The sequence below is a fragment of the Rhinolophus sinicus genome, chromosome 14 (assembly GCF_057876585.1).
Source record: "Rhinolophus sinicus isolate RSI-liver-muscle chromosome 14, RSI-T2T, whole genome shotgun sequence".
NCBI classification, from domain to species: domain Eukaryota; kingdom Metazoa; phylum Chordata; class Mammalia; order Chiroptera; family Rhinolophidae; genus Rhinolophus; species Rhinolophus sinicus.
In genome coordinates this window covers 16,508,846-16,797,203 of record NC_142514.1, presented here as the reverse complement: position 1 = coordinate 16,797,203, position 288,358 = coordinate 16,508,846, and the positions used below count along the sequence as shown (strand labels likewise).

Sequence of the window (288,358 nt, the reverse complement as noted above, 5' to 3'; positions counted from 1 at the left end):
TCAAAACAAGTTATTTAACCTCTCTGAGGATGTTTCCTTACAGGGCTGTGTATGTCAGAAATGATATATGTAAAGTAATTGGCAAGTGGCAGAAGTTCAACAAATAAAAGCTATCATTTTTATCTTAACTGAAAATTCAGTTTACTGATTGGCAGTGTACTAAAAAGAGATAACTGCACTACAATCTTTTAATGCAGAACTTAAATCCAGTCAACTCCTCTGAGGAATTGTAGGCAGTATATAAAAAAACTGCCCTTATTTCTTCCAGATTGATACCAACACCAAAAGCAAACTTGGTTTTTAAATTTATCAACTACCTTGCTCTTTTTCTACTGGAACTCGTTTGCATGGGAAACAAAAAAATATCAAAAGAATAGAATTTTGTTTCAAAATATTACATTTGGACCACAGGAAACATTTGAGTATTTACTACATAACTTTGATAGAAACTACAAAATGGAGAGTTCATCAGCAGTGTAAAAATTTGATAAGCTCTCTCAACTGAAACGATCATTACATAAACATAATGGTATATTGTTTGGATAACCTAAGAACAGACAAATACTGGCTGTTTTAAGTCAAATGCATGGAATAATATTGCAACTTTAAAAAAAGTTGGCACATTTAAAGCCAATTAAAGAATTTCAACGCGGGTTTTGGAGTATCAAGAGTATCTTAATCAAGAACGGGTCTCCCCCCTCTTCCAACTTTTCCTTTAAAAACACACACACAACCTACGTATTACAGGCTCCAGGGAGTGGAAAGAGCTAACCTACATTACCCAAGATTTTGACTTAAGACCAACCGATCTCTATATGGTCCTTTCTGCGTTATAAGAATTTGCAAACTCTAATGCTATTAGTCACTTCCCACCCGTTTAGATCTCAACTAGGTGCTCATTTCCTACAAGAGTGGAATATGGGGATAAACAGGGTCCAGTAGGAGCCTAATCAAGTCTGGGCCTTGAGGACGCACTACGGCGAAGTAACTTGCCCGCCTGCAGGTGACAGGCGCGCAGCCCCGGGAGAACCTAGCTAAGAGGCACCTTTTCACCAGCGACTTCAAAAGAGTAAAACGGGGGGAGAGAACGAGCGGGAAAAGAGGAATTGATTCACCCCATGCCCCTGCCTCCCTCCACACACGCGCATACTTTCTGTTGCATCCTCTGCCTTCAAGAGGCTCAGATTCAAACGTTCTAACTACATATTACCTGAGTTCCCCTCCCTGAAGGGATATCAAATTGGGCGGGAGCTACTGCGAACTCTGACCCCGCGCTTTCGCGAAGGCTTAGGAACTGGGGGGAGGGGGGTCGGCTCCCGCTTTCTGCAGAGAAGCGGCTTCAGGCAGTTCCTGTTCTCTAACACGCTCTCCTGGAGTACACCCCAAACCCTACTCTCCAGGAGATTCCAGCCGCCAGTCACTTCAGGGCTTCCCTCCGACCTTTCCCCAGGGACTTCCTCCTCGCGGCTCCGCTAGGCCCCAGGACCCGGCGGCGCGCGTGGCTCAGCCTGCAGGCCCCGCCAAATAGGCGGGCGGCGAGGTACCGCTCCGGCCCATTCCCGCCGCCATTTTCCGGCGACCGTCGCCGCCGCGCACGGAGAACGATCCCGGAGGAGGAGACTGCGCAGGGGCGCACCGGTCTCCGCCGCAGGGCAGGGGGAGAGTCCGCTAGCACCGCGGATCCCCAGAATCTTTGAGGCCTCCCCTCGTTGGCCACCCCGCCCCGAGTTTAATCTTCCTGCCGGGCCTTGCCGAAAAGTCCCCCACCTCACCCCAGATCCCCGCGCTTCTACTTACGCGGAAGAATCCCGCGTCCATTTTGCTGCCTCGCTCGGAGATCGCTCCCTATCCCAAGGTGCACCGCGCCGCCGCGACGGAGGGCGGGACCGGCAGGGAAAGCCGAGCGCCGGGACGCAGCGCGCGCCGCTCCACTCGCCCCTCCAAGCCGACACGAGGCCGCGCCTGCTCAGTGAGGGGAGCGCCCGCCACGCGTGCGCACGCGCACCCAGGAGGCGGGCTACTGCCCCGCTCGAGGCTCCCAAGTAGCCAGTGGGGAAGGAGAGCCTCGGTATCGCAACCAATGGGGGCAAGAGAGAAAGTGGAGGGTCACCCCGCCCTGCGAATCTTTTGTGGCGCGTGATCAGTCGTGTACGCGCAGTGTGACTTGACCCATCCTTCGACCCGTAGTGGGGGAGGCCTCCCGCCCTGGGGGCTCCTGGGAGTGATCGAAGAGAAAGGCTGTTACTTCGGAGTGACGCTAGTTAAGCGGTCCGTGCGCAGAAGAGAAGCCTGTGGCCTCCCGTCATTATACAAGTGGTTATTGTATTGGTTTTACGAATTTACCAGTTACTAACATCGGCTCTAAAAAATAGTTGAGCTCTTTAATATGAATGAAATGTGCGTCTGGCCCGGTTTCATGGGTTTCCCCCTATTTCCGCACCACTCAATTGGTTATTGGAAGAAGCTGGAAAAGTCTAGAGTTTCGTTTTCGGCTGCCAGGGAACCACGCTTACGGGCAGGAAGCTGATAACGCAGTGGCCCTCGGGCCAGTCCGGCAGGGGCTCAGTCCAAGCAAGCCACGGGCCTCCAGGCCATCCACCACCTCGGAGCCTGTGTCTTCCTCGTCTATCGCGGCCTCCTCAGTGCCCTGCTCTGGCTGCGAAGGCATCCAACATTGGACGCATTTTGCCAGAATTCCACTAAGCGCTTTGTCTTTCTCTGTGGGAAAGCACGTGTCCCTTCTCGGGCCAGTTTTGTAAAGGACCCCCACCCCCAACACACATTTGCCTCCCCTTCCTGCTTTTTCCTCACACTTGCCACACCTGAAACTATATGATTTGTTTGTTCACGCTTGTGGCTTAACGATATGCTGACGACGTCCATTTATCTCGAGCTCTGACGTCTCTCCTGAACTTCAAATTTGTATAGGCAACTGCCTGCTTGCCGTTTCCACTTGGATAGATATTGCAAACTCAGCATGACCAGGAACTGAACTCCTGAATCCTCTCCCTCTGCCCCTACTCGCCCCCTCAACCCACCTGCTCCTCCCAAAGTCTTCCCTGCCTCAGTTGATGGCAATCTCCTTTTCTTAAGGATACAAGCCTTGTTATTCTTGACTCTCTTACATCCCGTTTGCAAACCATCAAGAAACCCACCACACCGTTGTAATCCTGGTTCAAGGCACCATCTTTTGCCTGAGCTGTGGCACTGGCCTCTGATCTGGTCCCTTTGCCACTCCGCATCTCTGAATGCAGCAGTCAGAGGGATGCTATTAGAAAACCCTAGAAATGTCACTCTTAAGCTCAAAACCTTCTGGTAGTTCCTTGTTTTCTCAGCACAAACCCAGAATCCTACCTGATACCCCTTTATTTCTTCCTTGATTTCATCTCCTGGTACCTTAACACTGTCCACTGCTTGCTTCTTCCTCAAAACCTTTGTGTTAGTCATTCTGCCTAGAATGCTCTACCCCCAGGCATCTATTTGGCAAATTTCAAGTTTTTATTCAAATGTCACCTACTCAATGAGGCCCACCCTGGCTGCCCCATTGGAAATTGCTCACATACCCTCTCTATATGTCAGATGCCTCTTGATCTATTTTTCTCCTTGGCATTTATCACCTAGTATTTGTTTACCTATTTTTAAGGTTTGTTTATTGTCTGTTTCCCACACTAGAATGTAAGTGAAACAGGGCCCAGTTGGCACACCCATAGCAGAGGACTCTCCACGTCCCTGGCCTCACCTTTTCTTGACCTACCTATAGCTTGACAATAGATCATACACCTGTGGCTTGAGCTCTAAATGTCCCCTGTCCCATCCAGTTCCCTGTTTTAGAAAACTACCCTGCTCTCTCTAGCACTAGTGCTCTCTCCCCCTCTCCCCAGGTCCCCCTCTCCCTCTCTCGCCCTTCTTGGCTAGCCCAGTTTTCTTCCCTGAGACTGCATCACTAATAAACCCTGCTTGCATATTAAAAAAGAAAAAAGAAAATTACCTTGAAACTTATTATTAAAAACGTTAGGCTTATTGATCACAATCTCTATGGTCTAGTGTTCTTTCCAGGCTACTCCCATCATTGTTCCAGGGTTGCTGTCTCCACCAGAGAACCACGTGGCCACAGGGAAGGCTCCATGCAGACCCCTGGAACCACATAGCCTCTGGAGGAAAGCCCAGATTTTCCCTTAAAAACCCTAAGCCGGTCTGAGAATGTTAAGGCAGTTTTTGGAGGTGTTAACCCGCTGCCTTCTCAGACCACCGGTGCTCTGATAATAAACGCTTATTTGATGACCCAACTCCTGTGTTGGTCTATTGGCTGAGCGGCTCAGGCAGCATGAGGCCCTGGACTCGTTTGGCCTCCAGTTTCATAAGCTCCTTAAAGTCAAGGCTTTTCTTTCCTTTTTGTTCACTGATATGTCCCCAGCACCTAGAACAGTGTCCACCACATAGTGTAGGTTCAGTAAAATTTGCTGAATGAACGGAAGCTTTGTTAGAGGGTCAGAGATGGAGAAGTGACTGGTTTCTACAGAATAAGCCACTTGACCAGATAGAACTATACCCCACATCTCACTGACTGTTCTTTATGGTTCTGGTCAATCATTCTATTTTATCCTTCCTTCACCATCTCTGCTTTTTTGCTGCCAATCCTGTGAATGCTGGTTTTTCCTTATGGTTCTGTCATTGACTCTTTTCTGTTTTCCCTCGACAAAGATGACCTGTCTGTTCTCTCTTGGCTTCAATTACTATTTCATCCCCCAAACCTATGTATCTAAGGCATAAATCTACTCCAGACCTATAGTTTCAAATTCCTATTGACATTCACTTGGATATTCTCCTGTAGGCACCTCAAATTCAACATATCCCAGGGCAGCCGATTGGCTCAGTGCTTAGAGCGTGGTGCTCAGAACACCAAGGTCGCAGGTTCGATTCCCACATGGGCCAGTGAGCTGCGCCCTCCACAACTAGATTGAAAAACAATGACTTGACATCCTGGAAAAACACACTTCCCCAATATTCCCCAATTAAAAAAAATAATTCAGCATGTCCCAAACTCAATTCAACTTCCTTCACTTGCTTCAACCCTGTTTTCCCATTCTCAATGAATGAGCCCACCCTGTCATCATCTTCCTCACACTCTACAACCACCAAATCTTGCTTTTCTGTCTCTCTTAACACTTAATAGCTTGTCAACTTCCTTCTAGGCCCTTTGCCCCTATTTTAGGTAAAATGGATTGTTGTCTGCATTACTGTAACAACCTATTAACCATTTTCCCTGCCTTCAGGGTGATGTCTCCACCTTGTATCCAGAGTGATTGATTTCCTAAGATGATTATCTTGATCCTTTCACTCACTCCCCGAAAGGACCTAAAACCCATCAGTGGTTCCCCATTGTCTTCCTGATGAAGCCCAAACTAGTCGCTTTGATAGTTGCATGAACTAGCCCTTTATGATTTGTTTACTGCTCCCTTTTTCAGACACATCACAGGGGCCAATCCTCTCCTTCTCCCCATCTCTCCTCACTTCTAAGCTGCAGCTACACTGAACTATCGTCTAATTGTGACCACGTTAGGTTTTGAAAGTCAGTTACTTGCCTATATGTTGGTAAGCCTAGAGTGACTGAGAGGTGACCCAAATGTCACCTCAGACAAACCTTTTCTGATCAGCCTTTTAATACCAGAAACCCATGCCCCCTCACTCTATCCTACCTTGCTTTATTTGTCAGCACTTAACAGTACCTGACATTTGTTAAGCCATATTTAGGCCGGGAGCAGAAACCTTATCCTAGAAGCCATCTTGTCTTGATCTTGTCTTGCTTTATCTCCTAGGGCCTGTGATCAGCAGGCCTGCATGGGCCTGGGCTGTTGGGACAGAGACCTGGGGCCAGGGTGTGGAGCTGGAGGGCTTGCTCATGCCCTGAAACCTTTTGTCAATGAAAACCCCCTGAAGCCTTGAAAGGGGAACAGCCCTGTCTAGCAGGGTGTTATGCAGAGTCTCATCTCCTGCTCCCGCATGAGGACGCAGGACATGGCGAGGCCAAAAAGGAACACCCATGGAGCCATAGATAGGGGAGTCATACCACTATATTCTTGCTGGTGGCTGGGTTAGAGACACAGGAAGCAGGAGCCACATGATCTGCACCCTGCCGCCCGCTTCTCTGCCAACCCACCTCACTTGCTAACTGCAATCCGCACTCCACCGCTTGCCAGCCACCATTCTGCGTGAGGCTGAGAGCCTGGAAACTGCACTCCTGGCTCTGTCCCCCCAGCCTCATTTACCCCCTCTTATAAAACTCCATACCCTTCTTTGCTCGGAGAGGTTATGGTCTTTTCTAGCCTGACCTCCCACAGCTCAAACACACCAAATAAATTCTAATAGACCAATTTTGTTCTCCCACAACTCATTCCTCCTGGCCGTGCCTAACAATCTTGTTATCTATTTTGTTTACATGCTTACTATCTTTGCATCCATTTAAAAAACAAAGCTCCGTGAGAGTAAGAATCTTGTCCATCTTGTTTCCCATTAAAGCTTCACTGTCTAGAACAGTGTCTAGCCCATTCTTGGAGTTCAATAAATATTTGTTGAATGAATATACGAATGAAGCTCAGTCACCAAAGGTACGTCTGAGTGTTCTTTGACTGTTATAACCACTGATTCTATCAAAAAGAGTCCATATTGAAAAATTTGCTGAGGCAGATCAGCCTCTTCCCTACTTGGCAGTGAAGGTATCTGCAGACACCATCTCTTGCTCATTGTGACAATATGCAGATCAAAATAGGTCTTAAAGCCAATAAGCAATCCCCAGTGAGACACTGGTGGCTCTTTGCTAGGTCTGGTCTTCAAGTCCTCAAATAAACTCTGAGCCTCAAAAAGCTAATACGCATCCGACCTTAGTGCTGATCCTCTAGGCCAGGGGTGTCTAAACTTTTTTCAACGGTTTTCACCAAGGGCCATATGCGGTAAAATACACAAACAGCCGGGTCACTCACTCGAGGTGAAGTAGGTATTGCCTCACCTGGTTTATTTAAGTAAACTAAATATGTTTTTGGAATTTGCTGCAGGCCAATTAAAAATGGATTGTGGGCCGCAGTTGGCCCGCAGGCTGCGGTTTGGACACCCCTGCTCCAGGCAGACTCAAAGATGTCTCCATCTCAGCAATCACTTTTCCTCATTGCTTGTTGATTGCTGTTGATGGCATAGGTGTTTCACCTGTTGCCCTATTCTCCCTGTCCTTCAGAAACACTTCAGAAAATACACATCTCATAGGCACGTGCAGTGTTTGTAATTTTCTCATCACTTTCAGCTTTTGTTATCATCTCCACTTTTGATGCTGTCATTTGCCTCATCCTTTTAGTTCTTCTGTTGTGTTTCCTAGATAAAAATGGGGTTAACAATCTTTGTAAAATATCTTGAAAGCTAAGCACAAATTTATCAAACAATCTATGAGCTAAAAGAATCCAATAGTTGAAATAAAGCTGATGCATGTTGCTCTGGAAGATATCTTTGAGCACATCAGTGACTATATTAGTAATCTATTACTTTTCCCCCCTTCTTCCACCTCCTCTCCCCCCCACTCCAGTTCAAGCTGTTGTTTCTCAGTAGTAATTTATTACTTAACAAATTACTCCCCAAAATTTAGCAACTTAAAACAATAAACATTTGTTATACCATTTCTGTGTACTAGGAGCCTGGAATGGCTTATTTGGGTGTTTCTGACTCAAGGTCTCTCAAGAGAATGACTCCAGTCAACTGCAACTGGGAGGTCTGTTTCCAAGAAGGCTCAGTCAAATGGCTACTGGCAAGAGGCCTCAGCTCCTTGCCACACTGATCCCTGCATAGGGCTGCTTGGGTGTCATCATGACATGGCAGCTGGCTTCCCCCAGATCAAATGACCCCAAGGAGAGCAAGGCAGAAGTGACAGTGTCTTTTATGACCTGACCTCAGAACTCATACACCATAGTTTCCACATTATCCTATTGGTTACACAGGTTACTCCTACTCAGTATTGGAGGGGATTACACAAGGGTGTGAATACTAACAGCTGAGGATCACTGGGGGCCATCCTGGGGGCTGGCGACCACAGTATTTGTTACTGAAAATATGTACGTATAGGAGCTTCTATGCTTCCAGATTTAAAAACGACAGTATCCTTTCTCTCCCCTCAGGATCTTTGCACATATTTTGACCCTTGGTCTGGAACCACTTTTCCTCCCTCCAGCCCTTCCTTTGCCCATTCCATCTTGCCTCTTTACTCTTAACCCTTTAACTGACTAGCTCTGATTCTTTCTTTAGGATGTAGTTTACATGTGACTTCTTCCAGGAAGCAGTTCTGGTTAGTGGGACTCAGTATTTACCATCTGATTACCCTGGGCCCCCACCTCCCAAAACAGGAGCCCCGTATTCCACTTATGCTTTCATAGCGAATTTTCCACTATATTCTAATCACATATATATACATATATACACACATATATAAGTGAGTGTGTGTATAAATATATAAATAAATATATATATATATACACATACATATATACATATACATACATATATATATATATATATGTCAAGAAAAATTCTTTGAACATAGAAACTATTTCTTTCTCCTCTCTTTAAACTCAGTATCCAAACCAGAGTTTGGCAAATAACACACTCCAAGTAGATGTGCAACAAATACACATTTTGACCAAATGCACAATAGTTGAGTGTTATAAACAACATTCTGCCAAAGCTGAAGATTTTCATTATAGAATAAACTTTTGGGATACAAGAACAACTTTTTAGAAGTAAAAGACCTGTACTCAGAAAAGTATAAGACACTGAGGAGAGAAATGAAAGAAGATACAAACAGATGGAAATACGTACCATGCTCATGGGTAGGAAGAATTAATATTGTTAAAATGTCCACACTGCCTAAGGCAATATACAGGTTCAATGCAATTCTTATCAAACTACCAAGGACATTTTTCACAGAAATAGAACATATAATCCTAAAATTTATGCGGAACCATAAAAGACCCCAGATAGCCTCAGCAATCTTGAGAAATAAGAACAAAGTGGGAGGTATTATGATACCTGACATCAAATTATACTACAAGGCTACAGTAATCAAAACAGCCTGGTACTGACATAAAGACAGACATATAGATCAATGGAACAGAATAGAGCCCAGAAATAAATCCATGCCTATATGGTCATTTAATCTACAACAATGGAAGCAAGAATTTATGGTGGGGTAAAGACAGTCTATTCAATAAACGGTGCTGGAAAACCTGAACAGACACATGTTAAAAATGAAGCTGGATCACCTCCTTACACCATACACAAGAATAAATTCAAAATGGGTTAAAGACTTAAATGTAACATCTGAAACCATAATAAAACTCCTAGAAGAAAATATAGGAAGAAAGTTTACAGACATTACCTGGAGTAATATTTTTACTGGTATATCACCTCGGGTAAGGGAAGTAAGAGAAAAAATAAACATATGGGATTACATCAAACTGAAAAGTTTTTTCACAGCAAAGAAAACCATCAATAAAGGGATCCTACTAAATGGGAGAAGATATTTGTCAATAATATATCCAATAAGGGGTTAATATCCAAAATTTATAAAAAACTCACTCAACTTAACTCCAAAAAAACCAAACAACCCAATTAAAAAATGGGCAGAGGACATGAAGAGGCATTTTTCTAAAAAGGACATAGAGATGGCAAACAGACATATGAAGAAATGCCCAACCTCACTAATCATTAGAAAAATGCAAATAAAAGCCTCAATGAGATACCATCTCACACCTATCAGAATGGATATCATCAGTAAATCAACAAACAACAAGTGCTGGGGAGGATGTGGAGAAAAGGGAACCCTTGTGCACTGCTGGTGGGATTGCAGATTGGTGCAGCCACTATGGAAATCAGTATGGAGGTAGCTCAGAAAACTGAAAATAGAACTACCTTATGACCCAGAAATTCCACTCCTAGGTATCTATCCAGAGAAATCCAAAACTCTAATTCAAAAAAATTTATTCACCCCTATTTTTTTTGGGGGGGGGAAGGGGAACAGGACTTTATTGGGGAACAGTGTGTACTTCCAGGATTTTTTCCAAGTCAAGTTGTTGTCCTTTCAATCATAGTTGTGGAGGGCGCAATTGAGCTTCAGGTCCATTTGCTGTTGTTAGTTGCAGGGGGCACAGCCCACCATCCCTTGCGGGAGTGGAGGAGTCGAACCAGCAACCTTATGGTTGAGAGCCCACTGGCCCAAATGGGAATCGAACCATTAGCCTTCGGCGTTAGGGGCACGGAGCTCCAAATGCCTGAGCCACTGGGCTGGCCCCTGCACCCTTATGTTTATTGCAGCACTATACACAATAGCCAAGACATGGAAACAACTGAAATGCCCATCAGTAGACGACTGGATTAAAAAACTGGTACATTTATACAATGGAGTATTATGCAGCCATAAAGAAGAATGAAATCTTACCATTTACAACGATATAGATGGCCCTAGAGAACATTATGCTAAGTGAAATAAGTCAGACAGAGAAAGACAAATACCATATGATCTCACTTATATGTGGAATCTAAAGAAAAGAATAAACAAACGAGCTAATCAGAAACAGTGAGAGATACAGAGGAAAAACTGAGGGTTGCTAGATGGGAAGATGGTGGGGATGAGGGCAAAGGTGAGGGGATTAGAAAGCACAATCCGTAACCACAAGATTGCCACTGGGATACAAAAGTCAGTTTGGGGAATATAATCAATACTGTTGTAAAGATTTTGTAGGGTATCCAATGGACACTTGTCTTATTAGGGAGACCACTTCAGGGATGGTGTAGATGCCTGATCACTGCGCTGTACACCTGAAGCTGAAGTTGAATAACAATGAATGTTAACTATAATTTCTAGGATTTTCTGAATCTCACACTTTCCTAGTCTAATAACAGAAGTCACTAGATGGCGCTCTACCTTCTCAGGATAGCATATCTCTTTCATTGGCCAGGACTTGTAACTCAAAATAAGTAAATCATCACAAGAACCTGTGGTTTGATTGGTTGTTTTTTTACTGAGCCCTCGCGATGTGCTCAGCATGGTGTGTTTTGGTATAGTTAGATAGACAAAGGGAATTTAAGACAGTTCTTAGGGAGCGTATAATATAGCCAGAAAGAGAATAGCGAGGGACATGAAAGAAAAACGTAACTGCTTCACTTTCCATTCCGTAGAAAGTCTCCCACAGATGTTCAGGCATTGTGTTGGCGTATTTGTAAAATAAGGGCTGGAAGAACAAGAGTAATGCCCACCAGATGGGGAAGGAAGAATCATAATTGGGAGAACTCCCTTTTCCTGTCTATGTTCTCTTGTGTTTAGATGACAGTATCTTTTACGTAGGACCTCATAATAATAGCATTTACTATTTGGGGGGCATATTGTGTCAGGCTTTATGTTAGTGCTTTAAACACATTAGATAATTCAATCCTCTCAATAATACCTAGTACGTTGATGTGTTGAAATCTTAACCTCCAGTACCTCATAATGTAACTGTATTTCAAGATATGGTCTTCCAAGAGATAATTAAATTAAAATGAGGTCAGTAGGTAGGCCCTAATCCAGTATGACTGGTGTCCTTATAAAAGGAAATGAGGACACAGACACACATACAGAGGGAACCATGTGAAGGTGCAGGGAAAAGACAGCCATCTATAAACCAAGGAGAGAAGCTTCAGAAAAAACCAACCTTGCCAATGCCTTCATTTCAGACTTCCGGTCTCCAGAACTGTGAGAAAATAAATTTCTATTGTTTAAATCACCCAGTCTGTGGTACTTTGTCACAGCAGCCCTTGCAAACTAATACATACCAGTAGGTGTTATTCCCCAGTTTGGAGTAAAGTGAGGTCCAGGAAGGAGAAGTCAGTTGCCTAAAAGCACACAGCGAGCCTACAACAGAACTCACTTCTAGGGTTTGGGCCATTTGCTGAGGGTTGAGACCACAACATTACAAATGGCTTGACATTCAGTAGGTGTTAAGCAAATGGCTGGCGGAGGAAATGTAGACAGATCTTATCCTACTGGTGAATGAGTAAACAAGGCTTTCATCATCTGTGCCCAAACCCAGGTGAGATGAAGGGAAACAAAAAAGCCTGAGTCAATTTTCTTCACTTTCCCGCGCAGGACCTTCTGGCAGCGGTGGTCATAAGTGGGCCCTGATTCAAATCATTCTTGGCTTCATTTAAAATGAACAACAATTCTTGTTACTTTAATTGGTCTTTCTTTTTTCTATTTATCTCCCCCACCCGAATTCCCTACCTGGGCAAGGTCCTTATCACATTGTCTGGTAAATGCAGGGCTGGCTAGAGACCAGACACAGGGAACCAGTCCGCGAATATAAATTTGGATCACACACCTTCCCATTTGGCCCAGTGGAATTACGGAGGGATTGTGGTCCAGTGACTTATGGGCAATAGATAAAGACCCTTCTGCCAGGTGTAGAACATATGAATATACGAAGTATGACTTAAAGTCCCAGTTCTAGCTCAGGAGGGTTGCTTACATTCCAGAGAGCGTGACCACATCTTATCAATAAGTTGGGATCGTCTAACTTACAGGTCAAACCTACCACCTGATGTGTGGGGGTGGTAGAGCCAGCATGTGCACTAATCATATCTAGAATCAACATACTAGGTCGTGTTCACTAATTGCATATAGACAATCATCTGCAGCAAGGGTGTGAATAGCACCACCCTTAGGGAAACCATTCACAGAAAGGGGGGGCCTTTACTTGATACTACAGAGAATAAGAAAGCTGAGCTTTCATAGCTCCATGACACCTGTTCCCATGGCAGGAGTGTCTGTCATTCCTCCACTCTCCTAAAACCCAAGCAGCAGCTGGAAAAAGAGTGAGGAGCTTCCACACCTACAAGGTAACTAGTGGCCCCTCATAGACATCCACCTAGAGATTAGGATATTGTGGCCTTTAACCCCACCCCCAAGAAGTATGTAAATGTAGTATGCATTAATAGGAATGTCAGTCTAGAATAGGTAGATTAGAAATTGATGTTGGATAATCTTTTGTTGTGTTAAATACTCCTATTATTAAAAATATAAATTTTTTTTAAAGGCTCCCTCTGGTCTGTTTCCATTTCTCATGTTAAAGCCATCAAGCGGATGTGAGACAATTCACTGTACATCTTACGCTCTGCAGCTCTGACACCCAGGACTTGTCATTCTTTTCTAGAAGCTGACTTTTCGCTTCCCCTGAACATTTAAGAGACTCTCAGATGTAGAACACGTCAAGCGTTTACACACTATCTCCCCCCACACACCTGGGCAGTTCTTCCTGTTTCACCCCAAATTCCTCAAGATAGTGAGGCTGGGGAGCCAGATTTCGAAAATGCAGATTCTTGGGCCCTACCCCCAGAATTGTGATGTCTGTAGAATGTGGGAATCTGCATTTTAAGTAAACAGCCCCAGGAAATTCTGATAGGGAACCTTATGTTTGGAAACAATTTTGATTTTCCACTGAGACCCCCAGAGCTGATTCCTAAAGCCAGAATCTTCTGCTTTAGGCTCTGAGGATAATTTATGTCCCTTTACTAGTTTTTCCGCTGCTGAATCTTTACAGATCTCCACAATGAAAGGCCAATGTTTATCATGTCCTCCAATGGCTCCTTCAATATATACCATCCCTCACCCTCTACTCCCCACCCCCACCCAAGCTTTCTCTTCTTGTGGAGTAAACACAATTCTCCCAGGGTGGCTCTGGAGGGACTGCCAAGCTGAGCCATCGAAGCTCCCTCTCTCAAACCTCAGAGTTAAGAATGGGGGCCTCTGACCCCAGGTAATGGAACCCTCACAGTTGCAGACTACCCCTAAATGCCTCTCTTTGGCCACAACCCCTCAAAACTTTAGGCAATCTGTTGTTGGTCCCTGACAAGGACCATTGTTACCTATGGGAAACACAAGAGGTGAGGAACAGAATGAATAAAGTGACCCACCATACGCTCCAGCTACCTCTGGGGTTCTCCTGATAAAGGGGGGTTACCGGCTAATTCTTCAGGACCTAGTTTTTAGGGTCTGGCCTTTTAAACGTTTGGGCATCAGTTCCAGCTCCCTGAGATCTGGCATTTCAGGTCTGAGCTCCATTTGACAGTCTTGTTTCCAGGAAAAGCCATGGCAGCCTCTCTTTTTCTCTTCAGCCCTCAGTGGTTTCATCAATAGCAATATTGTTTTGGTGTGTGTGTGTGGGGGGAGGTTAAGAGTTCAAGGTTGCCTTGAAGCCCAAGGTTATTTCTCCTTGATTATAAATCCTTCTTACATCAACGTGATTCCAGTATGTCGGAATCTCTAAGAATATTCTGCCACCTTGGTAGATGGTTCTCTGTGATCACTCTGGTCTGAACTGAAGGCAAAGCACATTTTTCCCCCTACAGGACACTTGTGAATCCAGGCATGTGCATTGTATCTGCCATAAATATCTGACCTGAGAGGCCGTCCTCCTGGGCAAGGAAAGTATTTTGGGCTTTGATCTACAAAAACTGAATGGCAAAGGAGAGTAGTCAGATTTAGGTCTCTTGGGTCATTATAAGGATTGCTAAAGAAAATTAGATTTTATAGATAATTTAGTTAATAGCATATGTCTAAGTTTTACTACAATCTCGTGGCAAGAGAAAGGCTTTTAATAGGTTAAATTTAAAAAAATGCTCTATTATGGAAAAAAGAAAATGGATAATCATTGTTATAAAAGATAAAGAAAGAAAAAGGGACTAGGTCAGGGTTACTAAACTCTTGATAGAAGACTCTCAGACTCTCAGATAAAAGTCAGTTGGGTTGGTGAATAGCTAGTCTCCCAGAAGAAGTCTTAATTCTATTAAAATTCATCAGAAAATTACTTAAGCATTTTTTCAGGAATCTCTCTCTCTCTCTCTCTCTCTCTCTCTCTCTCTTTTTCTTCTTTCTTTTTTTGTTTTTTGCCCTAGAAGGAAGCTGAGAATTATATTCCACAAAAACATTTTTCCCCAGGTCAGGTTTGGGACAATTTATCTTTTACAATGAAATGAGTTTATATTTGTAAAATGTTCAGCATAGTGCTTGCTTGGTACATACAAGGTGCTGCAGAAGTGTTTGACAGAGGAGAGAGGGAGAGAGAGAGGGGAAGGAAGGAAGAGAAATCTCTTAGAAGCCACATTTCTCTCCTTTTAAGTCTTAACTCTTAAATCTCGTTAAGAAAAACTACCCAAAATTTGGAAACGGGCAAAAGAAATTATTGCACTTCCTTTCAATGTCTCGGGACATTCATTGCCTAGCAGGCCCTGTCAATGATTATCCAGTTCTTTAGAGAAATGTGCTTTTATTTCATTTACTGTTGATTATAACATTTAAAAACTCTGTAAGGCTAGATATTCACTTGTAGAAAACTTAGAGCAATGCAAATGATTTTTGTCCAATAGCAATGCAAAAGAATTTTATCTAGTAGAAAAGACAACCCCAAAGATAACAGTTTCATTGCCCTTTGAACATTAATTCCTTTTCCTTTTTTCTGATTTTCAGTTTTTTATTCTCTCTGTTGGGATTTTATCTATTGATCTGTTTTTACATTCACTGATCATTTCCTTGGTTGTATCCAACCTAATGTTAATCACATCCAAAGCATGTTTGATTGCAGGTACTGTATTTTCAGTTTTGAGATGCTATTTGGTTCTTCTATTATAGTTTCCAAAAAACCTCCTAAAATTTTCCATCTCTTCAGCCACTATGTACATCTTTTCCTGTAGATCATTAACACATTTATCAATGTTATCTCAAATCCTTTGCTAATTCCAATGTTTGGGTCATTTGAAGGTCTCTTTCTATTGACTGCTCTTTCTATTCATTACAGGTCACAGATTGAGTTTGAGCCAGGAAGGGAACCTCTCTGCTAATACCTGGCTGTCATCAGACAGAGGGTTTCATATCACTACAGACCTGAAGGTCAGTCTTAGTTCTACCTACTTCTCCCAAATGTGGGCAGGCAGTCAGAGTCCAGGACAGTAGTAGCTGCTGAACCACAGCAGTCTGCTTCTTTGTCAGGAAAGTTTCTGTGCAGGGAATGGGTGTCCTGGGACAAAGGGCTACAGAGCTGAGACAATGCCCCTGCTGTGTGCCCCCACTCAGTCGGCCTGAGACGATTCCTGGAGACATTTTTGTTGGGTTACTGCACACCCACAAATAGCTGCTTTAAAAAGGGAAAAGAACAAAACTTGACAATTAGAGAATTATTTACAAAAGGCATTTTAAAACTAACAGATACATAGATGCTCCTGTTCCTTCTCGCAATAGACTCTAAATTGTTCTCCCAGCCTCCAGTCTCTCCCACGCCAATCCATTCTCCACATTGTAGCAGGATAAATCTCCTTAAAGCAGATTTGATCTTGTCACTTCAATGCTTGAGCACCTTCCTTTAAAATAGCCACGCCTTGAAGATCCTGCAGAATGGAGCCTCCCTTCTCTTCCCAGCCCATCTCCCACTGCTCCCTGAGACAACTGCTAAACTAAAGCTCCTCTCTCCAGCAGGGCTCCCTTTACCTCTCTCTCTCTCCTCCCACTTTTCCCCTGACTCACTTTTACTCAATTGTTATCACTCTTAGTTTATATACTATTTCTTCTGGGGGCCTTTTTCCCTACCCACCAGCCTCTGGGCTGAGCTAGGTGCCCCAGCAAGAGGCTCACATAATACCTTGAACTTCTGATCACAAAAATAACAGTTATGTGTTTAATTGTTTGTCTTCCCTGCTACACAAGTTCTGTGAGATGAGGAAGAAGACAAAGATGTCTGTTCCTTACCACTTCTATTCAAAGTAGCACTGGAAGTTCTAGCTAGAGTAACTAGGCAAATTGTAAAGGAAGAAGTAAAATGATCTCTATTCACAGATGACACGATCTTATATGTAGAAACTCTAAAGATTTTACAGAAAAAAAACAAAACAAACAAACGTAGAGCTAATAAACAAATTCAGCAAAGTTGCAGGATACAAAGCAACACACAAAAATCAGTTGCATTTCTATGTGCTAGCAATGAACAACCTGAAAGGGAAACTAAGATAGCAATTCCATTTACAATAGCTTCAAAAAAGAATAAAATATTAAGGATAATTTTAACAAAAAATTGCAAGACTTTTTTTTTTTTTTTAATTGCAAGACTTGTACAATGGAAACTACAAAATTTCACTGAAAAACAACAACAAAGGAACAAAATAAATGGGAAGACATTCCATGCTCATGGATCAGAAGACTGAATATTATTAAAATGGTAACACTCCCAAAATGATCTACAGGTTCAACACAATTCCTACCAAAATCTTAGCTTTTTTTTTGCAAAATTGACAAGTTGATCCTAAAATTCATGGAGATGTAAGGGACCTAGAATAGCTAAAATATCTTGAAAAAGATAATAAAATATGGAGGACTAGACAAAATTGGAGGATTCACACTGCCAGGTTTCAAAACTTACATATCAAAACTGTGTGGTGTTGGCGTTAGAATAGAAATATAGATTAATGGAATCGAATTCAGAATCCAGAAATAAGTGTTTATGTTTATGGTCAGTTAATTTTTGATAAGGATACCAGGAACATTCAATTCAATTTGGTACTATCCACTAAGGCTGAATGTACCCATACCCTGTGATCCAGCAATTTCTCTACTAGAAATATTCCCAAGAGAAATATATGTGACCATCAAAATGTTCACAGCAGTACCACTTGTTACAGACCCAAACTAGAAATAACTTTTATGTACACAGAATAGAACGGATAAATAAAATGTAGTTATAGTCACATAATTAAATACTACCACAATGAGAATGATCAACTACATGTCACAATATGAACAAATATACACAAACACCTTGTTGTGCAAAAGAAGCCAGAAACCAGAGTTGACACTGTATTATTCTACTTGTAGACAAAATTGTTCTATAGTAATCAAATCAGGACAGTGCTTACCCCTTGTGGGAGGTGAGAAGGGTAGGAGAAAAGGGAGGCTCCTAGGGTGCTGATAATGTTTCATTTCTTCATTTTCATGCAGGTTACACAGGTGTGCTTGGCTTGTGGCCATTTTTCAAGCTCACACACGTGTGTGCGCTGTATTTCAATTTAAAAAAATCAACTTTACTTAAAAATATCCTACCGATTCTTCCAGGTTCTTTTAAAATACTCCTTCATTAACATTCCCAGTCACAAAGTCTCTGGGACGCCTATAACAGGAGGCAACTCTACCATCTCTGTGATTCCACGTCATTTTGTGGATCCTTGGATCACTTAGCCTCACTTGGAAACATCTGTATGAAAAGCGCAAGAGCTTTGGAGACCTGGGTTTCAATGCCAGCTACTTCCCAGGTGGGTGGCCATGAGCAAGTGTCCTATAGCCATACAGTTCTTAGCTATAATCAGCAGGCACTAATACTGATTTAAGCAAAAAAAGTCAGGTAGTTGCTGAAATTTCCAGAAGGCCAGGACCAAGAAAGAGGTGTGCTGCCAGGTATGACACCTAAAATCATACTAAAGAACAAGTTTGGTACCGACACCATGGCTGTTGTCAGGCATAGCTCGTATAGCCAACTCCATGGACATTGGGTATAGACTCAAGAATGACTCTGCCACTGCTGTGAGAACCCTTGATGTTGCTGCCTCTTGAAATGGAAGATGCCAACTCACCTGCCACCAGAGTAGATTCTGCACAGTTCCTGTCCCTCGATGTTACCAACTTCTGGATTCAAAGTCTGTGGCAGGAGTGTCTGATTGGCAGAGCCTAGGTCATGTGCCCTCCCTAGCTGCAAGGGACTCTGGGAAAATAAATGTGTGGCCTTCACAGCTTTTATAGCAGGAGATGGACCTGCCTCCTAAAGTAGAAGACCCCCCCAACACAGGAATGGTCACCAAAAGAACAGCAAACGTCCACTGCGTCATCCAAGGAAAAGTTACCTCCCTCACACAAAAAATAGAAACGATGGCTCCTATGCATGGGAGTTGTAATGATTAAAGAGCTGGTGAGTATAAAGGGCCCATCACATGCCTGGCACAGAGTAGGAGCTTAGTTCATGGTCAAAATCATTATCGGTGATTTGGGTCCCATTCTAACGTCTCCTATACTCCCAGGGGTCCCCAAACCTTGGCATCTCAGCACCTCTAGTGGTTAACAGCAGACCTTAAAATGGGATTGTTTTTGTAACATATAATCCAGTTAACCAGTTTCCAAATTCAGAGAAAGGTCTGTTGATGGCAACTCACCTTCTCCATCATTCTTTCTACGTGAGAACACAGTGTTTGAAAAGGCTCCGGCTTCCCTGCAGGACCCTATTTACATGGTCAGGGACAGCAAGCTTTTAATAGAAAAGGTCTCTGTTAGTTCTAAACTTCATTGAAATCAACTCAACAAACATTTGATTTAAAACTTTTTATTTTTAGACATTTTTCTTCAAGCATTTAATATCTTTTATCGATTTAGTGGCCAAATAAGGCAGCATCTGCTCAGTTAGGAAAGGTACCTGTCAAAAACGAAATACACAAGTGCGTTGCAAGGTCCCTGTCACAGGCCAGCTGCAGACTTCTTGAGAGCAAGGACTGTGACTTAATGTCTTTAGTAGCACCTCAACTTGCACAGGGGAGCCTTAAAAGGACTTCTATTAGTTAAAACAAAACATTAAAACCATTTTATTTCCTCCCTCTCACCGCTCTACTTTCCCCTCTTTCCTCCATTTCCAAGCTTTCATTTAGCAAAAGAACATATACTAGAGGATAATTCCCCTAGTAATTCCAGGACGATTCTCCCATGGGCAGAAGAGCCTGGTGGAAGGGCTGGAACATTTAAAAAAAAAATTTTTTTTTAAAGCAGAATATGTTTGGGAAACATATCTATTTGGGGCTTGAGTCCTTAAAGAAATGGCTCTGCCCTGGATCCACACCTTGCTCCTTGGGCCTAAGTGGTGGGGGACTGAAGCAGGAATCCTTAGAGCTTGGGTGGGTTGAGTAAGGGCTCCTTTTGCTGCAATCATGGAAGCCCAAAGGTGGCTACCAAAGTGGATTTGCCCCAACTTTTGATTTGGAAGCTAGACCCCTGACCTCTATTCAGACACATGGACAGGGCTGCCCTCCTCTTGTTCAACCCACAAACACACCTATGTTCTTTCAGCCAAGATGGCGGAGAAGAGTGTGATACAACAAAAAGATGGACTTTGGAGTCAAAGAGACCTGGGCTTGAGTCTTCTCTTTGCAACTTATTAGCTGTGTGACTACGGACAAGTGCTTTTTCTCTTTGAGTTTGAAATTGTTATCTGCACGTGGAAAAAGAATACCTCGTAGAGTTATGGGGAAAAATAAATCCTATGAGATAACTTATGTGAAATAACCTTGCAACGTGCCTGGTACTTGGTGGATACAAGTATTTAAACACAGTAGGGAGAAAAGATGTCTGGGGAGGAAGAATTTGCCAACACTTCTCCAGACATATTTACGTGATCATTTTTACAGTGGGATGACATGAGGTGTGTGACCCAGGGGACGGTCCTCTTATCTCCCTGGCCCTCAATTTCCCCTCAAAAGGGATTATAACCCCAAAAGGGAGAGACTCCTAGAATTTGAGGTTAAATGTCAGAGTGTGTCGCTTTCTGTAACAGAATAAGGATTTATTACTCTGTTTCCAAGATGCTTTCAATTGTAAGATGCATGATTGATTAAAGGAAACAGGTTTTTGAGAGAGAAATGCAACTGCATTAATGGACCCATCAATTTTAAGACATATTCTGATTTCAGAATCATTACAATGTAAAAAAATATGTTTTTGCAGTTGAAGAAATATCATAATTATAATAATGCTGGCCCCCTTTCATTAAGCATTTGCTGGAGCCAGGCACTATCACAGCTGCTTTACTAAGACCTTGACTTGTTATCATAACCCAGTTAGAGAGATGTTATCATTCCCACTTCATGATTAGGAAACCAAATACGGAGAGGTCAAGTCGCTTTTCCAAGGCCACATGACCAGGAAGTGGGGCTTGGAAGACAGGTCTTAATTCCAAAATGCTTTCCCTTCTCAGTAGATTGTACTCCAGGCTAAGGAATCAAAGAAATCAGCTCTTTATGGAGAAATGGTATGTGAATGTGGTACTTTAAATATGTCGTGAATCTCTGTAAGGCAACCAGGAAGGGTATGGGTAACACAAAGTTACAATTTAATCAGTCTCCAACTACTGGTCCTCGGAGGTAATAATGTGTTAACTGGAGGATGAGGATTGATCAGAATCCAAAATCAAGGGGAGCGAGGAAATGAGACCAAGTCAGGGTAAATCCAGCTGGGAGAGCAAGAAGGGAAGGGGCCCTGACCAGCCACCAGGTCCATGGACACTGCAACAAGCTTGTCCTCGAGGCCATTATTCCTCAAGGTCACCCTATTCCTCCTAATCTGACTCTTTCTTTACTAATGAAGTAGAAACCTTTGGAGAAGAATTCAGTTTTCCTTGTAACCGTTCTTAAAGAGGGAAAAACGTGCTGACCGACCATCAGAAGTTAGCTAGTGGTCATCTAGTACTGCAACAAATTACAAATTAACGAGCTAGTTTTCTGGGTAGTTAGTCTAAGTTAGTTCTCCTCTGCCTGATTATGGGGCTGAATTATTTTGCTCTGCAAAGCGGTGGATATGGCCCTTAATCTGATATGACCCCAGTGGCAGACCCTGTAATGACACTCTCAGGAGCCTTGACGCCTGACCAGAAGACTCCTGGGCTATCTGGCTGGCTGGCTGGCTATTGTGTTTGGGGGAAGAGAGCCAAACACACATCAGTGGATTTCCAACATAGTTCTACTTACTCAGATGAGAAAAGAGTAGGATGGCGGCAAGAATAGGGACATAGTAGTTGGGATGGGGAGGGGCAGGGCAGGGCAGGGCAGGATGGGAGTTGCCTGAAGCATCAGGGTTTGCATGCAATGGCCCTGTAGACCTGACCGGAAGGAACTCATAGTGAAGCTGCCAGAGGAGAAATGTGCTTCTTGGTCTTGACTGGAGAAGGCTCTTCAGACAGTGGCCAAGATAACATCACGGTGGGAGTCACCGAGACTCCACGTGGACATCAACAGGGCTGAAGGTCACAGTTGCAGGGTGTGGGCTGCTGCCGCTGTTTGCGCCCTGGGGAGAAGGGGTGGCTGGCTTGGGGCCCTTGGGCTCCAGCTCCCGTCTTGTCCTCATTTTCCTGCAATGAGATACGCACGTATGGCTGAGTTTCTTCCCTTGTATACCCTGGGGAATGGGCTACAACTCTGGAGAAGAGATTAATGTAATCATCATTAAATCACGTTGCTTAATTACCAACTACAGGATTGTGCAACTGGAAGGGATCTTACACATCAAATAATCTGACCTTTCAATTTTTTGTTTAACCTAGATTAGATATTTCATTTTTTTCCTACTACTAGTGAAAGAGTGTCAGATAGATGGCTATATTAAAGACAAAATGAAGATACTACTTTTTTTTTCTGTTCGAAGTTGTAGTATGAGTTAAATTTTACAGCCTCATTATGCTTGCTAAGTTTATTGCTAGAAATAGTAACTTTACATAGTTAAGAAGAGAATGTACTTAAAACATGTATCCTGCCTTTCATTTTACGTGGCATAAAGTTCAATAACTAACAACAATCATTTCTAATGTCTACATGATATTTCATCTTGTTGACCTACTGTAATTCTTTTTTAAAATTTTCAAATCCTCAGGAAAGTTGCACGAATAGTATCATTAATAACCAAATACACTTCACCAAACAATTCACCAGGTGTTAACAATTTGCCACATTTGCTTTCTTTCTCTGTGTCTCTGTCCCCATTTACACATACACATACCGAGTGTTTTTTTAAATCATGAACCATTTGAGTTATGATTTAGGTGCATGAATCATGAGTTAGGTGCAAACATCATGCCACTTTCCCCCTAAGCACTCGTAAGAACAAGGGCATTCTCCAATGTAACCACAATGCAATTATCACACTTTGAGACCCTTCCATTTTAAAAATGATAAATCAGCACGAAGAGGTTAAATGGCTTGCCTGGTTTTGACAGACCAAAGAACCCAGGCCAGACATCATTGTAAACAGGATGGGATAAGTGGAGCTCCATCCACATTACAACCAAAACAAAACAAAAAAATGGCTCGAAACTGCAGCAGTGATGGAGATGAATGACAGGTAGACACTGGGGTTTGATGACACTTCCTGTTTTGCGACACTTCCTGTTTTGGGATACGTTCAAATTGTAACACTCCAAAGATTTTTAAAAATCACTTATTAAATGCTATTATTATTCTTACATGTATTGGTGGGAGTGTTTACTTTGAAACCACATGGACTGGGCTTGAATCCCAACTCTGACAATTAGGGCTGAGTAAGCGTGGGCATGTTATTTAATCTTCCTGTGCCTGTGTCATGCCTGGAAAATTGGGGATACCAGTAGTATCCACCTTGTGGGGTTGTTGTGAGGAGTATGTGAGTGAATACAGGTAAGGAGCTTAGAACCATGCCTGGCACATAGTAAGAGATTAATGTATGTTATTTACCATTATAAATAATATTCATATTATTATAAAAACAAAGTATGTTTACTGCTCCTCAAAAATAAGGAAGCACAGTCCCTTCCACTGCAAAAACCGACTAACTAGCAATCTCATCATGTAGAAACACTGGTTGTTAACACCTTGTTGTATCTCATTTGATCCTTCCTTGGGTGTGAGTATGTGTAACCTAGGTGTATGATTAGAATGTACATACTGTTTTGTAAGCTTTGACAATAGAATGTAAACAACTTTCCTCACCAATAAATACGCTTCTACAATATCTTTTTGAAAAATGGCCTCCAGGTATTCCATGACTTGGTCGTATTTACATTCTTTTTATTTTGATTTCTTCCCTGAAAAGAATAGCCTTCTAGCAAATCTGTGATTAGAGGTGATAACACCAAATTTGTTTTTCATGCAATCAAGTTATATTATTTTATTTCCTCTTATTTGGTTCCAGAAAGTGGCGTCACAGGTACATGCATTCCAGTTTTTGTCACCTCAAATATTCATGGGGTCCACTGAATACAGCCTGGCAGAAAACACCCCAAGAGAAGAGGATTGAAACATTCCTCTATTATCTGTAAATTACATACAGGTGTTTACCACAATGCTCAAGGTTGTTTTCATTGTCATTATCATTATTATATTTAAAAAATAATTCTCCAAGTACAAAAATATGTGGTCACTGTGAAGTTTCTATGGCAGAACAGATATCAGAAAAGGACCCACAAAGGGTAGAACGTTGGACGCGGGAGTCATGGATACTGTCGGGCACATGACAAGCATCCATCAGTGTTAGTTCCCATTCATTCGGGCATCGAGGGACAGTTCCAAATCCATGGGCATCCTGTACCTGTTGTACAGCTTCAGCAAGACCAGAACCACGGTGAAGATGACGATGACAATCACCACAACGGCAGCCACGATGGCTCCAGAACCTACGAGAAGAGGATGGAGACGGCAAATATACAAACTGAAATGCAGAGAAGCATTCAGAGAGTGGGAGGGGGACCCCTACGGTGGCACCTGAAATCCCCACTGGGTCAAGGGGAGGACGACAGAATGCTGACACTCATGGCTGGCCCCAGGACAGAGGCATATGTAGAACGGCAGTGCTCCCTGACCCCCAGTGGGGCTTGGAGAGCCACGTCCTCCGCACACCATCTGCCAAAATTCTGTCTTAGGCCTTGTCCTATTCTTATCAGCCCTAACACAGCTGATAAGAACTTTAAACTTCTTTTATGAAATAGGCAAGTTCTTTTTGATGATATAAAATATGTGATTTTTGTAGTTAATTTTGAAAATATAACTATAAGCAAAAAAAGCGAGAGGGAGGATAAGAGCCTCATTGTCCCAAGACCCACGGATCATCTACAGTTGACCCCTGAACAACACAGGGGTTGGGGGGCCAATGTCCTGTGCAGTTGAAAATCCATGTATCACTTTTGACTCTCCAAGAGTTTAACTACTAATAGTCTACTGTTGACTGGATGCCTTACTGATAAAATAGTCAATTCACATACGAGTATGTTTTGTATGTTCTATGTATTATATACTGTATACTTACAACAAAGTAAGCTAAAGAAAACATTAAGAAAATCTTAAGGAAAATACATTTGCAGTATTTATTGAAAAAAATCCACAAAAAATGGACCTGTGCAGTTCAAACTCAGGTTGTTCAAGGGCCAACTGTATACACACAAAGATTCACCAAAGTGATCACGTATAGGTATATATGCATATTAAATATCTACTAATATTTTTGAAAAATTTATTAATCCTATGACTGAGTATCCATCGTAAGGAAATATTTACAAATATGGAAAATATGCACTCGATAAAAATGGAACCATGTTCCATATACTGTTTTATAACAATAACCTGATCCTCTTTCTATGTAAATGCATATTGTTCTGCATGACTTTTGATGACTACATAGTACTCCATTGTTTGTAGGTACCATAATTTGTTTACCAATTCTCTGTTGAGGACATTTAGGTTGTTTTCAATTTTACACTAGTAAAAACAAGGTTATGATGTCTTTATAGCTTAATATCTCAGGTTCTAATTTCAGTGTTAGCTCCCAGTCCCAATGTCAAACTCTAATTTTAGGTTTAAGATCAACATCATTGTCAGAATTGATGTTGAAAACGTAAAAAAACCACTAAAAGGTTTATACTTTAAACCTATCTATTTGATTCTGGGGAGTTTATTTTAGAGAATAATCCTAAATATAGAAAAAGCTGTATGAATGAAGATGTTTATTACAACATTATTCATATTCTAAGTATGGAAATGGTTCAATAAGGTATGACACATCGATCCGTGAGATATTATAGCATAATTTAAATGATATGTACAAAATAGAATATGTTATTACATACATGCCCACAAATACGTATATACACATTATGTTGCAACCATTAAAATATGTGCATACAAATGTAATGTTGAGCAAAAGAAGCCAGATACAAAAAAGTAATGTATGATATGATTCTGTTTATGTAAAGTTCAAAACCAAGTAGAATGAATCTCTGGTGGTAGAGTCAAAATAGTGGATTCCCTTGGGTGGGTCAAAGATATATTGCAAGGGACACCAGGACTTGTTCTCGCGGCTGGTTACACAGGTGTGTTCATTTTGTGAGAATTCATCCATCTGGGCATGTAGGATTTCTGCATTTTTTTGAATATATGTAATGCTTTTATAAAAGGTTTACTTAAAAAAAGAAACACTATGTGTAATATTTTTAGGAAGAAAGACTTGAAAGAAAAGAAGGAAGGGTTGGGAATTCATCATGGAGTAACTTGTTTTTCTTTCCTTCCTGGGGAGTCCAGTGATGATAGTTTAGTTCAGGGTTTTTCAACCTTGGCTGGATAAGTCTTTGTTGTGGGGACTGTCCTGTGCATTATAGGATGTTCAGCAGCATCGCTGGCCTCTACTCACTAGATGCCAGTAGCACTTCTCTTCCCACCCCTGACATGACAACCAAAAAACGTCTCCAGACATTGCCAACTGTACCCTGGTGGTAGGATTGCCAGGTAAAATACAGGATACCCATTGAAATTAGAATTTCTGACAATGAATAATTTTTTAGTATGTCTCAAATATTGCATGGCTCATCCTTACACTAAAAAATGTAGTGTTCATCTTCAAGTCCAAATTAACTGGGTATTCTGTATTTTTATTTGCTAAATCTGATAACCCTATCTAGGTAGGCAAAATTGCCTAGTTGAGAACCATTACTTTCAGTTAAATAAAAACAGAATTATTCCCATGCTGCTGACAGGGATTCTATCTATTCTTGGTAGACATACCTCAGCAGGCCTTTCTAGGTCTCTCCCCCCCCACCCCAGCAAGGAGTGGGCTAACACATGGGACCCTGTCCCAAGAGCGACATGGAAGAGAAACGCCCTGCCCTTATTCCAGCATCCTGCCAGCGCTACAGCCTGTTTATCACTGGGGGAACGCTCCACGTGCATTGGGAGGCCTGCTCCATTCATAAAGGTAGATACCAAGTCAGCTGAGATGACTGAAATGGACTGAAACTTTCCCTAATACAATCAATTGGTTTTCTGAAGAGTGCTCCTCACATTTTTCCTGCTGGGGAAACGTCCTGGCAAACGTCTCCCCAGCGCTAACTCTTCCCACCTACATTCAGTTACTCCTTCGTGAATTGATGGATGTTTTTGCCTGGCAAAAATACTATGAAAGTAGTTACACTTTAAGGTGACTCATTTAAGGATATCTTACAAAAGATTCAAATTTCCATTGTCCTCTAGACCCCAAAAGTCCCTAATGAAAATAATAGTAATAATGAAAATATACAATAAGTACTTAGCATGCATCTAGGCTATTCTGAACTCTGACCTTATGTGGGAGCTTCATTAATATCCCCATTTATAGATGAGGAAACAGGTGCAGAGCAGTGGAGTCACGTGCTCAAGGTCACCCAGTTGGCAACGGTAGAAGTGAGACTGAGACCCAGGCAGTCTTTCTCCAGAGGCCAAGCTCTTGACCTCTACACCTGGAGCTGACCGCGACACTTGTCCCACCATCCCTCCCCCAGCCGCCAAGCCAAGTTGACCTTACTCTTGTACAGAAAGTCTTCTTCTCTGGTCACGTTCAATGAGAAGAAGGTGGTACCCCCCAAAGGAGTGGCTGTGGTCATCTCGATCCTGGTAAGAATAAAGATGAAATTTTGTTTCAAATCAGAGTAAGCTTTATAATCCCTGCATGATGCTTCTTTTGGCCTTTATCTGGATGATTGGAGAATATTCAAGCCTTCAGTTTCTTTTAGCAGCAACTAAATACAGGGCCCTTTACTATATACTATGGGGAATTAAAAATAATGTCTGACATTTGTAAAGACCTTCATTTTTCAAAGCAGTTGAAATAAATTCCATTCAACAACATTTATTAACCTCCTCCTGAATAGGTTTCATGCAGATCTAAATCGATCTTCTAGAAACTGTGTGAAGGAGGTTATTATTACCATTTCAGGGGTGAAACTGAAGCCCCCAAAGCTACATGGAGCCCCAAGTTTACCTAGTAGGATTTAACCCAGGACGTTTGCCTCCCATGCTAGTGGGCCTTTCGTTACCCCGCCACGATGCCTGAAATGGTGTTCCTGATTTCAAAAGTTTTATGTTCTAAGGGGGTAAAAAAAAAAGCCAATGAAAAAATTAACTATGATTTTTAAGTCATCAGTGACACGAACCATTGAGTTGTGAAGAATGATTTCAAGGAGATCAATTTGAATGGGCCTTGAAGGACAGGTGTGGTTTGGGGGTGAGAGGGAGAACGAAGGCCAGGTTGCTCAAAGCCCTCGATGGTGAGAGTTAATGTGTGCTGAGCATCTACTACGTCCCGGGTGCCTTCGCACAAAACATCAACTCATCTAATTCTCTCAATCATCCACACTTTGCCACTGAGCAAACTGAGGCTCAGAGTGGTTGAGTGAAACAACAAAAGTCACACAGCTAGGACGATGTAGAGCTTGGACTCAAACATATTCTTTTTTCCCTGCACACCAGTAGGAATCAAAGTTCACAATCGTGTAATCTTCCATGTGAGGAGTGAGCCAGGGGTTTGCCCTTAATATAATGTCACGCCACCAGAACAGATGTTGAGCTCCCCCACTAAGAATTATATTCTAAGCTCAACGATATTATAAATAAATGTTCTGAACTACAGGCATCAAGAAAAAAAGGGAAACAAAACAAGCTTCACTTCTCTGCTTCAGAGTGGCCAAGCTTTTAGTCCAGCTGCTGACAATTTGGAGGTTGGTGAAGGATCTCCACCAAGAGAATGATCCAGGCCTATTTGTAACCCTAAGAAGCCATAAGGCCTCACCACAATCGCTCCATCTTCTGGATGGAGCGAAAGCCCTTCATGGGCTATTTCAACCGTCTGTCTCCAGGCTTTAAGCTTCTCATACCAACCGATGCCAAACTGCTGTGACAACGGACCACTCCATCATCCCCCATCATTCCTGGTCTTTGCTGTCTCTGGGCTGGCCGGCCCATGCTGTGGCCTCCCCAGGTCCCCACAGTGGGCCTCTCCCGAGAGCCCCCACCTCTGGGCTGCAGTGTCTCCACCCTCCCAGCTCCTGATGGAAACACCCCTCCACTGGGGTAAGGTCAACGGCAGCCAAGCTGGGGGCTCTGGTGGCTGTGGCCAGCCTTGCCCACAGGAGCCGCAGCCTGAGAACGACCCTCTGTGGCCAGGCCGTTGGTCCATAGGACGGGCTCCGCCTTCACTTCCTCTGGTCTCCTTCAAGCCTAGGGCCCTGCCTGAAACCTCCAGCTCTTGCCGGTCCCTTCCTCCCGAAGAGCAGATCCTCAGAACTCCCAGCAAGGAGTCACCCGAACCTCTGCCTTCTGAACTCCCCACACTGGCCAACTTTTCTTCCTGGCTGGACTTCCTGTGTCCCAACCTCCTCAAACAGGCCTGGGTCGGCCATGCTCCACTGCCCACTCCCCCTCCAAAATGAACAACAAACACATCCTTCAAGACACAGCTCAGTCACCCCAGGAAGACTCCCGCCCAGACAGAATTAGCCAGTCTGCCCTCTACACTCCTACAGCAGCGCTCTGCAAAGAACACACCACAGCGTGTATCTCACTTGCTTTGTCTGGCAGTTCACTTCCCATGTTCATTGTCAGGTCCTTGAGGGTAGAGGCTATTTCTCGTTCTTTTTCATATCCTCCAACCTTCCCCAGATAAAGCATCTGGATGCTCTTACCTTTGGCAGGGGAAGTACTTGAGGGAGTAATTGAACTTCTCCCAGTTTGCTTTGCTCATTTGTAAAATGAGGCAGCTTTTCCCAAGGGAGATTAGGGTTAGCGGTTAAGTATGGAAAGTGCTTTCAAGTGCTCAATAAACGGTAGCTCTTAGTGTTATAGCGGGTAGTGGTAAATATTTGCTGAGTTAAATTAGAGAGTGGTGGTTCTGGAGCTCTAAATAAGAAAAAAATCTTTCTATAAAAACAAGTACGTATGAACCAATATGAGAATACGGAATGAAAGTTTTCCCCCTCACCCCCACGGAGAGGTGCTGCCCCTTACCCCCCGCCACTGTTCCCCATCCCTGCATATAAAGAGTTTTAACATGTATTTGCCTAAACCATCTGTTCTATCCCCCCAATATCAAGCTGAGAAGACTCACCAGGAATGCTTTCTCCGGTTCCCTTTAAAAAAATAGAAAAGAGAGGCAAATAGGTGGCCGCCAATCAAGGGTCACTTAGTGAGAGAGACAGGGCATAATCACTGGACAAGCTAAACCCTGCCTGTAGACACATCCGTCATTAAACCAACATGCACAAAAATGACAGAAGCCACCATCCAAACGCCAGCCATGTGGCAAGACCTTGTGCCAGGTATTTTTAATCCACACTTTGATTTAATTAGCAAATGCTGTAAAATAGGTTTTCCTCTCCCTATGTTTCAAATGAGGACCCTAGGGCTTGGGGATATAAAACTGACTTTCCCTGCTCATACAGCCTGGAAGCTGCAGGGCTGGCATATAAGCAGGCCGTGCAAACTTCAAAGCCTGCATGCTTCCCACTGCACCACCCTGCCCCTTGTACACATCTACGGGGGTCTGTGACAAGTCACTACAGAAACACGCACAGGCACACAGACACACACTGACCAGTAATGCAGCCACCTAAGGCCACCAGGATACAGGCCCCTCAGCAAATCCTTCAGGATGGCCTCCTGGGAAGCTCCTGAGTTCCAGGTGCGATTCCCTTGCAGATGAGCCCAGCCACTCTCTTAGAGAACAGTGAGCAATCTCAGAGCATATCTTGCCTCATCTCAGGACTGAGGGCTCTCAATTACATCTCTGTTCCTGCCACATCAGAGAAGGTGGGAGGGAGGGTGGTGGAACAGCGATGGCCAAAGATGTGGGTGTTTTCATGTGTGGGGGCCCAGCGAGTCTTGTTAACCAAGTGAGGTCCAGTAGGGGGATTTCAGTATCTAGCATGCCTGTGACCAGAGCCCATCATTATAGAATAGGGGGTAGTGTACAAGGAGGGTGAGGCTGGTTTTCTCTGATCGAGGTTAATTTAGTAATGATGATAACAATAATGATAATAATAAACAGCTATGCGCAAGGCACTGCACTCAGCGCTTTATGTGGGAGTTCTCATTTAATCCTCATATCTATCTGGTAAGGAAGATATAATCACTGTGCCCATTCTACAGATGAGGAAACTGAGGCGCAGAGTAGAGTGAATCAACCTAAGCTATTAAGAATATGTAGCTGTGCTAGTATTCAAGCTAGGCCTATTTGATTCCACAGCCCCTTTTCCATACATCCTCCCAGTGAATGCACGAAGTAGAAATGGCCCAGCACCCAGGGCTCAAATCAGTGTTGGATTTTGATAGAAAATGCACACAGGCTGGGACGCAGCAGAGAGACCCAGCGCCCTTCATCCAGGCCCCTGAGCCTGACTGGTCCTACCTCACTGGCCCCTGCCCTGGGCCACACTCTGAACCTCTGTCTTCAGCAGAGCTTTAATCACATTTACAGAATCTACAAGGAACTATTGTACTGTGGGTTGTTTACAAATGACCTTGAGTGGGAGGTCAGTTTGGGAAGTGATGTGGGTCATGACCATTTACTCACTGAGCCACCCTTCTGTGTCCCTTGGTCAAGTGTAAGTGCCATATCTAGAAGATAAATGTTGCCAGACCCACCTGTCCAAAATATCCCCCCTATTGCTCTGCCTCAGTGGTACCCTCCTTCCCTCTGACCTAACCTAAAAATTCTTCCTGGATAAGACAACAAAGACACTGCCAAACCCAACCGACCCCTACTCAAATGGCCAAGTGTAACTCAGAGTAGGGAACCCATGAATGCCCTGGACCCACCAAAACAATGCCATCGATTTCTCCCAATCATCTGAGAGATGGGAGGTTCAGCATGGCTTGGTCTCTTCCACAGACAAGAACCTCACTACTCCCTAGCAGCCCATGAGTTATTGGGATGTTTTAATTAACAGAACATTAACCTCCATGTTGGAACCAAAATGTCTCTCCTTGAGATTTTCACCCCTTGGTTTGAATTCACTTCCCACAAGAGTCATCTGCTGTCTCACACATGACAACTGTCAGGTTTGAAAGTATGAAAGGTGAAACTCAAACTTCCAAGGATGGAGCAGTTATGGTAGCTGGTTATCAGCACTTCCATTTTACCTCTCACCAATAGGTGGCGATAGCAGCTGGTTGTAGTATATTTCTTTTTGTAGATTGCTGGATATATTCCAACCAACCTACAAATGGTTGGTAAATGTCCTGGGATCCCCACAGGAGATCTAAGTAGAGAAGCTTTGTGCCCTTGAAAATGGCAATTGTATGTTCTCTGATGATTTTCGTCTCTGGGATAAATATTCTCAGCTCCTTCAGACAATCTTCAGGGTAATAGTCCTGTGTGTCAGTGCCTCCCTTAAATACAGCACCCCAAACCCGACACATGACTCCAGACGGGGCCTGAAATGAGACTTTTCTTGATACTTAACAGCCCCGAGCCTGATTTCTACTATTTATTAGCTATGTGACTATGGTCAACTTTCGTCACCTCCTGGGTTTTCTGATCTGTAAAACAGAAATTAAAAACTCCATAGGTTTGTTGTGAGAATTAAATGAGAGAAAACATGTAATATAGTCAGCACAGTGGCTGTGCATAAACCCCATTGATATTACACTGGATTAATGCAAACAAATAGCTCATTAGTTTTACAGGCAGCCACAGCACCCTACTTATACACACCCTGTTGATATGCCCCCAAACCTTTTTCAGACTTTTTCTTATGCTTATTTATGGTAATCAAAGCCCTAAAATTAGTAAGTGAAAGGGCTTTCTAAACTGCAAAATGCTATGGAAATGTAAGGTAATAGGGGCTGCTTTATAAATGGTGACAATATTATGATGAGGGGCTGCCAGGTAACTAGGTCTCCATTATGCTTTTGGGCAAATGACTTTTTTAACTTAAGTGTGGGCTCTGCATTGATTCCTGTTAGCTTTGACCTTGGTGATGTGGGCCCTCAGGAGACGGTATTGTGACAGAGCACATTGTCTAGGAGCTCTTGATCCAGCAACAGCTTTGGGGTCAGGTAGACCCCAAAGGTCAGGGAGCCAGACCACGAAGCATGGTGTCCAAAGGAGGGGACTGAGGAGGGATTCACAATACCTTCTGCAGGGTTCAACCTTCTCCTTCATCTCTATTGAGGGCAGAGACAGAGGAAATAGTGAACCCTCCCTCAGGAAGGTGAAAATCCTAATGGGACTGGTAGGGTGCAGGGGCGGCTGGGTGGGCAAGGGATGAGCAAGCCACAGACTCAGAACTTGGGGTGAGAACCAGGAGACCAGGGTTGCCTTAACTCAAGAACCAGCATCTTCCAAAAGCTCGGCTTTCTTTGTAGATACTGCCTTAGGGGGTGTTAGGAGAGAGAAGAGCATTTCTAGCCGGAAGGCAGGAATCCTTCCTGGAAGGCAGCTGAGACTGGAACAAACAGAAGAGAACTCCACAGACGGTTTTGCCGTGGCAGCAGTAGTGCATATGGGATGCTTTGAAACAAACCTCCAAACACTCTGTTGGGTAGTAACCCAAGTCTGCCCGAATCTTAAATGGCCACCTCCTACACTCTCCATTCCTGTTGGGTTCCACATCATCTACCCCATTCCATCTGCCCTGCCTTTGTGTGTCACAGCTTTCAAAGGTGGGGTCTGAATTCGTTTAATGCTCCCTTCAACTTGGGGCCATACACAATTACACGCCGAATATAGGTTTCTTGTGGTTGGTTCCCAGAAATTAGTGAACACATTCCTTGTTTCATTTATCCATCCATCCTTGCATCCTCCCATTCGTTCACACCCCCACCCACCCATCCATGCATGCACATTTACTTCCCACCTGTTCTTCTGTCCGTTTGCCCTGTCATTCATTCAACCAGTACTCACCATGTACCTGGCACTGAGAGGATTTAAATAAGGGCTGTGGGGGTCACTTCCTTAGAGCTCAAACCAGATGAGAAATGGAATTGTTTCCTTTAAGGATCTTTCCTTCAAAAAATAATTATTGGGGACCATCCCCCCTCATGTCTAGCCCAGCTCTGATCACAGAGAGGTGCCTAATCAATACCACATGGAAGTCCTATGAAAAAGCCGTGGCCTGCAGATCTGGAAGTCTGGGTTCTAGGCTCACCACATATGAAGTCTTATTTACCCTCTCTGCCAAATTCTGGCTTGAACAGCCTTTGTTTCTGGTTTTTATGGCCCACATTGTAAAGAAAGGTACCTAAGGAGCTCCCAAGACATGCAAATCTAAGCTCCACTTATTAAGATTATAAATAAAAATCCCAGATGAAAGTGGTCACAAGGCTGATTTTTGCCTAGTGCCAAAAGGGTGGCACAGGCTGTGCCAAGAGTCAGTGGGAAGACGAGACCTGTGGGCGTCGTGGTTGAATCTGACCAAAAGCTGGAATGTGACTTGTGGCTTCCATTTGCCCCTCGGTCTTTGGGCCCACGCCAAGCTCACAAGGGTCCTCAAACTACACCTGAGCTCCTGTGTAAATCTCCAGGGGTCCCACTGTTCCCAAAGGGAAAAAAGGCACAGTTAGAGTTTATGCCCCTAAATGAATATGTCAGAAGCAAATAATTCCACATTGCCATTCTACAGGGATCTAACATTTAAGGGGACACTGACAAAGTGCTAGGCTCTGTGCTCCCACATGTTTTCTCATTTAGTCAGTACAACAAGGTGGGTCTTTTTATCCACTTTGCTGATAGGAATGGAGGCTCAGAGGGGTTAAGTGACTTGCTCAGTCTTTTAGCAATTGAGGGGAGGAGGGGAGTCTCAAACTCAGATCTTCTGCGTCCACGCTGACCAGGAGGTAAGCAATATTCCTGGGACACTCCAAGAGTCAGTGGCCCTGCTAGGCTAGGACTCTGCTCACTATTCTGTCTACCTGTTGATATTCAGAGTCCCAAGAGGTTCAACAAACTTTCAGAGCATGGCAGGGTTCCTCACCCATGACACTGCTGACATTTGGGCCAGATAATTGTTTGGGGGCCTGTCCTGTGCATTGCAGGATGTTTAGCAGCATCCTGGCCTCTACCCACTAGATACCAGTAGCGCCCCCTAGTTGTGACAAACAAAAATGTCTCCAGACGTTTCCAGACGTCTTCTAGGAGGTAAATCAGCGCTGGTTGAGAACCACTGGAGTAGAATTATAGGCCTGGTCTCTTGACAGTTTCCTATCCTTTCCACCCAAGGAAGTCTAGACAAGAAGGAAATATCCAGTCTGTACTTACATCTGAGGCTAGACAACCAGTAATGACAATGATAATGACAAACACAATGGCCACCGTTCATCAAGTGCTTACTATGCACTGGTCATCATGCTAAGTGTCACGTATATATTTCCTCACACATATTATCTCTATTTTCCAGATGAAGGAACTGAGGCTCAGAGAGGTTAGGTAACTCGCCCAAGGTCTCAGTGCTAATATATGACAAAGCTAGGATGCACTAGTTTCCTATCACTGCTGTAAAAGATTACCACAAACTTAGTGGCTTAAAACAACACAAACTAATTTTCTTATAGTTCTAGAAGTCAGAAGTCTAAAATCAGTCTCAATGGCCTAAAACCAGGATGTTGGCAGGGCCATATTAGCTTTTGGAGGGTCTGGAGGAGAATCTGTTTCCTTGTCTTTTCTAGATTCTGCAGGCCACCTGCATTCCTTGGCCTGTGGCCCCTCCTCCACCTCCATCTTCAAGCTAACAGTGTAGCATCTTTCTCTCTCTCTCTCTGACCTCTGTTTCCATCATCTCTCATCTCCTCTCTCTCTAACTCTCCTGCCTTCCTCTTATAAGAACCTTGTGATTACATTGGCCTCACCCAGGTAATCCAGGGTAATCTCCTCATCTCAAGATCCTTAATCACACCTGCCATGTCCCTTTTGCCATGTAAGGTAACACAGTCACAGATTCAGGGGATTCCGATACGGATAACTTCGTGTGTGTGTGTGTGTGTGTGTGTGTGTGTGTGTGTGTGTGTGTAGGGGAAGCATTATTCAGCCTAATGTATAGGATTTAGACCCTTATCTGTCTGACTCCAGGGTTTGTACTCTTAACACACTCCTGCCTCCTCTGCCCTGCCTGAATAGACATAACCCATAGGCAGGTACTGTGGGGGGCACTGTGGTGGATCAGACACATCCCGGGAGTGGTAGGCACTAGTACTGATCTAGAAGGTGCACGTGAGAAGTCCTGTGAGAGGGGAGCAGAGAAAGAGTCCTGGAGACACTGGGCCAGTTGCAGCAGGGGTGTGGAGAGTGGGCTCAGGGTGCTACTGGGCAGGCCTGGCTCCTTCTCTGCCCAGCAAGCCTCAGCACCTACCTCCAATCTAACTTTACATACATCTGTATCCGTCCTGTCCTTAAGGACCACTGCACCCCAGCCCCCACCAGCCAGGATCCTGTCCAATCTGTGGGTTTATTTGCCCAGTGAACTGGTAACCATCCTCAAATTTTCCTTCCCAAATCTCCTCCCTGCTAAGGGATGAGAAGGTCTTTAATCTTGTAAGTCCACTCCCTGCCCCGTTCTGGTGTGTAAGGATGCCCTTCAGCTACCTGGCACCTCCAGGAGCCCATCCACCCTGTTACAGAACAGGTAAACCACATTGTGTGGGTTAGCCAGGCTCTCCCCTCCCCGGACAACCAGAGCCTTTGAGCTCCTCCAGGAGCCCTCCGGCTCTGCATTGACTTGGGGATGAATCTCCTGGCCCAGGGGAAAATGACAGGATAAATTCAGGTTTGCCTCATCCTGGGAGAAACAAAGTTTGAGATCTATCCTTTTCTTTGAAAAAAATACGGGAGGGACTTTTGGTTAAACATAGCAGATGGAACATAAGCATTCATCTCTGCTTCCTCCTGAAACCCCTCACGAATGACAGTAGAGGAATCAAGATACGGAAATCCACGAGGCCAAAGGGAAAGAAGACAACCACAGGACTCGAGAGGCCAATCCGGGTTTGAAAGCCAGAAGAGCTGATGGCTGAGTGTGACGTAGCAGCCTGGAAAAGGCCGAGGCCCAAACCTGCAGACTAAGGAAACCAACAAAAGCTGATCCCATTGACAAAACCCCAGGAAGACTCAGAAATAAGTGGCAGCCGATGCCACCAAAGGTCAGGATGCTGAGGAATCTGCAGCTCAGCTCCATCCCCTCCTTGGGTCCTCCCTGCCACAAGCTTTCTCCACCCCGTAGAATATGCCAAGTCCACACGCTGCAGAGTAAATCAGAAGGTAGACCTGCACTGCTCAAGAGGACCACCACATGTGGCCATTTACACTTAGACAAAAATTAATTAGAATTAAATAAAATTAAAAGCTCAGTGCCCCAGTCACACTAGCCACATCTAAAGTGCTAACATCCACTGTGACCTGCGGCTTCCCTCTGGGTCAGAGCAGGTCTAGAACGTGTCCACCAGTGCATAAAGTTCTGTTGGACCCTGGCTGTCCTAGAGCCTGGCCATCGGAAGTGTGGTCCTGGGATCAGCAGCAGTGGCAACTCCAAGGCCCTTGGTCGGAACTCAGAATCTGGGGTCCATTCAGACCTGCGGGATAAGAACTTCGCTTTTGCAAGATCCCCAGGCCATTCGTATGCACATTTGACTTTGAGACTAAGGGGGAGAAGGGCCTTGCAGAAGGCATGGTTAATCTCCGGCTGAGGGAAAATCTAAATCCTTCTTTGCAGGGTTCACCCCTTCCTCTTAACCCCCTGGGCAGCCAGAACTCCAAGAGCCAGTCTTAACCTCCTGGCAGGAGGTTAGAGATGAGGTTCTGGGGAGGCTGAGAAGCCAAAGAAAACAGAGGGACAGATACTGATCGATGTTAGAGGATTCTCCAATGAAAAGGCCAGGTTCCTGCCAATTAGCCAATGGGGAAGTCGCTAGTTGACAAGCCAGCCCCCACACCCAGAGCTTCTCATTAACTTTTTTTCAGTACTTCATTTTTTAATTTATTTATTTAATTTATTTATTTTTAAGGAGGGCGCACCTCACAGTGTCCCATATGGGGATTGAACCAGCAACCTTGGTATGAGCACCACACTCTAACCAACTGAACTAACCTAACTTTTTTTTTCAATGAGCTTTTTAGTGCCTTAGGAACAGATAGCTAAGGGTCAACAGACCTTTGTGGGTAAAAGCCTCAAACATGATGAAGGGTTAGCAAACAAAACAAATGAACAGGTGGAGGCATTTAAATCAAACAGAGACAATATAAAGAGCAGAAGAAAACATCCTCAGAGAGATAAGATACTACACCTATAAAACAAGAGCAGGATGCTATGAGAAAAGAATATTCTGAGAACGAGAAAGGGCACTAGGAAATTTAAAAAATGACAAAAGAAATAAGAAATTCAATAGAAGGGTGGGAAAAATAATCGAGTAAATGTCTCATAAAGTGGAACAAAAAAGATAAAGTAGGTGAAAACAGATTATTCCAGGAGGTCCAACATCCTAATAAGAATTCCAAAAGTGATTAAATGGAGAAAATCGAGGGGAGGAAATTAACAAAGAATAATACCTAAAAATTTCCCAGACATGAAGGATATAAATTTTCACAATGAGAGGACCCTCTGAGTCCCCAGGACAATGAATAAAAAAGACAAGCTCATCATAACCTTTCAGAACACAGGGCATGAAGAGAATATCCCACACATGTCCATAGATTTTTTTTTTATTTTTTTTAAGGTCACGTACAAAGAATCAACAATCAGATGAAATCAGAACGGCACTAGATTTGACAGCAGCAGCACTAGAAGCTGAGACAACTCTCCAAAATTCTGAAGTGTGGCTTGCTGTACATGTCCAGCCTATACATATCCAGCCAGCCAAATTAAATATTGAGTGAAAGGTACAAGAATGGCATTTTGGGGCTGTCATGCACGGTGGCATGTGGGGTCTCTGGTCCTGCTTCCCACATAAGAACGCAGGATATGGCGAGGCCAAAAAGGAACACCCACGGAGCCATAGATAAGGGAGTCATACCACTATAGTCTCGCTGGTGGCTGGGTTGGCGACACAGGAAGCAGGATCCACATGACCTGCAACCTGCCGTCCGCTTCTCTGCCAACCAACCAACCCCACTTGCTAGCTGCAATCTGCCCTGCTAACTGCAATCCATGCTTGCTAGCTCAGCCACCATCTTCTTGCTAACCCCCATTTTCTGCTAGTGTAGCCATGGCAATTATATTAGTGGCCAATGGCTCACTGGTTACAGCTGATGGCCATCCAATCACAGTTGATGGCCATTTACTACCTGAGTGAACACATTTCCACGTGAGGGTGAGAGCCTGGAAACTGTACTCCTGGCCCTATCCCCACAGGGGCATGCGAAGATTTTTTAAAAATCCACTCCACACCATGCACCTTTTCCCAGGAAGCTCCTAGATGATAGGCCTTGCTCAAGTGGATGAGAAAACCAAGCACGAGAAGGGCACAGGATCCAGGGACCAGCAGTGCCCTGGAACAACCTGGGGGTGACCAATCCCACTGGGGGAAGGAGGGAGGTGCAAGGGGATTCCACCATCCAAGAGAAAAATGAAACAGTAGATTTTCTGATGTTTTGTCCAGACTGTAAAGGGATCTACTTTTCTATTGGCGTTTGGGGAATGAATGTGATAGAAAAACTAAACTCCTCTCTTTTCCTCCACAATATCTCTTTCACTACTCCCCACACCCTCTGTGGTGGCCCTCGGGGGCAACCCCTTGTGATCACAGAATTCTGTGGAACCCTGTCTGAAAACTACTAAGCGTACAGCGCTCTCCTTACAAATGGGGAAACTGAGGACCAGCAAGACCACCCAGGGGGATGAAGAGAGAAATGTCATTAGTAATTTATTTGGTGAGTTTTGGAGAACTCCTTTTGATTCATTCAAAACAAGATCAGTAACAACAATAGCAAGAACCAAACCACCCCTATATACGTGAAAGGGGTGGTAGATTTTGGGGGGGCGGGGGGGTGGTTATCACTTTGTGAGGGGTGTAAATGTCTAACTAGTACATTGCTTTGTACACCTGAAGCTGAAAAAAACAAAACCAAACAAAACCTGAAGGAAGGAGCACCAGCTGGTGAGTGAGATGTGAGATCCCACCTGGCCCGTGTGTTTTCCCCCTTAGCTTTCCTTTCCATCACTTTGCTGATGTAACTGCACTGAGTTTCTAAAAAGCACAGACTGAGGTTCCTGAGTTACTTCTAATTACCACCTATTAAGGCGAGACTACGTAGGTATAATTGAGTTTTGTACACCATGGAGAAGGCAACTGTAAAATTCTGGGGAAAAAATTTGGGTGTGGGAGTGCAGGGAAAAAACAAACATAAATGAGCACCAGCAATTTCCTTGGTACCAGGTACCCTGTGCTCTTGGGTATTTCCTTATTAAGAACCAAGGCCTGGGTGGCCGGTTAGCTCAGTTGGTTAGAGCTTGGTGCTGGTAGCACCAAAGTTGCTGGTTCAGTCCCCGCATGGGCCACTGTGAGTTGCGCCCTCCTTAAAAAAAAAAGGCCAAGGCCAGGTTATCTGATAATCTGAGTTTATCTCTAGCACTGACCTTTCAGTGGTCTCGCTCTGGACGCTCTGCAACTCCCTCCGCCTTTTCCAAGGGCTTGGTTAACCTCAACGTGTTTGTAATTAATGAGTGAAGGATGTAAACTCTGTCTGAAGTATCTGTACTTGAATACGAAATTCTAGGAAACTTAGTACTCCATAATCTTAACATGTGACATTCTTACTTTGAGTCTCAAGGTCCTGGTCTATGGAGCTCATCATCTCACCTGTTCAACAGAGTCACCACTGAAACCCCCCCAGAGAGCCCTGATGTGGGGGGCAAGAACCCTGGGCTGGAAGTTAGGAGTCCTGGGTTCAAGTCTTACCTCTGCTACTTACTTGCTGTATGACCTTTGGGAAAGTCACTTGTTCTGTCTGGACTTCAGTTTGTTCTCCGGCAAAATGCACAGCTGTGGCCCAGTGACCTCTCCCTCACGCTCTTTCCATCTTGTGACTCTCCCAGCTTTTAGGTTTGGTTCAGAACCTGGCCCCTCACCCTCCCCAAGGCTTGCCTGCCTCCCACACCCTCCATTTCAGAGAAACACCCTTCCCCTTTCCTGCCCAACCTCAGGCCTGGCAGGCGCTGGGCTGCCGAGGACAGGAGGTGGAGAAACCATCCCAGCCGTTCAAGCCTCCGCGGTGAGAGCTGGCCCTTGGCCAGTCACAATAGGCCCCGAGATACAGAGGGATGTTTGTCTGGGGGACCCAAGGTTTCATTTAAACCTTCTCTCACTTTGGCCCATAGCCTCTCTTTTCTCCCCTCCCTCTCTGGTGGCAGTGCCAGCCCCAGCTTTGTTAAGAAGTGGGATGTACATGTTTCACAGACCTAAGCAGCCCCTCTATGGGCTGGGAAACCTGACAAAAGGGTGTAGGGTGGCAGCGGTGAGGGTGGCCACGGTGAGGGTGGAAGGTGGAGATAGTAGGGGGGCAGGAAAGACTCTGGACAGAGCAGCGGGGCAGTAGAGAGGGTTCAGGAGAAGGGGCTGGTTCCCGGCTCCCTTACTAACTAGCCAAGTGACTGTGAGCAAGGTACCGCCTTCTCCTCTCCAGGCCTCAGTTTCCTCAGCTTTAAAATGGGGGTGATTGTCTCACCCTTATACTGTGGGGACTCAAATAAATAAAATGATAAACTTACAAATAGTGTGGTGTAGTGAAGAAAAGGGTTTGGAGTCAGTTGAACCTGAGTTCAAATCCCATATCTGTTACCTCTAAACTCACTGTCGTGGGAAATTTACTTACCCTCCACAAGCCTCATTTTCCTCATCTGAGGAAAAAAGAAAATCTGTGTATAATTAGGTAAGATTGTAAAGATCAAATAAGAACTGATAGAAAGCACCTTGCCCAATAAATATCCTCGAATGAAGAACTGGTCAGGACCACATCATGACTTTAGGGGACCCCACCCACCATAATAAATTTTCATGGGCGCTAAACATTCTTTTTTCTGGTGTGAGAAAAAAATTGAAACATCCCCTCCTCCAAAAAAAAAAGTTGGGGATTTTCCTCCCTCAATTTTAAAAGAAATTAAAACATTTTGGAGGGGCCTCAAGTCTATCTCAAACTGGGACATAGGATGGTGAAAAAGTCCCACACATTCTGGATGCTGTAGACCCCTCCAGTCTCATCCTTGCCTGAGCTCAGCCCTGTCAGTCCTTCCTACCCTGCCACAGGGCCTTTGCACATGCCAGAATACTATTGCCTCACCTACTGACACTTATACTTTCACCCAAGCGTTACTTCAAATGCCTGTGCTGTGCGCTGACAGCACCGTGTCCTTCCCTCACCACCGGTTGTAGTTAGCATCTTCCATTTGATAAACGGTTTGGGTCCCACTCCAGATTCTGAGCTCCATGAGTGCAGGGGCTGTGTCAGTTTTAATTCACCTTTTGAATCCCTAGCACCCCAAGAACTGCTTGGGACATGGTAAGTGTGACTGCATAGTCGCTGAATGAAATAAATGACTGGCTAAAATGAATGAGCAGTGTGTGTTCAATAATCGCTGGCTGAACTCAGCATGAGCAAGGATCACGCCCAGATCATCTGGCTCCTGCCTTCCCACCACCTCTGGCTGCCACAATGATGCAGGGGTGACACTAAGACACTAAGGCCCTGAGTGCTGTGGAGCTCAGACAGGGAGAGGGTGCAGAGCAGAGGGCTGGGGGGAGGGCAGGCTGCCTTGAGTGGCATCATGTGACCACTCTGTGGTGTCAGAGTGACCTCGGTCTGAATCCCAGTAATCTATGAATAGTTCATAGTTACTTGGTTCTAAGCACCCAGCCCTCTACTAAATTCTTTATGTTTGATTGTCTTCTCCACCTTAACTAGAACACATGTTATGGTTTAAAATTTTTATATGTGGAAATTGAGGCCTAGAGAGGTTAAGTAACTTGTCCAAGGTCACCCACTGAGGTGGGTTGTGAACCCAGGGAATCTGATTTAGAGTCTGTTCCATTGTGAGGGCACAATGATAGGAATAAACATTTAATAATCACTATGTGGCAACCACATTTATAAAAACTGTACAGGTAAGTTTATATTTTTATTTTATAACTCATTTCATCCCATTACAAACCTGTGAGGTGGGTATCACTATCTCCACCTTACAGGTGAAGAAACTGAGGTCCAGAGAGGTTAAGGAACTTGCCCTTGGTCACACAGCCAGCAAAAGGGGTGGAACTGGGTGGAACGCAGGCAGAACACTCCAGAGTTCACTCTTTTAACCACTCAACTTCACAGCTTCTGCTCAATGAATGAGCGTTATTATTATTATTATTATTATTATTATTATTATTTTACTGGGATTTTGTAACATTCTAGCTGGGAGGAACAGTGGGTGTGAAGACTAAGGGCAGCAATTGGGGATGAGCACATTCAGGAAGGGAAGTGTAAGATTTGGTGAGGAAATGAGACAGTGAGGGTCCCCAAGCAGTGGAGCTGAGTGTCCAGGGAAGGCCAGAGTGGAGGTTAGATGTGACAGACGTATTGGGGTAATTGGGAATTTACTCCATAGGGAGAAGCTAGCATGCCACAGCGATACAGATGTGACACTAAGACGTCTGCTCTCTCCAGAATCCCTGTGTTATGGATTTTGTGTGAGATGTTTGAAAATCCAAGAGTGTCAGAGCCAAATTGACCTGGCTCTGCTGGGTGGCCTTTGGAAAGTTACTTAACCTCTCTGTGCCTCCATTCCTTTTCTGTAAAATGGAGGTGAAAAAAACAGGATCTCCATCATAGGGTTGCTATTTGGGTAAAATGAGATAATGAATATAAAGCCCCTGGAGGAGTGCTTGGCACAAAGCATTCCTTTAATATATTTCATTTCTCTCCCCCCATGTCTAGGAAGATCTTCCCAAACACCCAGTCTCACCAGCATTAAGGCTAAAATCAGCGACTAATTTAGAACCACCAAGATCCCTGTAGACTCCAGGTCAATAGGTGAGAGAGGAAGAAGAAGAGAGGAAAATGTCAAGCTATCCAGTTTCAAAATGTGTCCACGACTGAGCAAAAAGAATAATTATAATCTATTTCCTTCTCCTTTCTGCTGTGTCAACTCGGGGTTATATAACTGAACTTCTCTGTGAGGTACCCCTTGGGGGCCTCCAGAAGGCAGGGTTGGCCGTGACATAAATAAATACTTCTGTGCTCTTTGCCCAGGTTCTGAGCAAACAGCACAGCCTGAAGGAGGTCGTGAGAAGGAGGAAGCTGGGTGAGAAGTGAGCTCTGGCTGGGACTCAGGAGACCTGTGTTCCAGGCCCAGCCCTGCCTCAAAGGACATGGACATTAGGTGACGAGCTTTCATTACAGAGTGACCTAGGAGGGGAGATTCCAGTGTGGGCTAGGGAGTCATGGAACCCTAGGTCAGCTCTCTTTGCGGACAGCATAAAGTCCACTCCCCACGCTGACCTGGCATCCAAGGCCTTCATGCCTCTCTTCTGCCTCCTCTCCCATCCGTCCCATCTTGGCACCCACACACAGCACCTTGGTTGGCTCTTCGCGAGTTTCCCCTCTGACAGTGTTTGTCCCCTCTCCTGGAATGTCCTCCCCTCCCTGTGAACTGGTGGAGTGGTGGAGTGGGCAGAGGTATGGGTTTTAGAGTTAGACCTGGGCTTGAATTCAGGCTTAGTTAAGTCATCTTGGACTCGTGACAACCCCCCTGAGCCCATTTCCTCATCTGTAAACTGGGCTTTGGGATTCTGGTCTCATTCCTTGTTGCAACAATCAAATGAGATAATAACTGCCAATAACAAGTGCCAATGACTTAGCCTTACTATATTAACCAGGCATGTGGAAGAGTTCGCACGCATAAGTCATTTAGCAATGCACACCAAACCTCTAGCCGTGTGCCTCATGCAGCCTGGGCCCTAAAAATGCTGGTTTCCCTTTCCTCTGAGACCTGCCCAAGCCTCCCCACCAATCTCAAGTAGGTCAGTCTCTTCTGAGAATCTTCCCAGCATCTCGCTGGTACCTCAGTTACAGCACTTATCACATGAAAGCGTTGTAATTAGTCAGTAGACAGGTCTGTCTTCCCTTCTAGTCTAGGAGCTCCCTGGGAGACAAAACATGCCTTAATCAGGGCCACTTTGCCACACTCAGCATGGGGTCTGCCACTTAGAAGGCACTTGAATGAATAAATGCATGAATGCGCACACACACATAGGCTGCATGGAAGAGATGTGCTTAAGCAGATGCCCGAGGATGGACTGGCTTTGAACATACACTTAACTGGCTGGGCTCTGAGTCCCAGAGCTCTGGTGATGGCCATAGGAGTCCCTTACTCAGCTCTCCATTCAGACCCCAGGGGCAAGTCATACCTTTCCCCGGGCTCTTACATTGCTTGGACTTGGACCATAACTTTTTATTCAATAACCAGGATACTGGTTGAGGAGTCCAAGAGGAGACCTGGAAGCTATGGAATGGATGTAGAAATACTGGAATTTCCAGGATAGCCCAGTGGCTTGTCAATTGTAGACCTACTTTCACAGAGCCTGGGCTGGCCATGCACCTTATCTAAGAAACGCTCAGTGTGTTGGGGGCAGTGTGCTTTGCACACTGTTGTGGAGCTGGGACATGCTACTGTGAAGAAAGGGAAATCACCAGCCTTCTTCCCTGCGGTCTCACTTGTTGGAAAAGGAATTAGAACAGGCTGCTGAGGTCTTAGCCTTGTGAACAGTGTCTCTCCATCATTTGGCTACAGAATAAATCCCTAATTCTTTGTCTCAGCAACCAAGGTCTTCTATGAACTTTTCTCAGTCTTACCCACCAGCACCTATCGCCTCCTTTTCTCCCAGACTGTAGGCAGAGTGAGTGACTTCCTGTCAACGAAACTCTCAGTATTGGGAAGCTGGCAGCACAATAACCCCCACCCCACATGCTCCTCTGCAAGTGACCGGGCCACTGCTCCCCTCAAGAGGCGGAGTCTATTTCTCCGCTCCCTTGAATCTAGGTGGGCTGCTAGGACCACTAGAATATGGCGGAAGTGACACTGGAAGTGACATGGGTATAGCCTTTCAGTGTCAGCTTCTGCTTCCTCAGAATCCTTGCTCCTGGGAACCTCCCTCTCAGATCTGACTGCCATGCTGTGAGAAGCTCAAGGCACACGGAGAGGCCACAGGGAGATGCACTCGTTGACATCCCCAGCTGTGCTCCCGACCCACAGCCAGCATCACTAGGTTGCCATATGAGGGAGACACCTTGGATACTTAGGCCAGTTGAGCCTTCAGGTGACTGAACATCTGGTGGAAACCATGTGAGAGACTCCCCGTGAGAACCTCCCAGCTGAGCCCAGTCAACCTATAAAGCCATGAGAGGAAACAATAATAAATGACTGTTGTAAGCCACTAAATTTTGGAGCAGTTGGTCACATCGCAATAGATAGCACATTGGTCTTCACTCCAGTACTCTCTTCCCAACTCTATACCAGTCTAAACCTTCCTCTGTCATGAGACCCAACAATTTCACACTGCCCAGGTCACCTCTTCCACTTATGACCATTTAAATAATTGTTTGCACCAATCATGATGGCTTGGTATCGAGATCCCTGGACCTACTTTTCCTTTAAAACATTTGTAAAGTTTATTCTAAACAGAAATTTTCTATCACTTCTGAAAATGGAAAACCAATGTCACTTGCCATCAATAGAAGGTAACAAAATAAATTGGACGACACCGATCGATGTCATTGATTCCAGCTGGACAGTGTTATCTCCCAAAATGTCTGAGCCCGAGGCTGGCCTTCTCTTTGTTGAAAAGATGAGCACGTGTTGCGGTGACACTGGTAGCCAGACCGAGTTCTAGTATCTGGGCAGTTGTAGCATATCAGCTTCGGGTCCTTGGATCACACGTCCAGTCATGTGTCCTTAAATTCAACAGATCCAGGCAACCTTGTGAGTCTCCCACTTTCCTGATCAGGACAGGCACTGTAGGTCCCCAATCTGGCCAGTTCTGCTGAGTTTTGGGATTCTTCAGGCTTTCCAATATTTTTAAAGAATTAGTTGTAGAAAATCCCTTTCTACCTAAAATGTGGAGTTCTGCTGTTTCTTGCACTGGCCTCTGACTTCAACACCCTCAACTTCCCATAGCTTCTGCAGCATCTCTGGATTTATTTCCTTCATTATTTAAGTCTTTCCTCCCCGAGCATTTTCAATGTGGGTCTTTGTGTAATCCACCTTCTGTGGTTTTATTTGCCTAAGAATATTTTTATGATGACCTCATGTTTGAATGACAATTTGGCTAGCTTTAAAATTCTGGATTGAAAGAAAGGGTTCTTTGCTTTCAATTCTTAATGACATTACTTTTTTACTTCCTTTATCAACTGTTGTTACTGATAAGCCAATTTGATTCTTGTTCCTTTGTAAGGGATGTTATTTCTCTCTGTTCTCTCCCTTTTTCATAGTCTCCATTTCACCCAATGCCTGTGTGTGGATTTTTCCTTATTTCTAGTTGAGTCCTTTCAATCTGAGTTCATTCATTTTTCTTTAATTCTGGAACATTTAATCTCCATTATTTCTTCAATTATTTCTTCTCCATTTCCATTTTTATTTTGGGACACCTATTTTTACTCTCCATACCGCTTAGCTTTGCTTTTTTTATTTATCTTTTTATATTTTCCTGCTTCTCTCTGGGACAGTTCTCAATCTGATCTTCCTCTTTACGAGTTAATTCAATTGTATCCATTCTGATATATTTTTTCATAGCTAATGTTTTCTCTTGGTTCTCTCCTATTACTTCTTATTCTTGAATTACTGTATGAATTCCTTCCCTTGTCTCCTTATATATAATAATGCTTTACAATCTTGGTCCATAGGGTCCAATAATTCTGCTTCAGCTGGCATATATAGCTTGATTTATTGCCTTTCTTTTATAGTAGTTGTACTTCTCAAGTGTCTAATTATTTTGGTGGGTAAGTTCAAGTTCCCCTGGGGGTGCTAGCTATCTGTCTGGTAACATGCCCTGGAAAGAGGCCAAAAGCTTACAGAGAGGAAAAAAGATGAGCCCCAAGGCAGAGAGCTGCAGACCTCCTCGGCTACCCCTTCCTGGCTGGCACTCTGCCTATATGACTGTCACCTTTGAGCTCCCAGCGAGAAGCAGCCTTGGTAGGAGGCAGATTCCTCTAGTGGGATTTCACAGGCTGGGGTGGAGGACCTGATGGAAGAGTGGCTGCCTGAGCCTTGTCTCTTAATCAAGTCTTCACTCCATCAGGGCTTTCAGTTGTCCCCAGACTACCCTGGGCTGTAGCTGCCAACTCCTGCACTCCAGGGACAGCACTCCAAACAGGTAAGCAAGTGTCTGTCCCTAAAGAGCAGGACAGTGGAAAGGTTGTAAGTTCAGGCTCTGAGGTCAAACTTTCATACATTCCACAATGAACGCTTGCATGCACCAAGGTGATGTGTGGGGTGAGAGGAAGACAGTGGGTAACTGTCCTTGCCATCATGGAGGTTATGCTGACAACAAACTAACACTCTCAGGTCCCAATCCCAGTGCTGCACCTTGGACAATTCACTTAGTCTTTCTAAGCCTCAGTTTCTTCATCTGAAAAATGAAGGTAATAGTGTGTCTGTCCATAGGGTTCCAGAGGTTTTTGGGAGACAATGCATGCCAAGTGATTCACAATGCCTGGCACACCGGGAGCTCCCCAAAATATTCATTATTATTATTACTATTATTATTACTATAACCAATGACATTGTTACTGGGGATTAGGTAGGAACTGGGAGCTGCTTTTAAAAGACGAATCTCCTTTGTCCTTTGGACAAGCCAGTTGCCCTTAAGATCTGTAATGGGAGCGAAGGGGGTGGGTGGAGAGACGTGGAGGACAAACAAAGCAAGTTCCATTTCTCTGAGAGAACTATTAATACCACTGGTCCCTTTCCCCCAGTTCTTTGCTTGTTTTTTTATTTTTATTTTTATTTTTTTTAATTTTAATTGTAAAGGGCAGTGCAGTGAGGTCGTCAGAACTTCCACAGCGATGGGCGTGGGCTGGAATCCCAGCTGTTTCTCCTTCGCTCCAGACCTAATGTCTCCACTAGATACAGGAGACAAAGTGCCCAGGGCCCACAGAACTTTTAGGGACCCACAAAAATGTTTTCATTTCTTTCCAAATCAGAAGAAAAAAGCAACTTTTAGATCGAAGAAAAAATTTTTTACTCTACCAATGCAGTCATTAATATAACTGTAAAAATTTTTTATGGAAGAAGGGGACCATGACGGCCAACTTGCCGAGGGCCCCGGGAAGTCAGAATGCATCCCTGGTCAGCTCTGTGACAACCAGGAAGTTGCTTCTGTCTCTGAACCAGGGAATATTCTGCACTTCCTGGGATGCAGTGGGTGTTAAAGGGGCGGAGACATGCAGAGCATTTAGCAGTGTGTAGGCCTAGCAAGCTCTCAGGAAACATGAGTTAACTATTTCCCTCTGTGAGGCTAAAATCTTAGGAAACCTGGAGGAGGGTTATGGGATTGGGTACCGCCGTGTGGGGGGAACAAATCACACAATGCTTTTTATTGAGCAACTGACTGAAGAGACAACCTCAGGTGGAGGAATAGATGGAAGCTTTAAAGCAAGGCCATATGTGCTGGGTGTCTGCAAGAAACCAGATAGCAGCAAGAGTTGTCTCTGAAGTCCCAGCACAGGCCCTGAGGCAGGTATTAACTCTGAAGAAGTGGAATGAATGAATGAACGAATGAATGAGTGACTGACTGACGAGTGAATTGTGGAGGGATTTAAAAGCCCTGAGGTTGTTGGCCCTAAAAGTTGGCTCAGCAGGTCCGAAGACACAAACAAGTTTCTCGAAAGGGGAAGGGAAACTAATATTTATTAAATGGTTGCTGTGGATTTTGTCCAGTGTAATAAATCAGGAAACTGAGGCTCAGAGAAGTGATGTGGCTTGAACAAGATCCCACAGCTCAAAAGCAGAAGCCTAGGTCCCTGCTCTTAGCTCTTACCTCACTGCAGGCACTTCTGCCCAAGGCTGGCGCTTCTGCCCAAGGCTTGCTGGACCTCCAGGGTCTGCACCAATCCCTGAGATGCCAGCACTTCCAGCACCACCCACTCCACCTCCTCCGGGCCCCCCAGCAGCTCAGGAGTGTCCGGCCTAGACAGGAGGCCTCTCAGAACAGGCCTGGAAGCTGGCTGAAGAACAGCCTCTCTGTCTTAGAGATGGGCACACCCTCTTCCTTAGGCCAAACTACAGCCACCCCCCCACCCAGGAGTTTCAAACCACATGAGAGGTTCCAGCCCACAGCTACACTCCGGCCCCACCCCCTCAGCTTTACCTACACCCAGCCCTGCGCAGGAATCCTCGGAGACTGACTGGCCAGCTTTTGCCTTCCTCTATTCCTGCCTCCTCCTGCCTACTGAGGATCTATAGGTCTGATAAGAAATTGGAGAGAAAACAAAGAGGGATCCATTCCGCCAGATCCCAAAGCGAAGAGTGGGATGCCAGAGGCCAGGATGCCAATAAAGGCACCAGGAGGCGGATGGATGGAGCTGGGGACGACGATAGGAGCAGTATGCACGGGGCTTGAAAATCGTCCAGTTGAAATAAACAGGCTGCTGCTTCCAGACAGCCCTTAGCTGTCAGCGTGCAGAGTGTGCATCTTAACACAGGCACTACTGACCAGCAATGGTTCAGCCTAGGTTAGAGAGGCTCCTATTTTGGATCATTTGTCTTCATTATCAAATATGTATCTTAAAAGAAATAAAAGTTAACATATGTAATTTTAGGTCTTTATTTTCATCGTACATGTGTTTTTCTTTTTTAATTAAAAGGGTGTACTGAGCAACTTAAAATCCACTTTACCTTTCTTTTTTTTTAAAAAAAAAACCTTTCTTTGCATTTTATTAGGTTGGAAAATAAAGGGAAGTGTTGCTGCATGTTAATTCCCAGAGCATTTCATAACCCACTGCATGACACGAGCCCTTGGAAGTAGGAGACTTGAGATCTCCTTTAACACTCCATGACTGAGCATACCTCAGTCTCTCAGGACCCCCACTTCCCCACCTTTAAATGGATGGTGCCCTCTATTACCGTGAAGGGCCCCTGAAGCTCTAACACCCTGTGACCCTGTGACCCAGAAGCACTGGGATGAGGATGAGCGTGGACATTGCTTTCCTCTTCTCGGAGCCCCGAAGAGTCACAGGGACTCATGATGTGTTAAGGGCAAATTATGAGCAATGCTGGAAAGTGTCACAAGGAGAAGCTTCAAACTTGGCTCTTTTCAGGGGTACAGTGCCTCTTGTCTCCTGTTGCTATGTTGCCCCACATCTCTCACTTCCACCTCAGATCTTTGCTTCTCACCCCAGGGAGATGGAAACCCCACATGGCTGCCTGCCAGGAGCTAGAAGGTCCCTAACTTTGCTTAGAGCGGCTCCAACTCAAGGACACAGCTCCCTTTGGGCCTGAGGCGGGAGTGGCCACAGTCCAGTGGTGTGATCTGGAGCTCCGGAACCGGCCCAGGGGATAAGGTGTTGATACGAAACCACTGCAGCAGATTCTCCCCCAGACCAGCTTGTCCCTCTAACCCAGCTCACTGTGTGTCTAGCTCACTACACACACCGGTAGTGGGCTCACTTGGCACCGCGGTGCCCCCTTCAGCTACCTTACCACCAGCAGGAACAAGGTGAGGAATTCTCACCCTCATGAAGGGGTCCTGAGAGCCCCTTCCCCTTTTCATCTTTTGCTCCTTCAGGCACCCTGGTCCTTTGCTGTGTCTTGACGTCCCTTCCTCCCTCCCCTACCCCTGTAACCTTGGGGTGGACACTTAGAGGACGTGAGAAAGGTACTTGACCTACCTAGGGTTCTAGCTCCTTCGTCTACTCCCATGTGGCCGCTGGAGTTAGGATTCCAGGATTTTGTGTGCCCTCCCCTACTTCTGTGCTCTGGTTCTGACTATCACATCGCCCCTCCCCACACCATAAAAGCGGGGTCTGAGCATTCAGAACGAGTCGCCCCAAGTTGTGCCTCTGTGGTATGCAGATTGTATTGAGCTAAAGGCAACTTTAGCCTCAAGCTCAAGAGAAATTTCTGCCCCTCTCTTAATTACCTAGAAGAACTTGAATTAGGGGCTTTAGCCCATGATAAGAGATAATCAGGGATAACTTCTTTGACCCATCCACAGGGCAGGGCAAACTTCTGCTTACAAACATCTGCCCTTATCTTCCTGCGATGATCTTTTGAAGCTCCCAAGGCACATTACCTCATCCCTACCTCAGAATGTTTTATACACCCATGTTCCCTTCTATCTCTGAACCTCTCATGCATGTGGGTTTCTGACTCTCTCAGGTATGCAGGGTCCCCATACATATGTATGTATTAAATTTGGTTATTCTCTCTTGCTAATCTGTCTCATGTTCCTTTGACCAGCTGAAAGAACCTTGAGGGTAAAGGAGAGCTTCTTCCCCACCGGGGTGCCCCTATTCTGATACTCTGGGCTTACAACATTTACACTGTTCCATCCACCTAGACACTGTCTCCTATATCCATACTCATCTGTTAGGATCTGGCCATCTCTAAATTCACCACTATTTGTTGACTGTTAACCACATGCCAAGCATTCATCATTCATTCAACAAATACTAGTGAGACCTGCTATATTCAAGCACTATATATATATATATATATATATAATGGTGAACCAAATAGACATTGGGTCCTTACCCTGAGGAGCTATATATAGTCTAGTGAAAATTAACAGCTTACACTGAGTGTCTGCTATATACAGACCCTCTACTAAGCACTTTATATGGATCATCTGACTTTGTCAGAAAAATTGCTTCATTTAAGGAGCACATCAAACTGAACCAAAGAGAAATGAACGGTTCTGCCCAAGGCCAAGTTAGACACCCAGCTAAGGGCAAAGCTGGAATTCCCACTAATAGAGGGCGTCCTTGGTCCCTCTAAGCTAACCCTTCTGTGTGCACACCCATTTCTTCCTCCCACCCGGGCACCCAGACCACAGAACTGGAGCCGCTCGCCGTGTCTTTCCTCTGGAGCAGCTAGTTCAGTGAGCCGCCTCCGCTCCCTTCACTCCCCTCACCCCCGCCCGGGAGCTGTTCCCAACGTGTTTGCTGAACTGGCCGATCTGAACTAGAACCCTGGGTTCCTCCCCCTGGTGTGGGTTTTCATCTAATTGAATCGCATAGCTTCCTTCTGGACTGACTCCGGCTCCAGACCGACCCAATGAGACACCCATTTTACAGAGGAAGCAAACACGGGTCCTGAGTCGTTCAAGATCCCTTCTGTCTCCTGGCTGGTGGGCTCAGTTCCCTTTTTTTCCGTGGGAAACGACCTGCCTTCCGAATACCAGGAATATCAACCCCCAAACGCGGGCTGGTTCTCAGGGCGCTTCTCCGCGCTGGGCTGAGCTTGTGTGGCACTATGGGCACCTTTACGCACGTCCCATCCCCACCGCCGAACTGGAGAAGATCAACTTCCCACCACCCGCCACCGCCGCCCTGGCGCACACACCCCAGGCACTTCCTCCAACGAAGGTGGGGGCTACACTGAGACCGCTCTTGCCTCCACCACCCCCGGCTCTCCTTCGCGGAGCGCGGCCGGCAGGTGGACAGCAAGCCGCTGGGCCTGGGCTGGGCCGCCGGGGTTCCCCCGGACCCAGGCACCTGGGGCCTCTTACCTGCTCGCGTGAGTCCCACGCGCCGGCCGGCTGCGGGCTTGGCCTCCCGCTGGCGCCACCGCCTCCGCCGCCGCCGGGGCTCTACCCGCCTGGGGACCCCGCCTCCGGCCCGCCCCGCCCCGCCCCGCGCAGGTGATCCGAGTGCCCCGGCCTCGGGGCCCGTCCTGGGGGCGCCAGACTCGGGGCCCTGGAGTGGCGGCGCCTCCCCGTGGCGTCCTCGTGCCTCTCCCGGGCCGGGGTCCTTTTGGGGATTCCAGTTGTAGCACCGCGGGGCGCTCAGGACACCAGACTGTGTCTTCCAGGTCCGACTACTCTGAGGGCGAGGCGGGAGGAAGGGGCCGTACAAACTCGCCCGGGTGAATGGGGGCTGCGGGGTTTGGGGTATGTGTCTTTACAGTGGGATTGTGCTAATCTGACTGAAAGGTTTGGAGGCAGGATGGAGTTTAGACAATCACTAAGTGTCACGCCTGGACGTCTGACCCCTGGCAACTATCAAAAATTCCACTCTGCAGAATCAGACTGGTTTATTGCTGTATCCCCGGAGCCCAGGACTCTAGCCACGTCCCCGTCCCTTCCCTCCCTCCGCCCCCCCCCCCCCCCCCCAAACAATAAGGCCCTCATTGGATATTTACAGAAAGAGGGAAGACATTTTAGAGAGGGGAAACTCAATCCCTTTCTTTTTACAAATGGGGAAACTGAGGCCCAGGAAGCAGAGGCGAGTTGCCCAAAGTCACACAGCAGGTGAGTGATGGAATCAGGAATACAGCTAGGTTTCCTCCTTTTGTTTTCAAATTATTTGCAGAAGGTGATTGATTATGGGCCTATTGCTTTGGCAGGGTGCCTGTGAGATGGTGAAGGTTTCTAACTTCCTCCAGAGCAGACTAAGAACTGAGAGTCTAGTGTTTTCATGGGAAACTCCAAGGCGGTCTCTATCGATAAGGATTGATTCGCAAGTATAATTCTATGATTCTACTTCTTCACCCAAAGACACAAAAAACAGTCCTTGGCTTCACAGACTTTCCCTGTGATGGGAGAGGCAGAACTGTCCACAAAGCAGGGGGCCATAAAGGAACAGAGGAGAACCTAGTAAGCGGGTGCTCTGGCCCTGAGATCTGAGCTCTGTGGGGCCACTTCAAGCTGCTTCCAGAAGCTCGGGCTGGGTTGCATGTGGGGCAAGGGCTTAGCATTCACATGGTCTCAGGTTCCAATCCTGACTCACTGCTTACCAACTGCAAGGCGGGAGCATGTTGTTAAACCTCCCTGAGACTCAGTTTCTTTCAGTTGGATAAAGACAATGTACTTGCCTCGGTAGAGTTGTGGTGAGGATTACAAACGAGATAACACTTGCCAAATACTGGATAAATAAGAGAATTATACTAAGTGGTAGGGACTGGGCAGGGGGACATGTTGACACAAAGAGGACCTTGGCATCTCTGGGTAGGTCCCCCTGTGCAGGATTTGGTGGTCTCCACCATTCTGTCATCCATGACTCCACTCCACCTTCTGCTTTCTCCCTTAGTCCAGGCCAAGCAAGCCACAGGACACCGGCCATATCAGAATAAGTGTGCACACACTTATTGTGAGAGATTTGGGAAGGAAACTATCTCTCACCAGCCTCCCTCATAAAGAGTTGACCTGGGTCAGATACCTGAGCCAAGCCCAGTAAGGTAGACACATAAAAAGGCTCAAGCTAACCTTCATCTTTCATTTTATTCATTCTTTAAGTTCTCCCGAATGTTCGCAAAAGGCCAGGCACTCTGCAAGGTGGGACAGTCACTGCGGTCTCTGCTTCATCCTGTAGACTTCACCTTCCAGTGCAGGTGAGGGGAACAGCTGACACCCAACCAGAAAAAATGGTAACACATGAGAACAACAATCTGTGAAAAGTTCTGTGAAGGAAGTAATAACGTGTTGTCATTGATCATTATTAGAAGGGGGACAGATATCTGCCAGGAAAAGATAGGTGTGGGGGAGGAACAAACTTTCCTCTACCCTCAAGTTTCTTTTGGCTGGTCTAATAATCTAATAGACATGAGACAGATTAGCAAGAGAATAACCAAATTTAATACGTATGAATGAGAACCCCACAACACAAGTGGTTCAGAGACAGAACGAGAACATGGATATACTTGACATTCTGAACTAGGGATGAGGTAATGTACCTTGGGAGCTTCAAAAGGTCATTGCAGGATGATAAAAAGAGCAGATGTTTAGTAAATAATAGTTCAGCCCTGCCATATAGATAGGTCAAAAAGGTTATCTCTGATAATCTCTTATTATGGGCAAGGACCCTAATTCAAGTTCTTCAAGGTAGTTAAAGGGAGGGGCAGAAGTTTCTCTTGAGCCTGAAGCTAAAGTTGCCTTTAGCTCAAAACAATCTGCATGCCACAGAGGCACATCTTGGGATGGCTAGTTCTGAACCTCCAGACAGGTGAACTGAGGCCTGAAGGACAAGCAGGCAGGTATGTCATATGGGAGTGGGGACTGGAGCTGGGGAGCATTCCAGACAGAGGGAAAGCCCATAAGGCCAGTGTGGTTGACTGGAGGAGGGGTCGGGGACAGAGTGGACAGGATGAGGTCAGAGGCAGGAAGAGATCAGCTCTTGTGAGGTCTTAGAGGTTAGAGTGAGGAGTCCAGATTTTGTTCCAAGGACCATGGGGAGTCGAACCGGCAACCTTGTGGTTGAGAGGACACGCTCCAACCAACTGAGCCATCCGGGAGCTCAGCAGCAGCTCAGCTCAAGGTGCTGAGTTCAATTTTAGTTGCAGGGGCGCTGCCCACCATCCCTTGTGGGAGTTGAGGAATTTAACTGGCAACCTTGTGGTTGAGAGCCCACTGGCCCATGTGGGAATAGAACCCGCAGCCTTCGGAGTTAGGAGCATGGAGCTCTAACCGCCTGAGCCACCGGGCCGGCCCCTGAGCTACGTTTTTAATAGGCCACTCTGGCTGGCTGAGAAGAATGGCTAAAGGGAGCTCAGGGAGGAGGGCGGTGTGGAATGGGGTAACAGTGAAAGTGAAGAGAAATGGTCAGATTTGGGATATATTCTGGGGAAAGGGCAGACAGGGATGGGTAGGGGGAGGAAGATTCAAAGAAGGTCATATGCTTTTGACAAGATACATGCACTCCCATGTTTACTGAAGCATTATTCACAGTAGCCAAGATACGGAAACAACCCAAATGCCCATCAATGAATGAATGGATAAAAAAGATGTGATACATATACACAATGGAATATTATTCAACCAAGAGAAAGCAAGCTATCCTCCCATTTGGGAAACGTGGATGAACCCTAAGCATATATGCTAAGCAAGTTATGTCAGGCAGAGAAAAGCAAGTACTGGATGATATCACTTGTACGTGGAATCTAAAAAAGTTAAACCTGTAAAAAACAGTAAAGTGATGGTTATCAGGAAATGGGGAAGAGGGTAGATAACAGTGATTAAGAATGATAGTGTTTAAAGGTACAAACTTGTAACAAACGGTTAATAAGCCATAGACAGCTAATGCACTGTATAAAGAATATAGACAATAATATTGTCCTATAATGATTTAATGTGGTAAATATTGCTACATCGACAATTACATAAATGTATCAAAGTAACACACGTATATCATAAACGTACACAATGTTACATGTCAAATTTACTCAATTTAAAAAAACAACAAGGAACCACCATGTGGCAGTTTGGTTGCTGATGAGTCAATCATGACCCCAGCAGTGGAAGTTTCCACAACCAGTCACTGACCCCACTTCTCTCTGAGCTGGCTGCAACTCAGGCACCCTTAGGTCTCCCCTGGATTTTACAGCCCCAGAGTCTGAGCCCAGGGAGGCAGGGAAACGTGCACACTGCATCACAGGTCTAGGCAGAAGACTCCTAACTCCCAGTCTAGAACCAGCCTGACCCACCGGCCTTGATTTATTCCTCAGGCAAAGCAGGAACAGGTCATCTAAGGTGCCCCATCAGGCAAAGGAACAAGACTATTAAATGATATTCCAGGGCTGGCATGGTGGCTCAGGTGGTTGGAGCTCCGTGCTCCTAACTCCGAAGGCTGCCGGTTCGATTCCCACATGGGCCAGTGGGCTCTCAACCACAGGGTTGCTGGTTCAACTCCTCGAGTCCTGCAGGGATGGTGGGCTGTGCCCCCTGCAACTAGAAAATGGCAACTGGACCTGGAGCTGAGCTGCGCCCTCCACAACTAAGACTGAAAGGACAACAACTTGAAGCTGAACGGCACCCTCCACGACTGGGATTGAAAGGACAACAACTTGACTTGGAAGGGGGGCCTGGAGGTGCACACTGTTCCCCAGTGGAGTCCTGTTCCCTTTCCCCAATAAAATCTTTAAAAAAACAAAATGATATTCCATATGTAAAAACTGGAAATGACCACAATTCCAAGTGATGGAGAATGGCTAAGTCAATTGTACTTCATAATTGATGCACCAGACATACAAATATTCAGGCATCTCCAACAGGTGGAGATGTTGTGGGTTATAATAAAAAATAATATATAATAAAAAACATATATTTTGGTCTTCACCCACCGCTCCTGGCTCACAGCTCCCCAAACCCTTCTAATTCCTAAGTGACTAGAGCAAGAGGGGGCATCTTTTGTTATAATATCTGGCTTTTGTCCTTAGTTCCTGAAATTGCTTCAGAGGGATCAAGGTGAAGTGGACATCTGTTATTCATAACAAACCCCTTTCAGCCACACCTGAATTTGTGTTAATGAGATTATTTTAAGGAAGCCTCTAGTAAACTTACAGATGGAAGCTGATTGCCAGCCAAGCGATTAGAGGGTTGGGACTTTCAGTGCCTCCTCCCACCACCAGCCCCAGCTCCACATCCAGGGAGGGGAAAGGGGCTGGAGGTGGAAGCAATCACCAATGGCCAATGATTCAATCAACATGCGTACACAATGAAGCCTCCATAAAAACCCAAAAGGACGAGTTCAGAGAGCTTTCAGGTTGAATAGGAATGCGTCCAGGGTGTGTGCACACCCTCAAGTCCACAGGGACTGAAGCTTCTGTGCTCAGGATCCTTCTGGATCTCACCTTATGTATCGCTTCATCTGGCTGCTCATTCATATCTTTTAATATCGTTTGTCATAAACTGGCAATCTAGTAAGTAAACTGAGTTCTGTGAGTCCTGAGTTCTGTGAGCCGCTCTAGCAAATTAATCAAACCCAAGGAGGGGGTCATGGGAACCTCTGCTTTATACCAGGTCGTCAGAACCACAGGTAACAACCGGGACCTTGGATTGGCGTCTGAAGGGGGCGGTCTGTCTTGTGGGATCTGACACTATCTCCAGGTAGTGTCAGAATTGAATTGAACTGTAGGACACCCAGCTGGGAGCAGAGAATTACTTGGTGTGGGAATCCCCCTGCCTCTTCCAACATTTGGTGACCAGACGTGTCAGAAATTAAGCAGGGTATTGCGAGTAGAGGGGACACAGAGTGTGTTTTTCCATGAGTTTATAAATAGAAAGTGGAGATGGCACACGCAAACTCTGACAACTATATAAAATGTATGTCTGTAAACTGATTAAGATTTGAAGGGAATTTGGTGGAATATAAATAAAGCATAATGATTTTCCATGTTCTTTTGTGAAGATAATAATGTTTCTATAAAACAGTTTCATAAGTCAATGAAAATTGCTTATAAAATTACTCAACAAACCACCCGTTTCAGATGTACCATATGGATTCTTAAATGCTTGGAGATTTAAAAATAACACACACACACACACACACACACACACACACACACACACACACACACCTGCTCTTTCCACATAGAAAATACTCAAATGCATTGAGTTAGCAGAGGGTGCTGCTGCAAACCAGCTTTTGAGCACCTGGGTTTTTATCTCCTGGCCAGGACTGTGCAGTCTCTCACTTCTCCCCTCAAAGCCTTAATCTACTGTTTATGGCCTTTGAGATGGTTGCTGGGGAAACCAGACAAATGTCCTGAAGGATTAGAATGCAATTTCAGGGAGGAGATGAAGCACAGAGAAATCATGAATCCAGAGAAATACAAGTCCATTTGACTGATTAATCCAGTCACAAAAAGAAAAGACAAAAAAGGGAACCCATACCTAGGCCAATTGATTTTGAAATCAATTCCTTGTCTCTCAGCCAAGGGGGTGGAGAGAGCAAAGGCCCAAAAGACTCAGATGTCACAGTTCTTAATTATCTATAGGGCACACAGTACAATTTTTCACGTGGCTGCTCCCCACATAAACATGCGCTGTGAGGTACCCAGAAATGAGATCCAGAGCATGCGGACACGCTTTCCCGCAGCCATTGTCCTACATTCGAGTTAATTCCCATTTCACCTCTGGGAACATCTGTGCCATGGAGGGACAGGAAAGAAGAGAGTGTCGGAGGATGGGCCAGGTGTCTATAACCCTCAGCAAGTCCCCTGCTCTCCCTGGACCTCTGTTTTCTCTTCTGTAAAGTGGCAGGGGGACTGTTTGGTCTTTGAGGCCTCTTCCAGCTCCATGGGAAGTTTGATTGACATGACTGCCCCTTTTCACAGCCAGCCCAACTCATTTTTATGCTACATTTTTAGGAACCCTTTGATTCAGTTTCAGTGTATTAGCACAAATCATTTGCAGGTAATTACAAGGGAAAAACTTCTGTTCCCAGAATGAAAATGAGAGGCTGTAAATTAAGTTAAGCCCTTCGACCATCAGCAGAAGCTGCTCTTCCTCAAATTGGCAAAGAAATTGTGCTTTTTCCCCTAGGATTCTAGGAGCACTTCCAGACAGCAGTTAGCCCATTTGCAGCTATCTCAGCTGCTGAATTCCCTCTCTCCTGGTAACTTCTGGGTCCATCCTAACATCAGTCACTCTAGGAAACCCAGAGTGAGGGTGGAAAGAACACAGAGAGAAGATGCAGCATGACAGCTATTTCATTTCCTTGCTATGTGACCTCAGGCAGATCTCCTAACCTCTCTGGGCTTTTGTTTACTCTTCTATTATTCATTCATTCATTCAACCAGTATTTATTGAGTGCCTGCTATGTGCCAGCAGTGAACAAAAGAGACAACCACTGCCCTGATGAAGCTTACATTCTGATGTTGAGGAAAATAACACAAATAAATAAGCCAATGATATGGCATGTTAGAGGGTGGTAAGTACCCTAGAGGGGAGGTGGAATAGTGATATCTGTCTGCTGTATACTGCTAAGGGCTGTAATGAGAACTGAGTGAGTTAATGCTCCTAAAATTACTTCCTCAAACAATAATGGGCTGTGCAAATATAAAAAGTAATTATAATACTGTAAATGGACATTTTGTTAAATGAAAAACCACTTATATAGATTCTAAAGGCCAAGAAAGTCTATGATCCAGGGATGGAGAACCCAAGTCAGCTTGAATCATGGCCTGGGGATGGAAGGGAACTTGAACATCAGGGGGTCGCAGGCCTAGCTGTCCCTTAGAATCACCTGAGCGCTTTGAAAATCTGAGGTTAAGATGCACTGCAGTCTCTTGAACCAGAGTCTCTGGGGGTGGGGCCAGACATTCACTTTTTTAATTTTTTTTTATTTTTGTTGCAAGCTGCCCAGGTGACACTAATGTGTGATCAGGGTCAAAGCCTCATCTAGCCACAGAGAAGGAGTGACTTGCCCAATGGCTGGCCCCCCAGCCTGAGGTCTTTTCTTTCTCAGGCACAGTGTCACTGCAGATCGCTCAATACCTCATTCCCCTCAGTGCTGGGAGCCCCCACAGGATGTCATGGCCTCTCCTCCCACTTTCCTGCAGGCTGGAGTGTCCCTTTCACTTGGAGGCTAAGAAACTGTGTGATTTCTGTGATCAGGCTGCCAATCATTCCAAATTCAATTCTGTTATGGGCTGACTTGTGTCAAAACGTATACCCCCACCCCAATTCATATGTTGAAGTCCTGATCCCTAGTACCTCAGATATGACTATATTTGGAGATAGGGCCTTTAAAGAGGTAATTATAGTAAAATGAGGTTACATGCATGGGCCCTAATCCAATATGATTGGTATCCCTATAAGAAGAGGAGATTAGACTTTTGTTTCCTTTGCCTAGATAGCCATTCCTTCCAATGCCATTTAGTCAAAATCCTGCTTCTCCTACAAGCCCTAGTTCATTTTGTTTTTTTCTAGCTTCTTAAGTTGAATGTGTTGTTTATTTAGACTCAGTGCTTTTTGCTTTCTAATACACGTACTTAAGGCTACTATGCATTTTCCTCTGAATACCACCATGGCTACTTCCCACAGGTCTTAATAGGGTGCACTCTCACTGTTCATTTCCAAAAACAATTTTATTTTCCTCTTTAACTAAAGAGCTATTTAGAAGGGTAGTGTTAGATTTCCAAGTGTTTAGGTTTGTTTTTCTATCTTTTTATTGTTAATTTCTAATTTTATTACATTATGGTCAATGAATGTGGCATATAGGTGCTACAGACTGAATGTTTGTGCCCCTTCCCCAAATTCATGTTGAAATCTAATCCCTAATGTAACAGCATTTGGAGGTGGGTCCTTTGGGGGGTGATTAGGTCATGAGTGTGGAGCCCTTGTGAATGGGATTAGTGCCCTTGCAAAAGAGAACTCAGAGAGAGATCCCTTGCACCTTCCACCATGTGAGGACATAGTAAAAAAACAGCTGGCTATGAACCAGGAAGCGGGCTCTCACCAGACACTGGGCCTACTGGTGCCCTGATCTTGGACTTCCAGCCTCCAGAACTGTAAGAAATAAATTTCTGATGTGTATTAGTCACATAAGTCTATAGTATTTTGTTATAGCAGCCTGAACAAACTAAGACTATGGGATTTCTGCTTTTTGGAATTTGTTGAAAATTTCCTTATAGCCTACTGTTTGATGATTTTTAGTGATGTTCAGTATATGCGTGAAAAGAATGTATAATAGTGCTCTTTTGGGTACAGAGTTATATATATAAAAATACACACATATAATCTATTATAGGTAATTGATCACATAACTGTATATCATACTATTTTGATAATTATGTATATTACATAATGTATATTTTATGTTATATCCATTAAATGTAATATATAATTAAGCTGTTTAATTTTTTGTTTAAATTTTTACTATTCGTATTTATTTTTTGTCTACGTGATTGATGAAGTCAAGGAGTCAGCAGGATTGGATCCTACTGGGGGCTCTGAGGGAGAATCTGTTCTTGCCTCTCTCTTGGCTTCTGGTGGTGGCTGGCAATTCTTGCCATTCCCTGGCTCTTAGAACATCATTCCAATCTCTTTTTCTGTCTTCTCATGGCATTCTCTTTGTGTGCGTCCATGTCTAAATTTCCCTCTTCTTATAAGGACACAAGTCATATTGGATCCAGGTCCCACCCTCATCCAGTGTGACCTCACATTAACTTAATTACATATGCAAAGGTCACATACACATATTCTAGGTGGACATGAATTTTGGGGGACACTATGCAACGCATTAAAGAGCTGAATACACATTTCTCCAAAGATATACATACAGCTTTTAAGTACATGAAAAATGTTCAACATCATTAGTTACCAGAGAAATGCAAATCAAAACCACAGTGAGATGTCACTTCAAACCCATTAAGATGGCAAAAATACAAAAGACAGATAAAAATGAGTGTTGTTGAGGATACGGTGAAATCGGAACCCTACTGGTGTGAATGTAGAATGGTGCAGCTGCTGTGGAAAGCAGTCTGGCAATTCCTCAAAAACTTAAAACATAGAGTTATACATGACCCAGCAATTCTACTTCTAGGTATATACATGCAAGAGAATTGAAAACATATGTCCACACAAAAACTTACGCATGATGTTCATGGCAGTATTGCAGATAATAGCCAAAAAGCAGGAACATCTCAAATCCATCAACTGGTGAATAAATAAACAAAATGGGGTATAATGAAATATTTTCAACCACAAACAGGAATGAAGAATGCATTCTATGTACATGGATGAACCTTGAAAACATGCTAAGTGAAAGAAGGCAGACTAGACACAAAAGGCCACATGTTGTGAGTCCATTGATAAGAAATATCCAAAACAGGCAAACCTGTGACAGAAACTAAACTAGTGGTTGGAAAATTAGTGGTTGCAAATGAGCAGGGAAGGAGAGAATGAGGAGTGACTACTTATGAGAACAGGGTTTCTTTTTGAGGTGACGAAAATGTTTTGGAATTAGATACTGGGGATGGTTTTGCAATCTTGTGAACAAAACTTACAATGAGAAAAAAATGGAAGGATACAGTATGAGTAAAATTTTATAAAGTCATGCAATCTAAATAAAGTTGTGATATTATTTCCTTCTCTGGATCTTTACATTTCTAAAAAGGTGCAATACAATGAAACCATGACATAAAGTGACTCACCCCGTCAAAAATTTAGAGCGGTGATCAAATAATGTACTTTATGGATTCTGATGGTATGGTATGTGTCTCTCAGTGTAACATGGGAGACTGTGATACAGTGTTGACTGTCGCTCGTCATCAAGATCCTAAGGAAGGGGCAGCTGGTTAGCTCAGTTGGTTAGAGCACGGCGCTCTTAACAACAAGGTTGCCAGTTTGATCTCCACATGGGCCACTGTGAGCCGCGCCCTCCACAACTAGATTGAAACAACTACTTGCCTTAGAGCTGATGGGTCCTGGAAAAACACACTCAAATAAATAAAATTTAAAAAAAATAAATAAAAGATCCCAAGGAAGTTCTGTGGTAAATAGCATGAGTCAGAAACCTCTACACCACAAGTGATTTTGGGGACATTTATAAGACTCACTTAAAATTTACTCCTCATATCTTGTCTGCAATCAAAATTGGATGGTGAAAAATGAAAACCAGATAAAATAACAATGTTTATCCATTAGAGGGCTGAAATTCAACTTTATATATTGAAGTACACTGTGATAGCTATTGTGTTTTTGTCTGTCCCTCTCTCGTTCTCCTTTCTGGGGTAAAGGACTTGCCCTGCTGGCCACAGGGATGGACATGTGACCCAGTTTGGCCAATCAGAATCCTCCCCTTGGATAGCACTCTAGAAAAAAGCCCTCCTTCCACTTGAGTTGTTGGCTGTCATGTTCTCTACTATGAGGGAAAGGCCTTTTTGCGGTAAGAGGGAATGAGGCAGACACTTAAAGAGAGGCCGATAGGAAGAGCTGAGAGATGAAGGGAGAGTTCTTATCCTATACCCTTTTCAACTCTTAGTATAGGTGTTTAGAGCTAGACAGCCTCCTCACGATTGCTGTAGCACCCTTTGTCTCCTCCCACGTTACACCAGGGTTGGTGATCAATAGCATATGGCAGAAGTGATGGTATGTCACTTCCAAGATTCGGTTATAAAAAGGCTCTCTCTTGGGTCCTTTCCAATCACTCACTCTGGGGAAAGCCCCCTTCCATGTTCTGTGAGGGGACCTATGGAGAGGCCATGTGGTGAGGAACTGCTCTCCAGCCAACATCCACATGAGCTCAGAGGTGATTCTCCAGTCCCTCAGATGACTGCAGCCCACACTGACAACATGATACAACCCTCTGAGAGACACTGAGCCACCACCTTAAGATACCTCCCGATTTCTAACTCTCAGAAACTGAGATAATGTTTTGTTTTCAGTTGCTAAATTTTCAGTGATTTGTTATGCAGCAAACAGATAACTAATATACTCCTGAATGGAGTTTTGTTAAACCTCCAGTTTAATTTTCTCCAGCATGAACAATTAGTAAACCTCTCTCCAGGTAAACACATTTTAAGCTGCTCCATTCTTAAATGGATGGTTAAGGGAAACTGGGAAGCCAGAACTGAGTAGGAGGGCACTTTGTGCCTTTTCACAGAGGAACTCACTAAACATCTAGAATCAGCAGGTGGCCCTGGTAAATCAATGCCCAAGGGCTGCTTCTCATTTATAAAGGACACAAATCTCTATTCTAGACTTTCCAACAATTATCAGAAATCTCTCATAGTCTGGGAAATGACTCACGTTGTTAAGGAAATAAATAATAGAATAGTAAATTTAGCCCTTAAAACACCTTTTCTACATTGGACTTATCCAGGCAACCTTTGGGAAATCACTTTTGTTCTAATTACTTCCTTTGGGGCCAAGGGGCCTTGTCAAATCTCCCAGGATAGAAGATTGTATAATTTTCTATTAAAGATCTCAATTATTCAAAACACATTGAAGACAGACAGCACCAAGTGAAGAATTAACTTGACTACTTCTTTGAAGCAAAGGGAAATGGTGAATTTAGAGGCAAACCACATGCAATGTTTATTCATTTGTATCTCAGAGGACAGTGGATGGTAGGTATATTTTTTCCATCCATATGGGAGTATATTGCGAAAATGGAGACCTCACAAAAATGGAGTCAGGAAGCCAGAAAGGGGAGCACTGACAGAGTACCCCTCCATGTCAATTCTCCATCAATCATCGTCCCCATCAGCAGAATCCTCAACAGGAAAGAATGATCAACAATCGGCCCCAACAGAAAAAGATGTTCATTGAATCTACAAGAAAGGGACTATCTCAGCAACTCAGCCAGTGAGAAACTGTCATCTCCCTGAACTCTTTTTTCCAGTGGACTTTTGTTCAAAACAACCCCTCCCAACTTCCTCCTTTGTCTCCTCTGCTTTGTTGGACTTGCCTATGGCTTTGCCATAGCTTTTCTGTCCCGAATGAATCCCTTTTTGCTGTTAAAATAACTTTTATTTTTAAGGTCAACACTTAATCATCTATCAGAGAAAGCATTTATACATACACATCTAGCAACAGAACAGGCAGTACCTGATATTTTTCTGAAATATTTATCCTAAAAGGCACAAATATCTCCAATAAAATGAATCACAGCAAGATATTTTACTCTAGAGCAATAACAGGGAAAAATACATGCAATTTTTAACCTTAGTGTAGAATCAAGTAAGGAAAGAGCTAAAGGTTTTAAGTTTCTTAAAGTCTATATAAAGTCTAATGGTCAATCAGACTTCTCTGTTCACAGCACGTTATCGTCATTGATCCACACAGGATGCTTCGTATGTATGTATATGTGTTTAATGTGTATCTTTTTATTTGTATTAATATATATTCTTGCACAATTACTGTCCTTATATTTTAATTTATGTAACGCAAGTGTTATACACATCTCATTGATTCTTTTGTCACTCAGCTGTTTCTAAGATCCATGCATATGACTGTGAATATGGCCACTCTGTTGAGAAATAGTACATTTACATATATATATATATGCACACACATACATATATATCTGCCAGATTGTCCTTCCGAATAACTAAACCAGTCTACATGGCCACCAGTATTATATCAGGTTGCCTATATCCCCACCCTCTTGTTATACTGGCACTGTTCACTTTTTACATTTTTGAGACTCCAATAGGAATAAAGTGACATCTTGTTATTTTAGTTTACACTTACCTGATTACTGGGTTTGAGTGTTGCTTCGTAGGCTTTTTCCTTTTCTGTCAATTGTTTATATCCGTTAGTTCATTTTCCTATTAAGCTGTTTTTCCTTCTGATTTGCAAAATTTCCTTGTATATTACAGTTATTCTATCCCATGTTAGGATTGCAATTATCTTCTTCCTATTGTCTGTCAACATTATCTACGGCATTCTTTGTTGAACCTAAATCATTAATTTCGATATAAATTATATTTACCTTATAGCTTACGCTTTTAAAGTTTTACGTATTCTTTCCTTGCCTGTAGGTCACAATGGCATTCTCCTACAATTTGTTCTATTAACTTTCTAGTTTTACATTCCATATTTAGGTCTTTAATTCATCTGGAGTCCATCTCTGTATGCGGCATTTGATGAAGAACCAATCTTTATTTACCTACATATGCTAAAAGCCAATTTCCCCGGCATCATCTACTAGACAGTCTGACCATTTCTTCATTTATAATGACTTTATTGTATATTAAATGCTGTTATAGACCTGGGTGATCTCTATTCTTTTTTTGTAGTTTATCTATTCTTATACTCATCTTGTTCAACTTAGTAGGCTGTCTTCATATTCGGTAGGGCATGTCCTCTATCTTTTTTTCTTTTTAAGGTTTGCCTTAATTATTTGTTTCTTTATTCTTCCATAGCCATTTTAGAATAAGTCTAATGAGTTTATTATTAAAAAAATACAGCTGGAATTTTGACAGAGATTTGAATTTATAGATTAATATAGAAAAAATTTGACATTCTTAAAATAAGTTACCCAATTCAAGAGCATGTATTTAGATAATTTCCCATTTCCTTATTAGAGATGGGGGGGCGGATTAAATCAACAGGCTCCTGCCTGGAGTCTTCTGGTCTCATGCTAATGGTGATTAAGGTTCCCTTCCTGAAACAGGTCTTTCCATCTAAATAAATCTCTTCTGCAGGATAGCAGGGCGCGTCAAAGGTTCTTTCTGAGACATTTCTTAAAAACCAGTTTAAAAATAAATATCCCCCCAAAAACTTTTGGTCCCCATCTAAGCAATGCAATATAGAAACCGTTCAACTTTTCAAGACATTTTGGACCACAAACTTTTCCCAAATAACGTAACATACTTTGAGACACTCTGTTTAAATATCCAACCTACAAATTATCCATATTTACACCTTCTATATCTCAGGAGACGTTTGGCAAGATTTGAGATCTTTCCTATGTGCTTCAAGAATTTAAATTTTGTCTCCTTCTAGATTAGAACTTTATTTTGGTGTGTTCAGTGAAGGCAGAGTGAGTTACTGCTCACTCTTGCTATCTATTTTAACATGTTTCTTGGTGGTAATAGGACTCAGACAGACACATTGTTGAATTTAATTTTTAAGTCAGCCTATTGATGAGCTAAATTACTTAAACCTTTATTCTTGTATTTTCTATTCTGCATTAAAAATTGTTTTATCTTTAGGTTATTTGCAGTGGTTTTCTAACCACTATTTTGCTATTTTAGCCAAGGAATCCTTAGCTCAAGTGAAATCTTATTCTAAGACCATTATGTACAACAAATAAGAGTGAAGCCGGCAAGCAAAGCCCCAGGAACCTGGAAGCTCAGCTCCACCCAGAGGCAGCCCCACAGAACACAGCTTGGAAAAGTGTCTTAAAGTGGAAATGTCCCCAGATACTCGGATTCAGTTTTTGTTTTTTCCTAAATTTTATTGGGGAATCTTGGGGAACAGTGTGTTTCTCCAGAGCCTATCGGCTCCAAGTCGTTGTCCTTCAATCTAGTTGTGGAGGGCGCAGCTCAGCTCCAAGTCCAGTCGCAGGGTCACAGCCCACCATCCCACTTCAGCATTGAACCGGCAAACTTGTTGTTGAGAACTCATGCTCTAACCAACTGAGCCATCCAGCTGCCCCTCTTAGTTTTTTTTTTCTGTTTGTTTATTTTTTAAAGATTTTATTGGGGAAGGGGAAACAGGACTTTATTGGGGAACAGTGTGTACTTCCAGGACTTTTTTCCAAGTCAAGTTGTTTGTCCTTTCAATCTTAGTTGTGGAGGGTGCCGTTCAGCTTCAAGTTGTTGTCCTTTCAGTCTTGGTTGTGGAGGGCGCAGCTCAGCTCCAGGTCCAGTTGCCGTTATTAGTTGCAGGGGGCGGAGCCCACCATCTCTTGCGGGACTCGAGGAATTGAACCCGCAACCTTGTGGTTGAGAGCCCACTGACCCATGTGGGAATCGAATCGGCAGCCTTTGGAGTTAGGAGCACAGAGCTCCAACCGCCTGAGCCACTGGGCCGGCCCCTAGTTTTATTAAAACAAACACATAACAATTTTAAGAACCTCTGAATCCTTTATTAGGTTGGTGCAAAACAACTGCGGTTTAAAAGGTTGAAAATAATGGCAAAAACCGTAATTGCTTTTGCCCCAACCTAATACATTTTCTCTTGAAAAATTAAAGATTTCAGTGGGACAGACTAGTGGAGTATGGTAGAAAGAACTTGGGACAAAGGCGAGAAACTGAGATTCTATCCAGATGTGTGAATTTGGAAATGCCTCTTTGGTCATCTACTTGTAAAGGTGTGCCTGGGGGGCTGGGGGAGTGTTTTGAACTGTTCTGGTGAGCTCTCACAGGGGTTGGAGGTTGGCGGATGAGCTCTGGGTTAGAGGAGACTTTAGATCCTCACTACCCTCTCCCCCTTCAGAAGGAGCGGCTGTTTATCCCCCCAACCCCCACCTTTTTTGCAATCAGTTTACTTTGGGTTTTATATATAAAATTTCAGTTAAACAAAGAGCAGAGATCCATGGCTTAAAAATCGGTATTAAAAAAACCACTGCACCAGATAACCTCTAGTCATTTCTAGTTTCAATATTTTGATTTGGAGTTTGTTTTTGTTTTTTTAACCAACATAGAAAATAAGCCTTGAACAGCAATAAATTATTTTTAACTGAGGAACAAACCAGGATTGACAACTTTTCTTGGTAAAGAACACACACCATAGTGGCTATTTCCAGGGTCGGCTGTGAGTCACCACCTTTAACTCGGGCACAACACAGCATTAATGTTCAACTGGGAGCTTGTTATAGGAACATCATATTTCACTTTTCTGTCTTTTTTGTGTTATTACCTAAATGTAAGTGATACTTATGGAAAATACTACACACAGAGAATTCAAGTTGTTGAACTGATTAAAAAAACAACAACACTCACTTTATTTTAATTAGCTTTTTAAAAACAAAATTTGTTACAATTAATCACGAAGACTCCAAAAAAATTACATTCTGCTTTTGTCACCTTGATAGGATAAGGAATGTTTAAATGTCCTCAAAATATAGGATAGCCAAAGTTGGCAAGTAACAAACTACTACAAACTATGGATTGTCACTTCAAGCACACTAACATATGGAATACATATATGCAAATTACTGACCAGTTTTTTGAAGTACAATGAATATTCACTATAGTTTATAGTACTAGAAAGGTAACATGCCCTAAAATATAACACAAGGTCACAAACATGTTCAGACAGAATAATAAATTCAATTCCGGGGTTCACTTAAGATAGACCGACAGAGAAACTTTAACTTGGAGGATTTGCACAACACAGCAGAAATGTGAATCAATACTCACTGGGCTCCCGCTTGGGGCTGAGAAGCAGTTGGAAGAGTATGGCACAATAGGATTAGCCACCTTTATCTCTCCTCAGTCCCCAATTTGAGTTAGGAGATTGAGGACTAAACAGGAAACAATATGGAAAAACACATTATCTGCATAGATATAAATCTTCCGTTATGACAAGAATGCACATTCAGTCAAAGCTATGTGTTTACAGGACATGATTTTGTTTCAAAAGGACATGGAGGTTTACAATAGACCCTTGTTTAAATGGGCAGAGATACTTCGACTCAGTCCAAGGTTATTCTTCTTAACCTTGGCCGGAAACTTCTATTTTGAACATGACCGTTTTTATACACATCTTTCCGGTCAGTGAACCTAGCAGTTGTTGCAATTTTTGGTTGCTTTGTTGCTTGTATATTTGGTAATAACAACATGCTCCAAATTATTAACATTTCCCCTGATTCATGGTTAGAGAAAACAACGGCGTGCCACGGAAGATGAGCCGGCTGACCCACACTCCCAGGGGAGTTCAGAAAACAACTGAGCGTTTATCAAATTGTTGCACAAGGGTCATAAACCTTATTCTTTAAACATTTAACTGTCTAAAAGGTGGGTTTCTACAAGGACTTAGCTCCCCAGCTAGGAGGCAACAATTTCCCCAAGTCTTTGGTTCCTTTCTCTTGGCACGTTTCCTTTCATACAGGAAGATGTCCATGCAAATGTGCGAAAAGGAGCCCAGTGAGCGGGAGAAGGAAGACCGACCAAGTTCACCTGTGTGACTGACAGGTGTGCAGTGCAGAACTCTGGAGAAAAGGGGGATACCCAGCAGACAGTGAACCTGATGCACCGAAGAATTTCATACATTTTTCCATTGCTTAATTATGTTTGAGATCTTCCCTTTTACAAATAAAGCCATGGTCTGTAAAAGTGTCTGTATAAAAATATGAAGCACAGTCTTCAATCTTTAATAGGACAGTGTGTCATTCCCCTGCAAACTATTTCAAATCATATTACATCTCATTCTGCTTCATTCGAGTCCCATCTCAAGTAAGACTATCTATATTTTAATCTCATTACTATTAAAATCTAAGAAAGCCCACATAAAATCTCACCATAACTGCTGGCAACCAAGATCCCACTATTTAAGTAGATTCCAATCTCAGTGGTTCAATGATGACAAAAACAAAATAGAGAACATCAAGTTAATTAAAATTACTAAGTCACTGACTTCATCACCTAAGATTTTTCTTATTCATTATATCCAAATAGGAGAAAAATTCTCCCCCTCTAACTTTACTGCTTGTTTATTTTCTCATGACAGGGATTTACTGCCTCTGAGAGTCTCTAAGCGGCTAACGCAAGAAAAAGTGGAAAAAGCACTAGCCTGGGAGTTGGAAATGCCAACTCTAGTTCTTAGGCTGACTTTCCGTGGGCTTTGATGCAAGTCACATCACCTCAGTTTTCGAATCTGTGTGACATCAGGATTAGATACACTGTATGTTTTCCAAAGTCACCTTCAGCTCTGTAATTGAGATTCTGAGAAATCAAAACTTTTCACTTTATAGCACATTTTTTAAACGATGAAATTAATGTGAAAGGGAAACAAAAACGACTGTTTTCTAAAACAATGAAAGTGTTGTGCCTGATTTCTATCTTCCAGTATCTCTCTGATTCAAACATCTCATAAATCACAATGTTCTATGTAAACTTTTAGGTTGAACTTGAAAGTTCCTAGTAGCTTTTATTTGGCTTTTAATTATTGATAGGTTTCAGTATATAACATTTTGAGGAAGCAGAATGTGAACAGACTAGTTTGCTTTCCACCTGATTTTCAGCTCTTCAAGGCAAGGGAACTGTTATCATTTCTGCCTCTTTAGCACCTTAAACTAGAAGATGCTCACACTAGTACACTTTTTAAATGGATTTATTTCTGGTTTCATCAGGTGGGTATGTTGAAAGAACCTAGGACATAGGTTCTGCCAACTCTCCTTATTAAGTGTGATAATTTTCTCATCCTTCACAAATGTTTTCTCCCAACACAAAGCCTCATTTTCTTTCCTCCCAGTTGTCTAAATAATTTGATTCCCAAGAAGAGGTTATGATTTTTGAAGAAAACATGAATATTAGAGTTAAATCTAAGTAATAACTCAATATCAAAGAAAAAAATGTAGATAACCTTGTTAAAAGAAACTAAAATAAAAAGATATGTTAGAATCATTTCTTACAAAATGGTTACATGAACTGGATATAAAAGACAAAAAAGGATAGAGACCGTAATACTTGTTGAGACGCTAATTTCACAAGATTAAAAAGTTAATGGGCATTTAGTGGTTTTTCTTTTAGAGTTAATCTTATGGAAATATTATACTAGAAAGGATGGAAATATTAATGTTCCCCATTCAGAAAAGTTTAATACATATTAATTAATTATATATTAAATAATATATATGTTTAATTTTGGTTTAAGTTTTTCTTCAATTCATTCAATGCTCTTAAAAAAAAGAACAAGAAAAATTCAGGTAATTTGCACTGCTTGACTTTTAAAAAAGTTTCATATGTTATGGATAGAATACTCTTTAACTGGAAGGTAGAAGGAAAGCTAAGCCAAATAATAAAACACCATGGATTTTGATCACTTAGAGAATTACAGTGAATAAGTATTATCTAAATAAAAGGAACTGTTGAAAATAAATAGATTTTTTGGCTTACAGAGTCCAATCTGCAATGATAAGTTAGTACAACCAGATAAGATTAAAAACTGGCAAAATGCTGAATTTAGTGGCTATCCGTTAATCGCCAAATGTGATGATCTGAATTTAGTAAACTGCTTATGGAATCACAAATTTTAACTGAATTTACATTGAGGCTTAAGCAGTCAGTGGTAGATATATATAGTCAAGGAGAGTTTATCACCTCAGAGTACTTCAAGGCAAGGAAAATACAAAAAACTCCCCCCCCCCACAATATATTTTAAGTCCTCAGAAATAAATTCTACCAGAATAAGAACATCTAAACCACAAAAACATGTTACCAAAAATGTACAGACACCATGGCCTGAATTTCTGCATTTCTCTCTTTGTGGTGGCAGCCACACTGGTGTGTTAGTCCGAACTCCTATGTGCGAACCTTCACATACATCCCAGGGCGCTCCGGACACTCGCCGTACAAAGAAAACAGCAATGTGAGCAGACAATCAAGCATTCTTAGTTATGAGACTTTTCTATAAAAAAAGGCCTTCAAAGCCTGAATAGACCCCAAAGGGTTAAAAAAGATGCCTGCTTCTACTTTAGGAGGTTCAACTATACACTTTGAAACCTAAGTGAGAAACAATTCCGTTATAGGGAAAAATGCCTACTGTAAGCCAGGGTAAAAAAACTCACCAAAAATCAAAGTCTCATTAAAGGATCTCCCCTATCTTTCCCTAATTCATAGAAATGGAGTATGTGTGACTTTTCTTTCAAAGCAAGCCAAAAAAATGTTTAAATGGACAACTTTTAAATAGTCTAGAAAATCTTAGCATTACCTTTTCTAACACAAACATGGAAGGCATAGAAAAACTCAACGGGTGGCTGAAGACAGCTTGGTATGCATGCGATAGGCTAGAAATGGTCACAAGTGGCAAGTTACAGTAGCCACCTGTCACTCAGTCATGCTCACCGGCAATATGTCCCCCTTCCCAAGTCACAGTTGTTTCTCTGGGAAGGGACGCCGCCTTACGACAGTGGTGTGGGCATCACCCTCCTGACTTCCAAGTAGGAAACCAACACGCACGTAGATTTGTGCCATTTGATTCTGACAGTCAAGGTGAGTTTGGCATTTCTTCCCCAAAGCTAAAGGAAAAAAATACTTGCGAAAAATGATTTTCTATGCATTAGTTTCTATTTCAGGTTTCTTTTCGTGCAAAAAAATTTCATGTATACTGAATAACAATTCACCTTTCATCAAGAGATTAGTTAGAAGCTATTGTTACTAGTACAAAAATACCCACACACGATTATTAAAATTGTAACACTACTTTTAAATTTATAAAAATGGTACTGCATGTGGTGACTCTAGTTTTAATTTTTGGGTACCCCATGTTACACGGAATCATGGAAATGAACATTCTGGAGGGAGTCATTTTCCTAATTTGCTACTGTTTAAAAATGCTCAAGTGATGCCACGCGTTGGGGATAATCCTTGAATTTAAAGTGCTGTTCAGAATATCAGTTAAAATTTTGAACAGGTACCATCAGCCTCTACACTGCCCTGTCCACGGTGCAGGCTCGGGGCACACCTGTGCCTTATTCACTCCTCACCTCACCTCACCTCCACTCTTAGCAGCCACACACCAGCAGGGGGGGCATGGATCCCCACAACTGCCGCCCACCTGGCAGCTGCCTCGCACCACAGCCAGGGGCCTCACAGCACACAGTCGAAGGTCTGGGGCTCCCCCACGGCGGTGGTGGGAGGCTCAGGGCGCTTTGTCTGCGTAATTTTCTGTTTGGGGTTTTTTGTGTCTTCTTCCTCTTCAGTTTCACTTTCGCAGACGTGAACCACCACACTTGGTGTCGACTCAGTTCCTGCATGAAGTTCGTATTTCTCTCCTGTGGAGATACATAGCAAAAATAAATGGTTGTTTAGTTTGTTTTGTTTTTTGTCTCTGGAAATTTCTTGTTCTATTCATGTTTTAATTGCTGATTATTGGTTTTTAAATCTTTAAATCCTATGTCAGAGTACTTTACCTTGTTTTGGCATCAGGGCTATGATCCTAATTAAGGTTTTTAGGCAGTTTTGCCATTTCAAGAAATAAGCCGGTGACGAGCACTGAGATCTTGGGAATAAAAATGTAAATACTATTTACTGTTCTGCCAACAGTACAGGGTGAATCTGCTTAACTTCAGAATGGTTTTCCCTTGGGAGACACGTGTAATGTTCCAGGCAGCACTGGCAATCTCTATATTATAGAAACTCAGACATCCAAGATGTCTAAAACAACCTCTAATGTTTAAAACAACACCAAGCCACTTGCCCTCAAAATGACTCTTGTATCCCCTATGACATAACATTGTCTTAGGCGGACAACTAGTCTGAACCAGCAATGAATGGCACTGATTTCTTTTATTATTTTAAAGGGATGAGAGAGTAAGAGAAATCAAAGAAGGAAAAGTAGCAATAAAAAATAAATATAAGAATTTGGAAGAGATGACATGGTATCACCACCAATTCCTTGAAATAGAGAAGTTGTCTGCCTGGAACTTTGATGGGGCGAGAGGAGAAGGCAACTCATAACACTACAGCCTGTTATGTACTAATAGAATTTGTAGCAGTAAAAACTGCAGTTACATTTACTGAGTATTATGCATGTATCATTTAATCCTATAACGACACTGAAAGGTAGCTATTATGATCCCTTTTTCATCTATGAGAAAACAGAGGCTGAGAAGATTGACACTAAGTAACTTGCTCAAGATCAAATGCTAGAATTTGAACCCAGGTCTGTGTGACTTCATCCTCCACTCTGATCATGTTGCCAAAGTGGCCAGAACACAAATTACTGAATAGTCTTCAATATAAAAGTTCCTTGGGAAAAAAACAGGAAAGATAGATGTTTGTTACCTGGTCCCAATTTGGAAACAGCACAGAGTAAATCGTAATTTATAACAGGCATTGCGTCTTCACCCTGCTTCCACCCCACAGGAGGAGATGACGGAGGGGAGATGAGGAACTGTTTGACCGGCTGGGGAGGCAGCAGATAGGATTTGTCCCGTGTTTCACTTGACACCTGTACCTGCAGGGAAGGAGACACTCAAAGTTTGCGACCAGGCTTTTTTGTCATTTTCATCTTTACCTTAACTGTTACATCTCTTTGGAGAAAATGAAAAATTCCTCTTTAACAGTTTACATGTCCCAGTGGTTGGGTCTGGGTCTGTTTAGTTCACCACTGAACACTTGGTGCATAGCACAGAGCCCAACACGAGTTAGGTGCTCAGTAAATAATAGCTGAATGAAAAAAATAAATTGATGAATAGATGAATGAACAATGAATGGCCATAAGCACTAAATTCCAATTTTAGAAGAGATTAGGTTATACGGTCCCCATCTCAACCAACTTCACCAAGAAATGTCCAGACATTTTTCATTTGGAATGTGAGACAACAAACCTCTTTTTCTTTCTTTTTAATTCAAAACTAAGACCAAGAAAAAGAAATTATTTTGAAAAATAACAGAGTGCATTTAATACATAAGACCTAATGCCTTCATTTCACCAATTCTTCCAAGAAGACACTGGTTTCTCAGTCACATTCATGAATGAGTAAGTATAGCCAATTTTTTTTTTTAATGGTTACCTATAGGGGAGTGGGGTGGGAAGGTTTTACAAGGATTAGTAATGGGAGTGTGGCTTCTCTGAGTAACTTTTTAAAAAGAAATTTTATTGGGGAGTTTTGGGGAACTGTGTGTTTTTCCAGGACCCATCAGCTCCAAGTCAAGTCATTGTTTTCAGTCTAGTTGTGGAGGGCGCAGCTCACTGGCCCATGTGGGAACCGAACTGGTGACATTCGTGTTATGAGCACATGCTCTAACCGAGCCAACCAGCCGCTCAGTATAGCCAATTCTTGGTGATCCTCTGCAATTTCAAAGTCTAACACAGCCTTTGGTACAGGGCTCTGCCACCCCCCTTGTCAACCTTTACGCCAGCAGCCATTCTCAATGGGGTGTCTCATATAGATCACAGAACACAGAAATGGTTTCAGAGACTATTTTCTCAACACTCCCAAGCGTGTTACATCATGAGTGCCATTCTCGATGTCAGAAGAAAAGCTAATTCACGGATCTTAAGCTGTTAGGGCTTAACCCTCATGAAACACCAGTTGAGGAAAGCTGCCAGAAAAATAAATTTCTTTAACTATTAGTCTTAGCAACACTAAGTTAGGAGGGTAAAGCTGTTTAATAATATATAGATCTGTGAAATAAAGGCAAACGTATTTTTACATTATTTGCTGATTGGGACTGTTCATGTCAGACCTCTAACAGAACACAGAAAATGGAGAACTGATAACATTGTTGGGTGGAGAAAAACAAGTTTAGAAAATAGCGTCCCTTGCCCGACAAAGTACCTGTGCAAAATACAGCTTCAGCTTCTTCCCGTTGAAGTCTGTTTCGTGCAGTTCTATTCGAGCTCTTGCTGCCGCTTCAGGTTTGCTGAAATTTATTCGGACTCTTCTAAAGCTTTTAAACAACTGAAATGTAACCTGGTCATCATAGATGGTGAAAAGGGCTTCAAATCTCTCCTACAAATTGAGGAGCAGCAGGGCAGAGAGAATGGAAGGAGGGGGGAAAAAAGAAAAACCTTTAAGAAAAGGAAATTTAAATCATTAAGTATAAGCAACGGGATAGAAGTCATTATGATTTGCCAAAAAAGCATACTTTTCTTGCAGTTATACAAGAGGCATCCTGTTCGTCATATGCAGTTTGCACTTATCTTAAAAGTAACTTTATTAAATATTGTATAGATTCAAATTGTAAAATAAATGTGAAGTATTATAAAATAAATGTAAGGTATGAAAAATGATACATTCCAATTATAGAACAAGGTCATTACTACTATTTGGAAGTCCCCAATGTGCTACATGTTTCTTCTTCCATTCCATTCCTTTCCTTCAAAGTCACCATTTCTGGAATTCTGTGCTTACCATTTCCTTGCTTTTACGTTTTCTTTTTTTAACTTTTATTTTAAGTGTGTTTTTCCAGGATCCATCAGCTCCAAGTCAAGTTGTTGTTTCAATCTAGTTGTGGAGGGCGCAGCTCACAGTGGCCCATGTGGGGATCGAACCGGCAACCCTGGTGTTACGAGCATGGTGCTCTAACCAATCGAGCTAACCGGACACCCCCTTCTTTATGGTTTTTCATTTGTATCTCTAAAGATTTATTCATGTTGTATGTATTCTTCAAGAACTTATCTTACTTTACATTTTGTTCCTAAGTTCTTCCTTCTTGCTGTCTGTAAATCACCCCTTTTCACTGCTCTATGGTATTCCTTGTAGAGTCATGCCAGGATTTATCTAATGCAGTTGGAAGTTGGGCTCCCTCCAGTTTTTTTGCTCCTACAATGCTATGAACATCCTTGGTACATTGTGTGTCTCTGGTGTACATACTACAAGTGGAATTCCTGAGCCTCGGAGATGGCACATCTTTAATTTCCATAGATAATGCCAACTAGTTTTCCAAAGTCTTTATACCAATTTAGTCTCCAAGAGCAGATGTGTTCTAGTTGCTTCACATCTTTGCCAACACTTAATACAAACCTTTATGTTTTTATTAATGTGAGGTAGGGGATACGAAATGGGCTCTGACTTTGGCTATAGTTCGCAATCCTCAGAATAATAATGAAGTTGAGACTCTTCATGCTTATTGGCCATTCGGGATTTGTTTGTTACCTTTTTAATGTCTCATTTATTTTCACTATGATCAGAGGAGATTATACGTAGTAATACCAATCTTTTAACATGTTTAAGATTTGCTTTGTCCGGTCATCAATTTTCATAAATCTTCTATGTGTGCTTAAAAAGAGTATGTTTTTTATAGCTGTTGGGTAAAGCACTGGAAATATGTATAGCGTATTAAGCTCGTGTTTATTTATTGAATTTTTTAAGAGTTTATTTGAGCCAAACTGATGACATATGCCAGGGAGCAAGATATCAAATGTTCCTACGCTCGTGTTTTTTAGAAGTTCTATATGTATACTAATTTTTTGGGGGGTGGAAGGGTCTATTTCAACTATTTATTGCCAAGAGAGGTCTGTTAAAATCTCCCACTAATTAGGTAGATTTTTTTTTTTTTTTTTTTTTGTAATTGGGTCATTTTTGCTTCATATATATTATATATTTTAAAGTTATGTTGTATTATCATGTACATACGAGTTCAAAATTGTTTTCTCTTCCTGGTGAACTGAATCTTTAATCATTAGGTAGCAGCCGTACTTATCTCTCTAGGAATGCCTTTTGCCTTTGCCTTCAAGTCTTATATTAATACAGCTGATATAGCTTTCTTTTGGTTATATATTGCATGGAACTGAATTTCCAGTCTTTACTTCTAATCTTTATGTATCCTTATGTTTTAGATACACCTCATAAAAAGAATGTGTGTGTGTGCAAGAGGGGGTAAGTAAATCCAGTTTAAACAATCACTGTCTTTTAATAGGAGGAATTAGTCCATCGTTGTGATTACTGACATTTTTGGATGTCTACCATCTTATTTTATCTAGTTGTCTCAGATTTTCTATATTCATGTTCTCTTTGTCTTCTTTTCAATTGATTTCTTTTTCTGCTCCCCACTCTGCATGAAATTTCTATGAAAGATACTAATGTGCATCTAGCACCTTCTTTCAAGATACCTAGGATCCTGTACCATAGTTCTTTTTTTACAAAGGCAAAACAATAAAACCTTTTTTCTTAAGGTTCATTTGGGAGTATGCAGTTCCACAAAAATGGCATTTTGGTAAAAAGTAAAATTAGATTATATATGCCCCAAGGACTTTAGATGGAATAGAGCAGAAAAGGAGCAATATTTGAATCATTATGAGGCTGAGGAAAAAAAATTGTTCTTTTCCCATTTGTTAATGAATTGAGATAATAATAAACCTAACTTCAATTACCAGAAGAATAGTAACATTAAATTTTCTTTACTAGTCACTTTTATGCAATAGTTTAATAAATGAAATGTAACAACATTCTCTGTACGGTTAGAAATATTCCTTATGCTTGCCAATGGTAACAATAAAAGGAACCGATAAATTTGCTTTGTTTTTGGTCTATGGGAAGATCTTCCAATTACCTGCTGACATGAAGTGAAAATCATATATCCCTCATTTATTAACTTCTCTCAATTTGATTATTTACCTACCACTTTGCAATATTTCTCCAGGTTGATAAAAATGATTTGTGCACAAATATTTATATCTCTCATGATTTAGAATAGAAAACATCTTAGGAAATAGAAAAATAATTTCCTAAGAATTATTTTTGTTCATCATTTGAAAAAATATATATTAAGCAACCAACTGCATGCGAGACTGTGCTAAATGCTGGATTTCCAATGTACTACAAAGGGAAGTGAACTTTAAGATCAATCCTGTTCTCAGCTACTGTATTATTTCTACATTATTGGAGTAATATGGACAAATACAGTATTATATAGTTAAGGATTTTAAAACAGCATATCAATTCTTAAAAAGAAATATAAACATGAATATATTAAATACTTATTAGTATTTCCAGGCACATTTCAGTTTCCCCAGCACCCATTTCAAAGATGGCTGGCTTTATCACTTTTAAAAAAATTAGAGGGGGCCGGCCCGGTGGCTCAGGCGGTTAGAGCTCCGTGCTCCTAACTCTGAAGGCTGCTGGATCGATTCCCACATGGGCCATGGGCTCTCAACCACAAGGTTGTCAGTTCAACTCCTCGAGTTCCGCAAGGGATGGTGGGCTGCGCCCCCTACAACTAGAAAATGGCAACTGGACCTGGAGCTGAGCCGCGCCCTCCACAACCAAGACTGAAAGGACAACAACTTGAAGCTGAACGGCACCCTCCACAACTAAGACTGAAAGGACAACAACTTGACTTGGAAAAAAGGCCTGGAAGTACACACTGTTCCCCAATAAAGTCCTGTTCCCCTTCCCCAATAAAATCTTTAAAAAAAAAAAATTAGAATTGAGATTTTGTGAAATTCCATTTAATTCTTGTTAGATGTTTACTAAGTAAATGTTAAAAAAAATTCTCCCACGAGATTGTTAAGAAATGTCGACATTGAACACAATGGAAACAGAAACTAAGAAAGAACTAAAATTAAGCAAGGTTTATGAAATATTAGTTTTGTAATTCTGTCCATTAAACAGTTTTCCTTGCCCAGGGTAAAAGGACCACGTATTTATTCCTAATTCCCCTCAATGAATGTTTCATAGCAACAGTAACACACGCTATCTTGCAAACTACACAGCTACTTGATAATCACACCCTTATTTCCTTTCAAAACAATTTTTTTCTTATCATTAACATTTTTTTTAATCATAAATGTCTTGTCCTTTCTAGAACCACTCTCTGTTCCCCATCCCAAAGCAGAGATAGTGAGGTTTGTCAGTTTCACTGAGGAACAAACTATGAAAACAATTTTGCTACATCTCTCTGCCTTGGACTGAAAAAACCAGAAGCACCCACCACTCCTGCACATGAAAAGGGAACAATTTCTTTGAGAAGCGATGATGCTTCAACACATTCAACAGTGAAATTATCTCTGGAGTTCTACGGCAAGAGGTTTTTCACATTCTATGTCTTTCCATCCGAGATAGAAAATTCCATCTCTTCAACATCCAGAGGCTGCAGGTTCACCAATGTCAGAGGCAGTTTCCACTTCTGCCTGGGGATAGGCATGGTGCTGTTGGTTCTCCTCAATATCCCTGCTGACTAAATAGTCCGAGTGGTGGATTTCACTGGCCAGAGAAGACACACGTACTCCTAGGCACGGTGAATTTAAAACCTCTACTTGGTAAGTTGAGCACTTGTGAAAGTTCTGGAACCTAAATTCAGACGTGCTAGAGAGCAGCACACACGAAACTTAAAATCCTTCTATAACCTTTGGTCGATAGCATTTATATCGCCTTCAACACCTTTCCAGATCAGAAAGAAGCATGGAACCGAATTAAAATTCAAAAAACATGAAATACCGTCTATTCAATATTGATTTTTCTGTTTTAATCGCTACCATGTTCATAAATACAGAGGGTGCCAAAAAAAATGTATACACATTTGAAGGAAGGAAAAAGCTGTATTAAAATTGTATTAGGTGGATGCAAAAGTAATTGCGGTTTTTGCAATTTTTAACCTGTTAAACCACAACTACTTTTGGACCAACCTACTACTCAATATATACCGATAACAAAAGATGATTACAAGTCGCAGTTAACTTCTGCAATTACAAGAGGTACTTAAAGTGGTCACCATCAGCATAAACTGTTCCAACACCACAGCAGAAGCAGCAGGACTTGCTGTGCGAGGCCTCCCAGATCTTCCCTTGTGCACGTCACACACAGCACCATGCGTGTCAAACTTATCACAAATGCGTGCAACTGTTAGGTGTGTTGGTGGTTCTATTGCATACTCACGCCTCCAATGTCGTACTACAACGTTCTCGAATTTCAAATACCACTTCAAAATGGTCTTGTGGCCCTGGAACGACAACTGTGCTTCCACCATTTTGACTGTCCTGTCACATGGTGATGCCACTTTTGAGTGAACGTCATACTACACATTGCCACCATAATTCAACTTCGAAAAGTAATACATAGATAACATCTCTTAAAATGTGCACTTATTTTTTTGGCACCCCTTGTATATACTCTGCCTTATTGGAACATGAATTCTTAAAGGGCTATGATTTCCGCCCCCAAACCTAGACTATTCCCTTTACCATGTATAAGAAAGTGGTCAAACCAATGATGAATCATTTTTGACGGGCATAAACTACAGACTGGTACTAGGATGGGGATGGAAATATTCCTGATTAGAGTGTTGGTTACATAAGCAGATACTGTCAAAATGCACCAAATTGCATACTTAAGATATGTACATTTCACTAGGCGAGTTTTGCCAAATTAAAAAAAAAAGATGAGGGAGACTGAGAGAAGGGCTGGGGTGAGTTGGCTACAGTGCAGGCTGAAAAGACAGGGAGCATCTGGGCGTCACCACTGCTGAGCGCGTGCAGCCGCGGATCTGGGGGCGGAGCACGGTAAGGTGGCTTTGGTCAGCTACTATTTTTCCATCTCCAATTAGGACATCACATTGCTAGGACTAATTGCTAGTGGGACAATTGCTAGGAGTAATTCTGGTTATAGAACTGTCTCCCTTTTCCCTGAGGCTAAACTGGAAAAGATCTATGACTGCTTATATAGAAGATGTGTGCACAACACAGAAGTCATTTTCAAGCAGTCTGGCGGCCACTTGCTGGCCTCAAAACACCTGAAAAACCAGCCTGCCTTGTAAGGAGGGGAATGAGATCTGCAACCATAGCTACCACCCAATTACATTAGTAGTTAAGCTGATTTGGCAGCAGCCAGGGTGTCTACCAGAAGAGTCTCTCGCTCTCTCTCTCTCTCTACACACACACACACAATTCAAGATACAAAGGTACTGCACTCAGTCAGTGATACTCAAACCCTGTAACCCAGCGGTAAACAAGAACACTTCTGAATTGGGTTTTCTGGGGTCTAAAGGAGAGGTACCATCTTCAATACGTAACTGTGAGAACTTCTAATGAGATCCCCGCGCTTGACAGTCCCCAAGCAAAAGCAATGGCTTTTTTTCCTTTTTCTTTTCAGCCTAACGGTTGTTTTGGTTGTTTACTGAAAAGAGCAAAGAAGCCAGAGGAACAGATTACAAAGCCCCCTGGAGGAAAGAGCAGATGGAACAAAACTGGGGAACGCAGACACATGGTGAAAAGCAGAGAATTCTGTCTTTTGCTTAACATGTCCAATCACTACCCCGCTGAGCTGGTTGATGGGCACCTTGAAGAGGCAGTGAGGTAACAGGTGGGCAATCACCTATCCCAAGACGCAAGATGGTCCACCAAAACTTCAAGTTTGCAAACTCATTTAGTCATGGGGCTCAAACATAGTTCTGATCTAAGACATCAGAGGGGGAGAGAAACCATACAAGTGAGTGCTTGCTCTGAAAACCATGTACATTTCCCCAGGAAAAAGAAAACAGTTGCAGTTGCCCAGACTACTGTTCCACATAATTAGGCTTCCGTTATCAAGGTCAGTACCATCTATGCACGCCAGCAGCACGAGGAGATCCATAACTCTGCTCTCCAGGATGCTGACTTGACTGTCCACTTCCTCTTTCTTGTTCTCACAGCGGTGAAGTAGGAAAGATTAGGGAAGTCCAGGTGCAGCTTGAACTTCACGGCCAGCCCCAGGCTTCTCCTGGAGTCAGGAGAATGGCGTATTCCTGCCTGCAGGTGTTTCAATGGCCCAGCGACAATGGCATCAACACCGAGGTCTCTTTTCCTGTGACTCTGGGAACGGAACACTGGCTTTGATGAATATACCAAACCCAAAGGACTGGATTTTTTCATACATTATTGGGACAACTGGCACATCTTGAATGGGGTCTGAGGACTGGAAGGGTGTAATGTATCAATGTTAATTTCCTGAATTTTGTTTTTTCTCCTAGGAGAATGCCCTTGTTCATAAGAAATACATATTGGAGTGTTGGGTGTGAGGGCCATCACCGCTGGCAATTTCCTCTAAAAATGGTAAACGAAACAATAGTTCTTTGTATTGAACCAGTAAAAACTTTTCATATGCATTCCCAATATACTGCACTTGTTTACCTACTTATTTACACACACACTCACACACAAACACACAATGGACATGTTCTGCTGTCCTAATACACCCTGACCTATACAACTTGTAAACATAGAAAGGTAAATCAGATTAGGAAATCACATAGAAAAAGCAGTGTTCCTGAAATTAACTTAGGAAGGTTCAACACAAATGTTGGGGAGTGCTGGTATCCTGCCTGCAGCTGATTTCCCCAGTCTTTTCTTCAGCACATAGTTAATGAACAGCGAGGCTCAAAGGCGGGCGGCTCTGTCAGCCAGCGTGGAGGGGACGCATGTACCTGGGCTTGCTCACTCCTGAGTTAGCCCATCCCACCCAGGGAGCACCGTTTTGGACAGGTTCAAATTGTTAGGATAAATTTCAATTAAATTATAGGAAGCCAAGGATGATTAAATGTTACACTAGTTCTTTCGCATTATTTAGGTCTCACTTCAAATGTTACTTCCTCTGGCTTTCCCTGACCACGCTAGTTATTAGGTTGGTGCAAAAGTAATTGCGGTTTATAAGGTTAAAAATAACTGCAAAAACCGCAATTACTTTTGCAACAACCTAATAAAAATCATTACCTAGCAAGTCACTCTCTATCCCTCTATTTATTTTCTGCGTAGTAATTATTATCTGAATGTCTTATTCACTTGCTTGCCTGTGTTCCATGAGGGCTGGCGCTTCATCCTGTTCACCACTGTCTCCCTAGAACTTGGACCAGTGGCTAGCGCAACGCTCAGTTAAGTATTTGCTGCATACACGAATCAAGGTAGGATGTGGAACCTGCAAACCAGTGGTCTCTGAGAACATGACAGCCAACCTTCATACCGCCCATAATTAAGATACGGAACTACTTAACTAAATGACCTAAAATCCTTTTTACCCCTTGTTTTTGAGACAAAGTATTCCCAATGGAAACTAGAAATATAATCGAAGGTAACTGAAGGTAGCTTTTTCATTTCAAAATCTTGTAACGTATTTGAAAACCCTTAAATGTTACATAATCTGTGTTGTGGCCTGAGGACCCAGTGCTACTCCATGAACTTTGTTACCAGCCTCTGACAAGGTTCAGTACAGACATTGAGAGAAAGCGTCTAGAAACATTTTAGCAAGTTTATAGTGCTGTGACATTCTTACTGTATTTGACTGCGTCAGTCGTTGACAGTTAGCAGAAAAAACCTGGTCCTTCATTAAGAGATAAGGTTGAGACGCATTCATCTACAGTTTATCCAAAAATGCATTAAAAAGTAAAAAAAAATGTTAATTACCAGACTGGCAAAAACTTAAAATTCTGACAATATGAAGTACTGGTGAGGCTGTGGAGCAATGGGAATTCTTACACGTGGCTGGTAGGAATACAGACAGACACAATTAGAGACTATCTGACAGTATCTGCTAAGATGGAAGGAGCACAACCTACAAGCCAGCAACATCAGTCTGGTACAGACCCTGAGACCACCCCCCCCCACACACACACACATACACAGGGTACACAGAACATTTCCAGCATCACTGCTGCAGTAGCAACGTATCAAAAACAACCTAAATGTCTAACAGAGAATGGGTGAATAAATGACGGTATATTTGTAAATTAGGATACTATACAGCAAGTGAAACTGAATATATATTTCAATATGGATTAACCGTACAGATATGGGTAAAGAACGTATACAATTATGCCATTTATACAAAATTTAAAATAACATCAAATACTATGTATTTCACTAGTGTTTTAATTTTTAGTGGACAGATCCTGCACATAATGTTAGATTTCTGTTTGAGTATTTCATGGTACTACTGTAAATAGTAATGTTTTTAAATTTCAAATTCCAAATGTTTATTGCTAGCTCTAACAGTTTTATGTAGATTCCTTTCTAAATAAAAATGTCAACAAAATATAGAGAAAAATTTTAAAATAGTATGCACACACACACACAGTATTAGGATGAATCAGAAGAAATACCAATATTTGACCTACAAATTTAACATTTCAATTTCATATGTTTCAAAGTTAAAGTTGCATGGGAAATGATAAACACTGATTTCAGGATAATGGTGACCTCTAAGGGGAGACATAGGGGGTTCAATTGTATCAGTAAAATTTTGTTTGCTAAACTGCGTGGGCACGTGGGTTTTCTTTATATTAGTCTTTATTCTTTTTTACATAACCTAAAAATTGTCCTTCTTTTTTGAGAGCCTGGGATGGTGCCTCCACACAAGGGGAATAACCAAACTTGAAGTTATTCACTTGTCTTACCTGGGCTCCTTGTCAAAGCAGATGCCAGGACAAGGACACACACTTGAGGAACTTATTTTGGGAAGTGACCCTACAGGACGAGAGTGCGAACAGTGGAACAGGGAAGGAGGGAAAGCCAGTCCTTCCCTCCAGGTTGTGTTATCAAGCTGGCCACCTGTGGGAAACTGGGCTTGAACCTGCTAGAAGCCTCAGAACTTGTCAGCTTGTCAGAAGAGGAGGGAGTTTTTCACTGGCTTTAGTCTCCCACTGGTCAAGGGATGCTTGGTGAGTTGTTAACTCCTTCACACCCCCATGTCTGCACATGCATCAGTAAGGCTGAGCAACTTCACACAGGCAGCAGAGAAATGCTGGGACAGGGAGATATCCACAGTGCAGCAGAGGCCAGCTGCTCTGAAAAGGTGGGCCAAGAGGATGTAAGTGGGGCAAAAGAGGTGTCCAATGCATACATATTACATACTCAATGTATGCATGCTGTATGTGTACATATACTTCTGTGTATATATAAAAGTATATTACTTATATTTAAAATGTTTTTGTACATTATATATAAAAGCATATTACAAAGAATAACTCAAAAAATGGATTATTTTCTATTGTAGTAAAATATACATAACACAAAATTTACCATTTTAATCATTTTTAAGTGTACAATTCAGTGGCATTAAGTATATTCACACTGTGACCATCACTGTCATCTATCTTCCGAACCTTTTCATCTTCCCAAATTGAAACTCTATCCCTTAAACTATAATTTCCCATTTCCCCTCTCAGTCCAGCCCCTGGCAACCACCATTCTACTATCTCTGTCTATGAATCTGACTGCTCTAGGTGGCTCATGTCATTATTTGTCCTTGTGTCTGGCTTATTTCACTCAGCGAAATGTCTTCCAAGGCTCAACCATGCTGTAGCATGTATCAGAATTTCATTCACTTTTTTTTTAAAGATGCCTTTTATAATTAATTATTTATTATTATTATTTTAAGGAGGACACAGCTCACAGTGGCCCATGTGGGGATCGAACCGGTAAACTTGATGTTGTCAGCACCACGCTCTAATCAATTGAGCTAACGGGCCACCCCTCATTCACTTTTAAGGCTGAATAATATTCCATTGTATGTATACATACTGCATTTTGTTTATTCCTCCATCGGTAACCTGTGGGTTGTTTCCACCTTTTGGCTATTGTGAATTACGTTGCTATAAACATTGGTGCACCAATATCTGTTCGAGTCCCTTTCAATTCTTTCATGTATATACCCAGAAGCAGAATTGCTGGATCATATGGTAACTGCCATACTGTTTTCCACAGCAGCTACACCATTTTACATCCCCACATACACGAGTTCCAACTTCTCCACATGCTTGTCAACAATTGTTTTTTCTTTTTATGGTAACAGCCATCCTAATGGGTATGAAGTGGTATCTCATTGTGATTCTGGGTTATATTTCCCTAATTATTAGTGACGTTGAGCACATTTTTATGTGCTTATCGGCAGTTTATGTATCGTCTTTGGAGAAATGTCTATTCAAGTCCTTTGCCCATTTTTCAATTGGATTTTTATTTTGTTTTTGAGTTTTAGGAGTTCTTTCATATATTCTAGATACTAATCCCTTATCAGATATTGATTTGAACATACTTTCTCTCATTCTGTAGGTTGCCTTTTCACTGTTGATAGTGACCTTTGAGGAATACGTATTTAATTTAGAAGTTCATTTCTTCTGTTGTTGCCTGTGCTTTTGGTGTTGTAGCCAAGAAATTATTGCCAAATCCAACGTCAAGCTCTTCCTTTATGTTTTCTTCCAAGAATTTCATAGTTTTAGCTCTTACATTTAGGTCTTTGATCCACTTTGAATTAATTTTTGTATATGGTGTAAGAGTCCAACTTCGTTCTTTTGCATGTGAATATTCAGTTTTCCCAGCACCATTTGTTGAAAAGACTGTCCATTTCCTATTGAATGGTCTGGGCACCCTTGTTCAAAATCATTTTGACACACAGGCAAGGGTTTATTTCTGGGGTTTCTGTTCTATTCCACTGGTCAATACATCTTTCTTTATGCCAGTATCACATTGGTTTATTTTATTTTTTTTATTTTATGTTTTACTGAGACATAATTGACATGTAAGTACCACACTGTTTTGACCACTATAGCTTTGTATTAAGTTCTGAAAACAGAAAGTATGAGTCCTCCAACTTTCTTCTTTTTGAAGATTGTTTTGGCTTTATGGGGTCTCTTGTGATACTAGTATGAGTTTTAGGATGAGTTTTTCTAAATTGACAAGAAATGTCATCGATTGGGATTTTGATAGGAATTGATTGCATTGAATTTGTAGACTGCTTTCAGTAGTATTGATATCTTAACAATATTAAGTCTCCCAGTCCATGGACACAAGATGTCTTTCTATTTATTTGTTTATTGCCAGAATGTACTACAGGTTCAATTAAACAAATAGCTATTGAAACTTTATTATGTTCTAGGCACTGTTCAAAAAACAGTTCACTGTAACAGAAACATTCTTCCTTTGAATACCCTTTTTCAATTTCCAAATTTAAAACAAATCACTTTTCTCAAAGGATTTACTTCTTCCAGATTGAAGGTTGTGTCAGAAAACACACAACTGATTTAGTCTAAAAACCAGAGAATCAGTGTATTCAGTTAACTTCCAAAGATCATTTAATTTTCTTAAATAATATTTTCTATTCTTTTTGAAGTGGAGGGTTAGAACCAAATGCTTGATAGAAAGATTTATATTGTGCATATGACTGATTACACAGACCACAAAGTAAACTGGGCCCGTGTATCTGGGATCATAATTTCAGATGAAGTCTCCTAAGTACTACTTAACTTCCCTCAGCTTGTAATTCTGTTTCTTCACCACATCACTGCATCACTAATCCTCAACAACCATCTCAGAGAGTCCATTCATTCAACAAACATGTAACAGGTGTTACCCTGCACTGGGAACTGTAGCAGATGCTGAGTGTCACTGATCACAAATCAAGACCAGGAGAGCAAACAGAGGTATCTTCACATACCGCTACCATCATCATTAGAAAAACAACTCAAAATATTCTAGAGTGAGCAGGTCAGTAGAGACAGTTTCAGGGCAGTACTTTGCAAAGGAACTATAATCCAAAAGCCATATGCATCTCTTTATAAAGTCAGTCCTATCTAGAATATTACTTTGCATTAACATTTAACGAGTCCCCTCAGAAATAGACCTAAAACAGAAAGAAGAAAACAGTCCCATTTCTTATATAAAAACCTAAATTGTATTTTGAAAGCCTCTCATGTTCAAATCAGAAGGCTGCTTAATTTTTCCTTACTGTAAGAAAGGGAAAACCGGAGTTGTAAACAAGTCAATAAAATCACACTGGGACAAATCCAAACCTGTTAGAGAAAAATGGGGTCCTAACCCTGTGGTGCTCCTGCTGGGGCTACTGATGAGCTGAGCAGATGCATAAAAACTAACACCCGTGCTGCTGCAGACATAGGAATGAAAGATAAGCCTTCTCCTCAGTTTATTTTTCTTACAGTTTATCATATTCTTTACTTTTCCTTTCCTACCTCACAGACACTATGTTCAAGAAACATTCATGAAAATGTAGAGCCAGAATCTAGCAATCTAAAACAAAGATTCACCTGTACGTGAAAATGGTACCTGTGTTCTTTAGTCTACTGTTCAGAAGGGGGTAAAAGCTCGCTCCAACAATTATAAAGACAAAAACCTTTCAAAGTCAGGAAAAAACCCTTAAAATTCTTTTGAAAATAAAGGACATAATTGCAATAATATTTAATAGGCTTTGTTTTTTTGCACATATGTGGATGATCTGCATACACGGGTTATTCCAGGAGAAATTAAAGCAAAATAAGACATTGGTAGTGAGAAGAAAAATGTAAAGGAAACATTTGATTCTCCTCACATTTTATATCCAACTGATGATCCACATATAACTTTTTTTTATATAAACATTTTAGTTTATAGTTTCAGTTATTACCATTAAGGCTTTATATAAAATTTACTATGACTAAGAATTGTATATAACCGGAAATCCACTGAGCTGCTACTAGAATTTCGCTGATATGATTTCCAACATAAATTTAGGTTAGCTGTAACTTCAAATAGTTTTTAAAATGAAACCCAACAGGAATTCACCACTTTGTCAAGTTAAAAAAGTTTCCAGGCTACAGTTTAAAAAAGTTGGAACAGATAAGATTGTGAAGTTTCTTTTTTTCTTTTAAATTTTTTAAAAAACTTTTATTTATTTAAGTGTGTTTTTCCAGGACCCATCAGCTCCAAGTCAAGTAGTTGTTTCAATCTAGTTGTGGAGGGCGCAGCTCACAGTGGCCCATGTGGGGATCGAACCGGCAACCCTGGTGTTATGAACATCGTGCTCTAACCAACTGAGCTAACTGGCTGCCCCTGTGAAGTTTCTTGAATGAATTCTGATGACTATAACTTTAAGATAAACTAGTAATACATGTGGTTTCTCACAATCAAAAATAAACAAGGCTAATGTAATTATTATATGAAAATTTAGAGCTCTTGGAAGGTATGAGAACATTAGTACGATTTTCAAATTTCTACATTATGACTGAATTGGGGAAGAAAATAGCATTTGTAAACGGAAAAAAACAAACCCAAGATACAAATTGGTGGCTGCATTCCCTCTCCCTTGTCCCATTTCCGGGTCGTCAGCCTCTCCAGGCAGGTTTACTGCAGGAGCATATATGTATTATCTCCTAACTGGCTCCCTGCTTCTAACTCTCCTTCCGCCACTCTGCCATTCACACGTTGTCAGCTGAGTTTTCTAACGTGTAATTCTGATCAACACTCCTTTACTCAGATTATGTACCACAGCAGGGCAAGCTCTTGAGCTTTATAGGATGCCGCGCACTCACCTTTCCAGCCCGATTTCTCTTGACTTTGGCTACATCTCACCTATGCACCAGCCACACAGAACTGCTTGCCACTCCCTGAGGGGGTCCACACTCTGCTAATTCAGCTCTTTTGCTCATTCTGTTCCCTCTGGCCAGAATTCCCTTTCCCTTCCCTGCTAAACTCCTACTCAACTCTCACAGCTCTTCCCAAATGCCATCTCCTCATCAGGTCTTTTAGTCCAGCTGGCTGTGATCCTGTCTCCTCTGACACCCCAATGTACTTTCAAGTGTCTCTAAAGGCTAGTATTCCATCTTACATCAAGTTTCTTGTCATCTCTATTGTAAACCGTCTGAGGCAGGTGCTGTTTTAATTTCTGCTCTGTCCCCTGAAACGACTGGCCCAGTGCCTGACCCAGTGGGGGCACTCGAGTATATACTGAGTCAGACTATATGGAGTTCTGCTTCAAGAAAAGTTACTGGTAGGAAAATGCTTTGAGTGCACAGAGAGAAAATTAAAGGGCCGGTGATAGCATTTTGAGAAAAAAAATCTTAGAACATGCAAAATTTATACCAATGCCAGAAATATTTCAGCTTCTGTAGGACTACGTAGGCTTTTGTGAGGTCATGATGGAAAAATGAACACAGAAAACCTCTCTCTTTCCAGGTAAATAATAAATGAACTAAAGGAGAGTAACCTTTAAAAAATAAACTCAGAGGGTGGCCAGTAAGCTCAGTTGGTTGGAGTGTGGTGCTGGTAGCACAAAGGTTGCTGGTTCGATACCTGCATGGGCCACTGTGAGCTGCGCCTTCCTTAAAAAAATAAATAAATAAATAAACAAACAAATAAATAAACTCAATCATTTTGCCCCAGTCAAACTGAAATAAAACAAATGTTAACAACTCTGTTACAATGAAATCATATAGTCCTAATTATGTAATTAACCCCAGGAAAACACTTAAATTAACTCCTTCTTTTGTGAATTTACTCCCAAGTAATAGGAAGCCACGCTAAAAATCACTAGCTTTTTCTTAACTGCAGGCTCCAAAAATGAATAAATGAATGAATGCACTTAATAAGACCTGATTCAAAGTTCACTATAAAGCAGTACTTCTCAAAATATTTGTGGGGAAAGATTGGTTTTTAAATATTTCCTCTCTGTTGTAGACTGATACTCTTATTTAAAAAAAATGAAAATGCTGCAGCCATGCGTAAAGGTTGATGACTGCTTTCTGTACTTGTCACGGACCAGTAACAAACTTTGCAAAGGAGCAGCCATCTGCTGTTTTCCCGAATCCACACACAAGTCAACACACTAGCAAATGCAGGGAAAGGCAGGATATATGCCTACCTTCTGCTCTTGCACCTCAAACACTGCTTCATGGACACTGCAAGCAAAAAGTGAGGTAGGCAGATCACTTAAATCCATCATCTCTTCCAAATCATCTTCATTTTCACCAAAAATCATCTCTTCTTCCTCTTCTTGGTCACTGCTACAGAGATCTGACTGGCTATCATTCCAAGATTTCATAGTGTCCCTCAGCATTATCCCCTAAAAGCAGGTCTTTTCCGTTTTTAAAGTTCTAAGATGTCTACCAGGGATCTACTGTTAAAAAAAAAAGAAAACAACAGAGGTAAGACTTTGAGGGCCCAATAACGTTCCAATCAATTCTCAAGACAGCAGTTCATCAAAGAAAGCACTTTTATTCAGGAAAGATAAATCAGCGTTTCAATCAACTCATTATAGTCCCCGTAAATGAATTCTGTATATGCTACATTGATTTGCTTGGCATATTTTCTGTAATATAGTTCACTGGCAATGACGTATTACCAAAAAAAGGCAGAAAGTTTTCTAGTAAAATTGGGGGGGGGGGAGATAATACAAAATGAGATAATATCAATATGTACACGAGTTTACAAGCAGTAGGAAGGAAAATAGGAACCAGAACTGCCTTCACATATTTGTTTGGGTTTTAGGTCTACAACACTGAAACTGGCACAGAATAAAACCCACACTGATTCACTCACCATCTGCACCCTGAAATATGGTCTGCGATGAGCTGACTTTACCTTTCTTAACCAATTTGTTCTTTTCAAAGAATCTCAATGAATCAAGTTACACAGAACCAAAGGTTCTCTCTAAAGTCAGTCTTTGTTAGTATTAGAGGTATTTACGGCAGGCAAAATCTGACATAGACAATCAAAATATGTCCTTTTTCTCAACTTTTAAAAATCAGTAATTTTAAGCCCAAGCCATGGAGCTGACAGTGTCCTTCTGTTAAACAATGGAACAGACTGTCTTATATGGACTATTTATGTGCATGTCTGTCTCTTCCAATGACCTGCACCCCAGGCCCACCAAGCAGAGCGCCTTGAACATAACACATTTCAAGATGCTGAAACAGAATTTAAGAAATATTACCGGGCACAGAAAAATTAAGTGATCATAATTAGTGCTACCTCAGTGTTACCCACTTTGTTATTTTCCCTTTATTTCAAAGAACACAGGCCGCAAATATATTGCTTATATAGAGTACGGTACAGAATGCTAATTCCAGGATAAAAATCATGGGCTTTTCATTGTTGTTGTTGCTATTCTACTACGTCAATCAGGAGAGACTAATTCTAAAAAGCAAAATCTTTGCTCATTTTTATAAACATTTTCTGAATGCCTATTGCATGTCAGGCATCACTGTGTTTCCCTGAAAATAAGACCTAGGCAGATAATCAGCTCCAATGCATCTTTTCCAAAAGATTAATATAAAGACCTAGTCTTACTTTACTATAAGACCCGGTCTTATACAATATATAATATTAATATAATATCGGGTCTTATATTAATTTTTGCTCCAAAGAACGCATTAGAGCTGATTGTCCAGCTAGGTCATATTTTCAGGGAAACAGGGTACTAGGGATATATAAGATAAATAAGACATGGTTATTATCCCCAAGGAGCTCCCACAAAGCAAGAAATTTCTTCTCCATGATGCTGACCATTCCTAACGGACCTTGTTCCATTCACTGGCTCCTACACTTTTAATTTCTCCTCCACCTGTCCCTCTTCTGAGCAAACATACCTATTCAAGATTTCCCATCGCTACCGCCCAATAGTAAAGAAAGAAAACCTTTCTTTCAGATTCTACCTTCTCCTCAATCTACCTGTCTGTCTCTCCTTCCCCTTTCTGTCCAACTTCCTGGAAAGAGTAACCTGTATTTGCTGTGTTCACTTCCTCAACTTCCTGAATTCGGTGCAGCGGACTGCACTGCCACTACCTGTCAGCTGAAAATGCCCTCAGTGTGGACAGCAATGGTTTCCTCACAGTTGGAACCTAATTTCGGGCCTCAGGCCATCCCTGCAGCACGAGACCCTTCCGCCCACCCAGTCACTCTGGGACCTCCCTGTGCCCCTGGCTTCTAGGTCCCAGGCCTTCCTGCCTCTCCTTGCTCGCCAACTGTCTTTGTCTCTGGCTCCTCTTCCTCCACTCGCCTTTTACAACCTCTTTACAGCTTCGTCTCTTTGAGGTTTCCTCCCATGCTCTTCCTCCTCTTCCTCTTCCTGGGTGGTTGTATCTGCACCCAAGCATTTAACTACTTTACCACCAGTGCTTCTCAACTTTGTTTTCTGCCTCCCTCTGGTGCATACACATAGCATGTGTGTATGTATCTATGCTATCTCGTTTCATACAATGATTCTTCAGCCAGGAAGGATGTCACCAAAGTTGAGGGGGAAGCAAGAGCAGAATCTTAGGCAAAGGGGATGGGTAGTTTGGGAAAAGTACACGGCCTTGAGACTGTAGTCTGCCCTGAGGTCTTCCCTGCCTACGCACACTGAAAATCACTGCGCTGTGATTTATATATCCGGACTCAACCTCTCTCTCCTCAGTTCTACACTTCTATTGTCAGCTTTCTATTGGATATATATACTTGGGTAGCCCACAGGTACTACAACTGTTTTAAACTTATTCATTTAATTAGATTATTGTGCTGGAAATCTCTTCTCTGGAAATGGACCTGGGGAGGGAAAGATGGTATCTCATTGTGGCTTTCATTGTAAGCTTTTCTTCAAGACTGAGTTGTCAGGTAGAGTTGTAGTTCTCACAGTACTTTGCTCATTTCTCTGTCATATACTTATCTTATGATTTGTTTACAAACCACTCCCAGCTACCACCAGACTGTGAGAGCCTTTGAAACCCCAGGCCCTGGCAGTCTCTAGCTCACAATGTCGGCTTAATCAGGACTGCTGAAGGAAAGCAGATAGCACTGTGTTCACACCACTGACATGGCAGCAAAGACAAAGGAAAATTTCACTCTGCATGAAATTAGAGACAGCTTTCCAAAGGAAGTTATGGTGAGACTTACAGGATGAACAGAATTTCAGCAGGAAAAGAATGGAGTGCATCCCAAGCAAAGCCACCACTTGATGGACAAAGGCAGGAAGACAAAAGGACCAGTATGCGCAAAGATCATGGGGTCCAGTGTGGCCAGAAGGTACCCTCTTTGGCAGGGGTGGCATGAGACAAAGCCAGAAAGGTAGGTATGGGACAGGTCGCCTTGAGAAAACAAGGTTACCGAGTTCTGACATAAAGGCCAGTCAATATATCACCATGCCAGTGACCGTTTTCAGGCAGGGAAACGATACAACCAACCCAATTTAACTTTTAGTATGACTAAAAGTGGATCACCTTTGTATCTATCTCTTAGAGGCACTAATGTCCTTCATCTCCTACCCCCCAACCCATTAAAAAGAGCGGAGGAAAATACTGTGCCTGGTTTTTTAGAGGTTGGAGAGTTGGGGAGTTCTGAGTGGCTAGATTTTGAAATTTGAGAAAGTCAAGCTATTTTTGGTAAGACTTTTTGTTTGTGTCAAGTTCCTTCCTCCAACCCCTAAAAAAGAAAAAAGAAAAAAACATCAGAGCACAGGAAACAATTCTACACCTGACTTAAAAAAAAAAAAAATTCTTAGAATGTTGCACCTTCATTTCCTGTTTTCTACCTTCATTTTTGGGTAACTTTTTTTTTTTTGGGGGGGGTGGATATCATTTCAAACAGATAAGATGTAAGAGTAGTACAAGGAATTCCTGTATATTCTTTACCCAGACTTACCAAGGACTTCCATTTTTGCCCATTTTTAAAATCACTCTCTATTTTTATACATATATATCCCCCTTGAACCACTAAGTCAGATGAGTGTGCCTCCTTTACTCCTAAATACTTCAGTAAGAACAAGATTATTTTCTAACAGAGACCAAAGTATAATTATCATAACCAGGAAATTTAAAATTGACATAATACTATTATCTAAATCAGAGTCTATATTCAGATTTTGTCAGTTACCCCAATAATGTCCTTTATAGCTATTTTTTCTTCAATATTTTTTAGATTGTTGTTAAATTATTTGCCTTCTGTCCCAAGACAGTTCAATCATCTTTATAGTCTTGCTGCATTTTCTTCACATATGCATTACTGTATATTTGGTACACTTTTAAAAGATGGATGGATAAAATACCACAGTAACTGCAAACAAGTGTGAACAGTCTTTAAGTATATCCCATTAGACCTGTATCAGTCTCCATAATCAGATTTTTCTAGATTTACTCATACCCTCTGGCTCCCCCAGTACTCTGTGAGGTAAATTACTGTCTTCCTTTTGTTTCCTCAACTATAAAATGGGGATAATAATAATAATCCTTGTATATTAAGATTGAATGAGAGAATACATGCTAAGTGCTCAGAATAATGCTTTGCATATAGTTGGTACCCAATAATTATTTTTACATAGGCACAGCCTATGTCAATGCATTGTTGGGTTGAAAAGGACCCCAATAATATCAGAAAAATCGGTGAAACTGATATTAAAACAATAAAATGAGAAAAATATATATACCCAAACAATCTAGTTCCGAGCAACAAAATGGCTACAAAAATAAAACTAACACTGTATCATTTCAAGAAAACTGTTCACTCACAAACCTATCAATAAAACCAGGTCCAGAGCAACCTCTGGCAGTAGCTATACGGCTCCTGTGTGAAAACATTTAAAGATTTTAAAACAGAACTAGCTGAAAAAGGCCACGGTGATTTTTTTATGGGCCTCACAGAATTGTTATGTTGTAATTCAGTACACACAGTATTAGAGACATTATCTTTCAGATGATGGTTCTCTTGCTAAGGGCAAGCCATGAGATTGTTTTGGATATAACTTCAACTATTTCATAATTTACTAACATTCTAAATGCAATTAGATTTTAACAGAAAAAGAGATAAGATTAAAGTCAGCCAGTAGAAATGACAATCCTAGCACATGTGTAAAGAAATCATCTTATAGGATAACTCAGCTGATACTTACAAAGTAGCTTGGTTTTATTAAGAAAAATAATTACAAAAGTATATTGTTTCCATGCTGTTATTACTGGGTTTGTGGCTAATTCTGCTCCAACTCCTACCACTACAAGACTAAACTGCCCCTCAATTTATTAACCCAGGGAAATACTGACTGGTTCAACAGGGAAAGCACTGGGCGAATATCCTCCAGCTTCTGTAAGCAAAGGTCTGTGCTAATCAGGGTTTAGCATCATCTCCAGCGCAACTGTAGCTGTGGCTGGCTTCTGGCACATTGTTTCTTCATGGAAACATCCAATGAGTGGAAAACTCTAAGTAGCATGACCATCTGCTCTGCTACAAAAAGCCTTGTGACAAACGGAATCCATCAAGCCAAAATGTCAAGCACATGGATTGGACTTTGTATTTTAAATTCTGATCAGAAAAGTAAATTCCTCCTCCTCCAGGATATTTTTAAAAAAATAAGTTTCAAAATAGTATGCTTCTCAACTTGGTGAACATTTAAAACACCTCAGCTAGGTGCACTTATTATTTTTGGATGTGTTCAAAATGCTACTGAACAATACCGGAAGCAAGCAAGTATCCCACTTCCAGCTTCTACAGTGCTCTGCTGAATAAACTTGGAAAAGTCACTTGGCTTTTTGTTTTTCTGTTTATTCTCTCATATATAAAGAAAATATTCACGGATACTGTTGAACTACTACATTCCTTTTAAAAACTTCAAAATTATAAATTTAGACTAAGTTTCATTTTTTAAAAAACCCTCAGGATTGCCAACGTGGGGGTTCTGAATGGCTATCATACAAGCCTCTATCTTTTACGCCCTCCTCGTTCACCACTTATACCATGTTTCCCTGAGAATAAGACCTAGCTGGACAATCAGCTCTAATGCATCTTTTGGAGCAAAAATTAATACAAATGTCAGTTGCTTATAGTAAAATAAGACCGGGTCTTATGTAAGACCGGGTATAATATAATAAATATAATATAACTGGGTATAATATAATACCAGGTCTTATATTAGCTTTTGCTCCGAAAGACACATTAGAGCTGATTGTCTGGCTAGGTCTTATTTTCGGGGAAACACAGTAGGTAGATTTTTACTACTTTTTAGTAGCTGTGGTGAAACATTTTTGGTGCAACTGTAAAGTAAAATAGGTGAAAATTAGATTTTTGTGTTTTGTGTTTCAATGACCTATGCCCTCTTGTTATAGGTAATCTAGACTTGGTCCTGTTATAATCATTGAGGTTTACCAGGCACACTGGTATGTGCTAGTGTGATGGAAAGAACAGAAACCAAATGACAAAAATCAACTGTCAGAACATATGAAAATAACACGTTTTAAAGCGTAATTGAAACAGATATAAAAGACTGATGCTATTTGGTCTGCTGTATATAATTCATTTTCCCTCACTACATTAGGAAAAAAGTAGAGATCTACTGTCAGACCTCCACCTTCTGTGGGTTATTATTGTTTTGGATCTGGATCTAAATAACAAATGATACTGGACTTGACAGCTTCCATTATTTCACAAGCTTCAGCCTACTGGGTTTCCAAATCCACTGTTTTTCATGATGTGTGGCTTAAGTCTTTCAACCAACAAATCCTTTAGAACCATGCAAAATTTGTTCTCATTTGTAAACCTTAACATCCATGTGTTTAAAAGCATTACAAATATTACAATTCAATAGTGGGAAACATCTTGTTTTCCTTAAAAGCAATAAAATCTCTTCCCAAGCTAAGAAAGAAAAGAAACAGGCTGCCAATGCAGTAAAATGTGAAGCCGATGGCATGGATAAAGAAAGTGCTTGGTTTTCAGGCCTTTCCTTGTGGTCCTGCTTCAGTAGTGTACTTCCAGAACACTAATAGAAAACCCCCAATAAAAAAGTACAAATGTGCATGATGCACAAACATCTATATCCTCCGTCTCAATATTGTGTTTTTATAATTTAATATATAGAACCAGAGCTTATAAAATAGTCTTAAAATAAATTATTTTAAATCACATGTAATCACAGCTACAAATGCCAGTTGCTTCTTATTAAATGCTGAGTTCTATGAAAAGTGCAAATAAATGTGGTGTGCTAGGTAATTTTTTCAGTAAGGGGGAGCGAATATTTTTGGCTTTAGCACTACACTAAAACATCACTCTACATAATCCCAGTTTGCAGGTGAAACACGGATCTGAACTGCTCTTTACCCTAGACTCCTACCTAATCCCTGAAGAAGATGATCAGATTTTGCACGGAAGCTGAAACGAAGCAACCTGAAAACACGGCACCACTGCTCTATCGGTCCAGGCAGCAGATGGAAGCAGATAGGCAAGTTTCAAGAAGTTGGCAAATAAGTCATGCGAAGGTTATCCGTGCAGCACGGAGAGAGGAGGAGCGAGAAAGAGGGCCTTCCAACTTGTGGAGGCCTATGCTGTACCGATTGCACCTCTCCTGCCTTCAGGAGCAGGTTCGGCCTGTCAGCTTTTCCAAGAGTCAAACAGTTGTTAGGAGAAAATTGCTGGTGGCGAGGAAAGCATTTTCTTGGTTTTGTTTCCAAGACACCACCCCAGAGCTGCCAGAGCAGACTATGGGCACCAGAAGGGCTGGACCCTGGAGACAAGGACGCACGCAGCAGCATCTCTAGGGTCTGGGGCACAGGAGTGCCTACCTCTCCCGGGCATCTGCTGACCGTTCCTTTTCTTTCTTCTTTTTTTTCCCCCCCTGTTTTGTTGGTTTAACTTCCTGCACCCCGTGTCCACCACCCTCCCCAGTGCTAATTGCAAACCTTGCTCGGAGAAGTCGGGCGTTAGCCCCGCCCTGCGCAAGGGAGACTCACCTGTGCTCTTGGCCGCTGCAGGAAGGCAGGCAGGAAGGCGAGAGGCCGGGGCGGCCCGACCGCACTGCGCGGGAACCGGGGCGCCGCGATGAGTCGGGTCTGGGGAGACGAGCCGGGCCGCGGCCGGGGCAGAGCCGGTGCTAGCAGCCTCTCTGCCACGCCCTCGACGCCGGGGAGAGCGGCCGCCTCCGCGCGCGGAGGAATGAGGGGCGTCAGGGACAAGCCCGGCTGCCGGTGTCGCGCGCACGCGCGCCCGGGCCCGCGCGCTCCCGCTCCACCCCGCCCTGCCCCCTCCTTCGGCGGAGCGCGCGGCGCAGGCGCCCGAGAGCCGCAGCCCGGAGGGGTCGCGCGGGGCCCCGACGCCAGCAGGAAGCGGCCCCGCCCCTGGCGCGCGGGAGTGGGGGCGGGGCGGGGTCTGGGCGCGCGCGCGCGCACTTGGTCCGCAGGACTGGGTGTTTCTCCTTCTGGCCGAGCTTGAGCTGTAGGTCTGTACCGGGGGCGAGAGGTATCCCCACGACGACAGGTCCTTTGGCAATTCTGTCTTCCACCGTGACCAGAAATAGTATATCGCCTTTTCCTGCCGGCTGCGTATATCGGTCACGGGAATAGTAGGAATATTATGAACATGTACTGAGGGCCAGTTACTATGTACACTGCGCCACGTGCTTTGCAAGCGTTACCTCAGGTAACCTCAAAGTAAGCAGCGAATCGGGTATTATTATCCATATTGTAGAGATAAGAAGGGCTGCCATGTGCTTAATTACCCCAGGAGAGGCAGCTAGTAGGTAGCCGAGCTGTCGGGTGAACTTGCGTGTGAGACTCCGTATCCTGGGCTCTTCCCCTCCGGGGGACACTGCCACGGCTCCAGCCATGCACCTCCTCCCCCTTTTCTCGCCTCTGTTTCACCGTATGTGCAATATTGTAATTACATTTGTAGTGCTCTATGTTCCGTTTACAAAACACTGCTCACGCAGTCTCGCGTGATTCCTTCAGAAGTCCTGGGAGACAGTGGGGGCATAATTATGCTTATGTTACAAAGGCCTAAACTGTTCAATGAGTTGTCCAAAATTACAGCGGTGGGAGTAGGGCTTCGTTTGGCAGCTATTACTTTGTTTACAAGGCATCTGGGCCAAGCTTGGGAGGGAGCCTGGGTCTCTTCCCTTAGTTCACAGAGAAGGAAACAGGCACAGAACGAGGAAGGAATTTGTCTTAAGCCTGCGCAGTTGGAAGAAAATCAGTTCTGATCACCCACCCATCGGCCCCTCAGAGTCAAAGTGAAACAAATTGAAGGTCAAAATCAAGTAGGCCCTCAGCACCTGGGGCATGGCGGAGGAAGGATTGAAGTGTGTAGAATACATCTAATCTCTGTTAGATTTAAACTACGGAAGTGGGGATGGGTTATGGTCCCAATCACTCTTAACTGTTGACCCTGCACCATCAGAGAGAGAATGTCCAATGGATCACCCCCTGCTGCTTTCTGTTCATTACTTCTGTTGTTTATGCTGCTTCCAATTTTGCTGCCCCTGCACCCTACCTTGACCTAACCAAGTTCTTCCCTTTCATTCACTTAACAGGTACTTACTGAAAGCCACTTCTTTAAGGTCACCCTACGAACAGCAGTAATTTTTCTTCTCTAAATTCCTCTGACACAGCAACTTTGGCAAAAGTTGAGTGTTCAGGTCGAAAGAGTTTGGAAACTGCAGCATTCTGTACCCGTTTGGGGATCTATATAGTGCACATTAACTCAGAAATGGCTTTGAAAGGTCTGAAAATAAACAAGACTGCTTTAGCCTGAACTCAGAATTTCCCTGAGGTATTAGGCCCTGGGCTGGCAAGGGTGAGTCCCACCCAAATCTACCTCTTCAGGGGCTCACAGCTGGTGGAAACAGATAAGCAAACAGCTAATGGTGGTACAATTTTATACATGCTCATAGAGGCATTTGCAAAGCGCTGACAACGCAGAGGAAGAAGTGAGCAATTCTACCCAGAAAATTAAGGGAAGGTTTTGCAGTGAAGAGGCTATTTGAGTAGGAGTTTTCTAGGTGGAGAATATGGGAAAGGGCATTCCATAGAAATAAAAGCATAGAGACATTAAAAGATCCGGTCTTGTATTCATTTTTGTTCCAAAAGACATTAGAGCTGATTGTCCGGCTAGGTCTTATTTTCGGGGAAACATGGTAGGTATACCTTTGTGTTGGTTTTGGAAGTAAGAAAGATTATTCAAGAGTCTTTCCCCCACCTCTTTCCCCACCTGCAATACACCAGTCAAACTAGGTTAAGCAATAATGGAATTCATTGACTCATAGAACAGAAAAGTCGTGGGCTTCAGTCCTGGCTGGATCCAGGGGCTCAAACTGTGACATCAGGATTTAGTCTTTGTTCTCCATTTCCTTTTTGTTGACTTTTCATTCTCAGGCTGCCTTTCCCAATGAGATGGCAGAATGGCTGCTTACAACTTCCAATCACATCCTTACCAGCAGAAAGAGCCCATTATCATCTCTAGGCCAAGAGAAGGGAGCCTCTACCAGAACTAGGAGACCTGTATGAAAAGAGTCACTTAACAGAAGCCTCAGTAGATGTATGTAATCAACCTGCTGTGACCTAGAAGGGAAGGGGTCTGTGGAATAACACCCTTACTTCATTCTCCTCCAACCCTCTGATCTCCTCCCAATGTCTACTATTGGATAAATTCAACTGTAAGCCAGAAGACAAGGGACCCACTGAAGCAGTCAATGCAGGTCAGCCTTCTGGGGCACAAATCAGGAAGAAGGGTGGAGAGTAGCTCTGAGGGGACCAACAGAAAATACCTCACACCGGAAGTCACCTCTCGGGGCAGCTGGGTGGCTCAGTTGGATAGAGCGTGAGCTCTGAGCAACAGGTTGCCGGTTTGATTTCCACATGGGCCAGTAAGCTGCGCCCTCCACAACTAGATTGAAGGACAATGCCTTGGAGCTGATGGGCCCTGGAAAAAAACACTGTCCCCCAATATTCCCCAATAAAATTTAAAAAAAAAAGAAGTCACCTCTCCCCAGTTCTTGGTCCATGAGATTTGAGAGCTGCTGACCTCACCCCAGTTCCAGAGATGAACACATGAGCCAGGCCTTGGCTGTCAGATATTCCAGAGCATCACACCACCATTCCTTCTTGTTTCTCTCAATCCTACCTACACATTTGTAAATAACCTTTACCAAACTCCCCTCAGATTAACCTTCTGCTGGAACCCTGATGGTTACATTCACCAAAGGTAATTCAAGGTAAATTACCAAAGGTAATTCAAGTTTCTATTACCAAAAGAGAGAAATGATAAAGAGCAGGCAACAGCAATAAGAGCAATGCTGGTTTGGTAGAGCTCTTGCAATAATGCAGACCAGAGATGATAATGGGTTGGACAGAGTCAGGAGGAATTGGTGAAAAATAGTATGATTCTGGCTATATTATAAAGGCAAAGTTAACAGAGTTTACTGATGAGTTGTATGTAAGTTATGAGCATTAGGTGAACTATATGTAAGTTATGAGCTGAGGATGGAAGTAGTTGGAAAACACAGGTACGGAGCCTAGGAGTGAGCTCAGACTAGGCGCAGTGATGTGGGAGGGAGGCATGGTGGGTAGTTGAAACCATGCGCTCAGATGAGACCCAGGGAGAGCATGAGGAGCAGAACACAAGGAGGGCAAAGGGCAGAATCCAAAACAGCATCAATCATTACATGGTGGACAGAGAAAGAGTTGCCATCTTGCATCCATCAACTAGGTTATGAGCAACTCAAGAACGAGAATGGAACTTCTACATCTTTCCTCTTTACCACTGTGTCCAGCAAAGTGCTTGAGCACACAATGTGTAATACATACTTGTTATGAATGAACTTCCCATTTCTAACCCTCCCTCCCTCTCTTCCTCATCACTGTGAGGTTTCAGTTACAGGCAGAGAGAAAACGAGAGAGAGAAATTGATCCCTTGTGGCTCGATCCTCTGAAAGCCGTGCCAGGGTTGATTAAGTGTTTTGCTGTCCTGGAAAACTCAAGTAGAACCTGTCAGATGATGCTACAGATCTTTTAGTAACTCAGCTCTTGCCTCTCAGTTGAATTTACAGACAGGTGCTTTCATTTCATTTTTGTTATTCTTATTTGAATAGATTTAAAAGTCAGTACTTTAAAAAATCCTTTTAGGTTTGTGCTATGGAAGTAATAGAAGTGATAAAAAGATCTCCATCTCACATTCATGCATTTTGCTGGTGGGTGTAAAAGGAGATGGCCATTTTTGGAAACTGCCAGTTTATCAAGCTAAATGTACACCTACCCTATGACCCAGAAATTCTACTCCTAGATATACGAGTATACTCAAGGGGAATTTAAGCAAATGTCCCCTTACTCCAAAAGGTTTATACAAGAATGTGCTTAACATCTTTATTCATAATATCCACAAACTGGGAATACCTCAAGTGTCCGTCAAAAGAAGAATGGATAAACAAACCATGGTATATTCAAACAATGGAATACTACATAGCCATAAAAAGAACGAACTACTGATAACAGCCTAGATAAATCTCAAAAAAAAAAAAAAAATTACTGAGCAAAAGAAGTCAGACACCAAAGAGTTACATATGTATGATTCCCCCATTTATATGAAATTCAGGAAAAGGCAAAACTAATCTACAGTGATAAAATCAGAATAGTGGCTACTTCTGAGGGGTGAGATTGATTGGAAAGGGGCAAAGGGAACATCTGCGGGTTATGGAAAAGCTCTTTCCATATTGTATATTCAACACACATTGACTGGATGTCTACCACTTGCCAGGCACAGTTCTAGGCATCGGGAGGCCAGCAGTGAACAAAACAGACCAAGTCCCTACTTTTGTATAGGTCTACCTCAGTTCTTTCCATTGGCTGCATAGCATCAGTGCATTTTAAAGGGAAAGAAAAGAGGCTTTCTTTAAATATAGCCAACGTCCAGTCTGAGGAACTTCCTTCTCATTTCATTTTTTCAGTTGCTGGTGGGAAAGCAGCAAACTACAATGAAAAGAGCGATGGCTTTAGGGGTCAGCTCCATCATTAGCCAGTTGTATAATCTTCAAACAAGCTCTTTAAATCCCCTGAATCTTACTTTTCTCATCTGTTAGATGATGTTGATGATATTTGCTTTGCAGAGTTGTTTTATAAAGTGCCAGATTAGTTGGTTTATAATCGGTTTACAAGTCTTTATTAGGTTTGTATTGCCTTATTAAGTAAATTTTACCTTGTTAGGTAAATTTTATTCAAGGTAGCAATGTGCTGCCTCCCTTGAAGTTAGGTATGGTAGTTTTGCCCAGTGAGATGCAAGCAAAAGGAAGCTGACTGAGCTGGGAGGGGTACCTTTGCCCTTCTACTGTTCCTCTTCTGGCCTGCAATGTGAATAGGATGGCTGGAGCTCCAGCAGCTATTTTGGGCCGCGAGGTAACCTTGAAGATGGAAGCCACATGCTGGGATGGTGGATGAAACAGATGAGGAGCCTGGATCCCTGTGACACTGGAGCTGCCCTACCAGCTCTGGGTTACCTATGCATATTCCAGACTGCCTTCACTTGGGGGACAAATATTCTACTATATTGTTAGGTATCTGTTGCAGCCAAATCTAATCCCAACTGCTATACCCTGTGAGCCATCCCACAGTTCTCTGTATTAGTTTTCAAAGCATCTATCACAATTATGATTAAGAGAATAATTATGCAATTCCTGTTAGGTTGGTACAAAAGTAATTTCAGTTTTTTAACCTTTTAAACCGCAATTACTTTTGCACTAACCTAATAGTTTGAAGCCTAAATCCCAACTAAAATATCAATTCGATGGGGGCAGGGACTAGTCTATTCACTGATATACACCCAATTCCTGTATCTAGTTCTGGTATACAGTAAGTGCTTAATAAATGTGGAAGCAAGAAAGGGAGGGAGGAAACAGTTGCCTCTGGTTGTGAGAGAGATCACTTCATGAGAGAGCATGTAGTGAGAGAGGGTAAGGCTGAAGATATAAGCCTGCTTGCCAGCTGACCTCTGTCTCTATCAAAGTCTCATTAATGTGCACCTGGGTATACCAGGTATTTAAATTCACCATCTGCCACTCACTAGATCTCCTGTGGATTGGCCTGACAGATGGTACCTTTTTGTGAAGAGCCTTAAGTTAGCCTGCCTCCCTTGGGAACACCCTCATTTGTCTCCCACTCCTGGAAAAATCATTCATTCCCCGAAGAAGAGAGTTGAAACATGATCCAACAGCTTGCTGGAAGCTTCCTGCCAACACCGCATTCAACATTGGTTGGGAGATGAGTGATGTAGATTTTTGATATCTTTAATTTTATCATTATAAAAATTAGACTTGGCCTTTATCACACTTTGAAAACTAAAGAATAAGAAAGTTAAAATCACTTACAACCCCATGGTCTAGAGATAGCCACTATTCAACATTTTGATATATTTCTTTCCAATCTTTTTTTTTTTTTGTAAGATTAGGTATATCATTGGAATCATTTATTTTTTAAAGAGTTTATTTGAGCATTTATTGATTTGACTCTGGCCGCACCAAACCGAAAGTGGTTAAGAGTACTCCCTGGATTCATTCAGTTTGGACCACCCATTTATTTTGCTTGGCATTCTATTGCAAGCATTGCCTTGTGTTTTAAAGTACTATTTTTAAAAGTTTTTAATGGCTGCATAAGATTGCATTGTGTGTATCCCGTTACTTATCTAATCATTCATTGTTGGAATCAAGATTTCTTTAGAATTGTCTCTTATATTAATTAACTATACAATGAATATCTTTACACATAAGCATATTGTTACATTTCTGATTATTTCCTTAGCATAGATGCCCAAAGAGGCTACTAGGGAAAGCGGCATGAACATTTTAAAAATTCTTATTGGAAATTGACAAAATGCATTTCAGAAAGGTTGTACAAACTTCCACATCCGCAGTGCATGTCTTATGACATCCTTAATATTACTGAGTATTGTATTTAATTTTAAAAGCCTTTCCTGTTTAATAGGCAAAACAATCTCATGGGCATATGATTACTGCGGAGGATGAACATTTTTTCATGAGTATTTTATTTGAAAACTGTCCAAATTCTTTATCCATTCTTCTGTTATGCTATTAGCATTGTTTAATTGATTGCAAGAACACCTAATATATTATAGATAGTAACCCTGTGATTATCATATTTATTGAAATTTGTAAATGTTCCTATCTTAACTTGGATTGTTTTTCACTTGCTTCTCCCCTTTGCTGACATCTAATCAATAGTGACCTTTGTTTTTTTGATGATTTCTATTTTTCACATTTAACACTTTAGTTTAATTGAAATTTAGTATAAAAACATGGGGTAAGACTCTAACGTAAGTTCTTTTTCCAGTGATTCTAACATTAATTATTAAAGAATCCATTTTACCCACTGCTTTGTATATGCACAACTTTGTATATACACAACTTAAGAACACAATATATGTATATTTTTGGGTTATTTCTTCTGTTTCATTGATCTAGCTGTTAATAGAAACTGTTTTGATCATTGTAATTTTACTATCTGGAAGGGAATGTCAGGGTACCCTACTTTTCAGAAAAGTTTTACCTGTGTATATGGCCTCCTGCCTGCCTCCCCCTTCCCACAACCCTAAACCTTCAGCAATGTAAGAGAACACCATTCTCAGAGCTGTAGGCATTTTACAGTTGTCCCTCAGTATCCACGGGGTACCGGTTCCAGGCCCCTCATGAATACCAAAATCCCTAGATGTTCAAGTCCCTTATATAAAATGGCGTATTGTATATAAAATACACACATCTGTCTGTATACTTTAAATCATCTCTAGATTACTTATAATACCTGATACAATGTAAATGCTATGTAAATAGTTGTTATACTGTATTACTTAGGGAATGGTGACCAAAAAAAAGTCTGTACATGTTTCGTACAGACACAACCATCGTAGGCCTAACTACATTGCATAATACATGTCAGCAACAACAGACAGTTTTTTTTCAAATATTTTGATCTGCAGTTGGTTGAATCTGCCTATGCAGAACCCGCAGATAGCGAGGGCCAACTGTTCTTAAAAGTCTTCTGAAAACTGCAGCCTCACGTCCTGGCTGTGTTACTGACTAGTTGTTTAACCTTAAGCAAATATCATATGCTTTAAGCCCAGTTCCTCTTCAACTAAAGGGAAATAACAATGGTACCTCACTCATAAGATGGTTTTGAGGCTCAAATAAACTGTTTTCTGAAAGCTCCTGGAAAACTAAAAAATCCAGACCATAAAGCATAAAGTACAGATAATAACTATTACATTTTTATAAAGAGGAACATGTCTTAAAAAAAATGCACTCTTGCATAATTTCGAGGATTGGGTGTGGAAATCCATCTTTCAGTGGGTTCTGAAGCCTGAATGCTGCATAAGAGTCCATTGTGCTGTGTTGCTCTAATTTACAAAGAATCAGTTGCATTTGCTTGCAGACTCAGAGGCTGCTGAATAACTGGGGGCCGATTCAAGAGCAGCGGTGCCAACCCCACACTGGAAGGAGCTGCTCTTTAAATGTTGCAATCCTTGAATTTGTTAGGAGGAGGTATTATTTCCTGATTAATTTGAGCTGCAGGAGGATTGAAGAGACTAAGAGCTAGATGATCATAATCAGGAAGGAAGGGGTGCAGAGAGAACCAAGGAGAAAATGGAACATTAAAAATGGACGGCTGCATGAATAGCCCAGGATTCAATATTTTGATTTTCCTTGACTAGCAGTCAGGGTTTGATCAGCAGACAGGAATCACACAGTGATTTGAAAAGGGAGAATTTAATATAAAGAACTGTTACCTAGATACACATAAAGCTATTCACTTGTAACTGAACAGGTAAAAAGAACCCTAAGGGCTCATGGGCGTAGTGACTGCAGGAAGCAGGGACATTTCTAGGATGACAGGAACCAAGAGAATAGGTTGTGAGGATTAAAACTTAGACAATAAAAGGGCATTCAGCCACAAAAAGAAATGAAGTACGGATACACGTAAAACTTGGATGAACTGTGACTACATTATGCTCAGTGAAAGAAACCAGCCACAAAGTCCACGTATTGTATAATTCCATTCATAGGAAAGTCCAGAACAGGGAACTCTATAAAGTAGAATAGATTAGTGGTTGCCAGGGGCTGGAAGGGTGGAGTAGGGGGTATTGGGAGGTGATACCCAAAGGGTAAGGGGTTTCTTTTTTTTAAGTTGTGGTAAAATATACATGTTATCATTTTAACCATCTTAAGTGCATAGTTTAGTAGCATATTAAGTACATTTGCATTGATGTGCAACCATTACCACCATCCGTCTCCAGAACTTTTTTTATCTTGCCAAATTGAAATTCTGTACCCAATATACAAAAGCCCCCTGCTCCCCCCCACCCCCCGCAACAATCACTTTACTTTCTGTCTCTATAAATTTGACTAAGTGCCTCATATAAGTGGAATTGTACAGTGTTTGACCCCTTGTGTCTGGCTTATTTCACTTAGCCTAATGTTCTCAAGGTTCATACATGTTGCAGTATAAGTCAGAATTTCCTTCCTTTTAAGGCTAATATCCCATTGTGTGGATAGGTCACATTTGTTTATCCATTCATCTGTCGAGAGACACTAGATTTGCTTCCATTTTTTTTGGCTATTGTGGGTAATGCTGCTATGAACATGGCTACACTGATAACGATGAACTGGAACTTTAAGGAAACATGATCAGGTCAGGAGGAAGGTCTATGGGAGGAGCTAGGGCTTATGGAAGTTCAGGTGAGAACCCAACAGGAAGAACTCTATGGTTCTAACTTCCTTTATAATGAAACTCTATGGTTCCAACCTTTCCCTTTCTTAAATACCCCTCCATCTTGGCATACTGGCCAGAATGTGTACGTGGCTTGCCATGTCGCATGCACTGGGTTTTAACCTTGTTTTTTTCCTCGAATAAATCCTTTTTGGTGACAAAATACCTACAGTGTTTCCCCAAAAATAAGCCCCAGTTAAAGTCGTCAGCCAGACGGACGCATTTAGTACGTTATGATGGTGTTCCAGAAGAAGATGACATGACTGTATTTGAATAAATGTAGATTGTTGTACATGAAAAAATAAGACTTCCCCTGAAAATACACTCTAATGCGTCTTTTGGAGCAAAAAATTAATATAAGACCCAGTCTTATTTTCAGGCAAATACAGTAGTTGACATTTTTAAGTTGACAATACAAATACCTGTTTGAGTTCCTGCTTCCAATTCTTTTGTGTATATACTGAGGAGTGGCATTTCTAGATAGTATGGTAATTCTAGTTTTAGTTTTTTGAGAAATCACCATACTGTTTTCTATAGTGGCTGTCCTATTTTACATTCCCACTAGCAGTGCACAAGGGTTCCGCTTTCTCCACATCCTCGCCAACACTTATTTCCTTTTCAGGGATTCTTTTTGAGGTGATAAAAATGTTCTAAGATTGACTGTGATGGTGATGGTTGCATGTATCCATAAATACACTAAAAACCAATGAACTGTACACTTTAAATGAGTGAATTGTATGGTACACGAATTATGTCAATAAAGCTGTTAAAAAAGAGATGAGGAGGGGCCCATAGAGTTGGGACCCAGATCTCTGAGGAGAGGGTGCTGATATCTCTGGGAGGTGGGGGTGGGGGTGTGCCACGAAGCTGACTGTGCAAGAGTTGGAAAGAACTGTAAAAGCAGATCGAGCTGCTGCTATATTAGAGTGAGGTAAAGAAATGTATCTGGGGAGATGTGCACGGGAACAGGAAACACACAGGAAAGAGCAAGTCCTTCCTTCTTCCTCCTGCAGCCTCACAGTCTCCCTCACAGGCCCCTAACAGGCAGCGGCTGGCAAAGCAGGAACATAAGGTTTGGAGCGTTCCAGCCCCAACACCCCAAAGCCATCGCCTAGAAGGGTGGGTTTAGAACTGAGAGGGAAGAGATTAAAGACTTGCTATCTTAATCAGTTCGGGCTGCTATAACAAAATACCATCAACTGGACTGTGCACTGGCAACGGAAATTTCTCAGTTCTGGAGGCTGGAAGTCCAAATCATGCTGCCAGCACCATCACGTTCTGGTGAGTGCCCTCTGCCTGGTTTATGGCTTTCATGTCTCCTCACATGGTGGAGAGAGAGCTAACTAGCTCTCTGGCCTCTTTTTATAAGGGCATTAATCCTATTCATGAGGGCTCCACCCTTATGACCGAATTACCTCCCAAAGGCCCCACCTCCTAATGGGGATTAGGATTTCAACATATGAAATTTGGAAGGACACAAACATTCAGTCCATAGCACTTGCACACCTTGGTGACTGGAAGACTTGGTCCTTCAGTATGACTAAGGCTGGCTTTGTCACCTCAGACACTGTGTCTGCAAAGGTGTCTTCAAAAAGACACCCACACACGTAGAGATGACGTTAACCTTGTTAAAAATCCATACACGAGTAAATGAGTTACAAATCTTTGGAACAGTAAACTTCCTCCCTCCAGAAGGTGATCACAGTTGAGCCTCAAGACCCAAATGAAATGCAGGAAGATAAAATCTAAGCACGAAGGTTTGGCCCTGTGGCTCTGTGCCTTTCCTTACAAGCTTAAAGAAAGATGTCAGTAGCTAACAGACTTGACTACGTTCCAGGCATTGTTCTATATTCAATCCTTACAACAACCTGCGAGGGAGGCAGCATTATTATCCCAATTTTACAGATGAGGGAACTGAGGCTTGGAGGGGTTTATGTCCTCTCCCAAGGTCACAGAGAGTAAACTCCCAGTTCTGCACTTAGTTCCAATGCTGTGCTGTGTCTATGTCCTGCTTGGACAGGCCAAGTTGTCTTCCTTCAATCAGGTAGCAGCGTCCGCAAAAATCTAGATGACATTTAAGAGCCACCCAACTGGTCAAACCAGAGATCATTGTGCGTGGTTGTGCTACATGTGGGGCCACTTGAGTGGGTTTCAAATGCTACCAGCATTCACCTTGATGTTGCCAGCTGTCTGGAGACTAGAGGGGCATTATTCTCTCATCCAGTATAAGGGGTGCTTGGTAAAGACCTTAACAATGCTGAAGCTGGAAAGATCTGCCATTTGAAATATGTTCTCCCTTCTAGGGTGGAGGCCTGAGTCACCTCAGTTCTGGGAGGGCCTTCTGAGTTGGGCTTTTTTGAGGAAGCAGATGTAAGTCACGTTCCCAGTGAAAGACTTGCTCTTTCTGGGCCCAGTGGGGTCAGTCAGGTCTGGATTTTCAGGTACTTTGAGATTCGTGGTAGAGGAAAAAGGAAATGGGTTGCAGGCCCTGTGATGGCCTACCTGAAGCCAGGTGAGACTACTGCTTGTGAAAGGCTCCTGAAGTTATGTTTGAGCTCACAAGAAGCCATTTCCAGGGGCGGTTGAGGGCCTGTTTCATACTTTGGAGGGGGAGGCCCATGGTAAGGGTTGTTTCCTCTCTAGGACCAGAGGGTGGGAGGTGAGTATATCAGTTGGAGGTTACCAGTAGGGGACAGCTGACCTCGCTGAGTGCTGGTCTCAAAGGGCCTGCTAGAGCAGAGGTCATGGTGATGAGAAAGTCCGAGTAAAAAGCCCAAGAGATGTTGCACAACACACAGAACACTCGAAACTTTCCCTGAAAAATCTCTCAAAAAAGCAGATGGGGGTGGAGAGTGGATGTCACATTGAAGGGGGTTAGTTTCCAACTCTCAGACACTTGTGATATAATAATCTGGGTATAAAAAGTATTGTTAGCTAAAGTCATGGTCTAGTGAGGCCTGCAAAGGATGGGTTAAAATTGAAATGCAAATTAGATAGACATTTATCCAAGTGGGTCTTAGATCAACCTGCTGGCTTTAGGTGATTCAGCCTGAGGTGAACTGACTCAGAGCCCTGACCTCTGTCTTAGTCTGTTTTTTCAAAAGTATCCCAAGAAGCTTTGAGCCTTTTCTGAATTTACAAGTCTTCAGATTTTAAAGTGGCAGTGGCAGATTGGACATGCCCACAGAGTGGAGTCTGTTTTCTTTCTTTGAATCACTGTGATTTATTTCAGTCAGAATGGATGTGGATCATGGCTGCCATACTGGGCATGCACAGATATAGGACATTTCTATCATCACAGAAAAGTTCTACCAGACAGCACTGCTCTGGGTAACTCTAGAAAGTATTAACCAAATATAAGACGCAAACTCAACAGGTATTGCATGGGTTGTTTTAAAATTAAATACTACTTCATAATTTTATTTGCACCTAGCACACACTTTTTTTTGAAAAACAAGACATGCCATAGTAGTCATGAAGTTAACAAAATATAAGCATCCACATAGAATATATTCTAAGATGACTTCATTTACATAGCTTCTCAGAGAAACACACAGTAAATTCTTTTTGTCAATCAGCCAGTGTTGGACCAGATTTAGAATTCACAAGGCTGCAGGGTGGATGTTCCCCAACACTACCCTGATGGACATCTTGCACTCACACAGCACTATCAAGCTGGCTGGTTTGCATCAGAAAAGCAATGGAGATGTCAGTCCTCCCTTCTCTACCCAGCGTTTAATTCCACACTGCAAACCCCCCATTTGATCTGGAAGCTTAATGTGATGGCATCATCAGACCTGCAGCTTCATAGGAGGGGTCGGGGGTCGGGGGGCTGAACTCTTGTCAAGACCCGCAGGCACCAGTCTGCGAAAGACTGGTTCTAACATCTGATAAGTAAGCCAGAATCCCAGCCACTAGACGAGGGTGGGGTGGGGAGAGGAAGACCACAGAACAACTGAAAAGTTTAAACCCAAGTTTAACTTCCTGGCTGCTAGGAAGGAGATGGAGGTGTGATATTCAATGATGCTTGGAACATTCAAGAAGGCTTGGGGATGTGAGAGCCCTGAGAAAAAAAATAAAGAATCAGGGCTGTGAATGGAAAGTTGATGTCCTCCTCCTCTCAACAGCAATGAAACCGAATTTTCATCCCCCCTTTCTGTCCTGTTCCTGTAGGCTTGCAGCCCGACCTTGGAAAGTGACGTTTATGATCCCTCAAATCCTTCCTCCACACTGCATAAGGCCCCCTTCCCAGTCAGTGCTGATCCCGCCATTCTCTTCCTCATGAACCAGCAATGGCTCCTGTGCCCCCTAGAATATACTTTAAAACTCTTCTGCCAGGCATTCAAGGCCCTCCATGACTTGGCCTCCGCTGCTTATCTTTCCAGGCTCATCTCCCACCACCTTCCCTGGCTCTCCTTTTCTTGCTGTCTCTGCTTTCTATCTCTGTGCCTTTGCCAATGCCGGCCCCTCTGCCTGAGGAGTGAGCACCCTACTTTTTATGCTTTGCCCAAATCTTAGTTAGATTTGCCACCCATCAATGAGTGGGGCCAAAATCACCTCCATTCTGCATACCCCATTCTAGGCTCAGGGCCTGATCTTTAGCAGGAGTCCCATTTTTCTGTGGTCTGCAGTTGCACTGGGTCTGCCCTGCCAGTTTCCCAGGTATTTGTGTCTCCCCCTGCTGGCCTGGAGTGCAGGAACCATGCTTATTCTTTTCTGCCCTCACCATCCAAATGCTTAACAAATAGTAAGTGCCTCATAAATATTGTTGGGTTGATACCTGTCTTAAACCGGAGAAGGCTAGCCATTGTCTGTTGCCCTCTTAGGGCATGTAAGACACAATACAGAAGTGGTTAAGACACAATACAGCAGTTGTTACCACAGGCAACAGTCAGTTTTTGAAGTCAAGTTACTAAATCAGTATTAAGCATAATCGATAAAGGTTAATGATCTAGCAACACTGGTCTATTAACACTGTTATCTTGCCTATTAGTTAAAGGCTGTGGAGGGAAGCAGTAAGTGTAGCTCTGAGTAGTAATCAATGAATGGAGAAATGCTGCGGATTCCACGGGGATTATTTGACTTGCCAAGTGAACCCCAGGGAGGAAACAAGGAATGGTAATTTCAACTCTCCAGTAGAAGTGTATCAGGCCCCTGGGGTTTTAACAGACCATGTCTCTCAATTACTAGGCTTTCAACTGTGTGATGCTCGGATGACCTGCACCGGAATCACCTGTGCTGCCAGTTAAGCATGGAAACTCTAGGGCCCCACCCCAGTCCCACTTAAACCAATCTGTGGTTGGGGTATAGGAATTTGCATTTTAAATAAACACCCTGGGGGAGCCTTATGCTCATTAAAGTTTGCAAACCTTTACCTGCCATTCTTAAAAGTATACAGTGGGTCTAGGGGAAGAGTGTATGCGGCCAGAAAGAAGGCAGCAGCCCTGTCTCTGAGAACGCTTGTGCTGCCCAGACACGTGCATGGGGGTAAGGACCCAAAGAGTTTCAATCGACTCCAAGAAAATGAACCAATAGTTTAAGCTTGGCGTGTCGGTCTCTCAAGGAGAGGATGGAGGGGAGGTGGGAGAAGGGGGTCTCTGAAATGAACACCCCCCCTCTTCCCGGAGGGTATTGGTGTGCATGTAAAACAGCCAGTTTTCTGTCTATCCTTTTATGAGCGATGCAGTCACCTCTCGTAAGATGGAAAAGGATTCTTCCTCCCTTATGGGCTGAAGTGTCATCACTGCTCCTGTCCTTTCCTTTCTTCTCTTAACTTCCCAGTTCCTTTGGGGGAGGGTGGGAGGAAGCAATCAAGTAGTTCACAGAACCAAAACCAAACTAGTTTCAGAGTAGACCCCATGCCATAAACACTTCAAGCCCATTTTCACTGGCAGGGCATAGACAAGGGGGAGGCAGAAATGCATTTCCCACAGGCAAATGATAGACTGTTCCACCGAGGGCTGGCCCACTAGGCCATATGAAGCTAACACAAATGGTATCGCAAATATAGAATCACGAGTGAGACGGGTAGAGATCAGGCCTGCACGTGAGGTGGGGGAAGCCCAGACTTCGAGGTCTCCAGGCTTTCACTGGATTTGGAAAGTAAGAGCAGAATCTGTGCCTTGCTTTAGCTCTGAAGAATGTGGCAACCTTTGGTCATTGACTGAGGAAGCTCAGTTACCATCCTGAAGGGTGATAAAGCCTTTCCAGGGTGGGTTAAACCAGGCAGAGGCGGAATTCCCTACCGCCCACCTGGAATACTGCTTGCATCTCATCCCCTCACCCCCGCCCCCACCCGCAACATTCGAAATTTCCAAGACCAAGATAACATATCCTTTTCCAGAGACAAAGCCTTTTCAAGATCCCCGTCCAGAGTTCTCAGTTAAAAAAAAGACCTGAAAGGCAAGTTGTCGAATTAAAGAGTTGAGCCACTGTCAGCACAGCTTGAGCAGTTATAAGTGGAGGGGAGGGGAGTCTCCTTCAAGGTGGGCTCATTCCTTCTTGGTGTGTTCCAGGACTCGGTAGGGAACCCCAGAGGCACTCCTGGACCCGTGTTCTTCTTGCATGACAGGCAGTGTGGCAGGAGCATAGATCTCAGAAATGTTGTCATTGTTTTCCAGGGCCCCGTAGGAAAAAGAAGCTTTGAGGTCAGGCTGGACTGCCATTCCCTTGTCATGCATATTCTGCATACCTGAAATGAAATGCATTTTCCCCACATCATTATGTGCTGAGAGGGCCAAAGGAGGCTGCACCTTCCTCTGTCCTGCCACAGACTAATTATAATGCTTGACAGCTAATCGTGTGCATTGTCACTTTCCTGAATGCTTTCGATTGAAAAAAAGAACACCTACAAATATACACTAGAAATATTACAGTTGCTAAGCAACAAGGTATGTCTCTTCGGTAAACACACACCCAGACCAGCCACTGTCAACAGAAACCATCGGTTGGCCGAGAATGAGGTGGGAATGTTCTGTTTGGGCCATAGGGGCAGTGCTTTGAACGTGGTAGATGCCATCACTTTTCTGCTGAATTAAATTGGGAGCCAGAAAACTTTATTATACTCTTGAGAGAAGAGCGTAACTTTTGTGTCACGGACAAGTGATGGTGACATATGAATCATGATGCTCAGAGGGAGAGTTTTGATCTCAACATTAACATCCCTGATCCACATATAAGGGCAAGGTGAGGTTTTACTTATTACTTCTGGGCACATTGATGTTGGATTTCTATTTACATTTGAGGGCAAACATTTTAGTCATTAATTCTTTTAACCTTATTCTACAACACCCTCGTCAGGGGGGACCTGGTCTTCTCCAAGGCCAAGTGTTTCCTTATAGGGAATCAAGACCCTTCAAATTCTCTTGCCCCCAGGCTGAGTCATAAGAAATTGAATGCAAAGTGCTTTCCATGAAATTATGATGACAATAACAGCTGACATCTGACTGCTTAATATGCTGCAGGCACTGGGCCAAGGGCTTTAAACAGTGGTAGTAACAAGAGCAGTAATAATGAGAATAGGTAACGTGTACTGAATGTTTAGTTGATAAGAGCACTGTTCTACACAGTTATCAAGTTTTATCTCATTTGATCCTTACAACTACTGATAAGGAAAATGAGGCAGTTGGAGGTCAAAAAACTACTAAGTGGCAGTGCCAGGGTTCCAACTCAGGTGGTTTAAACTCTGAAGCCCACATTCTTAACCAGAATGCTGTAGGGACCGCCCTATATGCCTGCACTTAATCTCCAAAAATCCTATGACAGAGATATGCTACACCCTCATTTTCTATATAAGAAACCAGAAATTCAGAGAGGGGAAGTAACTTGCCCAAGGTCACACAGCTAATGAGAGACAGCTGGGATCGGACACCAAAGCCTGTGTTCTTATTCCCTCTGCAAATGGGCTGGGAAGACCCAGTTAGTGGGAGGCCCTTTGCTCCCACATTGCACAGGCCTTAGGTGATGATCGTTTGAAGGGTACAGTTTAAAGAGTATGTGGTTTGGGTTTGGGGAGGGCGGGTGGGGGAAGGTGAGGGGATGCCTATTCCTTAGGGAAGAGAGTTGGCTTACCAGGAATAGTTTAGATTTTGGATTTTGTCAGTGCTCTCTAGCCAAAAATCATTAGGAATACACCTTCTAGTCCAGGGGTGTCCAAACTGCGGCCCGTGGGCCAACTGCGGCCCGCGATCCATTGTTAATTGGCCCGCAGCAAATTCCAAAAATATATTTAGTTTACTTAAATAAACCAGGTGAGGCAATACGTACTTCACCTCGAGTGAGTGGCCCGCTGTTTGTGTATTTTACCGCATTTGGCCCTTGGTAAAAAACGTTGAAAAAAGTTCGGTCACCCCTGCTCTAGTCTAACAAATTTGGGTTTACTGACTCATTGCAATGAGGGAGATGGACACCATGGGTAACTGTGGGTGTTTCAGGAAGAAGGTATTAGGAAGGACTTATTTGGGTTTGTGTTAGATGATTTGGGGGACAGTTTAAGGAAGCAGGGCTTTGCTTTGGATTAGGACTGTCAGGAAGTGGGGATAATTCTATCATTGGGGATCTCAATAATTCTTATCTAGAAGGAGGGAAGACCAGATAGAGGTTAAAGCTGTGATTGGTAAAAGAGCATGTCACTCATGTTGACTGAGTGACAAGGGGATGGTTGATCCTTTCTGTGATGTGGACAATGTACGTGAGTGGTGTGTGTTCAGCCGTGATTCCAGAGTCGTCCTGTGTGTATTCATTAGGGTCATAGAGCGGCCTTGTCTCATGTGGGTTTGTGACACTGTTTATGTGAAGCCAGGGAACACCAAGGCCCAGCTCTTTTCTCTTTCTCATTTTTTAGAAGTCTTTCGGGTGCTAGAACTACTAAAAGCCTCTACAAATGGTGAGGTGTAGTGACTTTTTGGAATCTGAATGCCTCTTAACCAGTAGCTACTTGTCTGTTGTGAAGATACCAATCTAAGCAGACCAAAAGTAAGGTCCTGATGCTGACCAGGAAACCAAATAGCTAGAAAAACCACTCTGTTTAAGCAGTTTTATTCTTCATGTTCTATCTGGCATCAGGTCAAACGAGGGTTTGAAATTTTCAAAGTTTTTACAGCAAAAGGGAAGTGAAACCAAATTTAACCAGGCATCTACCATGTCCCAGACACTGTGCAAGGGGTCTTTCACATGTGATCCCCCACCCTGAAAGGAATCCCAATTTACAGGGGAGGGTCAGAGGCCGGAGGAGGTCAGGCCCAAGGTCACAGAGTGGGAAGGAGGTACAGCTGGGATTCGAGTCCAGGTCATTTGAACTCCAAGCCCACGCTCTTCATAGCATAGAACACAAGTCTACTCAGAAGTGTCCTGACATGCCACAGCAATAGGGCAGGGTCTCCTTTTTTTAACATCTGACTTCCCACCATCACAAGGTACAAAGAGAAAGCGAGAGCCACATCCACAAACAGATCACAGAATGTTGATAGCTAGGATTACCTTAGGTTACCTTCTATTTTCTACCAGAAAAAAACATCTGTATATATGCATATACAAACATTTATATAGATATATACACATACACAGTTGATCAACACACAAACACACAGGTACATACAGATACTTGCACACACACAGAGTTGACACCTCACCTATCTGGAATTCAGCTATCCAGCGCCCTCATCTATCCGGAACACAGCCGAGAACAAGGAAGTAAGCAAAAAAGGCATCTGAGCAGCCAGATTAGATGTTTAAAAAGTCCATGCACTAAAGCTCATGCACTTAACTCCTAGGAGAAAGCTTAAGGCCTCAACTCAGAGCTCATTTATTTTAACTTCATACACAATTCAAACAAATGGGGTCAAATGAGAAGACTGCCACAGAGTTTGCTACACTGGTAACGGCAAGGGTGACAGACAACAACTTAATAGCAAGAGATGAGGAAATAATACGAAAAGTAGACACATAAACCCTGGGGTCATTTGAGGTAGGGGCACCTCAGTTAGCCCTGAGAACACCTGCATCACAGAGTTCTTTATTAAGCAGCATTCTATGCCATCAATGTGATTACATTCTGTTCAGTAGCCTGTCATACTGAAGGGTGGGAGTTTATGTTTCGGAGAGAGTTCCACCTTATATATCTAAAGTAAAAGTTGTGAGTTAAAGAGTGAAAGCCAGATGTCACTGGCAACCCAAACATTTAAGTCAGCAAACCTAGACGGGGCTGGCCCAGCGTCTTAACTTTTCTAACCTGGATCCCTTTAGGCTGGACAGGTACTCTCCAGTTCTCCACAGGCCTCACTACTCCCTTTTGTGCAGCGTTGATTCACACCTTCATGTTACTGTCTTGCCTTCAGGGCATTTGAGCTCAGATCCCTGGGAAATTAGACTTTCCAGAACAATCCATGCTCTTGCGGACTCTCACGATTGAGGTTATAGTATTTGAATTTCATTCATCCTATTTCCCTTCCCTTCTCTGATCATTCCCTTCCAACTAGATACCCTGATTCCCTGAAAATAAGACCTAGCCGGACAATCAGCTCTAATGTGTCTTTTGGAGCAAAAATTAATATAAGACATGGTATTATATATTATATTATATTATGTTATATTATATTATATATTACATTATATAAGACCGGGTCTTATAGTAAAATAAGACCGGGTCTTATATTAATTTTTGCTCCAAAAGGCGCATTAGAGCTGACTGTCCTACGTCTTATTTTCGGGGAAACACCGTAAATGGGTTTTTCCTTTTGCAGGCATGAAGCCTGGGGCTGCAGATCATAATTACATCCAGTGTGAATCAGGATTGTCTTTAAAAGGTCCTAAAATAGACATGGCAACTGATAAGACGTGCTCAAAACCAACTCAGGCTCCTTAGCCATTTCCCATTGCCACTTCTTTTGTACACCAAGATTTAAAAAAAAAAGAGACAGTCACACCATAACGGCATCAGAACGGCACAGCACACCTTCCCTGCACCAGACAGGAAGTAGCAGTCATTCTCTATGGATGATCTGGCCAGCTGGAGGCAAGGAATTTTAACGTTACCTGGCATGGCATCCATGGAAATATAGGGCTCAAACGGAATGGCTTTCTTCCTGTTGCGGGTGATTAAGAAGACGCCCAAGAATGCAATGAGGCACCTGAGGAGCAGGGACAAGAGAGGAAGGGAATTTAGGCCAGAGTGAGGTTGGGAGGGATCCTTTCAAACCCAGGTAACGGGACAAAAGTAAAAAGAAGGTCGCAGGCTGCAGAGGGAAGCTTGCTGCTGAGCAGCCCTGAGAGGCTACTGGACTGGAGACCCGCAGGGAGCAGACCCACGATGAGTAAGACCCGTGCAGCCACATACACCCGACACTCCGCACAAGCCTTAATCAGAATAAATTTGACTCTTTCAGGCCAAGCTCTCAAGGTTCTTCACTCCACTTAACCCGTATCTCAGAAATTTGGCTTTAAAAACTTTTTTTTTTTTCCAATTAAAGAAGTTCTTTATGGCCTAAATTCAATCAATACAGGAGAAAGTAAAAATTGGAAAGTCTCTGTACTCCCCCAGTCCCATTTTCCCAGGTAGGTGTATATTCTTCTAGTCTTGTTTTTTTCCTTTTCTCTAGAGCTTAGATATAAACAAGCATGCTTTCTAAAAATTGAGGTACAATTTTCATGCAGTAAAATGCACAAACCCTAAATAATAGAGTTCCATGAATTTTACCTGTGTATACACATGTGTGAACCATGTAATTGTTGTGTTGAATCCATTGTCTGAATAGACTACAATTTGTTTTCCACTCTCCTGTTGTAGACATTTGGGTTGTATACACACTATGATTTAAGTTACAAGAAATTCAAGAACAGGCAGATCCAATCTGTGGTGAGAGAAGTCAGAATAGTGGGGAAGGCTTACCCTTCCTCTGGGAAGACATTTCTGTCCCCTCCACCCCCAGAAAGTGTCCTGTGCCCCTTCCCAATTCGTGTAACCCTTCCCCACTATTCTGACTTCTCTCACCACACATTCGATCTGCCTGTTCCTGAACTTCTTGTGAGTTAAATCATAGTGTGTATGATTCTTTGATGTCTCATTTCTTTCATCCGATGCATGTTTTTAAGATTCATCCACTTTTATTGTGTGTATTAGTAGTTCATTATTTGTAATTGTTGTGTTGAATCCATTGTCTGAATAGACTACAATTTGTTTTCCACTCTCCTGTTGATAGACATTTGGGTTGTAACCAATTTGGGCATATTATAAATAAAGCTACTATAAATAGTCACGTACAAGTCATTTTGTTGATATATGTACTCATTTCTTTTGGATATATATCTAGAGGTAGAATTGTTGGATCTTAGTGTATACTATGTGTAAAAACAAACCAACAAACAAAAGAAAACACATTAACTTTTTCCATCTAATGTATCCTGGACATGGTTCTACGTCTAGTACCTATAGACTGGCCTCAATTTTTCAAAATGGCAGCATGGTACTTTATTATACGGGTATAACTATAATTTATTTAACCTGCGTTCTACTTCTGGGCATTTAGGTTGCTCCCAATTATTTGCTTATACATATTAATTTTAAAATTAATAAATAGCCGCATACATGAGTCTGTATCCCATTTCAATTATTTTTCCAAGATACATGATTAGAAATGAAATGCTACATCAAAAAGCAGGCTCCTTTAAAATGTTCTCGATATGGCCAAATTGTCCTCCCACATTAAAGAGCACAGTGCGGCAGAGTGTGGTCTCCTCATCTTGCCAACATGGAATATTATCAATTTTTGTCAGTGTTTGCAAAATGATGGCATCTCACGTAGGTTCAATGTGCCTTTCTTTGATCTGAGGTGAGAATAAGAGTCCTTTCATATGTTCAAATGTGAAATGTAGAAACGACAAGGAGATTAAAGCCCCAAAAGAAAGGGGAAGGAGAGAAAGCCTTTTGGGGAATAAAGTGCTCACCTCTGGTGACTTCCCCAATCCCAGCTGCTCCACAGGCTCTAAAGGATTGCCTGAGAGGCTGAAGCAATAATGGAGGGAGAGAGGTGACCTGCCTGGATTTTACACCCAGTGTTCTGGGGCCAGAGAGCAGGACGGAACTCACCCCAGTGCAAACATGCAGATGTGCAGTGCGTCCTCCCCAATGAAGTCCAGGTAAAATATTGCGCCTGCAGCAGCAAATAAATAACAGAAGACATGTGAGCTGTTTTCAAATCACCTACTTGCCAGTCTGCCTGGGATTTACCTAAGCTCTCTTCCCTGCAGGAAACCAAAGGGATCAAAAAATATTATGACTGTGCCTGGTAAAATATTAGCAGAAATGGCATTAAAGCCATTTGGGGGAACAGAATGTCTTCTGTCTGACCCTCATAGGCCACTCTTATCGTCACCTTTTTTTCTCAACTTTTTATTTTGAGATAATACTAGTTTCAAAAAATAGTACAGCGTTCCCATATACCCAGCTTCCCCTAACAAAACAGTACTATAAACTAAACTACAGATCATATTTACCAGTTTTTACACACTCCTTTCCCCCACCTTTCTTAAGATGGATAAACAAGGCTTTGTGTTTAAGCTGTCAAAACTTTCTAACCTCACGCAGCCAGCAGATGTCACGCCCGCAGGTCCACTCCTAAGGCACGAGAGTGACAGGGGCCTGCCACCCTCACCCTGCAGCCAGCGTCTGGCTGGACTCATTTCATGACCATGGGCTTCTTGCTGTATTCCTGGGCTCCTGATTCCCTGCTTGACTTCTGACTCAATCATGGTATTTGAACTTTGGCTGGACCCCAGCTCTTAACCATGCCTTAATTTCTGCATTAGGTTAGCTTTCTGGCTGCTCTGGGTCAATGTCCCACTTGATCCCTAGTACCGCTCCCAGCAGACCTCAGCAGGCATGTGCCCTGCTCATTCCTACCTCTGTGAGTGGGATCTGGGCACCCCTTGTCTAACAGGCACTACGAAGCATATGGCTTTACGACCAGGCCTTCCTCTCAGGCAGGCCCATTGGTTCTTATTGACTGTTTTACTCTGAAGACTGTAGTCACCATTGCCACTTAAAAACAAACACACTGATATGCTTGCAGCCTCTAAAGCCACCTCAGAAAGAAAATGAAAAAAAAAATTTAGGGGTGAAGTAGAAGAAAAGGGGAATATATCAGTCATCACGGACTGAGTTGCTAAGGTGCCACAGATGCTTCATGTACCAACCATCTCTGAAAATTATGTAGAAGAAACCTGTGCTCGCTCGGCCAGTGGAAACCGCGGAGCTGGCAGATGGCGGTACAACTTGTTAAAGAAACCTTGCACCTGCACTACCAAGCAGGGGACATTCGGACTGCACATATATAAGTTCTAAGAGGTGAGTGTTACTCCCATTTTGCGAATGTGAAGCTTAGGCACAGAGAGGTTAAGTGATTTTCCCAGAGCCACACAGCTGTCTGTGCTGGGTTGCACACCCAGGTCTTTGTGGCTCTAAATCCTGCACTTTCTATGGACAGACAAGTCAGTGGAATTGGCTGTATAACCAAGGCAGAGCCTCTTCCCTCCACACTGGGCACCTTCCCGGCTGCTAAGGTAGAAGACAGAAATCTAGCAATTGGCTACACCTACCTGCTGTGATGGCGACAGTTGTGGATAGAATGTAGCCCACACTGGCAATCAGAGACGAGTCGTACATTTGTGAAGCCTGACTTAAAAAGCTGCAATACAAAAGCACTCTAGTCAGTGGGCTGTGAGGATGTTGGAAAGACCTAGGCGAAAGCTGATGACTACTAAGAGAGTTGGTCTGAAATGTGAAGACGACTCATGAAAGCACATTCCTTGGGTTTATAAAGATGCCTTCCCTGGTCCAAGCAGGCCATGCCTTTCTGGTCGCATACCCTTGACCACGTGGCTCTCGTCACCGGAAATGCCCGTCTCCTCACCTCTTTGTCTCCTGTGTCCTCACCCCACTAAAAAGAGCTATTCCCGGTCTCTTATAAACACTCCAAGGAACTCTTATATCACTTATCGCATTCTGCTTATTGTTACAGTTATTTGTTTAAAATAAATTTTCTTCTTAATTCAAAAATAATGTGATCGCTGCAATAAATATAGGAAAAAGAGAAGGGAACTTGGAGTCATTCGTAATCTCTCCATGTAGGATAAACACCGCCATCATTTCAGAATATACTCTTGGTCCTTCCGCTGCATCGTATTTGAGTTGTTATGCAGTTGCTTACACCACAGCATACTTCCCCCTCAACTACAGTCGTCTGTTCACCAGCCTGCCCCCCACCAGGGCTGTGAGTGCCCTGAGGGTGTTACTATTGTTCCTTGTCTCGTGTGTGGAAGGGCCCCTACGGGACTGGCACACAGTAGGCCTCAGTGAGTGGGTGCTGACTGGCTGAGAAGCGCCCAGGAGGCGGGCGGGCCATCTGATTGATTTGTCCTTGTAACCCCTGGAGTGCTTGGCATAGAGCCTTGCAGGGGTCCCATGGTGGTGACTGGAATTGTAGCAGGACTAAGAACAGTAGTAACTGATACGGTAATAGTAATAATGATCATAAAAGCTGCTGCTATTTACCCGTGATTCCCTCAGGAAGGGGCTGTTATTCCCACTGGTGGTCAAGGAATCTGCATCTTAGATGGGGCGGTAGAGCAGAGTGGTGAGAGGTGTGGGCTGGGGACCCGGATGCCTGCATTCACCTCTCAGCTCCACTACCTACTTCCTGGCCTTTTAATCTCACTTTGCCACCGTTCTTCATACGCAAAGTGAGGACAGTATCATCTGCCTGAAAAGGGTGTTGTGGGGAGGAAATGAGTTCAAGTTCAGGTGAAAGCAGTGACAGAACAGCTGGCCTCCACTGGGCACCCGGTCAGCAGCGGTCACTCCTACGCTCCCTCGCGGCCTCGCTGGTGGACGGTGAGCCTTGAACTCCCCGGGGTGAATCAGCCTCATGCACAACAGCGAAACCTGGGCAGGTCACCTTCCTGTCCCCATGCAGGACTGTCACATGCCCTTCTAGGCCCACAGTGGACACCAAGTCTCAGATACGAACAAGGCCCAGGCTTGCCCTCAGTTCTGCTATTTTTGATTAAGAGAAATGACTACCTCCCTCTTTCACTTGGGAAGATTTGGGGAGATTTCTTGAGGACAAGAAATGGCCACCTTTTGTCTTCCACAGAGCAGATAACAGGTGTGTCAAGGGGCAGCACAGCTTCTTCTGAAGCTCCTGAAATGGACGCCTGCCTTGGAGCAGGTGGGAAGTGAGGCTGGCTCTGATCACGCACTTCTCACATTTTGAGGCAGAGGGTCAAACACCACCGTGGCAGGCTTGTCTTTCAAGCAGCACAGAGCGCCTGCATATGTCAACTCAGCAATCCAGCAGCCCCCCTCCCTCTCCTCAGTGGGTGCCAAACCCTGGCAGTAGGCTGCCTTCCCCATGGCTTCAAAAACAAATGCAATCAGGCCCAGAAAATGCAAGAGCCCTGCGTGTGGAGGCCCAGCAGGAAGAGAACTTGTCACTCACGTGGCCTGGTAGACGGCCGTGGCCACCATGCACACGAACATCACGTAGAAGATGGGGTAGTCGAGCTGCAGGTTCCCTTGAATGGACAAGACAAGCATCCCAGCTACCGCCTTCACTGTCACCACTGTCATGGAGCCTGCAGGAGGGATATAGGATGAGTGGGGGCCTCAGGGACACGGAGGGAGTCAGACCCTGAAAGTCAGTTTATCACCCCAAAGAGCTTAGTCAAAAAAGTGGAGGACATAGCATAGTCAAGCGAGTGATTCACAGGGTGAGAAGATGCCGTTTGCACCAGATCCCTGACTTCTCCCATGAGCTGCCTGCTGTCAGTGCTGCTACATCAAAGAAGGGAGGAGCGTAAAACCCCAACAGGTATTTCGAAATGTCACTTCTAAACTCTACCAAGAAAAGGCGATGGATGAGTTCAGGTCTCTGAACCCCCGAGTGGCAGCGTTGTGCCTGGAACACGGTGGGAGGGCAGAAGAATCTTTGCATGGATAAACGAACTTCTTTTGGATATCGTTCTCATAGCAATCACAGGAAAAACACGTGGTGGGTAAAGAGCTCTCTCTTTTTTTGCTTTTTAGTGCTCACTCAATTGTATTTTTAAAAACACTTCTTTAGACAGAGGCCTCCAAATGCTTTGGAATCCTACCCCTATGCATACGCACGTACTTTTCCAATCTGTGTGTTTATGCATTTTTAAATTACAGTCATATAACACTGTGCTGGAAATATCCTTTACAAGGTAGAGATAAAAATAAATGTAAGTGCTAATATTTTCTTCTCACACACCTTGTGGACCATCTTGCTCAGCTCACCATGGAGACTACTGCTTTCTTTACCCAGTGGTGCAGAAATGACTACTAACTCTAGTCGAATTCCCCCACCACAGCAGGAGTTAAAAAAAGAAGCCACCCCTAACAATGGTACAATGAAGCTCCTTATTCTGGCCGAAATGCTCTGCTTTTCTATTTTTCTCAGCTGCTGCTCATTTTGCCTTCTCCTGCCAAGAGTCCATCATGCAACAGTGGCTTCTGGGCCCCTCGGCTGCAGTTTTCAAACAGCAGCAGCCAGTGAAGACAAGTACTTTCTTTTATCAGGCTGCACTTGCTAGTGAGATGGGCACAGAAGAGTGCCCAAGGTGCCTCAGAACCTTCTGGCCTCCTACTCACCAGGAGAGAACGTTTGGGGACTGTGATCTTCAAGCCACTTTGAAAACAAAATCACCAAGGAACGGACCACTGACACACGCCACAACATGGATAAGCCTCTAAAACATGCTCAGGGAAAAAAGCCAGTCACAAAAAGCCACATAGTGTCTATAATTCATGTAGTATGTCCAGAAAGGCAAATCCACAGAGACAGAAAGTGAATCAGTGGTGGCCAGGGGCTGGGGGAAGCAGGAATGGAGAGTGACTGCTAATGGGCACCGGGTTTCCTTTACGGGCAAAAAAAATGTTCTCAAATTCAATTATGATGATGGCCGCTCAACCTTGTGAATATACTAAAAACCACTAAATTGCATACTTTAAACAGGTGGATTTTATGGTCTATACATTTTATCTCAATAAGGCTGTATTTAGAAAAATCAAAATAATCAACCCTGTCTTATGGTGACACCTCTGTGTGGTTGATGGCCTGTCCCTGGAGAGGGGCTCGCTGTGGAAAGGACAGAAGAGAAACAACAGGTATCAGGCACTTGTGCTCATCTCATTTCATCCCCCTCTCCCTGAGATTTGGGTATTCTCTTATGGCCATTTTTAGAGTGTGGGTTAAACCAGGAGAGTCACTAGGAGGCAGCGGTAGGGTTTCACCCACCCACTTGTTCCCCAGGAAGAACCAGTATTTCTCACAGCTCTATTTAGCAATCAAATGTTGTGCTGGGTTAGAACCTCGCCCCAATCTGACTTAGGAACCATTTCTCCCATCATATCCATCCTTCTAAAAGGAAAGGAAAAAAAAAAGAGAAAGGGAGTAAAATCAATTTTTGCCTTTGAATCCAGAATGAGTCTTAACCTCTGACTGGTTTTACATGGACCCTTAAGGACTCAGTTGTTGAAACACGCTTCACTCTGACTTCTCTGAAATAACCTCTCAACCCTCACTTGCCCTTATGCTGCCTTCTTCACTGTAGTTGTCACCGACCACATGTATATTATTTATGTATTTTTCCACTTCTTTACTGGTTTCCCCCCTTTAGAACAGAGGCATTCTGAGGGCAGGGGTTTGTGTCCTGTGTACCACTATCGCCAGTGTCCAGCACCATTCCTGGCACTTAGGAGACTCGGTATTTGAGCAAGAACGCTGAATGCAGCCAGCAGCGTGACAGGCCTGACAGGGGCTGCCTCCTGCCAGCAGCGACCTTCTTTTTCTTTCTTTTTTCAAAATTTTTATTGGGGAATATTGGGGAACAGTGTGTTTCTCCAGGGCCCATCAGCTGCAAGTCGTTGGACTTCAATCTAGTTGTGGAGGGCGCAGCACCTTGGACTCCAAGTCCAAGCGCAGTTTTCAATCTTTAGTTCCAGGGGGCACAGCCCACCACCATCCCATGTGGGAACTGAACTGGCCACCTGGTCGTTGAGAGCTTGCGCTCTAACCAACTGAGCCATCCAGCCGCCCCCCAGTAGCGACCTACTCGGTCATGGCAAAACTCAATCACCCAGACCCCCACTTACCGAGTAACGCCACCAAGAGAAGAATCACGACAATGCTGTTGGCGTTCTTCTCCTTGTAGAAGTACAGCAGTAAGCAGAACAGAATGATCTCCACAAGCTAGGAAAGCAGCAAGGTGGGGGGGTCAGTGAGGGCCGCAGACATAAGCAAGACGGGGAGACTCTGATGGGCTGGGCCAGAGGTTACGTGGCTGACGTCATCAGTCACAGACCCTCAGAGTTGAAAGGAAATCAAAACCCCCAGCATTCCCCAAACTACTGACAGATATCCTGTGGAAAAGGAGGGGACGCTGAATGAATCTCTCTAATTCCTGGACAGACCGGGAAAGAATTCACCTCATGGTAGAACTTTTGGGGTCAGGTGCTGGCCTCATATCCACCTTGTCTTGGATGGCCAAGATTCATCAGGCTGAGATGGTCTCTTTTCACTTCACTGCCCCATGAGTAACCCCATTAAAACTGGGCGTCAGTCAAAGAAGAAGACGCTTGTTCACCGAGGAGACAAGCTCTGGCAAAATATACAAGTACACACGCTCCTTGCCCCTGAAACAAGACTCCAATGTGTGCGATGTCGTAGAGAACTGCTGTGCAGTCAGGCAGGCCCAGGTTTGAACTTGGATCTGCTTCGAAACTAGCTGTGTGCCCTTGGGCAAGTCACTTCTCTTCCTTAAACCTCCGTTACTTCCTCTGTGAAATTCTTACCTGACAGGGCCATCAGCTCAGCTTACACTTAATGAACTCAAAACTAAGCCAGGCACTACTCTAAGCATTTCATCTATACCCAACTCATTAAATCCACACAATAATTCTACGAAGTAGGTACTGTCATAAACCCAAGCTAGTAAATGGCAGAGCCAGGATTTGAACCTGGACAGTCTGGCTCCAGAGTCTACATGCTGTCCTGCTAAGCGACACTGCCTGAAGACAGGTGACCCCTTGCCTGGCGTTTAGAAGGTGCTCAACCAGTAGAATCTTATGATTAGACAGTGGCAAGTCTGAAGTTTTAGAAGTTCCCCTGCCTTGGATCAACAACGTGTCCTTTCTACTCCTTCAAGGTCGACATTTGGCGCTACTTTCCCAGGGAGTGAAGCCAGCCCCAGCACCCCTCAAAACTAAAGCAGAAAAACTTGACAGTGGCTCAGCTCCATTTGCCCACCCCAACCTCCAACCAAAGCTTATTATAAAAACCAAATGGAGAAACATTAATGGGCATTTTGAAAAGAAAAGTCCTCATAATCAGAGACCATAAAACACAGCTGTTTTCATTTTCCTGTTTTCTTCCTGTCGTTGTCACAGGGAACACATATTTTATCTCCTTGTTATCACAGTCAATGTACAATTTTTCACAGGGCCATTTTTAGTTGCCATAAACAATTTCCATGTTTTTTGAAGTTGTCATAATTATCTTTAATGGCTGCAGAATACTCCATCAAGCAGATGGAGAGTTACTTAACATTCCCAACCACCGTGTGTGCACTCAGGGGGGGCCCAATTTTTCTGCGATTCTTCATGATGCTTAAATGTATGCTGTAACAGCACGTGGTGTCCTATCCCAAGATAGCTGTGTATAACTTGGTGCTTCTTGATAGACCATGAATTCTGTGAGCATGCCTCATTTATTTTTTTATACCCACAGTGTCTGGCACATAGCAGACACTCAAAAATGTTTATTGAATTTGCTTTAGCCTCACAGTCACGATAAAGGAAGACTAACTAAGTTGGTCACCAAGCCTCTGCCAGGTGCTGGGTGGTTTCCACACCACCTCGTGTCGGGAGCGATAAAACCACCCCAGGTCCTGTGACGCTCGTTAGTTTACAGAGAAGGAGGCAGAGCTTCTGGTTAAGTGACTTGGCCAAGGTCACACAGCAGATAACAAACTCGAGCCCAGGACTCCCTGAGAGTAAAGCTTTCCCTGAAGAGGTGGGTCTTGGGCTCTGTCCTGCAGACATTTCTCCATGTCCATCAGGTAAATGCTCGGACTCGCTGGCGGCAGGGAGATGACACAGCCCCAATCTTGGGGAAATCTTTCTTCTGCCTTGTGAGCAATCTGAGGAAAAAGTACGTTCTGGGGCCTCTAGAGCAGTCCCAGGCTGCTTGTGTCAGAGGTTAACAGAGTGAACACCCACAGTCAGCGGGCCGTGGAGAAAGAAGGTGGCACGTGAGGCCAGGTAGGCCCAGCTTCAAGTCCAGCTCTGCTCTCCTGGGACTCAGAACAAGTTAGCTAACCTCCCTGAGCTCCAGTTTTCTCATCCAGAAAATGGAAAGAAAAACACTTACTTTATAGGGTTGTGGAGAGAATCTGAGATGACACATAAAAAAGTGTTTCGCATAGAGACAGGCGTGGTATGGGAATGTACCAGCAGCTTTGTCAAATACCTTAGATGTTTTCCTTGATTAGTTTATTTGCGGAGCTAAACCGGATGTCACTGGGGCAAAGGACTGAGCTCTGGCTGGGGGTTTAGGAGACAAGGTTTCTAGGGTCTCCCTTGTTTCTATCAGCTGTGTGATACTGGGCAAAAAGAAATAAATAACCTTCTATAACTGTTTGGAATTTTAACTTTTCCTTACCATAAAAGGTTTAAATGTTTATGTAGAAATTTTGGGTGATACACAAAGACAAAATAAAAACTCAGTCATAATTCCATCTCCCAGAGACAACCACTCATGAAATTTGTTTTTTCTATCCAGTCCTTTATAGATACATTGTATGTACACACCTACAAATACCTCCAAAACATAAAGTTATCATACTAGATATGCAGTTTTAGACATTACTCAGGATGTAAGTGAAAAAAGTGTTTTACTGTGAATTACGTCCTCTCTATAAGTATGGTCTTCAGAGCTGTGAAATATGTCACAATTCACATGAATCCCCTATTGCTGGGTATTCAGGTTTCTGGTTTCTAGGACTCGATTCCCGCTCCCACCATCTCAGGCAGACGAACCGGAAGCTTCTCTTACTTACCATATACAAGAGAAAAGGCCAGCTCACGAGGTGCCTGGTAATGTTCTCGCCTGTCATCTTCTCATGACTGTTGGGGGCGAATGTCACCAGCAAGTAGGTGCCCACGACAGCCAAACCACAGCCAACAAAGGACAAGACGTAGCGCCCTGCAAGGAAGGGGAGGCTGTCACAGGGCTCACTGCAGGTGCAGGCCGCAGGCCAGTGTGTGCTCCTGGGGCAACACAGCTGACCTGTTATTGTTTGTGTTTTTGGTTCTTCTTTATTTTTTAAAAAACAGATGATCTTCCTTAATGTTATTTTAAAAAAATAACATTTAGTGCTAAAAAACTTTAATGAGGCGTTGCATGCATACAAAAAAGTGCTTGATGAATTCTCACAAAGTGAGTACGCTCATATAACCAGCACCCAGATTAAGAAAGGAAACATTAGCAGGATCCCCAAATCCTGACATGTGTTCCCTTCCAACCACGTGACCCCACCCCCAGGTTTGGTAACACTTTTGATTTTGACTAACACTGACAGTTTCCCTGATTTTGCACTTTATTTACTTATTTTTCTTTCTTTTCTTCTCCTTCTCTTTCTTCTTCTCTCTCTTTTGGTGTGTGTATATTTCTATTTTCCATTTGTATCTTCGGGTTTTTTTTTGTTGTCATTTTAATTTCTTTTTTGGCTTTTACTTGATATAAATGGATTTGTATAGTATGTGCTCTCGTGTCTGTGCTCACACAAGACGATGTTTGTGAGATTCATGTGTATTGTACACGTAGTGGTGGTTCCTTCATTCTCACTGCTGTACAGTGGGCCGTTGTGTGAGTGACACAATTTATCCATTCTACTGCTTGACAGGCATTTCAGTCGTCTCCAGTCTTAGGTTATAACAAGTAATGTTGCTGTACCTTTGTATTTCTATTGGGTATAAAACCAGGAGTGGAATTCCCGGGTCATAGGCTATGTAGGTATTCAGTTTAGTAGTTACTGTCAACTGGTTTTCCAAAGTGGCTGTACCAGTTTACACTCCCACCAGTAGAGCAGGAGAGTAAAACTATGTATTTTTTTTTCTTCATTTTAGCCATTGTGGTGTTGCACTGTGGTTTTAACACACATTTTATAGGGAACATTTTAAACTGAGAATCACTTTATGGGCAAGATAAGAAACAAATAAAACAAAACCTCAAAAGCAAACATTCAGAACCTACCATGTGCCTTTTAAAAATTACATCATCCTCTCCCAGCTGGTTATTTAACCTACTTCCAAGGGAACTGTTGAAATGCTATCAATTTTCTACTCCACAGACCTGTCGGACACTGTCAGTGGCCCAATAGCCAGGCTCCTGGGTAAGTGACATGAGTCTCCTTACTTTCCCCAGGGTCCTGTCACAATCCAGTTGAACCCTGTGCAATTGGTGAAAAGCCTCTTGACGGCCCGCCCAGGCAAACTGAGAAGGGCTGTGAGCTCTGCACATATGGTGACCACAGGCCTATGGATTTTTCTGGCATAGAACTAACTATACGGATTTCATTCCACTGTCTCCAGAAAATATGATATCTCATTCAATGTCTTTTATTTTAATTCTCGGCCTCATAAGGTGCTCAAAAACAGGCTGTTCAATTGTTCAATGAATGAGTGAACCAGGATTCAACTCAACACAGTAAGTTCTGTGCTAAGATACACAAGTCTGGTGTCTTAAGTTTTCTTCAGGCAGGGATAGGTCTTCGTCATCTCCATGCCTGCGGTGTCCAGCACAGCTCTAGCACTGCGTGGATGTTTGCTGAATTTAATGGAATTTGAGGCAGGGCAGTCATGTACAGCTGAGCAGGTTGCTCACTGCACAAGGGCACCTAACTGAAGGGGAGTGGAAGACTAAAATCCAGCCCACGCTCTGCTCATTAGGCATGTGTCCACAGCACTACAGGTGCCCAGAGGGGCCAACTTTTTCCAATTCACGTAGGGCACTGCCTGGACTAGCATGCCTCTTATTCCAGGACTACCTAGAGTGACCCTGGAAAGGACAAAGCAGAAGAAGCCCAGCCACTCTGCCCCCTGGCTGACCACCTCCCCTCGCTCCCCCCGCCCTCCACACACAAACCAAGACTACTACAAATCACAATGAGTCTTCTGGCCTTGTCATTATTTGTTTGCTAAGCAGTAGTGCTGCTGTTTTTTCAGTGTAAGATTCTTTTCTTTTTCAGCCTCCTGCTCCTATCTTGCTTTCATTCTACACCAAAGATTCAGAACAGTAGTTCCCAAACCTGGCTGTGTTTTCGCAACTGCCTGGGAGCATGTTCTCCCCGACATTTTGTTTTAAGAACTTTCCAGACACACAGAAAAGTTGAAAGAGTTGTATAGTAAGCACCCATAGTCCCTCCACCTAGATTCTAAATGAACGTCACACATACTTGTTTTATCACATAGCTATCTGTTCTCTTCACCCCTTCATCCATTCATCAAACCATCTTATTTTTTGATACATTTCAAAGCAAGTTGCAGACAAATATACTTCACCCTGGGGAGGTTTCTAAGAATGCAAATGTCCAGGCCCCAGATTCAAATTCACCAGGGACAGAGCCTGTGTCACCATCACGTGACTTCTTTACTCCTTAGCCTGGCTTATAAGGCCCTACATCATCCAGTCCTCCGTCCCCTTGCTCCCATGTCCTCCTTCCGTCTTTACTCATCACCCTGCAGCTCCACTGGCCTTACTGATACTGGACACACCAAGCTTACTCCTGCCTCCGGGCCTTTGCACCAGCTGCTCCCTCTACGTGTAACACTCTGCCCACAGACCTTGGCAGGGTGTCTCTGTATCATTTAGGTTGGGGCTCAAAAATCACCTCTTCAGACAGTCTAAGCCTGACCAGTCAAGGTCAAGTATTCCCACGCCCCCAAAGTCCCACCAAGAATAGTTCTAGTTTTTCTGAAGCACTCACTAAGATCTAGAATTATATTTGTTCAGTTGTTTATTGTATGCCTCCCACCACAAAACACATACGTTTGACTGGAATCTCCATGACAGCAGGTACCCCATCTGTCCTACTGTTATATCCCTGAAACATGATACAGAGTGTGGCACTAAGTAGGTATCTTGGGGGAACACATCTTCTCCACTCCTCAGGTTTCCATGTAGACAGACCTCCAATGGACCGACACTTCCACCTCTTGCCTCATTGGTCTGCATTTCTCCATGAGTGGAGCCAATTTCCCCAAAGAATTTATACACTGAGGTTTTGTTCTTTTTCCTTAGTTTTTTGCCTCCCACGATGTGAGGCAGTCATTCTGGGTAAGTGTTCCATTTTGTAAACCCAAATGTTTCCTTGGGAGACTGGCCCAATGTCTAGCTGGGAACTGGGGCACAGAGGGGGAGAGTTCATTTGGCTGCACACCTAAGCTGCATGCTCGACTTTAGCTTTTATTTGTAATAAAGCATAACTTCTGATCTCCTTCTGTGTTTATTCCCCATTGCTTTAGAACTCGGTTAAGGAAAGATGGTGCCTTTTATTGGGCCTCCTAAAATCGCAACAATAGATGCTCAATAAATATTGATTGAATGGAATGAATGAAAGTCCATTTTAGAAAGTCTCAGATGATTCAGATGTGTAGCCAGGTTTGGGAACCACTGATTAAAGAGCTGCCTCTCAGGAACCTGATGAGGGTGGAATATAGACCCACAGAGGAGAGTGGCGAACAGGTGATCTCCATATTGGGGAGCGCTGCTTTTATAATGCAAAAAAGCAGAAGCGTCAAATTGAGAACAGGGGCTCACATCAGTGAACTTACTCAGAAAGTCTTTTGGTTTCCATTTTTCTTTGATGAATATGATTCCTATGATGGCGCTAGCTGTAACGAAAAAAGGACAGGGAAAAGAGAATTGAGGCTGCCATCAGTCAAATGGAGTCCCTTTGCCCATGCCTTTGGGTTGGCTCTTCTGCACTCTGGAACCTGAAACTTCCTAATCTCTCACTCATCCTCCCAAGAGCTCAGTCCCTTCTGGTTCTGGGTTATTCCATCTCGGAAAGGGAGGCTTCTCTCTGAATCTTCCTGAGGCTTTCCTACAAGGCTGGGAGCACTGTGTGTTGAGTATTTATTGTGCAACAGGCAATCTACACATTGTCTGGCATGTTCACTCTTTGAGGTGGGTGTTATTATTCCCATTTGAAAACCGGGGACACTGAGGCTAAGAGCGGTGAAGCACCCGCTCAAGATCATGAAGCTGGTAGGTGAAGACTAGACTTGAAGCCATGACTGTGGGAGGCCAGGGCTCCTTGCTCCTTCCACTGGCATGCCTTCCCCTGACATTTCCCCCTGGGTGTTTTCTCTCCCTGACTCTTCCAAGTTTGCAGATGTCCTCACATTTCCCGTGACTGCCATAAAGGATGCGGCTGGCACTCACCGTGAATACACTTGGATTATTATTACAGGTCTGCCTCTTCTGGCTGTGTCCTGGGGTAAGTCAGTTCACCAGGGTCTCAGTTTCTTAGTCTATGAAACGATGTGATGGATCCAGCTTGCACCACCAGTGTGCGGATTGTTAAATATTCAGGAAACCACTGATAGCTTGACTTCAGCCACAATGTTGAGTTTACATGGTGTTAACACCATATAAATAAAAAACATGACCTATCAGGTCTTTTTTCTCCTTTCTCACTTTTCTGTCCTTTACCTTCTTCTCTCCCTCCCTCCACCTCTTCTTCCTCTTTTTTCTCTTCCTCTCTCACTTTCTGAGAGTTGGTTTATTAGCACACCACTGAAAATACCTACTTCTCTGAGTTAATAGGGGCAAATAAATAATATATGTAAATGATTTGTCACACAGTAAATGGTCAATAACTGGACTATTATTCAAGTACCTAGAACAGTGACTGTTAAGTAATAAGTATTCACTAAGCAGTGGTTACTACTATTTTTGATATTATTCCTCACTTGGTGACTTGAGAAGCTCTAAGAACCTCTTAATTTCCAGTGGCTGATACCTGAAGTCCTATCATTATAATTCAGCCTCTGGTTTTTAACAATTTGATGATTAGATTCTTATTAAAATTCAGAGACTAATATTTAAAGCACTTGGTGACTCAGTCACCTATTCCTCATTGTGAATAAAGTGCTGAGAGCCCTTTGGAGAGATCAGCAGAAGACAAATCTAAACAACTATCGGGGCTGGGCAGTAACATAATTGTAGAAAGAAGGCCAGAGGAAAGACAATAGGGGAAAGGTTGGGACTACGGCAGACTACTAGCCTAAACTGAAGGCAGTCAGATATTAAAAAACAATATGGTGTGGGAAAGAACACAGCATGTCTGAGGACCTCATTCCTTTTGTGGGCTGCCAGTTTACCAAGAAAAAAGACTCTTATCATAAAATCACGGAAAGCAAATAGGTTTCTGGTCCTTTGCCAACTCCTGGTAATTGGGAACGACTGCCTGAAGCTCTGAGAATTCTGAGACCCCATCAAGGCTCAGTAGGCAGGAATGCTATGATTGATTAGTGATGTCTGCGTTGGGCCCAGGAGGGGCATACAGTTTCATCCCGGGTGTATGGGAGGCCCTCTTAATTCCAGGTGGAATAAGATGCAAAAATGTAACTTTTTCCTTTAGGAGCAGGGAAGAGCTTCTAAGCAGTGTAGTACTTGCCAGCAAGATAGAGGGAACTATTCCAAAACAAGTTCACTGTCCCTGCTCCTATGTACAAAAAGCTATTGTTCAGTGATCTACTAACATCTTTTAAAAAGAAAATAATGTTTTTCTAATTCTGTTTTATTTGTGACCTCATGGCCATTAAGGCTCCTTTACCTTTTAGCTGGTTCAAATGTTCTGAAGCACTGGTTCAGTGATTACAGGAATCATAGAGAAATGGCAGATGAGAAAGTTAACGATGTTTTAAAAACAGTACCAGTTGATGTTAAAAAGATATGAGAATAAGCTGAATTTCTTAGAGGCGTAAGATATCTGAACCCTACAAAAGCTTGTGTTACCTTGGTAGAGCTAGGATGAATGTGCTAAAGTTTATCTTCCTTCTGTAGTAGAAATAAAAACTAATTCTGATAAACTTTCTGAATCTTAAACAGATTCTGGAGACAGACAGCCCCGTTCATATCCCAGCCCTGCTCCTCACGAGCTGAGTGATTTGGGGAAATAAGTTCACCACTCTGTGCCTCAGTTTCCTCATCTGTAAAATGGGAATAATAACTGTATCTCCCTCAAAAGGCTTCCGGGGAGGATTAGAAGAATTAATACCTGTAAAGTGCTTAGGGCAGGGCAGTGGCGTGTATGAAGCCCTTTCTAATTGCTACTATTATTATCAAAGCAGTGTCTTCGATCCTGGTGGCGACACGGTTGACACACAGCAGGTGAGTCCCAGGGGGTGTTTGGGCAGACTCCAGTCTTACCGATCACGGAGACTGCGCCAAGCGGCACGATCAGCGAGAGTGGAGCGAAGGCGTAGGAGGCAAACACACCCAGCTCACCCAGCAGCATCAGGAACAGGCCCAGCCACCATGTCTTGGTCTTGAAATATGCCCGGGGGTCCTTGGAGCTTGCCAGGCGGATGTGGCAGTACTTCTGGAAATCCGAGGAAGAATGTGATTTGAACAGATGTTTGGGGAAAAGATGTTATGATGCATGTATCCTAAGTCTACCTCCCACTTTTATGTGGGAAGACATGTCAGATCTCTTTGGGGTCCTTACTAGAGAAGAGTAAAGCAGTAGCGATCTAAATACTAGATTGTTATTCTAAGACAGAAGTTCTCAACGTGGCTGGGAAGCCTTAAAAATTCCCTGGGAAGCTTTGAAAAAAAAAATCCATGTGTATGGGTCTCAGAGGGTAGATGTGAGGCCTGGAAACGTGCATTTCTAATGCACATTCCAGGCAGTATGCAGTCTGGGTGTGAGCCATGGTCTAAGGACCCCCACTTTAGCCTGGCCTCAGGTTGATCTTCCTCTAACTGCAATGTCCTGGACTCCCCATGTTCACGGTGCCCACTCGGCTACATTCCTTTCTGTAGACATGCCAGCAGCTCTGCTGGGCAGCTCTGTGGGTATCAGCAAACACTGCCCTCCCTCGGGGGGATACTTGGCTCAAGTATGGCCAAAATTCTTTTTTCTGGAAATGGGAACTTGCGACATAAAAACCAAGGCAGTGACTAAGGAAAGGTAGGAAGTCATGTTGACTCAGAGGGCCAAGGCGGCCTTTTGGGGAGGATCGTGCTGGGGGCTACACAGAAGCAGATACAGAAACTGAGACGCTGGTCTGTAGAAAGAAGAGCATGAACCAGACAAGTAGTTAAGAGAAGACGCAGCCTCAGAAACACACCCACATGTGAGTACCAGGTACACATGTGTATTCATGTGCCTGCTCCAGGGAGGGAGGGCAGTTCATCGCAGCTAAAGGCTGGGTACCACTGGGGCAGAGGGAGAGGAGTTAGCCGCTGTGCTGCGGGAGTCTTCTGGCTGCAGGTGTCAAGTCTTAGTCTGGGTTTCCCTGAGACAAGGACTTGGGAACAAGTAGTTGATTTGGGAGGTGGTTCCTAGAGGCACAATGTGTAAGGGACTAGGAAAGTGAGACAGGGAAGAGAGAAGAATAAATGGGGAGCGCGTTCATGGGTGAGTTAGTACCTTGGGCAAGTGGGGCTCAGTCCCACTGGGGACCCTCCAGGAAACCCTGTGAACTCACCTTAGAACCATCCTACCAGAGGATGGAAGCCTGGGCCATTTATTCACTGACGCCTATTCCCCACTAGTCGAAGGTTGCCCCCAGGGGCATCAAAAACCACTTCCACATCCAATACACACACCAACCTTCCCAGTTACACCGTGTGCCCGTGGAACCAGTTCCCGTGGTGCCCTCAGGAGAAGCCCCTCAAGCTCTCAGCTTGCTCCAACCCATAGCTGCTTGTGAACTTAGAATGTGCCAAGGGGATTTGAGGCACAGCATCTGCCCCAGGGCACCCAGAGACTTGTAAATAATGGAGAGGGCTGTCATCAGAGGTGAGGGGTGATGGGGGAACCAAGTGGGGAAAAGAGAGATTCTGGAACTGCCCACAGTGTATTGTCCCAGGCCCAGCCCAGGCATGGAGGGCAAAGTCCCACAGAGAGGAGGCAGCTGGGCCTACACCAGACTCCCTGGCTTATCAGCTGTATCTCTGCCCCAGACAGGGCTGGTGACTGAAACTTACCTGGAGGTTAAGTGCAATGCTGACCACAAGATGCCCGAAAATCGCCAAAAGGGCTCCAATCAAGTTTTCCTGTAAGAAATGTTCACAGGAACAGATATGAGCTGGGTCTAAGATAAAGGGCCCAAGGATACATTTGAAATCCAACTGTTTGCTTCCCCCTTGCCCTCCCCCCACAAAAACTAGAAAAACATCCATCATAAAGTCACACCCTAGACTCTCTACTGGAATTTTACTACCCAAAGTTAATCTGGCTGCCTTGCTGATTTACAAAACACCACCCTAAATGAGACACTTCTAGAAAGCACCATCCTTTGTTTGTAGGTCACTGTGACCTGATAAGGCCTAAATCTTCTCTGGTATTCCCCTTAATGTATTGACTTGCCATGGTCTCCAGCAGGAAAAGCAACATTGAGAAATCAGAATTTACAAGAGAAACACAGGATATTATTTGCCATTTTATCAATGGAATTTTCATGTTCCCAGAGGGGCTGCAATGAGACTCTTTTAAAACAGGTTAAATTGCTGAGGGCATTTTAAATGATTTAATTTATAAAAATTTAATTTCCATCACCTTAAGAATAAGTTTCAGATTCCTTGGCATGGAATTTTTTTTTAATTTATAAAATGGTTACCAAACATATTCACTGTAGAATAATTAGGAAATATAGTTAAATGAAAAGAATAATAATAACAACAAAATAGAAAAACTACCTGTAATTCTAAAACCCAGAGATAATTACTGCAAACTTTAGGTTCTTGTTGTTCTTGTAAATTATTTTCTATCCATAAATTTAGATATAAATGGCAATGTTAATTTGTGTTATAAAAATAAGATTAGAATCTGTTTTATAACCTTTTTTTTTTTAACTTAAGATATTATAAGCAAATTCCCATCAGGCATATTTAGTTCATTATTTTTAATAAATGTCAACTCATTTGAACGTGTCATCTTTTATATCATTGTTTCTCTATTATTGGATACTAGAAAGAAAGAAAAAAAGAAAGAAGAAAAATTTATAGCTATGTTTCCTTTAAGAGTTTTCTAGTTTTAGCTCTTACATGTAGGCCTTTCATTGATTTTAAGTTAATTTTTGTACATAATGTGAGGAAAGAATCCAACTTCATTCTTTTACATATGGTTACCCGGTTGTTCCAGCATCATTTGTTGAAAAGACTATTCGTCCCCATTGACTGGTTTTAGGAACCTTGCCAAAAATCAATAGACTTAGATGGATAGGTCACTCATAGATGTATAGGTTTATGTCTGGACTCTGTACTGATTTGTATGTCTATCCTTATGTCAGTACCATATTGTTTTGATTACATTTGTGGCTTTGTAGTGATTTTTGAAATCAAGAAGTTGAAATCCTCCAACTTAGTTTTTTTCCCAAGATTGTTTTGGCTACTCAGGCTACTGCCTTGCATTTTTTATGAACTTTAGGATGAGCTTGTCCAGGTATTTTCTAATTTCCCTTGAGATATCTTCACTGACTCATTGGTTATTTAGGAGTCTGTTGTTTAATTTCCACATATTGGTGAATTTCCCACTTTATTCTTGTGAATTTCCTTTTGTTATTATCTTCTCATTTCATTCCATTGTGACCATAGATGATATTTTGTATGATTTCAATCTTTTAAATTTATTGACATTTGTTTTGTAGCCTAACCATACGCTCTATCCCAGAGAATGTTCCATGTGCACTTGAGAAGAATGGTTATCTTACTATTGTTGGGTGAGATATTCTGTAGATTTCTGTTAGGTCTAGTTGGCTTATAGCGTTGTTTAAGTCTTCCATTTCCTTCTGATCTTCTGCAAGTTGTTCTATCCATTACTGAAAGTGGGGTTTTGAAATCTCCAACTATTACTGCTGAACTATTTTTTCTTTCTATTCTGATTCATGTATTTTGCTTCATGTATTTTGGGGCTGTTAGGTGCATATATTTTATAATTGTTATATCTTTTGATGGATTGACTCTTTTACCATTATATAATGTCCTTCTTTGTCTCTTATAACATTTTTTGTCTTAAAGCCTATCTTGTCTGATGTTAGTAGAGCCACTCCAGCTCTCTTTTGGTTACTGTTCGCATGGAATATCTTTTCCCATTGTTTCACTTTCAACCTGTTTTTGTCGTTGAATCTAAAGTGAGTCTCTTGTAAATAGCATATACCTGGATCATGTTTTTAAACAATCTATTCTGCCCATTTCTCCCTTTTAACTGGAGAGTTTGATCCATTTACATTTAATATAATTACTAATAGGAAGGACTTCTGCCATTTTGCTATTTGTTCTCTATGTCTTATGTCCCTTAGTTTGTCCATTACTGCCTTCTTTTGTGTTAAATAGATATATGTTCTAGTGTACCATTTTAATTCCCTTGTCATTTCTTTTACTCTATTTTTCAGTTATTTTCTTAGTGATTGTGCTATGGATCACAATTACCACCTTAATTTATAACAATCTAGTTTGAATTAATACAAATTTAATTTTAGTAGTATACAAAATTTTGCTTCTGTATAGCTCCATTTCCCTTCCTTCCCCTTATGCTATTATTGTCACAAATTTCATTATCTTCTAAAACATAATCACTTGGTATGGGTGGGCAGAATTCTACATTCCTTTCATTTAAAAATGATATTCAGTTGGGTTCTCCATCTCTCTTGTCTTTGCTGAACAACAGAAAATACTTCATTGATGTTTCCTGAATAAATGGTTTACCATGTTTCCCCGATTAATATAAGACCCGGTCTTATATTATATGACATTACATAAGACCTGGTTTTATAATAAAATAAGGCCGGGTCTTATATTAATTTTTGCTCCAAAAGACGCATTGGAGCTGATGGTCTGGCTAGGTCTTATTTTCAGGGAAATACGGTAGTCTGAGCATAGACAAATGACAAGAAAGGAAGAATGTGATATATGTCATTTGAGAGAAGTGCTGATAAAGTGGTGGAATTTCAAAGGAGGAATTCATTCTGGGCAAGGTCTGAACTACTTGGCTCAATGTCATATGGCAAAGGCAGTGGAAGAGCTGTAACTGAAATCAATGGGAGAGCTGTAACTAAAATCCAGGCTCTTAGACTTCCAGCTGGAGTTCTCTTTGGATGCCTGGCTTCCTCTTCCAACTTCCAAATGGCACCCAGCTTGAAGCTGAGCACACCCAACACACTCAACCAACACCTGTGAACTGAAGAGGCCTTCAGACAGCAACCTGCAAGGGACAGGACTTCTTGGAAACTCTGGAAGGACACCATGGCTCCTAAGGAAGTGCTCCAGCACAAGTGGATGGGACGGTGGTTATTCAGAGGTCAGGCTCTGGAGTCAGATAGACTTTAGCTTCAATTCAGCCTCCACAACCCTGACAGCATAACTTCAGTATATTTCTGAGCGTCTGTTTTCTCAACTATCAAATGTAGTTAGTAAGAGTACTCCCTCTCGCAGTAGATGCAAGAATGAAATGAGATAATCCCATGAAAATACTGAAGCACAGTTCCTGGCCCCAGGGAAACAGATTTCTTTACCATAGGACTTCTCAGAGGCTTCAGTAAATATTAGCTATCATAGTTAGAAACATCCATCAGCCAACGATAGGTTCAATATTTATGAGAACCTCTATGTGCTAGGCATGTGCTAGTGGGAGGTGATCTCCTAGAGAGCTCAGCTTTTGTAAACTGACAGATCAGGCTTGTATAAATTAGAAATGATGACAAAAAACAACATTTATTGAGCACTTACTATGTGCCCATTACTATGCTATATATTAGGCTGGTGCAAAAGTCATTGCAGTTTAAAAGGTTAAAAATAATTACAAAAACCGCAATTCCTTTTGCACCTAATACTTTATACATATTGACTTACTTAATCCTAACAACACCCCTACAAAGGTAGATACTATTCTCTATCTTTACAGTAAGGAGACTGAGGAACAGAGGATAAGAGGTAGAAGGTAAGTGGCCGAGGCAGGACTGGGACACAGGTAGTCTGACATTAGAGCCCCTGCTCTTAACTATCATGTCAAACTATGTAATATATAAAGTCTAGAACACTGCCCGACACTGGATATTCAATAAACAGCACCTCCTATCAGGGGGTGGGGGATTGGTTCTTGACCCAGTGGCTCCCAGGCTAGGGCAGAAAACAGATACTTAAAATATTACAATATACTCGTACTGGAGGTGGGTATGAATGCAATGGAAATAAAGGGGAGGGAAGAATTCTGGATATTTATTTATTCCTTCAGTGCCTCGTATGTGCCATGCACTGACTGTAAATGTGCCAGGCTCTGTCCTTGTCCTCAGGTAGTATGTATTAAACAACCGATGCTTTAATCACACTGCAGTTAGAGCTAAGAGAAGCAAAGGGGCCTGATGGAGTGTGTGGGCAGACCTAGGACTGGCAGAAGGAGGTCACGGAAGATGTCTGTGAAGAATGGTTTCAGAACAGAGACCTGAAGACCTAGCATGGTGGGGGTAGAGTGAAGAAAGCCATTCTACAGACCATGGGACGCTCCCGAGGTGGGAACAAACATGGTGCCTTTGACGCATGGAAAGAAGGTGACGTGGAGGGGTAAGACTGGGGGGAACTGCGCTCAAAGGCACTGAGAGGTAAGAGGGGTTGCGTGTATGAGAGCCTGAGGACCGATGGGCTTCTATGTAGCTGGGGCAGGGGTCCACGGATGATGGAGGGAAACCAGAGCATACAGGGAGTAGGCTTAAGAGGCGACCAGATTGGGAGGGGATGTCTCTATCACAAAAGGTTTGCACTTGGGCTTGGAGATAATAGGGAGGCTCTGCGTGGCGTCATTAGGACTGTTTCTAAAAGAGAAAGCAGGGTGGCAAGGTCTAAAGGCCACATCCTTCACAATGGGGGCCTCAGAGACTTTCTTCTACAAAGGGTTTACTGCAACGGACAGTTCGAAGGGATTCGATCATCATATCCTCATTTCCTTCTATGCTCGCTGCTAGTTTCCCGTATTTCCCCTTTCTTACCTTTCACAATAGCTCTCTCCCACTTTGTCAAAGAAAGGCTTGTCCTATCTTCATGACTTACTCTATCTAGTACATTGACCCAAGTTGTAAAACCATCAAGAAACTAAGGGGAATTTTGAAATTCTGGTTTCCCAGGAGGTTTCTTTAGTGATAAATACCCATTTTGGGAATTACTTCTTTCCCTCTCTGATACACATTCCTGTTAAGAAATGACAACAGATGGGACACTTTGGCCCTTGTTAGGATATTCTGAAATCAGAGGCTGATTTGACAGATGTTTATACAATAAGGACTAGTTTAGTTAATTAGGTTGTATCTACAGCTCTGTTTTGACAAAAATATATTCAAATGATAAAATGTTTATAATTAAATTTACAAAATTAAATTTATAAATTGTGGCATATGTACAAATATTTATAGTAAATATTTGCATTACATTCTACAATTAAAATATATACACTATAATACAGTAAAATTAACAATATTTCAATTTCCCCAACCCTTCTGGATATATCACGTTTACTCAATGTGCCTTAAGTGAAAAAACTGACCAACATAAATGATAACACTTTTTTGGTAAACTTCGCAGAAATTGTGAAAACAAAACAAATCCGTTGTAAATTAAGTCTAGTACTTTGCTTTGAGCAAAAAAAAGGAAGCCCTACTCATATTGTTAGCTTAAAGTCAATAAAAGAAATTTATTACTATGTGATTTTTAGCACATACTTGGAAGGAGTTGAAAGAATTCAGTGATACTACTATAACACCACTCCTTCCACTCCAGGTACCTATGTGAACAGGCTCTCAGCACTTCCAGCTATAAAAACCAAAAACTTGCGACAGAATTGATGCTAAATTCTTATTCTAGCAATCAGTAATATTTATCTTGAGGATTGAAAAAAAGTCCCATTCTTATTCAGATAAGTCATTCCTAATACAATGTTATTTTTTACTTAATAATTGTTGTAAAACTTTATATTGCATTAATCAATTGTATCAATTAAAAAAACTTCTGGATTAAATCAAGACTTATGAACCTTATATCAAAAGAACTTTTTAAAATGAAATTTGATGACATACTCTCCATTCTTTCTTATAGAGAAGTATCATAGATGTCCATAAAATTTTTAAGTGTTAAAAAATAGACACAAATTTGGGATACAATTCTGTAGGGGAAATAGAAGAGAAATACAAATTCAGGGGAAAAAAAAGGAATGATGTAAAATTTCCAACTGTTAAAGAAAAGCTTTTTTTCAGAAAGCTGATGGTAGGTATCAAGTGGTTTATATATTCTTGAGCCTCAGTTAAGTGTAAGAGTTTTTATAAATAAATATCAGTGCAGAGGACCAGAACAGACGCTTCTCCCAACAAGACATACAGACGGGCCAACAGATATATGAAAAGATGCTCAACTTCACTAGCTATTAGGGAAATACAAATCAAAACCATAATGAGATATCACCTCACACCTGTTAGAATGGCTATCGTCAACAAGACAAAAAATAACAAGTGTTGGAGAGGCTGTGGAGAAAAAGGAACCCTCATACACTGTTGGTGGGAATGTAAATTGGGACAGCCGCTATGGAAAACAGTATGGAGATTCCTCAAAAAATTAAGACTAGAATTACTATACGACCCAGCAATCCCTCTCCTGAGTATCTACCTAAAAAATCTGAAAATATTTATCCGTAAAGATATATGTACTCTGATGTTCACTGCAGCTTTATTTATGGTGGCCATGACATGGAAACAAATGTCCTTCGATAGATGATTGGATAAAGTAGATGTGGTATATAAACACAACGGCAAACTACTCTGCCATAAGTAAAGATGAGATACTGCCATTTGCAACAACATGGATGGATCTTGAGATTATTATGCTAAGCGAAATAAGTCAGACAGGAAAAGTCGAGAACCATATGACTTCACTCAGGAACAAGACACACAAACAATGAAACAAAAACTCATAGACAGACAACAGTGTAATGGTTACCAGAGGGTAAGGGGGATGGAGGGATGTTAGAAGAGGGTAAAGGGGGTCAAATATATGGTGATGGAAGGAGAACTGTGTGGTGAGCACACAATGTGATATATAGATGACGTATTATAAAAATGCACATTTGAAACCTATGTAATTTTACTAATCGTCACCCCAATAAATTTAATTAAAAAATACATCTATCTGTCTGTCTCAGTATTTAGATGTATCAGGAATGACATACTTTGTAAACATTTAAGTTTGTAATGGAAAGTTTTACGTTTTAGATGCTAACTAAAAGAATGTGTGAGAAAATGGTGTTTCTTTAGGGGAAGTTTGAGGACCTCAAAGGAAGTCCTTCATTAAATGTGGCTCTTCATTAAAAGGATACAAAGCAAAGACCTTGACCTCACGGGAGGCAAATAGCTGGCCACGCCTGACCGCCAGGCAGGTACTCTGCTGAGTAACTCAGTTTACCTATGCCAATGATGAGGAGGAAATGTTAAAAAGAGTTACCGGGCAGCTAGCTATTCTACAGGAACTGCCTAGGAGACAAAAAGGACTGTGGTTCCAGCTCCAACACCTCCAAGCTGCTCTATTACCTTTATGGGGGACAGAGGAGAGCTGGAACCAGCTTCCAGGAGTTGCGCAAAAACCTGAGACCTGAGCAAGGGCTGCTCAGAGGACACATGGGAGCTACACAGAGGCAGGTTTAAGGTCGGTGGCCTGGCGCGATTTGCTTGCTTAGGTCTTGGTTCCTTTCTCCTCAGCTGGTTGGGATGACAGCGCCCTTCTCTCAGGGCTGGTACATGACTTCCTGAGATAATTTGGAGAAAGTACTTAGTATTAGGGGGAACTAATATAGGGAAGGGGCATGAGGACTATTTCCGCGGAAGGAACTAGAAGTCAGATTCCCAGCCTGCTGCCTACGTGCTCCACGACAGAGATCAGACAGACGTTTAATCAAGCACACAGAGCAAACTAGAGATTCCATTAGAACCCTCTGTGCAGTGAAGCCCATGGAAAGAAAACAAAGGTTGTGCTTCACAAGAGTTAAAGACAGACCTGCCCCTATCTTCTTGCATCTTACTGAAGTTAAAGATAAACTTACTATTGTTAGTCTATCCTTCCTTCCCCCTATACCAGTGAATTTTCCACGGAAGCAGAAAACACATACATACAAACCCTAGCCCAGGGGATCGAGGGAGTCTTTCTTCCACCAGCGATTAGAGACTCTATGGACTGGCTTTTGTTTTCTTACTCTCTGCTAAATAAATTTACTTTTACTTTAAACTCTGTATCAGCTCATGTTTGAACTATTTCCTATGTGAAGCTAAGAACCCTCTTTTCCTATAACAGAACCAGATGAAATTGCCAATATTCAATGATTTTTGACCTACAAAGCGGCAGTTTCATATGGTTCAACCTATAACCGGCAGCTGCTATATAGTATTTTACCCAGAGAGACCAAACTGTCCTCTGATGAGATATTGATTAAATCCATCGGGCTGCCTGAGAATGTGGTGTTAACAACTCGCCAAGTGGAAGGGAGGAGATGAAAGAAAACAAGCTGCTGTGTCACCACACAGACAAGTCAGGGGTGAGGAGGAGTGAAACCTAGACATGAAAACTGTAAACCTCACAAGGATAAACCAATCTAAGCAGCAAAAACATGGTTAAAAGGTTATTATGAAAATAAAGGCTGATGTTTATGGAGCGTTTATAGATCAGGCATGGCGCTGGGCCCTTTTTTATGCATCGTCTCCTGTGGGTCACATGCCAACCCTCTGAAGTGGGTGCTACTATGATTCCTCTTTTTAGCACATAAGTTGGAAGGAGTTTACAGATGAACAAAGTAAGGCTCAGAGAAGTGAAATAATTTGCCCAAAGTGAGGATGAGGGAGAGCTGGAGGTCTGACTTCCAGTCTCCTGGCAATAACTACTCCAGACCGCAGCGTCGAAATAAATTAGGAAACAAAACAACCCCGCCTTGTAAGTGCTACCTTCCCACTAATGACAGAGGCAGCTGAGGTTTCTTTAAAAAGCCATGTCCACCAGCATGTTAAGCTCACATAACAACCTGCTACAGACAGGGTTAGTAACAACGCAATATAACTAATGCTCTTTCATCCAAGATTTCAAAGGGCTTCATCAACACTAATTATGCCCCAAACCCTTGTGAAGTGGTGATTGGTTCAATGTGACAAGCATTTAAAGTCAAGCAAAGAAGTTGCCTCTGGTCTAGGGGTTGCGCAGTTGAACACAGACTTGTTAGCAGTGTCTGGCGAAGGGCAATTTAGAGTTGAGGCGACAACCAGCTGGACTCCTGACATTAAGTTCCTCTTCCAAATCTCAGAGCATGAAAACTGTAAAACGGCGGTGTCCAGCTCTGTAAGAAGGGAAGGAAGTGAAGGGCAGGGGCCAGGCAGCTTCCACCTCTGGACACCATTGGTACTTTCTCAACCTACCATCCTCCTCTTTTTGCCAAGGAACCACCCCAGGTGTTTTCAGGGAAGTTTTTTAACATGTTCAGTGTTCATAAGTACACACAGGGAGTTGAGCTCAGAACCAGTGACTCTGTCCCTTAAGGAAAGATGCAGACTGAAAGAAACAGTGTTCCCACTGCCGGGCAGGTCCCGTTGTAGCCTCACCACCATCACCACCTGCGACATCTCTGGTTCTTGATTTCCTTCACCTGCCACGCCAGATGGAGAGGATTCTTTTAAGGCAGGGGTGTCCAAACTCTTTTCAACGTTTTTTACCAAGGGCCATATGCGGTAAAATACACAAATAGCCGGGCCACTCACTGAGGTGAAATATGTATTGCCTCACCTGGTTTATTTAAGTAAACTAAGTATATTTTTGGAATTTGCTGCGGGCCAATTAACAATGGATTGTGGAACGCAGTTGGTCCCAGGCCGCAGTTTTGACACCCCGGTTCTAAGGCAATGCCTAATCGGATTTCAATTGAGGCGGAAGGGAGGGGCGGAGGGGAGGAGGCCCACACTCATTTTGAAGGCAAATGCATCAGTTCTCTGAGAAACCCCAAGACTCAGCCAAAGTCACAGTGAGCAAGCGGCAGGACCAGACCTGAATACGGACCTCCCCAATACTTTGGTTCCTAATATATTATAGGTGAGAAAGTAGTGAGGCCTCCCACCTATCAGGAACCTTACATTTAGGACATATATAGTTCAAATCGGGACATTTTGAGAATGAAAGGGCCTCTATTAATACACATATGGACATAGGGAACAAACCAGGACTTTCGGTCACTGTACTCATAGTGCAGACTCCGAATGGGAGTGTTACTGGCGAGGGAAATAAGGGCAAAACTACATGTAGGCAGCAGGATTTCAGACTCAGCAGCTTCTAGCCATGGCTTCCACGGACCCAAATATCATGGGGAGGGGACAGCAAATCCAAAGTCACTTCTCTCTCTGCTTCAGCGTCCTTGTGTGGACTTGGAAGACCAGCAGACCTGGGCTGAGATCCTGCCCCTGCCACTTCCTGCTGTGTGACTTCAGGGAAATTCCCCTAACTCTCAGAATCTCAGCTTCCCCTCTGAAAAAATGGAGTTGATTATACACCCTCACAGGCTTGTCATGTTATGTGAAATAAGGCACACGTGGCAATGTTACCTGGCACATAAATACTAAAACAATTCTAGCTGTTATGTTACTATTATTATTTATAATTTCCACTTTTATTATTGTCATTACTATTAGCAACAACTCTAAGGACCCTTCTGATATTCCCTGATCCAGGAATTGATCTTATACCAGCGACACTTCTGAAAGAAAAGAAACTGTCCCCAGAAAAGCAGCCAAAGGTCACAGAGGCAGCAAACCTTACTTGGATATTGAAAAGTAAGTGAATCCAAGTGAAACTTTAGCTCAGATCTCCTGTTCCAAGGTTTGCTTTACATTTGCCAACAAGAGCCTCTATTTAAATCCCATGGTGACAAGACCAGTCATCACTTGTTATTTAAACTTACCTCCCATAATCCCTTGGATTTAAAACTGTTAACTGTTAAGTTTAACTGTTTTGGCTTGCTCTGAGTGTTACTCACATTCACATACAAGAGATACAGCAGTCCAACTAACCACGCTGTTATACCTGTAACCTCATTTCAGGCCAGCTCCTGACGCTTACCTTCTTCAGCAGGTGAAGCATTACCTTCCCCACAATCGCCATTTTAACACTTAATAACCAATGTTAGGGAGAGAAGGGGCCTCCCTGAGTATCTTGCATAATGTAGGCAGCAGGGAGTGGTGGATAAAACCAAGGGCCTTGACAGTGTACAGATGCCATTGGAATCCTAGCTTTACTACATTTACTGTGTTACCTCAGTCAAGTTAATTAGTCTCTCTGGGCCAGTTTCCTCCTATGTAAGATAGGATTATAACAGTACCTATCTTAGGGGGCTTTTGTGAGGATTAGCACAGTCCCCATAGTGAATGCTCAACAAATGTTAGCTGCAATTATCATTATGATGATTACTATAGTAATTGTGAAATGGCTATGGAAGTGTGGGTAAAAGACCTATAGTTTCCTGCCAGGGGGACTGACAAAGCCTTCATGGAAAAAGTGACACCTGAGTGGGAGCTGGAAGGATGGGTAGGATTTCCACAGGCAGAAATGGGAGGGTGCAGGAGCTTCAGTCTCCTCTTGTAAATTCAGGTCAGCCTCACAACCACCCTATAGGATGGATTTAAAACTCACCTAGAGAGGAGTTACATGGCTTTCCCCAAGTTATAATGATAGAAAGTGATCAGGCTGGGATTTGAAGCCAGGTCTCTCTGACTCTAAGGGCCATGCTCTTAAAACCTTGCCGTGTCTCTATTTTTGCACCAAATTCTGTCCTGAAGGGTAGTTCCTCGTGGAAATGGCTTCCTCCACCTCACTCATAGACTGTAAGCAACTTCAGGGAAGCGATATCTCACACTCTATATAGCTCCCACCTCACCCAGCACAAGCCTGGAGATAGATATAGATATACATTTCTTCTACATATACATATTATATATATGCATGTATGTATGTGTGCATATATATGTGTGTGTATATATATATATGCTCAGTTGAAATGCCTATTTGCTAAGTAGAAGAAATGGAAGCCTGACTCTTCTGGTCTGAGGCAAAGCCTCCAGGATCAGAGACCTGCTGCCATGCTGCCTCCTGGGCAGCTCAGCCTGTTGGCCTCTCTTTCACAGACCACCCTGCCCCAATAACAGGAATCCACTTCCTGTTGCGTATTAATAGTTCAGAGGAAAGGGCTGCAACTCAGGACAAACTGCTCGCCCCTAATTTCATCCCACTGGTTAAGTTTGAATTGGGGTCTCCATGTTTTCCTTGCTCCAAAGGTAAGAGACAATTTGAGAGCAGCCTGCCCAGCCCATGTGACCACTTTTCTCTGAGAGCTGCCCACAGTGGTGGAGCCCCCAGAAACCATGTTTGCTGGGTGACCCCACCCCTCTGGCCACCACTGATTGGGCCAATACAGACACCTGATCCAAGCTGAGCCAATCAGATCTTCCCTTTGAAGGTGGGTGTAAGAGTTCTAGCACCTTCCAAGCCCTACTGCCCTTTCTGCCCTTGGGTTCCATAAGCTACCCTGTAGCCTTATAATAATTTCCCCTTTTGCCTTAGTTTTTCTGAAATGGATTTCTATTCCTTGCCAACCAAAATAGCCTTAACAAAATCAGGGAGGAAAGAGTCAGCTTCCCCTTAAAATTGTTTCCCCTACCCCCAGGCAGAGTTAACTACACTTCCTTTGCTCTGTGTGCCTTAATGTTCTTCTTTGTAACCACAGAGGCATTTCTGAATCGAGCACCTCCTGCATGCTTAGACTGGGCGGGGTACTTTTTCATTGATCCACACAGCAATGGAGAGATGAGGGATGGAGAGAGGTATTACTACCACCATTGTACCCATAACAGAAGCTCTGATGGGTTAAGCCGCAGGTCCAAGGTCACTCAGCTAGGAAGGAGCAGAGTACGGTCATCATGACTTATTTGTCTTTGCTCTGGCACAAAGATATTTCTATAATAAGTAACTGAATTAATTTGTGATTTAAATGGAGACTTATTAGAAATCTCATCCGGGAGAGTGTTCTATGTTTTCTTAGATTCTGCATTTGTCTATTTGGCATCCATTCATTACAGGGCCAATTGTATTAATGATATTTTCTTATTTTCTGCATTCCTGATGCTCTGGCATTTGTGGCCTTGCTGACTAGGGACAGACTGCCTCTCACAGGCCTCGTCCATTCTTACCATAGCAAAGGAACACGCACTCTGGGATGTTCACTGCAGCATTATTTACAGTCACCCAGGTTAGAAATAACCTGAACATCTAACCAGGGGATCTGTCCAGCAAATTTTGATACAGAAGCTCAACAGATGGTTGGGCAATCATCCAAAAAGCATGCTTTTGGTCACTACTCAGTGACATGGGGGAATATTCCACAAACAAGGTTAAGTGAAACAACCAAGATACAAAATTTTCTGCACAACTGAATCCCAATTTGTCACACCAGAAAAAGACAGAAAGGAAATATACTGAACTACGGTTGTCTACAAGTAATGGAGTAGGTGGGGAAAAAAAACCTCAAATCTTCTAAGTGGGACTGTATTCCTTCAAAAATATTTCTCTACCTCCCCTTTTTTTGTATTTGAATGAGTGCTGCTGTTCTTTTGATTACACATTCTCCTGTATGTGTGGAGGGTTGGCCTGTTTCTGCCAGTGATAGGCGTGCGGACCCTGGACACATCTGTTAGCTGATGGTGTACTGTGTTACTATCTTGTGAGAAAAATACAAAATTCCCAAACCAAACACAAAAGCTCTTGCCTTGTAGGAGAAGGACGCCTCGCTCACGGAATCGGTGCTGCTTGTGGGCAGGAGCTGCTGCAGCTGCAGGGCTGCGCTGTGGGCTCCGTCCATGGTGGCCTAGTGGCACATCCCGGAGGGCCTGGCTCAGAAGCTGGAGCCGCTGCTACACGAGACCGAAGCTGGAAGCCATCTGCCCCTGTGGTGTTCACCTCCTTCCACCAGCATTGCTGTCTCACGCCGAAAGAGTACTTCAAGGCTCTTTTGGCTGATTTACAGCTTTTTTCTCATCTTCACCCAGAGAAGTGCCAATTTCTGTCTCTCCCAAGCAGCCAGGAATGTGTTTCCTGATTTTTGCAGTGCTCTAAGGCGGTAGGAACATTAAAAATGCATGTACAATGAAATATTGAGCCCAGCTTTGTTACCTGAGAAGAGAATACCATTAGACAAAACACAAACTGCCATGAGCAGTGAGGCCATTAAAAAAGAATTCTATCATGCCTTTGGCCCCCTCTTAATAAAAGCTCATCTACTTTAAAACCTTTTTCCTTGGCCCTTTCCTCTCCCCCTCTGCTTTCTTCCTCCTATCATATCTAATTTAAGTTCTACCTTGTCCATAGGCTCCTCTATATAGTAGCATACTGTCTGCTTTTCTAGGACTCAAAAAAAAAAAAAACCAAAAAAAAAAACCAACCAAAAATCTAAAACCAAAACCTACTGCCATGAAAAGGGAACTGAGTTCTGACTTAGAAAAGAATGAGGAGATAAGTAATCTCCACGGAAGATGGAAGAATTGGGGTGCTACCGAGAGTAAGCAAGGTCACATTGGACTGGGAAGTGGGAAACTATGTAACCAGATCACGTCTCCTCTGGGAGACTCAGTTGCCTCATCTGTAAAGTGGGGGTAATAATATGACCTGAAGTAAAACCAGCAATGATGGTAATTCCTGTTAACTTCATTAGACTGATATTTTCAGTGCGTCTCAAATTTTTCTACCAAATAAAGAAGAGAAAGTATGCCCCTCGTGTTCTGGGAGGCATGGCCTAATCACCCTACTTCAAATGCTAAGGGTTTCTTTGAGGTCTTTTTATATTTATAAGGTTGGTGCAAAAGTAATTGCGGTTTAAAAGGTTAAAAATAACTGCAGAAACCGCAATTACTTTTGCACCAACCTAATTTGAAAAAAATACAAATTTGGATTCTACTGCAAAGTCTATGTTTGTTTTAATATAAAAATACTTTAAATTGATTTTGATCTGTCATGTGCTACTGGTTTTACCTTGGGCAAGTCATTTAACTTTTTAGCCCGTTTCCTCTGCTGTAAAATACAGATAATAACATTCCTACTCCACAGGGTTATGGTGAAAATTTGCTGAAATCACAAATGTAAAGTGCATGTACAGTGAAAGGCCAATGAATGCTAGCTGCTATTAGTATTAATTTTATTCAGATCAGTTGAATTATTTAATTTACCCATGAATATTCCTTTCTTCATCTCATGCATTCATGCAACAAATATTTATTGAGTGCTTACTATGTGCCAAACAGACACAGTGTCTGCCATGCCTCAAGGCTTCCAAGAGCTGCCTCCTATCTTTCCTGAAGCTTCCAGTTTCCTCTGTTATCTAGCTCTAGGCCCAGGAATACTGGTGCCTGGTGTAAATAGCACAGTCAAATGTCATAGGACTAACGCTGTGACAAGCATTGAGGAGACACCAGAGGCAGGGCTTAGTACAGGGGCAGCCACGAAGACCACTTGGCTCAGGTCTCACTTTATCAAAGGGCCTCAAAATTAAATAATTCCTGCTGCCTGCAGATGAAGTTATACTTCAGTGTATGTATACGAGGTACACTCATCAGACAATTTATAACTCACATCCCATAACCAGACCACCCTGATGATAAAGCCCTATGAATGTCTGTAAACTTGTGAAAGGCGTAATTATTCATCACTTCACTTGTATGTGTATGTGAAAAGCATTACTGGGTTAAATTTACGTATCCGTGTAATACAACAATCTTAGGGAGGAAGAGCGGCACAGGGCTCTCTCTCTACCTCTGTGAGACCCTTGCAGGCTTTCAACCTGGAACGGAAGGGGCACTGGAACACAAATTCTGGGAAGATGCTTGCTGAATCCCATTTGGTTGCTCCCTCCCCAGATCTAGCCCAGAACATGGCACGGTCACCTCCATACATACCTACTCTGTGGCAAAAGGCAGGTTTGCCAAGCACCCGATGCAGTCAAGAATGGAATGGCTCACTCAGGCCTAATCAACAGCAACTCCAAAGATACAGCAGATATACCCAGCCCCACCCACAGGATGTCAGAAAAAGCAAACAGGCCATGGGGACATTTCAAGGGGGTGATGGGAATCCAGGCCTGTTAACTTCCTTTAGACCAGCTGGTTTGCCCAGGTGGATTTGTTTTTGCTTTTGTTTGTGGTGGTGGTTGTTGCAGTCATTTAATTCGCTTTTAAAAAGCAGCTTCCCTCTCTGCCTCAGGAACACCCAGGCCTCTGAGGCATTGTCTACAAAAATTAAAGGCTCTCTCTCAGCTGGGTAGCAGTTCGGACTAAAAGCCCTGGAAGAACATTTTGCAAGTTGTCCTCCCTTATATGGCATACATTCTTTGCCTAGTGACTCTGTTTTCCTGACTTCAAAGCACCTTGCCAGGACTAACAAATGCCCAAGAGGCAAGTAACCAACCCTAGGTTGCCAGCCACCCCTTAATTTTGAGGCCCTCACAGCCACCAGTGAAAGAATTCATTAGATGCCTGCTTCCCCTCCACCCTGTCCCTCTTATCGCAATGAATAATTTCACCAACCCACAGAGGTTTCACAGATGAGAGAATCATAGCTCATGGTTGCTAAGAGTAGGGTCTGTATTAGAATTTGACTCCATCTGAAAAAATAGATAAACCACGCCCTTTCCTACCACCTGACGATTCAGCTTCTGGCTGGTGAGTGCCAGTTAGATGCCAAGTGCTTTTCCTTTCCTGGGGTTTGGATCACTAAAGAGTTACACTGTTCAGTCCGCTCCCCTGGACCTGAAAACTACAACTTCCAGCAGGCAGCGTATATCAAGAATTCTTCCTCCCCTTCCACCTGCTAACTCCATCTGTCTGCAAGGAAGCCCGAGCCGGCGTGTGGAGAAATAATTTGGGCAAAGTCGATCCATTTCACTTCCTGATTTGTTAAAGCCTAGCATCGGTTTTATTAAGGCAAAACCGTGCCCCCCCGCCCATCCTCTCACCCTCGATGCAAAAACGGAAAAAACATTCTGAGGCAGCGAGACCCAAACTGACGAGACTGGTAACAGCAAGAAGGGTATTCGATGATTACAAATGCATTCGCTTTTCCTGAAACGGAGGCTGAATTCAAGTTCCCCCTCCCTCAGTCTTAATCACTACTTACCGGCGTCGTTTCCTCTAAGGCCCACCTATCAGAGGTGTCTGAGAAAGGACTTCGACTCTTCGCTCAACCCGGAGGCACAGCCTCCTTAATTCCCCAACTCAGGGCTGCCTGGGTCCTGCAGTGTTTTGCTTTCAAAGACCGCGATGTGATTTGCCCGGCCACCTGCCAGTCAGAAACTGCCGGGTTCTTCACGCAGGCGAATGGCTGCAAGGAGGGGGTGGGCGGGACACCTCCGGGTATATCGGCTGCGCAGCAAAGCTTGATTGAAGCGTAGGGGAAAGAGACGGGAAGGCGGCAACTCGCAGGAGCTTTGCTCTCACCTGGAGAGGGTCCCCTCTAGCGGCCACAGGAAGGACGATGGACACACCCCGCTCCCAGTCTCCGGCTGTCCTGGAGCGCTCAGGTGACTGCTCACCTCCACCTGCCCGACAGTTGGGCAGCCTGTCAGGTGTCCTCACTCCTTATTCTTAGAGCGACCTCCCGGACTTTGCTCCTGCTGTTCCCTCACCCCACTTTTTTTTTTTTTTTTACTACGTATTCAAATCCTACACATCCTTCAAGACGCGGCTCCCCCCGAAATTTGGGGGCCATGTATATATATATATCGCCTTGCTTGTCCTCCCATAACAAAGCCAATTGTGGTTCAGACCCCAAAGCAGAGAGCTGAGAGGGAACACCTGAGAGCAGACCGAGTTTGGCATATTGCAGGAACTGCCCAACGGACAGCGTGACTGGTGCGAGAATTTCCCGGGGCGTGGGTGGTAGGAGCTGCCTGCCATTAGAGGCACCGGCCAAGGACAGTTCATATTAAGATGTTTGGATTTCATCCTAAATTTAAAGGGGATCCGTAGGAAGGTTCCAAGCAGGGAAGTGACAAGATGACTGTGATCGCTCTGAAGTGTGTAAAGATTGGCTCATGGAACATTACATGGTGCCCTTATATATAATAGTTGTCCCTCTCAATCTTTTCTCTTTTGCTAGTATAAAAACAGGGCTTGGATGATTGTTCTCTTAGGTTTATTTCTTGAAGTAGTATTCTGGGTGAGCAAACTTCTAAGGCTTGTGGTCTATCACAAGATTTTTGAGGGGTCGCCTAGATAAGCCCCTAATAAGTTTTCCCCACCGGTTCTGACGTGGTTAACCTGAACCCTAAAATTCTGGCAGCTTCCCTGCGGTTTTTAAAACACCCCTAACGATTGGCCAACAATTTTTCACGCTAGAGAAACAGAGGACACCATTGGCTAGAGTTACTGAGGAGGCGAACTGAAGGTGCACTCAAGAATGTTAGGCTTGTGGTTGCCAAAGCGACGGGTGGGGCGGGGGGGGGGGGGGGTTCGGCAGGCCAGACAGCCAAAGGGGACCCGATGAGGTAGGAGGCAGTCCCTGTCGGGGCACGGGTTCCGGGGGGCGTGGAGAAGAGGACCCGGCGCACCCCATGGGATACCCACTGAGGCCCCAACCTCTGGGTCCTTGAGGAATTTCGGTGCCTACTAGGTGGTGCCCTGAGGGCGGGTAGAAACCACCGCGGGAGGTGCCCCTCCCTGGAGTGAGGCCCTCAGAGTCCGCACCTGAAAAGTGGTGATAATAACCACAGCAAGCCTTCCCACGTTGCTTCTGTGAAGGGCGTGGGCATCCGACTCCCCGCCTCAGCCTCTGCGGGTGCACAAACGTTTGGGGGGCTGCGGTGTCAGGCAATAGGGTGCACGACAAAGAGCTGAGTTCTAATTCCAAGTCCACTCCAGCTCCTTGGGTGTCCCTCTGCAAACGTGTTTCCTGCGCTGAGCCTCAGTTTAGCCATCTGTAAGACGAAAGGGTGAGATTAGAATCGAGTGGTCACTAGGTATGCCAAAATTTCTTCCCAGTCTCTGACACATTTTCTCAGTTTATGAAAAATATCAAATGGATTATTTACCTGAAAGTACTTGCAAAAATGTAAAGTACTTCCAAGATGCACAATAGAATTATAACTGAATCAATAAAAATTTAATCGAGTCACAACTACTTATGCAAATCCCATTAGAGTATACATGGTTTGGTATATATTGATATACCCTGTACAGTAACGTACATGTATAAATATATAAAATATGCAGTAATACTATAACATAAATGATGTTTTTTTAACCATAGAGTTGATAGAAGGAAAACATGCCTATAGTTGTAATCATGTGAGTTAAATCTTTACAGAATGTAGCTCCTGAAGGACAGAGTTGTATTATCAGTACATCTGTGTACATTGTCACTAAAATGTGTCTACCCCTAGTATTCATTCATTCTACAAATACTGAGCAACTACTATGTGCCAGGAAACAGACTGGGGATTCAGTGATGAACATTCTGTTGAGGAAGATCATAAAGAAAAAAAAATACACATAAAATACGGTGTTGAGTAATGAGAAATGCTTTGAGAAAAATAAGGGTCAGGGGCTAGAGAAAAATGGGGTGGTGCTTCTTGAGAGTGGTCAAGGAAGTCATCTCTAAGAAGCTTTGAGAAAAGACCCAGATGAATCTGGCGACAGGGCCAAAGGATGATGGTCAGTATAGTGAGGGGAGGAATCAGGTCCTGCAGAAGCTGAAGAAGTTCCTTGCGGAGAAGATTAGTCTTTAGGTGGTGGGATATGACAGCTGCCTTCAGATACTTGAAGAAGAGTAATACAGAACAGTGGCTTTCAAATTTGACCCAGGATAAGATATGCACTTTATGTTTAATCACCCAGCAAAAACCGCACACAATAAACAAAAACGTAACAAAAGACTACAGGCTATGACCTGCGTTTTGAAAATCACCAATGTGGAAGAGGAGTGAGACTCATTCTGAGCTGATTCTAAGGGTTGGAATTAGGATAAGTGGAGGGAGGGAGGGATGGGGGAGAGGGAAAGAGAGAGAGAGGATGAGAATAAACCAGCTTTGAGACCAGTAGGGACTTTATAGCAATTAGAAGTACACAGAATTGAGCTAGCTGCCTCAGGAATTTTCAAACTGAGTTCTAGGGAACCCATCCTGTGAAATTTTAAGATAGCTTCAAATATTAAGAAAATGAAAAGGCAAGACTCTAGACTGGGAGTGAATATTTTCAAAACGTATATATGATAAAGGGCTTGTAACCAGAATATATTAAGAACTTTTACAAGTCAATGATAAGCGAATTGTTTTTTTAAAAAAAATGGGCAGAAGATTTGAACAGACACTTCACCAAAGAAAGTAAGCAAATGGCAAATAAGCACATGAAAATATACAAATTAAAGTGACAGTGAGATACTACTATACAACCACTAGAATGCCTAAAATTAAAAAGACTTACCAGACAAGCGTTGGTGGGGACATGCAGCAACTAGAACAAACTACTGATACCGCGTTTCCCCGAAAATAAGAGCTAGTTGGACCATCAGCTCTAATGCGTCTTTTGGAGCAAAAATTAACATAAGATCCAGTATCGTATTGTATTGTATTGTATCGTATCGTATCGTATCGTATCGTATCGTATCGTATCGTATCGTATCGTATCGTATCGTATCGTATCGTATTACATAGACCTGGGCTTATAGTAAAATAAGATTGGGTCTTATATTAATTTTTGCTCCAAAAGACTCATGTGGGGGCGGAGCCCCAGAGAGTAGTTTCCAGGCTCTCGGCCTCACATAGACAGGTGCTGGCTCAGGTAGTAAATGGCCAACTGTGATTGCATGGCCATCAGCTGTGGCTAGTTGGCCGTCAGCTGTAACCAGTGAGCCATTGGCCACTGATATAACTGCTGTGGCTACGCTAGGAGAGAAAAAGGAGAGAGAAGGGAGGAAGAATGGGGGCTGGCAGGAGGATGGCGGCTGGGCTGGCAAGTGTGGATGGTGGTTTGAAGACAGTGTGGATCCAGCCTCCAGTGAGAGTATAGTGCCGCCAGAGAGAATATAGTGGTATGACTCCCCTACCTATGGCTCCGTGGGTGTTCCTTTTTGGCCTCACCATATCCTGCGTTCTTGTATGGGGAGCGGGACCAGAGACCCCACAGGCCGCCCCGCACGACAAATGGCGGAGCGAGCAGGGCCGCCCCGCACGACAAATGGCGGAGCGAGCAGGGTCTCCCAGCACGACAACTCATTAGAGCTACTTGTCTGGCTAGGTCTTATTTTCAGGGAAACGGTACGTGCAACAACGTGGAAGAATCTCAAAAGCATTGTGCTAAGTGAAATAAGACAGACACAAAAGAGTATACTGTATGATTGCATATATATGACATCCTAGAAAAGGCAACTATTGTGACAGAAAGCAAAACAATGGTTGCCAGATGCCAGGATTGGGAGGGTATTTGACGGCAAAGAAACACAGAAAACTTATTCGGGTGATGAATATATTTATATATTAATTGTGCTGGTATTTAACACAATTGCATACATTTGCCAAAATTTAGAATTGTCCACGTAAAACTACTGAATTATATGGCATGTATAATATCTCAATAAAGATAAATTTATAAAATTCAAGGCTTCAGTAGCTCTGTAAGCAAAACCAACAGTAAACACTTAGAGAGTTCCTACTGTAAGGAGTAAGTGCAATGTGCTTGCGACTTGAGGTCACAGACCGTGGTAAATCTCAGCCTGTACTCACAGGATTTCCTAGTCTATCCTGCAGAGAGAACATAAATCAATCAACATAATTAACAAGAATGTGAATTGATCCCTACAAATGGTGTATTTTGCTGTTTCAGGTCCTTGGAAGAACATGCAGTAGAGTTTTTCGTGAAACAAATGGAACATATCACAGAACTTTGCTAAGATGGACAACTCCGCACAAAAAGACCAAGAGCCTGGCAAAAAAAATCCCAGAAATGCTGACAGAGTACATAAAGGTCTAGTGAATTTAATAACATGTTTTTGGGGGGATTTAAAATTTTATATTTATATCTAAATGTATCCATTTATATTTATAATTCTCTATTTTTTACTTACCTACGTATTTACTATTTCCATTCGTTCCTTTATGTAGATACAGATTTCCAACTGGTAAAATTTATCTTCTGCTGAAGCACTTCCTTTAACGTTTCTTATAGTTCAAGTTTGCTGGTGATTAATTCTTTCTGCTTTTTAAAAATACATATATGTTTAAGAGCTTTCATTTTGCTTTTATCCTTGAAAGATATTTTACTGGGTACAGGATTCTAGTTTTTTTCCTTCTCTTACCTTAAAGATGATGTTTCCAACAGTAATCTGATGTCATTCTTATTTTTGTTTATTTTTCTCTGCTTGATTTTAAGATTTTCTCTTTATCACTTTTAAAAGCAATTTGATGATTTTATGTACCGTGATGTAGTTTTATTCATGTTTCATTGAGGTTCGTTGGCTTTCTTGGATCTGTAGGTCTATAGTTTTTATCAAATTTAGAAATTTTTTATTTTTTATTGACATAATTTTTTTATTTCCCCACATCTCTTCTTTGGAGAGTCCAGTTGCATGTATATTAGCCTCCCTGAAGTTGTCATATAGCTCACTGATACTCCGTATTTTTTAGTTCTTTTTCTCTCCGTGTTTTATTTTAGATAGTTTCTATTTCTATGTCTTCAAGTTTACTAGTCTTTTTTCTGCAGAGTCTAATCTACTGTTAATCTCATCTAGTATATTTTTAATCTCAGACATTTTAGTTTTTAGCTATAGAAATTTGATTTCTTTTTTATATCTCCCATGTCTCTACTTAATATGTTCAATCTTTTCTCTAGCTTCTTGAACATAGTAAATATATTTAGTTTTGTCACAATGATAATGTTCTTGTAATTCTCTCATCTGTATAATTTCTGAGTTGGTTTTGAGTATTTTCTTCTCATTATGGATCTTCTTTCTTCTTTGCATGCCCATTAGTTTTTTTTTTTTTTATTGAATGCCAGATATTTTGAATTTTACCTATTGGGTCTAGATATTTTTGTAGTCCTATCAATTCTTGTGCTTTTTTTCTGAGATGTACTTAAATTACTTGGAAACTGTTTGATTTTTTCAAGTCTTGCTTTTTAGCTTTGTTCTCTGGAAGCAGAGCTGTATTTAGTCTAGGGATAATTTTGCCCTATTTCTGAGGCAAAATCCTTCCTCATTGTGGGGACAGTCCCAGAGAGCAGTTTCCAGACTCTTGGCCTCATGTGAAAAGGTGCTGGCTCAATTATTAGATGGCCATCAGCTATAATCAGATGGCCATCCACTGTGCCTGGGTGACCATCACCTATTACTAGTTAGCCATTAGCCACTAATATAACTGCCGTGGCTACGCTAGCAAGCGCAGATTGTGACTAGCAAGTGGGGTTAGCAAGCGTGGATAGTGGATTACGGATTGTGTTGATTCTACTTCCTGTGTCTCACCCGGTTGCCAGCAAGACTGGGGTGCAGAAAGATCCCTCGTTGGAGGTACTTTTGTGTTTCGACCAGCCGCCATCCAGAATAAAGCAGTATGAACCCCCTACCTGTGGCTCTGTTGTTGTTCCTCTTTGGCCTCACCATATCCTGTGTTCCTGTGGGGGGAACGGGAGCTGAAACCCTGCATTACACACGTACTCCACTTTAGTTGCCATGAATTATGAGGTTTTTCCATTCTGACTTGTGGGGACAGGAACTATTCCTGGCCTGGTGTAAGCTTCAGGTATTGTTCATCCTAATTCTTCCAGTTGATTCTTTCCCTAGCCTTGGGTAGTTTTCTCATATGCATGTGCTAATCAATACTCAGAATGCTGCTGGAGGGGAACCCGGTGGAATGGCGTGTATCTCCAGAGCTTTTTCTCTGTGGAGCTCTCTCTTTTCTGGGACTCTGCTCTGTGAAGTCTAGCCATCTGGTCTTTCTGTGCTCCCAGAGCCATTTCCTCAACTCAGGAAGACCACTAGGCTCCACCTGGATTCCTCCTTCCTGTTTTGTGGCCTGGAAATTTCTCCAGTAGGCAGTATACTGCAGGCAATCTTATTGCAAACCTCATTTGTTTTCCCATCTCCAGGGATCCTTTGTTGCTTAATGTCCAGTGTCTTGAAAACCATTGTCTCATATATTTTATCCATTGTTAACATTTTATTTTTCAATTAGGAGGGCAAATCCAGTCCCATTTTGGTTGGAAATATAAGGTCAGTTACTCAGAGTATTTTTTTTAAATCCTTTTTTGTTTGTTTTTGGTTCTTATTGAGGATTGCTTTGATACATGCCATTCCACTGCAGGCAGACGAGACGACACAGTGATCTCCTTTTCAGTGAAGGAGAAACCTTTCCTTCCTCTGAGGGGAATGTCTTCCCTTCTACCTTTTATTTTTTTATCTTTTATTTTTATAACCCCCCTTTCTTTACTGACTCCTCTACAAACTCAGTTGTTCTACTGACTTAGGCTTTTAGAATCAAAAGCTAGGAAGCCTTGCATCTTCTGCTTTCTGATTTGCTCTCTAGTTCCCTTAAAGTAAAAATACATAACCATCTACCTGCTTACATCGTGGGCAGGGAGAAGGGAGGAAAAGAATAAATATACCATATATCGATATTGCCAAATGTTTTCTAACCAAGCATATATTCTGCTTCTTTTAACTTGCTCCATCCTTAGCCCAGGCAAATTAGGCTAGATTGCCCCTTCCCCATTATTGCATTCATTTGTTGAGTCTTTACTATGGGCCAGTTTCAGAAGAGGAAACAGCTTAGAGTTTAAGAGCTTGAGCTCATTAGACAAACTGTTCCAACCCCAGGTGTTCCACTTAATGGCTGTGTGATTTGGATGAGTAACTTAATCTCTCTAAGCCTCAGTTTCCTAATCTGTAAAGCTGGTTGGTAATAGTACCTCCTAAGGGGCCCCTGTGGGCATTGGGCTTTCCTCTCTGAAAAGCAATTTCGTTTTTTCACAAATTCGGCGACTAAGAAATGGGCCTTAAAGACAGTTTTCATGCACCCTCACCCCCACCCTAACACATCTTTCTTTCTCTTGGCTATGCTTTTTCCACTTCTGCACGCATTTCCTTCTGAGGGTTAGGACTCGGATGCTGAGATACTGTGGGTCACTGTCATGGATACGTTGTAGTCAGGATGGACCCCCACCCCAAATTTGCCTGAGATATCAAGACTGATGATGCCACACACACATCAAGAAGAGAAAAGGTTGATTTACTCACATAATGAAGCTTTGTAGGGAAAGCAGGGCCGACGTCCTGAACTGGTTCAACCATGGCTTGAGAGAGCAGACGTTTGGATGGATTGAACTTCCAGCTGGTTCCAAAGGAGGGAGCATCTGGGCCTTCTCATCAGCTTACCCAGACGTGGGACAGAAAAGGAAGAGGGAGGTGTGAGGCTTCAAAGTTGTCAGCAGTCAAACACCGAACACTGGAGTCAAATTCTATTACACTCACAGAGTAGAGTTTATAATCAGCCCGCTGTGCAGATAGATGCTGCGATATTCTCCCACATGTGGTATGTGGGAGAGGGAAAATGGGGAAGGTTATAGATCACAACACAGACGTATACATTTTTAATGTGATTTTCTATAAATGTTCCCTTTCTGCTTTTTTTTTTTTTTTTTTTTTTTTAAGATTTTTATTGGGGAAGGGGAACAGGACTTTATTGGGGAACAGTGTGTACTTCTAGGACTTTTTTTTTTTTTTTCCAAATTGTTGTCCTTTCAATCTTAGTTGTGGAGGGTGCAGCTCAGCTCCAGGTCCAGTTGCCATTGCTAGTTGCAGGGGGCGCTGCCCACCATCCCTTGCGGTACTCAAGGAATCGAACTGGCAGCCTTGTGGTTGAGAGCCCACTGGCCCATGTGGGAATCGAACCGGCAGCCTTCGGAGTTAGGAGCATGGAGCTCTAACCGCCTGAGTCACCTGGCCGGCCCCCCTTTCTGCTTTTTAAACCCATGTCTCTTCAAAGCAGAAAGCTAAACTTATACTCATCTTGCACAGTGCCCTGAAAAGTAAGAGACTTCCACTCTGGTATTTCCCTGTTTCTCAGAATCTTTATAGCGCTTTTGCTGATGTGTGTGTGACTCTGGGCCAGGGATGACTGAGGACACTCGCTCTGTCCCCAGCCTGGCTTCTCTGTAAGGCGTCTCCAGATGTGACTATTTTGTGTCCCCTTCCTGCTTGACAGGAACGCCTTCCCTGTCAGATCCTTCCTCTTCCCTGGGACAACTCACTTCCACTATGTGACTAAGTCTCACTAGTTTAAGAGCCGGAGGGGCGGAATCCAATAAATTACCAAGAGGGAAAGAAAGGAAAGTAGGGAATTTTAAAAAATCTGAAAAACAAAACAAAAAAAATCTGGTTTCAGCTTTATCTCCTGTTAAAGGAAATGTTTCTCTTCTATTCCATGAAAAATAAAACGTTGATATACAGCTCTGTGTTTTCTGCATTTGTTCATTCTTTGTATTGTGCTAATTTTATTTTTGTTGTTTAGGTTTTACTGCTGCATATCCAACACAATCCTCCATTCCTTTTAAATATCAATCTTCGATAATTCCAGAATCAGAAAAAAAAGGATTTAATAGTCAAGCCAAGAGATTTTATTATAAAAAGGTAATGACATTGTCTTCTAAGATTCTTTACTTCTTGTCTGGATTTTAGCCTCGCGGGACAGGCCTATGAGTTGGGCTAGTGCTTCTGTCCCTGTGGCCAGTAGAGGGCAGTGTTATCCAAGGAGCCACAGCAGCTGCAGAGAGTAAATCCAGAGCAAAACAAGTCAGATTTATGGTCCTACACTGAACTAAGGGGGGAAAAAAAGCAAAAAAAAAAAGCAATGTATTATTTAAAAAATCCCACGGGCATAAGTAAAAGGTGAAAAATCTTTTCTTCTTCCTCCCCCAGCCTCATTTCTTATAACATGAAAGGAAATAACAAGACTTTCTTCAAATAACATCAGAGGAAAAATAAGAGTCTAATCAATTTAAAATTACCTTAAAATAATACATTTAAACCCCTCTGTTTTTATACTTCTTTTAATGATGTGTTATTGCTGTTCCTGTATTTACTCCATCCTCACTCTCTCCCCCAAATATTTCTGTGTCTCTTTTCCCCTTCGATCTGGAAAGTTCTGCTTGGCTTCTGACAGGTTCTTAAGCTAAGTTTTGGGGTTTCACCTGCTAAAGGCTCAGGGCTCTGTCCTCCTCCTCTCTCACCAGCAGGGGGCTGAAACAACTCGCTGACGTTTTTCGAGTTTCCTTTAAAATCTTCATTCCTTTATTCATTTAACCAAGACCTTTAGAATCACATTCTTTTGGAGGAATCATCATCTCAGTCACCTTTTGCTGCATTCTAAAAATGCTTTTCATCCTACCACCTTGCCAAGATGGTGGAGAGGGAATGAGGAGATCTAGATTCTGAATACAGGTGAGTCAGGAAGGAGTTGAGGGGCTTTGGCCAGCCCCTCTGTCCCCCGGCTGGTTCCTTTTTTATAAACAAGAACCCTGAACTAGAGAACGTTTAAGTTCCTTCCACGTCCATTTTAGGATTCTAAGAAGGCAAATAATAAAGAATATAGTGTGTGTGCATACACACTCACACACTCTCACATACATGCAAACACACACACACACACACACACACACACACACACATTTTTAATTACTTGTAGGTTTTCCCCAAAGATGATAAATAAGATATTTGCTTAGGAGTTTTCTCTCCTCTCTCTCTAGTTTCTCTGTGTTTTAACTGTTCGTCTGTCTCTCTGTCTCTTTTTTGTCTGGTTTTCCATTTGTCAATTTGACGGTAATGTATTGGCCATCTCTAGGCTGTTTGCAGTCCAGCCTCCAATCAAAAGAATAGCAGTACCAATCCTTACCATGTGTAAAATTATTTTTAGACCATATCTCTAGTGGTCAGAATAAGACTAAAAGGAAGGGTTTGTTATCTTAACAGAAGAGGAAACTGGAGGCTTAGAGAAGTTGAATGATCCACCCAAGGTCACACAACGCAGGGCTTGGCACATCAGAAGCCTTACATAAATATTTGCTGAATCAACTTGAAAGAATTAGACCTCAAAACCAGGTCTAGCTCACTCCAAAGCCTCATGCTCTTTCCACACACTGCACCACACCTCGCTTTGTGGCCTGCAAAGCCATACATTTGATCTATGAAAGTCAGAGAGCGTGTTTCTGAAAAGGACTTAGCAAAACAGACCGAGCTCAAGATAGGGGAAGATGTCGAGTAGTGTGTGTAAGGCTCCACTCTGTACCATCTAGTTCTGAAGATGCAAACCCAGAAATAACCTGCCTTTTGAAGTTAGAAGAATCTTAAACTACTATTACCTTTCAGAAAATGTTCTGCCAAAGGAACAAGATGGCAGCCAGCCAAAGCTATAGGCAGCGTCAGATATAGAGAGAAATAGCTCAGAAACTTGATTTGTACTTTGCAAAAGTGGTTGCGTTGGTTTGACAATGTGAAAACTTTCACCAGAATATTTGAAAGCATCTTGTAAATAAGTATGGAATTTTGTGGAAAAGGCATGGAATCCACAAATCAGGTCCCCTGTGTTCTGCTCTGTTACTGGCTGTGTGCCTTTCGTCACTGGACTTTTCTGGGCTTCTCATCTGAAACATAAGTTTTGGATTACATAATTCGGTTAGGTTCTTCAAACTATAAAAACAGGACAAAGTTTTTTTCTTCTTCTATGCTCATTGTTCTCATTGTTCCTGAGGGAAATGGGCTTTGAGAAGTTAAGGATCTTGCTTAGCATCACCCAATAATTTAGTGAGGCAATACAAATTAAAAACAGATTTAAAAACTCCGGTGTCTCACCACCCTTCTTAAAACATTACTCGTACCCACCCTGTGCCTGATCTCATGACTTGGTTGTGGCCTCCAATTAAGTCTGTGACCCACTTAGCACATGTTTAATATGGAGAATGGGTGCCCTTGGAAAGGTACGCTTACCTTCTCAGCCTTACTCTGCAGGGAAACGTCAGGCCTTGTTGCCCAGCTCACATTTCTCCGTAAGGCTCTGACTGCCGGGTACAAGGAACCCTTCACAGAGCTCGGTGTCTGGACGGGCACTTCTGGCTGCTAGAAATGAAGTCTGTTTCCCTGAACATTTTATAGTTATTTACAGAGGTGCTGGTGACTTGCGTACATGAAGAGACGTGCCTGATCTGGACAGAGCATAGCCCAGTCGCCTGATGGATACTTTCTTCCCCCCACCTCCCTGTTTCTGTCCCCACGTCACCGTAGATTATAGTCACTGTTTCCCAACCTGTGTAACACTAAGGACACCCACTTAATGTCTTCACCATCTCCATTTCCTCTTCTTAAAAACAAGGATGTTATAATAGGTTAGGCCCTTTCCAGAAATTACTGTTCCATGATCCTAAACCTGATTCGATCTCTCCAGGCTCAAATGAATGAATAATGGTGGCATATGGGCACCATATCCTCTGGATGGGCACTAAAAATACACATTCATTTCATACATAGCCTGACAGCAGACCTGCCCTCTCAAATGGTAAGAGGGCCAGTGTTTAATTTCTGGAGAAATTGCACAAAGTTAATACTGTTCACTTATTAACTTGATAAGGCACTAAACCAGGGGTATTTTACATGTCAGGGATCTTCGAATGAAAGAAGCTCAGTTTGCAGAAACCACCACTTTCAAGGGGACACTTATCCCAAGTATGCACGCAGCTGTGTGTCTGAAGCACAGGAGGGTCTGCCCGACCTTCTTGCTCTGGAGGCCTCACTTCCCCATGTCATTCACCAGCACCCCTTCCAAAGGGGTCTGCAGGACATGTTCCTGGAACTAGCAAACACTCAGCTGTCACTGATAGCTGGCCAGGCACCCTTCGAAGATGTTTGCATTTATTCATTCATTTAATCCCCATAAAAACCCTGTGAGCTCAGTCCCATCATTCTCTCTACTTTTCCGATAATGACCCTGAGATGCAAAGAGGGTTAAGTAACTTGCACAGCCTGGGTCAGGGAGACCGAGGACAAACCCAGGCAGCAACTCGTGGTTCCCAGACCCCGTATCCCAGTATCTCCCCTGGGTGGAAGCAGCCACAGCCTTCTCTGAGCTCCCAAAGCTGGTCGTATGCCCCTGACCACCTTCTGCATGGTGTGATGGTAACGTGTGTGCACTTACCTCCACCTGCCCGGGAACTCCTTGGGTGTCAGTCATCACTGTCCTTCCCAGAGCCCCTCAAAAGTGGGTTGAATGAATGAGCCCAACTCAAGTCTGTGCATTTCTCATTGAGTCACAGGAAGACATCCCATCCATGTTGCAGTGTTTTACTGCATCTCCTTCATCCCACTTCTAGGACTTGGGAGCTGCTAAACGGCCGTGACTGTAACCTCGTGCCTTAGTACAGGCCCTGACCCACAGTAGGTTTCAATATATGTTTGTGAAATTGAGTTTTTGACGTCATTCCACTCGGGATTCAAGGGGCTGCTAATAAGCTGATGCCAGATTGAAGAAAGTGGAGGGCTCAGAAAAAGAGGAGCAGGGCACTCTCAGAGGCAAGACAGACTTTAAAAATGTGGTTTGACTTCTCTTGTCTCCAGCCCAGCCAGGCCAGCGATGGGCAGAGACCTGGTCCCCCCTTTCGTGTGCCAAGGAGGCCAACATCCCAGCTGCCTTTCGTTTCCCCACACCTACTCTTCACCTGGGTGACTAAGAAACACTCTCCTCAAGAGAACTTACTCTAGCTCTCCTGGGTGCTCCCTTCAGGATCCCAGGGACATTTCATTTGTGACACCCTCCCCAATTCTGAACAAAAAAGTAGTGTTTTCTTGCTTGAAGGGCGCTCGCTGCTTCTCCCTATTCTACTGTGATCAGAGGCATGGAAATTTTGATGCCACACACAAGTGTATGGAGGGAGGGAGAAAGCAGAAAGAAGGAAGGGTGTTCTTATAAGGGGCAAATCTCAGAGTCGCAAACAGTTTGAACCAGAAGGGCTTCAGTGGATGGACATGTTGTCCGAGACCCTAAGACTAGAGGCTTTTTGTAAAAGGCCATTGTTCCCTCAGGAACCCCAAATTTCTGTGTGGTTTTGCCAATGGATTAACTACAGGACAGGGCTCCGTTTCCACCAGGCATGTCCTCCTCTTGCTATATACCTCTAGCCTTTAGCAAACTCCTAGTTTTCATTCATCTGTGCACACCCGAGAAACAGCAGCTAGCCACCCCCAAAATAGACCAAAACAAGCTGGAACACCTTTAAAGAGTCAAAAAGCAGCTCTAATGTGGTCTTTAGCCAATGATCCAACAGAGACCACATTTTCCAAGCCAAGAAATGATTTGACAAACCTGAAAGTATTAGTTGGACGGAATCTATGAAATCAGGACTAGAAAATCCAGGCGGCTTGCAGATGTAACTGGCTCCAGGCTGTGGGACATTAAGCCCTCCCACAACCTATGGAGATACCTGGGGTGAGGAGGTAAATGCCCGGCTCCCCGTCTTTCCCCTCTTCCTGTTACCTCTCTACACCTGTCCCAAGGGCAAGCGAATGTAGATCTGTGTTCCACCATTAGCACATGAAGAGGCTGTCCATTTGGGACTTGAATCCTTCTCAAAGTGCATTTCAACCAAAAGTCACCGAGATGTGTGTTGGGTTGGGGATGGGAGTAGCCAGCCCTCACTTGCTCAGTCCCACTCAGAAGCTCTTTTACCCTCAAGGGAAGGTCCTGGCTCCATTGAGACTGTTGTGGGCAATGCAGAGTAGTGATGGCAATGACAGTGGCTGGAAGCGTCAGCACTGCTGTAACCCCTCCATGTGCGAGTATTGATTCATTTCGCCCTCACACTGTGAGGCAGGCACAAGGGATAGCAGCTATAGCATCGCCACTGAGCTTTCAGTAGAGCATTTAACAGGCCGTCAGCAGAGCTCACAGAAATGGTTCTCTTCCCCTCTCCCTCCCCACACCGACTTTTGTTTTGTTTGTGTATTTGGTTTTTACCTTCTGGGGTGGTCTCAGCTAAGAAACCAAGGGGTGGCAACTTGGATTCTTGTTCTCTGGGTTGTGCTCTGAGAGGCCTCAACTCATCAAAGTCACATAACATTAGTCCCGTGAACTGTTATCCCAGAGGTGAAAGGTCTGGACACTTTCCTATAAGAAGCTTAGAATCATGTGAAGGTAGTGAGCACACAGTGTGCTGGTAAACCAGCTCTCCCCTCCACAAAGAAAAGCTCTGATTTATAGCATTCGCCAATTTCTGTGGTGTGAATACTCCCATATCTGAATTTTTAACAGTCACCTTCACAAGCTGCCACGGGCCAGCTCCAGCACACTGCTGCTTAGAGGACTCGTCTCAGACATTCATTCAGAAGAAACAATAGCATTCTCTCCCTCCAGGCTAAGAACGACAGGCCTCATCTTATTTGGCCTGGACTCAAACAAGTTTGCAATGTGGCAGAATTATAACGTGATTAAGGATTGCCAGATTTAGCAAAAACACAGGATTCCTAGTTAATTTAGAATTTCAGATAAAAAAAGACACCAATGATTTTAGTGTAAGTATGTCCCAAATAGCGCATGGAACATGCTTATACTAAAATAACTTTTTGTTATTTACCTGAAATTACAATTCCACTGGGCAGGATGGGATGGGCCAGCTGTGCAGGTCTTGTATTTTATCTGGCCACCCTGTCTCCTCAGACACATAGAGGTGTCCAGAAAATTCATGTGAGCTGATGGCGGTGTTGAGAGTGTAGCAATAGACAGGGAGCTGGAGAAGAGTGTCCTCACCGTTCACTCTTTAAACCTAGAAGAGTCACGATTACGTTTCCTGCTTCAGCTTTCCCTCAGTTTAGGGACTCTGGACGTTCAAAGGCACCTGAAGACATTTAACGTTTAGTTCAACACCTTTGATTTACAAACGGGGAAACTGGTCTAGAGAGGTGACTGGCTCAAGGCCACCTAGCTCGTAGCAGCACTGGATCCAGAATTCCTGATTCATAACCGAGTGGACTTCTTTCCCCCTTGTATCATACACGTGCTCATTCGAGAGTTAGTTTGGCTTCGTGCTAAAGAGTAGACTCTGTACTCAGACTGCCTGGCTTCAGATTCTGGCTCTGACAGTGACTAGCTCTGTGGCCTTGGACTCTATCTCTTTTGGCTCTGTCTTCTCATCTTTAAAATGGGGATAAATGAGTTAGTGCTTGTGAAGTACTCAGAACAATGCCCAGCACACAGTGACCACTCAATAAATAAACGCTGGCCCTGCGAACAACGCCCTAGAAAAACCTCCTCCTTGTTCCCCTCCCTGCAACCCCTCAAATCTGCACCCACATGCCAGGGTTCTTCTGAACTCTCCACCTGGGGTGCTCATGCACCACCTGTTTGGGTGCCTCTCTTGGCCTTCCTCACTCTCCCAGGCAGTCAGCTCCTCCTCGGTCCACCAGGGATCACCCCACCTACAGAGCAGGAGTCAGCTCCCCTGCCCCCGCCTGCAAGGCTCAAAGGATTCAGCACTGCATTTAAAAGTTGGCACAGAAGAACCTGTTAACAGCACCGATGACCTTACCCTTTATAATAAACCACAATCACTCACTGCTTGGGTCAGATTGAGAAGTCCTTGAAGACGCTGATGATACCTTAAGCTTTCTTTCTGCCCCAAGGAAGGAAGTAGGGATGGTGGAAACAGGTGGAATCTGGGTGGCAGAGGTCAGAGAGCAAGCTCTGGCATCAGGCCACCAGGGTTGAACTCAGGGCTCCATCATTTAGTAGCTGTGGACCTGATGTCTCTGGCCCTCACTTTCCTTTTATGGACCTGATAATGCCCTCATTGCAAAGGGCTGGTATAAACCATACACTTAGCCCTGAATGCAGGTACCACCACTCACAACAGTGGGACCTTAGGCAAATTCATCTCCACATGCCTCAGTGTCTCCATCTATTAAATAGGGGCAGTCATTCCTTCCTCATTGGAGGATTAAATGAGACAACCTTTGAAAAGCTCCTAGCACCAAGGAGGCACCTGGTAAACTTTCAAGATCGTGGGGCATCCTTATCATTTCATGCTACTGGCTTGGCCAACTTATGTCAACATTTACTTCCCCTTGGTAACTGGCATGGCAAATGAGATGAAAGTCCAATTATCTGCAACAGCAGAAATGAACTTAGAAATCAAACTTGTTTATTCCTCTGTAACATACCTGCAGCGTTTAGCCCTTGAGCCCCAGGAGCCAGCCTCTTTTTGTCTAAGAGTTAAAAATGGTCTTGTTTGGGATGAAGGTTGTTTTTGTTTCATTTTGCTTTATAAACAGAAACACTCCCTGATTTCTCTTCTGAAAGGCTGAGGAGGAAGCTGAGTCAGGTGGGGTGCGGTTAACGTGAAATTGGTCACCCTTCCCTCACTGTGGGCTCGGCTTACCCAATCCGTGTACACGGTCTTGCACATCAGCCACCCTTATGATCCCATTTTAAGCTCGTTTCTCTAATGGCACGAAACACAAAACAACAGCAACAAAAACAGCATTCTCCTGGAATGCAGTGTGGCATAGTGGAAAGAGCAGGGGTTTGGGGGGTCCCAGACCCGAGTTGGAATTCCAGCCCCAGCACTCAGTAACTGAGAAAAGGACTGGGCAGGTTAGGAGATGGTGGAGCCAGGCTGTCATCTGTGAGGTGGTGGTGGTGCCTTCCTGGCCTAGAGGGTTATGAGGAGGCTTAGCGTTAATGGTTGTAAAGCTTGTGGAAAAGCACAATGGAATTGAGTATATCCCGGTGACACCACACACTCTTCCCTTTCAGGATGATATCCCAGGACCTGGCTTCTACAACGTCATTCACCAATCGCCAGTGTCCAACAGTGTCTCGCTGTCTAAGAAAGGGACGTGCACTTTCCCCTCTGTGGTAAGAACCCCTTCTCTTGAGTATGGGCATTGACTGATCAGTAATTTCCTTCACTGATTGCATAATCATATATTGGACATCTGGTCCCTTCTCTCCAAAGGCTTGTGGTTCTAATTAGGAGAGTAACCACCTCCTCAAATTTCAGGCAGGAACATTGGAGCCTAGGTGTTTAATATTTTCCCTCACTGCTACATATTGCCAGCGTGGGTAGGGAAGCTAGACAAATATTCAGAACCTGGTCGTCCAAAACCAATTTGGTCATCATGGACTGGACGAAGCTAATGTCTTCCTAAGATTTGTAGGCATACCAGGAAAAAGCTATTACACCTTTCACCCTAATAGGATGTTTTACCCTGCTTAGTCTAATGGGTTGTTCAAATTATTGAGAACTCTGATGGCATAAAAAAGAAAGCAGTCAGTGGGCCTGAAATTTAGTGATCTTCCTCCCTTCCTCCTTTCTCTTCTTTGTAAATGGTGGGTCTTTATCTTTGTGGAGGGTTCTGACAGTCAAGTAGCTACATGAAGTACCAATGTCCATGGGCAGGCTTGGGCAAGGATAGTTTTTATTTGAATATTTATCAATTGGCAAGAAAAAAATAGATCTAGCAAGGGAAAAGGGTCAAACTCTAGGGTAAACCCAGCTGAGGTAAGAACGTAAAAAAGAAAGCAAACCTAAACTCTAGCATTAACAAAACACACACACCGTCTGTCCTTTTAAAAGTTATGATAATCTCTTGCAAAAATGCATTACGATGCCTGACCTTGAAACTGATTTTTATTTTTTTAAACCACACAAAGAAACCATTTAAGACACACTGAATGCGGCCACCTATTGGAATTCCAGTTTGGCAGAGTTGAATACTCAAGGAGCAAACTGACTCTGGAGCTCTCTCCCCATTGGCAAAGAACTTGAGGCTGCCTATTGCCCCCCCCCCCCCCCCCCCCCCCCCCCCCCCCCCGTGAGTTCACAGAACAACCACGCCTCTGCCTCTTTTTCTGCCCCAAGCCCTGCGAGGAAAGATTCAAAAGCAATCAGCGAAAGAAGGGCCTGTCTCACAATGTGCTGGCACAGGAGACGAGACTTAAGACCTAATCCTGACTCAGCCGTGGGTTCCCAATGTGACCTCAAGCACGTCACCCTTCTGTGTTCTAGTTGCCTCATACACTGCAGACTCCCTGGAGGTGCCGGGCACATTCACGTTGCAATGAGTGAAAAACTCTTTGAAATTGCGGAGCTTTATAAACATGTTAAATGTTATGATTGTTGCCACCTGAGTCACGAACAATACTTCCTGCAACACCGAGGTGTTTTCTCTCTGAGAACTTCTTTGCCCAATAGTGGCACTGCCCATTCCTACTTGGTGCCAAAGAAGGGGTTTAAATCAGAGCACACGATTCCCTCCTGGGCTCGACGTGCAGTAACTTTCCAGATGATGAGGCTGGGCTGTCTGGAGAAGGGGCCCAAGGGAAGATCTGAGTATTACAGCATCTAATCAGGCCTTTCAGGTCTTGAAAAAAATTCAGGCCAAACCCCAAAGGAGGCAGACGTTGCATTGCTCAGGCTTCCTCTCTTTGATGGACACGAGAATTTATATTTATGTTTATAAACATTTAAGTTCCTATGTCCTTGGGCAGGGGCCTTAAGTGGTTGATGAGATGTGTCAGGAGAGTCCCACATCTTACCTAGTTCTTTTCTGAACTGGTTGCAGATTTCATACCTCCACGCCTCTGTTAGTGACTTTCACATTTAGCACCTCCTCCATTTCTGGATCTCAGAGAACCATCTGCCTTACTGACCCTGGTGTGACCAGGAGAAGGGTGATGGTGGGTGAGGCTGACCGAAAAACTCTCTGGGTCTATAAATTTGAGCAACTTCCTGATGATTATTGGAACAGCTACACCCAACCTTTTGAGAGGACCTGTCATCTCTCTAAGTCCAAATTATATAAAGAGCTTCATTAATGTATTCTAAATCTTCGTTCCAGAATTATTCACAGGACTGACTCGTTAAAGGAGGCAGGTGGGAGGAGACTTTGGTGGCCTTTCTATATTTTCAGGGTGGCAGAGATGGTTCCAGAAAAGTTAGTATGTGCTGGAGAGAGGTTCATAAATGTTGGCATATGGCCAGATTGGAGACCACAGGCTTGGCAATCAAAAGAAAGTCACGAGTGGGAAGGGTTGGTGAGGGAGTGTTACTTCTGTTATACTCTGAGACAAATTCTATTACAATGTTTTATGAAACTTTGCCTCTAATTGGAATTTTTTAGAACAATATTTTCCCAAAATGTATATAAATAGGTTTTTTAGGCCAAAAGAGATTTTTATGGTCAAGTAAGTTTAAGAAAGCCTAGTTGGGGAAAAAAAAAAAAAAAAAAAAAAAGGCTGGTTAAACAAAGTTAGACAGGTTGGTTTCTTTCTCCCTCCCTGCCTGCCTTTGTCCCTCCCATCCTCCCTCTTTTCCTCCTTTCCTTCCTTTCCTTTTTAAGCTTTGTGTTTTTAAATGTTTTTATATATATTTTTTGGTTTTTGTACCTTTTTTTTTTTACAATGATCCTTTTCTGTTTTCTTTTTTAAATTCTTTATTTCCTTTTTTTCAGTTACAGTTGACATTCAATACTATTTTATATTAGTTTCAGGTGTACAGCACAGTGGTTAGACATTTGTATAATTTATGCAGTGATTCCCCTGCTCCCCTTAGACAGGTTTCTTTATTGCAGACCTCAGAGCATTTAATATGCCAATGGATATTATGAATCTTCAAAATGGGAACATGGTATGAGAGTTCTCCAATTTATCTGACTCTGAAATTCTCTTCCTGTTGCCACCACCACCAACACAATCTTATCTTATAGAACTGGTATGCCAAGGAATACACATTGGGAAATAATGCTTTAGAAAAACATACTTGTCCATTCTCTTGGGTAACTCAAGATAGACATGCTACAAATGTCACCACCGAGTAAGGTTTGACCTCACCACCCTTCCTCCATGGAAATTAAAAAGAAAGAGCAAAGGTGTGCCTGTACCACTGGGCAAAGGAGATGGAGGGTGGTGATTGACTCTTCTTGAATGAAAACCTTTCAGTCATTCATCAGCTGCTCATCTTGTCAATGAAAACATGTATTTCTATTGCTCCTCTTGACCCATTCCTCCTCAGAAATGGATATCTGATCCATTCCAGGTAGTGGAGGCAGACGGCCTGGCTGAGAATGTTGATTCCAGCCCTTGGCTAGCTGAGGAATATCAGTTTCCTCATCTATAAGGTGGGGATACTCATAATATCCACTGCCCAGGTTGTCATGAGGATTAAATGCTACAACCCAGGAACAGTACTCAATTAACTATTGCCCAAAATGCAGAGGCAAAAGGAGGACAGGCTGGGTGACCTTACTTCTCGGAACATCAATGAATCCTTACAATGTGGAGAAGGCAGAGTTGGCACCAAACCCAGTTTAGACTCTGAACTGCTGAGATTCTAGGCAAGACCCCTCCTGCTTCTGGTGGCATAGCCACTCACTACCCACCACCGTGGTGGTCCATAAACCAGGTGTTGAGAACTGTTGCCACAAACATAGAGTGAGGAGTTGGAGGGAGGTCCTAATGCCTTGCCACTGCCTCCCCCCCTTTCTGTGCTTGTTTAGTTCTTGACCCCTATCAAGCTGAGGAAACCCAGGGCAATGTTCTCAAGCTTTTAACCATGAAATCATGAGAAATATTTGGTTTTATCAGACTCTTGCCATACTATCCTAGGGTAAAGTGATGTTATCACCGAGTTTCTATGGCTTTTGTCCCTTTTCATTTGGCAAACATTGCTTCTGTTTGTTTGTTTTTTTCTGAAAATAGTGTATCATGGCTTCCTGGAAGAAGGAGGATTGGTTCTGTTGAAACAGCAAAAATATTGTCAGGTTTTATGAAATCAGTAATTAGGTGGGGGATAGGAGGCCTGGGTGAACAGCCAGCCCTGTGGAGCCTGGCCCTTGACCATGTTAGAAGCAGACTTGTTATTTAGTCAATTCAGATTATTTAACCTTAGAAACAAGATGTAAGATTTCCCTCTGAGTAGCAGAAGAAAGTCGAAAGCTTTCCATCATATAAATTACCCAACAGCTGTTGATGAGTCAAATGTAAGTAGCCTGAAACAGGATTGGGTGGAAATGCATCTACGGCAAAATTATTTCTGCCAAGTTTCAAACACAAGATGAGTAATTTGAGTTGGTTTACAGAGGTTAAACCAGGTCTGAATTTGTGTTTTCCGAGAGCGAATCCTCAAAGCCCGAGGTCAGTTTGTCATTGTTACCCTGTTTTCAGACCTGTGCGGGCACCATCTTTTTGACATCTGTCTTTCAGAGCCACAGATTATGTGACAATGCTGATTCCTTTGGCTTTCTCCTCACAGCGTGCTCGATTGGACACCATCATTTCTAAATATCCTGCAGCAAATGCATATACTATCCCATCACGTTTTATTTCAAAGAAAGACTTCAGTAGTTCCTGTTCCAGCATGTTCCAGTTGCCAAGCTTTGCGAAAGTTCTCAAATTTGAAACTCCTGCACCAAACCACTATAACGTAAGAACACTGCATATGCTTGCTAAGTATGTATTAAATAAATGGTTTACCAAAATGAAAGAAAGGAATGGGGGAGCTTTGGGAAATAGCATTTTAACGCAATTGGTAAACCACTTAGCATTTGTTGGGTACTTGAGGTTGTACAAGAGTCTTATAGGGAATTTTCAGAATGCAGAGAAAAATGTGAGCGACACAGAAGCCAGTATGGAACAGTGGAAAGATCACTGCTCTAGAAAATGCTTACGCCAGTCACTCCTGTTGTATAACCTTTCTGGGACAGTTTTCTCATCTGTAACAATGAGTATATTATTTACCACTTTATCTACAGACACCATTCATTTACTTTTTAGGTTCTTATAGGGAAAATAAATGTCTGTCTTTCCATACCAGAAAATTCTTTTTTTTTTTTTAATTTATTTTTGTTGGGGAACAGTGTGTTTCTCCAGGGCCCAACAGCTCCAAGTCATTGTCCTTCAATCTAGTTGTGAAGGGCGCAGCTCAGCTCCAAGTCCAGTCGCTGTTTTCAATCTTCAGTTGCAGGGGGCGTAGCCCACCGTCCCATGTGGGAACTGAACCAGCAACCTTATTGTTGAGAGCTTGCACTCTAACCAACTGAGCCATCCGGCCGCCCCTCTGGTGGCTCAGTGGCAGCTCGTTGTCTTCAATCTAGTTGTGGAGGGAACAGCTCACTGGCCCATGTGGGAATTGAACTGGCAACCCTGTTGTTCAGAGCTTGTGCTCTAACCAGCTGAGCCATCCGACCGCCCCAGAAAATTCATTTTTTAACAGCAGTCCTCTGCCAATTATGATCACTTTGGAGTCACTGAGGCATAACAGTGTCATTAATAGTTAAGAGACGGAGTCACGTTCAAATCTTGACTCTGCCACTTTCTAACTGTGTGACTTTGGGCAAGTCCCTTACTCTTCCAGGACTCAGTTTATTCATCTGTAAAATGGGGTTACATATCTACTTCATCGTGCTAATGCAAATGAAGTAATCTATGCTGAGCGCCTAACACACCATGGAGATTGGTGGAGCTATCTTTGGGAAGTTACGTTACCTCTTGAGCCTCAGTTGTAAAAAGGAATTAATTATACTTGTCCTACGGGGTTATTATAAGAAGCAAATGAGACGACGCATGTGAAAACCCTCTGAAATGCATAAGATATGAGATGTACATCAGGCATTAATAGTGTTATGCCATATTTCAAAATACTTTGGTCTCAGATACTTTATTTTTAATTTCCTTTTTCTTTTATAATATTTATAAATAATATTTATTTTATTTTACATATTTTATTTTTCTGACTACAAAGATCCTGCCCACCTTCTATGATTGGTCCAATCAATTATAACGTGCTCAAAGCAATATAAGTACCTGCTAGGCCAGCCTTGTCCAATACAAATACTGTACAAGGGGAACCACATATGTCATTACAATTTCCTAGTAGCAGCCACATTTAAAAGTAAAAAGGACCAGGTGAAGTTAATTTTAACACTATATTTAACTCAGTTTATTCAAAATATTATTTCAACATCTAATCAATATAAAAAAATTTTAATTAGATGTTTTTCCATCTTAGTGTGATTCTTTCCATCATACTAAGTCTGTGTTTTTTACTTGCAGCACATCTTAATATAGACCAGCCACATTTCCAGTGCTCAAGAGCCACATGTGGCCAGTGGCTACTGTATCAGACAGCACAGCTCCAGTGTTCCCCTGGGGTAATCAGAGGCCAAAAATAACCATAATGATGATGAAGCCCACTTTTCGTGGCTTATGTGCTATTCTAAGATTTATACAGTCATCTTATTTAATATTCACAAGAACCCATGAAGTGGGTTATCTTATTCCCAACTTATAGAAGAGGAAACTGATGCTCGGAGTGGTGAAGGGATTTGCCCGAAGTTACCCAGCTCGGAGGGACTATTTACACAGCAGTGGGCACAGGGAGATGGCTGAGGTGTAAAGCTGGAGAGTGGTGAGAGTCACCATGTTCCGGCCCTGCTGGGCTTCCCTCCATGGGTTCTGTGGCTATCTCTGTGCCACACCAGTGATACAGCTTCGATTCCAGTGGGGCACTCAAGACAGGAACTAGTAAACAGACAAACAAAATAATTACAAACAGTGTAATTTTCTCTTTTGAGAGAGAAAAACAGTTGGATCCTGAGAGAGAGAATGTGTGGGGGGTGTGCAGTAATATGTACTTTACACTGGGTGTTCGGAACAGGCACTGAGTCTGAGACCCAAGAATTAAAGGAAGAGCCAGAGTTGGGTGAACAGCATCTGCACAGGTCCTGGGATAGCAAACAGCTTAGCTCATGGGGAACTACAAGAAAGTAGCCATAGCTAGGGGAAGGGATGAGGATGGCCCAGAGAAATAGTCAGGGGCCAATTTGTCAGGGAAGATCCCAGAAAGGAGTTTGAATTTGTTCTCTGAAAGGCGCCTGAGAGGAATGGGAGATGTGGGGTGATGTCCTCTGATGTACTTTATAAGGACGTTCCCTCCAGCAGCGGTGTGGAGAATGGACTGCAGTGTGGGCTAAGGGTGGATTTTGGAAAACCAGTTAGGAAGCTGTTACGCTAACACGAGAGAGGTCGAGGCCTGGTTCAAGACCGTGATCCTGAAGGCTCTTGGCCGTTGCGCCTTTTCCATTCCTCTCAGAGGTGGTTAGTGTTTCATGTGTCTGCCTCCCCAACCCACTGTGTGCTCCTTCACCCAGCTTCTTATGTCCAGGCCCCAGCACAGGTCCTGGTATTCAGTACACATGCAACAAACATTCATGACATCCAAGGAATCACTTCCCAGTAGTTAGTATACAGTTGTTAATCTAGAAAAGACCATTTCCCAAGGACCATTTGTCCTTCTGCGAATAGATCAATTTCAGGAGCATGGTTTTGTTCGTTATTGTTTTAATGTGGCTCTGAAAGTATGTTCATCATAAAATAGATTCACGCATTATAGAAACCCATGAACTAGAACATGGAAGCCCCTTCTAATTCGACTCCCCAAAGCAAACCACCCTGGAAAACCAGGTGCAGTTTCTTTCCTATTCTCTTCCTCCCTCAGTCCCTCCCTCTAGTATCAACATTTTGCTGTCCAAGGTACACGTGCATTTTCTCCTTAACTCTATCTTGGCATTATTTTTTCCGTGCAATGCAAGAAATCAGTCTCATTCTTTTTTCACCTGCCCGTGGAACTGACTATTTTCCTAGACTAATGGCGAAATCATCCAGTGACACACACTCCGTGTATACAAAAATGCCCCCCTTTTCCGTCGCTTTTCTGTCTGGGTGAGGAATAAAGCTGCAGTCATGTTTTGTCTACAGGAGGCTTTTTTCCAGGCCTGGAGAACAATGGCTGAGTCAACTGGCAAGGAGGCGGACTGAGATAATCCTGTTAGCCACACAGCCTCTGAGGTCTTTCTCTTTGCTCCCCACGATGGCCCACTTCGCAATCCTTTCCCTTGGTACCGTGTTATTACTTCCTCTCCGGCAACCTGGCTCCTCTCCTGGTGTCCAGTAATTAGCCTGTTCCATCTGATCTTTTTGTTTGCCCTCTCTGCATGCAGTCTAGCCATTAGGACCCTGGGAAAAGGGAAATTCCTCTGCCTTTGTCAATACAAAATCAAAATGCCATCTGCATTTCTTAAGACACATTTTTCTGACAAAGGAGTATCACCGAAAAATCAAACCATCCTGGCCTCAGCAAATAGTTTCACTCATTCGGTAAATATTCCCAGCCATCACAGGTCCAATTTTTATTGCATCTTTTATCTAACGAATACAGGAGACTGACTGCAAATTGGCATTTAAAATATGTATGATTCACGTGTAACATAAGAATGATCTCCGGGTTCTTTTTTCTCCTCTGGTATTTTTAGAGCACACACTGGATACTCTCAAATGTATATTGTGTGGATCTACCAGAATTCTTAATTTCTGGTCAGTCCAGAAAAATCCAGACAAGAGAGTGCTTACAAATCCGATCAGACTCTTAAATGATACGATTTCCTTGTATGCCCCAAATCCTGAATTTCTAAAAGAATTTTTTTTGAACAGTGAGGAATCAGCTGGGGATATGGAGGACTAAGTATTCTGAAAACAATAAAAACCGTAGGAAAGGTAATGAAAATAACTTGCATGTGTAGCTCTTTGTAGATGATTTCTACGGATGATTTCTGTTAATGACTTCTGTTGACCTCCTGCCTCCCCAGCCTCCCCCACAATCACACTGCCTCAAGTAGAGTACAGCAGAGATTATCTGAGCTTGTTTTACGGATGAGAAAACTCAAGTTTAGAGAAATTAAACAACTTGTGCAGGATCACGCACCCTAGAAGCCAGGTCTCTTGGGGGCACTGTCCTCTGTGCCATGTAGATCACCAGACACTGGTGATCCCCAATTCATAGACCGCTCCAGCTGGGGTGATGGTGAAGACAGTCAGTGTGACCTTTCCCGCCAGAATCAGTTGGTTTTCTGAGGACAGGTTTAGATTTGATTTTTTACCCAAATGGGGCCCTTGTCCAGGCATGTGACAAAGAAAAGGGAAGACACTAGGTACACCATGCTGATTTTCTCCCCCCAGGCCTCCATCTCTTGCTGCAAGCAGAGAAACAATGTCTGTGCCCAAGCCGTGTTTCTGTCCAAAACCAAAAGAGGATTTTTCACTATGCCTGAAATAGGACCTGCCCCAGGTAAGCAGCTGCCTTGTACTGACTTTGACCTAAGGGTTCATGTATGATCTGATCTGAGGACACTCATTCCTTCATGGGGAGTCTCTGGAAGGAGTTAGGCTTTGGGGAAGTGGGGGTGAAGACAGGTGTTGAACAAAGAGAAGCGTGAGGAGAAGACCAGCTCTCCCACTTCAGGAGAAAAATGGCTGGCTCTGGAAATGTCCCCCAAGCAGCTTGGTTGGCCTCCCCTTTAATGAGCCGATGGCATACTTGCTCTGGGGAGCAGGGTGGGGAAGTGGCTTCTCCTGTCAGAAGTGTGCACATTCATCTGCCCCAGCCACTGGGGGCACACGATACACTGAGTGTCTGATCCTTCAACACTCGGCTGCAATACTTTTTCCTCCTGTGCACAAAGGCGACTTCATCATCTAGTCCTCGAACGATGGAAAATAGCTGTGTTTACTGAGCGCACACTCCCTGCTAAGGATTTTCCAAGCACTGCTCACACACCTGTCCTCACAGCTCCACACTCCTAATGCTGTGTGACAGGTGAGGACATGGAGGCTCAGAGAACTGAAGTGACTTGTATGGCTAATCCGTGGCAGACCTAAGCCATGTGTCTGACTGAGGACACTGTTGCCCTGTCTTTCCACTGTGACTTCCGAGGCTGCCAGGATTCCAGAATACACAAGGGCTTGCAAGTGTTTTGCCCGCTGGGCTGCACCCCTCCTGTGCTCTCAGACCTCCTCCCCCACCTTCCAGCCTTAGTGAAAAGTTTCCAGAGAGGTCTGGTGATGCAGCCGTCTATACTGCAGGAGCATTGTGAAATTAGACCTTCCCAAATGGGTCCTGAAGACCCCCAGGGAGCTGTGGGCCCCAGAACCCAGAAGAGGAGGAGGGCGAGTTTGTCTCTGCAATCACACTCCTTGGAGTGGGGTGTGGATAAAATTGCAGAGCTTGTCAGATTTCAGCAAATCCAGATTAAAGTTGAGGAGATCAGTCTGAAGCTGGAAAACAAAACCAGCCCTAATTAGGAGGCTAAGCCGCGGGGAAAGCTCCCTTGCCTCGCCTCATCAGGGGCAAAGCCCCACCTTGTTTGTTTATACAGGAGAACAAAGCCGGCATCCCTGGGGTTTGGCCAGAGGCCTGGCCAGTGAGCCCCGGGATGTGGGCACCCTAGCAGCCAGCCACATGCTCCCACTCCCTCCGGGAAGGTCCTGAGGGACCGCTAGCCCCTTGTAACATGAGCAGGAGGTGGGGAGGTGGGCACCAGTATCCGTTAAGCTCCTACTGTGTACCAGAGGCTTGACATTCATTATCTGTCTCATGGAATGCTCTCAAAATGCTATGGAGAATTTGCCCAACACATGACTTGCCCAGCAATTCACACAGAAAGTGTGAATTGTTATGATTTTATCTCCATTTTACAGGCAAAAATGATAAACAGGAAGCAGGTGACTAGCCCAGGGTCCCATCAGGTTTGAATCTAGGCTTATTGGGCTTGATGTCTGGTGCCTCAGACACCTCCCCACCCTCCACCTGGCAGGGATCAGAGCCTGGGATATGTACCCCTCTGCCAGAAATAAGCTGCTTTAACCTCTCGGAAGTAATACTGTGCTTTCTGCTTCTCCCTCTGGGAGAAAACCGGAAGTGGAGCCCGGCCTGGCGTCCTGCTGTGTCCCTCTGCCTCAGGGCCTAAGGGCCCTGTCTTGCCTGCCTTCAATTCTGAAAACGTTCAGCTTTACACAATTGTTGGTTGGATTTTCTAAAGTTTAGATATGCCATGCACGTTACCAATGTCCTCCTGTCTGTTTTTCCGTTTTCAAAAAAAAGGTTATTAGAATAGGGGGAAATGCCTATATTAAGGTGTCACTTGAAGAACGTGGGTTACCGAATTGAATCCGCACAGTGAGCTCAGCACCACGAAACAGTTCAACTACACACAGGAAAAGACAGGAAGTAAATACACCAGAAAGTTACCCTTGGTTCTCTCTGGGCCCTGGGAACAGGAATGCCTTTTTCCTTTGCTCCTGCTTTTCAGCATTTTATAATCAAGCATTTTTTTAACCATTTCTTGGTAGGGGTTAAAATCTATCATGAGAGAGAAAAACAGAAAGATAATATGAGAGATATGTATCAATATTATAAATGATACTAATTGAACATCTTTTTTTTATTTTAATTTAACCATATATTGGGAACCATATATTTCATGTTGTTAAAAATCCTCCTGGATCGTCATTTTTTGAAATAGATGTATAGTATTCCCTTGTATGGTGGTATTAGGTTGGTGCAAAAGTAATTGCGGTTTAAAAGGTTAAAATTCATTGCAAAAACCGCAATTACTTTTGCACCAACCTAATACCATAAGTTAAGGAACAGATGCCCTCGTTGGAAATTTAGGTTGTTTTAAACTGATTAGTAATATAAATACAGTGGCAGCAAACATAGCTTACAACTTGTGTACAATCAAACGTATTTCCTTATATAAATTACTTAATGTCAATAAAACTGGAAAAAAAGAGAAAAAATTGCTTAAAAGTGAAATTGCTGAGTCAAAAGATACGTAAAATATTTAAGGAGTTTTGTTGTTTGTAACCAAATTGCCCTTCAGCACGGGGATCATTTGTCCTCCTGCTTCTCTGAGGCACCTGTTTCTCTTCACCCTTTGTCATCACTGGGTGTGACCACTTAAAAAAATCTTGCTAACGTGTATCCTATTGTTGCTCTCCGTACTTTTGCAATGGAAAAGTAAATTTTATTGAAAACAAAAGCAATTTTTAAACGTTTAGAAATTTTGAAATATTTTTCCCACCCACAATGCCGCCACGAAATAGAACTAATTCCACTTTTCTGGGTTCCCATCTATTTTTATTCAGTTGTATCCATTTGTACACAGATGTCATCATGGTACATACAGACTTTCGGGCTTTATTTTACTTTTTTTGCTTACCTTGCTTTTCAAAAACATGGCCGTGTGGCCTTAGGGCCTTTGTGTTGTGATTGTCTGGGCTGACGTAACACCAGAGTGGGATGCAGTTTCCACAACTGGGCCCCTGTTCTTGGGCATTTAGGCCATTCTTTCTCACGTTGTAGCTACCTCTGTGCTGTGTATCTTTATGCTTAGAGGTTTTCCATTATGTTAAATAATTTTCTTAATTTCTGAGTAATGAGAAGCCTGGTCAAAGTGTGCAGACATCTTCTAGGCTTTTGCCTGGTACTCCTGCTTGCACTCCAAAACTTCTTCACCCACAGACAGGGCTGCCAACAATTTAAGGGTGAGACTGCTTCCTCTTCACCCCAGCTTAGATCTGTCCCTTCTTCCTTGAAGCTTTGTGCCCAGCGAATTAATTTTATTCTGTCACAGTTTCTTGAGACAGGGTACGATGGGAAAGCATGGGCTTTGGGGACTGGTGTCTCTGGGTCCACTTAGTAGGTGCTCAATAAATATTTGTTGTTTGCATAACAGTTACTAAACGACTACTGTGTGCCACGAACCTGAAATGTTATTCAACTATTATAACCACCTTGTTGTTGAAAGAAGTATTGTTTTTACTTTAGAGAGGAGGAAGGTGGGCTTAGTCCCTGGTTAGATGAATGTCGCTGGGCCAATTATTTAATATCTGTGAGTCTCAGTTTCCTTGCATTTAGAATGGAGGTGATAATACCCATATTGCTGGGCTGCGGGAGGATTAAATGAGCTAAGTGTGTGATGCATATGGCACATGTTCTCTAAATGGTGGGTATTATTTTTAGTTATTTCAGGCAGCCCTTCCACTTGACCATCGGAGAGTGATATAACTTTATAGTCATTTAATGTCTTCATAAGCATGAAGTATGGCTTTTTATTTATTTGATAAGAGTTTCTTATTCTGTTTTAAAATTTCTTTCTGTTTAGGGCATTATAATATCAACGACTCCCTTGTGAAGCACTCGCCAAAGATATTAATGTCTTGTTTTAAATCAAAAACCGGCCGTGGATTAAAACTGACGTCAACAGGGCCAGGACCCGGTTATTACAACCCAAATGATCACATCAAAATTCCGAAAAAGACTTTTATCCCGTGAGTCCTGATTATTCTGATCTTTCTTTTGAAAGGTGATTCTGGAGAGGACCCCAACACAGCTGGAAAAGGAAGGGTATTACTTTTTGGCAGGACTCAGTGCCAGGTCATTCTCTAGGGGTCCTTGTTGACACATAGTAGGTGCTCAATAAATACACATTGAATTCATATTTACTGAGCAACCACTATGTGCCAGGAATTTAACATTTTATTCAATTATCATAATAACACTGTTGGAAGAATTATTTTTACTTTATAGAGGAGGAAGCCAGGTTTCAGTGAGGCTGAGAGATTTACCTAAGTCCACACAGCTAACTTAAGGTGCCACTGGGAATCAGACTCAGGATCGTGTGGATCTTTCCACATCCCCTGTGATGCTGTGCTGTACCCTCCTGGAATTGACATTATTCTGTCTTATAACATAAAATCATCACTGGGGTGGCAGGACATACAGAAGCAAGTGGAGCTCTCATAGTTTTGTACTGGTAGGTTAAAAGCCTAGACTTTGGAGTTGGTCAGACCCACTGGATTTGAACTTCAGCTCTGCCGTTTTCATGCCATGTGACCTTGGGTACTGTATTAACCCCTCTGAGCCTGCCTCCATGCTCTCATCTATAAAGTGGGGATAATTGATGCCTCATAGTGTTGCTTTCAGATTTAAAAATATATAGTTGGCATATGTATAGTAGGGGCAAATGGTGACTTAATATGAATACAAATTTAAAAAGTGAACACGGGTTTGTGTGACCATTTTTAATATCCTATACGTTTCATGTTATTTTCACCTAGGAGGCTGAAAAACTCACAGGGTTTATTTATTCCTCAAATGGTTCTAGAACTTTCTGAAAGTCAGGTCAGTCCTCCTGTCATCATCTAAGACCTCAGCCCTGCACAGTTCTCTCCAGGCAGGACTGCTATTGGGAGGGCTGACCAGCAGGGCTAAGACTGAGTGTATAGCCACATGGGCACCTTCAGAGAGGTCAGGCAGGTAGCTGGGCTCCTAGCCACAGTGGGTCAAAAGTCCGGGCAACTCAGGGAGGCTGGCAACATTGGGCATACTCTGACCATCAGCCCAGGGCGAGGAGACGGGAGTTCAGGAGAGGAGCAAGTGGTAGACCTGACAAGTCCAACTTAGGATCTGGAGAAAGAATTCAGATCTCAGGTGGGTAAGTCCCTTCTGCCCTTTGGCTCTCGGGTCCTGCACATAGACCCTTCCCAGGCTCCAGGGCTCAGGACTGAGGCAGGAAAGTCACCAGAAACGGGCCCTCTCCAAACATCAGGGACTTCTGCCCCCAGGTCGGCTTAGGGCACCGGTGCACACCACCTTTCCTCTACCAGCCAACAGAGTGGGCAAGAGGACAGCTTTTGGAGTTAGCCAACCTGAGCGTGACCCCTGACTCTGTCCCTAACAGACACTTCTCCTCTCCGAGCCTCAGTTTCCACCTTATTAAGTGGAGATAAGAATCTTACCTCATAGGGGTTCTGGGACCTTTAGATGAGAAAGTGCTTGGAAATAGCTATTACTAGGATAACTGCTATTATTCTATGTCCTACTAGTATATTAGGATATAGGATACAGCTGTTGTTTGGCATGGCAGCTCAAGCCCCCAGCCCAAATCTGGAAGCTTCACCAAGGCCATGGTGGAAGGAGAGTGGAGAATACTTAGTGTTTAACTACTTTCCTCAGAGAAGTGTCATTTATTTGGCTTTGCTTAAGTTTGGATGAGTGGTTTGAAATATTCTCATTTTATGGCATTTGCTTCTGTCAGTCAACAGGCTCTGGAGGTTTCTGGTTCTGTGCTAGAGGCTGTGGGGCTGCTCAGGTGAACAGAATACCTGAGAGCAACTCCAGAGCAGGCAGAGGAGGTACAACAAAATCCTGGACTATCCACACAACACCAAGGGCAATCTTTCCACCTGGGCAGTGCCGTGGTGCTGGCATCTGGAGGTATCTGGGGCTCCCTGGCTCTCTGTGATGCTTCATGAATGATGGCTCCTTGGTTAATAAGCCTTGGAAGCACTGCTTACAAACCTGCTGTGCCCGGGAGCATGGCGGTGTACATGGGCTTATTAAAAGCTCTGAGAAGGCCTGCAGCAAAGGAACCTGTTAAGCCCAGTGGCCCTTAAACTTGGATGTACGGTTGTGAGCAGATGGCGTTCTAGCCCCTGAGGCAGGATAGTTATGTTAACTGGCTCTGTGGTCTGGGGCTGCTCTCAGCACCTCTATTAACCTTTATTCCTCTGTGTGTGAAAAGGGGGGAGGTCTTTTCATCTCTGACATTCTATGATCCCAGGTTCGCTTTCCCATTTCGCTCAGCAGAGCACATAGTGGGTGGTGAGCAAGGAGCCAGCCTGAACTCACAAAGGAGGTCCAAAATATGTATTTTTTAAATTGATATGAAAAGGATGAAGGTTAGACATCTGTAATTACATTTAAAAAACAAGAAGATAAAAAACAGTGTGCTTTGGGATTTCTAAAAAATCATCCATCTGTTTATGTTGAATAATGAAGAAATCATATAACATGAAGAAAAGCTACATTGTAGTGTTGGGGGACTATCCAAACTCCAGGCTTTTAAATTCGAGTTCTGTCAGCTCTCCTGTGTCCCTGGAGGGAAGAGGGAGCCCACGTACTGGGATTGTTAGGCCCCTGAGAAGGTCTGCACTGTTTCCCCCCCATCTATATGTAACTTCCATTGAGACTTTGTCCAAATCAAGCCTAATCATTTGTAGATCTCCAGGGTTGCGTTGGGTAGTGGAGGAGAATCTGAGAATTGCCACTGTTTGTTTTTTGGAAACACACACAGGTCAAGTTTCACACGCATATGACAGCATGCGAGGCCTGCCCTTGTTTGTTGGAAGTGCTTGGCTCCCCATTCTTGGGTAGAGTTCCAGTTTGCAAAAATGATATTTTGGCTCTGCTTTCGTCAAGATGCAGGAAGAACCAGGGAGATATTCCTTCTCCCTGGAGTTGTTGGTCCCACGTTACCGAACAACAGAAGCGAAGCCCAGATAGGTGAGAGGTCGGGTGATACGACAGGAGCGCGCAGGAGGCAGGCAGGGTGCCTGGGCTTTTCATGCCTCCTGGGGAGATAGTGTGGCAAAGTGGGTATAAGCACAGGCTGGAAGTCAGACCCCCAAACCTCCTGCCTTCCCCACTCACCAGCCCTGGGAACCTGGGGGTAGGGGTCATTTAACTCCCTGGGAATTCAAATTCATCTTGTGCAAAGTGGAATAAGAACCCTTCATAAAGTACATGCCAGGATACAATAAGAGAACCACATAGCTCACCAGGTCCAGCACATGGTAAGCTTTCGATACCTGTAACTTGTGTTTTGCTTGAAGTGGGTCCTCTACACTTGCCTGATGTTTCTTGAGTGGCCCCAGGAGGGCAGGTGCTGTGCTAGGGGCTGGTGGGGTATCAGTGCGGCCATTTCTGAGCTCCTTAGCTGAAGAACACGTCTCTTTTCTACGGCCACCTCGCTGACTCAAACGCTAGGAGGATTTATCAGCTCGCAGGGGTCTTTAGAAGAGATGCGTCAGCCACGGTTTCACTTCTGCAGGTCTTGACTATCCGTCACAGCGATGACTCAGTCAGTCAGGGTGAGTCAGGAATAAGGGCTTTGGGAGATCAAAACAGTTCCTCTGGGTGCTGCCTTCCCACTCACGCTCACCAGTGAGGAGGAGAAACACCCACTGACATCTTTCTAACCCTTGATCTACTTCCTGGAGTGTTAAGCCACTGGTTTTGCACCGACATGCTGTCCTGTCATAACCAGAGCCAAGAATCAAGCCCCGTTGGCCCCGCTCCAATTTGGGTAATTACGTTGGACCCACCTAAAGTTCCCCTGGGATTTTCAATTAGATATGGGGTGCTTCTTCCCAAATGCTGTAATCTGTCACCCGCTACTCTGTTAAACAGATACTACATTCCACCCCAGGGGCATTGACTGGCCTTTAATGATGAGAAAAAAATTGCCCCTTTATCCTTCCAGACCCTGGGAATCCCCGAGGCAGAGTGAATCTGCGCCTGGGAGTGTCCCGAGGGTCTCGGATGCCTTCCCCCAGTGACCTGCTGAGTTCACTGAGACATTCATTATTCTTGGGCGATTTGCAAACAGCTCACACTGGAAGCTGCAAACACACTTAATCCAGTGGTGGCCAACTCAGAGCCTTTGATGGGTGTTTTCTTTCCACGGGGCAGGACCAGGTTGGCTTATATCACTGAGCAATGAGGCTCATAAAAGCGCTGGTCATGAAGCACTGAGGGCTGCCCTGGGTTTGAGCCAGCCTGACCTTTGTGATTTGCCTGGACACGGAGGGAGCAGCCTTGGGCAATGATGAAACTGTCAGGGGGCTTCAGGTGTCTCGGCTTCAACCCCACTTGCTTCAACACCTCTGCTTTTCTCTGCTCTTCAAGCAACTGTCTCGGGAATCGAATGGGGCCTCAAAGCTGAGTCAGACCCAATCCCTTCCCTTTAAGAGCTAGGCAAGGAAATAGCATAGAAAATCTAGCATGTGCTGTGCAGAGAAGAGAAGAGTGTCTAACATGTATGGAGGGGCCAGCTCCATGCAGCTAAGAGCTTTCAGAGATTATATCTAGTGTCATACTTCCAACTCTCCCACAGGCGGGTACTGCATACAGAGTTTACAGATGAAGTGCAGACTCACCAGGGTCATAGAGCAGGGCGTGGAATCCACATCCATCTGACTCTGAAACTCAGCTCCCCCAAGAAGGGAGGTGGAGGTAGGGGAGGGGAGAGGGCCACAGCTGGAGAAGTTTCTCTGCAGGAGGAGAGAACTGGAGAATGAATCGGAGTTTGCAGGGAAAGTAGGCGCTGCTGGCAGAAGGGACAATATGGGCAGAGGCATGGAGCCACTGCACAGTGTTGTGATGGGTGTTTCTGGAAGGTAACATGGAAGCAGGGGGCAGAGAAGATTAGGCTGGATTGAGAGGCTGTAAATTGGAGCTTTTCCTTTAGCTTCTCATCAGGCTTGTGGGAGGGATGGTCAGAAACAAGCAGAACAACCCAGCAATCATGGGTTGAAGGCGGTCTGGGTGGCTTAGCCTTTGTCTCCTTGTGTCCCAGCTCCTGTCACATGGGGCTACAGCTTTTGCCCCTGCTGGTTCCTCTGCTGGAAATGCTCCTTTCCCCACCTTTTCTACCTGAAGAATTCCTGCTTACTGTTCAAGGCACATGCTGTGTTTTCTAGGGTAGATTTCTGGATTCAGTCCTGAATCTGTCTCTCCGTCTCTCTGTGTCTCTCTGTACTCTCAATGCCGAGTTTCTATCTCTATTCTAACATTCCGTGTTTTTAAAAAAATAATACGAGTCAAGTACTAGTTAATCTTCATAACAATCCTGGTGACAGGTATTTTACCCATCATTTTACAGAAGAAGAAACTGAGGCTTGGGGAGGTGAAGAGACTTTTCTAAGAATACACAGCGAGTGAATGGGGAAGTGGAGATTCAAACCTAAGTCTGTCTGAGTGCAAAGCGTGTACTGCCATAAATTTTCACCAGCCATGATTGGCACTGGCAGTAGATTGTCAAGCCCTCAAGAGCATTCAGAGCCTGCGTCTTACCACAGAGCAGTCTGGACACCCCAGAATGCCTGGCACAGATCCACACCCGTGGCTGGTACTCTCCAAAGATCCAGAGGGCTGAGTTCACAGTGCCAAGCTGCTCCTGGGCATGTTGATGGAGTGGGGGGTGGGGATTCTCTCACCCATTCCCACAAGAATGCCCTGACCCAGCCTGCCCAGCCTCCTGCAGGCTGTCCCTGGTTGGAAAGGAGACCCTTCGGGGTCTTCTCAAATATCACGCTTAAGTGTGACCCAGACCAATGGGGTGAACTCATACAACAGTTGGCTCATTCCAGCTCTGACGTCCGGGAATCAAGCCTGTCTCTCAGTGATGCCAGCCGCACTCTCATCAAATGTCTGGGGGTTCTTTGAAGAGCTGACCAAGCCAGAACAAGGAGCAGCCAGCTTTTATTTGTAAGGGAGAGGTGGTTGATCACACACTGTAACCAGTTCTTCCAAGCCAGCTGGAGGGGAAGAAAGGAGACAGTGAAAGGAGACAGTGGTTTTTTTTTCTCTTTTTCCTGTGGGCATCTTTGTTCTAAATATAAGCATCCAAGCCAGCTGTTCCTCCATGGTAAGATGTGAGCCTCAGGCAGATTAATGGTGGCTTTCAACGGCCTCCCCTGGCAGTGGGAGTGTCCAACCTGCCTCAGGGAGACTCTGTGTGAGGGAGGCCCCCTGGTCCCCCTTCCCTGAGGCTGGGTTGCTCCTCTGAGACCAAGCAGCAGGCTGTGGTGCTGCAGGGATCATAAGAATAAGAACGATACTTTTATTGAGCACTTACTATGTGCTGGCATATGTTAGATGCCTTGTATGCCTTTTCTCCATCAAGTCCTTTGTAAAGAGTGGGTGTTATTGCTCCTTGCTGCAGGTACAGAGAGGTCAGGGGACTTGTCTGAGGCCTCACAGCCAGTGAGTGGCATGACTAGAATTCAGACTCAGGTCTGTGTGACTAAAACTCAAAAATTCCCCTCTGCCATGATGCCTTCCCCAAATTGCCAGGCACCTGAGACTTGAGTTCTAGTACTGCACTGCCATTGCTGTGCACTTCGGGTGACTTGCTTTCTCTGGGCACCAACTTCCTTAGCAAAATAAAGAGGTTGGATAAGACGTCTCTAGCCCCTCTCTAGCTCTCTGAGTTTAATAACACCTCTGCTTCAGAAGATGCTGGCCAAAGGGCAGCAGAGTTCAGTGGCCAGGAATCCCAGTCCCCTCCTCAGCTCGGATGGGTTGGCTTGAAGCTGGGGTGAGTCTCCTATAGCTGTTCAGTGCTCTGAGAACTTTCTCTTCCCTTTTGGTGAGAGACCTTCAGAGAAGCTGCAGGTACGAGGCAGAAGTAGGCAGCCCTTCTATTGCATGGCCCGGAGAGTAGCGAGACTCCCATACAATCCCAGAATTCCCTGGGCAACCCAGAGGACATCTCTGAATCAAGGCTTGATAGAAGGTCATAACTGGAAGGGACCTTAGAGTTCACCATGTCCAACCCCCCTCATTTTACAGATGGTCGAGACTGAGGCCCAGAGTGAATCGGTGACTAAGCTATCTAGGGCTCAAGTACAGGTTCCAGTTCTCTTTCATTTATTCTCTCAATACCAGACATAAAACACCCCCTTTCCTGAAGGAGGGGGAGACAGACCTGAAATAAACAATTACAGGTTAAGTGGTGTTATACAGAGATCTCTTAATTGCCAACCCAGTATTCTTACACTCCTACATCCTGCTTTGCCAGGAAGATATTTGGTAGGATTCTGGAATGTCAATGCTGGAATGGCCTCTGGAGATCTAGTCTTGGGACGGCAAATCCCTGGAATTCGTGATGCCTCCTTCATTTCCCTGACCATAGCAGACATCACAAGTGGATCACCAATGCTCTTCCCATGGAGCCCGTGAGCGGCCTCAGTTCTTTACACAGAGCTCCAGCCAGGTGCTACCAATCGAACAGAGTTGGCAACGAGACAAATTTTGTCATCTCTGATTAGTTCAATAACATAATTACAACAGCAACGTGTATTGAGCTCTCCCTTGGTGCTGGGCTCTCTCCTGAGTGTGATGTTTTGGGTGTATGATCTCATTTAACCCTGACAACAAGCCTATAAGGTAGGTACTATTATGAGCACCACTCTGCAGGAGAGGAAACTGAGACTCAGGGCCCCCAGCTCACTAGCAGTGGGGCCAGAAGAAGAAACAGGTCTCCGGGGCCATGTCCAGCCCTCCTGCAGATGACTTGGCTCTGGGCAGGTCTTGGCTCTATGACTAACAACTACCATTTCCCCAGCAGAGTGCTTTAGTGACATCTTCACATTTTATCTTTTCTGAAGGAGAAATCCCATCCTGAATTTCTCTGCCCTTCCTTTGCCGCTGCCCCCGAAGCCACCTCTCCCGGGCCCAGGTCACTATGAGATCGTGGACTACATGGGGCCCCCCAAGCATTTCATCTCCAGTGCATCGTTTGTGTCCAACACTGGCCGGTGGACAATGGTGGCAGCCCCGCCGGACCTCCCTGGCCCAGGTCAGAGGATTGTTTTAAATGACTGTAAAAACCAAATCTGGGATTGTTTTTCATTCCGGGCCATCAAATGCCACTGATTTGTAGGCTGTTTGCCAGACACTTTACAGGGGTTAGAGTAGATGTAGAACTTTCCAGCTTACACTTTCAGAGTATGAAAGGTTTTGTTTGTTTGTTTATTTGTTTGTTTGTTTGTTTTTAAGGTGAAAGGGCTCTTAGAGATGATCCAGGCCAGGGATTCATAACCAAGGACCATCTAACAGGCTCAGAGACGGGTCTGTGACTTGACATTGTCTGCGTATTTGGAGCAGCAGACATTGTTTTCTGGTGGACGGGGCTTTCGTCAGATTGTCACAAAAAGTTCATGTTCTTAACAATGTTTAAATAGCTGGTCTAGTCTGACTGAGTCACTTGATAGGTGGGGGGCGACCTGGAGAGCAAGGTGTCCACGGACACTCGGTGCATGAGGGCAGGGCAGAGCGCCAGGCTATTTCCCTTCTGTGCCTAGTTTGTCATGAAGAAGCCAGTAGCTGGTCACTGGGGCAGCTCTTTTAAGCTGTCTGTCTAGTTCCACTTCCTTTGCACAGGTGAGCTTCAGCAGTGGTACCCTGTTACCTCTGGGACCTACCTGAGGGCTACTAGCATGAGAGACTCACTCTGATGGTTGGTCTCTGTACCCCCTGACCTATTTGTAGCTCTCTAGAGCCCCTTAGCTATTTACCACCCCCTGACATTGGGCAGACCTGGTGGAACTGGGGACTAACAGGCATGCTGCTGGGCAGGTGGCCTGGGAGGAGGAAGGTGGAGCTGAGGCAGCTGCTGGGTCTATTAAATTCAGTCTTTCAATGAGCTTGGATGCTGCTCGCTTTTTGGGAAGGCAAAGATGACTTAGGCCTGGCACTTGTCCCCAGAGGCGTCAGTAGGTGGGGGAGACACTTTCCCTTCCAAACACACAGGTGAGTAGCATGTATGGTACACAGCACAGGGAGAAAGTCATTCTCATAGCTTCGGCCTTGGAAATGTAATCCAGCCAACAAGACCGCGGAGGTTTGACCTTGAGTTCATCTGGTCAGTCCAGGCAGAGTTTGGTTCAACAAATGTACTAACACTCCATCTGAGTGGTGAGCTCTGGTGGGTGGTCACAGAAGGCCTGGGGACCAGCGGGGACCTTTGTTTGACCCTGTCTGGCCCGCTCCTCTAGGAGCTTTCTCTGTGTCTTCTCTGTGCTGTGTGGTGCAAGGCACCTTGTGCGCAGGTGAGGCCAGTTCACGCTCCTAGGATCACCTAGGCCAAGGTGGGCTTCCTCCTCTGAGCGGCCTCTGGGGCATGAGCACATGCAAACATCTGCCTTCTTGGCTTCCAGTGGGTGCACATCTACCTGGCCTGCCATGTGTTCCTGTCAGCAGCTTCCCAGGTAACCAACAGAGGCCATGCACAACCCTTTATCAACCAAATTAGCATCAATATGAAAGTTTCTGTTCACCCGGGGTTGTGGTTCCCAAGCCCTGTGTGGTCCCCAGCTGCTGGTCTCCAAGAGAACCTGCAGTGTCGCGGCTTTCATTTTTCTAGAAATTTCTCAACTACATCAAAACAAAACCCCACCAGGCTGACACCTTGCTTCTTTAATAGTGTTGCTTTACTCAATATTTTTTTTTTTTCAAATTTCATAGAAAACTCTTTTGTAACTTCTGTTACAGAAGTTAAAAGGAGTTAAAGAAGGTGGGAAGCCATAGTTCTACCTTAGATAGTTAAGAGCCAGATAAACTTGGGCCAGTTCCTTGCTCTCTCTGTCTCCCCACTTGTAAGAAGCAGGGGCTGTGACAGGGGTCCCGCTGGCTTTGCCAGCTCTGTTGTAGGACAAAAGAGACTCAAGCAACTGCCCTTTTCTCCATTAACACTGCCTCTCTTTTTTCTCACAGCCACGTACAGGCCGGAATTCCCAGGAAAGCAGTCTTTTCTCTACAATGAGGACAAGAAGTGGATCCCCGTGTTGTGATCTCACAGGGACGTGGGGAGAGCCCTGGACACTGGCTGCCCGACCCAGGGCCCCCAGGGCGTTCATTCAGAGAACGCGTATTGTGTGTGTGACAGCTCTGCCAGCCCGTCTGCTGTTACAACTGCGCTGCTGCATTTGTCCTGGTCTTGAGCTGCCCCCTGAGTACTGGACCGCCTTCCCCACTGATGCCAATGGTTTCCTGAGCGGAAATGAGGCGTGCACAGAGCCCCCCTCAGTAGCTTCGCCACGCACCTGTTCAGCCTGGTTTCCGCACACCTCCTCTCAGACACCAGAGGCTCCTGAAGTCCCGACTCCAGGGAAAAGGCAGCCGAGGGCAGTGTCCTGCCTGGGAGCCTGATGCTAAGCCAGGGCTCAGGGCCCAGAGTGCACCTGCAGGGTGGACCTCACAGGGCTGTGGCCCAGCCATGGCCCGTCCCTCTGGCCTCGGCTTCAAGACTCTTGCTGGAGTTCCAGGAGCTGGGAAGGCCCAGAGGCGCTTGTGACGGAGATTCAGGGGGGTTGCCTGGGTCCCTTGACCCCAGGTAAGCCTTCGCATCTCAGCCTCAGGAAAAGCACGGCAGCCAGTCACTGTGGGCACCTGTGCTCATTACCCACCTTCAGGAGAGGCTGCCACATTTGTTTATTGATCCTGTATTCAGCAGCAGATGTGGGCAGCAGCCTGCTAGGGCCAGAGCCCTGGACACAGGTTCTGGGGGGCACAGAAGCCACCCAACCCCTGGAGCCTTCAGGTTCTTACTTTCCCTCAACTTCTCCCCTTCCCCAGGCCAGTCTGCGTGCCCTCCCCGACCTCCTGCTCAAGTTTGACACAATCGTTAATGGATCTTGTCTGGCATGCCCAGTGGTTTCCCCTCAGCAGGAGAAAAAGATTGCCAAAGAACCAGGAGGAAATAGAAGTAACCACACATCCCCTCCCTCCGCAAATACTGACTTTGTCTTTCACTTTTGTAAGTGGAACTCTCCAATTCAGTCTCCCCTCTCTTCCCCTCATCCATAAGGCCTCTCACATCCCGTTTGCTCCCTCCTTTGACTTTTCTCTGGGAATGTCACATCCTGGGCCTTCATGTCAGATCTGGCCACTGATTGGCTCTCCATTTAGGAAGCGGCGGATGAGACAAAGGGACGGAATAACATACCCAATTAAACTGAATTCTTGCTTCTCACAAGAGCTGGCCTTTTGGTGACCCTCACGTTCCCGTGAGTGCTCCATTGCTTTGGGACAGATGGGAGGCGGCTGGAGCATTGGGGGAAGAGCAGGGGATCTAAAGGCAGGACGCCTGTGCTTCCGTCCTCTCAGGTACTTACCTTCTCCTCCAAGTGAAGAGTTTTATCAGAATCTGGGGGCTCCAGGTCAAGCATTTCCAGGGGCGGGCAAACAATGCATAGAGCGAAACAGGTGAGACGGGGGTGGGGGCTCCAGGAGCTGAGGCTGCTGCCCGTCTAAAGGGGCACCCAACATGGCTCCAAGTGACTGTTGCCAGATCTGCAGATTTTTCACAGAATCTGGGAAATCTTTAAAATGTGAAATCTCTTGATTTGAGATGTTTACAACCATTTCAGTTTCAATTTAAAATTTTTTATTTGGGCTAAAGAAACTCTTCTGCAGGCCGTTAGTTGTCCACTTGGGTGCTAGACATTCTGGAAAACCCTTTCAAAGCAGACACTTGCAGCTGTACCTTTCTTTGACCCCAGACTCTTCACAATGAGGCCAGACCCCAAGGGGTTGGTTTATAGGTCTTTCTTACCCTGGGGGACCTTAGCCGGCCAATGGGCTAGAAGCAGCCGGCCCTGGGGTCACTGCAGGCGGAGGCTGGGGTGGGGCCAGAAGGCAGCTGGGTTGAGCTCTGGCAGGTGAAGACTGTCTCTCCAGAAGGATCCCCCTTGAAGTGGAATCAGGAAAGGAGGAGCGTCTGAGAAGAGAACTGTAGGGCTGCTCTGGGCCATTCAGAATCCATGTTCTATAGAAGACGTTGACTGGAGCGGAGGCCCTGAGCTCAGAGGGTCTTGACTGTATCCAGCCTCCGCTAGGATGTGACAGGCTGCTCACAGTGCCGTCCAGCCCAGTGCTTCTCAAGCCCTAGCTATCCTGTACCTTAGGAACCCCCTGGGAGCTATTCCAGGCCCAGGCCCGACCCTCAACATCCTGATTTAATTGATCTGAGGTAGGGCCTGGGCATCGGTATTTTGATTCACACCCTCAGTGTGATTGTAATGTGTCTAGTTAGGGTTAGGATACACTGCGAGTTTAATGAAGTGTTTTCCAAACGTTAATGTGCATGCAGACCCCTTGGAGAGCTTGTTAAGAGGCAGATTCTGTGGGTGTGGGGTGTGGCCAGAGGGTCTGCATTTCTTTTTCTTTTTTTTAATTGAGATATAATTGACAAAGAACATTGTATCACTTTTAGGTATAAGCATTTCTTACACACTCCCAGGTGGTGGTCTGCTGCTGGTCCATGGACCACACTTAAGAGTAGCAAGGGTCTAAAAATACATTTAATTGTTCAACTCTTCATCTGGCCTTCCATTTTTCCTTCCTTCCTTCCTTCCTTCCTTCCTTCCTTCCTTCCTTCCTTCCTTCCTTCCTTCCTTCCTTCCATGCTTCCTTCTTTCCTCCCTCCCTCCCTTCCTCCCTCCTTTTTTCCCCGGCTTACCAGCATACTACCACCTCTAGCCCTAGGTTACTTTGGCTATAAAATAAGAGGCATGGTCTACACGGGTCATTTGTAACGATCATCTTTAGATCCCCAGGGTTCAATGGTGGGTCTCAAAGGCCACCACAGTGTGGGTGAGGGGATAGCAGGCAGCCCTGGAGTCTCCTCCCAGACTTCAGTCATAGCAGCTCTGCTTTTCTTTATTTACACATTAGGGTTTCTCATAAACTTTTGACTGAACCAAACTTTAAAAAAAAAAATTTTTTTTAAACTATGGATGTCCCTAAGGGCCTCCCAGCCCTGACTGTCCATCTATGGTCCTAATTCCCAGTGCCCTGTCTGGAGTCAGGGCCAGGACTGGGGTTAGGCAAGTGAGGTATTAGTCTCAGGCACAAAAATTAAGAGAAGCCAAGATAAATAATAGTTCAAATGCAATGTTGTTGGTGTTGTTTTAATAATTAAAGGGAAAAAGTCTACAATGAAGAAAATATCAACACTTTGAAGCCAGGATCCATATTGCTGATGTTTTCTCTGGCCTCAGGCTCCTCAAGGGACCCTGTGGAGGACCCAGATTTGCTCTGCCCACTCCAGGCCTCACTGCTGCTGTGACATCACCCTAGATGCCAGACCAGGGTGATATGTGATGGTGAAATGGCAGAGGGTGTGGGAGAGAGGGAGGGAGGGAAAGAGGATGGAAGAGAAAGAAGAAGGCGTGATTTGTGATTTGTTCTCTTGGGGAAGGGAAAGGCTTTCATTTGTAGCATTGGTCAATTCCCGTGGTGTAAATACTTCCACCAACATGATGTCATTGACCACCGAGTTGAGAAGAGCTGGGCACAATTGTTTCTGTGAACCGGAAGGGCAGGCTCCAGGGCAAATGACTGGAGTGTGGTAGCCAAGAGTGTGGGGACAGAGTTGGCACAAGCACTCAGGTCCCATGGCTCCCAGCCCTGGGCTCTGCCCACTGGCCCCAGCTATGAGGTATTCAGTAAGGACTTCCTGGACCCTTCTCAGGACTTCTTCAAGTCCAGTCAGTGATGCTGAGGTCCTAACACACAGCCGGTGGGACCATGCCGGACAGAGATCTGGGCATCGGGATTCTGTGGCACTTGGCACCATTCTGAAGTCCAGGGCAAACCACTCACAGGACAGAGAAAGAGCAAGGTGTGTCTACTCCCACCCTCTCTTCCTGGAACACTTTCACAAAAGGGAACAAGTATGCATTTGAAGTTTATACATAGGCAGAATTTTACTACTAAATATTATAGGAGTATCCAAAATGCATAATTGAATTACAGCTAAAAAAATAGTCCAAGAAATGTGAAATACACATTTTTTGAAATGATAAAAATGTATCCATGAAAAATATAAAATGTTGCATATATATACAATATATACTTATATATATATATATAACATAAATGAAAATTGTAAGGAAGAAATGTGTACAACAGTGAGCAGGCATGGTGGTCAGTCGTTTACACAGCATCCAGCATCCACTTTGTTCTTCTGGCTGATCAACTCCGTTATTTACATCTGGCATGGAGGAAGTCCGTGAGAGAGACAGTGTATCTCCCATAGTGTCTTTTAAAAGTCATTTGCACTGAAAATCAAAAGTGTTCAAGTTCACTGAGCAAAGGGGGAGAAATTCTTGGTCTGAAGTTGATGGCATAACCAAGAATGGAGCCGGAGAGTAGTCAGCTTTGGGAGAGCAGGTCCGCCCCCACCAGCTGGACCGGCAGCCTGAAGGCTGACTGCAGAGAATGGGCTTTTGAGGAAGACACAGTCTGTTGGGTACGTTAACCAAGAGGACACTGTCTCTGGCTGGGCCGGCACTGGCAGGAGTCCAGAGAGTAGATTCAAGCATGAAATGGGGGTTCCGATCAGGACATCTCCCAGGTCCCTTCCTGGCCCTGACATCTGTGGGTTTGTGACTCGAGGGCGTCTTCTCTCAGGGAAGGCATTCAAGTAACAGCACTGAGGCATGAGGAGAGGTTGTGTGTGGCGTGGGGCCACTTTGCAGCGGGCTCCTTGCCCGGAGCTTACCACAGGGGGCGCTCACAGCTCCTTAAGGGTGATCTGAATCTTGCCGTCAAGCTCCCCCATGTCCAGAAGGAAGGCGACATGGTTGCTGTAATGCTGAATGATGTTGTTGTCCATGTTGACCAAGATTCTGGAAGACAAGAGGAAGTGTGTCTAGACTGGGGGAGGCCCCGCATTTTCAGGGCCTCTGAGGGACAAGGATGACAGCGATGGTTACTATCTGTCAGGTGCCTCCACCATTTCAGGTGCCTCATGGACTTTCTCTCTGACCGTCCCTGACCTGCAAGGGGGTTGTTTACTGTCCCACTTTACAGGGGACGGCACAACTCAAACCCACGCCTGCCAGTTATCATGCCCACCTACGGCGCCAGGCTGCTGCTTCTAGAACACACGAGTGTGGACACTTTTGAGCAACTGACATGGAGATTTGGGAGAGACGCAGTGCTCCTTAGGCACCAGGCCAGACTGAGGACTCAGGCACAGAGTGTGAGTTCAAAAGCAGGAGGTGTGGTGGGTGGACCAGTGTGGTTTGGGTTCAACAGGAGACTGCAATGTGTCATTCAGGTGTGCCTGCCTCAGCCAGAGCAGGTGCCACCCAGCCCACTCAGGGCTGAAGCTGAAATTGCAGGGATGGTACAATACACCCGAGGAGCTTGGCCTTCTCTCTCCCCACACTCTTCATGAAAGGACCTGGGCCAATCTGGGAAGGATGGAGCCACCATGGCTGTGGCCCTCTGCAGGGGGGCAAAGCCAGAGTGTGTGCCAAAGGGCACCCCTCTAGGAGCTGCTTCCCTGATGAAGGACCCATGAAGACGTGACCCAACCTGATCATGCCAGCTTTCCCTTTGTCATGGAGTTGAGTATTTTCATCCATCCCTTCATCCATCCGCCCCATCAGTAAAAAAAAAACCTAGGGGCCTAGAGATCCCAGATCCTGTCCCCCAGGAGTTTACATTCTAGTAGGGCCTGGGAGAACAAATCATTATAACCGTATTATTCTGGTTCATAGATAGGGAAGCTGAATCTCAAAGAAGTAAAGTCATTTAACTGGGGTCACACAGGTAATAGATGGCTGCGCTAGGATTTGAATCCAGACTTGTCTTTCCACTGTATCATTGTTTTTTAGAAGGAAAAAAAAAATGAAAAAAACAAAAAGCCTGTAAATACAAGTTAGGAAGTGGAATATATAAGGAAGGCAAAATTCAGGGCTGGGGGAGAGTTCAGATGAGGGCAAGATTGCTTCAAGTGGGGCAGGAATGTGTGTGTGGTGGGGTGAGAACCCCAGACCACACTTCCTGGCAGGTAGTGTCTGCTTTCCTGAGGACTCCACAGGGGAGGTACTAGCCTTGTCCCCTCCCCCCATCCCTAGGTCAGGAGAGGCAATGGAAACAGCGGTGAGCCAAAGCCTACTGCCCACATTTAGCTGTCTCTGCTGCAGCACCAAGCAGCTGCTGCTTTCTGGAAGGAGGTCTGGGCTCAGGCTGGGAGGCTGCAGTGCTGACTGCCAGTGTCTAATTATAGGCTCCCGCTTCCTCTTCCTCGGGTCCTGTTTGCAGTTCCTTCATTGCACAGAAGGATCTTTGTCCTGGGGCTGCAGGAGACTGAGGCTGGGGCAGAGTAGGGGGCACCTTGTCAGTGCAGGGTTTTGTTTGTTCCATACAGTGGCATTTATTGGGTGCGTCTAGGTGCCAGGCACCGTGTTTAAGTGCCTACGTGCATGAACTTGAAGACTGCCTCCCTCCCCCTCCCAGGCAGGGCCTCCCAGTGGGCCCAGGTGCGCGCCTGTGCACAAGGGATCCCAGACAGGCCCATGGACCCCTTCCCCTCAGAGGTCAAGGACAACTGGGCCCTCTAGGCAGGGGCTTGTCAGGAACCGCTGTCCCAGAATGTGGGCCTCTTGTCACTTGCCAGCTTCTAGCTGTCTTCTGTCCTGGTTCGCATGAACCCCCTGGCCAGCTGCCAGCAAAAACAATGTATTTGTTAATCTTTCAAGCATTCAGTGGTGCTTGTAAAGCTGATTGTATCTACCTTTGTGCAGAGGACTTCGGGAGGGTTCTAATGAAAATAAACTAGGCCACTGACTAGAATTTCTTTTTCCTCTGTGGGAGGTGGCGAATGAGCCTGGCCTCTCCCAAGAGGTTTTCTGGGGACTCTTCTCATTTAGGCATCTCAATCCTAGGCCTGAGGTTTCCATGGTTGGTGGTGTGGACGGGGTGTGGGGTGCCTCTGAGTGATGCCCTGGGCTATGGAGCTGGCCTGGCCACAGCCTGTATTTGCACATGGCTTAGTGGTTAGAGGGACAGCAGGAGGCAAGATAAAATAGTGGGTATGTGCACAGGCTTTAGACAGCCCGGGATTCCTTCTGCCAGTTACTAACTGTGAGCCTGGGACTACTCAGAACCTCAGTTTCCTCCTCTGTAGAAATAGAGATAATCATACCACACTCAAAGGGTCAATGAGACGATGCCTGTGAGTTAGCTAGCCCAGCACCTGGCATGTAGGAAGTGCCCCACACATGGGAGTTACTATAATTATGGTTTAAATAGCTAGCTGGGCTTAAGGGAAAGACTTGTAACTCAGCCAGTGGGGCTGGGGCGTCCTTGTATGCATTGCCTCCCCACACCCCACACTTTGTGTAGGAAATGCACAAAGGCATTTCCTAGCCCCTCAGCCCAGCCTGTGGTGGGATCCGCAAGGGATGCTGGCTGCAGGTGGGGCTGCAGCCAGGGGGTGTGGGCACTGGCACCGAAGGGGAAGTAGAGCTAGGCTTGTCTGGGCAAAGCAGAGCCTGCCCTCTGCTGTGAGTTAGATTTTGCTCCTGAGAGTGTGTGAGCCCCAGTTTGAAACCGAAACTTGGAAGCAAAAAAAAAACACAGAAAAAACCCTAGACACTCATACAACCAAAACCAAATGGATCTTTTCCCAGGGGCTGCAGGGCTGCACACCTTCCCCCCACCCCGCCCTTCTATGGGAGGCTGGGTGGGAACCAGAGGAGGGAGGGCAGGAGGGAGGTAAGGCTGAGCCTGTGAGGAAGGAGGCTGCCCCTGGGCCTGACTGGAAGGAGCCTCAATCTGAGTCCAAAACCTGCTTCACTTTGCAAAGTATATAAAGGAAAGGCCACAGAAAGTAGCCAGGAGGCAAAGCCTGAGCACCTTCCAGAGGCAGGGCGGCCAGGAAGTGTAGCTGCAGTTAGACTGTCCAGGGCAGGAGGGTAGGGGCAGAGCTGTGGGCAGGGGGCTGGGAGTGTTCCCAGAGCCCTGGTCCTGGGTCCTCTGGGCAGGGAATGGCAGGGGCCCCACGCTGGGCTGTGAAGCGACCTAGTTAGAAAGGGCTGTGGAGGCCCAACTCACTGGCTCTGACCAGGTGACCGAAGCCTAGGAGGGCAGTCACCATGTGGCCCTCCAGCTCGCCCCACCGAGGAATCTCCCGGGCAGATAACAAAACGTGCTGCGGTCCTTAGCATGAGTCCTCAGGAGCCCATGGTAGGTGGCAGGCACTGCCAGGCCTTCAGAGGGTAAAGCTTTACTCCTCCCCCTGCCTCATGCAGACCTGAAGGTAGAGGAGGCTGGAGCATCCCCAGTGGGACTCCCTCAGAACCATGCCCCAGCACAGCTCCTGTCCCGTGGCGTGGCCAGCCACAGCCTTCTGGGCCCCCTGACTCAGCAGGTAGCAATGCTACTGGGCCCTTCCGCCTCCGAGCCTTTGCTCCGCTGCTCCCGGCCCTGAATGCTGTTTATCACTTCGGAGCCTCAGTTTCCCTATCTATGAAGTGTAGGTAATGGTATCTACCTGTGTGGCGGTGAGGGTTAAATGAGATATGTTTAGCACAGTATGTGACACATAGTAGGTGGTCAAGTGAATGGTAGTCAGTACCACCATCATCATCATAATCAAGTGACTTGGTTACCCAGTGGACTTGGGACTTGAAACTGCGTCCCCTGACACATGGCCCTGCACTTCCCCCTATCTCCCAGTCTTTCCCTTCCCAACAGTGATGAATGTCTGGTCTCTGCACATGACCTTGGCCTGACTAGGGGTTCTCCACGTACCACACCCCCTCATCCTCTCCACGAAGCCAAAGTACAAACACGTACAAACACAGCTCAACACTGAGCAGAAGGCCTCTGCCAGCCAGAGCATACCTGCTCGGAGCTCACTGAGCTAACAGTTTAGAGGGGAAGGGGCAGAGTGGGGGGAATGGGGAGACGGAGCTGTACTGGGCACTTACCCCCGCTTGCATTTCTTGTACACTTTGTAAATGTTCTCTTCAGGAAACCCATACTTCTCAGAGATCTGGAAGAGAACAATAGGCGATTCATTGTCTGCTTCCAGACCGTATGTATATAATGGTCTTTTCTACCATGACTTTTAACTTCCCAGTTATAAAAGTAAAATCTATCCACAGTGCGGAAAGATACAGAGAAGAAAATGACAGTCACCCATAATCCTGTTTCCCAGAGATAAACACCAGTAACATCTGGGTGGATTCCTTCCTGTCATTTGGCCATGTGTATAGATATTTTTAATATGTCACATAGTTTTACTTACCATTGTATATTATAAGCCTTCCCACATCACCACAAACTCTTGACAAACAGCTTAGCTATAAACTATCCCAGAGGGCATCACCACTTCCCTCCACCCCTGCCCATCATCAGGCATTTGGATGGTTCCAGGGCTAATGGCTTCCCTTTCACCAGTGGGCCGACTTTGTGCTAACTACTCATGGAGACGATGACAGTTAAATGAACTGGAACAATTAAATGAGTTGGTCCACAAGAAACAGGACAGTTCCTGCTATGTACTAAATACATGGTCAATAAATGGCCATTGTTATTATTTTATAAGTGGAGCCGTAGGGACTCTCTTGCCCTTTTGCAGCGGGGGTGGGGTGGGAGGGGGATGTGCGTGACCCAAACATTTCCCCCTTCCAGCAGGAATTAACTGAATTTGATAGGTGTGGATGCTGAACTTGAAGAAGATACAGCACGTGTCCACGGCCTCACCTAGAAGCCAATTTCCTGCCCCCATCACATCCCAGGATGCTGGAGCTCATTCTACAGACGAGGAAAGTACAGCTCAGAGACCTGTGAGCCACCTGCCTGCACTCAGACAGCCAGAGTCAGACATTTCTCCCCAGGACCCCTGAAGTTTCCTCTGGGGCAGACAGAACTGGTCTGGTCTCTGTTCCAACACCTGGCGTTGCAGAACTCTGAATAAGTCACCTTACTCGGCTGAGCCTCAGTTTCCTCATTTGTAAAATGGGCATAATAAGGGGATGTACAACAGGTGGTTCTGCACATGAATTGAGATGATTCTGTAAAGGGCCCAGCCCAGTGCCTGGCCCCCGGTGAGAGTTCAGTCAAATGTCGTGGTTTACTTTATTATTGATTGCCTTGAAGCAGCAGCGAACCTCAGGCCAAGGGCTTTAGGCTGAGGTTGTCCTTGCTGGGCCTATTAGGACAAGGATCAAGTTCAGCTCCTCAGTTATTCTCTGCTTTGACAGAGATCCCTCTAGGCAAGAAAAATTCTTATTTATATTAATGGTGATGTGACTGGAAGCTACCAGGAAAATCTGAAGTCAATTGAACCAAGAACATAGGAACTTTCTAACCATAAGTTGCACAAGGCCAGCATAGGCTGCCCCATTAGGTAATGAGCTCTCCATCCCTGGAAGTATACAAGTCAGGAGTGGGTACCCACTGGGAAGAGCTACTAGGGAGAGAATTCAAGCACCACACGGGGAGCTGACCCTTTAAGGTACTCTCCAACCCAAAGATTCTGAGTCTATATTCAAATGACATTAATGACCTTCTGGGAGCCCAACTTCCTGGGGCTGGTGCCAAGCAAGGCTGATGATATGTAAAGAGAACAGGAGAGCATAGCAGAGTGGAGAGAACTTGGGCTGGAATCCCAGCTCTGTCACTCCTAGTAACTTTGGCAAGTCACCCAATTTCTGGGAGGCTGTTTCCTCGTGGGAAATGAGGAGATAATAATAGTACCCACTTTTCAGGGCTGTTACGAGAATATGGTGAGCTGGCAAATGCAGCATGCCTGACAAAATGCCTGGCACATAGTGGGTCTTCAAAAAGTAGATAATATTAGGATGTGATTTATTTTTCCCTTCCCCAGCCCAAGATCTTGGAACCACATGATCGGCCTTTTAGCACAGCGCAGGCAGCCCTGGTGAGGCTGTGTTTGCAAAGCTTTTAGCTGAGCCACAAAGCTGCTGTGGGTTTTGTTCGGGGCTGTTTCACCAGCTCTCTGGTGTTTGAGGAGTTGGGGACGTCTCCTTGCCCAGACACTACCTTCAGCCTCCCGGGCCAGCACCCTCCCAGCCAACTATAAGCTACAGGAATGAGGCCCCTGAGAAAGAAAAAAGAGTATCTCTAGGGCCTGGCCTTTTTGGGTTTCATTCCCATTAAAATAGAAACAGGTTTGCAAAGCCAACAAAAAGCTCTGGCCTGTCAGACAGCAGCCATCAGATTAAGGAGGATTTATGATGTATGCGACTCTCAGGGTGGAGCCAGGATTCTGGCTGGGAGATAACATCACAGAGGCACACCCCCACCAGCCAGCCCGCAGCACCCCCGCCCCCCATGGGGTTGGACAGGTGGGCCACCACATCAAGGTTCCAGTATATTCCTTCCCAGAGCCTTCCTGTGGGAAATCAGAACTGTGTGGGGAAGAGTGAAGAATGGTGTACCCAGGAGCACAAGAGGGGGGTCTGGCTAGGGCAAGGGGAGGTCCACAAGGCCTCTTACCGCATTCCGTAGCCCCTTTAGGTCCGGGGTCTTCAGCATGAGGGCGTCAAACACCTCCTCGGTCTCCCTCCGCACGTACAACAGAACTGAGAAGCGAAAGGGTGAATTTTAGTGAGACGAGGAGGCTAAGCGAGCCTGGGAATACGTCAGGGGATGGGGGAATCTTAAAAAGTATTTTCCACATAAGATTGATCCCTGCAGAAAGGGCAAACCCTTGCCGATGCTCAGGCTGTGCGGCTCTTGGCGGGTGTGAATCCCCGCTCTCCCACCTGCCAGCTGTGTGACTTTGAAGTTGTTTTAACATCACTGAGCCTCATTTTATCCAAATGGAAAATGGAGGCGGCCCCACCCCGTTTCACAGAGTTGCCTTGGGAATTAATGACATGACATTTGGAAAGACCACGTGCAGTGCGAGGCTCAGGTCAGGTTGCTGCAAACTTTACATCTTAGCTGCTTGTCAGTGTCTCCCTAATGGTCACCTACAGCCCCCAGAGGTTCGGGCATGTCCCTCTCCCCCAGTAAGTCACAGATTTAGAGTGTCCAAGCCAGAAAGCCAGCTATGGAAACCCCACCCGGCTCCTACCCCCATCAGAGGAAGTGGGAAGCCTTGCCCAACATAACCAGCCTATTGTGTTTATCAGCTGCTCCACGATATCCAACAAGCTCCATGACTCTCCGAGTACTCTGGGTACCCTCTTTACTCCCATCCCCACCCTCAAGTCTTGGTCCAACCCCAGCTCTGAGGCACAGAGCAAGCACTGGGGTGGGTGCTGCCCGGGCTGCCTGGGCCAGGAGCGGTGTTTGAGGCTTTGGGGAAGGCCTGATGGGGGGCTGGAGGCTGGGGGTGGGCCCAGACAACAAAACAGACGGGAGGCTACCTCTCTGAAGGTCGTCTTCCTTGGCCTGTTTGGAGGGCAGAGGCTCGAACTCATCAGTGAAGGGCAAGCAGGTGCGTTTCAGAGGCAGCCTGTGGGGATGGCAGAGAGGGACTCATCAGGAACCCAGGGGAATCTCAGAGTCCGAAGGATCCCGCTGGTCCTCCAGGGGCCCCAGAGGTGAAGAAAACCCCATGAGAATAGGCACAAAGCAGTGGGAAAGTGGTTAGAGTAGCATGTTCTGGAGTTGGACTGCCTGGGTTCAAATCTCAGCCCTGTCACTCACTAGCTGGGTGACTCGAAGTGAGTCTCTTAGCCTCTTAGGGTCCCCATCTATAAAATGGGGTGACAAAGTAATAACCACAATACTTCATAAAGTTGTGAGGGTGAAGGAGATAACACATACTGCTTTTAGAACAGTGCATGACACACAGTAGGGCCTCGATAAATGTGGACTATTGCTGTTTCAATATTATTCTTCTTTGAAAGAGGTCGGATGTGAGTCAGTGACTAGGAGGGAGGGTTGTCAGATTTGGATAAGACAGACTAAGGTTCCAGCCTGCCTCTGCTACTTGGGTAAGTCACGTCACTTCTCTAAGCCTCAGTTTCCTCATCCATAAGTAGACCAATAACCCCTGTTCACCTGACTAGCTGGAGCTGCTGTGAGGGGATAAATGACATAATTTGGTGTGAAAGTACCTTATGAAAAGTATCTCGTTTATAAGGAAGAGACTGATATCAACAATAAGTGATCTTCAAAAAGTGCTTTCCCACTTACAAAGATTCCATTTAAATTCCGCCCTCTCCTAGCTGTCTCATCCCCATGAGGCCCTTTTCCTCATCTGATAGTTTTCTAGGCTGACACTGAGTAACGTGAAGGGACTGTGGCTGAGAAAGGCAGGGCCATGGAGGCCCTTGCTAGACTGAAGGGCTAAGGGGCCCAGGTCCCTTCCCATGCTTCTTGGCGTCTGGGGAGTGTGTGTTGGGGGTAAGGGGAGGAGGGGCTGTGATCCCCCTAAGTCCTCCAGCACAGCTTCCCCTCCTCACTCTCCAAATCTGCACCACCATCTCTGAGGCTTTTTCTTTCCCTTTTTACAAGCAGATGTCTCGCCAGAGATTCGCCAACTTTTCACATAAAACAAACCCATAAAAACCCAGGCAGTTTCAGTGCGAAAGGAGCATGAATGTAGGTTGGGGGTGGGGGGCAGAGTCTCAAGCTGCTTCCTCTGGGCCCAGCCCTCAGCTTGGGGGGCAGCAGAGGGAAGGGCAGGTAGTGAAGGGGGGTAGAGAAGGCAGGGTGGTGAGGCCCTGGGCTGCTTCTCCCGTACCTGTTGGAACTGCCGTGTCCCGCCGAGGACACTACCTGCAATGAAAAGAAAAGACATTTTCTATCACATGCTGGAAGATGAGACAGCCCTCCGCTGATGGAGGCTTTCTGAGAGGGACACATTTTGGTGAGCGGGTAGGGGGTCTGGGGGGTGGGGGTGGGTTGCAGTTTCAGTGCCTTTCAGCCTGTTCTGCTCAGATAAGAACCATTAAAGTAAGCTGAGGTCTTGAGTCAAAGGAAGCATCCTGCCCAACTTGGATGAATTAAGGACTCAGTGACACACAGGTGATGCTAGAGAAATGTTGGCGGGATCAGTGAGTCCCACCTGAGCTCCAGCACGCCCAAAAGGGCTGGCACTACACACTGCCCAGCAGCTGGTGACTAGATGTCCGAGCTGAGGCAGAGGAGGTGAGGGGAATAGGCATTCTTCTTGACCCTCCTGTGTGCCTGGCACTTGCTGCCTGGTGCAATCTTCACCAGGCCCACAAGATGAGACACTGAGGCACAGAGAGGGCAGAGAGCCCCTGGGGTAACACACCCAGCAGGAGCCCAACAGGAAGCAGACTCCAGACTCAGGTTCTCCCCTCTTTCCACTTCCCGGGGTGTCCCCCTCCACAGCTCACATGTGGAAAGACTGGTGTCTCTCCCGCCACCCCCCCCCCCCCCCCCCGATCAGCTGTCAACTTGGCCACAGGGACCTTAATCCTAAGAGGTCATCTCCCAACTTGAAGCCTCTGGTTGAGGAAAAAGGGTGAGTTAATGCAGCCTCCTGTGCTTCTGGGGCAGTGAAGGGAAGACAGCTGCCATAGGAAGGGCTTTAAATGTGTGCCACGGGTGACATCAGTATTGGCTGCTCTTTTAGCTCCATCGTCTGTCTTGTACACCAAAGGTTGTTTCTGCAAACATTTCCACCTACACAGTGGGGAGCTATGACCTCGACGGAAGGAAATCATCAAATTGTTTAATATGGAAGCAGACGAGTAGATGGGCTCTAGGATCTTGATTCTGCCATTGACTTGTTATGTGACCTTGTCTGGGAAAATGGAGATAACAAGTCTCTGCCTCAAAGGATGGCTGGGAGGGGAAAGGATGCAGTGCAGTAAAGGGCCGAGCGCTCCTGGCATGCCCAAGCTCCTCAGTCAATGGCTCCCGGCTTGAGAGGTGGAGTAGCTGGTGGTAAAGGGCTCCGTTTCTGAAGACAGGCTGCCTGGGTCTGGCTCTGCCACTTCCTGTGTAACTTGGGGAGGTATGTGTGCCTCAATTTCCACCCCACAAATCCAGGGAGAATAATAGCCTCAAGTTCGTAGGAATGTAGTGAGGGTCAGAAGAGGTGATGGGAGGAAAGTGCTGCAACCAGAGCCTGCTGCACAGCGAGAACTCACAGATCTTTGAGGAGGCCCAACCTAATCTGGGGCTCAGGTACTAGCAACCTCCTCTGTGTATGCTCCACGCACCAACATTTTGATCGTTATAAAGTCCATTTCCTCATGAGCATTCTTCTCTTGAGTAGAAAATTCACTGAAGTTAGGTGACCATTTTTATACATTTCTAAATTCCCTGGGATTCAATAAAGGTATTTTCGTTTTGATGTAAAAACAATAAAAAATAAAAATACTACGACCTATAAACATCTAAATGGGCCTGGGTTGGCTGAGGGGCAGGTAGCTCCCCACAGGTCTGTGCTAAGGCAGGCCCCTCCCCGCAGCTAAGACCCTCGCTCAATCCAAGTTCCTCACCCCTCCAGGACGCTGCAGGCCAGAGAAGTGAACATTGGGAATGAACAGCACTGGCGGGGTCTCCAGGTCAGCCTCGGGCCGCAGATAGGTGGTCTCATTGCCCCTGAAGCCAGACAGCAGGCAGCCCTTGATGCCTGATGGAAAAAGGGAGGAATTGTGACCTGAGATCCCTTCATTCATGCCCCCCAGCCTTGCCCGCTAGTCTTCTTTCACCTCCACCCCAACTCAGCCCAGTCCAGTCCCTGACCCATCCCCACTGACCATTGTTGCTGGAGTCCGGGCACTTGACCTTCCTCCGGAACTGCTTCCGCTCATCATCTCGCATCTTTCTCTCGGCTCCCTTCAAGGTAGAATGGGAAGGGGGTCACCAAGGGTCTTGGGAGGGGCTGGCTGCTTTGCATGTTAAATATGAGCCAGACTTCTGGTGCTGCTTTCTTCCCAGAGTGAGACCAGGAAATGGGAAGGTAACAGCACTTGGAGCCAGAGGTCAGGAGAGAGAGAGGGGGAGGAGAGAGGTGAGAGGTGAGAGGGGAGAGGGGAGAGGGGAGAGGGGAGAGGGGAGAGGGGAGAGGGAGAGGGAGAGGGAGGGGGAGGGGGGAGGGGGGAAGGGGAGGGGAGAGGAGAGAGGGGAGAGAGGAGAGGGGAGAGGAGAGAAGGAGAGGGAGAGAGAGAGGAAGGAGAAATGGAGTCAGAGGGACACAAGGAGAAGAAAGAGAAACGTAAAAAAGAGAGACATGGAGAGGTATTTACAGAGATCTTCAGAAAGAGAAAGAGACAAGATAGGAATGCAGACACAGGAAGGTAGGAAGGTGTACATAGAGCGATCAAGATAGACGCATGACAGGCACACAGAGACAGAGAGAGACATTCAGAGAATAAGTACAGAGAGACAGACACACCCAGAGTGGCTGGTAAGAATGCAGGGTGGGGGCTGGACCTCCTCCCTCCCCAGACGCAGCACAGGGTCTGTCTGTCTGTCTGTCACCTTGTCACAGAAGATCTTTATCTGGCAGACGGCGCGGTGTACCAGGCGCTCGGTGACCGAGCCACAGTCATAGGTGTCAATCTGCAGGTTCAGTGGGACCCCCTTCACCCCCTTCTGTGAGGAGAAGTCTGTGCTGAGGCAGTTGACACCGATGAAGACCTGAGGACAGACGGGGGAGCTGAGTAAACAGACTGCCCAGGTCTCCAGCCCTGCGTCCCACAGCCACCTGCTTATGGAGCCTACTGTGTGCCTGGCGAGCACCCTGAATCCTCACACCGCCCTGGGAGGCAGATGTCACCTCTCTTTTACGGAAAGGGAAACTGATGCTCAGAGAGGTGGCCACACAGGGAATGTGTGCGGAAGCAAGGCTATGAGCCCAGGTCTTCACCAGTGGACGATGCGGCTCCCACTAGATTGCCAAGGGCTGCCCAAAGGATCAAGGCCCTGCAGGGAGATTAAAGGTCCCTTAGGGGCTTAAAATCCAGCTTCACTTTTCTGCAACTCAGAGCCAGGAAGCAGAGAGGGGCCATCCTCCCCCGCTCCCCACCCCTCCACCAGCTTCAGAAGACCACTTTCCTGCTGGGCTTAGGCTTGGGCCATAGAGGGTGAGACACTGCCCCTCTGCACCCCAAACACCAGCTCCAGCCATTGCTGGACCAGTTGAAGAAATGGAGGCTCTGAGCAGGGACGTCACTTGCTGACATTTCCACAGGGAGTCAGGCAGGGTGGCATAGTGGAATTAGCCTGGACATGGGGCCACCTAGACCTGGGGTGGGAAGCTAGGCTCTGCTTCTCACTAGCCATGTGGCTTTGGACAAATGCTTTAACCTTACGGAGGCCTCAGTTTCCTTATTTGCAAAATGGGGACAATTAAACATACTGCGTGTGGCTGTGAAGGTACATGGATCACTTAGTGGGCACATAGTGACTGCTGTTTTGAGTGTCAATCCAAAGCCTGTACTTGACTGAGGGCAGCCTGGGGTCAGTCTTAGCTGGGCATTCCCTGGCAAGCTCACCTGGTGACTGTCTACCTGCTGACTCCTCCGTGGGGTACTAGGACCAGATCCCACTCCCGACCAGCCCCTGTTCTTTGGGACATTTCCCTTGGAAATGACCCTGACCTGAACAGTGGGGGTGGGGTGTGATGCCTTAGTAGACCCCCTACCTTCCCAGCTGGCCGTGGGGGCCCCAGTACATGCCAGACATACCTCCCCCTTAGCCAGCTCAGCCCTAATGCAGTCCAGACCCAGCTCACACCTGAGAAAGACCCAAGCCTGGGGGCTTAAGAGGCTGTGAGAAAATCCCAACCGAAACCCACCTCTCCCTTCCCACGAAACTCTTTCCCCACCTCCCTGAACTGGAGGCCCCAGCTCCCCCTCCAGCCCCTGGCATCTGTTTGAATAATAATAATCCCTCCCTTTGTGTTTTCAGAGCCCCTCACTTCCATTTTCTCCAGCCCGGCTGGACCACCCCATGAGGCAGGCAGGGAGACAGGAATTAGCTCCCCAGCCTATCCTGCCAGACCTGCCCTTGCCATCGCGGGACCCAACCCTGGTCTGAAGGGGTAAACCTGGCCCAGGGAGGGGAAGGGACAGGCCCAAGGTCACCCAGCCCCTAGCTCTCAGACTAGTGCCCTTTCCATGATGCCAGATATCCAAACAGAAAACCAAGACAGAGAGGCCCAGAAGCGCACGGCGAGTTCGAGGCTGGCCGTAAGCACTAAATGGCTTAATTGCTAGTATGAGCAAAAATCAGAGGCTCCATTTCTCAGACCTCCCTAATGGGTCTGGCACTGTGCCCATCTCTTAGACATGCATGATCTCGTGGAATCTTCACCACAACCCTCAGAGGCAGATTACTGTTCCCTTCCTATGGGCTCAAGAAATGAAGTAACTGGGATTTCAGCCCTCATCTACCAGACCCCAAAGCATTTCTCCTGCAATATCTGCATGGGCCTGCAAGTCAGGAAACCTGGTGTCATCAGTGCCTTGCAGTGTGACCTTGCATAAGGCTCAGTTTTCCTATCTGGTAAATGGGTGGACTGGATTAATAAAAACAGCCACCACTTATATGCCAGTCTGTGTGCTACCTTTTACTTATCTCACCTGATCCTCACATCAACGTAACAGTTGGCGCTAGGATTACACCCCAACTTTACAGCCCCGGCACTGGTCCAAGGTCATACAGCTGGAATATGGGCCCAGCATTTCCAGCTTCAGAGCCTGTGCTTCTCCACCACTCTCTATCCCGCCTCTTCCATTGATGCCCTCATCAGAGCAGCTGCCACACCCCTAGGTGCAGGCGAGCCCTTTCCCCAGGATGGGGACTTCAGGTGGCCCAGCCGCATCCTGGGCCCCAGCACTGACCTTGGCCTCCTCGTTGACATTCCACACGAAGGACAGTGCGTTATAGGCCACCTCCTCAATGTGTTGCACGGTGTTGAAGTTTTCTTTGCAGTCAGCTGAAACCACAGGAGACCAGAGGAGAGTCAGGAGAGAAGAGATTTGGGGACATCGCAGGGAGGAGGCATTTAGGAGCTCATCCCCTTTATTGGCAGGGACTTGCATCCTTTCCCCCAAGAACCATGCTTCAATGCAGGGAGGAACCTGGTTATTGTGCCCTGGGTTACAGGTGGGAAAACAGGTCCAGCCTAGGAAGCAGATTTTACCAAAACCCAGAGGGAAGCTCTCACCTGGACAACTTGACCAGGGCCTTCATTGTTTGGGGGTGGAGATTACACTTCTCACTGGGATTGTGATTTAGGAGATCTCCATAAAGCAGTAGTAGCAATAATAGTGGTTGGCAGTAATAGCAGTAGTACTAAGTAGTACCAGTGCTATTAATACTAAACTATTGAACTAATACCTAACTACTAATATTGAACAAATGGTCGTATGACCACCATTTAGGAACACGTATAAGATGGCAAGCCCTTCTTTAGTCCTCACAAACAATGATGCTATGAATATTCAGCTTACACAGGAAGAAAACGAAACTCAGAGAAGTCTGGTCCCTTACCCAGGGTCACACAGCTAATAGAAGGCAGAACAAGGAGTGGAGCTCAGCTTTGTCTGGCTCCTGAACCCAGACAAAGCGCCTAACCACTCTGCTTTCTGGCCTCTCAGATAAGTCACTGAATTGTCCCTATATGTATCATGTTCTCCAAGATACATTGCTCCAAGGCAGAAACAGCACCGTAGACAGGTAGGGCAGCTGGCCTCGTTCCATTTGACAAAGGAAGAAACTGAGGCTCAGAAAGGGGAGGTGACACAGGCCACACATCAGAGAGTGATGGGGCCAGAACCTGGAGACCTGTGGCTCAAGCCTTCCAAATCACCAGGAGCCTGCACTGTTATCTTCTGCACCTGTGTCTCTGTCCGTTATGCCCCCTGATGGGGTCAAACAGGCCAGTATCCCAGGGGCCTATTTATCTGACACAGCTGGGACCCCCAAGGCCCTGTTTATCCCAAAGCAACCCAGAAAAGAGGCTACTGCTTCCAGACAACAGATGCAAATCCTTGCAAACACCATAGTATTTGACCTGGAGACGGGGGCCAGGCAGGCAGCTGGGGTCAGAACTAAATCCTGCAGAGGACAGAGGGGGCTGGGGAAGAGGGGCACATCAAGACAGGTCTGATGGGGTGTTTGTGTGTGTGTGAGAGAGAGATAGAGAGACAGAAATAGAGACAGAGAGGGAGAGAGAGAGACGGGGGGCTTGGGCGGGCTCTCACCCACATCGATGACCCGCTGCTTGGCAGTGGGTTGCCGGGAATGCCAGTGTTTCCAGAACCGCAGCTGCTCTACCGGGACCTTCTCATTGTCGAAGACAACCATCACCACACTCTGTAAGCACAGCGGTCTCTGTGACCCCCGGTCTTTGGAAAAGCCCACACTGTGTGGGTCCCTTCCCTAAGCGTGGATCCAGTGGCCCCGTCCTTTTGCCTCAGCTTTCCCCAGTTCATGGCAATGGACAGTTATCCAATAGCACCCCCTCCCTGGGTTCCTGGCAGGCAGGGCTAGCCTGACCATCCCACCCCCATCCCAAGCTGCTCCAGGGCCAACGCACCTTGACTTTGTTGGAGGATAAGGGAAGGCCTTTGCCGCCTGCCGGGGTCCGCAGGGTGACGGGGTAGAACTGGCCCTTGTTGAGGTAGGCCATGGGCGACTCGCCCGACTTGATGTGGATGGCTTTGGGGGAGCCCAACGTGTACTCAAAGTCACTGCGGGGAGGAGGGAGAGGACAGTGAGGTTGTGCTTCCTGGCAAAGTATCCCAAAGGGCAGTGGGGCAGGAAGCCTGAGGCTCTGCTGTGGACTTGCTCTATGACCTTGGTAAATCACTCTACTTACTTCCCTGGGCCTCAGTTTCCACATTTGGGGTTCTATTTCATGGCTTTGTTGAGCAACAATCCTGCTGAGTAATAAATAATGGAAACTAGAGAGACCTCTAAGCGATGACAAAGCCACATGGGAAACCAGGGGCAACAGAAGCTTAGTTTTCTAACGGTTCTGCGACCTGAGCTCCTTATCACAGCCCCGGAAACAGATGTGGAAATCATTCTTTTTGTGTCTTTCCTTTTATATATCTTCATTCCCCTCTTTTCCTTCGTTTATTATGCCTGCTCTAGGAACAGTGTGAGTCTCTGTCTACAGTCCCCCGCCCACTGCCCGGGTGGTCAAGGGTTTACAGGGGCTGAGTTACCTCTTGGGGCAGGAATAGTCCTCTGAACACGGAGGTTCCGGTGACGTTTTCAGGATATCTGAGAAGAGCAGCGACTGCAGAGAAACACAATCCAAAGAGAATAAATGACCATGTTTAGGCTGCTGGGGCCTCAGCCTAGGGTTGGTACATACAGCTGTGCTGATTGTGCAGTGCACAACCTGGACAATAGTACATGGCAGCCCTGCCTCAGCTCTAGGATTCTCTCCTAAGGATTCCAAAGCTCTGACCTCCTCACTGTCTTTTCTCCTTCTGCACATGCATGCACATATCTGGGGATTCTATGAGGGGAATAAGGGTGGGCCCTCACCTCTTGTGGGTCATCTTTGAAGGTGCTGTCTGGCTGCCAGCGCTGTGTGGGTGGCACTCCATGAATGCTCTCAAACAAGGAGTTGAGGGAGCCGTTATCATACACATCACTGGTGGGCAGCAGGTAGCTGTCCACAGACCCAGCTTCCAGCTTGCTGGGGCCTGTGGGGAGGGGAGCTGCCTTGCCCGGGGAGGGCACGGCCCCCTCCAAGCTCATCAGGTTGTTCTTCTTGAGCACATCTGGGTACTCTGGGGCTCCAGACACGTTCTCTGTCAGGAATTTCATGAGGTGCGTGGGACTTTCAAGGGGGGCGAGGTCCATCTCATATTCCATGCCATGGTAGTACCTGGGGAGAGAGAGGACAGCTAAGTGAGTGCACCTCTTCTCCTGAGGGGTCAGGGGCCCTTAGCTGGATTGGAAAGAGACCCTCATACTGGCACACTGACCTTTAATGGGATGTAATAGGCCCTTGCATGACGCAAGACGCTGGAGCAGGCCCATTTGTCACAGGAATGATCAGGGTGTCAAAAATGGAACCAAGTATAGGCTCATGGTTGCTTTATCCATTACAGTACTTGGTCATTTTAAAAACCGAAAGTTTATTTATTTCTTAGCCAGAGTCAAATGTCCCTACTTTAAAACAACTGCATCGCGTCATCCCTTAGGTGTGTGTGCAGGAGTGTAAGTACAGGTAATAGATGTTGAGAAAAAGGTCTGGAAGGATATACCCCAAACTTCTAGGGGGGCAGAGGAGTAGGATTACAGGAAACTTTTACTTTTTACATTTCTATAGGCTTCGAATATTTCATAACAAGAAGGTATTACTTTGCTAAACCAGAAAGGGTACCAACATTTTAAAAAGTTCATTTTGAGAAAAGTCCCCCCACGCACCAAAGCCCCTGTTCCTGTCAGTGGAAGGTCCCTGAGCCAGCCGCAGGAGCAGCAATGCCTGTCTTAGCAGTTTGGATTTTCCAGAAGGTGGAGAGGAGCCCAGAAGTTTTCCCAGCAGAGGCCCTACATGGTGGCGGGAAAGGAGACCGTGGAAAAAGAGGGGCGGGGTCATTCTAGGACCCATCTGGCCATGAGCATTGCCTGGGCTGCTTTCTACAAAGAAAGGAACATCAGTGCCCTGAGGTACTACTGCCAGGCAGAGGCCCAAGAGAGCCAGAGGAAAGAAGTACTGGAACCCAGGGCTCCCTCCCCAGGAGGCTGCAGGGAGGAGCGTTTTGGGAAAAGCTGCCTTCAGGGCTTTTTCTACTGCTATGGCTTTGAAGTTTGTTTTCAGTAAATCCCAGCCCATCTGGCCTGCAGGCGTGGGTAGTGGTGGTGGTGGTAGGTATGTATGTGTGCAGGGTCTTAGGATTTTTGTCATCCCTAGTCTCTTTTGCCTTCACAAGCCCCTTCCTCCATACAAAATATTAAAAAATACATTTTACAATTGCATTGGTATAAAGACAAATATAATCCAGGTTGGATTATATTAACTTTTTTCCTTCTGATTTTAAAAGAGATTAAAAACTACTTTCGTGAGCCCCTACAAATACCGTGGGCCATAGGCAGTGCGCCTTCAGTGCCCAATGGCTAAGAGGCCCGAGTTAGAGATGGAGGTAGGTAAGGGTAGAGATGGTGGCAACGGTGAACCTCACCTCTTTCCTTGGTCGTTCCGGCACCCGGTGCTTGAAGACAGTATCCGCTTCTCCTTGGGGCCCTGAGAGGAAAGGAAGGAAGGATTTATACATGGCTCTTGGGTAGATCCGGCTGTTAGGAGCCTCAAACCCCTCCTATGGACTTGGCCAGGGGAGCAGCCTTGGTCAGTGGGAGAAAAATCACCAGTACTTCAAGTTGGCAGGAGCTCCAGCCATCATTTAGTCTGAGCCCCAACTTAGAGAGTGGGAGAAGTACCCCAAGATCAGCACTTAGGAATTAGGGAATTTGGAGTCAGGCAAGCCTTGCTTAAGTCCTAGCTTTACTGCTTAAAAGTGCTTTGTGACTTTGGATAAACCACTGCACCTTCCTGAGACTCAGTTTCTTCACATGTCAAACGGGGGAGTCTAACACCTACATGGACTCTGAATCCAGATTTTTTGGGTTCAGTTCCTGGCTCTGCCACATCCCAGCTGTGTGACCTTGGGCAAGTCCCTTAACCGCTTTGTACCTCATTGTCCTCATCTGTAAAACGGGGATAATAATAGTAATACCAACCTAGGGATTGCTGTCAGCGCTTACACCAGCACTGAGCACATGGAAAGTACCACATAAATGTTACGTTTCATGATTAGAATTATAATGTTGTTGTACCTGAGAGCATCCAGGTAATTTCTTTTCACAGTTAATAAAGCCAGGACCTGGTGTCCAACCCAGTCTAGTGACTCCAACAGCTGGGCTCTTAATCACAGCGGCTGGGAAAGCAGGGAAGGCACCTGGCGCAGTGCCGGGCATTCAGTACGAGATGGTAAGTGGTCGCCTTTACGACTACATTGCCCAAAGCCACATTTCCAGTTTGTGGCAGGACCAGGTTTCAAACTCCCAACTTGGTGCTCTTTCTACACCACTAGACCATGTCCTTACGATCCATAGGGCTGCTGTGCTTCCAGAGTGCTCTGGGGTGGGGGTGGGGCGTGTATCTCACCAGGATGCTGTATTTCAGTAAACCACTACAGGTGTCACCTTCAGAGCCTGTCCCCACCATTCTGGCCCTGGGAATGGTCTCTTGCCCAGGGGAGATGGTGCTGGATTTTAGTTTATGGTCCATCCTTAAACTGTAAATCCCAAGCTGGTGTTTAAACCCAGACCTAGAATTCTGGCTCCCACCATGTCCCCACCCTGAGGCAGCCAATTCAAACTTCTCTTCTATCAGCCTGGGGCCAAACACTATCAGGCTGCTATAGGTCTGCTGGGGAGAAGGTAAGGTAGGACAACCATACTACTCCAGGATGAGAACCAAAGCCAGAGAGACAATTTGGGGCCTTCTCATATCCGGGACCATTTCAGCCCTTGGCCGCTAAATTTACACAGTTTACCTTCTTTCTTGTGGTAGGGTAGATAAAAATACTTCTTGGGCCAGTGAATTTGAGGACTTAGTTATAAGGTTGCTTTAAATCTTTAAGTTCAGAACCAGTTATCTCAACAATTAGCTATTCATGTCCCCCATCCTCAAATCTGGGAAAGTCTCTTGGAGCAATCACCCAGCCCAGGGATAGAAAGAAAGTTTGCTGTGCTGTGACAATTCCGACAAATATGTAGGGGCTGCCTAGAGTACTAGGTTTGAAAAGATTCTGTGGTCCCATGTACTCTCAGTGACAATGCAGGCTGTACTCCTCTAGCAATGTCTGAAACAGGCCAGGAGGCGGGGGGAGGGATGATGTCCTACGTGTTATGTATTTGTGATTGCTGACTGGTTCAAGTCCATTTATCAGATGTGGAGGGCCTAATTCCTAACTGACAGTCTCCCAGAGTCAAGGCCAAGGCCCTGGAAACAACTAGAGAATAATAAAAGATTGTCTGTCAGGAGGTTTTACAATGAGTACAATGGCAGCAAGAGTACGAAGGATAGTAAGACAGGAGAGGGAGAGGTGATATAACAAGATGGCTTCCAAGAGAAGGTGGGCCTTGGGAAGGGCCCTGAAGAAAGGGAATGGATTCAAGAGCAGAAGGCATGCTCTAGGTGGTGGGGTTCAAATAGGTGGGTGGGGCTGACAGGGCAACTGGGATGATCTAAGGGACAGGGTCAGAAAGAAGATGGCAGGTTGGGGGGTGTTGCTGTGATGGAGTAAGTGTGGCCGAGGCATTGGTCCATTCAATTAATTTATATGGCAGGCGGTATGGGGTGCTGGGGATTCAGTAATGATCACAGCATGGTTCCTGCCCTCCAGGAGCTCAGTCTCATGGGGGAGATGAAGAAATAAAGGCACAAATAGCAAGTTTCAAAAGACAGAGTCAAGGATGATGTTAGTGGTTACTGAGGGTGCCAAGACGAGGCACAGAATGGGAGACCCAAGAACACCTACCCCCATCTCAGTGAATGAATGAGGTAACACTGAAGCTGAGACCCAAAGCTGAGAGTAAGAGTTAGTCGGAGGAAAGGGGAGGGGGCCAGGCAGAGGGAACAGCATGTGCAAAGGTCCAGAGGTGAGAATGAACATGGTGATCGGCTGGGAGTGGTCATGGTGAGCTGCTGAGCCATGAGGCCTGAAAGCAAAGATATATTCAGTCGGGAGGGGCATGCTCAGAGGTGGTGCACGTACCATGTAGTAATCGTAGAGGAAGCTCAGGGCCGCAACGCTGTCATCATCCCCATTGACTCGCATCATGGCCTTCGTGGCAGCTGTCAAGGGGTTTTCTAGGTAGGTCTTCCAGGCCTCATCCTCGTTAGTGTAGGGGAACTTCTGGAAGTTGACTGGGTCATTCTTTAGCAGCCGCACAGACCTGAAACTAGAAGGCAAGTGAGGACGGTCAATTTTAGGCTATCTCAGAAAAAGGTCCATGAATGGTCAACCTTAGGCCAGTGTCCAGGAATTCAGAGCGTAACCAGCTTTACACACTTGAACCTGTTTCTCCTACCACCTCAGGCAGCTTGGGGGCAATAGAATGCTCCTGAACTCTGGAGCTAGATGTTTTGGGTCAATATCAAATGTCGGCCTGTAGAAGCAGTAGACCCAGCGCCTCAGGTCCCTCATCTACAACACAAGGACCATAATCCCTGTCTCGCAAGGCTCCTGAGAGGATCCAGTAAAATGCTTCCATAGTAGATACGTATTCAAGAAGAATTAGTGTAACAAGGATGGGAAATAACAATGACAAGCGCAAAGAACAAAATTTCCAGACAACACAGCATGAGTTCTTCTGAAGAAGCTCTCCTCAATATGGTGAAAGGCACAGAAGTCTAGAGACCATTCCGAGTGAGGGAGAGAGGGACAGTCTGCCAAGGGACAGAGAGTCAGGGCGAGGTAGCCTGTGGGTGGAACCTGGTCTTGGGAAATGGCACTTCAGACCTACATGTATTGTAGAGTGCCCCAGCAGCTGCTCAGATGCCAGGAACTGGAGTGGAACGTTGCAGGGCACACAGAGGCAAGCAGAGCCTGGGTACTGTGCTGAAAACTTGGACAAATACAAGGCATGTGGCTCCAGAGTCAAGCCATCTGGGCTCGAAGGAAAGAGATCAAGAAAGGCTCTGTGGAGGAGGCAGGCATTTTAGTCAGTGACACTCAGCACTGGGGATTATGTCACTCGGAAATGTGGGGGGAGGGGAACAGGGGTGGGGGGAGGAGAACAGGGCTAGGGGCATAATACAGAATAATAACGATGATGGTAAAAATAATACCTAATCGTTTTTGAGCATTGACCATGTTTTAGGCACTGAGCTAAGCACTTTTCATGGATTCTCTCATTTAATTCTCACAACAACCCTGAACGGCAGGTACTATTATTATTCCTATTTTGTAGGTGAGGAAACTGAAGCTCAGAGAAGCTAAGGGAGTTGCCCAAACTCCTGCCCAGAGGGGATTCAAGCACCAGCAGGATGATGCTGTAATACAGAATACTCTTCTCAAGCTTTAGCAGCATCAGAATGACCTGGAAGGCTTGTTAAAACACAGATTTCTGGGCCCACACTTGGAGCTTCTGATTCAGTAGGTCTAGGTTGGCTGAGAATTTGCTTCTCTAACAAGTTCCTGGGTAATGCTACCAGCCTGGGGACCGCACTTTGAGAATCACTGGTATAGAACATGCTCGGATTTGTGAGCAAAGCATAGGGGTGGGAAAGGTCTGGTTGGGTTCGTTTTAGAGCAGAGTATGTGAAGGACAGTGGTAAGTGAGACGATGGAACGGTCAGGCTGGGAAAGAAGCCCCAGAGATGAAGTGGGCACTGATTGGTCTCTTGGTACCCCGATGTCCCCCTTTCTAGGGGAGCTTGCTAGACTCACTCATGGAAACACTGCCAGCTGCCATTTACTGAGTGTATGTGAACACTCTCCATTCATTACCTCTGCTATCTTACAAGAGCACTAAGATAAGCATCATTTGCTTCATTTTATAGACGAAGAAACCTGAGACTTGGAGAGGATAAGAAAATGCCCAAGATCACACCCAGCTCATCCATGACACAACCCAGATTTAATCCCGGGCTTGTCTAGTACCGAAACCATATACTTTCCACTAGACCACAATGCTTTACCATATTCCCACAGCAGAGAAATGCTGCAGTGGTACAATTTCAGGTGCTGTGGCAGACTGGTAGGTGGGCACATCGTGTCCCAGGAAGTGCCTTCCTGCTGGCCCGCAGCTCAGGCCTATATTCTCAGACACCGAATGGGAGCAGCATGGGCTACACCCAGGTCGGCCATGGGCAGCAGCTCTCCCAGGGGCTTCATCCAGGGCACCGTGTCGTCTCTCCCACTGGGCCCCAGGGCTTGGGGCGTTGGGCTCTGAGAGGCAGGGAGGGAGAGGGAGCTGTCACACAGAAAAGAGAAATGACAGAAACCTTCCTACTCCGGGGGTGCGGGGAAGGAGGCACACCCCGAGTTTCTGCTGCTATAAATCAAGGGCCTCAAGACAGAGAGGTGAGAAGAGGCCCCTCCTAGCTGCCTCCTGGGCCTAGGGTTAGAGGAGCTTACAGAGCAAGCCCAGGGTGGCTGCCCACACCCCTCCCAGGCCCCGGCTAAAGGGAACTCCCAAACCAGGAGGGCATGGGAGAAGCAGGGAAACGCCTAATAGACCCCACCCTCTTGGTCAATTGGGACCCCCAGTGCTTAGCATTGTTCTGCATTTGTAAAAAAGCACCCGCCATGTAGGATTATGAGCATTGAGTGCATCACAACACGAAAAATGCTTACAACTGTCCCTGGCACATAACAAGGGCTTAATACATGCGAGCCATTATTGTGTTCCGGGTCCAGCTTGGAGCTAGACATTTCAGGGGTTGCAAAGTGGGACACCATATGGTCACCCTGCAAGTCTGGGGCAGGTCTGGGCCTAGAGCCCCAATTTGTTGACACTGGTGGAATGACCATTATCTGAGTTATCAGTTATCTTATCCTGATTAAAAATTAAATTTTAGAAGACAACGATAAAGTCATATCAGAAGCAAAAGAACAGACAATGTTTGTTGTTCACTTGGGAGGCTTCTCTGGCCTATAAGGGTCTCCATTCCACCCTGTTGGGGTCCCAAAGTCTCATGCCTCGATACACAGCAGCTTCTAGGCCCTCAGCATTTACCATCAGCAGCCAGTGTGCCAACTGTTTTTCTGCATCATCTCATCTACTCTGCACAATAGCCCTGAGAGATAATATTAGGGAAATGGAGACACAAATAGGTGCTATTACCTGCTCAAGGTCACTCAGCTAGGGCGTGGTGGATGCTAACCTGAACCTGGCCCTGTTGGACTTCAAGATGCAGCTCTTAACCCCTGCTAGTCTCTTTTCTAGATGCGTTTCCTATTCCGGAAAGTCCCCTCCTCTGCAATACATTGAACCGATCCTCTACTTCCAGACAGAAAGGGATTTCCCATCCACACAGGGCAGGAGAGACGAAGTGAGAAACCGAGGTGACTGGAAGTTTCTGGCCATGAGCTGGGGGCCATAGTGTCCTGGTCCCGATGCCGGCTCATGCTGTCAATCAACGTTATGCTCCAAGACTAAGCATTGGCTTCCAGGAAGTCTTGACTGTGGATAAGCTTCGCATGGACTTATGTGCCAAATCCTGAAACCCAGAAACTTTTGGCTCCCTGTTCTCTTACACATTGGAATTGAGGGTTGAGGGCCCAGTGGGTAAGAGACGTGAAAAGGGTTCCAAGAAGGAGTGAGCCCTACTCATAGGTGACAGAGCCAGAGCAAAGAGGGGAAACCAGGTGACGCCCATCCTTTGTGGTCACCTTCCCCGGGGGCTCCACAAACTCTCTGTTGGTGTCCCTGCCCAAGGCAGAACTGCTCACCTGTTAGAAGGTAAGAGGGGAATGGGGTGGAGGGGATGGGGAGAGGACTTAGTCCTGGGAAACATTCTTGACCTCCACCAGGGCACAGAACAGAAGACCCTGTAGCATCACGGGAGGAAGTAGCGCCAGAGTCATAGCCTGACAGACCCGAATAATTGTGTGTCCTTGAGTAAGGCACTTAGCTCCTCCGAGCCTATGTTTCCATCTGTTAAATTGAGTGTCTTCTGTGTGCTAGTCAGGAACTCTTCTAAGCACTGGGGAATCAGCCAAGAACGAGACAGATAAGGCTCTGCTCCCACGAAACTTACAGTCTAATTGGGGAAGACAGACCATAACAAGTAGGTAAATAAGTTAATTTTAGTCGGTGATAAGTGCTGTGAAGAAAATTAGAACACCGTCATGTGATGGAGTCACCAGGGCTGGCTACATTAGAGTGGGGTTAATCTCAGGGGTTGTTAGGAGAATTAAGTGCAATAATATAAGAAATGTGCTTAGCCTAGAGCCTGCCAGAGAATAATTGCTCGGTAAGTAATAGCCATCATCACTACCACCATCATCATCATGACCATCATCATCTCAGAACCCCCAAATAAGAGTAAAGGGGAGACTCTGCCTGAGGTTCTTAAATTAACATCCTCCCCAAGTCTCCTGTCTGTGAACCAGGTTCTGTGTGAAAAACAAAAGAGACATGTAATAACCCCTTGCCTTGACTTTCACATTCATTATCTCTTGGAGTCTCCCCACATACATGATGTGTTATTATCTCTATTTTACAGACCAGGAAATAAACAACAGAGACGTTAGGTGACCTATTCCGCGGCACTGGACAATGACTTACAAAGCCAGGCCTCCTGGGATCTGGCCTGGGAACTAACTCTCTGACTAGCCACTTTTCCACCAAGCCACTAGTTTCCAAGAAGGGATGTAGAAGAGAGGGGAAAGAAAAATCAATAAATCTGGGTAGCATCCATTTATCTAACCATCCATCCCTCATTTTAACAAATATTTATCAAGTTACTACTGTGTGCCAGGCCTTGACCTGGCAAACAAGACAATAAAATCATCCCTGCTGTCACAGAGGTTTCACTTTAGTGGCAGCAAGGCAGACATGACCACAAAACCAAACAGACAGCTAATTATCAGATAGGGGAAAAAAAAGCTATGAAGGAAAAGAAACAAGAGGACTTCTGACCCTCTGAACTCTGGGGAGTGACTGGATGTCGGTTGAGAAAAAGGCTGGAGGGGAAGAGGGAACATGGAAGTGGGTGGGGAGAACCTGGATCTTCTAGATGAGAAGAAAGGCAAGATCAAAGGCATAAGCTGGGACAGCTCTCTGAGCCTGTTCCCCTACTGTGTGCCAGGTGTAAGCCAGGTGCTTTGCATATGTTGCTTTGTTTCAAGGTAGGCCAGCCCACCAAGGAGGAAACTCAAGTCCGAGATTTGATAATCCCTCACATTTGCATAGTGTGTTATATTTTTCAACAGGCTTCTCATACATTTGTCATCACCTCTGATCCTGCAACGCCTCTGTAAGGTAGGGAGGGAAGGTATGACTGTTCCATTTGATAGCAGGAAAAACTGAGCTTGCCTAAGGCCACCCGGCTGGTATCTCACGGCATCAAGCCTAAAACAGAGGTCTCTAGCTTGCAGCATCAAGAACCTTCACAAGGCTGTTTCCTCAGAGCCTCCCTAGTCCGGCTTCTTTGGGAGAGAGGTGGATACAAGATGAAGAGAGAGGAGCTTGGGCAGCTACGTGATAGATGCCCTGAGGCCTCCGGTCCATAGCCAGTGGGAATGTGCAAACTGCCCAGGCCTGGGCTCTAATGTGGGTAGGGCCTTTCCCCAGCCCTTCATTCTGGGTCCACAGCACGGGAGGGGTGTGGTACTAGCTGCTCCATGCCGTCAGACTCTTAGCCTCCTGACTCCAACATGTATCATTCTAGGCACCAGGATGGGAGGAAGCCTACAGGGGTGAAATGGGGTTTCATCCCAACAAGTGCCTTTGGATTCTAAATGCCCACTGCTTTCTGGCTGAACCACTTAAAACTCCCAATGAGACTAAGTAAGTGTGTCTCGGCCATTAGTCGAAGCCTTTTGGTTTCATTTCCTTTTGTTAGAATCCTGACAATTTAGGGTGCAAAGAGACCTTAGAAATCTCCTCTCAGAGAGGGGTGGCTTGCCTGAGGACACGCACGCAGCATATAACAGGATTAGGATTCAAGTCTCCTGCTTACTATCCAGTTCCATCATTGCCCTATCCCAAGGGCATCTGAATGATTCAGAGACAAAAAAGTAAGGCCGCTGACTCAATTTTGCAGAAGAGGGACGAGAACTCACCACCAAGGGGGTGGCCGCAAGTCCCACCAAAGGAGGTGCCTGGCACAGGCAGACGCAGCGAGCTGGGCCCCACCGCCCTCCATCCTGAGGAGGAAGAGTTCTAGGGGCCGCCTGAGCTGGGTGTTGACACCCAGATACACCCAGTGACTTGCCAAACCCTGTCATGAGCCACCCGGCCTCATCAGCAGTGATCAATCACACTCACTAATTACCCACAAGGTGGCCCTGCCACAGCTGCTCACGGAGGAATCATTTTTCAGTCAGTCCCATGCAAGGTGTTCCCTGGGCATGACAGGAGTGCTCCAGGGTTCTCGTGCTTGCCAGTGGCCCATCTGGTTTCTGGATGCACAGGTTGTGATATGTGTCTTGTCACATGCTGGGGGCTCATTTGGGGGTTTCAATGGGGAAATGGCGGAGCATAGGGGATGGCTCTGTAGTGACTCCAATTTGAATGTGGTGGTGTGAACTCATGGTTATGGGGTGGGCCCCAGAGCTCCGAAGACCTGGGTTCCAGCTCTGCTACTTACTAGCTGTGTGACTTTGTGCAACGTTACCTGTCTATGCCTCAGGTTTTTTTTACCTGAAAAATGGGGGAGGATGAGAGTAGTGACCTCACAGAATTATTATGATAGCTACTGTCCATTGAGGGCTGACCAAGTGCCAGGTGCTGGCTCAACAATTTCTAGGCATTGTTTTATTTAATCTTTACAACAACTCTGTGAGGCATTACAGTTGGAACATGCAATGAGATAATGCAGGTAAAGTAATCAGCATAGTGCCAGCACATAATAACGTGAATTATTATTATTATTACTAATACTCACTTTGTGGGGTAGCCCCCAGCAAATTGCATGACAACTCTCAGGCTCACTTTCTCCCACCCATAAATGGGACATCTCTTCCTAGGGCAGGAGACCTGATGCTTGGAGATTCCCAGATAAAAGAGGGGCAAGCACTGCCAACTTGGTCTTCTGGATCCAGGTGGGCAAGTTGAGGGCGGTGAGGCCCCAGCCAACACTTCTAGTTGCATGTAAATGAATTATGGGCCATTTTCTAATTATACCAGAAACTCACTTTCCCTTTGAAAAATTCTTCTTTCTATGGGAAGTTTTCTTTCATGCTCTGTTCTCCTCTTGGTCCCCTGTCTACATTTCCTCGTTTTTTTTTCTCTACTGTTCAGTTAAATTGTGAAAGAAGTTGAACCCAGGATTCAACTTCTAAACCCAGGGTGCCATGTGCTTTCATTCATTCACTCACTGATTCATTCCACAAATATTCACTGAGGGTTACTCTGTAACAGGCCCTATGCTGGGTACTGGGACACAAAGGTAAACACCACACTGGCCCTGCCCTCAAAAGTTCCCAATTCTTGCTGACCTCCTAGGAAGGCCCAGTGAAGCAACATCAAATATTGGTGAGACCATTTCCCTTCTGAACCCTCACTAGATCCGTTGCTCTGATCTTTTTAGGAGGCAAAAGGAATAGAGAGAGCGGGAGAGAGCCAGCCAAGATGATTTGCTCCATTTTACAAATGGGAAAGCTGAATTCCAGAGGGAAGGGAAGAGAAGAGAAAGGAAAGGAACGAAGTGATTTATTAGTGTCAGGCCTTTTACTTCTCATACATGCCCATGGGAGGTGGGTGTTGTGATCACCACTTTACACATGCAGAAACTGACACTTTGAGATGTTAAGGAACTCATCCAAAAGTCACCCAGTCTGTAAGTGGCAGGGCTGGACTCAAACACTGGGGCAAAGCTCTCGGCCCGCTGACTCAGCAACAGCACTGCAGGTCACAGGTGGATCTGGGAACCTCTTGCCTCCCAATCCTCTGCCAGGTCTTCTAGGCCAATGGTTTTTAAACTTGAACGTGCATCAGAATCACCTGGAGGGCCTGTTAAAACACATATTGCTGAGCCCTACCCCCCCCACCCCCCCAGTTTCTGATTCAGTTGGTGTAGGGTGGGGCTGAGAATTTGCATTTCTAACAAGTTCCCAGGTGACGATGATGCTGCTGGTCCAGGGACCACACTTGGAGAACCCTGTTTTTAGGGACCCAGTAATTCTCTTTTTAAAACATTACTCCTTCTCTTCCCTCTCCCAGTTTAAAAAATAAAGCAGGTTTGTACAACACAATGTCTAAAGTGTGGAACATACAGAAAAATTGGGAGTAGAGGCTAGAGTTCACCTGCATTCCTCCACCCAGAGATAACCAGTTAGGAGTGTGGTGTATCTCCTCTTCTATCTTCAGTTCTGAAGCTGGAGGCCATGTTGGTGTGGAGCATCCCTTTGGCCCTTCAGTTAAGATCCCAGCTGTTCTGTGAGATCCTGGGCAAGCCCGAGGCAAGCCCAAGTCCCCTTCTCTGCAAAATCGCATTTATCCTCGCCATCCCTCTTTGGATTGTTGGGAGGGTTAAGGGAGCTAATGTACTTATCAAGTGCTCAATAAATGCTTGACTGTTTTTTTCACCAAGGGAGAGCTTCCAGTATGCTAATTGTGCTTCACATCTGCACCCCTCCCTCCCCCTCTTCTTCCTCTGTCTGGACCCTGAAGACCCTCTTGGCTCCAGGCGTTCAACCGGCCAGCCCTCACTGGGCGAGGGCAGCTTGTGGGGTGGCAGAAGCCTCAGAAGTGTCCCGTGCCCCAGGTTGCCACCGCCGTTAGTGTTGTCTCAGCCTCTCAGCCCAGTCCGCCTGTTTTACAGCCCGGGCTTAATGAGGGCTTTTAACTTTTCATTCACCACCAGCGTAACTCCGACTTTTAATAACACACCTTGTGCACGACAAAAATTTGCTCCTGGCAATCATGGTTTCGACCACAAAAACCACAGCGGGGAGGAGTTCCTGGTTAACTCTTTCAGTGCTCCAGGCAGTCTGGAGCCAGCGCTCCTGGAAATCAGATGGAATCGTGGCCAGAGGCCCAAGGTCCCTGACTGGGACGTTTCATGACCCCCTCCCACCTTCCATCCCCTCTCTCCAAGGCTTTGGGGAAGGAGAAGATTCCAAACAGCGGGTGGGCACACAGACTGCGGACCTAGTGAGGTTGTAGAGGGGAATCCTGGTGGGCCTCGTGCACTTCCCTCTTGCTTCCATTTGACAGGCCTACTATGTGCTGATCCTTTAATCTCGTAACCCTCATTTCCTGGAGGGGTGGGATGAGATAGTGCAGGTGTGCTATGTAGAACTCCAAGGGGTCCAGGAGTGCCCCAAAGCACTCTGGCTAAGACCCCTGCTAAGGCACCCTGGCCCTTAGCTCCCTCAAGGAGCCAGAACAGCGGGCAGTGCACAGGTACCCGCTGGTTTCCTGCCAGAGAAGGGCGTCAGGCAGGATCCCTTGCGACCTGCTCTAGCCCCTGGGCAGCTGAAGGCCATGGGTAGGAGGCAGCCGGGGTGGCTTTCAGGGAAGCCTGGAGGCTGGTGGACACTTCCCAGTGGGCCTAGCCTGACCACATGAAAGGCCTCTGTGCTCCACCCGCCAGCCGCCTGGAGCTGGAGTCTAACTACACCGCCTTGGCCTCCATGATCCTCAACACCCAGCCTTGGAGGTGCACTTTCCAACCAGAGGCAAAGTAATCAGGCTCGTGTGTGTGGAGTGGGCCTACTATGGGCCGAGTGGCCCACAAATGGGAATTTACAGCCAGGTAGGTGTTTATAATCCCTATTGGACAGAGAAGGAAACTGAGGGTCAGGGAGGAGAAACAAATTCACCAGGATCCCGCAGTTGGTTAAGTAGCAGAATTCAGTCATATGCAAGTCCTGCTTTGTCGGGGCTCAAGATAGATGCTAGAGCAGTCCTCTTCACTGGGCACTTTTTATGGGAATGAGGCAGCAAGAATGTGGCCGGCCACAGCAGCACCAGCAGCAGCAGCTCAAAACTTGCAAGCCAAGCACTAACTGCCCCCCCACCCCCAAACACACACACACACACACACACACACACACACACACACACACACACACACACACACACCAGTTGGGCCAGCTGAGCCCCCAGGCACTGAAGCTCTGTCATTGTAATCTCAAACTGTGGCTTCAGAGTCGGCCTGCAATTACTCTGCAGGCGCAGGTCCCCTCACCCCATTCCAAACAGAGAAGCCTCAACTGTCAGCGGATCTGACTTCAAAACCAAATCATTAAGGAGGAGAAAAGCAAGAAACCTTTCTGTTCAAGTAACCCAGCTTCAGGATACTTATCCCCTAAGGGGTACCAAAGAATAGATTCTGTCTGCAGCCTCTGCAGTTTTAAGTAGCAGATCTAAGTGGGATGGAGACACATCACAAAAATTTTTTATTTGTTTTCAAAGTGTAGAAAAATAGAAAGCAAGAGGTTCAGAAATGCTCATTGATTGGTTATTTGTATACGAAGTGCCAAGAGTATTATTAGCTTGCTCCTTACCAGGTTTTAAACTAATCACTTTTCTAAAGTTGTTGGATTCTCCCAACAACTCAATGAAGTGGGTACAACTATGGCCACAATTTACAGGAAAGGAAACTGAGATTCAGGTGAAGTGACTTGCCCAAGGTCACACAGCTAAGTATTGGCAGAGCTGGGACTTGAACCCAGGTATTGGTTCCAGTGCCCCGCTCTTATTCCAGTTGTCGACACATTGTCAACCCCAGGGAATTCATTCAAGAGAAATCGGGTGCCCAGTAATTAGACTATGAACATAGCTGGCTAACCCAGGAGAACCCAAGAGCTAGCTGAGATCATGGAACAATGTCTGCAGTCAGGACCCACCAACTACTCTGCCCTCAGCTCTTCAAGTTTTAAAAGCAATCTATTGAGGGGTAGCTAAAAAAAGAAGATTGTTCAAACCTTGTCTCTGCCCACTCACCTCTGAGGGTGCTAGGAAGAGGAGAGTCAGTGTTTTAGAAGCCTGTCTTCTGCCAGCTCCCTGAACCCAGGCTAAAGCAGCCCGGAAGCCCAGCCTCATCCCACATTCTCTGAGGTCTGGACTTCAAACGGTACATGGTGAGGGTCAGCCTCAGCCAATGGGGATTCTAAATCCCAGATGTGGGCAGGAAGCATCCTGCCAGGAAACAGAGATGAGCGACCTCACTGAAAACCATATTTCAGCTTCCTCTGCCTTAGAACTGCTTCTAAATAAAATCAACCACATTTTATTGACTGCATCTTCAGACCCTGGCTCTATGCTTAAGCATTTTATAGCCTTTATCCCACTTAACTCTCTCAAGACTCCTACAAAGCAAACTTGTACCCATTTTCCAGATGAGGAAAATGAAGCTCAGATAAGTGGAATGACTTGTCCAAGATCACACAGCCCATGCGGAGCAGTCTGGATTTGAACCTACGTCAACAGACTACAGAATGCATATATTTAAACCACCACACTGTAACCTTCCCACTTGGGACCATTCCAATCCAACAAACCAGTCCCTAATTTAGAGAAACCCAACTCTGCCTAAGACAGCTCTTAGAACCACCTCAGAGAAGTTCCTTTTGGCAAGAAACTAGAAAGCCTGGTTGGGTCTGGGGCTGTCTCTGATTTCCAAGGCCCCTTCAGAGGATCAGAAAGTGGTGCCGAAAGTCTTCACAGTTTCAGTCCTGTGTTTCCCTACCTGGCTCGAAACTGCTCAGCAGAGAGGGAAAGAAAAAAAACACACAAAAATACACAAACGATTTTCCCAGGGAAACACTCAGCTCTCGCTGGAAACCGTGCTTGCCTCTACACGCCAAAGTGAGATCGTCAGCCCATTCATTTACCCTTACAAATTGCTCTGTGAATCGTGGCGCCGGCCTCCCTGCTCTTCCCCCTTCTGGAAACCCCATCCAGCCTCCACGCTCAGAGAGCGCCAGGCATCCGAGGATGTTTACTCACTCAAGTTCATTCGACATCTTCCTGCTCCCAGGCTCCCAGGCTCCCAGGCTCCCAGGTTCCCAGGCTCCCAGGCTCCAACGACAGGCACGGCTCCGAGGCTCTGCTGACCGCTCGCTCTTGTCTCTAATTCTCGCCTGACGCAGACATTCCCTGCCCAGGGAAGTGTTTGATTTATGTTGAGGTTTGAGTGTCGGGATTTTGCTGACAGGTAGGTTCCTGGCAGCGCTGGTGCTGATTGGCTATGGGTACAGGTGCCGGCGACAGCAGGTATACCTCAACAGGTGCAGCTGTTAACTCTTGGCCTGCCGAGTTAGGGGCGGAGACATGGGGGGCCGGCTGGGTGGAGCTGGCCAATTCCTACCTTGGTGAGGGGGTGGGGGGTGGAGATGAGGGTGGAGAGAGGGAGAAAGAAATGTTGGAAAGAAGATAGAGGAAAAGTACAGGGACAAACAGATACTTGGCTAAAGGAAATCTCAGTTCCTGTTTCTTAGTATTCTGGATACCCAGGAACACTTCCCCCCACCCAAATTCTTTTGCTCCCTTCTCTGTTCAGCATCATACTTTACAGCCACTGGGGAGGGAGGGTATCTTCTCCCAGTGGGGCTCTGTCTAAGTTCCCTTTCTTTTTCTCCGAGTGGTGAGGAAATGGAGGCCAGAGATGTAAAGTGACTTGCCCAAGGGTACTGGTTAGTGAGTGTCAGAGCCCAGATCTGAATCTTTAGTCACTTCAGTCCAAGTCTGGCTGTCCCTTTGAGCTGCAGTTGGTGGCCTCAATTCAACAGACATTCATTAAGCACCTGTTGTGTCCCATGCCCTCCTCTGGGTTCTGGGGAGACAGAGGCCAAAAAGACATGATCACTGCTCTGGAGGAGTTTACAATCTGGGGTGTGTGTGTGTGTGTGTTGGTGGCAGGGGGCGGGGGAGTAGGGTGGAAGGCAGCCTTTATTTGGTGTGATACAGATCTGAATGAGATGTAAGCAAACCACATACCTCTGGCCAGCACAGGAGGGATGGAAAAGTTGAAGTCAGCCACCTCCAAAGCCTTAGCTAGCTGGTCATTTCACAAACTAATCAATGGTCCCTCCCGTATTGGAAACAGAGAAATCAGATGCCTTTAGACTAAGTAATTGTAGAATAATTGCCGTGAGCTGTCTTCTGTAAAGAACAAGGTTGGTAAACCCAGAAAATCCACAAACACAAACAGGAGAATGCCAGAGCTTTTTTAAGAGCTTCCACCAGGATTAATTTGAAATTAAATCTAAGCCAGAGATCTTGGCATCTTTTTTTCCCCCCTTTCTCTCTTTCTGTTCTCCCCCTCCCCCCCTTCCCTTTTGGCAAATTATCTCTGCTCTGTCTTCCTGGCATCCTCACCTTGACCCACTCCTTTCTCTCTCAGGGAAAGGTGGGGTTTCAGCTATTCCTGCCAATTTGATGGAGGTGTTTAGGGTAAAGTCAGAATCCAAAGGCGCCCTCTTGGGGGTGGGGTCAGGCCTACAGAGGGGGGGTACTGGGTTTGAGAACCGTCAGAGGTTGGCTTCTCACTGGTGGCTGTGTTAGGAGCAGCAGAGGGGGCCCTGACCAATAATAGTAAATAGTAATGATATTGCTAATGAAGCAACCTCTTCAGAGCAGGTCTCTCCACCCACCCTTGTTAAAGCAGACATTCACTCGCTGTATCACACCACTTTGTTTTGGTTCTCTGCAAATCCCTTAGGGCTTTTTGATAGTTTTCTGATTATTTATGGTCTGTCTCTTCTGTCTCCTATCTCTGCTCCATAAGAGCAAGGCCCTGGTCTGTCTTGTTCATTGTTGAATCTCCAGTGCCTACTGCAGTGTCTGGCACACAGTAGGTGCTCAAGTATCATACCACAAGTATCAGGCATTATGTTAAGCCTTTCCATGCATTGTCTTATTCAATCCTTTGTCACGCTTGCATGAGAATTACATTTGATTCTCATGTAAGAACTACAACAACCCTTTGAGAAAGACACTTTTATTATCCTTGTTTTAGAGATGAAGAAACTGAAGTACGAAGAGATGAAATAAGTCACTTAAGCTGCAGAACCTGGAGATGTTAGAACTAGAGGGGTGTGATCCGAGAGCAGAGCCTGGGCGCCCAACCACTTCATAGATGTTATTGGTGGCACGAGGACCCTTTGGTGCCAACCGCAACTGCAAAGCTTACTGCAGCCCAAAGGATGGCACACTTGTCTGTGTACCTGTCGGCCCGCCTCCTGGAAGGCTGTGGAGTTTCTGTCAGCTGTGTTGCAACTCACAGGTAAAGGGCTGTGGGGGTGACTCATGCTTGCTTGGCTCAGGTGGAGGCTAGGATTCAGATGGCGTGTCTGTGCTCGCTGGGTTTTTAAAAATGGGTCCTCTCCCTCTCCCTCTGGATCTTGCTTCTTTAATCACCCGCACCCATCTGCAGAGATCAGTACAGGTCCAAATCATGGGACAGAAGGTTTCTAGGTCTCCACACACGGGAAGGCTTCAGAAGATGCCCTGGCTGGTAGGGAGGGGCTAGTGGTTCAGGATGAGGTGAGGCTGGGTTGGCATCTCTTCCCCTTCTTGGATGGGCCCAGTTCTTGGTTTCTTGACTGAGGAGATTGAAAACAGAGACCAGCCAATCACATGTGATGTAATAATTATATTCACAATAATAACAGTAAATAATGATGGCTGCTATTTATTTCGTGTGTGTATGTTGCAAACATGGTGCTAAGAGTTACCTATGTTATCTGATAGTATTGCTCTGAAACTGACAGACCTGGAGTCAAATCCCAGCTCAACCACTTACTAGCTATGTGATGCTGGGCAGATGACTTAATCTTTTTGAGCCTCAGTTTCTTCACCTGTAAAAATGGGTATAAAAATAGTATCTCCCTCATAGGACTATTGTGAGGATTAAATGAGGTAACGTACGTGAATTGCCTTGTGCAGTGCCTGATACATAGCACTGCATAATTTTTAGGAAAGCTTTTTTTTTTTCATTGAATTGCTATTGAAGCCTAATGAGAAAGCTGTTACCTCATTTTACAGAAAAAGAAACAGACTCAGAGGGGTTAAATGATTTGTGAAAAGTCAAAAGCTCATAAGTGAATTAGTGAACCACTGTCAGGATAGAGTTGCATATTAAATCACCTAGGTTTTCTTTTCTAGATTACTCTGGAAAAGAAATGTTCCTCCTCCAGACATTATGATCTGCTCCCCTGAAGGATGGCACAGTCCTTCATCCCTCCCTCTCCTCTCTAGGATTATGACTACACAGGAGCCACTGTCCCAAAAGAATGTGACACTCTTGCTGTGTTGGAGAGGAGTGAAGGTTAGGACCACTGAGCTAAGCGCTAAGAGCCAGGGCTGTGTTATACAACTGTGAAGGTTGTACACGGCACAATCACAGTGCCATTTATAATACGGGACCTGTACACTGGACATGATGGCCCTGCCAACAGCCCTTCCTTTTCTGACACTTTGAGACTTCATGGTTATCCAAAACTTAATGAAAAGACAAATACCCCAATATCAACAGTGCTTCTCTGTGGGTGCAGAAATGACAGGGTTTAACTTTTTTCCTGCCCCCTCTTCCCCACCCAGTTTTCTGCATGAATCTTGCATTGCTTTTGTCACTAGAAATTCCAATCAAAACCGCAGTTTAAATGTCCATTGACTAGATGGGCCTTGTGTCCCGATTTTTCGGGAGCAAAGGTGCGGGTAAAGATAGTAAAGGGTCAGAGGTTCCCTGTGAAGTACACGGGTAGAGAATGGTGGCTGCCCGCCTTGCAGGCTCTCAGCAGAGTTCAGGAATCAGATCTGACCTTGGCTTAATAAAAATGATCATTTATTGAGCACTTACTCTATGATCCTTGCTTTCAGTGCTTTTTTCTCTTTCCTCCCTGTAAAACAGGGTCCCATGATCCACCCGGACAGACTTGACTCCTGGAGTCCTGGCCAGGTTACCAGAGGATGTGAGCTCTGGAGCTGACCACCTAAGACCTTGGACCAACAACCTCACTTCCTCGTTGTCTAAGTTTCCTCCTCAGTGAAATGATTGTTATGAGGGTTAAAGGAGGTAACACAATGTTCTTAGTATGTGCCAGGCACCGTTCTAGGGGGTTTACATGTATAACACGGAATTCTCTTGAGTCTTATGAAGCAGTCGTCACATTCTATCCATTTTACACAAAAGGAATAGGCTCAGAGAGGTGAGGTTGCTCATCCAAGGTCACCCGGCTATCACTTAGTGACAGAGATAGAATCAAACCGAGGTCTGCCTTACCCCAAAGCCATGGAAACAGCCCTTTAAATCTGCATTCCTTTTTGGAACAAAGCCTGGGATGGATGGGTGGGTGGAAGGAAAGCGGGAAAGAGGAAAGGAAAGGAGAAAAGTCGTAGGAATTATGAGGCAGGAAGGATTTGTAAGCTTTTGGACTGCAGAAACTATACGAGGAAAAATAAATCTTCCACGGCACTTGTTCCAGGTCTCAACAGAATAAGTGTCCAAGAAATATATGTTGAATAAGTGAAAAATGGTTGAATGCATATAATTTACACAAGATAATTGACATTCGAGGCAAATCAGCTATTGCCTTCTACCGCCACTCCCCAGAGAAGACCTCCGAAGTTTGAATCACTACTCTCATTTGTATATACACCTTTGGCCCAGTGACTCAGTTCTGTAAGAGTCACTTTGTTTCCCCATCATCCCTCCACTGGTTGACTGGAGGATTAAATTAAATAAGATCTCAATGAAAAGCCAATGGCAAGTAGGAGGGACCCAATGAAAGACAGCTGGTGTTATAGGTGAGCATCCAGCTTAGGGGTCCTCAGCCATCCCGTTTCCAGCTTCAATACACAGCTTTGTTCACATCACTCAGTGCTCAATCTCCCTTCAAACCAGCCCCTTCTATGCACAAAGCTCTTTTCAGTTTACAAAGCGTTTCCCCTATGCTTTATCTCCTCCGACAAAGCCATGAGGATGGAGTCGGGGAGAATGCATTATTGGCCCCATTAGATAGACCAACTGAGGTTCAGAGAAAGCACCGCTACTTAAGCAAAGGAGTTTGGATTGGAGCCTCAGATTTTGGATAAAGCACCAGTTTAGATACCACTACGGACCCTAATGGGTCCCAGAAGCACTATCCTGGGTGCACACCTCAAGTTCTAAATGTTTCATCATCATAATCTTCTCTACCCTCTCACTGGACTTAAGTGGAAGGAGCGGCCACACACCCTGCATAGAGGATATAGCCCTAATGCGAAGGCGTGGAAGGACCTGGAAGGTGTGCTCACGGAGGGTCAGGGCAAGGAGCGGGCAGCTTCTAGGCCCTTTTATGTTCTGTACTTTAGATTTTTATCACAATTCTGCCAATACCACTACCTACATTCCTTCCAGAGTTTCCTTAGACATGAGGCATCGTTAAGGGGGTCTGAAGTCACCCTGAATGCTCCCTTTAAAAAAACTAAGAGAAAGTCTCTGAATACCCTGGAAACAAACAAGCCGTTGTTTGTTTGTTTGTCTTTCATTTAACAATTTGGTAACGATGAAAGAAAATGCTACACCCCAGTGCTGGCAGGGGTGAGGGGAAACCTCTCTCCTCGCTGGAAGGAGTGTGAATCAATCCACATTTTGGCTTCAGATTTTAACCCATCCTTTGATCTAGCAATTTCACTCACAGGAATTTAGTCTAAGCAGATAATCTCTGTGTGCGAAGAGTTATCTGCGAGGGTATGCATCAGAGCCCCGTTTATAATCCTGAAAAATTAGAATTAATATAAATACCCTTCAACAGAGGCTCGGGGAAATAAATTAAGATACCTGAATGCTATTGCATACTGAACCACAGTTTAAAAGGATACAGCATAATTGATAGTATTTATGAGTCCTTACTGTGTGTGAGGCACTGGGCTCAGTGTTTAATCTCTTTGACAATTACCCTGTGAGGAAAGGATTATTACCTTATTTTACAAATGAGAAAAGTGAGACCCAGAAGTGAAACTACTTACCCAAGGTTATTTCCAGGGAGTCTCTGAGCTGGGTCTTGAACCTGGTTCTGATTCCCTCCTTTTACGTATTTCACTTACTCTACCTTTAGTGAATTGGTCCATTCCTATTTTTAAATCCCATTTATGTGACTGAAAGAAAGAACTGGAAAGATACACAAGAGAAAGAGTATCATGGATAATGGGAGAAGGGGTGATTGATATTTTATGTTTTGCTTCTCTGTCAACATTATTTCTTCTGTTAATAGGAAAAAAGAAACTACTTACAGTAATTAAAAAGTGAACAAATCAGAGAAGGCTGATCCCTGAGCTGGGAAGGGAGAAGCCTCCAGAGTGCTGTCTGGAGACTCTTCTCTGTTGCCAGGAACCAGCCAGAACAGGAGGCCTCTGGAGAGAGGACCGCCAGGGAGAATGCAGCCTCAGGTCCAAAAGGAGAAGGCCCAGTGGAAGAAACAGAATCCAGCTGGCCTAGCACGAGAGGCCCACTCTTTCCGGGGCCTGGGTCTGGGACCCCAGCAACCCAGCAGCTGTTGCAGACCCTCACCAGCCTGCATCTTAAAAGGGCCATTAAACAAGATACTGCCCACTTTCAAAGACAAGAGGGCTCTGCTGAGAAAAATCTATTAATCCCCACCACCACCAGGGCAAACAACGCTAAAAATGTATTTCCCCCTCTTTCATCTATCTTTACGGGTCAAACTGGGGCCTTAGAGGGTTTGGATGAGGGGTTCCTTGAGGAACTACAGAGGGAAAATGTCCAAGGCCTGGCTTGGACAGAAAGGGTCCTTGTGCCCCAGTGATGAGCAGAAGGAATGAGTGTCTGGGGTCTGTGCTGTCTTCCCAGATTAGAGTGGGGTGGGGTGGGATGGGGTGGGGCCTGCTCCAGGCTCAGAGAGGTTTAAGTAGGCACAATTAACCCCTAAAGTCCTTTCCTATTCCTTCAGAGTTTTCCTTCAAAGGTTGCCCCTGGTGTTTGTTTAGATCTGACCTCAGTGGAAGGAGAACGGGTGAGGGGGAAGGATTTGCTTGGGCCCCACACTTTCTTCGGAAGGCAGAGGCCACGTGGTCAGAGGGTAGCTGCTCATCCTTGGACCTTGGACATTCAGGTGAGGGTTTTTCTGAATCCACGGCTGGCCTGCCTGGAAGATTTTTAAGGCCCTGTGTTTGGGGGCAGGTGGTTAAGCAGTGGAGAATAAGAAGGGGAAGGCCTTAGAACCTCACTTGGGAGAACCACGTCTCGCACTAAGATCAGGCTCATCTGGCCCTTCCCTCAGGAAGGCAGCCACTCAAACGTCACCTGCCCCTGCCCAGGCACATGCCATATCGTGGTCAGCTTTTCCTCCCAGACTGGGTTCATTATTTGGGTCTATGAACCCCACCTTTCATTTTCCCAGTTGCTCTGGAATCTCCTCCACTTCAAGACACAGCTATCAATATTCATGCACTATTCATTTATTCATTCAATGAATATAGAGATTTATTTAATCATTAAAAAAATTATAGTGGTAGCTCTCATTCTCTGAGCATTTAACTGTGTACCAGACTCTGTGCTAAGCACTTTGCCTGTCCTGTTTCACTCGAGCCTTACAACTGCCCAAAGATTTAGGTACAATCACCACCTCTATTTTACAGATGTGGAAACCGAGACTTGATAAGTCAAGCTGGGATGTGAGCCCAGCCTGTTTGGCTCACAAGCTCAAGCCCTGAACCACCACTTTATGTTCCCTCAACAGGCAAGTCATTCAGTTGAGGACCTGCTCTGACCAAGACACAGTTGCACAGGCTGGGGAGAGAAACGAGTCAGGTAGAGTTCTCCCCACAAGGACGCCTGGTGGGGGGACCTTCATCCATCCCTCTATCTCTGGAAAACCTTTCCTCCTTTCTCTGTCTACAATTGGATTTCTGGAAAATCAGTTTCATCATCGAATTTCATAGATTCTTGTGTTGAAGGACTCCATGAGAGTTCTCTAATCTCACCCACCAGGTGATGCAGGAAGCTGTACTGCAGAGCACCTGCCCTAACACACACACACACACACACACACCCTAGCTGAGAGCTTGGATTCTGGACCGAACTACTTGAGTTCAAATCTTGGCTCTACCATTTACTACTTGTGTGACCTTGGGCAAGTCCTTTGCTCTCTCTGAACCTCAGTTTATTCATCTTTAAAGTAGGCATAACATCTTTAGAGTAGGCATACATTGTAGGGTTTGGGCAAAGATTGAATGAGTTAACACATGCAGAGTGTTTAGCTCTGCTCTCGTACACTAGGCCCTGATAATGTCAGCTATTGTTGTTATCATTAGGGATGGGCATCTCTTGCCTCCCTGGTGAAATAGGGAGTTCCTGGTCTCTTCCTTTGCTCCTGCCACCTGGGGCATTCAGCCCAGGGCAGATGTGCCTGGTGATGGAGGTTAGTCATCAGATTCCTCAGCCTCAGAGGGGAAGTGAGAATGAGTGTTCGTCTCTGCCCAGCCTCCTTCAAAATATGACTCATGCTTCTACAACTGTCCCTAAAAAGATGCTTCCTTGAGCCTCAGCCCCCTCCCCTTTCACAATAAGCTCACTCATTCCCACGCTCCTAGGTCATGTGTAGAAACCCTCTCAGTATTACCCATGGATGGGCCCTGGGGAAACCTTCAAGAAGATAAGAGTCTTGATAGGCAGATGACAGTGACCTGACTCTCCAGCAGGTAGCTTTGGCTGTTTGGCCATATTTCAAAACCACTAGTGGCCTCTGAATTGACTGATGACCCAATATTGGGTCACAGTATTTCATGTGGCTGCCCTTGGACTAAGTGACAACTCAGACATAGCCCCAGGTGGATGGGACAACTTTGAGAGCCTTTTGCTTCACTCTCTTCCACTCTCCAGTTTCCTGAAGCCTCTGAGGTGATTTGGTAGTGTTGAAAGTTAAGGACCTCCACTTACAAGACTTAATGTGCCTTAGATAGTTTAGTGTTAAGGATTATAAGCCCTAGGTTTCTAGACAGACCCGGATTCGAAAGCTGGTTCAGCTTTTGTTAGCTGGGACCCTAAGCTTTATCATCAGTTTCTTGGAGTCTGTTTCCTCTTCTGTACAATGGGGATAATAGTACTTATTTCATAGGTGATGAGGATTAAATGAGTGCAAAGCACTTCCTGTAGTGCCTGGAAACGTGTAGTACTATTGTTATGCGGTGGGAGAGAGCACTGGACCAAGAGGGCAGGGTTTGTTGCAGCTCTGTTACTTGGCTGTGTTGACCTTAGTCAAATTCATTCCTCTCTCTGAGCTAGTGTTTCTTCAAACTGTGAAATGAAAGGTTTGAGTTTGAAGGTCACTCAGGTTCTTTCCAGCTGTCTAAGATCTAGGACTTTACAGGTGTCAAAAAAGGAAGAAAACAGAAGGAAAAAAAGAATTAGTACCAGATGCCCTTATCTGCCAAGATCACATTTCAAAAACCCCAGGGCCTTGACGCCACCTTTGAAAGCCACCCCATCCAGCAGTCTCTAGGCAGAACCTTTCCAATCCCACAAACTGTTTGGAAGACCCCAAGTCGCTGTCTGGAGCCCCAGTGAGGCCTCAGGGAAGGCGTGAGGCTAGAAAGCAAACCCTCATCACAATGAACCTGCCAGCTGCCAACATCATAGCCGGAGATTTCACCCTTTGGTGCCTTGGGCAAGAGTCACCCTTCATTTCACCAGAATGGATTGGTTTATGGCAGGGGAGGGATGTTTCCCCTGGAGCCTGAGGGTGTTCTGATTGGTCATAAAACAGGCCCACTAGCAAAATAGAACGATCTCTCTTTTTTTTCCGCCTAGTGACCTCTGATACCCCCCCCCCCACCACCCCATGGCCCACCAAGCCGTCTGAGTCACCCCAACAGAAGACAAATGCTGGGGCTGAAGGAGGCATCCACCATCCCTAAGAATGAGAATCCTTCCCCACAAGAGTCTCCTCCCTTTAACCCCGAGTCCCACTGAGTTATTCTTATGCCCGGTTTGAACCCAGAGGGGGATGATATGGGTGGGATTTACAGAAAATAAAAAAGAATTGGTTTCAACTAGTTCTACCAGTTTTTACCCCCTACAGTAAAATGACACTTAACCATTTTAGTGTAACACATTTCCATTGACAGGGACAGTGGGCTTTCTAGGGATTTATTGGTGGTAACTGACAAACAGAGATACCTTTCATGAAGCCTTAGTGCCCAACACAGTGTCAAACATTTTCTACCCATTATCATATTATTTTTAAAAAATTATTGGCTTCACCATGGGAAGAAAAATATGATGATTTTCATTTTTCAGGTGGGAAAACTGAGGCCCAGAGAAGTAAAGTGATGTGCTCAAGGTAAGAGGTGGAGCGGGGACGTGAACTCAGGCCTGGAATTATTCCAGAATGTCAGCTGCCGCCATGACGTCACGTGCAAAGTTGACGGGTCTTGTTGGTGAAGCTCTGCCCAGTCCCTGAAGAGACACAGATCTGCCCACCTTTCATGAAAGCTCATACTCTGCTTTCTGGAAGACCCATCTGATCGTCTTCTAGTCCTTTGACAGCTGGGGTAACTGAAGCGCAGTGGGGGCAGGTGACTCATCTGAGCCAGACACTAAGGGGGCAGAGCTCAGTGCTCCTCACTCTGTCTATGGGAAAGAGGCCAGTTTCGGGGACCCTGTTTTCCAATCACTGTCATCAACCGTGAACTTTTCCCTTCTTCCAGCAAATGCAGGGTCCAGATAGATGCAGCCAGTTTTGAACACAAAGTTTCTGTAGGAATTCTGCAATATGCCTATTTTTTCTAGGCCCCCGTCCAGCCCTGAGCCAGATCCTTTTCTAGCTTGGAAGTTTCTTTCCTCTTCCTATTTCTGTGCAACAGCTTGGCTCAGCTCAAGTCCACTTCCTTCCCCTCCTTTCCCTGTATCTTCGTGAAGAAGTAGGTCCCTCTTCTTCACAGCTCCATGCTCTCCCTGCTCTGGCTCACCCTTCCTGGGCAGTTTGCACCATAACTCTCCTGGACCCAAACTGCTTCTGAATTCCTCACATCATGTCAGGGAATCCCGCAAATGCATTCTGGGTAACACAAGAATGCCCAGGATGCTCCAGGCAGAAAAGGTTTTGGGATCAAAACATTTGGGAAAAGCTTCATACCACGCCCTCTTCTTAGAAATTAATACTACACAGTCATCAAGTCAAGTCTCGGGAAAGTCCTGCAGTCAGGAAACCTGTTTTGATTGTTTTCTAATGCAGGGTTTCCCAAACTGAGATGACCATGACATCATCTCCCTCATCCCCACCACATAACTATAACAACCTGCAGAAACACGGATCCGCTATGGATCGCACTTTGGGAAATGTTCACCAAAGTATGGAGTTGACCTTGCTTTCATTGATTTAAGTCCTTTTTGTTTCTCTGGGCTAATCTCACATACAAAATAATCTAAGGTGATGTCTGTTCAGTAGGGTCTTCAAGAAAGACATACATACTCAATGGGGATGAAGATTTTAACAAGATTTGACGAGGATGCTACTAGAAAAAAGCTCAAGGTTTCCCAGAATTTGGGGGCAAGAGAAGTAGAATTTGAAACAACCAGCAGATGGGTTTACCAAACTTTATTTGCTTCCTAGTCAAAGGACAAAGCCAAGGATGGGATGTAATGGAGAATAATCAAAGTTCACAATCCCGTATGAGGTAAATCCTTTGTTGGTGAATGAAAAAAATGAATGAACAAACTATTTGGTCAAAACGTTGGGAGACTGGCTGACTGAATGAATGTGTGCATGAATGAATGAACGAATGATCAAATAATTGGTCTCCTGGCCTCCAGACTCTTCCTACTCCGTGTTATACAACCTGCTGTGAAGATATATGCATATAAACGCCAGATCACATCAGTTGACTCTTCCATTCAGGAACCCTAAGTGGCTCCCGCTGCCTTCAGAATAACATTCACCTGGCATTGAAAACCCTGCAAAACAAAACTCCAACCGACCTTTCCATCCTGCTTTCCCACTATTCCTTATTGTGCACTCTTATTCTAGTCACACGCACCATTTTACATCTCGATTCCAGTGCTGATTACGAGTGCACGTATTTGTTAAAATTCATTGAATTATACTTTTAAGATCTGTGTCTTTCTCTTTATTGTATATTTAATCTAAAAATAAAAATCTTACTTCTTAGATCTCCCTGGCAAGAATTCACTCCGTGTCCATTATTCTCTGAAAGCACCTGGTCTATAGTGGCAGCACATCACTTAACACAGACGCCTTCTGTGACAGTTACCCATGTACGTGTCTGTTTTCTTCCCCTACTGCACGTGAGCTGCCCCCTCGAGCCCTCACAGAGCAAGCACTCAACAAACATTTATGAGACTGAGTGAGGCCAGATTCGCAAAAATAAAGAACAACAACAGCTATCATGTATTAAGTACCTACTGTGCCAGGCTGTATGCTAAGTTCCTAACACACATTTAATTATACATATGCAAGGGTTTACAGGTGTATATATATACACATATGTGTACACACACACACTGTGAGATAAATACAGAGTAGCCATTAAGTTTGAAAACAAACAAACATGTATAACAAACGTGAATGGTTTAGCTATATGACATAATACAGGCAAAATAATGGTGTCTACGTTTCCAAGCTTTATGGTCACTGGGATTGTGTGCATGTGTGTACGTATATTATCAGTATCAATCTCCATTTTACATTGAGACTACTGAGGTCCAAGGTCACAGAAACACGCAGTGCTAGAAACGGGGTGCAAACCCAGGACTGTTGATCTCAGAGTCATAGCTGGACAGTCTCCAAAGTGGCATCTCATAAATCTAGAAGAAATGTTGTGAGGCTTTTCTGGCCAAAAGACTTAAAAACAGCAGTTTCCCTGAAAAGGAACTTTTTATGGTGAAGAGTGTGTGTGTGTGTGTGTTTTCTGAGAAGGGTAACAGCTGTTTGGGGTTTCCACGGCTCCAGGAAGGGGGTGCTTAACAAGAGGAGGGTTTGGGTTTATAATCCTGACGGTACCACGTATCAGCTGCATGATACGACCCTGGGCAAGTTATTTAATGTCACCCAGCCTGGGTTAGCCCACCGTCAAGTCTGGTGTAACAACAGAGCCCACCTCATGGCGTTTTAAGAAAGGATTCATGGAAACCTCTCAGCGTGTGTAAGTTCTCAGTAAATCTTGAGTTCATTATTATTTCACTATTTTTATTTTGATTATAACTTCCCACCTTCCTCCTCCTTTTCCCACCTACCCACTCCCAACGGTTCTCTGGCCTGCTCCTTTCCTCAGAGTGTACAGTCCTCTTAACAGCAGCTGTGGCAAATGATTTCTTCATGAACACTTATCACAGCAGCCAGTCAGTCCAGGGAGTCCAAAAAGGAGTCAGCTAACTCCCTACTGGGTGGTGATTGTAGGGGATACCTAGATGACTTGGGAGTGGGTGGGGGGGGTGGAAGAATCTTTGTTTTTTTAAGAATCTCGCCACGTGTTTTGGGCTTCTCCTTGCCTAACTCATTCTGAAATGAGGTGGTCGGAAGCCTTACAACATGACGAAAGGGGGCACTGTGACCTGAGTGCCCACCTTTGAGTTGCAGGTGAAGTCCAGGTGTTGGAATTCAGGGGCTCATGGGAAGACTGGAACCTGCTAGCTGGAACCTTGCCCTTTGGGATTCTGCCTGAGAAGGGCTGCTGGGGAAAAGGTTCCCCCATTGCAGTTCAGAAGACCAGACCTTAGGGTTTCCTGCCCTCAGCCTGAAACAATCCTCTAGCAAGTGGAGGACTTGCCAGAGAAAAACCCTCTCGCCTCTCGACAGTTCAAGCTTTGGTCTTTTTGATTGGAAGAGTTCAACAGGCCAGTGTTATCTGAAACAAAAGAATGATTTTTCTTAGTATTACAAAAGCAACCCATGCTCGTTGACGGGAAGAAAAATAGTAAAAATGCTGATAAATATAATGAAGAAAAAAATTAAATACTGATCATTTTCCATCCAAAGAGAACAACCTTACCTTTCTCTGCTGAGAGGAAAGCCATTACCCGGGATTGAAGGCACAGGCTCTCTGAGCTGGACTAGAACCCTAGCTATGCACGTGGGGGCTGCTCTCTTAAACTTGCTGAGCCTTATTTCTTCAATTGTGAAATGAAAATTAAAAGTACATCTATGATATTAAAAAGTGATTTTAAAACATTTTTCAAAAGAGAACATCTACGTTATAGGGTTGAAATATGCCTAAAAGTGACACAGCAAATGTTAGCTCTTATTATAGCAAATATATATTCTTACCCCACCCCCAAAATGTCAGCACACCACGGATACTGTTTGCAACCTGCCTTTTTCCCCCTCCCTAGGCAACAATGTGAATCTCTTTCCAGCATTAAATAGTCTGTGATGAAGACATGGCCTTTTTTACCAGTCCGCTCTTGATGGACATTTGGGTTATATCAAGTATTTCATTATTATAAACAATGCTGCATGAATATAACTATGGCTAAATCTTCGTGCCCAGCCATAATTATTTCCTTGGGGCCAATTTTAAGAGGTAGAATCACAGGGCTTTCAGGGCAGGCACAGTTTTATGACTTTTGATACCTGATACCAAATGCCCGCCAGAAAGATTGTACCAAGTTCCCTTCCCACCAGCAGGTAATGAGAGTGACTGTTCCCCTGTGACTGTATACCATTGCTAACACTGGCTTTTATCATTTTTGCCATCTTTAAGCAATTATTCTTGAGCAAGGGAATTTCTTCTATCTGTCTGATTCAACTGGGAACTGCCGGAAGGCAGGGCAGGGAGGTAGTTCCTTCATCAGTGTAGTTCCCGTGCCTGGTGCACGCTCTGCCCATAGTAAACACTCACGAAACACCGGAACTGAGTCTCAGAAGTCAAGAGTGACCTTTTACGTGCCCCGACAGCCAATTCTCATAAAATGTAAAACCTAACAACTAAGAATTGGACCTGGATGAAATTCAGGGACTATGCACAGAGGAAGGTAAAGGCATTTCCAAAAGCACTGCCCTGATGATATTCAGATAGCACTCAGCCAAGTGATAAATTCTGAGATGAGCCTGGGTTGGGGCCACTTATCTGCCAGCAGATTTGCATGTGTAACTTGAGATCCACTCCAGTTTCAAATACTTAGTGGAGCTCTGAGCCAGGATTCTCGGGTTTCGCACTGTCACCATTTTGGTGGTGGCTCAGGACACGTTACTTTGTCCTTTTGGGCTTGGTATTCCCATCTGTTTAGTGGGGAGCTTAATAGTGTTTCCGCCAGAGGTGTTTCAACAATCATGGGATGCTACCTCCTTCTCCCTTCCAACATTTATTGAGGATTTATTATACCAGCCACCTGGTCCCCAGAGGTAAGGAGGCCTCTCACATTGCTGCCCTTGCTCCTGGGCAGGGGAGAGGAGCCTAGGAGCATGAGGGGATGTGAGCTACCCTGCAGTCCGACGCAGGCCAGGTGCCAGGAGAGGCCATTTTTGTCATTGGCCACTCCAATTACAATTCCAGTCCCCAGTCCCAGGGTGATATCCCAGGGGGATATCATCTACCATCTCCTGCCTGGACTTGTCTTCATCACACCTCCCCTCGTGCCAAGGCAGGATGACTCCAAAAGTGGCTGCTCCTGCTGCCAGGCCTGACCCTGCTCCTCACTTCAGGTCCACCACTGGGCAGGGGGAGCTGCAGGATGGGGTCCCGAGAGGAGGGGTCCCGGCCCCACAACTCCCCGGCTCATACCTGCCCGGCCTTGTTTTTAGGCTAATCTTTTTTTTAAATGATATCTTTTATTTAACCCAAATATAAAAACCATTATTTCAATATGTAATCAATATAAAGAATTGATGAGGTATCATATATATATATATATATATATATATATATATATATACAATTTTTTTTTTGTACAAATCTTTGAAATCTGGTGTGTATTTTACACCTGCAACACATCTCAATTTGGATGCTACATTTTCAGGGGCTAGTAGCCGAAAAGTGGAAACATGCCAAATGTCCATCAACTGATGAATAGATAAACCAAAGGTGGTACATCCATACAATGGACTATTATTCAGCCAGAAAAAAGGAATAAAGTACAACATGGAGGCACCCTTGAAAACATGCTAAGTGAAAGAAGGCAGACACAGAAGATCATACATTGAATGATTCCATTTATATGAAAATGTCCAGGATAGGCAAATCCATAGAGACAGAAAGTAGATTACGGTGGCCAGGGACTGAGGACAGGGTGGAAAGCGGAGTGACCGCTAATAGGAATGGGATTTCTTTCGAAGGTAATGAAATGTTCTGGAATCAGTGGTGATGGTTGCACAACCCTAGGAATATATATACTAATAGCCCCTGAGTTGCATACTTTAAAATGGTGAATTTAATGGTATATAAATTATATCTCAATTTTAAAAATTAATGATAAAATGTGTTAAAAATAAAATTTTGTCCTACCAAAACAATAAAGTTGTTTTTAATAGGAAAATACTTTATACTGATTCAGTTTCCAAATTTAAATACACATTAATGCAAATTAAATAAAATTTAAAAGTCAGTTCCTTACACCAGTCATAATTCAAGTCTCAGTAGCCACGTGCTACCATACTGGACAATGCATCTCTGAAGTATCGCTGCTCCACGTGACCAAATGAGGGTGTGACTGGCCACCTCTGGCCAACCCTGGGTAAGTCCTGAAGTACTGGAGGCAGATTGGTACTAGGACACTGGGGTGAGTGAATGAAGCTATGACAGTACACAGACCCCTTTTCTTTTCCACCTTGAGCCCAATCGTATCAATTTTATCATTCCTTTCCAACAACTCTATCTTATAGGTGAAAAAATCCACAGAATGTCAAAACCAGAAGGAAACTTTGAGATAACCAATCTTTAAAAATTCATGTAAAGTCTACTCTTTGTGGTGTAGTTCTGTATGTTTTGACAAATGCATGATGTCGTGTCCTCCACCACAATCAAGATACAGATCGATTCTACCACTTGCCCCATTCCCTCCTGCTGCCCAGTTCCTACTGTTTTGCCACTTGCCAGGTTCCCTCCTGCCACCCAGTTACTATTCTACGCTTTCATTTCTTGACTGCCCACCATTGACCAGGCCCCTGCTCTGCAGTACACACTAGCTTTCTTACTTAATCCCCTCAACAACCGATATAGTGGACCTTCTGCTCTTAATGGCAGTACCGGGATATGAACACAGACCTGCTAGCTCCAAAGTCCACATTCTTAACTACTGATTTCCAAGAGTCGTTCCACACTGAGCCAGTCAGAAGGCCCTCAGGGAAGAAGGGAGCACAACAAAACATCCAAGGGGTAATGACCAGTAGTCACCTGACTCCTGCCTGGGCAACTGAGGAATCTGTCCCCACCCGTGGGATACGACCATTTTGGATATCAAAATCAGTTTTCAGGCTTCATCAGCCAACAATGTTGTTTTACTCCCAAATGACCTGCTGTCGTCTTCCTGATTATCTAGATCATTTTTACAAACCCCTCTCCTTCCTTAAACTGGGGTGATACCAACACTTTCCAGGCTTAACTTCAGGTGAGGAGGGAGTCAGACTGTTTTATGAAGAAGCCGACGAGATTTAGTACCAGAAGCCTCTCTCTGAGGTCCTGCTGAGAACTCAGCCCCAGAAAAGCTGGGAAAGACAAGGCTGGTTCCAAACTCAAGTTTCCAGTTGCCATAACCCAAGTTTAACCAGCAAATTTTTATAAATGAACCCCCTCTGAGAGCTGTATAGTAATTCTAATCCTCAGCCTTTCAGGATAAAGAGAAGCAAGGAGAAACCAAATATTTTAGGGCTGTGGAAAGGCAACCATTCTCATTTCTATGTACTTCTTGACAGCTTTCATTATGGGAAGAAGCCAAGTACACACACACACACACACACACACATACACACACACACACACACACAGTGCTACAGAGTCAAACACAAACGATGACTGATAATTTCTCTTTAGCTTCTTCACCTCTCTTGGCTTGGGGGGATGGGATGTAGGCCTGAATTGAGGATGGTGGTATAAATTACCAAAAATAAATAAATATTTTTCTTTTGTCCTTAATTTGAGAAACAGTTTGAACTATTAATAAGCTTGAGTATAATTTACCAGGGATACCCTGGGGCTTACGAGTTTACTTTTTTTTAAGTCTCAAATATGATATACGTTCGTTGGAGAAATTTTTCAAAATTGCTAAAGGCAAATAAATAACTGAAAAATATTTAACTACATTATTTCACCATTCAATGCTAATATTTTTCCCCCTTTTTTAAAGTATAGTTGACATACAATACTATATTAGTTTCAGGTGTACAACACGGTGATTCAACATTTATATTCCTTATGATGTAATCACCACAATAAGTCTACAATGTGAATATTTCAAACCTTCCAAACTTTTTCTGTCCATAAGTGGATTATTTTTCCCCCCACACAAAAGGAATTGCACACAAGATGCTGTGTTTTATAAACTTGTCTTTTTAAAACAATTGTATCAATGGTTTTCTTTGTTGTTGTTTTTAAATGGCCATATCAATAGTTCTTAGGCACACCAGGTAAATTATTAATATAACCAGAAAGGATCCCCGCCAACCTCCTGGGAGATGAACACGATTAAGCACAGCAACTTCAGCGAGGTTTATTAAGGAGATAAACTCCTCCATCTCTTCTTGTGAAGCATAGCTGTTAAACAGTTGAGTCCCAAGATGAAAGGGAGGTGGCATGGCTGAATCAGCTCTTTGCATTGGTCGTGCCTGCCACCTGTTTTATTAAGCGTGCTGGTGTGTCCAACGCCGCAGAATGAAAAGAAAGGCGTTTTTGTGGACTAGGACTGTATCCCCACACCTCCAACCCCACCCCCACCCCACCGCCCTCAGCGTGACAGAGCTGGAGGCTGAGGGGAAAATGCCATCAGGCCAGTGAAGGCACAGACCCACCTCAGAAACCAGGATGCTCAGAAAAGCAGTGAGTAGGAAGTGACTGCTGCCTCTGAATTTAAAAAGAAACGTACATACAAAATCTCCTCAGTTCCCGGCTCCGTGTGTGTGTTGTGTTTGCCTCGGGAGGCAGGAAGTAGGTGTCTTGTGGCCCTTGGTGAGTAAGAAACCCCCCCTTGATCTGAGTTGAAATAGTTCCCCTTTGTCCACTGGACTGAGCTGGGCATTTCTGTTCCTGGTACAATGCCAAGCTTTGCAAGGCTGTAAATGACTATAAAAATCCTAAGACAGAGGCTCAGGAAGGAGGAACACTAATTAAGGAAATCCTGAATGTCCTAAACCTGCTCCTTAATAAGAGGGACATAATAACAGGCAAAGTGGAGAAGCTCATAAATTACTGGCAAAGCCCCAGTGTAGTGGGGAGTGGAACCTGGCAGATGGAGCCCAGGTTCACTTCGGTGGTTAATGGAACCTGGCAGATGGAGCCCAGGTTCATTTCGGTGGTTAGTGGAACCTGGCCTGGTCCTTGGGATTGTGTAATGCCAGGTGTGGTGTTTCCCTCCTGCCTCCCTGGGAGAGGTAAGTTTGAGGGAGGTGATCATAGCACAGTCACCGAAAACCAGAGTGATACTTGCTCTGGGCCACAGAGGGAAGTGGGTCACCGGAGATGATTAGAATTCATGCTGGGTCTTGGAGAGGTGCTCCCAGATCAGTAAATAACATCCCCCTCCCTTTCCGTCTCCCTATTTCTCATCTTTCCTTCCCCCTCATTTATCACAAGAAATAAGGGACAGGCCAGAAAAAAGGACAGGACTACTTAGGGCTTCTAAAGCCCCCTTCCCTCTGAGAGCCCCAGACTCTACACTGTAGTCGCTCAGAGCCTCCTGGCAAAAAAAGCAACACATTCAGCCAGACAAATACTTAGGAACAGAGAGGTATATCGACTGGATTCCACTCACACAGCAAATTGGGGAATCCATTTTGTTGGTTTTCCATTAAAGATCCCGTTGCTCACTGTAGACCCTACAGTTTGATGGCTTTATATGAGCAAAATGGAAACCCCATGACTCAGTCCACATTTTCATGACTAGGATCCGGACGAAACTGGAAAAGTCACACGTGGCACGTCCAATACCAAGAGGTTTCCTAATGCTTCATGACTGTGTCTATGTGGACAGTGATTTCAGGACTCTTCTTCAATAAAGCCTACCAATAGCAACAACAGTGAACGAATGGCACCTGACCCTTCGTGAACCCTTATCTATCTCAGGCACATATAGACACATATATTTTCTCATTTAGCCCTCACAAGAAACCTGGGAGGAAACCCGGGCTCAGAGAGGTAATACGATTGCCCACGATCACACAGCATCAGCGTCAAGATTCAAACCCAGGGCTGTTGGGTTCCAGAGCCCAGGTTCCTAACTGCGTGATTACAACCAGACTAGGTACTGTTTGGAATGCAAACTGGGGTGGAGGTTAAGATCCAGGGCTATGGAGCCAGAAAGACTTTGGAGCCTGTCTTGGACACTTACTCTAGGGTGAGTCACTTTCCTCCCCGAGCCTCAGTTTTCTCATCTGTAAAATGGGACAGATAATTCCCTTTTTGAGGATTAAATGAGATACCTCACATAAAGTGCTTAATGCACATGAATGTCATCAGTCACTGAGCTGGGAGTGCTGGTTTCTGGGGGCACCCATGCAGGAGGGGTTAGGGAGAGCGCCAGCAGAGCCCTTAGAGGAGCCGCAGAAAGCGGTGCTCCTCATATCTTCGATGAAACCCGTAATTATAACCCCTGCTACCACCCCTGGTCCTGAGGCATCTTTGTAGTTCTCCAGGGTCAGGTCTCATGGATGGGCAAACACAGGGTGCCTCAGGAGACGGGTGGGGAACAGGCGGGTCTGCTCTTTTCTCTGAGTCAGGCAGAAGGACACACCCAGAACTGCACCATGGGGCACCCACCCAAACGAAGAAGCTGCTGCTGCCCCTTTCACAGGAGATTGCAGAGTGAGATTGAAAGCCCTAGAGTTTCTGCCCAGGTTCTGGGTTTTTGTTTTTGTTTTTTCCCCTTCCCCAAGAGCTCATATGTAATATGTTGAATTTGTGCTTAATTCATATTAAATAACAGCTTCTGTCAATTGAATTCTTACCATGTACCAGGCTCTGGGCTGGGCACATCTTAATTATGATCTAAATTAATCCTCCTAACCGCCCCATGGGGTGGTATCAATTGCTCATATGTATATAACAGTTACTACGTGCCAGGCTCCGTCCTAAGCATTTCATGTGTATTAATTTATCCAATTCTATGAGGTGAGTATTATTATTACCCCCTTTTTACAGATGGGGAAACTAAAGCTCAAAGCAGTTAAGTAACCTAACCCGCTCAAGGTGATGGCTAGAAAATGAGGCAGCCAGTCCTCAAAGCAGGGCAATCTGGACCTGGCCACCTACTTACCCTTATGTGAGCTACTGTTCTTATCCCCATTTGGCAGATGAGCAAACTGAGGCTCAGAGACAATTCACAGCCAGTCAATGTCAGAGGCAGGATCTGGCACGAGGCCCATGCTCAAATCTTTATACCAGACTGTCCTCCATTCTGACTGTAGTTGGTATTCTTTCAATCACGTAATAGTTCTGGGGCAACCACTGAGTGGTCAGGAAAGGCTTCTTAGAAGAAGGGACATTGAACTGAGTTTGCAAGGATTGGATTCTTTAAGTAACCAAGGTAGCCTGAAGGAGTCCTGGAATTGAAGACTTTGGGACACTAGCATGCTGTTATCAGCTACCGATGCACATGGACTCACAGAGCACATGACTGTTAAACTGTCATTGACTTTTACTGTCAGTATACTCATTGTACCTGAGGGGTCAGAAGAACTTCTCTTTGTTTTCCCAGGCACTGTGCTAGGCTGTGGGGCTAAGCCAAAGCTCCCTGCTCTCCAGCATCCCAACATCTGAGGCGGGGAGGGGTTGGAAGATGCAACCCAGGCTGCTGATCAATGAGAATTTCTTAGGGTGGGATGTCAGGGTGAGGGCAGGGGTTGGGGGTGATCAAGAGTTAGCTAGTGAAGCCCAGAGGTGGGCAAGATGTGATGCATTCCAACAGGGACAACCAGGGAGGGCTTCACAGACAAGATGGCCTGGAAGTTTTTCTTGGAGGTGTGGCAAGAGCTGTGATAGACGGCGATGGGAGAACACATTCTGGTCCAAGGAAGGAATAGCAGCGGAAAGGCCTAGAGACAGGAACACACAGGTGAGACAAGGGAACAGGGAGCAGCTAGGCTGGGGCACAGTGTTTGTTGCAGGAAAGGAAGTGGAAGGAGATAAGACTAGAAAGTTCTGTTGGCATAGACTGAGGAGAAATGGGAAAGAGGCAAGCAAAGGAGTCCTGACCCAGTGATTTGGGCACTGGGATCTGGGCAACATCTTGAGCAGGGCACAACCCCACTCTCGTGTCACCACCACCACCACCCTGTGGGGTGTCTGCCTCCTGGAAATGCCTCTGAGGGACGAGAACAATCATAGCCCAGAGGGACAGTGTCTCACAGTGGCAAGGAGGGCAACTTCTGGAGCTAGTTGTGTGGGTTCATGTTCAGCTGCTCTGCTAACTAGCCCTGTGACCTTGGATGAGTTACTTTGTTTCTCTGGGGCCTCAATGTGCTCATCTGTAAGATGGGGACAGTAATACTTAATTTCCCAGGATTGGTGTGAGGGTTAAATCAGTTAACACACTCACAAGGCGTAGCACAGAGCCAGTCACATAGGAAGTACACCTGTTGTGCTGGTGCCTGTTATGTATTCGCCAACTCATTTCACTGCTCTCCCTGTCCAGTGATGGTCAGAGAAAGGGCGCCATTCCATTCATGTGTTGGTTCCTTTGATAGTTTGCTTGGTCATCCCATTGATCAAACATTCTACTTCCTCCCATTCTTTTCCTGCCCCCTTCCACAAATATGTGTTGAGTACTAATTCTGTTCACTGCTTCCTTCTTTTTTTTTTTTTAATTCTTTCACTGTGTTTATTCTCGCCGATATTAAAAGGTTCATACAATTAAAAATTAAGTTTCTATTATTCTCCCAGGCTATTCATAGTTTTACTAGAACAAAAAATTGTATTGGGGGCCATTTAGGAAGTTTAGATGCACTCGAAAAAGCTGAAAACATCAATACCATGAGGTACCACTATAAAGCACATACTGGGGACAAACGTGACATTGTATCTGCTCTTCACATGTACATTGCTTTCTACCTGGTGTTGGGGGAGATCTTGGGACTCTCGGTTCACTCCTGGTCCCCTTTTTTTCAATTCAACCATTCACAGGGCATTGATCTGTGCCAGGCTCTATGCTGAGCACAGGGAATAACGGTGGGTAAACAGCGCGCCTGCCCTGGGTGACCTGCCATCCCGGCCTCAAGCCTGAGACTCTTCAGTGTTAACCATAACCCAGTGAGTTCCCTGCTGAGAAGTCTCATGGGAATCCCATGGAGACAGCGGAGCCCCAGGGCCACACCAGAGGTGACAGGAGAGGAGAGGACCATCGTTTCAAAGAGGGAATGTCCTGATTTGGCTTGGCGTCACTAAGTCCCTTAATTGACTCTGATGTTCAACATTCAGATTGCTGCATGGTTTTTAGGTGCAGCCAGAAGAGGGGAAGGATGGGACAAAGACCAGAGGAAAAGGATGTCAGCCTGGAGCTCCGGTGCAGACAGCCCTGCCCCCCAAACCTTAACTGAGCCCCCCAGTGCTCAGCCGCGGGTCGTGGGGCAATGGTGACAATAATAATAGTGGTCTTTAGTTTTGAGTACCTACTATGTGTCAGGCATTGTGCTAACTACAGATTCTCGACTCTGCAAAGGAGGGGAAACTGCGCTCAGATATCGACACTTCCAAGATCACATAGCCCAGCCTGCCAGTGGCCTGGCGTGGGCACCAGGGAGCTTGCAGAATGCCCAATCGAATCTTAAAAGATAAGAATTATCCTGGGAGTGGGTGGAAGGCTGAATTATAAACAGTCAGTCCTCAGTAATTGCAGATCCTTTTTTTGTGAATTTGCCTACTCGCTAAAATTTATTTGTAATCCCAAAAGCAATACTCAACGTGCTTTTGCAGTCATTCTCAGACTTACACAAGAGGTGAAAAATTCGAGTCACCCAACATGCACATTCCCAGCTGAGGTTGAACAAGGTTACCCTCTGCCTTCTAGTTTCAGTTCTCACACTATAAACAAGGGTCCTTTCCATGGACTTTTTTTTTTTTAATTAAAGTTTATTGGGGTGACAATTGTTAGTAAAGTTAACATAGATTTCAGGTGTACAATTCTGTATTACATCATCTATAAATCACATTGTGTGTTCACCATCCAGAGTCAGTTCTCCTTCCATCACCATATATTTGATCCCCTTTACCCTCATCTACCACCCCCTCTCCCCTTACCCTCTGGTAACCACTAAACTATTGTCTGTGTCTATGACTTTTTACTTCTCATTTGTTTGTCTTGTTCTTTTGTTGTTTTCGGTTTATATACCACATATCAGTGAAATCATATGGTTCTCTCCTTTTTCTGCCTGACTTATTTCGCTTAGCATTATACTCTCAAGATCCATCTATGTTGTCACAAATGGTCCTATTTCATCTTTTCTTACCGCCGAATAGTATTCCACTGTGTATATATACCACCACTTCTTTATCCATTCATCTATCGAAGGACATTTTGGTTGTTTCCATGTCTTGGCCACCGTAAATAAAGCTGCAATGAACATTGGAGCACACGTGTCTTTATGTATAAATGTTTTCAGATTTTTTGGGTGGATACCCAGCAGAGGGATTGCTGGGTCATATGGTAATTCTATTCGTAATTTTTTGAGGAACCTCCACACTGCCTTCCAAAGCGGCTGCAGCAATCTGCATTCCCACCAACAGTGTATGAGGGTTCCATAAACTATATAGTGCCGTGCTTTTCATGTGTTTGTGCTTTTTCTTGGTGATTTCACTGTTTAACATGGCTCCCAAGCATAGTGCTGAAGAGATGTCCAGTGTTCCTGAGCACAAGAAAGCTGGGATGTGCCTCCCAGAGAAAACATGTGAGTCAGATAAGCTTCATTCAACGGGGATGTGAAATACAGTATAGAGAATATAGTCAATAATGCTGTAAAGACTATATAGGGTGTCAGATGGGTACTGGACTTATCAGGGGGATCACTTCATAAATTATGTAAATACCTAACCATTGTGCCGTACACCTGAAACTAATATTGAATGTATTATTACTAATATACTAATATATATATATATATATACACTTTCCACCCATGGGATGTAAAGTACAGCATGGGGAATATAGTCAGTGGTATTGGATTACCTATGTACAGTGTCAGATGGGTAGTAGACTTGCTCTGTTATCACTTTGTGATCACTTTGTGAGGTGTGTAAATGTGTAAATATCTACTCATTATGTTGTTTTGTACACTTGAAACTAATAAAAAAAACAAACCACTCAGTCGTGAGTTCCAGTGCTGCTGGTTGTGAGATCAAGGTTAAAAAATTAACAATTTATATTAAATAAGGTGCATTTAACAGAAACACATCAAAGGAGGTTATATATTAATCAGTTCACGAAAATGTGATCAGAGAGGCTCACGGGAACCTAACCCTATATTTCTCCTAGGAGTAGCAGCTCATTATTAGCTAATTTAGTGTTTGTGGCCACTTTATAGAACATAATGACTATTGCAAATAATGAGAGTTTGCTGTATATAACAAAATGGGAATTCTTCATCAAAAGTACTTTTCTCGGGCGGCCAGCTGGCTCAGTTGGTTAGAGCTCAGGGCTCAGAACACCAAGGTCGCCAGTTCGATTCCCACATGGGCCAGGGAGCTGCGCCCTCCACAACTAGATCGAAAACAATGACTTGATTTGGAGCTGATGGGTCCTGGAAAAACACACTGTTCCCCAATATTCCCGAATAAAAATTTTAAAAAAAAGTGCTTTTCTCTCTCTCACACACACACAGATACACACACACACACACACACACACACACACACACACACGGTACCAAAAAAATGTATACACATTTTAAGAAAGGAAAAAACTGTATTCAAATTACACTGATGGTAACCACTTTGAGCACCTCTTATAATTGCAGAAGTCAAACGTGACTTGTATTCATCTTTTCTTATTGGAATATATTGAGTATTACAATTTTGATACAGTTTTTTCCTTTCATAAAATGTATATACATTTTTTGGCACCTTCTGTGTGTGTGTGTGTGTGTGTGTGTATTCCTGTCACTTAAAAAATTTCTAAAATAATAGAGAAGAAAATACAACAAAACATTGAAAGTCCACCTTCATTTCTCCATCTTCACCCCCAGCCAATCACTTTCTCCTCATTAACAATTTGATTGTTTCTTTTCAGACTCATTTTTAAAAACATTTATAAGGTATATTTATTATTTTTCCCACCAAAGTGCAGTGATTGCTTAATCTTCTTAATCAGACTTACATATGTTTACCATCGTATCAAGGGATACGCACACTAATTTAGGGCTATTTTTTAAGTAACCTCAATGGGATCCGACTACATGTATTATTTTGCAGTTTGTGTATTTATACAAGAGCAGGTTGTGCAGCGTTTTCTGTGTTTTGGTACCCAAAGACCTGTCTCACTCTTTTTATTTGATTTATTGATTTTTAAGTTATCTGTGTGGTGTGAGTGTTCTCTCACGTATTTAACCATTTTCTCCTTGGATGGACGTTTAGGTTGCTTCCATTTTTCATGGTCACAAACGTTTTTTCGGTTACGACAACTGGGGCTCATAACTGAATCAAGGTCCCTTCCCGCCCAGAGAGCTGTCACCGGGAGAGAGTGGGGTGAAGACTTGTTCATATGTGGGGCAGAGCTAAAGCCAGGAGACCCGGAACCTCCGCAGAGCTCCGGTTACGTGTGACAGAAACAGGTGCCTGAGAGAGAAGGGCAGGCGGCGGGCACAGGAGCCTGCTCCCTGGCCGTGCGTGTGGTCCCATTCCTCAGGCCCTTGTGCAAACACCCGCTTTGTCAATGGCTGAATGGGAAAGTCAGCCCCAAATTAGCACTAATGTGAGGGCGGTTAACCCTCTTGGGAGGCCCTTTGAGAAAGCACAAAAGAACTTTTTTCAGGGGCTAGGCTGTCCAGCCCAAACAGGTCTGACTTGGAGCCACATCCCCAGCAGGAATGCCAGGCCCTAGGGAGCTGCCCTCTTCAGGTAACCCACAGATGGAGTTTTGAACACAGCTCCCGGTCCTGCAGGCCTGCACTCCCAGGGCCACGACAGGCTGGGGCCAAGGTCCCAGGAGGCAAGAGCGCATGGCTTGTTAGTGCTTTGGCATCCGAGAGGCCTGGGTTCAAATCCCACGTTGTGCCCTCACAGGCTGAGAGCCTTCAAGCAAGTTCATGTTCCCTGTGAGCCTCAGTTCGCTCATCCATAAAATGGGGATGATAATAGTAATAGCTTCTAGAGCGTGTTAAGAAGGTTACATGAGACAATGCAGGGTCCCCTCAGCGAGGCTTTTCCTGACCACACTGTTGAGAATCTCCGCCTTCTTCTTCCCAGCCCCGCATTTCTTCCCTATTTTATTTTCCTCCATGGCAGTTGTCACCTTCTAACCAGCTACATCAGTAAGTTATTTATTTCATTTATCATCTCTCTTCCCCAACCATAAGCTGCACAAGAGCAGAGCCTCTTAGCTCTGGTTCATCGCTGTCTCCTGGGAGCCTCACGCAGACCCTGGCACATCGTCAGTCTGACAAAAGGCAGATTCGGTGGCACCTGCTGCTGTTGGCGTTTTTCTTTTCTGGACAACTCACCAGGCACACAGACAACCCGGCCCCTGTGGCCCTTGGCCGTGCTTGTCAGGATTCCCACCATCCTCAGCTTATAACCCAAAAAAGAGAAATAGTTTTGGACCCATAGAAAACCACAGCAGAGGGCTGGCTGGGCCCTGCCCCAAAGTTTTCTCTGAGAGGTGCATGTGTGCGTGGGTGTATATGTGTTTAATAATACATGTGCCTGTGTGTTTTCCCTTCAGCATAGGAACCTGGTGGGGTTACACTCTCTGTCAGGGGCTTCCCTTTCTCTCAAAATGGAGACGGGGTGTAACTGCAGGGGGAGCGTTTCGCTGGGCGTGTGGCAGCCTGCGTGTGTGCTGGTTGCGGGGCGGCGTGGGTGAGGCCCAGGGTTTGCCTGCCCCAGCGGCCTCTGCTTCAGAACTGGCCTGTCTGGGCCTGCCCACCCTAATCTAACCACAGAATCAGGGAACCGACTGAACCCCAAGTTCTAGGGGAGCTCAGCCTGAGGCCCTGAACCATGAAGCACCCCAGCCTGAACTCTGCGGATTCTGCCACAGTCTCCCTGGCCTTTGCCCAAACATTATCCCACAAGACGCCTAATCGACGGGCCTCACATGGGTGTTGGAGGTTCCAGATCCACAGGCTACGCTTCTGAGAGGGACACTGAGGTTTCCTGAGTGCCAACTAAGGGTCAGACCTGTGTTAGGAGCTGGGAATGGAGGGATGAGACACTCAGACCTGGCCCTCCTCCATGGAGTTCCTGTAGGGTTGAGGAGGTGGTGTTAGACAACAAAGAGCTACTTAGATCACAGGCTGAGGAGGAAATGCATGAGGAACTGTGGGTGCTTCTTACCAGGCACCTGAACTAGGCTAAGGGTGTTCTCTGAATAAATCATGTTTAAGCTATGGCTGGAAGGATTGTTGGTGTCAATCTAGTGGAAGGGCTGGGGTAATGGTGGCAGAGGAGAACTGGGCCTCAGGAAAGGGGAAGAGTATGTGTTTGCCCGAAGCAATCGCGATGCACAATGTCATTGCACTGAAAGCCTGCAACACCCCAAGAGGAAACTTCTTATTTTGCAGAGGAGGACAGCGAGGCTTGAGGAGGTTATGTAACTTGCCCGGGGTTCCACAATTGCATCCTGAGCACGTGGAGTTTTCCTGGGGACTCAACCTGAGTCACCCATCCCTCCAAAAGACAGGTCCCATTTACTTTTGGAAAATGTTCAGAAAGTTTCAGGGTTCATGAAGGAGAGAGAGACTGTGAATGAGAAACAGGAGAATCCTGCTTCCGAGTTTACCAGGAAGGTGATTCCAGGATTCAAACATCCTTCTCTAGCCTGGTTCTTCCTTGGAGCCTGTCCCATCTGATTTACCTCTTGTGAAATGAATCACAAAGGAGAGCAGGCCAGATATGTGCAGGTAAGTAAATAAGCCAAACATGTGGCCCAGTTCCCTCCTCCTGGAGGAAACAGCTCTGTGGAGTCTCCAGACAAAACAGCGTGTCTTGCCATTTTAGTTTAATTAATCACAGTTGGTTTTCCCTGTGTTGTTGAATAAGGTCAGCTGGAAGAGGTCATGAAAACACCCGGGTTCCTGGGAAATAAGCAGAAGGCGGCTCTGGCAGTTCCCGAGGAGGACCTTAGTGAGGTGAGAGTCGTTTACTGTGACTTGCTCCACCTTTATTTAAAGTTTGATGAACTGTCTCCCTGTCCCATGGTGAACAACTACAGCTTGACTTCCTGGGCTGGAGAAGGTGATGTTGTTTTTTTTGAGGAAGCTGTAAACGGCATTCCCCATGCTCCCCCAACAGGGACAGGATGACTATGATTGGGGCATCCGAGTGGTAGTGAGGTCCAGGTACCCACCTGTCTTCAGGTAACCATGCCCACCTGGGTGAGCACTGGGTAACTAGGCATGAGCCGCCCATCTGCATAGGCAGCCTGTGCAGTTCCCCATTTACCCTGGTGAATGCATGTCTACCTCGGGGGCCCCAACCTTGCCCATGATACAGGGACCTCTGGGAAGAAGCTGAGCAGGGATGTCTGGTCCAAAGGGCTCCGGCGCCTCCCCAGCTTCAGGAATGGGCTCTCAATCCTTCTTCTTTACCTATCCAGGGCTGAGGAGGTGGAGGGCCCTGGAGACATTTGAAAAAGCACTTACACAAAAGAGGACTGTGGGGACAGAGTCCCAGAGAGCAGTTTCCAGGCTCCCTGCCTCATGTGGAAGGGTGCTGTCTCGGTTATTGGATGGCCATCAGCTGTGACTGGTTAGCCATTGGCCTCTGGTATAAATACCATGGCTACGCTGGGGGGTAGGTTGGTTGGATGGTTGGTTGACAGAGAAGCGCGGATTGCAGCTAGCAATGGGGGTTGGTTGGACGGCAGATGGCGGATTGTGTGGCTCCTGCTTCCTGTGTCTCCAACCAAGCTGCCAGCAAGAATATAGTGGTATATCCCCCATATCCATGGCTCCGTTGTTGTTCCTTTTCGACCTCACCATATCCTGCTTTCTTGTGCAGGGAGCAGCAGCTGAGACCCTCCCCACCCCACCCCCCCATGACAAGTACACACTGTATGATTCCATTGATACAAACTTCTAGAATAGGCAAAATTATTGTAAAAAAAAAATATGAGAGCAGTGGCTGCCTAGGGGTGAGAAAGTGAAATGGTGAGCAGGGGAATTGACTTGGAAGGGGCATGAGGGAACTTTCTGGGGTAATGGGAATGTTCTGTGTCTTCACAGGGTTTGGGGTTACACATGCATGCATTCATCAAAGCTTAATAACTGTGTAGTTAAGATTTGTGCATTTCATCACATATAAATTTTACATCAAAAGGACAAAAACTGAACAAATACTAAGCTCTTTAAAGACAAGTATGCTGAAGTATTTAGGGAAAGTATACTGATGTCTGCTATTTAAAATGCATAATAAAATAGACGTGTTCATGACTGAGTAGAGGGATGACTTTACAGGAAAGAAAAGTACGTGCAATAAAATTAAAATGCTCATGGGGTAGAATCTAGGTGAAAGATTTGTGAGAGTTCACTGCAAAATTCAACTGTGCTGTATGAAAAATTTCCAAATGTTGAAAACCACACTTGCAATGCACAAACATCGTGTGGCACGAAAGAAGCCAGACGCCAAAGAATACATGATGTGTGATTTCCTGTAGCTAAAGAACAAAACCGACGTGCTCAAATGATGAGATTAGCCATCAGGACGGTGGTCAGGATGGTCTCTGAGCCACTGGAAAGGTTCTGCTTCTTCATTGAGGTGCCGATGGGAGGGAGTGTTCAGTTTGTGGAAACTCATGATCGGTACACTTTCCTATAACGTTTATTACTCTTTTCTGTTTGTATGCAGAATAGACTTTACATTTTATTTATGATTTAATTATAAATGATTACATTTAATACATCTTAATTCAATTGAATTAAATACATTTAATTGAATACATTAAATTAATTTAATGAAGTAAATATAATTTTAAATTAAATTTATAATATAATAAAATAGGTTTTAGAAAGACGTGTAATGTTACCAACCTGCTTCAAACAACAGAGGGTAATAACTCACCATTTATCCTGCTTTCTCTAGTCTTTAGTCTCACCCTCTTCCCCAGGACCCCTCTGTCCCTGTCTTCAGCCAGTATAGCCCCCACAGGTACCACGTGGTACCTGTGCCCATAGACTAGCACAGTAGCCCAGCTGGCTCAACCCAGCAATTCTCCAGTTATTAAGTTGATGGCTGCCCTTCGGTGAGTAACTTGCCACCCAGGAGCAGTTATCTGCCGCTGTCACCGCACAAAGGCAGCTCTGTTCAGGCTCAAAGCCAGTGCATGCCCAGGGCGCCGGCAAGACCAAGGGCTTCCTGTGGGCCTCGTGCCAGGACCCGGCCCTGAAGGTGGGCCCAAGCTTTCCAAAGGTGTCTGCCAAGCACAGCATCACCAGGATGTGCTCATTCCTGAGCGTCAAGCCAGGTTCTCTTCCACCCGCCCACTCGGCCAGGGCCCAGGCTGGCTTTCCTGGGGACAGTTGGTCATTCCATTGTGAAGTATGTGGCAGCCATGCACCATACAAGCCAAGGAACCTCAGATGGAGAATCAGCCCAACTCCTGCCCCAGAGGGATGGGTGGGCAATAGGTAAACACACATTAGAAGATATAGTAGCTGAGGCCTTAATTGCAAGGCAGCGTGTCAAAGCATTACCCACATTCTCACATTTGGTACTATTATTATCTCATTTATCAGATGAAGAAACCAAGGCTAGAGAGGTGAAGTAACGTGCCCCAGAATCCAGATGGGGTGACTCTGCAAAGCCCCTACTATTGCCCGCCTTGTTATGCAAGCGCCATGATGATACCAATGATAACACCTAACATTTATTAAGTACCAAGGGTGTACCAGATACCACACCTAAGCACTGTACATGCGTACATGTTGTACTAAATTGCTAGAAGTACCCTATAAAGTAGTTATTATGATTATTCCCCATTTTATGCAAGAGGAAGCTGAATAAATGAAAGGCTGCTGGACTTGACTCCTGAATAAGAATGAGCTTTGACAGAATGACTTTTATCCCCACAGCCCTAATACGAGGTAGGTGTGAGTTCTTCCATTTTCTAAATGGGGGAAACTGAGGCTTAGAACAGTTAAGTAAACTGTTACACATCTAAGAGTTCTAGAGCTGGGGTTCAAGCCCTAGACAAGCCGTCCTCCAAACCCACTCTTACCATTCCACCCTGCTGTATCAGTCATCTTCCGCCATACTTAAATAAAGAACAGTGCCACCTGGATTATAGCTGGCTGGATGGATGAAAGCAAATGAGCAGCAAAACATCTGCATGAACAGGAAGAGAAGACATCAGGCAAATCAAAAGGAATGTGGAACTGCCCAGAGGCCTCTCATTCTTTGGGTTCAAATCCCAGCTTTTCCATTTACTGGCTGTTTGACCTTAAAAGCATGTTGCTGAACTTTTCAGTAAAATGAGGATGATGATAGCAGTATAACAGTATCTATCTCATGGGGTTACTATGAGGATTACAGCAGTGGATGTATGTAAAGAGCTTAGAACACAGCCTGCCGCGCTGCAAGCAAGCATTGCCTGAGTGCCTGAGGGTGCCATAGATTAGGCAATGAACCCAAGTTACTTAGTTTTGCTACATGCAAAAATATCTTTGCTGAGTTGTGCTTTGATGTTATACCTTGGTTTTTATAGAGGGTGGATGCGACAAACTGAAGAATGTGTCAGTGTCACTAGCAAGACTGTGGATGTTATGAGCAATGCCCCAGGGGAGAATGTGTCTCCCAACCGGCACGCATGCTGTCTTGGGGCAGCCCAGCACCCCGTTGGCTGTCATAAATTTGGAAATGAAATGAAATATGATGTTCATTGGCCTAAGCCCAGGTTCTAGATACATCGAGCCTTCTCCTTTTCCTATTGGTTGCTTCCTTTGTTTTAAAAAAAAAATTTTTTAACAATGTTGTTTTCAAAATAGAAATTGTTTTATAGATTATTTCCGATTTTAAAATAAGTGCATCTTGACTACAAACAAAATAAAATCAACTTTTTGATGTATCCCCTTGTAGACTTTGGTATACACATTTCGGTATGTATAGCATGTGTGTGTGCACATGCGTGTGTTTTTGGAAACAAAATTTTAGAAAAGGGAAAATCATGACATATTGTTTTGAAACCCACTTTTTTTCTTAGCCTACCATAGACATTTTATTTTATTTTTTTAAACATTTTAAATTTCTTTCTTTTTTTTTTTTTTTTTAAAGATTTTATTGGGGAAGGGGAACAGGACTTTATTGGGGAATAGTGTGTATTTCCAGGACTTTTCCAAGTCAAGTTGTTGTCCTTTCAATCTTTGTTGTGGAGGATGCAGCTCAGCTCTAGGTCCAGTTGCCATTGTTAGTTGCAGGGGGCGCAGCCCACCATCCCTTGCAGGAGGTGAACAGGCAACCTTGTGGTTGAGAGCCCACGATCCAACCAACTGAGCCATCTGGCCACCGGAGAGCTGAGTGGTAGCTCATTGACTTCATTCTAGTTGTGGAGGGCGCAGCTCGCTGGCCCATGTGGGAATTGAACCGGCAGCCCCGTTGCCCAGAGCTCACGCTCTAACCCACTGAGCCACCTGTCCACCCTACCATACACATTTTAATATGTCAATAATAAAAACAGTAATAATAACTTCATTCATTCAGCAAAATGTTTGTGCTATCCATAAATATTTTCTAGGCACTGAGAACATAGAAATGAAAAAAATAGATAAGCTCTCCCCCTCATTGGGGTTATCAGGCCATAAACCACTAAAAGTAAAATGAATTAAAATGTTCATTTCAGATAGTATTGTAAAGAAAACAATGCACTATGTTGAGGCAACATTTAAAAGGGGTAGTCACCAAAACCTTCTTTGAGGAGGTGACATTTGAACTAAGGCCTGAGTGATGAGAATGGGCCAGCCTTGGACTGGATCCAGGCAGAGGAAACAGCAAGTGCAAAGGTCCTGCAGTGAGGGCAAGTTTGGCCTGTTTTAAGAACAACAAGAAGGCTAGTGTGGCTAGAGCTGAGTGAGACCAGGATGTAGCTGGAGAGACAAGCAGAAACCAGATTTTACAAATCATGGGAAAGTGTTGGATTTTGTTTTCAGTGTCATGAGCTGGTTTGGCCATTTGAAAAATAAGATTACTGTGGCTTCTTGGTGGGGACTAGACTATGGGGGGACCAAATGTGGAAGCGAGGACGCTGACTGCAGGAATCCAGGTGGCATGCACAAGAGTTGTAGCAGTAGACATGGCGGGCACTGGACAGATTTAGACTTAATTTTGAAGTAAGTAAACAGATGCGCGAGGTGAGGAATCGGGAGCTCAAGGACAGCTCAGAGGCTATTGGTAACAGTAGCAGTTCTTGACTGAGCACTTACTCATGTCTGGGCTAAGAACTGGGCTAAGCTCGTTTACACGCTTGAATTCTCTGGTTCCCCAAAGCAGGTCTGTGGTCCGCTGCATTAGACCTGTCTGAGGGGTTTGCTGGAAATACTGGAATTTGTATTTACATCCTTATTCCTGGGATTCTCATTCGACGCCAAGACTAGGGACACCAGAACTCATTTAATCATTCATCAAGGCCACAGGTAGGACTTTTTTACATTTCCTGTATAGAGTGGGAAACTGAGGCTCTGGAATGTAAGTGACCCACATAAGCTTACAGGTTCCCCTGACTTCACATCTAGACACTTAAGTGCTGCGGTCAAAATCCTGGCAATAAAAATGGCGCCACACATGGTTTTAATAGCTGCCTGGAACTCTTCTTTATGGATTGCCAGGCACCAAACCCAATCTTTCCTTTTTAGCTGTACTTTCACCACAGCTGGGTATGATATGGACTTGGGTTTGAAACCAACAGCTTCAAAACCTTTCTAGGCAGAGTGAAGCACCATCTCAGTAGCAGTTACGTATCTTTAGTGATAATTGATAACACTAGTAATTGCAGCTCCCATTTACTGAACGCTTTCTATGGGCCAGGTCCTATGCTAAGCACTTGGAATGTATCATGTCCTTTATCCCTCCCAAGTGAGTGTGGGCTGGGAATAATCACATCACCCTCAGGCCCCTCCCTTCCTCCCAGGGTATCTATCGTGGGGAGACAGAGATGTTATCAGCTCAGCGTGGTGATTAAGCATCTCGGGCCTTTGCTACCATTTCGATAATGAGCCAGTGGCGTTTGACCCAGTTCTTGGGCCAAAGCCAGCCTCAGAGCCTCGCCCTTTCTGGGGGTTTGGTGGCTCTCGTGGCAAAATCTGATCTATGGCCTCTCTCTTTATGGTCAAGAATCAGGGTGGGGCAGTGTGTGCTGGTGGAGGGAAAGGGGGTGGAAAGAGCTGAAGTATGAATCAGGCTCTGGCCCCATGCTTACTGGGTACCTGGGAAATCTGCCTCGTGGTTGTGGCATCCAAGAGGCTGGCATGATTGTTGTGGCTGGAATCTGAGCACTGCTGCATCCACTGGGGTGACACTTTGAGAAAGGCTAGGCGGTCATGCGGGGTGTGTTTTCTTCCCCGCTTCTCTCCCACAGTCTGTTCCACGCTGAGCCCTCAGGCTGTCCTTGGAGAAGGGGACAGAGCACTATTAAAGAGGAATGCTTGGCGTACAAGCACTTCATCTAGGGACTCTTCTGTTCATCCACTCATTGGTCCATCGGTCCATCTGCCTGTCCATTGGTCCATCCACCCATCCATCCATTCACCCACCCTTCCATCCACCCATCCAGCCAGCAGATGGCCATGTCCAAGGCACACCTGTAGATACTGGAGAGTATTGGAGCTAGAAAGAGCAGTAAGACACAGACCCCGCTCTCAGGGCTTTATAAGGGCTTACAGTCTAATAAGGGAAACAGAAGTAAACTGACAACTGCCATACACTTTGAGAGTAGTTTCTAGGGGACCTACTAAGCAGTACTGAACAATTCTGGTTGAATTACTCAGAGCCAGTTTGGCCTCTAAAGGCACACAGCCTGGGCTCAGATCCCAGCTGTGCCAATTATTATCTGCATGGCCTTGGGTAAGTCACTTCACTTCTCTGAGCCTCAATTCCCTCATGTGTAAGTTGGAGATAATTATAATACCTACTTTATCTGGTTGTGAGGGTTAAAGGAAATGTGCGTATACAACATGATGCTGGTACACAGTAGATGTGTAATCATTGGTTATTTCATTTCCCTTTTCTTCTTTGAGTTCTCTGGGAGGTACAGGGATGGATAAGACCTAGTTCCTGTCATAAAAGAACTTAGAGTATAGTTGGGGAGGACGAACATGTGTTTTGCCCTTACTGTTTGCCAGACACTATGAAATGCTTTCTGTTTATTTTCACATTTAGTTTGTACAACGCTGTGAGGGAGGGTTTATGATTCCCATTTCACAGGTAAGAAAACTGAGACTCAGAAAGTTAAGTGACTTGCCAAGGTTTTATAGTAAAGCTGGTTTATTTTACTTCAAAGCCCACACTCAAACACTAGGCTATTATTGTGTCTATAGACAGCTATACATGGGAAAAGGTAATAAGCACCCTTATAAAGGCCCAAGCATATTATTCTGGAAACATAGAGAAAAAATTTCTTTGGGTTTCTTGGACAGAGTGGTATTTGCATTCCATCTTGCAGGAAGCAAATCTAGATAGAATATCATCACAGAAACTGCAGGCGGTGGACCGTCCAGACAGAGAGCACAGAGTGGCTAAAAGCATGAAGTAGGAAAGAGAAGAGAGTATTTGGAGAGCAATCTCAGAATCATGAGATTTATAAAACTTGAAAATTATTTTATTCCAAACCCATCATCTCACAGGTAACAAAACCAAGGTCACGAGAGGGGCAGCGTCTAGACCAGGACACACAGCAGAGAGTGCATCACTGGGGTCAGCCTCGCATGGTTGGGACAAAGTGTAGGACAGATGAGGCTGGCCAGAAAGGCTGGGGTCAGATCGTAGATCTTCCAGTTCAAGGAGTTTGGATGCTATCCTGTAAGAAGTAATGAGCTGTTGGAGGCATTTGAATGGGGACCTATTGATGGTGGAGCTGGTGGGACTGCAGTCCCAAGGGAAAGGAATCCTGGGTAGGGTCCAGGAGACAACTGACCTCCCAGGATTTGAGCTGCTTCAAGTGGCCTAGAACTCTTGTCCATAGCAACCTCTATTTATTTGAGCATCAAACAAATAGGTATATTTGAGGATCGACTGTTCTGACAAGATGGTTGGATATTTGTTTGTTTGTTTGTTTGTTTTGTTTTGTTTTGTTTTGTTTAGAGGCCTCCCTTAGTAAATGCCCTCACAGAACTCTGTTTTTTTCCACTGGAGCACTTACCACACTGTACCTTTAAAATTAATGGTGTGAAGTAAGTCAATGTTTGAGTCCACGGTTAGATGTAAGCTCTAGGGTGGCGGGTACTGTCATGTGTTTTGTTCAATAGCATATGCCTGGCATCTAGCAAGGGAATGGCATAGAAGGGCTTAATTAACATTTTTGAATGAATAAATGAATCAATCAGTCACTAAGTTCAGTCCCATCACTTTCCAGATAAGAAAACCAAACCCAGAGTGAAGCAATTCATTCATTCAATTTGACAAATATTTCTTGACCACCTACTAGGTCCGTACAGCGAATATGGTGAACACGACAGATGAGGTCCCTGTCCTCACAGAGACTGTAAATGATAAATGATAAATAAGTGAACAGGTAAAGAAGGCAGTTCTGTTTGGTACAGGGTCCCTGTCTTCAGAACAAGGTTTCCCTTGGAAAGAGGCAGAACAGGCCAGCGATGACTGCATTTCCTTACCAGCACTTCATCGCTTCACCCCCTCCATATGTGTTGAAGGTATCGGTTTAAATGAGTATGCAATATCAACTCTCAGGCATGTACTGAAATCATCTGGGGATGACAAATTTGAAGCCCCCAACAGAGTTTGTGGAACACACATCTGGTTCAGGATATCTAAGGCCCATCAAGAGAAGGAAGCCAGGAGCCTTCACCATCCCAAAGGTGGAATTCTACTTGGTGAAGCAAAGAGAACATCGGAGGTTCTCATTGTTGTTTGCATTTGCAATTTCCTTGATTGTTAATGAGGTTAAGTATCTTTCCATACATTTCTTGGCCACTTGGGTTTCCTCTTCTATGAATGCTTGCTCATAGCCTCCATTTTCTCCATGGCCCCCTCCTCATTTCCACAGGAGAAAACTAAGGTTGAAAGTCAAATGACTTGTCAAAGGTAAGATAACATAAAATTACAGGAAACCATGTTATCTTGCTCAAGACAGGCACTCAAGATTTGCTTGTTGAACTGAATTTAAATTAAGAAAGAACAACCTCAAATGAGCCCCAACGTCGGGTGGTAAAAAGGATTCTGGGCTCTGAAGTCAGGCAGCCCTGATGGACTCTAACTCTGGCTCTGTCTGGTGTGCGTTGTGTGGTCTCGGGCAAGCACTGAGCCTCTCTGAGCCTTCGTTTCCTTGTGGAAGTGTAAGAATCTCTGTCCCCAGGTGAATCGGGGAACCTACCACAGGACTCGCACAGTAATCACGTATTTTTCCTTCTAGTCCCTTCCTGAAAGAATGCAAAACAGCCAAGCGCACAGGGGTGTGGGAGGCCAAATTAAATAGGCATGAGTGGTATGATGGGCTGAATAATGGCCTCCCCAAACGTCCAGTCCGAATCCCCAGAACTTGTGACTATGTTACCTTGCCTGGTAAAAGGAACTTGGCATATGTGACTAAGGACCTTGAGATGGAAAGATGATCTGGGTGGGCCCAGTGCCATCACCAGGGTTCTTATAAGAGAGAGGAAGGAAGGTCAGAGATATGACAGAAGAGATGTGAGGACAGAAGGAGAAGTTGGGGTGACGTACTTTGAAGATGGAGGAAGAGGCCCACGAGACAAGGCTCTGTGCTGAAGGAGGAGAGAGACATGAACTGGTGGTGAAGAAATAATAATAGCTCTTCTATTTGGGGGGTTTATTTTGTATCAAGCAGTGTTCAAAACTTTGTTTCAAATTATCTCATTTAATCCTCATATCACCAGGTGAGATGAAAACTATTATCCCATTTGCCAGCTGAGAGAACAGAGACCCAGCAAGTGCAAGTAATTTGGTCACGTTAAGCCAGTAGAGGAGCTGGGATTTGACCCAAGGCCACTTGTTACCAAGCCACCAGGCTTTTCTCGAAAGGAAGTATCGGATTGCTGTGGCATGGGCAGAAGCCAGAGGACGCCTGGGAGTTTTAGAGCTGGCAGGGTCTCTGCCAAGTCCATTCAATGTGCATTTCTTTGTACAACTTCAGTATGCCTAGTATTGCGCTCATGCAGGGGAGACCCAAGCTCCCTGGGGAGGTGAGACACAGTACAACACTAGAGATCCACCCAAACAATTCTGAAAACATAACCACATATGAGCTACCTGATTGTGCTAAATCAAGTGGAAAAGAAAAGAAAAATAGAGATCGGGGCTAGCAGGGTGGGCTATTGAGAGAAAGTGGAGCCTTAACGGGGCTTTGAAGAGCATGCAGTAGTTGGGAGAGGTCACTCTAAGGCGGCCAAGGGCTGGAGAAGGGATGGGGCTTGTATCATCGCAGGCTGTGATGGGGGTTATACGATGTATTATTGAAAGTTCGGTCCTGGGAGATCCTGTGCAACTCCATGAGAAAAGTTCTGAAGACTCCACAAGCGAAAAGGATGAAGGAAAGAGATGGTTAGAAGGCAGGAATGAAGAATTCACGAACACACAGAAAGCTATTCTTTCTCATCAGTTATCAAAGGAATGAACATTAAAACAAGATGCAAATGTTTGCCTACCAAATCAGCCCAGATCTGAGAAAATGATAACGTGTAGTGTTGCTAAGGGCGTGGTGAGACAGGTACTCTCATCTCATTCATTGCTAGTAGGAGTGGAAATTAGTACAACACTTTTGGAAAACAATTTGGCAATGTACATCAAAAGCCTTGGTATGGTTTCATCCTTTGATCCTGAGCCTTCTCTTTGGCCCAGGCAATTTTAATTAAAAAAATTTTTATATATGAGATGCCCAACTGCATCTTTGTTTATTCAATAAAGTAACAATCTAAATGCCCAAGAGGGGGATTAAGTAAATTATGGTATCTCTACCTAGTAAATATTATGTAGCCACTACAAATAATAGTAATAAAGAATTCGGATTTAATATTTTACATTGTGAAGTGAATGAGGCAGAATACAAAACTACACATATGGGAGAGCAGTTGGATAAAAACAAAGTATTTTTTTATTGTGGCAAAAAACGCATTATAAACTTACCCTCTTCACAAATTTTTTTGTTTGTTTGTTTTTCCCCTTTTTCCGCCTCCCCCGCCCCCACTCCAGTTCAAGCCGTTGTTTCTCAGTCTAGTTGTGTAGGACAACAGCTCCCTGGCCCATGCTGGAATTATGAGTCTTGCGCTCCCCGCGGTTGAGGCAGTCGGTCCTCCACGGTCCACCTCGGTGTTAGGAGCACGGCGCTCCAACCACTTGAGCCACCGGGCCGGCCCTTTAACTTTTATTTATGTGTTTTAAGTGTGTTTTTCCAGGACCCATCAGCTCTAAGTCAACTAGTTGTTTCAATCTAGTTGTGGAGGGCGCAGCTCACAGTGGCCCATGTGGGGATCGAACCGGCAACCCTCGATGTTACAAGCATCGTGCTCTAAACAACTGAGCTAACCGGCTGCCCCACTTCTTAATAATTTTTTAAAGGTATAGTACAGTATTGTTAACTCTATGCACACTGTTATACAACAGTTCTCTAGAACCTTTTTATCTTGATGACTGAAACTCTATAATCCATTGAACAACTCCCATTTCTCCCTCCTCCCAGCCCAGGGCAACCACTGGTCTACTTTCTGTTTCTGAGTTTGATCACTTTAGATACCTCATATAATTGGAATCATGCAGTATTTGTTCTTTTGTAATTGGCTTATTTCACTTCACGTAATGTCAAAGTATTTTTAAAATTACATTGTGAAGAGGATTCAAATAAAAATATACCAAAATATGTCATTGACTTTGGGTGGTAGATCTAAATATGCTTTTAAAAATTCTTTCTACAATTCCCTTTTCCCAAATTGTTTCTATGTGTATTACCCTTTTAATAACAAAATAAGACTTGTTTCTTTTTAAGGGGAAAAGAAAAACAAAGTGGGCCCAAGAGGCCTGGGAATTAGCGCATTCTGAAATTTGTCACATCCTCTAGAGATAACCTGAGACAAGAGACCTTAGGCTCAAGAAAAGATTCCAATACGTGGTCAAAGTATCCTAGCTTCTACCTGACATCTTGCCCTCCCAGAATACCAGGTGCCTTCTGGGAAGGACCTGAGAGCCGGGGACGTGGAGACTGACCTGTTCTCTTCTCCAAGTCTACCCTTGCTGGGTATTGATTATAGACAGGGTTAGTTGGCACTCACTAATCCAAGACAATCCGTGATTCATCCCTCCCACTTCCAGGGAATGTTAAATAGCTGTCTGTTCTTGGCTCTCTCTAAACCCACCCAGCCAGACAGCCCTTGGGGACTAAAAGAAGCTGAACTCCACCCACTGCGTGCAGAGTTAAACAGAGGGACTGACACAGATTTAAAAAGAACCTCAGTGTGTGTAAACCAGGAAGTAGGTGGAGGGAACAGAAATACATCCACCCAGTACTGCTTCCTGGGTCCACTGCTCTAGCAGAAGCTCCTTGCGGGCCCAGATCTTTTTTGGTCCAGCACCTCCGCCCTCCAGCCTTGATTACAGGGTTGTCTGCCGTGTAGAGACGTCATAAATATTCATTCATTCGATGAACCATGAGCATCCTATCATTTAGGCAAACAGCTTATTTGAGGTGTGGTGTGTTCCTCTTGGGAAATCACCAAGAGACTGGAAAGTTACAGCAACAGGCAGAGGACTGGCAGGGAGACCTTGGACAGGGTGGGGTGGGGGCTAGAAGGATGCGAGGCACATCATAGGGGCTCCCTATTTCCTTCCATTCCTTCCTGCTCCCACACTTCTCCGAGTGCGGACCTACTCCCCAGCTTGATGCCCACTCTTATTCTGAGAGGCGTGTTAAGAACAGAGAAGCTAAAGGACAGTTTGAATCCCTTCTCTGATCCTATTCAGGTCGGCTGGACTAGATAATAAGCACCTATGGGTACTGGCCCTGAACCAGCGCCAGGAGAACTGAGTGTGAGTCCCATCTCTGCCACTTATGAGCTGAGTGACCTTGGGTAAGTCACATATCCAATGGGCAACTGACTGTATGATAATTATGTAAGGCCTACCTACTGTTTTAATATTCAGTTTTTGAGTTCTTCCAAATGTGACATGTATTATCTAATTCCCACAACTGCCTATAATGAAGGGACTCTTCTTATCCCCATTTTATAGACAAAGGAAGCCTAGATTCAGAGAGGTTTAGTAAATTTCCCAAAGCCATAAGAATAGTAAGTGGTGGAGCTGGGATCTGAACCAGATCTGATGACTTTACAATCTGGGTTCTGTCACCAGGCCAGGCTGCCTTCCGTCCACACCTACCTGCAAAGCACTGCTGTGAGGCTCGAGAATGGGTTCATGTATGTGAAAGCGTGTTGTGAACTTCAACACACAGTATGGCTGTCAGGACGGCTGCGGAGATGGTCACAAGACTAGGAGAGGGGAAGGGACTGGAAAATTTCCTGGCCAGCCACCACGCCTGCATTTGTTGATATAGCCTCTCAGTCCTATGAGGGTGTTTGGCCCTCAGGCAACCCATCCCTCCCAAGGTGGGCAGAAAAAATTTTTCCTGCTCTGGAACCAAGAACGGTTTCACAATAAGGGCTGTGTCCCATGGGCTCTGCGTCATCCAATGGCTCTATCCATCAGCTGACAAGGTAACCGCAGCACCTACTATGGGTTCAGCGTAGTGCCGGGCCCTATGCCCCTACTGGGGACCATGTCAGGCTAGAGGAGGTGGGTCTTGGCCCCTGAAAGCAACCAGAATCCAGGGTTTGGAGAAAGAGAGTTTGACTAGAAAAAGGCCTCTTTCAGATGCCACTGGAGATAAGGAAACATAGGTGACAAATCATATGCCACACTGGCTGCTAACTGACTCAACTGCACAAGTCATCATCCAGTCATCATGGTTACTGAACAAATTCTCAGTGAGGCTGGGTTTCACAATGGTCACCACGTGGGCTCCTGAATCAGACAGACCTGGGTCAGAACCTGGTGCTGCTTCTTCCTGGTTGGGCAACTTTAATTGAATCACTTTAACTTTCTGATTCTCAGTTGCCACATCTGTAAAATGGAGCTAATGGGACCCACTCACAGGATTTCTGTCAAAAGTGGAGAGGTGATGCACACGGAGGCTTCAGCATAGTGCCTGGCATGTAGTTGGTGCTCAGTAAATGTACCTGTGTGTGGCCAGTGCTGTTCGGGGGGGAGGTAAATGAATAAAAAAAAAGCCTTGCCTTCAAGGATTTTACGTTCAGTAGCAGAGGCACAAAAATACAGAGCTATATCGTAATGATGACTGCACTTAACATATAGTCATTTCATTTAATCCTTGTGCAAAATTAGGTAACAAAAAGTTGCAGAGCCAGGATTTGAACCCAGGTCTGGTTTATTAAAAGAGAGAGAGAGAATGATGAGAGTGTGTGTGTGTGTGTGAGAGAGAGAGAGAGAGAGAGAGAGAGAGAGAGAGAGAGAGAGAGAGATTGAGAAAGGGAGAGACTGACAGAGTGATTTATTTGGAGAAAAAGGATTGGAGAAATTAGAAGACCTAGGTATAAGTCTCTGTTTTGGATCAATTTCCCTAGCTGTTATGTATTAACAAACAGACAAAAAAAACCATTTTGAAACTAATGTGTTGATATGTTGTATATTTGTCAGGTTGATAATAATTATTACATACAGTGGAAAAACTGAAACCAGACATAGTCCTATAGATACTAACTTACAAAGCCAAGATTTAGAACTCGGTCTGACATTTTTGGTCTTATTTTTTTTTAAATAAGACTTGTGTATATTTAAGGTGTTACAACATGATGATGTTTTTATATACATAGAGAAGTGATTACTAGATGTATATGTCGAACTAATTAACATATACATGTCCTCACATAGTTAGTATTTTGTGTGTTTGTGTGGTGAGAGCACTTGAGATCTACTCTCAGCAAATTCCCAGTATACAGTAGTTAACTAGTCACCATGCTGTACATTACATCTCTAGACCTTATTTGTCCTACCTGACTGCAACTTTGTACTTTTAACGAACCTCTCCCCATTTCCCCCATCTCGCCTCTGGTAACCATTGTTCTACACTCTGCTTCTGTGAATTTGACTTTTTTAGATTCACATATAGATGAGAGCATGCAGTATTTTTGTTTTAAGTATCTGGCTTATTTCACTTAGAATAATGTCCTCCAGGTTCATCCATGTTGTCATAAATGGCAGAATCATTTTATTTTTAAGGCTAATTAATATTCCATTATATACAAATTAATTATAATGGAATTAATATTATATATAAAATTCCATTGCATATATATAGAGATCTATTCTATTATATACACATATATCTCACAATTTCTTTATCCATTTGTCTGTCAACTCACACTTGTTTCCATGTCTTGGAATGGAACATGGGAATGCAGATATTTCTTCAAGGTATTGATTTCATGTCCTTCGGATATATAACCAGGAGAGAGATTGTTGGATCATGTGGTAGTTCTATTTTTAATTTTTAAAGGAACCTCCATACTGTTTTCCATAATGGCTGTACCAATTTACATTTCCATCAGTAGTATCCAAGGCTTCCCTTTTCTCCGCATTCTTGCCAAAACTTACCTCTCGGTAAGTTTTTTGATAATAGCAGGTATGAGGGGATACTCATAGTTTTGATTAATATTTCTGTTGATAACAATGATGGTGAGCACCTTTTCAGATACCTGTTGGCCACCTGCATGTCTCCTTTGTAGAAATGTCTATTCAGTTCCTTTGCCCATTTTTAAAGTGGATTGTTTGTTTGCTGTTGAGTCGTATGTGTTTCTCATACAATTTTTTATATTAACCCTTTATCAGAGATATGGTTTCCAAATGTCTTTCAACCCATAGGTTGCCTTTTCATTTTGTTGATTGTTTCCTTTGCCATGCAGAAACTTTTTCATTTAATGTAGTCTCACTTAACTGATTTTTGCTTTAGTTGCCTATGCTGTCTGCTTTCTAAGCCTCTGCTCCCTCCACGTTCTTTGACACTCTGCCAGCCTTGAAGGACGGGAAACTCACCACAGGTCTGCCAATGAAGCAATAGGCTAACCAATCATTCCCTGTTCTCCCCTCAATCACTGATTTTGAGGAATCGATGGATTTGTACATGGGTAGTGGTGTCCTCTGGGTGACCTAACGATGACACTAGGCTGTGAAGCAAAGAGACAAGATACAATGCTTTCACCAAGCCAGCAACTGTTTATGAGCTACAGTGTGCAAAGGGCTATGCTAAACCCTCACCATACAGGTATTGTGCCCTCCCTCTGCTTCCAGGCTCCTCGGGAGCTAAGGCAAACACCCATGAAATACCCAGCAACACAAAGCTAACGGGATGCTCAGTTTTACTTTGAACTTGAGGGAAGATCTCCTGCGTTCAAAACTGGATTCTGATACTGTCGGTTGTATTTTCTAGCAAGTCCCTTCACCCCTCTGAGCCTGTGAATCGGAAATAAGACGAATGTACTCGGTAATGATGGTTAATACCAACTGTTGCTGGGTTGTGCAAGACAGGCTGGATTTCAGGACCATTTAGGGGAACACTACAGCCTTGTGGTTAAGGGTGGCCTACGATAGCACACACACTAAGAACTGAAAGCTGACTGACTGCTCCACCTTCGCTGTGTGGTCCTGTGCAAGTGACTCGACTTCTCGAAGCACTCTGTTTCTTATAGTAAGAGAATGCATGACAGAAAGATTCCTAGAGAAGGTGGGGCTTGTAAAAGCCCACAGGAAAAGACCATGTACAGGAACAGAACAGCGAAGCTCTAGGGACAAGGCCTTCAAAAGAGATGCTCTGATCTTACCCCCCGGACTAAAGAAAAGAGTCTTGGGGAATGTCACCCACCTTGAAACAACCCTATGGTGGCCTCACATGAGAACGTGAAGAGGATGAACTCCTGAAGCAAAGCGGAGGCCCGGAAGAGCCACTTTTGGGGGCTGTGCAAGTGAATTTCCACTCCCAGGGTGCACCGCACAGTTATACTCTTTATAGGAGGCTCTGATTGGGTCCACTTTCTACCGTCCAACACTGAGCCCCCTCACTGGGCAGAGCCTAGTGCCACCACACGTCTCCATGCTGCCTTGGCCCAATCAGCTGAAACAGGGCTGCAGCTTGCCCCAGGGCCGGGTCTGCCTCCACACATAGTCAGGAGGGAGCCATTTCTGAGAATGTTCTGGAGTCCTGGAGTTCACAGCTTGACCTAGCTCACTTCCCTGATATAACATGCTACCTTCTTAGGGTCCTTGGATGTGCCGATGGCATCGAGTCCATCCTTCATGCCAACATTTATGAGGCACTGGCCAGAGTGATGTTGTCAGTGGCCCTGGAACAGAATTTGTGTGCTCAGCAGCGTGACCCATCCCAGGCCCAATATGGGGAAACTACTTCCTTTATTCGTGAATTAGAAGACTAGACAGGACGGTCTTGATGGTGACTGTGACTGAAGAAGCATCAGAGGCAGAATAAGATAATACAGATCAGGCCCGTGTCTACAAAGAGCCTCTGCTTCCTTGGGCAAAGAAAGATACTTGCAGAAATATAATACAATATAGGAAGTATCTGTGCCATAAAAGAGGTGAAGACAGGGTGCTGTAGTACTCTGGGAAGGCTTCATGGAGTAACACTGAAACGCAGAAGCAGGAAGGATGGAGCAGATGGCTGCTTAGGATAATGTCACTCTGGCCATCACTGAGGGTTGGGGACAAACTCCTGGTGCTCACAAGATATCCCTCCCCTCCGGACCTCACCCTTTTCCTCCTCTGCTTTCCCCTCTCCTCAGAGGCATAGGAGCATAGTGGTTAGGAGCACAAGTCTTGGAGTCAGTTCACTTGGTTCCAAATTCCTATTCTTCAATTTCCTAGCTCTGTGACCTTACCCCACCTCCTTCTGGGGGTTATGAGGTTTAAATGAGATAATGAAAGCAGCTCAGTGTCTGGCATACAAGAAGAATGGTTATTATTAATTTTCAAATGAATAATCACATGCTTTCAAATCAACATAGCACAGACTATAGAAACCACCACAACAGGACTGACTCCAGGCATCAACCCATTTCCCAATGGCCTGCAATTCTCCTTGAATGATGACGAGAGGATGAAGCAGACACTGACTGCACTGCACACAGGCATTTACTGAGCTTCACACCTCCTGGCTGGTGGCCCCAGGTGAGGCAGGAAAGTCACAGGGACTCCCTGAGGCCAGCCCTCCTCCTCTCTCTGACATCTGTTGGGTCTATGATGCTGTCACTTAATGTGCCCTCGCCTTCCTGCAGGCCTTAATCTGGGACTGACCTTTTACTGGATGAGATGGACTCCTTCAATGGTGATGAAGAAAGAGGCTGACCCCTGCCCTCTATGGCCTATCATTAGGATGCAATCAGCAGCCTAGGGACATGTAGAGGTTTTCAGCCCTTTAACTCTTGATGTTTCTCAACCTGGCCCTCCCCCAACTCTCCCAGAGGCATCTTAGCAGCAGGGGAGGCCTCTAGTGTGACTCTATCCCCTCCACAGTTCAGGACAAAGTTTCATCACCGATTGGCATTCCCCTTCCAGTTGTTTGTCACTGTATTCTTATCCATAACAGACATATTTTAAAGACCCAGCAAGGAAAGAATTGTTGGGGCTTGCTCTGTATGTTGCAATTGCCTTTATTTTAATGCTGACCTCAGAGTAATTATCTGTGGCCAGGTCGATCAGCCTCCACCTTTGTCCTATGGGGTCCTCAAGGACCAGATCTGTAAATGGTTTGTTTCTCTGTGTTCTCAGAATTCAGCACAGGGCCCGGTGCATAGTAGATGCCAGGTGAATATTTGAGAAGTGGATGACACAGCTCATTAATTTGGGCCTAGACACTTGGGAGCTCACTTCCCAACAGAAAACTGTCCTAATAATATTTCACCCTCTGACCAGAGCTAGGTTGTTGCCTAAAATTCCCCCACTTGATAATTCATCTTTTGGGGTTCATCGTTGCTTTTCCTGGCCTTCTGGAGTTCTTAACCTGGGGTTGGAGGGAGTCGAGAGGTTCAGAGACCTCTGAAACTGTATGCAGAATTTTCAAAAGTGTTTGGGTACAGTCTTCTGATGGCGAGGGTTACCACTAGCTTTCAGCAGATTTCAAGAGAGGCTGTGATGAGAAGATGTGAAGAAATTCTGTCAGGATTAGAGCCGCACCTGGAGACTTTCTGAAGTTCCCAGATCATCAGTATTCCTATAGTATGTATTCCACCAGTCCTGTCATTTACAGAGTGGGGAGGGCAGAACTCGCCTCATAAGGTTGTTGTCAGGATTCAGTGCAGTTTTGAAGTCACATAACCTGTGTTGGGTCTGCTACATACACCTCTCCACACACACACTTAAACTCTTGAAGAATTTCCATTGCTCTGAAGACTTTCTCTGGCCCACATGGCCTCTTTTCATGGCTCTCCCCCTCTCTACAAGATCTTTGCACTTTCTGTTCCTTCTTCCTGGAATGCTTTCCCAGGGGTGCCCCCTCACTCTTTGCCTAGATAATTCTTGCTTGTCCTTCGAATCTCTGCTCAATTACGTGGTTTTCAAAGATGACTTTCCTGACGATCCTAATTAGATAAAACCTTCTTCACATGCTCTTAGAGCATCCCACTGCTGTGGTCGTTTTATGATTTTATGTTGCTTCCTGTGATTCCTTAATTGATGTCTGGGGCCACCCTGGATTGTGGGCTCCAGGAAGGCAGGAACCTCATCTGGTTTCCTCTCCGTTCTATTCCAGCACAATGTGTGCAAATAATAGGTGCTAAATAAACATGTGTTAGGAACAACAAGACTGTCTTGTTTTTGCACACGGGAGTGACCGTAGCTAAAATAATTTCCTTAATGTCATTTTATTGTTTCTATAGAGTTCACAAGGAGGGTTTATTCACATGAATGGTGTGGCATGGCCGTTCTGGGTGTGGACTCTGGAACCACAGTGCTTGAGTTCAGATTCTGACTCTATCACTTACTAACTCTATAGCCCCAAGTATGTTATTTAATCTCTCTGCCTCGGTTGTCCTCATCTATAAAATGGGGGTAAATATGGTACCTACTTCAGAGCATGGTTGTGAAGACTTGTTGAATTCACATACGTAAAGCACAGAACCGTACCCAGCATATAGCTGTCAGGTTTAGTGTAGATCCAAGTTTCTCCTACATTTGGCATTTCATTCTTCAATGCTTCCAAAACTTAGGAACCTTCACTTTCTCAGGCTTCTTCACTGTCTTTTCATGTACTTAGCCAGTACAACTAGCGAGTTAATGACAAAGCCAGTGCTGAGATGTGGATCCTAGGTGGTTGACTAAGTTTATTTGCTGAATGAATCTCTCTTTTCCAAACTCCAACTGCCCTGTGTGTATGATTCAAATCTTAGCTACAGCAAAATGACAAATGACCACATATCTTGGATTTTGGAGTTTGCTTATCAAGACATGAAACCCCAAATATTATGTCAGCAGATGCAAGCCTGGGGTCTTGAAGGGAAAATTCATTAATGCTTCTGACTCTTTAGCATGAATAATTGTCCACACTTCTCCTTTGAGCTGGGGAAGGAAATAAAATTTGTTGAGCATCTCCTATATACCTGGCACTTTACAAGCATTATTTTCTAATTCAGTCTTCATGTCAACCCTACATTTGGGAAATAAGAAAAGGCTCAGCAGGTTAAGCTATGTACGCAGGGTCACACAGTGAGGAGATTAGAATTTGAAATAATGGGTCTGACTCTAAGACTGATATGCTCTTTCCGTTAGAAAAAAAATACTAGACATTTTTGTTAGAAAAAGCTGCTTGAGTTCAGATTCTGACTCTATCACTTACTAACACTATAACCCCAAGTATGTTATTTAATCTCTCTGCCTCGGTTGTCCTCATCTATAAAATTTGAGACTAGAATTTGAAATAATGGGTCTGACTCTAAGACTGATAAGCTCTTTCCGTTAGAAAAAAATACTGGACGTTTTTGTTAGAAAAAGCTCTGAAAGTTTCTTTGCGGTAATGAAACAATTCTGTATCATGATTGTGATGATGGTTATACAAATCTATACATGCGAGGAAATTTCATAGACCTACATATGCACACATGAGTGCATGTAATATAAAAACTTGTAAAATCCAAAGAGGGTATGTTTTTGAGTTAATGGTATTATACCAATATCAATTTCCTGAGTTTGACAATGTACTATGGTTGGGTGAGATACAGTGAGGGAAGCTGGGTGAAGCATACACAGGACTCTGAACTGTTTTTGCAACTTCTTCTGAGTCTTAAACTATTTAAAAATAAAACGTATTATATATTATATATCTATGTATATCCATTTGTAT

The 288,358-nt window shown here is 44.6% G+C and overlaps 6 protein-coding genes and 1 long non-coding RNA gene across 30 annotated transcripts in view; 2 read left to right on the top strand and 5 right to left on the bottom strand.

Moving 5' to 3' along the window:
* The window catches only part of SRRM1 (serine and arginine repetitive matrix 1), a 28,455-nt gene extending 26,502 nt beyond the window's left edge, over window positions 1-1,953 (bottom strand). For 7 of the 13 annotated variants that reach the window (XM_088790544.1, XM_088790551.1, XM_088790542.1 and 4 more), the window contains exon 1: window positions 1,798-1,953. In XM_088790544.1, coding sequence (XP_088646670.1) covers window positions 1,798-1,818 — 21 coding nt within the window. In that variant the 5' untranslated portion in view covers window positions 1,819-1,953. Of the gene's footprint in view, window positions 1-1,210; window positions 1,579-1,797 lie in introns of those variants that run through there. The other 6 variants (XM_088790549.1, XM_088790550.1, XM_088790546.1 and 3 more) reach the window with 5 other exon arrangements.
* Window positions 1,954-19,396: 17,443 nt separating this feature from the next.
* Window positions 19,397-53,949, bottom strand: NCMAP (non-compact myelin associated protein). Of its 4 annotated transcripts, XM_088790540.1 has the most exons (5): window positions 30,707-30,899; window positions 30,221-30,242; window positions 27,644-27,729; window positions 24,407-24,491; window positions 19,397-22,199 (listed from the first exon to the last, which is right to left on the bottom strand). In XM_088790540.1, the coding sequence occupies exons 3-5, from the start codon at window positions 27,720-27,722 to the stop codon at window positions 22,058-22,060; spliced, it is 306 nt and encodes a 101-aa protein (XP_088646666.1). In that variant the 5' UTR covers window positions 27,723-27,729; window positions 30,221-30,242; window positions 30,707-30,899; the 3' UTR covers window positions 19,397-22,057. The 4 variants fall into 4 exon arrangements, with proteins under 4 accessions (XP_088646666.1, XP_088646665.1, XP_088646667.1 ...); XM_088790539.1 differs by lacking the exons at window positions 30,221-30,242; window positions 30,707-30,899 and adding an exon at window positions 53,797-53,949; XM_088790541.1 differs by lacking the exons at window positions 30,221-30,242; window positions 30,707-30,899 and adding an exon at window positions 41,009-41,057.
* Window positions 53,950-70,360: 16,411 nt separating this feature from the next.
* Window positions 70,361-101,730, bottom strand: RCAN3 (regulator of calcineurin 3). 4 transcript variants are annotated; one of them, XM_088790535.1, is made up of 6 exons: window positions 101,478-101,616; window positions 97,074-97,191; window positions 93,659-93,913; window positions 77,906-78,079; window positions 76,407-76,578; window positions 70,361-75,394 (listed from the first exon to the last, which is right to left on the bottom strand). In XM_088790535.1, the coding sequence occupies exons 3-6, from the start codon at window positions 93,851-93,853 to the stop codon at window positions 75,210-75,212; spliced, it is 726 nt and encodes a 241-aa protein (XP_088646661.1). In that variant the 5' UTR covers window positions 93,854-93,913; window positions 97,074-97,191; window positions 101,478-101,616; the 3' UTR covers window positions 70,361-75,209. The 4 variants fall into 4 exon arrangements, with proteins under 4 accessions (XP_088646661.1, XP_088646662.1, XP_088646660.1 ...); XM_088790536.1 differs by lacking the exon at window positions 97,074-97,191 and adding an exon at window positions 95,757-95,877; XM_088790534.1 differs by lacking the exon at window positions 97,074-97,191 and having other exon boundaries at window positions 101,478-101,730.
* A 12,939-nt stretch (window positions 101,731-114,669) lies between these two features.
* Window positions 114,670-158,933, bottom strand: NIPAL3 (NIPA like domain containing 3). Of its 3 annotated transcripts, XM_088790530.1 has the most exons (13): window positions 158,795-158,933; window positions 155,400-155,742; window positions 141,578-141,646; window positions 139,793-139,964; window positions 137,188-137,247; window positions 133,413-133,558; window positions 130,450-130,546; window positions 127,772-127,907; window positions 125,871-125,959; window positions 124,363-124,426; window positions 122,313-122,407; window positions 120,911-120,942; window positions 114,670-117,972 (listed from the first exon to the last, which is right to left on the bottom strand). In XM_088790530.1, exons 2-12 carry the CDS (start codon window positions 155,490-155,492, stop codon window positions 120,926-120,928), a joined length of 1,038 nt encoding a protein of 345 aa, XP_088646656.1. In that variant the 5' UTR covers window positions 155,493-155,742; window positions 158,795-158,933; the 3' UTR covers window positions 114,670-117,972; window positions 120,911-120,925. The 3 variants fall into 3 exon arrangements, with proteins under 3 accessions (XP_088646656.1, XP_088646654.1, XP_088646655.1); XM_088790528.1 differs by lacking the exon at window positions 120,911-120,942; XM_088790529.1 differs by lacking the exon at window positions 120,911-120,942 and having other exon boundaries at window positions 155,400-155,803; window positions 158,795-158,913.
* A 135-nt stretch (window positions 158,934-159,068) lies between these two features.
* STPG1 (sperm tail PG-rich repeat containing 1) lies at window positions 159,069-201,133 on the top strand. Of its 3 annotated transcripts, none has more exons than XM_088790531.1 (9): window positions 159,069-159,197; window positions 163,495-163,635; window positions 168,171-168,289; window positions 176,451-176,552; window positions 180,949-181,119; window positions 185,709-185,817; window positions 189,695-189,860; window positions 197,766-197,956; window positions 199,873-201,133. In XM_088790531.1, the coding sequence occupies exons 2-9, from the start codon at window positions 163,563-163,565 to the stop codon at window positions 199,947-199,949; spliced, it is 1,008 nt and encodes a 335-aa protein (XP_088646657.1). In that variant the 5' UTR covers window positions 159,069-159,197; window positions 163,495-163,562; the 3' UTR covers window positions 199,950-201,133. The 3 variants fall into 3 exon arrangements, with proteins under 3 accessions (XP_088646657.1, XP_088646659.1, XP_088646658.1); XM_088790532.1 differs by lacking the exon at window positions 159,069-159,197 and adding an exon at window positions 159,222-159,528; XM_088790533.1 differs by lacking the exon at window positions 168,171-168,289.
* A 2,708-nt stretch (window positions 201,134-203,841) lies between these two features.
* GRHL3 (grainyhead like transcription factor 3) lies at window positions 203,842-237,637 on the bottom strand. The gene is made up of 16 exons (XM_088790527.1): window positions 237,478-237,637; window positions 225,621-225,807; window positions 223,023-223,084; window positions 221,377-221,722; window positions 221,049-221,122; window positions 220,415-220,568; window positions 220,080-220,191; window positions 218,715-218,809; window positions 216,349-216,507; window positions 215,625-215,703; window positions 215,364-215,497; window positions 213,629-213,663; window positions 212,304-212,392; window positions 211,426-211,511; window positions 208,890-208,954; window positions 203,842-204,791 (listed from the first exon to the last, which is right to left on the bottom strand). Exons 1-16 carry the CDS (start codon window positions 237,492-237,494, stop codon window positions 204,677-204,679), a joined length of 1,809 nt encoding a protein of 602 aa, XP_088646653.1. The 5' UTR covers window positions 237,495-237,637; the 3' UTR covers window positions 203,842-204,676.
* LOC148755469 (uncharacterized) lies at window positions 237,550-249,644 on the top strand. Of its 2 annotated transcripts, none has more exons than XR_016018569.1 (3): window positions 237,550-237,685; window positions 239,489-239,755; window positions 247,769-249,644. It is a non-coding gene; the product is annotated as an uncharacterized LOC148755469 (long non-coding RNA). The 2 variants fall into 2 exon arrangements; XR_016018568.1 differs by lacking the exon at window positions 247,769-249,644 and adding an exon at window positions 241,382-244,297.
* The last annotated feature ends 38,714 nt before the right edge of the window (window positions 249,645-288,358 follow it).

Bases quoted from the DNA above. Each gene is read 5' to 3' on its own strand.
- NCMAP (XM_088790539.1), bottom strand. From the start codon at position 27,722: ATGACCACAGCCACTCCTTTGGGGGGTACCACCTTCTTCTCATTGAAC. The intron at 24,492-27,643 runs GTAAGGTCAACT...CTCTTCTCGTAG, and splicing joins AGAAGACTTTCTGTACAAGA to GTTCTGGAGCCATCGTGGCT. The intron at 22,200-24,406 runs GTACAGGATGCC...ATCTCATTGCAG, and splicing joins TTGCTGAAGCTGTACAACAG to GAAAATGAGGACAAGACGGG.
- RCAN3 (XM_088790534.1), bottom strand. From the start codon at position 93,853: ATGCTGAGGGACACTATGAAATCTTGGAATGATAGCCAGTCAGATCTC. The intron at 76,579-77,905 runs GTACTTTGTCGG...CCTTCCCTGCAG, and splicing joins TGAAGCTGTATTTTGCACAG to GTACAGGTGTCAAGTGAAAC. The intron at 75,395-76,406 runs GTAACAAACATC...GTATCTCCACAG, and splicing joins TGTTTCCAAATTGGGACCAG to GAGAGAAATACGAACTTCAT.
- NIPAL3 (XM_088790528.1), bottom strand. From the start codon at position 155,492: ATGGACGGAGCCCACAGCGCAGCCCTGCAGCTGCAGCAGCTCCTGCCC. The intron at 141,647-155,399 runs GCAAGAGCTTTT...CATTTCTTACAG, and splicing joins AGGCGTCCTTCTCCTACAAG to GAAAACTTGATTGGAGCCCT. The intron at 137,248-139,792 runs GTAAGACTGGAG...TTTTCGTTACAG, and splicing joins TGGCGCAGTCTCCGTGATCG to CTAGCGCCATCATAGGAATC.
- STPG1 (XM_088790531.1), top strand. From the start codon at position 163,563: ATGGACAACTCCGCACAAAAAGACCAAGAGCCTGGCAAAAAAAATCCC. The intron at 185,818-189,694 runs GTAAGCAGCTGC...CTTTCTGTTTAG, and splicing joins TGAAATAGGACCTGCCCCAG to GGCATTATAATATCAACGAC. The intron at 197,957-199,872 runs GTCAGAGGATTG...TTTTTCTCACAG, and splicing joins GCCGGACCTCCCTGGCCCAG to CCACGTACAGGCCGGAATTC.
- GRHL3 (XM_088790527.1), bottom strand. The intron at 220,192-220,414 runs GTGCGTTGGCCC...CTGTGCTTACAG, and splicing joins TATCCTCCAACAAAGTCAAG to AGTGTGGTGATGGTTGTCTT. The intron at 215,704-216,348 runs GTGACAGACAGA...TCTACCTTGAAG, and splicing joins TAAAGATCTTCTGTGACAAG to GGAGCCGAGAGAAAGATGCG.